We start from the raw sequence: 284,492 nt of genomic DNA, 5'->3' as shown, positions 1-284,492 counted from the left end.
GGTCGGGTTGTATAGTCTGGTGCCATTCTTAGTGGTTCCATCATTGACATGTGTAATACCACAGAGCAGGGTCATACAAGCTGCATTTGGTGATATAGCTTCTTCAAGCGTAAGGGCTACCAAGAGCAGTCTGCCAAATAGCAAAGAGGAGCATTTTTGGGAGGCCTAAAAAACTTGAACGATCAATTGCTTGGGCAGAACAGATGACTGAGGCGTGTATTGATCCAGAAATCTTCATTATTTTTGGCTGGTTGAACTGTTAGATGGTGATTGGCCGGTTTAAAACTGCCTTGATCGGCTCAAACGATTGACTTTTGTTGTCTAAGTTGTGTCATAGGTTTAGAATATTGTGACAAACAATGCTCCAATCAACCTTTACAATTTCTTAAAATATTCAATAGTTTGAGGATATCTCTCAGTAATTTTACACCAGTCCAATGGCTATGTTTGACAATGTTATCACAATTTTCCTATTAGTTTGAATACTTTGTCCACGTCATGCTCTTCACCTTCATTATTACTGCCTCTTTTCTTTTCATCCCAGCTACCTCTGTTTTCTCAAGTTATGCCATTTACTCCTTCCGGACAAAGAACTTTTATTCTCATGTCGCTAGTGATCTATTGTCTGACCTCTATTGTGCAAACAGGAAGTGACTAGCAAACTAAATAATGAAACCTTTGCTTGGAACTTTCTCTTGCAAGGGCTGTGACCAAGTCTTTATTAGTTTTATTTCCTAGCATATGCTGCTCTTCTCTAGCAGTCAGCAACCAAGAGCACATGTAGAGTGAGAAAAAGAAGTCAAGTCGACATGGTAAGCCAACCTAGACACAAAAGAAGAATCCTGACTTTCACTTGCTGACTGTGGATCATGGCATATCAGGCGCCAATCAAGGCCATCGTAGACCAATTAACATTGACTGATGGCCTAGTCAGCCTATTCGGTGAACCTTATTAAGGCTGCCGTCTTCAGACAAACAGTTGCTATGTTGTTGGGGTTAATTCACTTTGTGTAACTTTTATTGTAACTGCTAAATATTTAATTAAAGAGGGCCTCATTACCTCAAGTATCTAACTTTACTTATGAAAACTAAAATGGCAGGTTTTATATACATGTACATGTATATGTACATGTATATGTACACGTATATGTACACGTATATGTACACGTATATGTACACGTATATGTACACGTATATGTACACGTATATGTACATATACATGTACATATACATGTACATGTATATGTACATGTACATTTATATGTACATATATATGTACATGTATATGTACACGTATATGTACATGTATATGTACATGTATATGTACATGTATATGTACATGTATATGTACACATATATGTACATGTATATGTACATATACATGTACATGTATGTGTACATATACATGTACATATACATGTGCATATACATGTACATATACATGTACATATACATGTACATATACATGTACATATGCATGTACATATACAAGTACATATACATGTACATATACATGTACATATATATGTACATATACGTGTACATATACGTGTACATATACATGTACACATACATGTACATATACATGTACATATACATGTACAAATATATGTACATATACGTGTACATATACGTGTACATATGCATGTACACATACATGTACATATACATGTACATATAAATGTACATATATGTACATATAGGTGTACATATACATGTACACGTATATGTACATGTACACGTATATGTACATGTATATGTACATGTATATGTACACATACATGTACATATACATGTACATATACATCTATATGTATATGTACATGTATATGTACAAAGCGGTTAAGAGTGTAGAGAGTTAGTGTGAGCTAGATCAAGCGCATGCAGATGTAGTGAGAGACTTAAGGGTCTTAAGGTACAAGTAGTTGTTCCGGGTTGAATGTAATTATGAGTCATTGGTTGAGGTTAAACTGGTGGTTCATATAATGTATTCAATACAAACAGTAGCTAGTGGGTAATATATAGTATATACAGTAGTTAATAAGATTTAAACTTTAATACTGAGCACTTTGGTACACAAAGTGCACTGGATTGCTCAGTATGCAGTTAGTAATAGTAGGTGTGTAGCGCTCCTAGTACTACAGACTATGCCTGGGAATCCACAGAATCCAAGGCGCATGTTTTTTGATGACTTCACTGATTGTAACCTGACCTGGCATAACATTACTGTTGCTGTTTTTAGTTTTATAATATCTAATGATAAAGAAAGCATCTAATCAAAACCACACATTATTTTTACACAGACTTCTATTTTGTTTTGATTTTGTTTAAATACCTTTATAGCTTATTTCTTTAGTGAAGGCTGACCAGAGCTTTGGATTCCATATGAGTTGATTCTTAATAAAAACCACTTCATTGTTATTGTAAACGCTGATGTGACATAAGCAAGGCATTGATCAATAATCGCTGTCCCTTTGGCAGGCTGACTTTACTGACCATCAGTTGCATGAGCGGAGTGAACTGTGGTACATGGACTGAGAACAAAACGGATTTTGGGTATATTATCAGACTGATTGTTTTGTAATTAAATGAAGTCAATCTATATTATTATATTATATCTATATATGCATTTGAAAGATCTACTAAAATACTGGACAAATATAAATTAGCTTAGTTTTTAGATGATTAGTTATTTGATTAACGTTGCATTATATAAGTCTAGTTTCATTGCATTTAGTTGTGGGAACAGGCTAAGCATCATATATAAGCAGATATTTATACCTGTTGTATGTTTAACTCTGTTCAACTCTGTTACTCCTAGCAAAAATATCGTTTAGTCTATTATATTTAATGGCTGACTAATTGGTAGCAATTTCTCCACTTAGATGTCTGATTGCATGGAATATAGTCATTTGGAGCTATTCTAAACTCAACATGTTATTTTGAGACCATTTTCGAAATTTTAAATTTAGTTTTTTTTATTGAAAAAACTAAATTCAAAAATTCAAAAAAATCTGATTTTTTGCAATATTGAAAATTTAGTAATGTGGCAAGTTTTTATAAAACATTGTAAAAAACAATTTTTCATTTAAATAGGAAGGAATTGCAAACTGTCGCTTAGGTTAGCCTCATAAGAATGATATCATAAATATAATATAAAGTCATATAACATAACAAAATATAAAATCATATGAAATTATATATTTTAATACAATTTATTATAATATAGCAATAATGCGATAGAATATAGAACAATATTATGTTGCAGTTAGTGGAGTAATTCTATAAAAAAAACTTAATAAACACCTTTTTACATTGTAAAATCGTTAATTGAATTAGCCTGTCACATGATGGAACAATCAGTCCTTTACTTTTAGATGCGGAGAACCTAACCTGCCATGAGAGGAAGCCAAATGAACAAGAGCTACCTTTGGGCATTTGATGATAAACATGGATGGAATTACACGACATATTTTTCCTTCTTCAATGACTTCTACAGGGATGATGAGAAGATGAAATATGTAGAGATCTCTTTCATTACCATACTCTGTGTCGTCAGTGTCATTTTAAACAGCTCTCTTACTGGCTTTATTCTTTGCTCGAGAGAGCTGCGCACTCGTCAGCACATGTTCATCGTTAGCGTGCTCTGTAGTAGCATGTTTCTCTTACCCTTTGCCATGGCTATAGGGATAACACGCCTGTCTCCTCTTGGCTGGATGTTTGGAAATTTTTTCTGTAAATCTACTATGTACGCTTTTCTTACAACTGCTTTTATTAAGATATGGTTAATGAGCGTGATAAGCATGGACAGGTATCTTCAAGTTGTCCACCTGCAGCACCGACACTTGGGCCGTAGGATGTCCATCGCTCTGACTATAGCCGCTTGGACGCTTCCGATGATTACACTCGCCTGTATGGTCTACCCAAACACTGTGTCTGTGCAAAGCACCATGCCTGACAATACCACTGTGACTATATGCTCCGCCATTTTTCGATACCATGACACGATTCCGTACGCCGTAGTATACTTCTTGAGCGTTTTTGTTTTGGAATACGTTATTCCAGCATCTTTGATGATTATGTTTTACACTAAAGTTATGCAGAAGATCAAGTTAAGCGCTCAAGCTCTGCTCAGACACAACAAGGCACCAAACAAAAGCAGCAAAACCGATGAGGCAGTAAAGAACAACGCGAAAGAACGACGCGCTACGCTAATACTCATCATTATACTGCTCCTCTTTCTGCTTATGTGGACCCCTCTGTTCGGGCTTCTCGCCATGCTCTCATTAGATCAGAGGCTAGAAACCTATTACCTGTCATCCAGGTTTATTATTGGAGGACTTTGTTCGCTGTTAGCTAACACCATCATAGAGCCTATTTTATTCGCTCTCACTACTGGACAAGTACGCCAGAAACTTCTAGCTCTTTGTCAAACTCGGCAGCCTTTCCAACGTGTCTCTATCGCTCCTATGGTATTGTGTGTAACAGAGTACACCACTGCCTAAACTATTTATAAACATTTAAAACAATGCTCATGGAGAAGGTACAACATTACGTTTCTTTTCAACAGCATAATATTCTGCAATTTTTTATCTCTGTTATATATTTGATTGAGGCAATCTATTTTTTAAATGTAACTGGCAGGTTTGGCATGTCTTGTGAGAAGATGCTGTATTGTGCTGAAATTAATATGCAACTAATATTAAAAAACCTACCCATTGTTTCACATGAATATGTGTCCTCAAGCAGCATTGCCAAGCATTGTAATGAGTTATCTTCTTCCGTTTATGTGACAGCTAATCAATTTGTGTATCTGGGCATTTGTTGAAGTTATAAAAAACAAGACGCCAATGAGGTGCTAACGAGGAGCACTCTGAAAAATATTTATTAAACAGTCAGTCAACAATACCAGAGCAAAGCTGTTCGTTCATGTGTGATAACAGCATAAAAGGCTTGAAAGGTTTTACTTATATTGCTGACGCTGCACACATACATGCATATCAAAATTATTATTAAAATATAAGAAGATCTGACTATAATATGTCCAAAGACCCAGTTGCTAGTCCTGCAAACATTTTGCTATTATAAAGGACAGTTTATAAGGAGTATTGATGAGTAGAAACATGTAAATGGCAAACATGTGACCTATAATTCACAATAGACTTATAGTTTATAATAGACTCATAGTTTACAATAGACTTATAGTTTATAATTGACTTATAGTTTACAATAGACTTATAGTTTATAATAGACTCATAGTTTACAATAGACTTATAGTTTATAATTGACTTATAGTTTACAATAGACTCATAGTTTATAATTGACTTATAGTTTACAATAGACTTATAGTTTATAATAGACTCATAGTTTACAATAGATTTATAGTTTACAATAGACTTATAGTTTATAATAGACTCATAGTTTACAATATACTTATAGTTTATAATTGACTTATAGTTTACAATAGACTTATAGTTTATAATAGACTCATAGTTTACAATAGACTCATAGTTTACAATAGACTTATAGTTTATTATAGACTCATAGTTTACAATAGACTTATAGTTTACAATAGACTTATAGTTTATAATAGACTTATAGTTTACAATAGACTTATAGTTTACACTAGACTTATAGTTTACAATAGACTTAAAGTTTACAATAGACTTATAGTTTACAATAGAATGATAGTTTATAATAGACTTATAGTTTGCAATAGACTTATAGTTTACAATAGACTTATAGTTTATAATAGACTTATAGTTTACACTAGACTTATAGTTTACACTAGACTTATAGTTTACAATAGACTTATAGTTTATAATAGACTTATAGTTTATAATATACTTATAGTTTATAATATACTTATAGTTTATAATAGACTTGTAGTTTACAATAGACTTATAGTTTACAATAGACTGATAGTTTATATTAGACTTATAGTTTACAGTAGAATTATAGTTTACAATAGACCTATAGTCTATTGTCTATATTTTGTTTATTGATGCGAAGATGAAGGGTCTCACAGAATAGACTCCTACTGAGGTACAGGGTCTTGCAGAGTAGACGCCTACTGCTATATATACTGTCTGAGGTACAGGGTCTCACAACACAGACTCCTACAGGTGCAGAATAAACCTTTGAAGCCAATAAATTAGCACACAAATTCAATATTTATCTTGTAAATCATACCCTTACTAACACTTGACTAGGTCAGCATAGTGGCAACTGAATACTAGCAGCCATTAAGCTTCATGAGGTCAGCATGGCATTGTCTCAACACTGGCAGCTATTACACTTTATAAGGTCAGGTTGGCAGCAATTCCTTGTTAGCGGTAGGACTACTAAAGCAAGAGAACTTTCACTGATTACATGATATCACTTGGAGAAGTATAATATACATAATATCATAATACATAATATTACTATACATAAGTATTATGTCTCACATGCTGATGCAGCCAGGTAAAACTGCATATTAACACGTTAATCCTCAGTATGAATAATTTTATACTAAAAATAGGCTTTTCATGCCAGATTCATGATAAGCTTATGCAAATAATGAGTTGTAGCAATAGCTGTAAAATTTCATAATGTCCTAGGATGGTTTGTGTCAGAGTTGAATTCAACTTTTCAGAATATGTTTGCCTTTCAACACGTACTGCTCTACTGCTCGCCTTGTTGCCTTTTATACGACTTTTTACCATAGCACGTGTGTTTGAGACATCAAAACCGTTTTCTGCCACTATACCTACCATATGTCATTACTGGCCATGGCATGTGTCAACAAGAAACATGAAAGGTCAATACTAGGACACAACACACTTACTCGGTGATATTAGCGAGCCTGAACTGTGTTCACATGTAATCGATATATGGAGTACTACTAGAAGCAGTGGAGCATTTTTTTGAACTCAAAGATGACAGGTTTACATCGTACAGCGAGCTCGTAATGATTCCATGCCTCACTTAAGATGCCAACACAGTAGCTAAATGACAGAACTCATATAGATGTAGTGTAGAACGTCAATAAATGTTATTCTGATAGCGCTGTTAATTAACAACTGTAACAGGTCAAGGAAAAGATGACCTATGTCATAGATTTCACAACAGGGGTAGTAAGGAAGTCTATTAAATCATAGTCACAGATAAAGTCGCGTGGAATTCATTCATGCGAGACGATAATCACACTGCTGGTGGGAATATACAGGCTTCATATCTCTAGGGAGGCGTGTCATAAACAGAAATATCTTTAAAATCTAAGCCTATGTTAAAAATATGAGGGACGGCATGCCGACCCCATTGATGTGATTCAACTAAACTAGACTAGAACAACCCACAAAATAATCAAATTTTGAGATGTGGGCATATAGCATTTAAAGAGACCAGTCAATATAGAGCAATCTTTCCTTGAAGTCTAGAGGAAGCTCTTCACAAATCAACAATAATTTGAATACTTAGCTAGAGTGATATTGGGAGACATTGGCGTCTCTCTGGTGATTCGGTAAGTTTTTTGAGGTGACTAATGATAGTATTCTATTTTAGTTACCTTCAGATTATGTTGTTTCTGATCAAGTAGCTGTGGTGGCTTCACTATGGCCATCCTTCCATCATGGCTGGCTTTACTAAAGAACTTACCAGCTGAGTGACCAGCTTAGTCCAAAGTCAATTTTTTTTCTAACTCAGTAAACAGCATAACATAATGATTTATTTTATAAATAAATTTTAGCAAGTCATTCGACTAATTCAAATATCTAAAAAACCATTATATTATTCTAGAGCTTTAGCAAAATAAATTGAGAAAAGCATAAAAAATACACGCTGGAGTGCATTTTGAGCCTAGGTCTAACAATATGGCTACTGTGATCAGAATTTCTTCAACATCCACAATTCATTCTCAACTTCAGTACAAACTGGGCTATGAAACTGTCAGTGCGGTGGGACCGTGGGGCGTTGCCTCATCATTAGAAGTTATGCGAGACAGGAAGCCATCATTGTTTCATTCTAGCTGACTGAATTCTAGGATGATTTGTTGTTCAACCATCACCAATAGTTTACTGTCTCCTGTATGCCAACTAGCTCCCAGCTTATATTCAAGTTTTTGTCAATAACCGTTCATGGCTGTAGATAGCGAGCACTACATCTGACCGAATTTGACATTCGGTATGTACACGCAGCCACTCTCTGATAGCATCTAAAAGGCACGCCGTTGACTGCAGCACTGCTGCTGACCTACTGTATGTCAACAAATTGCTAACAGATAGTTTTTGACACGAATTGTCAACGTTGAAACTTTAATGGAATGGCTACTCAGCTCTGCCTTCATAATTGAAAGTGCCTTCATAAATGAGAAAAAGGAATGAAAATGCCACACTCTCACATCTTGTAGTCAAGTCCTGTACCATCTTAGTATGCTACAGTCTTAACTGCCTTTAGGGACCACTAGTTAAAAAATAGGAAATATCAAATGCAAAATGATATGCTAGGCTCGAGCCAACAGAATTGCATAATTGTGATCTCTTTGGTTATACTTGAAAACCCTGAAAAAGCTTCATAATAAACCGCAGTCCGTAGAAGCAATTATAAATACTTCCAGTTTTGTATCCTCGTAGGGCTTTCAGACACGCAACTATCATTAATTTAAAATCAATGCCTTGCATCATCTTATGATATAGTCTTAATAATAGAACCAATCTCAACCAGTGAAGATTTGTGATGTTGTTTCCTAGCCTTACGAACACAGACACCCGGGCATGTATGCTAGGGTGTCTGCGTTCCTACCCTTACGAACACAGACACCCGGGCATGTATGCTAGAGCTTGGATTCACAGAAAGTAATAGCTGTGTTTACAAACTGCACAAACAACAGATCAGCCGCTAAACGGTTAAATCATCTGATGTTTATCCGCAGGTTGATTAGAGCAATACAAACATGTTAATCGACTCTGGATCAAATCACAGCCTATAATCACTTGTCTAAGTGTTAATAGAGCGATCAACTGTTCATTAGCATCCACTAAGGATTATCTGAATAGACAGTAAGCTAAACACGGACTCTCTCGCCTCTACTAATGTTAGTATGTTTGTTTCAGGTACCTTCACCAGATGAAATTACCCGCTTCATGAGTTGATGATGAGTTGTCCAGTGGCAAAAACGGCAAACAGCATACCTGGAATGAATAGGAGTTACTTCTGTGCCTGGGATGATAAACAAGGATGGAATTACACTACATATTTCTCTTTCTTTAACGATTTCGGTAGAACCGATGAAAACATGAAATATTTTGAGTTCGTTACTATCGTACTTCTGTGTTTGTGTAGCCTTGTGATAAACTTTTTGTTAATATTGTTTTTTCTCACAAAGAAGGAATTACGTACTGATCTGAACATGTACACAGTCAACATTATGATGAGCAGTATTTTATTTTTACCATTTGCTATGATGATAGGCTGTAGCAGGTTATCTGATGATGGCTGGCTATTTGGTGCCATCTGGTGTCAAACTTCACTCTACATTATTGCAACAGTAGCTTTTATTAAAATTTGTTTGATGACATTGATCAGCGTAGACCGCTATCTCAGAGTCGTCCACTCCCATAACCGTCACATTGGTAGAAGGTTGTCCATAGCGTTAATGGTAACAGCCTGGATACTACCAGCAGCCACTCTCGTGGCAATAGTCTACCCCAACACAGAAGTAAAATACATAGGAGATCAATATAACGGAATCACTATATGTACCCTCGCGTTCAAGTACAATCCAACCATATCCAACAACCTAGTTTACTTTGCAACGGTATTTTTCATAGAATATCTTCTTCCGACAAGCATTCTCATTGGCTGCTATGTGCTTATCATGAAAAGAATCAAACAATCAACAGCCAGACTGCTTAAGCACAGTAATCAGCCGCAGAAACTATCCCTGAGCTCCAAATCTGTCGACAAAGGTCTTCGAACCAACATGCGACGGAGGCGAACCACAATCATACTTATCACCATTGTTGTGCTTTTCCTGATCATGTGGACTCCCTTCTTTGTTTTACTCGCCGGGCTAACTTTAGACATGAACCTGGAGACTTATAAGCTGTCTTCCCGATGGGTTATAGGGCAAGTCTGCGTAATGCTCCTAAACACTCTTGTTGAGCCATTCTTATACTCATTTACTACAGGTAAAGTGCGAGGTGAACTGAGGAAATCCTTCAAAAGCCTCCGCCACCCCAACTCTAACGCCATCGGAAGCGCAGGCATAGTCGAGGAAACTTCCACTCAGCTGCACAGCTGCGAGACCTGATATTTCCCAAATGGCTGAACTTGACGATTAATACAACTTATTAAAAATGCTGCGGTCAACATTTCAAGGTATTTTATCTCACAGCCAGGAAAGCCTAACCCGCCTTAATTAAATATTTATTTTCAACTTGAATTAAATTTTATTATAATTGACATGGTATATTTTGTGATCAAATAAAATTCATGCCTAAACTGTACTACGACTTATAATAAAGAATTTTAATACACCAACAATGAGATATGGCCATGTAAAATAGAAAACTTAGCTAGAGTTCCAAGACACCAAGGTAGAGCAGGCGAGTCAACCCACCAACCCTTTAGAGCAACAAACATTTCATCATATAGGCTATTATTAATTGAATGAAAGGTGATTTGGTAATGACACACTGAATAGTGAAGTCGACAAAATGATAGAAATGTGACAAGCTAGTGCATTGGTTGTGAATTACATACATGTATATTTATCTCTATACTCATATCGGCAGTGAAGTTGGTCTCCGCATCCTCTGTTACATATTAGAGCTTGATACAAAACTATGTATCTGCATAGACATGTGTGCAACTGTTTTCATGATGCCACGCATAAAATGGCGTGTCTAGTTTTTGAGTAAAAATCCACAACCTTGGCAAGAAGTTGATAATCCCCTAATACCTTCTCCAAGTCTATGCTTCGCTTTGAATGACTCATGATTCAACTATAAATGATTTGGGAATTCTGATAAGCTCTTAATCCAGTTACTGCTAGATAATTAACCGTACAGGTCATCAACATGGTATGCTTTCACCTTCCCGAATTAAATACCAAAACACTTCAAACCTGATAACAATATATAGCTTTGTATTCACTTTCCCGCTGTCTCTACAACCCGAGATAAGATAAATTATATTCAATGTTGGCCAACAGTAAAAAAGTCTTTCGACAAGGGTCCAACTTTATAACTTCTACACATGAAGAGCTTGAGGCACCTGACTAGGTAGTAGTCGGTGGAAACGGCAATGAATACTGTCTCTCCGGAGACTCGCTCTAGTCTCACCTTCCACTAGAGCTCTGCTTTCTCTTCTTACCTGCAAAAGTGACAATACCCAGACTACTAAATGCTTATCAATTACAGATTGATGAAATTGACAGATTATTTAAAGTTTTGACAGCCTGAGGAGACTGATACAAACAAACAGGATAACGGAACGTGCATTGCCATAAAACCATAAAAACAGGTGCAAGAATGTGCTGACGGTGACCACAAATATAAAGAAAAGGTTGAAGACCCTGAGCTTGCGAGTATGAAGTTTTTCTCAAGATGAAAATTCTAACAAATTATAGACCAGCGACACGCACGAGGGCTAGACGCACTCTAAACATATTCATAGAAGGGGAACTAACAGTGTACCTGCTACCAACTGACAAAGAACAGAAAGACTTCCTGCTTCCTCGTCAGTCAGTGAATATGCCTCGCTAGAGAAAACTGTAAATGCGCTAGAATTACAGGAGGGCTTGTACAATAGTAAAAAAATAATTTAATTATCCAACTTCTGACCGAAGACAGTGACTTGCAAAAAACTAGCACCGCTGAGTCTCTCCTAAATAATTTTGGTTGAAAGTTACTTAGTTTTATGCATTAGCAATTACTAATAATTCCTAAATATAAAGAAATATACAGGGAATCATTTATTCAAAATAGCAAATATTAGCAAATAAAAATACTCGCAAATACAAATACTAGCAAATATAAATACAGTGAACTCTTGCCATAGGATATAATCTTGTTCCAGTGTTGGTATAGTAAAGCAAAAATATTGTATAGAGTGGTATAGAAACAGATAGCAATTATCTAATGCAGGAGACAAACATCCAAATTTTATATATGTACTGTACATATTAAAAAGTAATAACAAAATAGTATGCTAACCTTAGTAACTATAGTTACCTATGGTAACTTTAGTGTACTTAGTGGTTATGATCTGCAATAAACCGTAACATTACAATGTACTATGTGCAGTACGTACCGTAGGCAGTTCTTACCTTTGAGACTGACGTATAAAATAAATGTTGAATTTAACTTGAATGAATTTAGCTTACTAAACCCACACTTGAGGCTAAGTTCTAGTACGTATTTTACTAAACTGCAAATTTGTAATCGTCCAAAATTATATTCCCTATCTGTTTTCTGTTTCGTTTTCACAATAACGAATAACGCTGAAATGAGAGAGATCGAGCATCGTATCTCTTTCATACGTTGTTGACAGGATTTTGATGAATAGCATATTGGCATCTTCGTTATTCCGATGTATTCTGCCAAATTTGTATTTTGAGAGCAATTTTTGTTGATGTCGTATGCAGGGTTGGCTTGATATATATCGACAATAGATATGATATTTTTGGGTCAAAAATTGGATATTTTTGAAAAATATCCATTTTATCATTCCGTTTTCACCTTACAACTATTGCTAACAGTCTAACAATGCTAAATAACACCTAAAATCATCGAATACTTACCCAACACAGACAAACAAAGACAGCCAGACTAAGGAGGTAACATTGGCTAGACCAATTAATTAGTGTTTGAGTTGAGAGTTTTTCAGATCTAAATTGTATTCCTTCATCCCAGTACTATCTCCCTAACCTGATTATCTCATCTCATGTTAAACTGTTATATTTTATTGCCTTATTGGAAGACCAGCTTGCTGAAAACCCTTTGAACTTCATTATCCATGATTTTGAATTGAGCAATCTGACCCCTAGAAACAGAATTGTAAGCACATTACACTGGCTCATTGAGATGACAGAGTAACTCATCTCATCATTTTCTGTAAAAATCTTTCAATGAATAGCTTCAAAGGATTCTGGCTCAGTATAAAATTTATAAATGTGATCATATAACTCTGACTGCTAGTGTTGAGTGTGTGTTTTCATCATGTGGACTGGTTCACAGCAAGTTGAGAAATCGTCCCGGTTTGGTGAAGGCTGGCAAGCTGGTGTTTGTTTACAAATACCTAAACTAGACAAGAGTAGGACATTAGAACATGCTTGGACTATCATAGTGTGTATTTACTATTCGCACTATTTTGTTTGCACTGCATTCATGTCATTATTTCCAATCCCATGTTTGACGAATATTTTCCTATTTATTATTATTATACTAGGCTTACAATAAATCAAGTGTTTGGTATTAAACATTGCTGACTGGTCCCATAGAACCTATGAAATACATCAATCACAATGTAAACACCATACAATTCAACCTAGCTTCAAATTTTTTTCAAAAATGTCATTTGTTTCAAAAATATCATAAATATCAATAAATACCATGGTATAGGCCTATATATATATATATATATATATATATATATATATATATATATATATATATATATATATATATATATATATATATATATATATATATATATATATATATATATATATATATATATATATATGATATATAGTGATATGATATTTTTTTAAATATCGATATTTTTGCTAACCCTGGTCATATGGCAGGGACGAAAACATTGTGTTCCATATCGTAGGGGGAAAAACCATATAACAGGGCAACCATAATCCGGGGTGCACTGTACTAGCAAATACAAGTACTAGCAAATAGTAATGGTGACAAGATGTGACAACAATGACAACTGCTCATCCAACCCGTTTGTATACCATGTAATGGTAAGAACAAGTGAGGTCCTTAGATACTACAGTACAAAAGGACAGCCAGAAAATATCAGAAAAACCAGCCTGAGTTCTTAGAAGTGCTCGGAGCGTTGTTATAAAGAAATGATGTACCAGGGTCTCCTCTCCTCAGCTTCCTAATAAAACAAACATTGATTGATACAACTGCATTAAACTTTATCTCAATAACAATATCATTTTATAATTTATTATATTCCATTTTCTACAAGTCGTAATCTCAAGTAGAGCTTCTTCACTCATGATAACAAGAGTTCTTAAACCTCTATAGACTCACCCTCCTAGAGACGGCTCTTTGAAGTTTATATTACGAGCAGCACGCCTTGACCTCTTTGGAGGGGAATGCCTAAAACATTCGCAACATGTTGAGTCATTCATTTTCATACATTGTGGTACAACAGCCTGCATAACCATACAGTATATCTAACATAGTTATACATCAGCCAGCATACCCATACAGTACGTATATCTAACATATGTAGTTATACAATAGCCAGCACAGTCATACAGTAGCTAATGTAGCCATACTTTAGCTAGCATAAATATACAGTAGCTAACATAGCCATACAGTAGCTAGCATAGCTATACAGTAGCTAGCATAGTTATCTTATGCTAACACTATATTAGCTAGGATAGCTATAGAGTAGCTAACAAGCCATAGAACAGCTAACATACCATAAGGTCACTAGCACAACTTCATAGCATGACAATTGTATAGGGTTGTAAAGATATTAGTAAATACAGAATAATGAACAGCGCACAGCAATATCTGTAACTAGATGTTCAATTGTGTGTAAAGCTACAACAAATAAAAGATCAGATGCAGGAAAATAGACCATGTTATTCTTCTACGATGGAGTTGACATTATCAGCCGAAGAGGTCGAGTACATCACTGATAGACTGAGTTTACATATAGACCTTAAATGTTACAAGCTGATAATATTTATTATTGAGTGGCCCTGAGATTGCGCTGATAGGGTATGTACACAAACCAGCCATACCGAAGCAGCCATACCGAGTCAGCCATACCGAGTCAGCCATACCGAGTCAGCCCTACCGAGTCAGCCATACCGAGTCAGCCATACCGAGTCAGCCATACCGAGCAACAACCGTGAGCTAACCAAATTAATGACAACTCCAGTATGACGACAGCAAAGATTCTTGAAAACCTTAAACTGAGTCATGGTGAACGTATTGAGGCAACTACTCATACCAGTTTTATATTCATACACAGCATTATCATATTATAGGATTTCTATTAGCCTTAAAAATGGAAATCAAACCATAGCTTATCACAGTGTAGTATGCACTGCACTATCATAGTGTAGTATGCACTGCACCATCATAGTATAGTATGCACTGCACCATCACAGTGTAGTATGCACTGCACCATCATAGTGTAGTATGCACTGCACCATCACAGTGTAGTATGCACTGCACTATCATAGTGTAGTATGCACTGCACCATCATAGTATAGTATGCACTGCACCATCATAGTGTAGTATGCACTGCACCATCATAGTATAGTATGCACTGCACCATCACAGTGTAGTATGCACTGCACCATCATAGTGTAGTATGCACTGCACCATCACAGTGTAGTATGCACTGCACTATCATAGTGTAGTATGCACTGCACCATCACAGTATAGTATGCACTGCACCATCATAGTATAGTATGCACTGCACCATCACAGTGTAGTATGCACTGCACCATCATAGTGTAGTATGCACTGCACCATCATAGTGTAGTATGCACTGCACCATCACAGTGTAGTATGCACTGCACCATCATAGTGTAGTATGCGCTGCACCATCACAGTGTAGTATGCGCTGCACCATCATAGTATAGTATGCACTGCACCATCATAGTGTAGTATGCGCTGCACCATCACAGTGTAGTATGCACTGCACCATCATAGTGTAGTATGCACTGCACCATCACAGTGTTGTATGCACTGCACCATCATAGTGTAGTATGCACTGCACCATCACGGTGTAGTATGCGCTGCACCATCATAGTGTAGTATGCACTGCACCATCATAGTGTAGTATGCACTGCACCATCACAGTGTAGTATGCACTGCACCATCATAGTGTAGTATGCGCTGCACCATCACAGTGTAGTATGCACTGCACCATCATAGTGTAGTATGCACTGCACCATCACAGTGTAGTATGCACTGCACCATCATAGTGTAGTATGCACTGCACCATCATAGTGTAGTATGCGCTGCACCATCACAGTATAGTATGCGCTGCACCATCATAGTGTAGTATGCACTGCACCATCATAGTGTAGTATGCACTGCACCATCATAGTGTAGTATGCGCTGCACCATCACAGTGTAGTATGCACTGCACCATCATAGTGTAGTATGCGCTGCACCATCACAGTGTAGTATGCACTGCACCATCATAGTGTAGTATGCACTGCACCATCATAGTGTAGTATGCGCTGCACCATCACAGTGTAGTATGCACTGCACCATCATAGTGTAGTATGCGCTGCACCATCACAGTGTAGTATGCACTGCACCATCATAGTGTAGTATGCACTGCACCATCATAGTGTAGTATGCGCTGCACCATCACAGTATAGTATGCACTGCACCATCACAGTGTAGTATGCACTGCACCATCATAGTGTAGTATGCGCTGCACCATCACAGTGTAGTATGCACTGCACCATCATAGTGTAGTATGCACTGCACCATCATAGTGTAGTATGCACTGCACCATCACAGTGTAGTATGCACTGCATCATCACAGTGTAGTATGCGCTGCACCATCACAGTGTAGTATGCACTGCACCATCATAGTGTAGTATGCACTGCACCATCACAGTATAGTATGCACTGCACCATCATAGTGTAGTATGCACTGCACCATCATAGTGTAGTATGCACTGCACCATCACACTGTAGTATGCACTGCACCATCATAGTGTAGTATGCACTGCACCATCATAGTGTAGTATGCACTGCACCATCACAGTATAGTATGCACTGCACCATCACAGTGTAGTATGCACTGCACCATCATAGTGTAGTATGCACTGCACCATCATAGTGTAGTATGCACTGCACCATCACAGTATAGTATGCACTGCACCATCACAGTGTAGTATGCACTGCACCATCATAGTGTAGTATGCACTGCACCATCACAGTATAGTATGCACTGCACCATCATAGTGTAGTATGCACTGCACCATCATAGTGTAGTATGCGCTGCACCATCATAGTGTAGTATGCACTGCACCATCACAGTGTAGTATGCGCTGCACCATCACAGTGTAGTATGCACTGCACTATCATAGTGTAGTATGCACTGCACCATCACAGTGTAGTATGCGCTGCACCATCACAGTATAGTATGCACTGCACCATCATAGTGTAGTATGCGCTGCACCATCATAGTGTAGTATGCACTGCACCATCACAGTGTAGTATGCACTGCACCATCACAGTGTAGTATGCACTGCACCATCATAGTGTAGTATGCACTGCACCATCATAGTGTAGTATGCACTGCACCATCACAGTGTAGTATGCGCTGCACCATCACAGTGTAGTATGCACTGCACCATCATAGTGTAGTATGCGCTGCACCATCATAGTGTAGTATGCACTGCACCATCATAGTGTAGTATGCACTGCACCATCATAGTATAGTATGCACTGCACCATCACAGTGTAGTATGCACTGCACCATCATAGTATAGTATGCACTGCACCATCACAGTGTAGTATGCACTGCACCATCATAGTGTAGTATGCACTGCACCATCACAGTGTAGTATGCGCTGCACCATCATAGTGTAGTATGCACTGCACCATCATAGTGTAGTATGCACTGCACCATCACAGTGTAGTATGCACTGCACCATCACAGTGTAGTATGCACTGCACCATCACAGTATAGTATGCACTGCACCATCATAGTGTAGTATGCACTGCACCATCATAGTGTAGTATGCACTGCACCATCACAGTGTAGTATGCACTGCACCATCATAGTGTAGTATGCACTGCACCATCATAGTGTAGTATGCACTGCACCATCACAGTATAGTATGCACTGCACCATCACAGTGTAGTATGCACTGCACCATCATAGTGTAGTATGCACTGCACCATCATAGTGTAGTATGCACTGCACCATCACAGTATAGTATGCACTGCACCATCACAGTGTAGTATGCACTGCACCATCATAGTGTAGTATGCACTGCACCATCACAGTATAGTATGCACTGCACCATCATAGTGTAGTATGCACTGCACCATCACAGTGTAGTATGCGCTGCACCATCACAGTGTTGTATGCGCTGCACCATCACAGTGTAGTATGCACTGCACCATCACAGTGTAGTATGCACTGCACCATCACAGTGTAGTATGCACTGCACCATCATAGTGTAGTATGCGCTGCACCATCATAGTGTAGTATGCACTGCACCATCACAGTGTAGTATGCGCTGCACCATCATAGTGTAGTATGCACTGCACCATCACAGTGTAGTATGCACTGCACCATCATAGTGTAGTATGCACTGCACCATCACAGTGTAGTATGCACTGCACCATCACAGTGTAGTATGCACTGCACCATCACAGTGTAGTATGCACTGCACCATCACAGTGTAGTATGCACTGCACCATCATAGTGTAGTATGCGCTGCACGATTTCCGGGCATTGTTGATTATCTAGAATCGTCGTTTATTATTAGCGTTCTCTGTGTTCAACAGCACCGATTGTCAAAGAAAAGCGCAGCCTCAATGGCAGCAAAAGGGATCCACGATTTAAGGCTAAATGATAATTATGACATCACATTGTGGGAACCGCAACCAAGTGTTTTTTTATTGCAAGACATACTTTTGACACCCTGTTTTTCATAGTTATATTATTCTTTGTGTATTGAATATAGGCTCAATCGAAAGCCAAGACTTTTATTTATTGAACTACATTATAAAAAAATTATGTAATTTATGTGCTTTAACAGCAAAGCATATGAAATGTCTACTTTTTGTTTTTGTTTTCATCATCATAGATGGAAAATCTTTTATTCAAAATAAACATGATCTATATTTACCCGTTTTTATTTATAGTGTATTATACAGTTTGTACAGTACAGTTTATAGTGTAAAATGTATAAAAAATACTTTACCAAAGTTGTTTTCTCGGCTTGGAACGGATTAAAATTCACATATCCTACATTAATTCTAATGGGAATAATTGTTTCAGATCTCAAACAACTTTCTGGAACGGATTATGTTCGAGAACCGAGGTTCCACTGTACTTGATTCTATGATATGTTTTTACGAAAATGAGCCGTCCATGCATGTACAGTGTAATACAAAAGTTCCTACTGCATCTAGCACTTCAAAATTCGCAGTAGCAACCTTCTCACTGAATCCTGCACAGCAAACTGCAGTAGGTAACACCACCACTGCATGAATACCGCTTACTGCGTATTAGAATATAATTGTACTCCATGTACACTGTGTGCTGTACAGTAGTAAAAGTAAACAATGCAATTGCACTACATGACTGCGACACTTTTACTGCTGCTACTGCACTGCTAATGCAACTACAAATATTCAAAGAAAAATTTACAGCAATTGCATGTATTTTACATCTGAGCACCAGAGAGTATTTATCAATGCACAATTGTGATTTTTATTTGAATGCTTACCACCCTGGCACAGACATTGTTACAATGATCTGATTGTACTTACAGGCCATGTCTACATCCTCAATGTTGACCAGGGTTTTGCTCGTTGAGTCAATAAGACTCGCTTCCTCGTCTGATTCAGAAACATCTTTTGCTGGACTATGAATTAGATGAGTCTTCCTTTTTAGGTTGACAGTACTTGGCAGCTCTTCGACAGCGTCTCGCTCCAGCGATGACTTGCGCAGAACAACAACTTTGCTGTTTGACTCATAGCCAAGGTGAGCCTCCAACTCAGTCCTGGGTTTAGGGCTGTTTTTCATGAATTTCATGGAGGAGCAATTACTGTCTGGTTGTTGAACCATTGTCAACCTCTCATTTGAAGAGTCTTTTTTATCAAAGTTTATGTCAGATAATTTATCTGTATCATTAAAACGATTTACAAGTCTGAGTTCCTTGTCCTCGTCGGCTGCAATATGCTCCTTATTTTTCTCGCCTTTGGCTGTCACTTTATGTTTTACACGTGTTGAATCCTTAGCTCTGTTCTTACGAGTATGAGCGGCAACTTTCTTACTCTCTTCTGATATTTGATCATCATCGCTGTCGATAAATGCCTTCGCAACGCGTCTTTTTCGTTTCACTTTTGCTTTTACTATAGGTTCTGCGCTGTCGGTGCTATCTGACGAAATATCAACGTTGCGTCGGTTCTTAGCGAGTTTCTCTTTAACCCTTTCAGCCTCATCCAAGGAATCATCTAGTAGCTCTTTATAGCTTGTCACATTCGTTGTCGTCCTCGTTGGCCTGCTCGACACAACTTTAACTTCTGACTCTCTACTCAGTTCCTTAGTCACCTTCACACGCGACTTTTTAGCCTTTTTTTCATTTCCCTGTCGTCTGCTTCCCAATGGTTTTTCCTTGTCAACAGTCGATGAGTTTTCTGGGTCAGCGACTGACAGTACAGGAGCATTGTTCTGCCCTTCGGTAGCGGTTTTAGCAGAGTTGTTCCTTAAAGTCACTTAAGGTTTTAGCAGGATCTATGAAGGTTTCTGAGAGAGAATAGTCAAATGGGTCTTTGAATTTTGGCCGCTCATATTTTTTTGTTGTTCCAGCATCTTCCTTTTTAACCACTTTCTAAAGCAAATAAAACAGTAGATTCTAAGCTATAAAACTTGAATGCATGGCAATCAATCACAACAAATAAAAACTGACATTATCAAGTTCCTGCATTCTCTATTGCAGCCATAGCTCGACATTTGAGCGCCCCAACATAAGAGAAAGTTGAGATGAGAGTAAAATTTCAAGCAAGTTTCTACCTTGAGACATGAGAAAACTCTGAGATACGAGCATATGAGATGGTTCTCTGTGCGGCCGCTCAGTAGCCGAGCAGCCACTTTTGATAGCAGCATCATTCGGCCTTTTTCGTCAAATCAGTTGGCAAAAAGTTTCAAAAAGGTTGGCTAAAAGTTATAGTGGGAGTCCTCCCATGTTTTGTGACGGTTTTGACGACCCGACGACCATTTATCACTGTATGTGACGTTGATGAGGCAACGATGATTATGTAAGTAGGCTTACTGAAGGAAGGTACAGCTCATTGAACTTAAAACCGGTTTAAGGGGTTTGAGTTCAATGGTACAGCTATACGTAACGAATTTTTTGTTGGTTCTGAGTTCTGACCGAAAAACTGAATTATTCGGTTGAAATTTACAGAATTATCTGAGCTGTGCATGCTCACCGAACTCATCGACGAAACGCTTTTAACTAGCTAAACAAATTGATAGCGAGCACGATTCTAGCAGCTTTAGCAATTAGTCCAAGATACATATTATGACACACAATAAAATTACCTATGTAATTCAACATAGTACACATGATGTAACTGCTTAGGTTGCGCTATTGTTGGTTAGCGAGCATGATTCTAGCAACTTTTAAAGTTCATGTAGTCCGAAGCACATAACATGACACGCAAGAAAAATATCACGGCAACTCACTATAGTAAATACGATGCAACTAACTTGATTGCACTAAAGATAGCAACACTTTTTACCACAAAAATTTTGCTGCTAAAAAGGAATTTTTATTATTAAAAAATAAAGAATTTGTAGCGATGGTGTATAAACAATAAATAGCAACAATAGCGCAATCTAAGCAGTTGCATCGTGTGTACTATGTTGAATTGCTCTTATACTTTTATTGTGCGTCATTATACGTCTCTTGGACTATACTAGTTGCAAAAGCTGCTAAAATCGTGCTCGCTAGCACGATTCTAGCAGCGCAGAATAATTCTGTGTGTTTCAATCATTTCGTGATTTTGGTTAGAACCAACGAAAAATTTGTTACATGTAGCCGTATCTTTACTAACTTATTATTCGTCCATAAATCAACACGTTCAACCGAAACTTTACTAGTTTGTGTTTGAAGCATCTGGCCCAGCATTTATAGACTGCCATATAATTTAAGTAAACAGCAATGAAATGTCACGACACCATGACAGCAAACAAGTTTCCAAGTCTGTGACTGACAGTGATTATTAAAGACAATCTCGGTCTATTTTCAGTTAAAGAAGTGTAGCCCTAAAAACCTAAGACGCCTGTCACTCTTCGCAGAATAATCAGCAAAGCTCCCAAACATCACTAATAAATTTGTGAAGGTTGCTGGTTGAGCCATGCTTTTGATTAGAAGTTCAAGCTGAGCAAGTTTCAGGTTTTCAACGCAACCCAGTGCCACCAGAATGGATATTCTCATTAAAATAATGAATGTGAAGAAAGAGGTTGTTTTGGTTACCAACTTGAAAAATATGATGACAGTGATTTTAAAAGTGACTATTCTGACAACAACTTTGTGCGGTAGGACCCCCCCCCCCCTATAGCGAAACCAAGAAAAAAAAGCGCCAAGCCAGAAAATATATTAAAAAATTAAAACAAAGACATTAGAGTTTAGTAGAAGATTAAAACTTAGCTTCAAGTGTGTGTCTAATAAACTAAAGTCATTTACGTTAAATTCAAAGTTTATGTTGTGTTACATAGCGTCACAAAAGTCTAGTGTACTGAACGCATTGCTGTTAAGTCTGTCTCACACTGCCGTTAGCTACTACGTCTGTCTCGAAGGTAAGAACTCCATACAGTCCTGTACATAGTATTGTGACATTTATTGCAGATCATAACCACTAAATAGGTATTTAATATTTTGAGAGTGTAAGTAGTCAATTACAACAATTAAAAATGGATTTTCCATTGTAATATCATGTTTTAGGTAGCTTTTCATAGTATGGAAACATTAATTTGTATTTAGGTATTTTACATAAGGAATATTGCTTTGAGATATGAGAAAGTTGGCATAAGAGCTGAGTCTCAGAATGCATTAAGCTTGTATGTCAAGGTATGACTGTACCTCAAACACAGATAACCACCTACTTTCTCTTGCTTCTTTTTGCCCTTAGTCCTCGCTGGTCCACCATCCCTACTACCAACGGATACTTTAATCTCTGAGCCTTCACAAAGAATCTCCATTTGTCGAGATGGTGGCTCTCCGTGAGTAGAGCTGGACTCACTCCCTTCAGCAACATTTGAGACCTTGACATTCGGGGTCGCATCGCTGCAGTATGGTTCACCATTCATCGACGGGCCTGAGGATACATTTAGGTCAGCAGGTACCACCTCTGGATCAGTTTGAATCTACAAAAAAATTGAGCTTTGTCACTGTTGAGTGGAAGGAGTCACCATTGTGTAGCAGGAGTCATATTTTACTAGAAGGCGGTGTCTCCGAGAGGGAGGAACCATCCCTTCAAGGAAGGAGCCAGCCCTTAGAAGGAGCCATCCCTTGGAGGGAGGAGAAATCCCTTAGATGGAGGAGTCATCCCTTAAATGGAGGAATCATCCCTGAGAGGGAGGAGTCCTCCATTAGAGGGAGGAGTTTTCCCGTAGAGAGAGGAGTTATTCCCTAAAAAGAAAGTCGTCACTTAAAGGGTATGAGTTACTTCTGAGGTAAAGGAGTCATCACTGAGTAGTAGGAACGACAGTTGATTTGAGAGAGTCACTTGTGAGAAAGGGAAACTCACTGCTGTGTGGGAGCAGCCACTGGTTAGCAGGAAAACTCACTGCTGAGTGGGAGAAGCCACTGGTTAGCAGAAGAACTCACTGCTGTGTGGAAGGAAAGCTGGCCAAACTTGATATCCTTTGTGTGTCAGACCTACTACTTTTTAACAAGCCATTGCTGGCATCTATTATGATATAATTTGGCACAATTAGTTGAATGGGAATCACAAATGACTCATATTATATCTTCTCCAGTATTTGTAATGCATTAGCCAAAGGCTGGGCAATGAGAAAGACAGATGTGTGCTCTTCTTTACACTGACAAACAATCATGGGTTAGTCAAAAACAAAAGCCCATGCATACACTCCATTACACTCAACAGGCTTGTGCCAGCTCAAGGGTTGTAAGAGCTGAGTTTGAGACTTAGCACATCGGCTCTAGTAAAGTACTGATAAGCTTCTATACACCTTCTATACAGCTTCTATTCCCTAATTTGTTATAATTATTCACATTAATTAGCTAAATTCACAATTTATAACAATGGCAAAAGCATAATAATACTACAACATGCCAAAAGAGTTAACCACAAATAATTTACAATAAGACAGGCAGCGATTTTCTACCACTCTGTATAGATGTTAAATGCTGTAACAGTTATGAGTGAGTGGGAACTAGTGCAAAGAAGATGCACTTGGTAATCTCTAGGAATGTCAGCCGGCTGTTAAACAGCCAGTTGCGGGGCAAACAATGTCCAATAGTGGCAAGTGTTTGGTAACATGCGGAAACAAATGTCCCAAAGGAGAAAGAAACCAACCAGCAAGCTACTCTCGCAAAGGGGTTTATGCAAAGCAAATGGCCTTGAAACTGAGTGAATTTCCGTAACAATGATGATGCTGACCTTCAATTACTCAGCATTTCTTGCATTGAATGTAAAAGATACAGAATATACAAGCAGCTGAAAAAATTTGAATGTATAAAAATATTTAATACATCAAGATTTTTTCTTGCATTTTTATCAGACCAGTTTTAAAAAGTACAGCAGTAATTCTCCAGTAACAAATTTATAAGGAATAAATACTCCATTCCATGTCAAGACAACAGAGCTAACAAATCATAGAGGAGACAAGTCATAATCGCTTACTTCATCAAAATCCGGAACAATGACCTCTGGCATCACACTGGCCTAGAAACAAAAGTTAATGAGAGAAGTGGCGGCATGCTGTCGATGATGGTACAATCACAACGCCTATATATATGTGATATAGCCAACAAAATGACCTCCCTAAAATATACTGATAACATTCAGTTTAGCATAGTTGACCCCTTCAATCTTGATGTCATAATAGTTGTGGACCATTCGAATATCAGCGGCTATTACTCGAAATGCTTAACGTTTTGTGGTGGAGCTGGAGCTTTATTTTTCTCCTAGCTCATCAGAATCTTTGAGCGATAGATTTATCTCTTTTACAGACGAAACAAACCTAATGTGGCCTATATTTTACATTCTCCTTTAGGCAAATTGACGTTAATGACGTCAGCCTCTGCATTTTTCTAAAATGTTTTTCATATATGTTGCAGTATCAGACCGAGTTAAACAAGAAATTACTTTGATTATAAAATATTAGCGTGGTGTTGTTATTAAGTATTTTAATGGTGCCGCTTTTAAAGTTTAAAACAAAACGTAAAGCTTTGGAACTAGAAAACAGACATAACGTTTTTAATTTTTAAAGACGCTTTCAACGTTTTAAAGTTGGACTAGACCATAATAATAGATGCTGGAGTGTCGTGCAGTGTTCCTCAAGAGTTTCTCATCATTCATCAAAACGTTTTAGAGTCTTCAGGTAATATTGTAAATCACATAATGGACGAATCTGAAAATAATGGATACGACTCAGACCTACATGACTTTGAATCAGAGTGTAGCTCTGGTGATGGTGATCTTCTCAGACACATCGTCACTAAAATCATGGCAACCACTGCAGTAACAATGGAAAATGTTTTTATGTACCCAAGTCATTATTAGTACTATTTTGTGGACTCTTTTTTACTGATTGTTTTCTGTAATTGGTCCGTAAAGATCAAAAAATGTTCAAATGGTGGGCAAAAAGAGGTGGGCCTTCAATTAAAGGGTGGCGTTGAATTGTTAAACTCTTCTTTTGTAATGGCATCGTATTTTAAGTGGTTCTCAAATAGAGGTTTTTGTTCAAATATTATTATATCATCGTAGTTTAGATAATGTTGGATTATGTTTTAGAGTTGTCTGCTCGTCTTTATTATTATTCAACTTATATTTTACCCACAATTCTATTTCTACTTCTCTTGCTTGATTGTATCTTGATAATGGTGGCTGTATAATAAAAGGACTCAACTATAAATCCCTTATAATCACGTATAAAACAATAGGTTATGGGCCCAGGAAGACTCTAATATCAAGCAAGCACCATGGATGATAAACTGTCTGTGGATAAACTTACTACGTCCAACTATTCTACATGGAGATTCAAGCTGAAACATTTGCTCATGGCGAAGGAACCTTATGAACATTGTGATGGTAGTATTGCAGAGCCAACGGAAGGTGCAGATGCTAAGAAAGCTTATATAAAACAATCACAGAGAGCTCTTAGTCATATTGTATTGGCGATCAGGGATGAATTCATATATTTGATCACTGAGTGTGAGACACCGAAAGCAGCGTGGGAGAAGCTACAGTCTCACTTCAAAAGAGACACATTAGCAAATCGGATATATCTAAAGAAACAATATTTCAGAGCTGTCATGCGTGATGGTACATCTATAGAAAATCATCTAAAATATATGAAGGATAATGTAAACAAGCTCACGGCTATAAAAGCCCCGGTGAGCGAGGAAGATCAGGTAGTAACACTGTTGGGCAGTATGCCGAGTAGCTATGCAACTGTCGTGACAGCCTTAGAAGCGCAAAAGCCTGAAACCCTAACATTAGAATTTGTTCAAAACGCGTTACTCAATGAAGAGCAGAAACATGGCGTAAAAGCTGCCGAAATGGATTCTGGTGAAAGCGGCAAGTATGGAAAAACGACTTCAAATTCTGACACTGCCTTCTATACCGTCGGAGATAACACGTATGAGAGAAGATGCTATAACTGCAATTCACCATATCACATGGTCAGAGATTGCACAGCACAACAGAATAGTCGAGGTAACTACAATCATGCGAACTACAATCGTGGAAACTATAGTCGCGGAAACTACAGTCGTGGTCAGGGCTGTGGTCGTGGTCAGGGCCGTGGTCAGGCGAATCAGCATGGAGCTAAATTTGTGACTGAATCCCAAGCAACTGAAATTCAAAGTGAGGAGAGTGCTTTTCTAGTAGAAGAAAATATAGCGGCAGCGAAAGAATGGCTCATTGACAGCGGGGCAACTCATCACATGACTCCTGAAAACGGTGGTTTCAGTACATACACAAAGTTTGACCAGCCTGAGAAAGTTGCTATAGCGGACGGCAGAGTATTGGATGCCATAGGCTCAGGTAACATTATGATATCAGTGTCCGTTAGCCGGAAAGTGAAAAGAAAAGCCACTCTCCACGATGTACTTCATGTACCAGATTTGAAACAAAATCTATTCTCTGTACAGTCGGTCGCTAGTAAGGGTATGATAGTACAATTTGGCCACAGTAGATCTTGGGTTAAGAACAAACTCCACCAAATACATGCTATGGGAACGCTCGTTGGGAAACTTTACTATTTAGATCTGGAGTCGTCTGATCATAAAGCTAATCTAGCATCGTCGTGTAACGATATATGGCATAAGAGACTCGCTCATATCAATCCTACCAGCATCGGACTTATGAACCGTGAACAGCTTGTTACAGGTGCCGATCTGTCTAACGTAAGTGTAGGTACCATATGTGACCCTTGTGTGAAAGGTAAAATGGCTCGAAAACCGTTTATAGCTAGAGATGGTATTAAATCTACTAGAGTGCTAGAACTAGTTCATAGCGATGTATGTGGCCCAATGCAGAATAAATCAATTGGTGGCAGTAGATATTTTGTGAGTTTTATTGATGATTTTAGTAGATTTTCGTATGTGTATTTTATCAATGAGAAATCGGGTGTATTTTCTGTATTTAAAGAGTTTGAAGCCTTAGTGACCAACCAAACTGGCCAGCCAATCGGAACCCTTCGAACTGACGGTGGAGGGGAATATGTATCAAGCGAATTTGAAGAATACCTGCGCTCTCAAGGTATTCAGCATCAACTAGCCGTTAGATATTCACAACAGCAAAACGGTGTAGCAGAACGGTATAATCGCACTGTATGTGAATTAGCCCGCGCGTTAGTAATCGACGCCGCATTACCGAAACATTTCTGGGCTGAGGCCATTTCAACAGCTGTTTATGTTAGGAATCGTGCCCCCACTACTGCTCACCATGAGCCCACAACTCCATACCAGCAATGGTACAACTGTAAACTAGATATTAGTAATCTAAGGGTGTTTGGTTCTTTAGCCCATGCTCATGTACCAAGTGAGCTCCGTCAGAAACTGGATGATAAAGCAGAGACAATGATGTTTGTTGGCTATAGCCTTAGATCGAAAGGCTATCGTTTATATAATCCTTCTACTAAGAAAGTCGTAGTACGCCGAGATGTCGTGATAGATGAAAATAGGTTAGGGTTACCAGACTCCGAGACTAACCAATGTGAGGATGAAGACAACTCCGAAAAGCTGACAGTTGAATTACCAGAACCTGAAAATCACTCAGCAGTTACACGAAAATCACAGCGAAACCCCAATCCTATTGTAAGATTCGGGGTTGATGAGTATGTCAATCATGTGGCTTGCCTCACTAGCAATATAACCGAACCGCTAACAATGTCAGAGGCTATGTCTAGTCCCCAATCGAAGCAATGGATGAACGCTGCCTCCGAAGAATACACCGCATTAATCGATAATCAAACCTGGACATTAGTAAAACTACCGGCTGGTCGTAAAGCCATTGGTAGTAAGTGGGTGTTCAAAACCAAGTGCAAACCCAATGGAAGTGTGGACAGATTCAAAGCTAGATTAGTAGCCAAAGGGTATAGTCAAAAACAAGGAATAGATTACGATGAAACATTTGCACCAGTAGTGCATCGGTCATCACTTCGAGCGCTTCTATCATATGGCACGGATAGAGGCATGTTGATACATCAAATGGACGTAGTAACAGCTTTTCTCAATGGTAAAGTTTCTGAGGAATTATTTATGACACAACCTGATGGATTTGTCTCGCCTGGAAATGAAGAGTTGGTATGCAAATTGAATCGCTCTCTGTATGGCCTAAAGCAATCATCACGATGTTGGAATCTAGTCCTCGATGAGTATCTGCGGCAGCTTGGCTTCTCTCCTTCGAGCGTTGAACAATGTGTCTATGTACGTAACGACCATGGTGATCAAACGATATTAGCGGTCTATGTAGATGATATCGTAATCCTAAGTGACACTGATCAATCGATGAAAATAATCAAAGAATCGTTAAGTTCAAAGTTTCAGATGAAAGACCTAAGGCAACTGCAATTTTGTCTAGGTATAAACGCGGAATTCACAGACACCTCAGTGAAGCTGCACCAGAAACATTATATTCAGCAGATTCTTGAGAAGTATGATATGTCCGACTGCAAAAGTGTAGCAACCCCGTTCGCTACAGATATACAACTAGTGAAGGATGACGGCAGTAAATCTGTGGATCACACTCTATATCAATCGATCGTAGGCAGCCTTCTCTACGCATCTACAGCTACACGACCAGACATCGCACATTCTGTGAGAGTGTTGTCGAAATTCAATTCCATGCCGACCCAAACGCACCTCACTGCCGCAAAGCGCGTTCTCAGATACTTAAAAGGCACCATGGACTATGGGATTACATTCAACAGAACTGACACACAACCCGTTGGTTATTCAGATGCTAACTGGGCTGAGAACGACGAATCTAGACACTCGATACCCGAAAATGTTTTTATGTCTAGCAGTGGGCCAATCAGCTGGTTCAGTAAACGCCAATCGACAATCGCTCTGTCTTCAACAGAAGCCGAGTATATCGCAGCTTTCAAAGCTGCAAAAGTGGCAGCCTGGCTACGGCAATTATTCGTTGACGTTACTCGAGAGACATTACCACCAATAGTACTCCGCATAGACAACCAATCGGCCATCAGCATAGCAAACAACACTAACGTTAGTAAGCGCAGCAAGCATATGGATATAAAATATCATTGTATTCGACAAGAAGTCCAAAACCACAATATAGTCACAGAATATTGTCCAACTGATGATATGATAGCCGATATCTTCACCAAACCCCTACCTAAAATTCGTTTCGAGAAACTTTGTGTTATGTTAAATGTGGGATAGATGCCTGGCTGGCCGGTAACTAGGAACATTATTATTACAGGGTGTACGCTTCGTATTTGCATACATTATTTTGTTGTGAAATTATCAAAACTATGTGGGAGTGTTCAAATATTATTATATCATAGTAGTTTAGATAATGTTGGATTATGTTTTAGAGTTGTCTGCTCGTCTTTATTATTATTCAACTTATATTTTACCCACAATTCTATTTCTACTTCCCTTGCTTGATTGTATCCTGATAATGGTGGCTGTATAATAAAAGGACTCAACTATAAATCCCTTATAATCACGTATAAAACAATAGTTTTACGGTATTCTATGACTATTATACTTAATACTGAGTGAAGCGCAGAGTGAGCACACATGAAGACCATGCAGTGCTTGATAGTCAAGATCGGGTCTAAACAGTCAATTGAGACAGCGCGATAGTTATTTTCTCTCACGGTTGAACAACTTCATGTTCATTATCTGCCAATTAATGTGTGTTGTTATATTGCGAATTCGGTTCTTAGGTTAAACGCCAATAATAGTTTGAGACAATTCGTATCTTATGTAGGCAATATTTTGTAATTATTGATTTTTTTGCCCCAGTTCAATGTCAGTTTTAGTGTTTAGTCGTCTACGAACTATATCTGGTTGTTTTTAGTTGTTTACAAAGTTTTTGCTGGCAAAACGATATCCGAATTGTTGAAACACTCCGATAGGCAGAAGAACATTGAAACTGAGTGCACGCTATGTAAAACTGTGGTAAAATGCAATGGATCAAACGCAGCTGGATTAAAACGACAGCGGAAAATGTTCAGCAGAGCTGGAGACACAGTAAAATAGTATTGAGGAAGATATATGTCAATATGATCAGCTTTCTAAATAAGAACTTATTTATTGCTAAAGCAAGAGTGTGCTAGACAATGCTTAAACCAGAACAAATGCTTCCTATCTTCATATTATGTTCATTCATTTATGATTTCATGTTACAATACAATAAAGTATAGCAACTTATTTGTTCCTAAATGAGATATTTCCTTTGTCTACACAGAAAACAGCTTTCAGACGTTTTTGTTGTATACTGAGCTGCAGATCGACAGTTTGTAGCACTCGTGCTTGGGAATACTCTATAAGTGTTTGGTATGTTGTCACATCTTGCAATTTGCTTCTCGTCTCGTGTCACTTGGCTATTTTGACATCTCTAATGCTTTCACAAAATACATAATGTAATACACCAAAAGAGCTCAAAATCGAAAGCCTTTAGCCTCCAAGCTCATATTTATGTTTACAGCTATTGCGTGCAATATTGCAATAATTTTGGTGGCTGATGATTAAGTATACAATATTATTCTACTAGTTCTACAGATAGCAATCCTTTTATGTTGCACAACAAGATACACATGCTAGAGTAACTCAACAAACTTAAATACGAAATAAGTGGTCAGTGAAAGGATTTCAGTGGTCGGTTCCTCTGATTGTTTTCAGCACTGAATAAGACAAAATAAATAAGCCATATTTAAACAGAAAATAAATTACTGAGGCAGTAAAAAAGATTAGCTATGTCTAAACGGTACGAAACCAAAATTATCAAATTTTGACCCAAAAAATTACATGCTCAGAAAAAAACATTTTTAATAGGCATGTATGTATTCTTTTCACATAGAATGAGATTTTATAACTATGTTTCACAAGGTTGCGTAAAATCTTATCACACTCATTGATATGTTTGCTACAGTTTGCAACCAAAATTGGCTTTTTACGTGCAATAGAAGATGAGTTAGGAGCATCAATCCAATGTAAACTGCAAAGTTTACTGCAATGATGCTCTCAAATAATATGCTATAAATCTGTAAACTTTTAAAGTTATATAATAATCTATATTAATATTTCTCAAAGTTTGTCGTCTGTCTTCTGTCTGTCCTTCGGTTTGTCCAGCTACAGCTATTAAAATCTTGGAATTAAAACTTCACATTCTGATTGATTTGAACTCCCGGAGATTGGAACCGCACATTTGTAAACAGCGCGCTCTGCCACAGAGCTATTCAAGATGTATTGCTCCAAGACGTTATCATATACCATATACTATATGCACCATATGCACCATATATGTTATCATATACCATATAGCGTATGCACCATATGCACCATATATGTTATCATATACAGTATAGCGTATGCACATGCTAAATGACGTATTATTTGAAACTCTATGAATTCTATTAACTCATGAATCTTGATGCTTTTTCGAACTTCTATTTTTGGTTTGTCGTAAGGTTCAATTGCTAAAAATCGCAGTCCAGGTCAATTCTTTTCACGCGGACAATGGTATTATCTCCATAGGAATGGCCTCGACATTCTCTCTTCGTTCGGCCAGACAAAGACAGTACGATATGTCATTTTTGAATTTGAGAGGTACCAGTGTCGTCATTTTTAAAGGTTGACTTGCAACAAAATTCACTTTACAGTTATTTGGTATCAAAAGATTCACAATGTCTTACTCTGTTGCGTTGTAGGTGCCAAATATGTGGAAATGTGATTACCAGCTCTTAAAAGCTCAAAAACGAAAAGCCGCCGTAGATTGGAATCTCTTTATTTCGATGACGTAGCCAGGAAATTTGGTTATTGTCTTGTCACGTAAAGTTCTCACGTGAATTGAAAGGCCAATAAAAAGCTCAATATACATGTAAAACTTATCGTAGCACTAGTTTATGACAAACACTTCGGGTTTTACCGAAGACCCCGTATCAAATATAGATGCTCGCTACTTTACAGTTTTGTTTCGGTTTGGTCTAATTGGCAAGTGGCCGCAAGTCGTAATCTAATCATGTGACCCAATACTTCGCAAATAAATTTTGCAGCACTTTTCGATTATCACAAGTGACCAACAGGCTCGTCATGATTATCAGACAATGGTATGTACTCCTTCAAGCTAAGGCTAAAAAATTAAACGAATTTTTACGGTAAGTTATAAGATATAACTGCTAAAAGTGACAGCATTACGGTGACGATAAAATAGACGCGTAAGAACAATAGACATAGTTTTATTGAATGCGTGAAGTATATTTGTGAAAATATTTCGACGAAAAAATATTAAAAACAGAAACCATCTCTCACAACTACATCACATTTGAGCCGTTTTGGAAAGGGAATCCAAACTACGACGGTCTCGTGTGGCTGCGATTAACTGTTCGTTTTTTAGCTTTTAAGAGCTTGTAATCACACTCCCACATATTTTGCACCTACAACACAACAGAGTAAGACATGGTGAATCTTTTGATACCAAATAACTGTAATGTGAATTTTGTTGCAAGTCAACCTTTAAAGTTTCAATTTTATTTAAGTTAATTAATTTCAAGTTAATCAAGTGTTATTGACACGTTAATCAACCGTTACTGACACGTTAATCAACCGTTACTGACACGTTAATCAACCGTTACTGACACGTTAATCAACCATTACTGACACGTTAATCAACCGTTACTGACACGTTAATCAACCGTTACTGACACGTTAATCAACCGTTACTGACACGTTAATCAACCGTTACTGACACGTTAATCAACCGTTACTGACACGTTAATCAACCGTTACTGACACGTTAATCAATAGTGGTAAATAACTGAAATCGGTCAACTGGCGTGTAAAAAGGATCTCAGCAGTTTATCAGTTCAAGAACCTGCTTGGTTTTCGGTACAACAATCAACTATAATTGATCAAATCTATTCAAGTACTATCTTCTCTGGCTATTAAGGAAACTCTTCCACAATCATTTCTTTGAAGGAATAACGAATCCTGAAGATATCTTCAAAACACGGAAATGCTGACAATACTAATCAGTTCTCACCTGGACAGTGTCAAACTTGCTCTCATTGGCTGGTGCTCTCGGCGTGGGATTAGTCATGGCTTTCTGTGACTTTGTAGCTTGGTCCTTTTTACCCTAACACAAATAAGCATGCTTTACATACTTATACATATCAATCAACTAAATAAAACACTCTCTACTCTGCATAGTTAGGTATGGCTCTGTTCAAACCTACACTCACAACTGTGGTCACCACTAACCCTGTGCTTGCTGATGATGCGAGGTGGAGATATGTGTAAGAAGAATTTGGGAACATTTTCCTCAAGGAGAATATTTGCGTCTTCAGAGGAGTCACCATGCCTGATAATCCGAGTTTCTCTACGAGATTTGCTCACATGTGGCTCATTTTCCTTGGCACCAGCCTCCTTAATTGTATGTCTATAATCGTACAAACTCATTAAGACCCTCGAATATTTGATTAATCCAAAGACTATAAACTGCTATAAATATAATATAATTGCTATATAAATAAAATGTATATAATACAATTGCTCTAAGTATTGCTTATCCTGTTGTAAGCTGCAGATTTTTTTGTTGCGTCCATCATAAAAAAATTGAAAACTATTTTATAAAAGCCCAATGCATTTATGAACATTTTTCTTTTATAGAGCGCAGATATATCGCTATACAAAAAATATCTCTGGTAGAAATCTAACCAAAATCCTGACAGAAGATTCGTTTTAAATATTCTTCCTCAAACTATCAGCATTGTTAAAGAGTTCTGAAGTCCTGGCATCCTGATTGGCCAGTACCAAATCTGAGTGTGAAGATTTAAGCTAACAATATGTTTGACCAGTTTTCATTACTTAGGTCTCAGACGGGTACTTCATGTCTCAGACAGGTACTTTATGTCTCAGACAGGTATTTCATGTCTGTAACATTCTCGCACTAGCCGTCTCACACTAGCTAGTTTTATTTGTTTACTTTAGTAATTAAAAGTCAGCATGCTCAGCCTGAAAATTGGGCATTATTATGTAACCGTTTCGCGGGCTTGCTTGCGGGGTCATGTCGGTGCTGTCGCCAGTGATTGGTCAGCGGAAGTAGGGCAATCCTGTGTCTGCCAATGGGGTCCAAAGTGACTCAATATTCCCTCTTGGCGGTTGTTTGTTCTGTCTGGGCTGTCAGTAGGTTTTAAGCAACATAAAGCTGTACTTCGCATTTTACATTTTTCTAACTAGGCTTTCATATTTCACTTTATATACCTACCTACGACATGATATTGTTCATGCGATTTACTGGAGCAGCAAAGGTAAATATTATGCACCTTTATTTAGCAATCAACTTTGCATACATTATTCTCACTTCATACGTACGCTCTGTATATTTCTATTCTTTATTTATCATGTATAATGTATTTTACATGTGACGTCATTATTTTGCATTTTATAATATTGTAATCTTGTGAAATCTTATTTTAGATTTCACGGTGGTATTGGTGACTAATAAATACATTGCATTCATCACTACCAGCAGTGACTCCGATGTTTATTCACGTAAATTCGCAGCATAAACCAGATAGCATAACGCAATTTGCTACAGTGAAATCTTTGTGAAAGTGAAATCTTTGTGACTGATGAAGACAAGTAAGCTGGAGGAAGTCGGCCTCTACTAACCAACCTTGGAGCAGATGGAAGCCAGTCAGCCCTCTAACCCTAAGAAAACGCTAAACATTCACTGAGTAGTCGGAAGTAGTCAGCCTCAGTGGTGTATTGCTACATGATCAAGATCAGTAAGCTGGAAGAAGTCAGCACCTTGGAGATTAAGCGCTCACCCTCAACACAAACACTAAAGTCACTGTGTTGCATAACTTCATCATAGAAATATTACATGCACGTTGCAACAGCTGGAAGTAGTCAGCATCTCAGAATCAAAGGACTGGGCAAAGAAATAGGCACCCTAAAGTGGAGACAACTTCCTGCAACAACGCAGCAAAGTATAAGCACTAATCTCTCAAACTTTCTATGTATCGTAGGTCTTACTATTGCAGGGCACAAACAGTCGTACATCAGTAACATTTGCATTTGCGCCTACTGCCTTTTCAAGCAACTTGTTTATTATTTGAGTTAGCTTGGAATCTTTAATTTTACCACATACTGCGCTTATTCGGTTTTGCTATTAAAATCATTAGATTTTAGTATAGTTTTTTGCATGCTTTTGGCAAACCAGTATTGTAAACTGGCAAGCTCTGACAGAACACCTTGTGAATCCGGTGCAAATCATTCAATTAGAATACCCTATTGGTGTACAGAGGTGGCGCCGCTCTTTACGTGGACACTTTCACCGGTGACGGGGCTCTCGTACCTTGTTTGGATTCGCGGCGGTTACTTGTGGACATTTTCTGTTCGGGCGTTCGTTCCAATCGTTAAGGCAATTTGACCTTTACATGTTCATAGTTAGCTAATAGTTGAGTAAATAGTTTTACATTTTCAAAATGGCAGAAAAAGGTCGCGACATGGCCCTAGCAGACAGTGAGTCTGAATCTGCAGTCCATGAAAATGAAAACAGCGCATTAGTTAGTGAAAGCAATGGTACGGTAGTTACAAACGTACCATCGGATGGCAGTGCATCCAATGATGATAGTTTACGTAGGTCAACACGTGACAAAAGGCTTGCGCCAAAAGCTAAGGAAAACAAGATTTTGGAGTTGTCCCATACACTAGTTAGGCTTATTAGCAATCAGCTAGTTGAAACTAAAACCTTTCTAGATAATGCAGACGATCAATCAGATGATGCTGTAAAAAAACCTTTTAACTACAGTTGAAAGTTGCACAGCTTCTGTTAATGACATATATAGTGAACTGTATCAGTTATCTGAAAATAAAATCAGTGATCAAATACAAACCTTATTCACTCAACTTTTGGCCGACCCACAAATCGTCAAGGACTACCACACTCAGCGAACAAAACAACGGCTCAGAGAAGAAGACCTGAGAGAGTCTGAGAGGGAGATGGAAGAGGCAAGGAAAAGACTTGAGGAAGAAATAAGACAGTTGGAAGCACATATGGCCGATACACACGCAAGGCTACAAGAAAGGTTTTGTAAAACAGCACAACCAGACTCAGTAGCCACCAGCGATGTTAGACCCTCTCAGACAACTTCATCTCCGTTGTCAATGCAGCAGTTACTAGTTCAGCCATCAGTAGAGTCTACAGCTATGAGTCTCAACACTCATGAAACAACCCAATCATTGGGCAAAACCAAAATTGTACGTCATACAATTATCGAAGAGCAAAGCCATTTTATGAACGACTCTGACAGTCTCTGCCATAAAAAGATGTCTCAAAATGACATCCAGTTCATTAAAACATTGGATTCTGACACAGAAAAGCTTTTTGATGGCTCCTGGTGTATGCCCCTGCCTTTCAAAGAGGACACCTACATGCCTGACAACAAGGCACAAGCTGAGAAAAGGTTGGATCAACTTCTCAAAAAGCTAAATCAGGATCCAAAGTACAAGGTAAAATATTGTAAGTTCATGAAAGAGATGATTGGCAGTGGCCACGCTGAAATAGCCCCAGAAACTAGTAAAGATGGAAAAACTGGGTACTTACCACACTTTGGCATCCGCCACTCTAGGAAGGACAAGCTACGTGTTGTATTCGATGCCAGTGCCAAGTTCAAAAACCAATCCCTCAATGATTATCTCCTCGCTGGACCTGATGCCATAAACAGTCTTATAGGTATTCTCCTACGATTTCACAAGAAGAAAATAGGACTATCTTGTGACATAGAAAAGATGTTTTATAACTTCTATGTCACAAAAAAGCATCGAGACTTTGTGCGTTTCCTGTGGGTAGATCCAGATAAGAAACAAGCAAAAACGCAGGAATACAGGATGACCAGACACCTGTTTGGTGTCACTTCGTCCCCAGGAGTGGCGACATACGCTTTGAGGAAAATAGCAGAGGAGTATAACAAGAAAATGCCAGTGGCAATTTTAAGCTGCTTTATTATACAGGATTTTTATGTTGACGATGGGATTACTAGTTTAGGCACCCTAGAAGAAACAGTTGATCTAGTTCAAAACACTAGAGAAATATGTAGGAGTGCCAACTTGCACCTTCACAAGTTCCTCACAAACAACCGAGAGGTTTTGGCTACTATACCGCCGTCGGAAAGAGTTAAACAGGCACAAAACCTAGACTTGTTCCAAGACAAGTTATCTTCAGAATGAACCCTAGGCTTAAAATGGTCTGTCGACGCCGACACAATTCAGTTTCTTAACAACATGAAGCCTATGCCACCTACAAGACGCGGAATTCTTTTCGCAATCTCTCAACTTTATGATCCCCTTGGTTTACTAGCTCCTTTCACCCTAGCAGAGAAGCTCTTGCCGCAAAAGGCCTGCCAAGAGAAAGGAGACTGGGACCACAAAGTCTCCAACTGCCTAAAAAAGAATGGGAAAAGTGGAACCAAGATCTTAACAACTTGGAAGCCATTCAAGTGGAAAGGTGCGTAGTGCCAAAGGACTTTGGTGACATAATGAAGACTAAGATCCACCACTTCAGTGATGCTAGTCTCAAAGGCTACGGAGCTTGCTCCTACTTAAGAATAAGGAACAGCCAGCAAAGAGTTCATACAACTATTCTTATGGCCAAGTCGAGAGTAGTTCCTTTAAAACACATCACCATTCCTCGACTTGAACCGCAAGCAGCATTGAAAGCAGTGAAACTTAGCACCATGCTAAAATCTGAGCTAAATCTCCCAGTTGACAGAGAATGCTTTTGGACAGACTCTGCAACAACGCTTGGCTATATTAAAATCAGTGAAGCTAGGTACCATATGTTTGTGGCTAATAAAGTACAAAATATTCGTATGAACTTTAACCCTACCCATTGGTACCATGTGCCTAGAAAGAACAATCCAGCTGACATCTTGTCACGGGGAGCCACTATACAGGAGCTTCAGCCTTTCATCTGGTGGTCTGGACCAAGCTTTCTTCGGGAGGCGGATATTTCAGGGCATTTAAACGCAAAGATAAAACCCCCAGACTCAACAACAGAAGACCCAGAAATCCAACGAACCAAGAACACTCTAAGCATTAAAGTATCTGAGGCCAATAGCCTGATTCACATGTTTCACAGATTCAGTTCTTGGACTAAGCTCGTAAGAGCGATAGCCAATGTTACAAGGATGTTCTAAGCTAAACCTTTGTTTAGGCCCAAACCTGTCAGCTCCAGATCTGAAGCAAGCTGAGCATACCATTATCAAGTTGACACAAAGAGATGTTTTGGGTAAGAACCCAACTTCTAAACAGAGCACTGTTGCAAATTTTTCACTCTTTGTAGACCGGGATGGCCTAGTTCGGATTGGTGGGAGAGTCAAATAGTCACTGGTTTCAAGTGATCAAGAGAAACACCCAATTATCATACCCAAAGCTCACTGGCTGTCACGACTAATTGTGACACATGTTCACCGGAAGGTTTGCCATCAGGGACAAACCATAACTCTGGGTGTACTCAGATGTTTGAGTACTGGATAACAAAGGAGGCTAAGTTAGTAAAAGAAGTCATTCACCAATGTGTCTTATGTAAAGCTACAAGAGATTCTAATTTTCACACATACACGTCACTGAATTGAACACATACTCAATTTCTGTTATTATTTTGCAGTATTATTATAATAAATTTTGTGTAATTTTGCCTTACGGCAGAATTAGGTGGGAGTGTAACATTCTCGCACTAGCCTTCTCACACTAGCTAGTTTCATTTGTTTACTTTAGTAATTAAAAGTCAGCATGCTCAGCCTGAAAATTGTGCATTATTATGTAACCGTTTCGCGGGCTTGCTTGCGGGGTCATGTCGGTGCTGTCGCCAGTGATTGGTCAGCGGAAGTAGGGCAATCCTGTGTCCACCAATGGGGTCCAAAGTGACTCAATATTCCCTCTTGGCGGTTGTTTGTTCTGTCTGGGCTGTCAGTAGGTTTTAAGCCACATAAAGCTGTACTTCGCATTTTACATTTTTCTAACTAAGCTTTCATATTTCACCTTATATACCTACCTACGACATGATATTGTTCATGCGATTTACTGGAGCAGCAACGGTAAATATTATGCACTTTTATTTAGCAATTACCTTTGCATACATTATTCTCACTTCATACGTACGCTCTGTATATTTCTATTCTTTATTTATCATGTATAATGTATTTTACATGTGACGTCATTATTTTGCATTTTATAATATTGTAATCTTGTGAAATCTTATTTTAGATTTCACGGTGGTATTGGTGACTAATAAATACATTGCATTCATCACTACCAGCAGTGACTTCGATTTGTATCCACGTAAATTCGCAACATTAACCAGATAGCATAACGCAATTTGCTACAATGTCTCCGACAGGTATTTCATGTCTCAGACAGGTATTTCATGTCTCAGGCAGGTATTTCATGTCTCAGACAGGTACTTCATGTCTCAGATAGGTACTTCATGTCTCAGACAGGTACTTCATGTCTCAGACAGGTACTTCAGGCAATCTGTGTTTTTTAGTCAGCATAGGCTGAAAAAAATCTCTATATATCTGATTTATTAATAATTATAAATAATAGCAAAACCAAATCACAAAAAACTTGTTAACTATTAATGATGTACCATTTTTCTATTTAACATACATATATATATATATAGGCTGTTTTTGCTTTGAGCAGGGATTTGGAAACATTTTACAGGGTTTGTGTACAACTTGAAAGGGAAACACAACTTTTTAATGCTATTTCACTGGTACATTGCACGGGAAAAAAGCTTTTAGGAGATACCTGGCATGAGCATTGTATGAAAATAATACCTAGATGACAACGAAAATGTACAATTATGGCCGTATAACTTTGCAGTGACCAAACTGAACTATCTTGTGTTGTACAAGTACTGTCACAAGACTAGACCTATGGCCATCAACTTACGCTAGAGAGAGAAACGAGTATGCATCAACTAGTAGAATACAATTCATGCTTTCAACGTGAGAAATAAACACACTTCAATCATACTGACAAAGCCTTACCCCGCAGCAAGTCAACATTTGAGCATTTTTACATCATGTTCATCACGCTTGGTATTAATTATCTGTAACCATGAAATTGCAAAAGCACATGTAAAGACTGTTATCCATGTACACATCAGTGTGTGAAAACGGGGATACTAGAGAGGAAAGGGAGATACTGTGAATGCTTACTTTCCAACAGGTATTTCATCAAATGGTATTTCTGAGTTGAGATGAGGCTTAGACTTGGTGTTAAAGATAAATTCTTCCACATGCTTGTCATCCAGTCCCGGGAGTGACCCTAAGACTTCCTCCACACCCATACCACCAGTAGTTGGTGAGGCAACATTCGGGCTACGCTGAATGAGAGGTGTAACGTTAGCATGAGCTGCGGAGAAGACGGTCTCTAATGGTTTGATAGCAGCATCTCCTGTGGTAGCTACAAAATATGCCTGCTATGATACCCCACAACTTTAAACAAACAGTAAATTTGTTCCAGGGTTGAATGTTCTATTCACACACGAATAACTGAATAAACCATAGCAACTCGAAATGACCTGTTGGCAAATGATGCTAATGGCACTGCCCGTTCCCCATGTTATAGCTCAAGATGATATTAGTGAGCGAGTAAACATCCCATACTTTTTAGACAATAAATCTCAACTGAAGCATGCAAAGCCAGTGAGACTCGCGCTATAACTATATAGTACCGCTTTCAGTTATAAATATATCAAAACATGTTGTGCATGGAAAACAAAACAATATTACTTCATTCTTAATCTATCATTCCACTTATAAAACTTTCACTGTCTTATCATCTTGATTCTAACCGCTGCTCTGATAAATTAATATAAGTGACAGGGTTGTGACCATCACAAAAATCATAACTAAGCATGGATAAGTATTCACGAATGCCCAGATATAAAGTTCATTGCAGTTGCAGTAAATTTTTGACTAAATATTTACATGTATGTAATTGCATTGCGACCATTTACTACTGCGCAGTATGCGATATACATGTAGTGCAACTGTTTTTTAAAATGCAATAAACAGTATTGGTGCAGTGGGGGTGTTACCTGCTACATAGTGGACTTTACAGTGGTGGATACAGTGAGACCACTGCTCACTTGCGGGTTGCGAGTGAGCTGTTCGCAGTGCTAGATGCAGTAGAAACTTTTGTATTATCCTGTACATACATGCACAGCACATTTCCCTGAAAGCTCATCACAGAATTAGATATTGAGTTTGTGTGTATGTAACCCAGTTCTATTTTCAACATTCAAACAGCATCGATTGTGAAGCGAACTTCAGACAATGTGCAGTAACAGTGAAATTGAAATGCGGACGCTTTGAAAACCACCCATCTCAGTTGATCCATAAAATCAATTTGACAGAAGTTTTGAAGAATGCTCGTTCGCAGTATGCATGAGTTCTTGAGTTTCAAATAATGTTTCTTGGAAGAAAATGCAGTGGACACTTTGAAATAAGAGTGCCGTTGTTACAGTACACTAAATGTCTACTGCACATTAGAAAGTTGTAATAAGCTGCAGAATTACTGCATACTGCGATAGAATGAGATACATACACTAGAGCTGCCATGATGCGGTGCAGCTCAAATGCATGACAACCCTGATTGGTGATAATGCAGGCGCCTCATAAAGGTTTGCTTTGAACGGTACTCGAACTCATGACATTAACCTTAGTAGACCCTGATTAGCACAGGACACTCCATTACCTGCGCTAATCAACCTGCGCTAATCAACCACTTTCTCACTTTGCACAATAATCTTTAATATAATAAGACAGTGTTCTTGTGATTCTTAAAATTCTTGTGTGAATTCCTGGGAGCAATGCAGGAAAACCCATCCCAAACAGCGCAAAGTTCAATTGGCAATCTTACAACTTTCAGTTTCTATGTGAATATGCAACGATATCTCTGATTGGACGCTCTAGCATGCTTTAACACGCTTTAAGGAACACTGAATTGTTCTCAATGAATGTGTTTATCGATTACTGTCATGAAGGCAGCGAAGCGACTTGCGTTGACAACCTACGCGCTTGCTAAGGGTTATCTGATTGAAATTTTTTTAAATCTCGAGCAATGCTGGAGTTGATATAAAACTTCTCTCTTTGTAAATTGCTTTCATTCATGCAACTTGCTGTCCCTTGAACAAACAGTGACTGTTCATAGCCTTTGAGTGAATATATTAGGTGGTTAACAGACGAGCTCGTGAAGGAATAATTACTTCCTAGTAATCATGGAAATGTGCTGTGACATCGGACCACTACTTCACATTCAAATAGCAGAAGTTAATAGCACCAGGAACTCAAGGAAGCATGCCATGAGATGACAGATAGCTGGTAGGAAGCACTTTGTTTAAAGATCAAGATGGATTTTTGCCAGAAGTATAATGAAAGTTTTGTAGACTATGATGAGATAATATGAACTGGAGTAGAAAGGTAGATAGGTGCTAGGCCAAAGCACTTTTTGGAAAAATGTTGTGGCAAGGTCATGGACATAAGTGAAAATTGCCTACTAGGGGCATTTTTTATGGAGAGTTCAAATATGGTGAGATACTGCGTGAAAAATCTTCACAAAGAGTAGTTTTTTGTATTTGAAGATTTGGGGAAGCAACTCCAACGAATAATGGAGTTATATTTCCCTATATATAAAATTGAGCAATCCTATTGGACAATGCTGATTTTACCGATTCAACTGCACATTTATGTGAATTTCCTGCAATAACATCAGACAGCTAACTTGTAACTACATTATATATTAAGCTTTATCTTGTTATTATTATTATTACTTGGTGCTTTTGATTCAACAATTTTCTCCCCATGTTCTGGCCACGGAGTGCTGCTGTCATCTCCTATCAAATGTAGGAAACAAACTTCAAATTCACCTAGCGCCTACGGAATAGCCTACGGAGATCACCATCACATTAATGACAATATAATAACTTAGTTAGTGAAGCTTGTTTATATAATCTATGCTTGTAGATTGCACTGATGCTGCCTATGAATCAAATTGACCATTTTAATCCTATTTTGTGTATTTTTAGTTAAACTAGAGAGATTCATAGCTCTTGCATTGCCATTTTGCAATAAATTGTATTTTTGTTTATGTTATAGCCAACAGTATATAAACTCTGCTGATTTGTACTAAGCCATTTTTATACCAAGCTACTCTGCTGGTTGGCAGCATGTAGTTTTTAATATTTACACTTTATCAACAGTCATAGCTTGACATACAAGTGATCAAGTCTTTTTACTGCCTTACCTGGGTAGAAGGCCAAAGAGGTATGCAATTTATATTATTAGCAATCATTCATGTAATTATTGAAACATTTGCATATTATAGAACATATATATTTTATTGGATTTTATATAGGTTGAAGTGTTCAAATTGCCTACTGATATAAGCTTCTACAAACACATGCCAAAATATTTTATGTCATTATGTTACGCTTTTATTTTAGTTTTCACGGTTTGAGTTTCAAATAAACAATATGAACTTGAATCAGTTGGACTCAGTTCTTTAACCATGTGAGGACAGTACATCAAATAATCCAAGGAATATCAAAAAATTGACTGGCAAAACATTAGAGAGTTTTTAAAAGTGCCTAGAAATATGGCAATCTTCAGAAAAACAGCCAGAATAAAGTTTGGCCTCTATGGTGCCCTCTATAATTGAGTGTGCTTACATTCAAAAGGCCTGTTACACTAGATTTACTGATAAAAAAAGTTAGCCAATGCACAGAAAAGAGCAAAAGCTGCCGTACATGTGAGAGGTGTTTGTTCCCAACAAAGAATTGTTCATCAAATTCACTGGTTTATACACATGTTAGTGTTGTTTGCATTGCTTTTTTTTACCTTATTCCCTTAACCAGACAAAACTGTAATTAGAACTCAAACAAACAAAGGAATTTTGGTTAGCATGATCAGAAGGACAATGAAGATCACATTAGCATATTGATGAGACTATAACCCTGTTATGTTTTTAAAGACATTAGAAGGTCAGATATACTTAACATCTTCTTCTGACACTGATCCTCCAGTGAAGAAAAAAACTACTCTCACATTCAGATGTCAATACTAGTTGCTTGACCAGACGTGTGCTGCCTGCAATATGTGTCATATGCAAGAAGAAGAATAGCTTCTTCTATCAGAAGAGACGCGGTACTCGAAGAGACAAACTAATAAAGGCAGAAACAAAAGAAACAGGTATCAAAGATTAATTAGCTTGTAATATGTAGCTTCTTTTTGGGCCACTATTTATATTTCCATGCAAAATAGAACTAATTTGAGATGAGGTCCCAGTTAGCCTAATTTATTTTATATACTCTGTTGAAACTACATTCTAGATAAGCTGAAGCAAGTTGCGGAGAGGTTACTGATGACAATACATCTGTACATTTTGGTGTTGGTGATGCAGTGTCAATAGAAATGATGTATCACGAGTGCTGTTGCAAGCTGTTTATAAGGAGAGGTCTACCCACAAACATAGCTGATGCTGACAGGTTGGTCATTTCGTTGTCAACTCACCTGTTACATACTGTATACAATATAAAAGTTACGTCTCTGTGGTTACTGCAACAGGCAACAGTGTTGTTTCAAGTTGTCATCATTGATTCTTTGGAAGACACAGCTTTCACATAATTCCCTAAATTGGTTTATCTATTTTGCACAAAATTGCATGCCTATAGTTTGCTAATTTATCATCTTTTTACAGATAGTCACTACAACCAGGTAACCTTGCAAAATTGTGGCAGCTTTAATCTCATGGTATATTGTTTTGTGTGTAAACATATAGCAATCAACACCTAAAACTTGTGTAACTACTCATGAAAATGGTGATGGCTTTTATACTATGTAACAGTGTAGGATAGTGAACTAGTATAGACAGTACACTGCATATTCTTTTTTAGCCTACTTTTCCATTGATACTGTTTTTTTGTAAGTATCACCCCTTATATTATGGAATATACTATCACTACTGTTGTTAGCTCCTGGTAATCATGTCAAATGATGTTATGATTTTTGTGTCTTGTTATTAGATCTTGATCTGGCCTTACTGATAATACTACCAATGAGCTACATCCACAGTTTTGTGCGGAACTTTTCCAAAAAGTTATCATCTCAAAGGAGTGCTTCGCCACGACAGAGCTGCTTGCACTCTACAAAAGCTTCACTGATGAAAAAGAGCATCAAAATCAACTAATGCATGTGTGGCTGGTTAATTTTCATGGACTACTGTGACTTCTAATGTAATTTGTGTGTTGATGTATGCCATTAAAAGATTACACTTTTTTCATACAGGACGTCAAAACTGAAGACGCTACTCAAAAAGCAGTTCCCTGAATTAATCTTCAAGCAACATAAATCCTGCAAAGCCTCAGAGTTAGTCTACGCTCCAGGCGTGAAACTTGCAGACATGTCCAATTCAAATTTAGACGACGACAGCGATTGCAGTTTGGAAGAAATATATATCAACACTGATGGTTCTAAGCTAAGTCATGCAAGTGTGTCACTACTAAAGAACTCAATAGACAATCATAAGTATAAAACACCATTCCCACCCAGTGCTTCAAACACAACTTTGGACCAGTTTTACGCTGCAGTTCCGGCAGAGCTTTTTAACTTCTTAGCTGTTATCTCAGGCCTTGTTAAAGATATAGACAATTTCTCTGAATATAGTTCTATCAGGTCTGACTATGCAACAAAGCTTTTCAGTATATGTCAGGACATCATGACATGCTGCGAAGGAAGGAATCCTTGTCCAAAATCTATGGTATTGGGAATAGCAGTTAGACGCAACTGGTTCCGCAGATCTTGTGTCCTTGCTGAATAACTACGGACACTGTGTGAGCAACGAGACTATTTACAGAGCTGAGACCAGCATTGCCCAGAGAGAAGTAGACAAAGACTCCATGGTTCCTCGAGAACATGTTTTATATAGACCGACCACCTTAGTGTATGATAACATATACATCAATGAAAAAAAAACTGGAGAGGGAACAGCTCATAAAGTAAATGGTATCATATTCCAAAACAGCTATGTATCCGTTTTTGTACATCGTACAACATCAACACCTGTATCAAAGACAGCTCGCTTATTGAAAGCCCCAGAAAAGCCTTGTCTACCACCATACATATTAGGAAAACGCTCAGGTCTCCCTCTAATGAAAGACCATGTTTGATTACAGTCACATTCTGAAAGCTTGGAGAGCCTTCAGGTATCCCTGCTGAAGGAGTTTACTTTTGTCGCAGCTAAATCGCACCATCAACTGCAAAATGCTGACAACACTGACTTACATCTCAGACCCAATGATGTAGTGATGCTGTTGTACGCTGTGTTAATTGTGTAAATGTAGATTTGTATGTACCATAATTAATAATATGTATCTGCAAAATCAACAAGCAACGGGCGTTGTGTGTAATGGAGTACATTACCAGAGTTATCCCCCCATGATTTATTGTCAAGTTGTCACACTAAGCTTTTGAACAAATTATGATACTTTCAACTGGATATCTGAATGCCCAAATGATTTCCATGCTCACTGGTTGCTGTAATCTAATCAGATTTTTACCTCATATAGCTTAGTTTTCCTTCATCGGCTGATAGCCGTTTTGGGCCAAAAAACGAAAGGTTTTTTATGCTGTACTTGCCAGTTTTGGCCAGAATTGGCTAAAAAATTGTTTTATACCATCATCAGACAGTTATCAATTATATGCACAAATTAGAACAAAGAAAATAGTTCTTATAATTGATTTATGAGTCTCAAAAGGTCAAAATTTTGGCGAAAATGGATAAAAATGCACTTGAGGGTCATGTTCGGGGCCCATTTAGAAGTACATGTGAAGATTTTAGCCGCAGTATCTCTGCATTTTCCAACAGTTCAGGTCTTAAAGGTACTAGACACAAATTTTCATGTAAGTCCAAGACCTTGCCACAAAAAATGGATTTTTGAGCACTTTTAGCCTATTAGCCTAGCACCTATAGAGGGGTCGGTGAATGCTCAATTTTTTATAAATTGCTAGTAGCCAGCCCATATATACCATGTGTATAGTAAAAATATACAATTATTATCTGGCCCACCAGGGAGCAAGCTTTGCCTGGCACGAGCTATCAAGCATATTATGTAAAAATAAAACTGTTCAGGAACACCCACACAGCATGTGGGAAAAGAAAGTGATGCATACATATCTTTAGTTTATAAGGTAGTGTTGTCAGCGACCCATTCACATTCATGGTCACAGTTAGAAGGCCGAAGTGTAGGCTAGAAGCTAATTGGCTGTCACAAGCGAGTTAAGCATTCCGATTGGTTAGTGTTGTGTTGTTGCAATTAGCTAATGTTTTATCATTTTCATGAGACAGTGTTTGTAAATATTTGAAAAACAATGTCTTTTCCCAGAAAAATCGAGAATTGCTGTAGTATAAACACCTCTTCAGACTATCTTCTGAAACGACTTACAAATTCTCCTAAAGCTTGATATATATGAAAAACTGACATGTGAAGGTTTGCCCTTGGTTTACTGAAGATGGCGTATTTGCCATGTTAAGCTAAGCACTTACCAGTATCAACACTATTGGCACTCAATCTAGCGATGCGTCGTTTGCTCCGGTGAACAGGAAATTCTACAGTTCGTTCTGGAGAGATCTTCTGTTCTTCTGATGCCCGTGCTACAGAGCCTGCGCAAACGACAACACAATTCAGCTATTGAGCTATAGTATTATATAGCCAATTGGTCGGAGGAAACTATTTTCTCAGGTAAAAATGCACCACAATTTGCCCTTGTTAGCAAGATTTTATAAAAAACTAAATAGATTGCTACAAGTTGTGATAGGAAATGTACAAGATAACTCTGTCTCTGAGATAGCCTGTCTCTGATTCCAATACATGCCCAACCAAACTAGAGTAATAAGCTGCCTACACTTTGGAACCTTCAACAGTCGTTAGGGATAGAAGCATTCAGAAACCCAGAAAGAGTAAATGGTAGCTCAAAGCTAAGTGTACTCATGTTTTTGTTACAGATCTTAAATTATAGGGAATTTCAAGGGAAGATAATTCAAGCTTTTTTTATAGATCTCAGAGTAAACAGCAGTAAATGTTAGTAGACAGCTATGCGATTACCAGATCCAATATTTATCACCATGGCTACTCTCATTTTACCATTAATATACGCATCCGTTGATTAGCCTGTGACAATACAATCTATCATTATATCTTTTAGTACAAACAAAGCATGGACTCAATTCAAGTCCTTTTAAAATGGTAAACTCTCAAGTATGGGTACCTAGGTGACGCTAAAGGTCTGCTATCATAATAATGTGCATATTTGATCAGTTCAACATCATGTATAACATCTAATGCTAGCCAAAGTCTATTTATGGTCACACTCAATCAAGCGACTTGGATTAGGATTGTTTCCTTGAGATTCTCAGTCAATGATAAGTTGATGAGCAGGAATGTGTTTATCATCCAAATTATTCTAATTATTCCCTGTATATATTTAGACTTGAAGCTTCCAAAGTGGCTTCACTAAAATAGTGCTTTGTCACTCGCTATTACTTTTATTTACTTGTTAAATCTTCCGTTTTGTGTGGAACTCATCTGACAGCTAACAGAATTATCGCGATGCCAGTAGCGAATAACATTATAAATTTTATAAATTAGTGTTTTAATAATGCTTTTGTGTAATTTCTAATAAATTTTACCATTTAACAACATTTTCAAGTAACAATAATGGGCAAAAAAATCACATTTGGAAAAGATTGATCAGAAGCAGCCAATAGGCCTACCCTATATAATTATAACAATATCCCCCAGTTTTGGAACTAAAATTTCTAAAAGTTGTCCAAACAAAAATCCTTATTCATAGAAGTGATATATTTTTTAATATAACTTTTAAGAATGTCAAAATTTTATGAACAACTTTATAAATTTTTAGAGCGAGCAGATTGAAATAATTTTATATTCACCACTCAAAAGGCAAACAAGGAATGGACAATTATGAAAACATGCAATTATGAATCATATAAAAAGGTCTGCTGTTCTGAAATGAAATAGTTCACTATTTTGATGCAGAGTAAATAAACAAAGGCATATATGGAAGTTTATATCATTCTTCGAGTTTAGATATTCTGATGCTACAAAAATAGCCTTAATAATCTGGAGTGTGATATAATAATGTAGAATAATTAATAATGAAAAATGGGTGTTTTCATCACAGCTGAGAGCTCTCTCTTTCTACCCCTCTCTCTCTCGAGTTTCGTCTTGACAACTAGTTTTTTTATTTTACTAACATTAAATCTAAATCATGCTGAGAAATAAAATCTCATGATTACACTGTTACACATTAATGTAATTTTAAAATGCTGTCAGTGAACCTTGAAATATACTTCAAACATTACAAGAATATTTGCTTTTTTGTCTGTAATCAGTGTTTTATCACCTCAGAATTCAGGGACTACATCTATTAAGATAAAGTTAGCCCCAAATACCGGTGATACTAGCACTGCGCTTATGCTGAGTACATATGACAGGAATGCACGCATCATATGAGCAAAACTGATAGATAAACACATGGAAAGGAAAAGAGATGAAAGAAGAACTTGAAAGACTGATTCTCCAGGGCAGCAATGGGCATGTTAGCTAGTATTATTATAGACTTCTTATTTAAAACAACCGATTCTTACAGACTTCTTATTTAAAACAACCAATTATTATAGACTTCTTATTTAAAACAACCAATTATTATAGACTTCTTATTTAAAACAACCAATCACGGTTTCTTGTTATTAACCCAACTTGACAAGGCCCTTTCAAGTCCATTAAGTCTATAGTAACAGATGGTAATTAGTATGATTATTGTTACTACACTGCTACCAGTGTGCAACCACAAAGTCTTCGCATATGAACCATGTAAGGCGCAGACAGCCTCTCACCGATATATTACATATACACGCAGCGGTGAGAGGACCTTAAAAGGAAACATAATAGCTGAAGGATGTGAACAACAAATTTAAACTGATTGCTGTATGACATCACCCCTAAATGATGTATTTATTTGAAAGTTCAAATGCCGTTGTTGATCAACTTGCACCGATACTAGAATGACACAGAGTTATGACTGACCTCTGAGAGTCCTACGTTTACTCCTGGTCGTCGGAGCTGCCTCTAAATCCTCAATGTCCATAGAGACTGATTGAAGGTCTGTCTGCAGCGAGTGCTTCAAGCTAGACTTCCTCTTTGTGTCTGCTGACTCATTCACTACAAGTAAAAACAACTCCACTCAGCTTTGGCGGACACCCATGCAGAAGATGAGCACCAACAGACTCTGATCAAATATAAACAGCACAAACGTAGCTATAAAAAGAATAACAGCCGACAGCCTGCTAAATAATTGAAATATTTCAAAGTTTTGAGAGGGCTAAAGGAGTCATCCTTCCTCTGTACTTGTAGGCTCAAGCTAAGTAAAAAAAGATAATCAGACGTAATGTGAAGGAGCGGTTTCTTGCATTTACATTTGAGTACAGTTTTCAGCTATTTTCTATTGCAGTCGCGAAATGTGTTGATGCGTATTCGTTGAAGTTATCTAAAAACTTTCGCACCATTTACTGCTATAGAAAAGGTAATAAGAAAATAGAGAGATGAATCTTTACTCAGATATGCATAAACCTTGAAAGCATTGTGACTTGTCTACAAATGGTTGTTACTGTAGATATGTTTGTTATGATAGCTTGATCGCAAGCACCAATCTCATACATAGAAAGAAATACAGGTTCTAAATCGACCAACGAGCTACCACCGTTGACGCTGCAGCAATTTTATTCAATCCCATAATTGACCTGTAATAGATATAATGAACAGACAGATGACAGTAATTCCTAATGAATGAATGCAAAAAAGGTAGAATAAAAACAAGAGCTTGATCTAGCGACTATACAAGTAACCCGCTGCCTTCACACTCAGCTGTGTTTAACCAACCATCACAATGACTCTACTGCAGTTTCAATCGCGCGTGAGAAGGTGATCAACTGATATGAATATTTTAGGAAACCTAAAAACCGTGTGAGACTTACAATTTAAAGACAGAAGTTTAAAGTAAAACAGTAAAACATAGTAAAATGTTTATACAAGTTTTTGATCAGTAAAACAGTCCAAATGGAATCTGAAATATTACACACACGTATATTTGACTCTAGACCTCATTCATGTATAATTGTGGAAGTCATCTGGGCAAGCGTTTCAGGAAGATCAGGAAGATAAGAGGCAAATGATTAAACTTGTTTATCAATCTTTCCCAACACCATCTACAGACTCATAGTTTACAATAAACTTATAGTTTACAATAGACTTGTAGTTTACAATAGACTCATAGTTTATAATAGACTTATAGTTTACAATAGACTCATAGTTTATAATAGACTTATAGTTTACAATAGACTTATAGTTTATAATAGACTTATAGTTTACAGTAGACCTATAGTTTACAATAGACTCATAGTTTACAATAGACTCATAGTTTACAATAGACTTATAGTTTACAATAGACTTATAGTTTACAATAGACTTATAGTTTACAATAGACTTATAGTTTATAATAGACTTATAGTTTATAATAGACTTATAGTTTATAATAGACTTATAGTTTACAATAGACTCATAGTTTACAATAGACTCATAGTTTACAATAGACTTATAGTTTACAATAGACTTATAGTTTACAATAGACTTACAGTTTATAATAGACTCATAGTTTATAATAGACTTATAGTTTACAATAGACTCATAGTTTATAATAGACTTATAGTTTACAATAGACTTATAGTTTATAATAGACTTATAGTTTACAGTAGACCTATAGTTTACAATAGACTCATAGTTTACAATAGACTCATAGTTTACAATAGACTTATAGTTTACAATAGACTTATAGTTTATAATAGACTCATAGTTTATAATAGACTTATAGTTTACAATAGACTCATAGTTTATAATAGACTTATAGTTTACAATAGACTTATAGTTTATAATAGACTTATAGTTTACAGTAGACCTATAGTTTACAATAGACTCATAGTTTACAATAGACTCATAGTTTACAATAGACTTATAGTTTACAATAGACTTATAGTTTACAATAGACTTATAGTTTATAATAGACTTATAGTTTACAATAGGCTTATAGTTTATAATAGACTTATAGTTTACAATAGACTCATAGTTTACAATAGACTTATAGTTTACAATAGACTTATAGTTTACAATAGACTTATAGTTTATAATAGACTTATAGTTTACAGTAGACCTATAGTTTACAATAGACTCATAGTTTACAATAGACTCATAGTTTACAATAGACTTATAGTCTACAATAGACTTATAGTTTACAATAGGCTTATAGTTTATAATAGACTTATAGTTTATAATAGACTTATAGTTTACAATAGACTTATAGTTTACAATAGACTCATAGTTTACAATAGACTTATAGTTTGCAATAGACTTATAGTCTACAATAGACTTATAGTTTATAATAGACTTATAGTTTACACTAGACTTATAGTTTACAATAGACTTATAGTTTACAATAGACTTATAGTTTATAATAGACTTATAGTTTACAGTAGACCTATAGTTTACAATAGACTCATAGTTTACAATAGACTCATAGTTTACAATAGACTTATAGTTTACAATAGACTTATAGTTTACAATAGACTTATAGTTTATAATAGACTTATAGTTTACAATAGGCTTATAGTTTATAATAGACTTCTAGTTTACAATAGACTTATAATTTATAAGAGACTTATAGTTTACAGTAGACCTATAGTTTACAATAGACTCATAGTTTACAATAGACTCATAGTTTACAATAGACTTATAGTTTACAATAGACTTATAGTTTACAATAGACTTATAGTTTATAATAGACTTATAGTTTACAATAGGCTTATAGTTTATAATAGACTTCTAGTTTACAATAGACTTATAGTTTATAATAGACTTATAGTTTACAGTAGACCTATAGTTTACAATAGGCTTATAGTTTATAATAGACTTCTAGTTTACAATAGACTTATAGTTTATAATAGACTTATAGTTTACAGTAGACCTATAGTTTACAATAGACTCATAGTTTACAATAGACTCATAGTTTACAATAGACTTATAGTTTACAATAGACTTATAGTCTACAATAGACTTATAGTTTATAATAGACTTATAGTTTACACTAGACTTATAGTTTACAATAGACTTATAGTTTACAATAGACCTATAGTTTACGGTTGAATTATAGTTCAAAATAAGGTAACATAATTATGCGATTTAGAAATTTACAGATTTAAAACACTAGTCTGACTGGTAAATTGAGATGCTTGAAAAAAGAAAGGAAATAAGTAGCAATAACAAAAATAAAAGATTAATCAAACAATTTTCCCCTATTATTATGCTGTCTATGAGAAAAGACACAGCATAAAACATGCCTTTGGCTGCTTAGTAAATACGTTCTGAACTCGGCGTTCAGTAAAAACATTGAAGCTGTTTGGTTTTTGTCAAGTATTAAAATATACTTTGTTTATTGATGCGAAGATGAAGGGTCTCACAGCGTAGACTCCTACTGAGGTACAGGGTCTTGCGGAGTAAACGCCTACTGCTATATATACTGTCTGAGGTACAGGGTCTCACAACACAGACTCCTACAGGTGCAGAATAAACCTTTGAAGCCAATAAATTAGCACGCAAATTCAATATTTATCTTGTAAATCATACCCTTACTAACACTTGACTAGGTCAGCATAGCGGCAACTGAATGCTAGCAGCCATTAAGCTTCATGAGGTCAGCATGGCATTGTCTCAACACTGGCAGCTATTACACTTTATAAGGTCAGGTTGGCAGCAATTCCTTGTTAGCGGTAGGACTACTAAAGCAAGAGAACTTCCACTGATCACATGATATCACTTGGAGAAATATAATATACATAATATCACTAGAAATTCCACTGTCATACAGCCCACGACCAAAGTGATAATTGAAAAAAAGAAAGGGTACTGTTGGTTGTTGAAAAAGTAGTTTTCAGCAGGAATTGACAGAGTATAGTGTAAATGAGACTTGTTTGAGTTGATATAAAATAAATTTGAGGGAGCATGACTCTAAAAAAGTGCAACTAATAATTTATTTTGGATGTAAAGTTGGTTTGAAACCAGATATACGAGTAATTGGTTAATTATTGATATTGTAATATCTATTATAAGTATACAGTATCTGTTAATGGTCGTGCAGTCTAGTGCAGTCTAGTCTCCTCTCTTTTGCATTGTAGGATTTGGTCATTGATAGCTAATCGAGTGATGCGCTCCCTAGCGAAGTTGTTAACAAGTAAGTCATTGATGTTTCGAACTCGAGAGAGAGCAACAAACGATATTCCAGCGGTCATTTCGTGATGGCCTATATCAATGACAGCTTTAGCCATGGTAAGACCTTGACTCTTGTGTATTGTCAAACCCCATGCTAGATCGAGAGGAATGCCTGTACGGCTAAGGCTAACGCGTCGACGAAGGACAATGATGTCAATTTGTTGTAATTGGCGAGGTAAATTTATTACAAAGTCATTTACGTTCTGAGGAAAATTGATGACATGACCTCTGAAGCCAAATTGGCCACCACGTGGAAGACGGAATATAGACATTGTAGGATTAACCTGAGCAATGAGTAACTGTTCTATAAGTGTAAGAGAAGATAACAATTCAACAGATGGACCTGGGTCCATATTGTTGGCTGCACTGAATTTATTAACAGCGTCAGGTCTAACTTGTTGACACGTATGACATAGTTGTATTTGAGCATTGTATGTAATAAAATGTTTTTCATTACATTCAGTACATGTGAGCTGTGATATGTTGTTCTCAAGTCTGCCTAAAAAGTTGTTACGCAGTTCTTGAAAATCAGGATAGTCTAAAGATTGAAAATGAGGAATGTGATGAAGGGGGGGGGGGGCATTATTGGGAGGAGCAATATTGTTTTGTGCAATATTTTCATTGTCAATGAGGTCCATAAAATCATGATCATCATCTGGAAACAAAGGGGCTGTCAAGTCGATGTCATTTACATCGCCTACAACATCTACTAAAGAATTATCTGAATCAGATGAGTTGTTATTATTAATTTGAGTAGCGTGTTGTTGAACATTAGCATTTGATGTAGATGGTTGCTGTGAGGATCTATTTATCCTCCTATTTATCCTATTTATCCTCCTATTGCGCTGTAATAATTGAGAGACACGTGGACGGCCACTGCGTCGGCTGCGACGTGGTGTTCTGGGAAGTTGTATGTCCATGGTAGTAGTCAAGTTGTTTTGAAATTAAATTCAAAGTCAATTATGCAAAACAAAAGGTTGTAAAAAAATCACACCTAATCCACTACTATCACAAAGATATGCTCTACAACCCGATTTTACTGAAAATCGCCACAAAACGTTTAAAAAACTTGGTTTAATACAACAATAAATCACACCTAATCTACTACTATCTCAAACCTGTTTCACAACACTAAAAAATATTAATTAAAGCTGTAGGCCTAACCTACTGTAATTTAACAATAAGTAACTTAACAATAACGTAATTTAATAATTAATTTAATAATGTTAATGGAATTTCTAGTTTAATAATGTAACTTAACAACAATTAGCAATAAGGAAATATGTTTATTATACATGTAACTCTGAAATGCAAAGTTAGAAGTAAAATGGCAAGCTACTGTGTACTATACACAGTTTGAAAGTTGGTTGTGTTGAATGTAGAATGGTACTGATAGCGATCTTTAACAGAAAGCAAGTATGAGCTTTGACGCGTCTGCAAGTTTTCTGCAAACTGCAGCAAAATGAAAGCTGTTATAAAAGTGTTATAAAGCTGTAGGCCTAATCTACTGTATTGTATGTAATTTAACAACAACAATAAGGAAATATGTTTATTATAACTCTGAAATGCAAAATTAAAAGTAAAATGACAAGCTACTGTGTACTATACACAGTTTGAAAGTTGGTTGCGTTGAATGTAGAATGGTTTTGATAGCGATCTTTAACAGAAAGCAAGTATGAGCGTTCACACTTCTGAAAGTTTTCTGCAAACTGCAGCAAAATAAAAAAAAGTTATCGTCATAAACGGGTGTTGTAGTTCGGCCCTAGCTGGTAGGTAAGTTGTAAAGAATTTCGGCTAACGTTTTAAATAATGAAACCTTCGGTGATTGGATAAAAAACATAGGCTGATAAACGGTGTACCACAATTTCGTATCTGTAAATCAGTCTACGCCTCAAACGGTCTACGTTTATTACAAAAACCTTCGAATAAATTCGATTACAAGTAAACAACACCATAGACTGGTGAAATGAGCACGGTTTTCTCGTGAAATACGCACTACTAAATAGTTCTACAATCGGTCGCACGGCTTTATTGGCGTTTCAATTTTCGGTCTTAACTTTTATTAAACCGAGCTTTTCAAGCTTTTTGTGGCAATTTTCGTTGAAATTTATCTGTCTATTTGTGTATAATCCGATCAGATGGGTAAGTTTTAAGATATTATCGAAGGTTTACAAAGACTTGGTAACATATTTAAATAGGTTTAAATGTGTTTTGTATCATTATTATACTTTAACGACTTTACATTCCGATGCTTAAATTTGTTGATGAAATTTCTTGACGAGGGTTCGTCTCATTGTTGATGAATAATTTTCGTAAGTTGTGTGCACATGCATTTATCATAAAAACTCCCACACTTCCGCTCCGCTCGTGTGGTCGTGGGATAATACATAATATTACTATACATAAGTATTATGTCTCACATGCTGATGCAGCCAGGTAAAACTGCATATTAACACGTTAATCCTCAGTATGAATAATTTTATACTAAAACAGGCTTTTCATGCCAGATTCATGATAAACTTATGTGAATAATGAGTTGTAGCAATAGCTGTAAAATTTCATAATGTCCTAGGATGGTTTGTGTCAAAGTTGAATTCAACTTCTCAAAATATGTTTGCCTTTCAACACGTACTGCTCGCCTTGTTGCCTTTTATATGACTTTTTACCATAGCACGTGTGTTTGAGACATCAAAATCATTTTCTGTCACTATACCTACCATATGTCATTACTGGCCAGGACATGTGTCAACATAAAACATGAAAGGTCAATACTAGGACACAACACACTTACTCAGTGATATTAGCGAGTCTGAACTGTGTTCACATGTAATCGATATATGTAGTACTACTAGAAGCAGTGGAGCATTTTTTTTGAACTCAAAGATGACAGGTTTACATCGTACAGTGAGCTCGTAATGATTCCATGCCTCACTTAAGATGCCAACACAGTAGCTAAATGACAGACCTCATATAGATGTAGTGTAGAACGTCAATAGATGTTATTCTGATAGCGCTGTTAATTAACAACTGTAACAGGTCAAGGAAAAGATGACCTATGTCATGGATTTCACAACAGGGGTAGTAAGGAAGTCTATGAAATCATAGTCACAGATAAAGTCGCGTGGAATTCATTCATGCGAGACGATAATCACACTGCTGGTGCGAATATACAGGCTTCATATCTCTAGGGAGGCGTGTCATAAACAGAAATATCTCTAAAATCTAAGCCTATGTTAAAAATGTGAGGGACGGCATGCCGACCCCATTGATGTGATTCAACTAAACTAGACTAGAACAACCCACAAAATAATCAAATTTCGAGATGTGGGCATATAGCATTTAAAGGGACCAGTCAATATAGCCCAATCTTTTCTTGAAGTCTAGAGGAAACTCTTTACAAGTCAACAGCAATCTGAATACTTAGCTAGAGTGATATTGGAAGACATTCGCTTTCTCTGGTGAGTCGGCAGGTTTTTTGAGGTGACAATATGATAGTATTCTATTTTAGTTACCTTCAGATTATGTTGTTTCTGATCAAGTAGCTGTGGTGGCTTCACTATGGCCACCCTTCCATCATGGCTGACTTTACTAAAGAACTTACCAGCTGAGTGACCAGCTTAGTCGAAAGTCCTTTTTTTTCTAACTCAGTAAACAGCTTAACACAATGATTTATTTTATATATAAATCTTAGCAAGTCATTCGACTAATTCAAATATCTAAAAAACTATTATATTATTTTAGAGCTTTTGCAAATAAATTGAGAAAAGCCTAACAAATACAGGCTGGAGTAAATTTTGAGCCTAGGTCTAATGATATGGCTACTGTGATCAGAATTTCATCAACATCCACAATTCACTCTCAACTTCTGTACAAACTGGGCTATGAAACTGTCAGTGCGGTGGGACCATGGGGCGTTGCCTCATCATTAGAAGTTATGCGAGACAGAAAGTCATCATTGTTTCATTCTCGTTGACTGAATTCTAGGATGATTTGTTGTTCAACCATCACCAATAGTTTACTGTCTCCTGTATGCCAACTCGCTCACAGCTTATATTCAAGTTTTTGTCAATAACCGTTCATGGCTGCAGATAGCGAGCACTAAATGTGACCGGATTTGACATTCGGTATGTACACGCAGCCATTCCCTGATAGCATCTAAATGGCACGCCGTTGACTGCAGCACTCATGCTGACCTACTGTATGTCAACGAATTGCTAACAGATGTTATTTGACACGAATTGTCAACGTTGAATCTTTAATGGAATGGCTACTCAGCTCTGCCTTCATAATTGAAAGTGCCTTCATAAATGAGAAAAAGGAATGAAAATGCCACACTCTCACATCTTGTAGTCAAGCCCTGTACCATCTTAATATGCTACAGTCTTAACTGCCTTTAGGGACCATGATTTAAAAAATAGGAAATATCAAATGCAAAATGATATACTAGGCTTGAGCCAACAGAATTGCATAATTGTGATAGCTTTGGTTATACTTAAAACTCTGAAAAAGCTTCATATTAAACCGCAGTCGGTAGAAGCAATTATAAATACTTCCAGTTTTGTATCCTCGTAGGGCTTTCAGACACGCAACTATCATTAATTTAAAATCAATGCCTTGCATCATCTTATGATATAGTCTTAATAATAGAACAAATCTCAACCAGTGAAGATTTGTGATGCTGTTTCCTAGCCTTACGAACACAGACACCCGGGCATGTATGCTCGGGTGTCTGCGTTCCCTACCCTTACGAACACAGACACCCGGGCATGTATGCTAGAGCTTGGATTCACAGAAAGTAATTGCTGTGTTTACAAACTGCACAAACAACAGATCAGTCTCTAAACGGTTAAATCATCTGATGTTTATCCGCAGGCTGATAAGAGCAATACAAACATGTTAATCGACTCAGGATCAAATCACAGCCTATAATCACTTGTCTAAGTGTTAATAGAGTGATCAACTGTCAATTAGCATCCACTAAGGATTATCTGAATAGACAGTAAGCTAAACACGGACTCGCTCGCCTCCGCTAATGTTTGTATGTTTGTTTCAGGTACCTTCACTAGATGAAATTACCCTTCATGAGTTGATTTACTTTTTACGATTGTCGAGTGGCGACGATGGCAAACAGCATATCTGGAATAAATAGGAGTTACGTCTGGGCCTGGGATGATAAGCAAGGATGGAATTACACTACATATTTCTCTTTCTTTAACGATTTCGGTAGACCCGATGAAAACATGAAATATTTTGAGTTCGTTACTATCGTACTTCTGTGTTTGTGTAGCCTTGTGATAAACTTTTTGTTAATACTGTTTTTTCTCACAAAGAAGGAATTACGTACTGACCTGAACATGTACACAGTCAACATTATGATGAGCAGTATTTTATTTTTACCATTTGCTATGATGATAGGCTGTAGCAGGTTATCTGATGATGGCTGGCTATTTGGTGCCATCTGGTGTCAAACTTCACTCTACATTATTGTAACAGTAGCTTTTATTAAAATTTGTTTGATGACATTGATCAGCGTAGACCGCTATCTCAGAGTCGTCCACTCCCATAACCGTCACATTGGTAGAAGGTTGTCCATAGCGTTAATGGTAACAGCCTGGATACTACCAGCAGCTACTCTCGCGGCAATGGTCTACCCCAACACAGAAGTAAAATACATAGGAGATTTATATAACGGAATCACTATATGTACCGTCGCTTTCAAGTACCATCCAACCATATCCAACAGCCTAGTTTACTTTGCAACTCTATTTTCCATAGAATATCTTCTTCCGACAAGCATTCTCATTGGCTGCTATGTGCTTATCATGAAAAGAATCAAACAATCAACAGCCCGACTGCTTAAGCACAGTAATCAGCCGCAGAAACTATCCTTGAGCTCCAAATCTGTCGACAAAGGTCTTCGAACCAACATGCGACGGAGGCGAACCACAATCATACTTATCACCATTGTTGTGCTTTTCCTGATCATGTGGACTCCCTTCTTTGTTTTACTCGCCGGGGTAACTCTAGACATGAACCTGGAGACTTATGAGCTGTCTTCCCGATGGGTTATAGGGCAAGTCTGCGTAATGCTCCTAAATACTCTTGTCGAGCCATTCTTATACTCATTTACTACAGGTAAAGTGCGCGGTGAACTGAGGAAATCCTTCAAAAGCCTCCGCCACCCCAACTCTAATGCCATCGGAAGCGCAGGCATAGTCGAGGAAACTTCCACTCAGCTGCACAGCTGCGAGACCTGATATTTCCCAAATGGCTGAACTAGACGGTTACTACCACTTATTAGAAATGCTGTAGTCAACATTTCAAGGTCTTTTGTCTCACAGCCAGGAAAGCCTAACCAGCCTCAATTAAATATTTATTTTCAACTTGAATTAAACTTCACTATAATTGACATGGTATATTTTGTGATCAAATAAAATTCATGCCTAAACAGTACTACAACTTATACGGTAATTAAGAATTGTAAAACACCAACAATGAGATATGGCCATGTAAAAATAGTAAACTTAGCTAGAGTTCTAAGACATCAAGGTAGAGCAGGCGAGTCAACCCATCAAACCTTTAGAGCAACAAACATTTTGCTATATATTATTAATTGAATGAAAGGTGATTTGGTAATGACACGCTGAATGGTAAAGTCGACAAAATGACAGAAACGTGACAAGTTAGTTTTTTGTGCGAATTGGTTGTGAATTGCATATATCCATCTCTATACTCATATCAGCAGTGAAGTTGGTCTCCGCATCCTCTGTTGTATATTAGAGCTTGATACAAAACTATGTATCTGCCATAGATATAGTAAACCCTAGATATGCGAATAATCAAAACAAGTGAGGCCTATAATTAGCATGACGCAACGTCATGGTGATGTGCAAAGCAATCAGCTGATCTATTAACTCCTATTGACTTAGCACTAAAAACTGCTCAATTTTTCCATAGTTTGTGCATCTGAGACTGCATACTTTATTGAAAATATGTAAAACTTATATGCAGTAATACTTCAACTTACAAGTGCCCTAACGTACGAGAAACTTGAGGTACGAGCCAGCTTTTAAGCAAGTTTTAGCACTAAAATACGAGCCATGTTTGAGATACGGGCACATGAGACAGTTGCCAAGTATGTCGGAGGTGTTTTATGAGAACAGCATCACTCTGTATTTTCAACTGCTCAGATTATACTTTTGTACCATGTTTAACATGTAAAAAATAGACATTTGGACAAGTTGCCTAGCGGTCGTGCATTAACCCTTGGTGACAACACCTGTGTTCGTCCTGATCGCAACACGTTGAAAGGGCGACAAAGGCAAACGTCCTTAGATAGGTTTCTCTTAAAACGGCCGGCTGGTCGTGAGAGCGAAACAAAAGAAAAATTAGCAAACCAGCGAGAAACTTAAAACTATGAACGCCGAAGAAACTTTAATTACGTTAAGTTAAAGATTAAAGTTTGCTTTTAGGTTTGCTTTTAAGTTTGTCTCTTACGACTTGGATAAAATCTAAATTTATCAAAGTCAACTGTTGTAATGAAGGATAACTTATCTCTCCCTCTCTGGCAAATGCTAGCGTTAACCGCTATTGTATGTATTTAATTTTACATTTTAATTAATCACATTTCCTTGCATTATTTTTATTTGTTGTTTTTTGAAAGCATGTGGTAAGTTAGGACAATAACCAACATATTCTTTCTGTTACAATATATTGTTTTGAGTGTTTTATATGCATTTTCAGAGTATGAAAACCTATCAATATGTATTTAATTGTTCTATATATAAATAAATTGCACCAACATGCGAGTAAATTGACATACGGGCTCAGTCTCAGAACGCATTAAGCTTGTAAGTCGAAGTATGACTGTAATGACTTTGGATGAGAAAGGCAAGAATCTTACACACATGGTAATGAATAATACCAATGATTTAGAAGCTTCTATATTATTGATAATACAAAGAGTGACCAAATAGAAATTAAACTAATAACAAACTAATGAATCAAATGAGGTTTAGAAGCAGTTACGCTGGACCACTGTATTAAACACCCATTAGACATGACTGAAAATAACTAGACGAGATAGTTTTTGTCTAAGGTTGGTTGAACTAGATTCCTGCTTTAAAGCGGCATAGTGTTTTCTGATTTTAGTATAGCGATTTAATATAGTTTTGAGTAGACTGTTGGCATGCACTGTACATGTAAAACCTTGATGGAGGTTATGTAATAAGACATATATGTTACTGTCTGTGATGTTACTTGTTTAAAAGCTCTCTGTGTGATACCACAACTCTCCATGTGTGAACGTAGGCACTTTTCTGCAGCAATTCATATTCGGCCTATCAATCTGGTCACCAACCCTCCTCTGTTTTTAACTGAGATTAGGGTTATGTCATCACTATTTCTACTTCTCACTACTTCGACATCGGTCAAGAACTTGATACGCTCATCACATTTGAGTTAGAAAAAAATCCTCATCACCGAACTCCTCATCTTCACCTTCCTCAGCTTTTGTCTCTTCTTTCTTTTTCTTTCTAGCCAGAGAATGTAGCAGGAGTTGGCCAGTTTTTTCAGCCCTGCTCACATCCAGATCAATACAGTTAACATTGGGACATGGTGTGATATCTGCTTTTATGAACAGTGCTCGAAGTGCAGATCTAAAGCACTGCACATCCGGATTATTGTTATAGCCACCCTTAGATCGTATTGTGGAAAACAGAATCTCAATGTGATCCTGGTTGATCTTAAAGGTTAGGAAGTAGTTGATGTAAGGGTAGTTGCTGAAAAGATATTGAGCAATGCCATGTACAGATTTGGCTGCTGACTCAAAACCAATGACGAAATGATGATGATTTTCCTATTATTTTCCACTAGCAGCTTTCAGCTTGGTGTCTTTAATCGGCATAGATAGCTAATGATATTGTTGAGAACTTCTTGTTTTGAGTTGAAGTTCTGTTTTGTTATGGGCAATTCAGGATATACCTGGGGTGTTGTAGTCTCTTCTGATGACATTTCACTAAGAATTTGGTTTTATTGTTATGTTTATGACTTAAAAACTAGCATGCCAAGCGTGATTCCACTACTAAACTTATTGCTCAATTGAAGGCTTTGATGCTGTGATGCACATCACTACGACGTAACGTCGTGAAAACAACAGCCAATTATAGGCCTCACTTTTGCTCCATTGTATTGATAGCTATTCGCCAATCTAGGGTTTACTATATCTATGGTATCTGCATAGACATGTGTGCAACTGTTTTCATGATGCCACGCATAAAATGGTGTGTCTAGTTTTTGAGTAAAATTCCACAACCTTGGCAAGAAGTTGAAAATCCCCTAACACCTTCTCCAAGTCTATGCTTCGCTTTGAATGACTCATGATTCAACTATAAATGATTTGGGAATTCTGATAAGCTCTTAATCCAGTTACTGCTAGATAATTAACCGTATAGGTCATCGACATGGTATGCTTTCACCTTCCCGAATTACATACAGAAACACTTCAAACCTGATAACAATATATAGCTTTGTATTCACTTTCCCGCTGTCTCTACAACCCGAGATAAAATAAAATTATATTCAATGTTGGCCAACAGTAAAAAAGTCTTTCGACAAGGGTTCAACTTTATAGAGGTTGAGCTCCTCAACACATGAGGAGCTTGAGGCACCTGACTAGGTAGTAGTCAGTGGAAACGGCAATGAATACTGTCTCTCCGGAGACTCGCTCTAGTTTCACCTTCCACTAGAGCTCTGCTTTCTCTTCTTACCTACAAAAGTGACAATACCCAGACTACTGACTGCTTATCAATTACAGATTGATAAAATTGACAGATTATTTCAAGTTTTGACAGCCCGAGGAGACTGATACAAACAAACAGGATAATGGAACGTGCATTGCCATAAAACCATAAAAACAGGTGCAAGAATGTGCTGGCAGTGACCACAAATATAAAGAAAATGCTGAAGACCCTGAGCTTGCGAGTATGAAGTATTTCTCAAGATGAAAATTCTAACAAATTATAGACCAGCGACACGCATGAGGGCTAGACTCACTCTAAACATATTCATAGAAGGGGAACTAACGGTGTACCTGCTACCAACTGACAAAGAACAGAAAGACTTCCTGCTTCCTTGTCAGTCAGTGAATATGCCTCGCTAGCGAAAACTTTAAATGCGCTAGAATTACAGGAGGGCTTGTACAATAGTAAAAAATTAATTTAATTATCCAACTTCTGACCGAAGACAGTGACTTGCAAAAAACTAGCACCGCTGAGTCTCTCCTAAATGATTTTGGTTGAAAGTTACTTAGTTTTATGCATTAGCAATTACTAATAATTCCTAAATATAAAGAAATATACAGGGAATCATTTTTTTCAAAATAGCAAATACAAATACTAGCAAATATAAATACAGTGAGCCCTTGCCATAGGATATAAATTTGTTCCAGTGATGGTATCGTAAAGCGAAAATATTGTAGAGTGGTATAGAAACCCATAGCAATTATCTAATGTAGACACCGCTGGTACAAACATCCAAATTTTATGTGTACTGTACATATTAAAAATTAGTAACAAAATAGTATGCTAACCTTAGTAACTATAGTTACCTACGGTAACTTTAGTGTATTTAGTGGTTATGACCTGCAATAAACCGTAACATTACAATGTACTATTTGCAGTACGCACCATAGGCAGTTCTTACCTTTGAGACTGACGTATAAAATAAATGTTGAATTTAACTTGAATGAATTTACCTTACTAAACGCACACTTGAAGCTAAGTTTTAGTACGTATTTTACTAAACTGTAATTTTGTCCTCGTCCAAAATGCTATCCCCCATCTGTTTCCAGTTTCGTTTTCACAATAACCAATAACGCTGAACTGAGAGAGATCAAGCATCGTATCTCTTTCATACGTTGTTGAAAGGATTTTGACGAATAACATATTGGCATCTTCATTGTTCCGATGTATTTTGCCAAATTTGTATTTTGAGAGCAAATTTTTGAGAACAGGGATGAAAAAACACTGTGTACCATGCCATAAGGCGAAAAAACCGTATAACAGGGTAACCATAACCCGAGGGTGCGCTGTACTAGCAAATACAAGTACTAGCAAATAGTAATGGTGACAAGATGTGACAACAATGACAACTGCTCATCCAACCCGTTTGTATACCATGTAATGGTAAGTACAAGTGAGGTCCTTAGATACTACAGTACAAAAGGACAGCTAGAAAATATCAAAAAGACCAACCCGAGTTCTTCGAAGTGCTCGGAGCGTTGTTATAAAGTGATGATGTACCAGGGTCTCCTCTCCTCAGCTTCCTAAGTAAAACAAACATTGATTGATACAACTGCATTAAACTTTATCTCAATAACAATATCATCTTGTAAAACTAGATTCCATTTTCTACAAGTCGTAATCTCAAGTAGAGCTTCTTCACTCATGATAACAAGAGTTCTTAAGCCTCTATAGACTCACCCTCCTAGAGACGGTTCTTTGAAGTTTATATTACGAGCAGCACGCCTTGACCTCTTTGGAGGGGAATGCCTAAAACATTCGCAACATGTTGAGTCATACATTTTCATACATTGTGGTACAACAGCCTGCATAACCATACAGTATATCTCACATAGTTATACAATAGCCAGCATGGTCATACAGTAGCTAACGGTAGCCATACTTTAGCTAGCATAAATATACAGTAGCTAACATAGCCATACAGTAGCTAGCATAGCTATACAGTAGCTAGCATAGTTATCTTATGCTAACACTATATTAGCTAGGATAGCTATAGAGTAGCTAACAAGCCATAGAACAGCTAACATACCATAAGGTCACTAGCACAACTTCATAGCATGACAATTGTATAGGGTTGTAAAGATATTAGTAAATACAGAATAATGAACAGCGCACAGCAATATCTGTAACTAGATGTTCAATTGTGTGTAAAGCTACAACAAATAAAAGATCAGATGCAGGAAAATAGACCATGTTATTCTTCTACGATGGAGTTGACATTATCAGCCGAAGAGGTCGAGTACATCACTGATAGACTGAGTTTACATATAGACCTTAAATGTTACAAGCTGATAATATTTATTATTGAGTGGCCCTGAGATTGCGCTGATAGCGTATGTACACAAACCAGCCATACCGAACCAGCCCTACCGAGTCAGCCATACCGAGCAACAACTGTGACCTAACCAAATTAATGACAACTCCAGCATGACGAGAGCAAAGATTCTTGAAAACCTTCAACTGAGTCATGGTGAGCGTATTGAGGCAACTACTCATACCAGTTCCTCTATATTAATACACAGCATTATCATATTATAGGATTTCTATTAGCCTTAAAAATGGAAATCAAACCAAAAATTTTAAATCGATTGCGTGCGAAAAGTTATATATAGATTGCGGAAGGGAGCCAGCCGGCCCTGCACCTAAAAATAACCTGAGAAAATCTTGCTCAAACGGTTGACTGGTCAATGCAAGGAAGAGAGTCACTAGTCAGAATGGAATTTATCTGTTGCAGAGATTACTATTTATATATGAAGCATTTATGAGATGAAAAGACGAGTGTCCTCGAGGACTTCATGGAATGAAGAAATAGAGGGGTAATTAATAAAAATAAGTAATCTCATTCTATAGTGTGAGCCTTCTCTACTCTCCACTCCCTGTGACAGCTGGGCAAAAGATTTGATGATTTGAGGCAAAATATGTTCAGCCGGAGCAAGAGCAATGTTCTTCGAGTAAATTCTTGTTAGCTTTTCTTTTATCACAAGAGGCTTTCTTCCCTCCCCTTTCTGTGATATAAAAAAGGAAAAACGCTTGTTTTTGCTTAATTATTCATATCCCAAACCCAGAGTCAGCCTTAATTGCTGCTTCACAGAGTGAAATGTTGCCCGCTACAGACAGCTGCGGCTGCACCCGCTATTCATCATCAACCAAACTTCTATATTGATAAAAGGGGAGATCCACAACTAAAAAACCACAGTCACCGCACAAATAACCGAGTCCTTTCCATTAGCTCCCCTAATTGCATGGCTATGATAAGGTTTACCATTCCATAAATAGGGTGATCGGATCGGACGGTTTTCAAAGGACAATAAGAGCTTGGTATAGGCGGTGAATGAGTAAAAAGACATTTTCGAAGGACAAATATGCAGATCTTGTGCTTTGCATTAGACCACACTGTTAAATACAAGAGAGTGTATGCCATAACTAGGGTGGCAGCTGTCAGCAAGTGCTCACACAAAATGAGCTCACTGATTGAAAGACAAGACTTCAGACTGTTTGTAGTTTGAACTGATACAATCGGGTGGAGTGGTGCTTATGCTAGCGATGATATGAGAGGGAATGGATGAGTGCACACGCAAGATGAAGCAACATGGAGGTAGGAAAGTGAGAAAAATGACAATAAAAGTGTCAAATAGTCCAGAAATTTTGAATTTTAGCAGGTTTTGCAGTATATTAAAACAATTAAAAGGTAGTAATAAATACATACTGAGGCAATTACAATGAGAATAAACTGCATGGGCCCCACAATGACTAAATGATGATACGAAGTGACACCGCAAAAAGCACAGCCGAGGAAACTGATATACACTAGATTATTTAGCGACAAGCAGAACTACAAGCAGTTATCTTAACATCCTCTGCAGGTCAGCAGGAAACCATAAATGAGAATGTAACTGGATTCAATGTCATCAATGTGAAAATTAGAGGGTGTGGAGTACTGGGTGAGCAGTACTGGTATGAAGTAGCGCTACTGAGTAGTACTGGGCGGATAGTACTGAGTGGGTAGTACTAGTGTGGAGTACTGGGTGAGCAGTACTGGGTGAGTAGTACTGAGTGAAGAAAACTACAGTCATACCTAGATATAGGAGCTTAATGCTCTGACCCTGAGCTCGTAAGTCAATTTACCCCGTCTCAAGGCACTATTTCTAACAATAAATCACTAAACACAATTTAATTCGTTACCATACTATAAAAACACCACCTAAACAGGATATTTCGGTGGAAAAAAGTGTTTTTAATTGTTGTAATTCCATAACTACAATACCTATTTAGTTGTTATAACTTGTAATAAAATGTAACATCACTATGCACGCTAATGTATGGAGTTTTACCAGCAAAACAGACAAGCATTGTGGACATGGCCATCTGAGGGACTTGGAAGCAATGCGTTTGCTACAATAAACTTGTGCGACCCTACATAATAGGAACTTTACCTTAAATAAATTTAGCTTACTAAAAACACACTTGAAGCAAAGTTTTAATCTTTTACTAATCTTCCTTTAATTTTATTGTCGTAATTTTTGTAGTATCTGTTCCAGGTTAAACGGTTTTTACCTCGCCGTTCACTCTAACTTTTAGCCAACCTTTTAAAAACTGTTTCCAAACTGATTCGAGAAGAAAGACAAAGCAATGCCGTTCTTGAAAGCGACCTCTTGCATACTTGGCCATATAGTGGCCATCAAGAACTGGCTCGTATCTAATAGATTACTCGCAACTCAAGGAAGAAACTCGCCAGAAAGTCAGGTCGTATCTCGAGTTTCTCGTGTGTTGAGGTGTGAATGTAGTTGCGACCACTTCATTATGCGAATTTTTTCAAAATAAGACAAAAGATTTGAACGAGTGAATGTGAAGAGTCTGGTATAATTTAAATATAGTCTACAGAGTAAAAATTTTTTTTACTTCAAGTTAGTTCAAATCTCTACCTCATAACTGTCGCATTGCTAAACCTACACAAACCTCAGTGTTCAGATCTCTACAATAAATCAACAACAACAGTCTTCTTAAACGGTAAAGTTACTATAATATATTACTAGTTCAGTTGTTAAATATAAATTAGTTTCTTACATTTAAGTTCAGGTAGTTTATATAATGTATTTATTTCAATGTTATTGGTAATTAATTGAAGTATTTACAATTAGGTTTTCAGATGCCGAGTGAATTAAACAAATTATGTACCTGTATTATTAACAAATTAATCCTCTGCTCAAACATGATGGTTTTGACATATGAAGCAAATCTCGGAGCGCAATAACTTCCCATGTAGAGCCTTGACTGTGATACAGTGACATCCCTATGATGTCACATAACTTTAATGACTCATAAGCGACTATCATTGCTGAGACATCAATGTAGCCTTGGCTTCAACTACCATGTTTACCCAACACGCAATCAGCCATGAAACCTGATTACCCTAGGACACTTATATTTCGCTAGTATTTAGTCTCGTGAGTAGCTCACAGAGTAAAATTTCGAAGCAACTTAATTTCGCAGCTCTGATGAGTGCGAAAATATAGTGATGTGAAAATAAATGCAGTGGAACAAACATAATTAGATTCCTCAGGTTCAGTTCACCGATGAAAAAAATTTCAATTTGCGATTAGATTGTAATTGTGAACCGCAGGTAGAATGGTGTGGGCAAGGTCGATAATGCAATTTGATCGCTTGCTGCCATTTGTTTCTTGGACTATCAACAGGCCCGTTTTCACTGGGGCAGCTGGCCGGCTGAGCCGCCCCAACTTTTTGGAATTTTTTTACGGTAAGTACCTACTCGGATAACTCGCCCTCAGATAAAATGTAACATTTCATCTCAAACACAAGGTCAACTCAAACGGATTTGTTTCGTCAGTTCCAACGCAATGATAAATTCCTTCAGATAACTCGACCTCAACATCATTTATTCGAAAAGTTATTTGCCCAACGGCCATGGACGCGGTTTTTATCGCTGTAGAATATCACTTCATTCCAGGCCATAGAGACAAACATCAACTTCTAGTAGTTCTTAGGCATCATTATTATCATCATCAGAGGCAAAATATTTTTGTTAACGACTTTTATAAAGGTTTGCAGAAGATTAAGTTTTATCAAACACCCGCTTGGCCATGTCCCATCGAAAGCGTAAAAGCCTCCGAATGAACTCAAAATAAAATCCGCAAAATTGATCTTTGTTAAAACGCTCAAAAGAAAAAGATGTCTTTTTTCTGAGTGTTTTAACTGCGATCATGTTTTGCCTATTTTAATTTAAAAACGTCTCATCAGTCACATCACTTAAAACAAAACAAATCTCAAAAAATTACAAGTTATAATGATCAGTTCTAATATTATTATATTAGTTAGACTATTCACTAGTTTTTTAGTTAGACTATAGTTTCTTTGCGGTCCTTTTTATTTTTTTGTTGTACACCGCTTTTTAGTTAGTTTACTTGCCTTGTAAAAACATAATATTGTAAAATATGACTATTGATTACCACAATAAAGATTGCTCATATATAAGTTATTGAAGAGGTGTCAGTGGTGAATCCAAACCTTTCTAGAGCCATGCTGCTTGTGTAATACTGCGAGTGTCAATGCATGTGTATTATTTTTTTTCAACACACGGTGCTCACTGCATTGATTGATGTCCCCAGCAAACGCTACTAGCACGTGTGCATTGACATCAAATTCCTATCATTATAAATCATTCTTAATGGGAAAATAATCATAATTGCAAAATAATAACGTAATAAATTTTGACAGTCAAATTATTTTGTTGGTTTATATTTTAACGATGCTATAGTGGTCGTTAAAAACGTTAAAATAAATGTCGTTATAAAATTCCATTCTACAGTATCAATGAACAAAGCTATTTAGTTTCGCTTTTTCGCTCGTTTGTTATGATAGTTTAGTTTCGCACATGAAACTTTCGCGAGAGGATGACACCGCGAAAACGCGAAAGTTAGATGCCGCGAATACATAAGTGTCCTAGGGTAGCTACATAAGAGATTACTATATTTGAAACTCGAATAATACTCACTGCTTCTCCTCTGAACAATCTGGTGTGGAAGCATCAGGTACTACAACACAAAGAATACCCTCCCTTTTACATTATACATATCCTAGGAAACACGTCTCAACTGAATATCGTTAGTAAAGCTACAAATTTAACTGAACCCTTATTATTAGCCAATGAGAAACCCTCAGAGTGAACTACTGTTGAACAACTTTGTTAAAATTAATTCTTGCGCTCAGTTTACAGACGATTATTCCGGTAAAGTAACTAATCAAAAATGAAACCAACAACCGGCGAGTGCGGTTTCATTTCATCACAAACACTTTTAAACACATGCGACAGTAATAATTTTAACATCAAGATTGAAGTTTTAAACAATGTCAATAGAACTAACTACTATAGCATGACTGTGTTTTGTTTGACTTTTATAGTTCAAGAGTTAACAACTGCTTAATAACTGCTATCACAAAAACAACTGCTACCATAGCAACAACTGTCACCATGGCAACAACCACTGTCATGCAACAATTGCTGGCGCAGCAACAAATGCTAGCATAGCAACATCTGCTAGTATAGCAACAACCACTGCCATAGCAACAACTGCTAGCATAGCAACAACCACTGTCATAGCAACAACTGCTAGCATAGCAACAACTGCTTTTTAGAAATCCATTATACTTGGTAAGATGCGTTTATTGCTGCTACAATTATACTGTGTCGCTGAACAGCATCCCTATAATGCTGCCTCTCCTCGTTTTCTCAAATTTACTAAAACTATTACGTCAAGCAGTTCATTTTCAACTAATATGAATGAAAAAAATATGGCATTTGAAAAATCTCAGCCGTATTATCTGTCAAAGTAATCACTTACAGTGCAAGCTGATTAAAATCATACAGCAGACTATTAGCTAATGTAGAGACCAGGTTGTGATGCTTTAGAACTGCACTGCATTGCATCACAGTGTAGTATGCACTGCACCATCATAGTGTAGTATGCGCTGCACCATCACAGTGTAGTATGCACTGCACCATCACAGTATAGTATGCACTGCACCATCATAGTGTAGTATGCACTGCACCATCATAGTATAGTATGCGCTGCACCATCATAGTATAGTATGCGCTGCACCATCACAGTGTAGTATGCACTGCACCATCACAGTGTAGTATGCACTGCACCATCATAGTGTAGTATGCGCTGCATCATCACAGTGTAGTATGCACTGCACCATCACAGTGTAGTATGCACTGCACCATCATAGTGTAGTATGCGCTGCATCATCACAGTGTAGTATGCACTGCACCATCATAGTGTAGTATGCACTGCACCATCACAGTGTAGTATGCGCTGCACCATCACAGTGTTGTATGCACTGCACCATCATAGTGTAGTATGCACTGCACCATCATAGTGTAGTATGCACTGCACCATCACAGTATAGTATGCACTGCACCATCACAGTGTAGTATGCACTGCACCATCATAGTGTAGTATGCACTGCACCATCATAGTGTAGTATGCGCTGCACCATCATAGTGTAGTATGCACCGCACCATCATAGTGTAGTATGTACTGCACCATCATAGTGTAGTATGCACTGCACCATCATAGTGTAGTATGCGCTGCACCATCACAGTGTAGTATGCGCTGCACCATCACAGTGTAGTATGCACTGCACCATCACAGTATAGTATGCACTGCACCATCATAGTGTAGTATGCACTGCACCATCACAGTGTAGTATGCGCTGCACCATCACAGTGTAGTATGCACTGCACCATCATAGTGTAGTATGCGCTGCACCATCACAGTGTAGTATGCGCTGCACCATCACAGTGTAGTATGCACTGCACCATCACAGTATAGTATGCACTGCACCATCATAGTATAGTATGCACTGCACCATCACAGTGTAGTATGCGCTGCACCATCACAGTGTAGTATGCACTGCACCATCATAGTGTAGTATGCACTGCACCATCATAGTGTAGTATGCGCTGCACCATCACAGTGTAGTATGCGCTGCACCATCATAGTGTAGTATGCACTGCACCATCACAGTGTAGTATGCACTGCACCATCATAGTGTAGTATGCACTGCACCATCATAGTGTAGTATGCACTGCACCATCACAGTGTAGTATGCACTGCACCATCATAGTGTAGTATGCACCGCACCATCATAGTGTAGTATGTACTGCACCATCATAGTGTAGTATGCACTGCACCATCATAGTGTAGTATGCGCTGCACCATCATAGTGTAGTATGCACTGCACCATCATAGTGTAGTATGCACTGCACCATCATAGTGTAGTATGCACTGCACCATCACAGTGTAGTATGCACTGCACCATCATAGTGTAGTATGCACTGCACCATCACAGTGTAGTATGCACTGCACCATCACAGTGTTGTATGCACTGCACCATCACAGTGTAGTATGCACTGCACCATCATAGTGTAGTATGCACTGCACCATCATAGTGTAGTATGCACTGCACCATCATAGTGTAGTATGCACTGCACCATCACAGTGTAGTATGCACTGCACCATCATAGTGTAGTATGCACTGCACCATCATAGTGTAGTATGCGCTGCACCATCATAGTGTAGTATGCACCGCACCATCATAGTGTAGTATGTACTGCACCATCATAGTGTAGTATGCACTGCACCATCATAGTGTAGTATGCGCTGCACCATCATAGTGTAGTATGCACTGCACCATCATAGTGTAGTATGCACTGCACCATCATAGTGTAGTATGCGCTGCACCATCACAGTGTAGTATGCGCTGCACCATCACAGTGTAGTATGCACTGCACCATCACAGTATAGTATGCACTGCACCATCATAGTGTAGTATGCACTGCACCATCACAGTGTAGTATGCACTGCACCATCATAGTGTAGTATGCACTGCACCATCATAGTGTAGTATGCGCTGCACCATCACAGTGTAGTATGCGCTGCACCATCATAGTGTAGTATGCACTGCACCATCACAGTGTTGTATGCACTGCACCATCACAGTGTAGTATGCACTGCACCATCATAGTGTAGTATGCACTGCACCATCATAGTGTAGTATGCACTGCACCATCACAGTGTAGTATGCACTGCACCATCACAGTGTAGTATGCGCTGCACCATCACAGTGTAGTATGCACTGCACCATCATAGTGTAGTATGCGCTGCACCATCACAGTGTAGTATGCACTGCACCATCACAGTGTAGTATGCGCTGCACCATCACAGTGTAGTATGCGCTGCACCATCATAGTGTAGTATGCACTGCACCATCATAGTGTAGTATGCACTGCACCATCACAGTGTAGTATGCGCTGCACCATCACAGTGTAGTATGCGCTGCACCATCATAGTGTAGTATGCACTGCACCATCATAGTATAGTATGCACTGCACCATCATAGTGTAGTATGCACTGCACCATCATAGTGTAGTATGCACTGCACCATCATAGTGTAGTATGCGCTGCACCATCACAGTGTAGTATGCGCTGCACCATCATAGTGTAGTATGCACTGCACCATCATAGTGTAGTATGCACTGCACCATCACAGTGTAGTATGCACTGCACCATCATAGTGTAGTATGCACTGCACCATCATAGTGTAGTATGCACCGCATTGCATCACAGTGTAGTATGCACTGCACCATCACAGTGTAGTATGCACTGCACCATCACAGTGTAGTATGCACTGCACCATCACAGTGTAGTATGCACTGCACCATCACAGTGTAGTATGCGCTGCACCATCACAGTGTAGTATGCGCTGCACCATCACAGTGTAGTATGCGCTGCACCATCATAGTGTAGTATGCACTGCACCATCATAGTATAGTATGCACTGCACCATCATAGTGTAGTATGCACTGCACCATCATAGTGTAGTATGCACCGCATTGCATCACAGTGTAGTATGCACTGCACCATCACAGTGTAGTATGCACTGCACCATCACAGTGTAGTATGCACTGCACCATCACAGTGTAGTATGCACTGCACCATCACAGTGTAGTATGCGCTGCACCATCACAGTGTAGTATGCGCTGCACCATCACAGTGTAGTATGCACTGCACCATCACAGTGTAGTATGCACTGCACCATCACAGTGTAGTATGCACTGCACCATCACAGTGTAGTATGCGCTGCACCATCACAGTGTAGTATGCACTGCACCATCATAGTGTAGTATGCGCTGCACCATCACAGTGTAGTATGCACTGCACCATCACAGTGTAGTATGCGCTGCACCATCACAGTGTAGTATGCACTGCACCATCATAGTGTAGTATGCACTGCACCATCATAGTGTAGTATGCACTGCACCATCACAGTGTAGTATGCACTGCACCATCACAGTGTAGTATGCGCTGCACCATCACAGTGTAGTATGCGCTGCACCATCACAGTGTAGTATGCACTGCACCATCATAGTGTAGTATGCACTGCACCATCATAGTGTAGTATGCACTGCACCATCATAGTGTAGTATGCACTGCACCATCACAGTGTAGTATGCACTGCACCATCACAGTGTAGTATGCGCTGCACCATCACAGTGTAGTATGCGCTGCACCATCATAGTGTAGTATGCACTGCACCATCATAGTGTAGTATGCACTGCACCATCACAGTGTAGTATGCACTGCACCATCACAGTGTAGTATGCGCTGCACCATCACAGTGTAGTATGCGCTGCACCATCATAGTGTAGTATGCACTGCACCATCACAGTGTAGTATGCACTGCACCATCATAGTGTAGTATGCACTGCACCATCATAGTGTAGTATGCACTGCACCATCATAGTGTAGTATGCACTGCACCATCACAGTATAGTATGCGCTGCACCATCACAGTGTAGTATGCACTGCACCATCACAGTGTAGTATGCACTGCACCATCATAGTGTAGTATGCGCTGCACCATCACAGTGTAGTATGCGCTGCACCATCACAGTGTAGTATGCACTGCACCATCATAGTGTAGTATGCACTGCACCATCATAGTGTAGTATGCGCTGCACCATCATAGTGTAGTATGCACTGCACCATCACAGTGTAGTATGCACTGCACCATCACAGTGTAGTATGCGCTGCACCATCACAGTGTAGTATGCGCTGCACCATCACAGTGTAGTATGCGCTGCACCATCATAGTGTAGTATGCGCTGCACCATCATAGTGTAGTATGCACTGCACCATCATAGTGTAGTATGCACTGCACCATCACAGTGTAGTATGCACTGCACCATCATAGTGTAGTATGCACTGCACCATCATAGTGTAGTATGCGCTGCACCATCACAGTGTAGTATGCACTGCACCATCATAGTGTAGTATGCACTGCACCATCATAGTGTAGTATGCACTGCACCATCACAGTGTAGTATGCACTGCACCATCACAGTGTAGTATGCGCTGCATCATCATAGTGTAGTATGCACTGCACCATCATAGTGTAGTATGCGCTGCACCATCATAGTATAGTATGCACTGCATCATCATAGTGTAGTATGCACTGCACCATCATAGTGTAGTATGCACTGCACCATCATAGTGTAGTATGCGCTGCACCATCACAGTGTAGTATGCACTGCATCATCACAGTGTAGTATGCACTGCACCATCATAGTGTAGTATGAACTGCACCATCATAGTATAGTATGCACTGCATCATCATAGTGTAGTATGCACTGCACCATCATAGTGTAGTATGAACTGCACCATCATAGTATAGTATGCGCTGCATCATCATAGTGTAGTATGCACTGCACCATCATAGTGTAGTATGCGCTGCACCATCATAGTGTAGTATGCGCTGCACCATCACAGTGTAGTATGCACTGCACCATCATAGTGTAGTATGCACTGCACCATCACAGTGTAGTATGCACTGCACCATCATAGTGTAGTATGCGCTGCACCATCATAGTGTAGTATGCACTGCACCATCACAGTATAGTATGCACTGCACCATCATAGTGTAGTATGCACTGCACCATCACAGTGTAGTATGCACTGCACCATCATAGTGTAGTATGCACTGCACCATCACAGTGTAGTATGCACTGCACCATCATAGTGTAGTATGCGCTGCACCATCATAGTGTAGTATGCACTGCACCATCACAGTATAGTATGCACTGCACCATCATAGTGTAGTATGCACTGCACCATCACAGTGTAGTATGCACTGCACCATCATAGTGTAGTATGCACTGCACCATCACAGTATAGTATGCACTGCACCATCATAGTGTAGTATGCGCTGCACCATCACAGTGTAGTATGCACTGCACCATCATAGTGTAGTATGCGCTGCACCATCATAGTGTAGTATGCACTGCACCATCATAGTGTAGTATGCGCTGCACCATCACAGTGTAGTATGCACTGCATCATCACAGTGTAGTATGCACTGCACCATCATAGTGTAGTATGAACTGCACCATCATAGTATAGTATGCACTGCATCATCATAGTGTAGTGTGCACTGCACCATCACAGTGTAGTATGCACTGCACCATCATAGTGTAGTATGAACTGCACCATCATAGTATAGTATGCACTGCATCATCATAGTGTAGTATGCACTGCACCATCACAGTGTAGTATGCACTGCACCATCATAGTGTAGTATGCACTGCACCATCATAGTATAGTATGCGCTGCATCATCATAGTGTAGTATGCACTGCACCATCATAGTGTAGTATGCGCTGCACCATCATAGTGTAGTATGCACTGCACCATCACAGTATAGTATGCACTGCACCATCATAGTGTAGTATGCACTGCATCATCACAGTGTAGTATGCACTGCACCATCATAGTGTAGTATGCACTGCACCATCATAGTGTAGTATGCACTGCACCATCATAGTGTAGTATGTACTGCACCATCATAGTGTAGTATGCGCTGCACCATCATAGTGTAGTATGCACTGCACCATCACAGTGTAGTATGCACTGCACCATCATAGTGTAGTATGCGCTGCACCATCACAGTGTAGTATGCACTGCATCATCACAGTGTAGTATGCACTGCACCATCATAGTGTAGTATGCGCTGCACCATCATAGTGTAGTATGCACTGCACCATCATAGTGTAGTATGCACTGCACCATCATAGTATAGTATGCGCTGCATCATCATAGTGTAGTATGCACTGCACCATCATAGTGTAGTATGCGCTGCACCATCAAGTGTAGTATGCACTGCATCATCACAGTGTAGTATGCACTGCACCATCATAGTGTAGTATGCACTGCACCATCATAGTGTAGTATGCACTGCACCATCATAGTGTAGTATGCACTGCACCATCATAGTGTAGTATGCGCTGCACCATCATAGTGTAGTATGCGCTGCACCATCACAGTGTAGTATGCACTGCATCATCACAGTGTAGTATGCACTGCACCATCATAGTATAGTATGCACTGCATCATCACAGTGTAGTATGCACTGCACCATCATAGTGTAGTATGCGCTGCACCATCATAGTATAGTATGCACTGCATCATCATAGTGTAGTATGCACTGCACCATCACAGTATAGTATGCACTGCACCATCATAGTGTAGTATGCACTGCATCATCACAGTGTAGTATGCACTGCACCATCATAGTGTAGTATGCACTGCACCATCATAGTGTAGTATGCACTGCACCATCATAGTGTAGTATGCACTGCACCATCATAGTGTAGTATGCGCTGCACCATCATAGTGTAGTATGCACTGCACCATCACAGTGTAGTATGCACTGCACCATCATAGTGTAGTATGCGCTGCACCATCACAGTGTAGTATGCACTGCATCATCACAGTGTAGTATGCACTGCACCATCATAGTGTAGTATGCGCTGCACCATCATAGTGTAGTATGCACTGCACCATCATAGTGTAGTATGCGCTGCACCATCACAGTGTAGTATGCGCTGCACCATCACAGTGTAGTATGCACTGCACCATCACAGTATAGTATGCACTGCACCATCATAGTGTAGTATGCACTGCACCATCACAGTGTAGTATGCGCTGCACCATCACAGTGTAGTATGCACTGCACCATCATAGTGTAGTATGCGCTGCACCATCACAGTGTAGTATGCGCTGCACCATCACAGTGTAGTATGCACTGCACCATCACAGTGTTGTATGCGCTGCACCATCACAGTGTAGTATGCGCTGCACCATCACAGTGTAGTATGCACTGCACCATCACAGTGTAGTATGCACTGCACCATCACAGTGTAGTATGCGCTGCACCATCACAGTGTAGTATGCACTGCACCATCATAGTGTAGTATGCACTGCACCATCATAGTGTAGTATGCGCTGCACCATCATAGTGTAGTATGCACTGCACCATCACAGTGTAGTATGCGCTGCACCATCACAGTGTAGTATGCACTGCACCATCATAGTGTAGTATGCACTGCACCATCACAGTGTAGTATGCGCTGCACCCTCACAGTGTAGTATGCACTGCACCATCATAGTGTAGTATGCACTGCACCATCATAGTGTAGTATGCACTGCACCATCACAGTGTAGTATGCGCTGCACCATCATAGTGTAGTATGCACTGCACCATCACAGTGTAGTATGCACTGCACCATCATAGTGTAGTATGCACTGCACCATCACAGTGTAGTATGCGCTGCACCATCACAGTGTAGTATGCGCTGCACCATCACAGTGTTGTATGCACTGCACCATCATAGTGTAGTATGCGCTGCACCATCACAGTGTAGTATGCACTGCACCATCATAGTGTAGTATGCACTGCACCATCACAGTGTAGTATGCACTGCAACATCATAGTGTAGTATGCACTGCACCATCATAGTGTAGTATGCACTGCACCATCATAGTGTAGTATGCACTGCACCATCATAGTGTAGTATGCACTGCACCATCACAGTGTAGTATGCACTGCACCATCATAGTGTAGTATGCGCTGCACCATCATAGTGTAGTACGCACTGCACCATCATAGTGTAGTATGCACTGCACCATCACAGTGTAGTATGCACTGCACCATCATAGTGTAGTATGCACTGCACCATCACAGTGTAGTATGCACTGCATCATCACAGTGTAGTATGCACTGCACCATCATAGTGTAGTATGCGCTGCACCATCATAGTGTAGTATGCGCTGCACCATCATAGTGTAGTATGCACTGCATCATCACAGTGTAGTATGCACTGCACCATCATAGTGTAGTATGCACTGCACCATCATAGTGTAGTATGCGCTGCACCATCACAGTGTAGTATGCACTGCATCATCACAGTGTAGTATGCACTGCACCATCATAGTGTAGTATGCGCTGCACCATCATAGTGTAGTATGCACTGCACCATCATAGTGTAGTATGCACTGCACCATCATAGTGTAGTATGCACTGCATCATCACAGTGTAGTATGCACTGCACCATCATAGTGTAGTATGCGCTGCACCATCATAGTGTAGTATGCGCTGCACCATCATAGTGTAGTATGCACTGCATCATCACAGTGTAGTATGCACTGCACCATCATAGTGTAGTATGCACTGCACCATCATAGTGTAGTATGCGCTGCACCATCACAGTGTAGTATGCACTGCATCATCACAGTGTAGTATGCACTGCACCATCATAGTGTAGTATGAACTGCATCATCACAGTGTAGTATGCACTGCACCATCATAGTGTAGTATGCACTGCACCATCATAGTGTAGTATGCGCTGCACCATCATAGTATAGTATGCGCTGCATCATCATAGTGTAGTATGCACTGCACCATCACAGTGTAGTATGCACTGCACCATCATAGTGTAGTATGCACTGCACCATCATAGTGTAGTATGCACTGCACCATCATAGTGTAGTATGCACTGCACCATCATAGTGTAGTATGCACTGCACCATCACAGTGTAGTATGCACTGCACCATCATAGTGTAGTATGCACTGCACCATCATAGTGTAGTATGCACTGCACCATCATAGTGTAGTATGCGCTGCACCATCATAGTGTAGTATGCGCTGCACCATCATAGTGTAGTATGCACTGCACCATCACAGTGTAGTATGCACTGCATCATCACAGTGTAGTATGCACTGCACCATCATAGTGTAGTATGCACTGCACCATCACAGTGTAGTATGCACTGCACCATCACAGTGTAGTATGCACTGCACCATCATAGTGTAGTATGCACTGCACCATCATAGTGTAGTATGCACTGCACCATCATAGTGTAGTATGCGCTGCACCATCATAGTGTAGTATGCACTGCACCATCATAGTGTAGTATGCACTGCACCATCATAGTGTAGTATGCGCTGCACCATCATAGTGTAGTATGCGCTGCACCATCACAGTGTAGTATGCGCTGCACCATCATAGTGTAGTATGCACTGCACCATCATAGTGTAGTATGCACTGCACCATCACAGTGTAGTATGCACTGCACCATCATAGTGTAGTATGCACTGCACCATCACAGTGTAGTATGCACTGCACCATCACAGTATAGTATGCACTGCACCATCATAGTGTAGTATGCGCTGCACCATCATAGTGTAGTATGCACTGCACCATCACAGTGTAGTATGCACTGCACCATCACAGTGTAGTATGCACTGCACCATCATAGTGTAGTATGCACTGCACCATCATAGTGTAGTATGCACTGCACCATCATAGTGTAGTATGCACTGCACCATCATAGTGTAGTATGCACTGCACCATCATAGTGTAGTATGCGCTGCACCATCATAGTGTAGTATGCGCTGCACCATCATAGTGTAGTATGCACTGCACCATCACAGTGTAGTATGCACTGCACCATCATAGTGTAGTATGCACTGCACCATCACAGTGTAGTATGCACTGCACCATCACAGTATAGTATGCGCTGCACCATCATAGTGTAGTATGCGCTGCACCATCATAGTGTAGTATGCACTGCACCATCACAGTGTAGTATGCGCTGCACCATCATAGTGTAGTATGCACTGCACCATCACAGTGTAGTATGCACTGCACCATCATAGTGTAGTATGCACTGCACCATCATAGTGTAGTATGCACTGCACCATCACAGTGTAGTATGCACTGCACCATCATAGTGTAGTATGCACCGCACCATCATAGTGTAGTATGTACTGCACCATCATAGTGTAGTATGCACTGCACCATCATAGTGTAGTATGCGCTGCACCATCATAGTGTAGTATGCACTGCACCATCATAGTGTAGTATGCACTGCACCATCATAGTGTAGTATGCACTGCACCATCATAGTGTAGTATGCACTGCACCATCACAGTGTAGTATGCACTGCACCATCATAGTGTAGTATGCACTGCACCATCACAGTGTAGTATGCACTGCACCATCACAGTGTTGTATGCACTGCACCATCACAGTGTAGTATGCACTGCACCATCATAGTGTAGTATGCACTGCACCATCATAGTGTAGTATGCACTGCACCATCACAGTGTAGTATGCACTGCACCATCATAGTGTAGTATGCACTGCACCATCATAGTGTAGTATGCGCTGCACCATCATAGTGTAGTATGCACCGCACCATCATAGTGTAGTATGTACTGCACCATCATAGTGTAGTATGCACTGCACCATCATAGTGTAGTATGCGCTGCACCATCATAGTGTAGTATGCACTGCACCATCATAGTGTAGTATGCACTGCACCATCATAGTGTAGTATGCGCTGCACCATCACAGTGTAGTATGCGCTGCACCATCACAGTGTAGTATGCACTGCACCATCACAGTATAGTATGCACTGCACCATCATAGTGTAGTATGCACTGCACCATCACAGTGTAGTATGCACTGCACCATCATAGTGTAGTATGCACTGCACCATCATAGTGTAGTATGCGCTGCACCATCACAGTGTAGTATGCGCTGCACCATCATAGTGTAGTATGCACTGCACCATCACAGTGTTGTATGCACTGCACCATCACAGTGTAGTATGCACTGCACCATCATAGTGTAGTATGCACTGCACCATCATAGTGTAGTATGCACTGCACCATCACAGTGTAGTATGCACTGCACCATCACAGTGTAGTATGCGCTGCACCATCACAGTGTAGTATGCACTGCACCATCATAGTGTAGTATGCGCTGCACCATCACAGTGTAGTATGCACTGCACCATCACAGTGTAGTATGCGCTGCACCATCACAGTGTAGTATGCGCTGCACCATCATAGTGTAGTATGCACTGCACCATCATAGTGTAGTATGCACTGCACCATCACAGTGTAGTATGCGCTGCACCATCACAGTGTAGTATGCGCTGCACCATCATAGTGTAGTATGCACTGCACCATCATAGTATAGTATGCACTGCACCATCATAGTGTAGTATGCACTGCACCATCATAGTGTAGTATGCACTGCACCATCATAGTGTAGTATGCGCTGCACCATCACAGTGTAGTATGCGCTGCACCATCATAGTGTAGTATGCACTGCACCATCATAGTGTAGTATGCACTGCACCATCACAGTGTAGTATGCACTGCACCATCATAGTGTAGTATGCACTGCACCATCATAGTGTAGTATGCACCGCATTGCATCACAGTGTAGTATGCACTGCACCATCACAGTGTAGTATGCACTGCACCATCACAGTGTAGTATGCACTGCACCATCACAGTGTAGTATGCACTGCACCATCACAGTGTAGTATGCGCTGCACCATCACAGTGTAGTATGCGCTGCACCATCACAGTGTAGTATGCGCTGCACCATCATAGTGTAGTATGCACTGCACCATCATAGTATAGTATGCACTGCACCATCATAGTGTAGTATGCACTGCACCATCATAGTGTAGTATGCACCGCATTGCATCACAGTGTAGTATGCACTGCACCATCACAGTGTAGTATGCACTGCACCATCACAGTGTAGTATGCACTGCACCATCACAGTGTAGTATGCACTGCACCATCACAGTGTAGTATGCGCTGCACCATCACAGTGTAGTATGCGCTGCACCATCACAGTGTAGTATGCACTGCACCATCACAGTGTAGTATGCACTGCACCATCACAGTGTAGTATGCACTGCACCATCACAGTGTAGTATGCGCTGCACCATCACAGTGTAGTATGCACTGCACCATCATAGTGTAGTATGCGCTGCACCATCACAGTGTAGTATGCACTGCACCATCACAGTGTAGTATGCGCTGCACCATCACAGTGTAGTATGCACTGCACCATCATAGTGTAGTATGCACTGCACCATCATAGTGTAGTATGCACTGCACCATCACAGTGTAGTATGCACTGCACCATCACAGTGTAGTATGCGCTGCACCATCACAGTGTAGTATGCGCTGCACCATCACAGTGTAGTATGCACTGCACCATCATAGTGTAGTATGCACTGCACCATCATAGTGTAGTATGCACTGCACCATCATAGTGTAGTATGCACTGCACCATCACAGTGTAGTATGCACTGCACCATCACAGTGTAGTATGCGCTGCACCATCACAGTGTAGTATGCGCTGCACCATCATAGTGTAGTATGCACTGCACCATCATAGTGTAGTATGCACTGCACCATCACAGTGTAGTATGCACTGCACCATCACAGTGTAGTATGCGCTGCACCATCACAGTGTAGTATGCGCTGCACCATCATAGTGTAGTATGCACTGCACCATCACAGTGTAGTATGCACTGCACCATCATAGTGTAGTATGCACTGCACCATCATAGTGTAGTATGCACTGCACCATCATAGTGTAGTATGCACTGCACCATCACAGTATAGTATGCGCTGCACCATCACAGTGTAGTATGCACTGCACCATCACAGTGTAGTATGCACTGCACCATCATAGTGTAGTATGCGCTGCACCATCACAGTGTAGTATGCGCTGCACCATCACAGTGTAGTATGCACTGCACCATCATAGTGTAGTATGCACTGCACCATCATAGTGTAGTATGCGCTGCACCATCATAGTGTAGTATGCACTGCACCATCACAGTGTAGTATGCACTGCACCATCACAGTGTAGTATGCGCTGCACCATCACAGTGTAGTATGCGCTGCACCATCACAGTGTAGTATGCGCTGCACCATCATAGTGTAGTATGCGCTGCACCATCATAGTGTAGTATGCACTGCACCATCATAGTGTAGTATGCACTGCACCATCACAGTGTAGTATGCACTGCACCATCATAGTGTAGTATGCACTGCACCATCATAGTGTAGTATGCGCTGCACCATCACAGTGTAGTATGCACTGCACCATCATAGTGTAGTATGCACTGCACCATCATAGTGTAGTATGCACTGCACCATCACAGTGTAGTATGCGCTGCATCATCATAGTGTAGTATGCACTGCACCATCATAGTGTAGTATGCGCTGCACCATCATAGTATAGTATGCACTGCATCATCATAGTGTAGTATGCACTGCACCATCATAGTGTAGTATGCACTGCACCATCATAGTGTAGTATGCGCTGCACCATCACAGTGTAGTATGCACTGCATCATCACAGTGTAGTATGCACTGCACCATCATAGTGTAGTATGCACTGCACCATCATAGTGTAGTATGCACTGCACCATCATAGTGTAGTATGCGCTGCACCATCACAGTGTAGTATGCACTGCACCATCACAGTGTAGTATGCACTGCACCATCATAGTGTAGTATGCACTGCACCATCACAGTGTAGTATGCACTGCACCATCACAGTGTAGTATGCACTGCACCATCACAGTGTAGTATGCACTGCACCATCATAGTGTAGTATGCACTGCACCATCATAGTGTAGTATGCGCTGCACCATCACAGTGTAGTATGCACTGCACCATCACAGTGTAGTATGCACTGCACCATCACAGTGTAGTATGCACTGCACCATCACAGTGTAGTATGCGCTGCATCATCATAGTGTAGTATGCACTGCACCATCATAGTGTAGTATGCGCTGCACCATCATAGTATAGTATGCACTGCATCATCATAGTGTAGTATGCACTGCACCATCATAGTGTAGTATGCACTGCACCATCATAGTGTAGTATGCGCTGCACCATCACAGTGTAGTATGCACTGCATCATCACAGTGTAGTATGCACTGCACCATCATAGTGTAGTATGAACTGCACCATCATAGTATAGTATGCACTGCATCATCATAGTGTAGTATGCACTGCACCATCATAGTGTAGTATGAACTGCACCATCATAGTATAGTATGCGCTGCATCATCATAGTGTAGTATGCGCTGCACCATCACAGTGTAGTATGCACTGCACCATCATAGTGTAGTATGCACTGCACCATCATAGTGTAGTATGCACTGTACCATCACAGTGTAGTATGCACTGCACCATCACAGTGTAGTATGCGCTGCATCATCATAGTGTAGTATGCACTGCACCATCATAGTGTAGTATGCGCTGCACCATCATAGTATAGTATGCACTGCATCATCATAGTGTAGTATGCACTGCACCATCATAGTGTAGTATGCACTGCACCATCATAGTGTAGTATGCGCTGCACCATCACAGTGTAGTATGCACTGCATCATCACAGTGTAGTATGCACTGCACCATCATAGTGTAGTATGAACTGCACCATCATAGTATAGTATGCACTGCATCATCATAGTGTAGTATGCACTGCACCATCATAGTGTAGTATGAACTGCACCATCATAGTATAGTATGCGCTGCATCATCATAGTGTAGTATGCGCTGCACCATCATAGTGTAGTATGCACTGCACCATCATAGTGTAGTATGCGCTGCACCATCATAGTGTAGTATGCACTGCACCATCATAGTGTAGTATGCACTGCACCATCACAGTGTAGTATGCACTGCACCATCACAGTGTAGTATGCGCTGCACCATCACAGTGTAGTATGCGCTGCACCATCATAGTGTAGTATGCACTGCACCATCATAGTGTAGTATGCACTGCACCATCACAGTGTAGTATGCACTGCACCATCACAGTGTAGTATGCGCTGCACCATCACAGTGTAGTATGCGCTGCACCATCATAGTGTAGTATGCACTGCACCATCACAGTGTAGTATGCACTGCACCATCATAGTGTAGTATGCACTGCACCATCATAGTGTAGTATGCACTGCACCATCATAGTGTAGTATGCACTGCACCATCACAGTATAGTATGCGCTGCACCATCACAGTGTAGTATGCACTGCACCATCACAGTGTAGTATGCACTGCACCATCATAGTGTAGTATGCGCTGCACCATCACAGTGTAGTATGCGCTGCACCATCACAGTGTAGTATGCACTGCACCATCATAGTGTAGTATGCACTGCACCATCATAGTGTAGTATGCGCTGCACCATCATAGTGTAGTATGCACTGCACCATCACAGTGTAGTATGCACTGCACCATCACAGTGTAGTATGCGCTGCACCATCACAGTGTAGTATGCGCTGCACCATCACAGTGTAGTATGCGCTGCACCATCATAGTGTAGTATGCGCTGCACCATCATAGTGTAGTATGCACTGCACCATCATAGTGTAGTATGCACTGCACCATCACAGTGTAGTATGCACTGCACCATCATAGTGTAGTATGCACTGCACCATCATAGTGTAGTATGCGCTGCACCATCACAGTGTAGTATGCACTGCACCATCATAGTGTAGTATGCACTGCACCATCATAGTGTAGTATGCACTGCACCATCACAGTGTAGTATGCACTGCACCATCACAGTGTAGTATGCGCTGCATCATCATAGTGTAGTATGCACTGCACCATCATAGTGTAGTATGCGCTGCACCATCATAGTATAGTATGCACTGCATCATCATAGTGTAGTATGCACTGCACCATCATAGTGTAGTATGCACTGCACCATCATAGTGTAGTATGCGCTGCACCATCACAGTGTAGTATGCACTGCATCATCACAGTGTAGTATGCACTGCACCATCATAGTGTAGTATGAACTGCACCATCATAGTATAGTATGCACTGCATCATCATAGTGTAGTATGCACTGCACCATCATAGTGTAGTATGAACTGCACCATCATAGTATAGTATGCGCTGCATCATCATAGTGTAGTATGCGCTGCACCATCATAGTGTAGTATGCGCTGCACCATCATAGTGTAGTATGCGCTGCACCATCACAGTGTAGTATGCACTGCACCATCATAGTGTAGTATGCACTGCACCATCACAGTGTAGTATGCACTGCACCATCATAGTGTAGTATGCGCTGCACCATCATAGTGTAGTATGCACTGCACCATCACAGTATAGTATGCACTGCACCATCATAGTGTAGTATGCACTGCACCATCACAGTGTAGTATGCACTGCACCATCATAGTGTAGTATGCACTGCACCATCACAGTGTAGTATGCACTGCACCATCATAGTGTAGTATGCGCTGCACCATCATAGTGTAGTATGCACTGCACCATCACAGTATAGTATGCACTGCACCATCATAGTGTAGTATGCACTGCACCATCACAGTGTAGTATGCACTGCACCATCATAGTGTAGTATGCACTGCACCATCACAGTATAGTATGCACTGCACCATCATAGTGTAGTATGCGCTGCACCATCACAGTGTAGTATGCACTGCACCATCATAGTGTAGTATGCGCTGCACCATCATAGTGTAGTATGCACTGCACCATCATAGTGTAGTATGCGCTGCACCATCACAGTGTAGTATGCACTGCATCATCACAGTGTAGTATGCACTGCACCATCATAGTGTAGTATGAACTGCACCATCATAGTATAGTATGCACTGCATCATCATAGTGTAGTATGCACTGCACCATCACAGTGTAGTATGCACTGCACCATCATAGTGTAGTATGAACTGCACCATCATAGTATAGTATGCACTGCATCATCATAGTGTAGTATGCACTGCACCATCACAGTGTAGTATGCACTGCACCATCATAGTGTAGTATGCACTGCACCATCATAGTATAGTATGCGCTGCATCATCATAGTGTAGTATGCACTGCACCATCATAGTGTAGTATGCGCTGCACCATCATAGTGTAGTATGCACTGCACCATCACAGTATAGTATGCACTGCACCATCATAGTGTAGTATGCACTGCATCATCACAGTGTAGTATGCACTGCACCATCATAGTGTAGTATGCACTGCACCATCATAGTGTAGTATGCGCTGCACCATCATAGTGTAGTATGCACTGCACCATCACAGTATAGTATGCACTGCACCATCATAGTGTAGTATGCACTGCATCATCACAGTGTAGTATGCACTGCACCATCATAGTGTAGTATGCACTGCACCATCATAGTGTAGTATGCACTGCACCATCATAGTGTAGTATGCACTGCACCATCATAGTGTAGTATGCGCTGCACCATCATAGTGTAGTATGCACTGCACCATCACAGTGTAGTATGCACTGCACCATCATAGTGTAGTATGCACTGCACCATCACAGTGTAGTATGCACTGCATCATCACAGTGTAGTATGCACTGCACCATCATAGTGTAGTATGCGCTGCACCATCATAGTGTAGTATGCGCTGCACCATCATAGTGTAGTATGCACTGCATCATCACAGTGTAGTATGCACTGCACCATCATAGTGTAGTATGCACTGCACCATCATAGTGTAGTATGCGCTGCACCATCACAGTGTAGTATGCACTGCATCATCACAGTGTAGTATGCACTGCACCATCATAGTGTAGTATGCGCTGCACCATCATAGTGTAGTATGCACTGCACCATCATAGTGTAGTATGCACTGCACCATCATAGTGTAGTATGCACTGCATCATCACAGTGTAGTATGCACTGCACCATCATAGTGTAGTATGCGCTGCACCATCATAGTGTAGTATGCGCTGCACCATCATAGTGTAGTATGCACTGCATCATCACAGTGTAGTATGCACTGCACCATCATAGTGTAGTATGCACTGCACCATCATAGTGTAGTATGCGCTGCACCATCACAGTGTAGTATGCACTGCATCATCACAGTGTAGTATGCACTGCACCATCATAGTGTAGTATGAACTGCATCATCACAGTGTAGTATGCACTGCACCATCATAGTGTAGTATGCACTGCACCATCATAGTGTAGTATGCGCTGCACCATCATAGTATAGTATGCGCTGCATCATCATAGTGTAGTATGCACTGCACCATCACAGTGTAGTATGCACTGCACCATCATAGTGTAGTATGCACTGCACCATCATAGTGTAGTATGCACTGCACCATCATAGTGTAGTATGCGCTGCACCATCATAGTGTAGTATGCGCTGCACCATCATAGTGTAGTATGCACTGCACCATCACAGTGTAGTATGCACTGCATCATCACAGTGTAGTATGCACTGCACCATCATAGTGTAGTATGCACTGCACCATCACAGTGTAGTATGCACTGCACCATCACAGTGTAGTATGCACTGCACCATCATAGTGTAGTATGCACTGCACCATCATAGTGTAGTATGCACTGCACCATCATAGTGTAGTATGCGCTGCACCATCATAGTGTAGTATGCACTGCACCATCATAGTGTAGTATGCACTGCACCATCATAGTGTAGTATGCGCTGCACCATCATAGTGTAGTATGCGCTGCACCATCACAGTGTAGTATGCGCTGCACCATCATAGTGTAGTATGCACTGCACCATCATAGTGTAGTATGCACTGCACCATCACAGTGTAGTATGCACTGCACCATCATAGTGTAGTATGCACTGCACCATCACAGTGTAGTATGCACTGCACCATCACAGTATAGTATGCACTGCACCATCATAGTGTAGTATGCGCTGCACCATCATAGTGTAGTATGCACTGCACCATCACAGTGTAGTATGCACTGCACCATCACAGTGTAGTATGCACTGCACCATCATAGTGTAGTATGCACTGCACCATCATAGTGTAGTATGCACTGCACCATCATAGTGTAGTATGCACTGCACCATCATAGTGTAGTATGCACTGCACCATCATAGTGTAGTATGCGCTGCACCATCATAGTGTAGTATGCGCTGCACCATCATAGTGTAGTATGCACTGCACCATCACAGTGTAGTATGCACTGCACCATCATAGTGTAGTATGCACTGCACCATCACAGTGTAGTATGCACTGCACCATCACAGTATAGTATGCGCTGCACCATCATAGTGTAGTATGCGCTGCACCATCATAGTGTAGTATGCACTGCACCATCACAGTGTAGTATGCACTGCACCATCATAGTGTAGTATGCGCTGCACCATCATAGTGTAGTATGCGCTGCACCATCACAGTGTAGTATGCACTGCACCATCATAGTGTAGTATGCACTGCACCATCACAGTGTAGTATGCACTGCACCATCACAGTGTAGTATGCACTGCACCATCATAGTGTAGTATGCACTGCACCATCATAGTGTAGTATGCACTGCATCATCATAGTGTAGTATGCGCTGCACCATCATAGTATAGTATGCGCTGCACCATCATAGTGTAGTATGCACTGCACCATCACAGTGTAGTATGCACTGCACCATCATAGTGTAGTATGCGCTGCACCATCATAGTGTAGTATGCGCTGCACCATCATAGTGTAGTATGCACTGCACCATCATAGTGTAGTATGCACTGCACCATCACAGTGTAGTATGCACTGCACCATCATAGTGTAGTATGCGCTGCACCATCATAGTGTAGTATGCGCTGCACCATCATAGTGTAGTATGCACTGCACCATCATAGTGTAGTATGCGCTGCACCATCATAGTGTAGTATGCACTGCACCATCACAGTGTAGTATGCACTGCACCATCACAGTGTAGTATGCACTGCACCATCACAGTGTAGTATGCACTGCACCATCATAGTGTAGTATGCGCTGCACCATCATAGTGTAGTATGCACTGCACCATCATAGTGTAGTATGCGCTGCACCATCATAGTGTAGTATGCGCTGCACCATCATAGTGTAGTATGCGCTGCACCATCATAGTGTAGTATGCACTGCACCATCGCAGTGTAGTATGCACTGCACCATCATAGTGTAGTATGCGCTGCACCATCATAGTATAGTATGCACTGCACCATCATAGTATAGTATGCACTGCACCATCACAGTGTAGTATGCACTGCATCATCACAGTGTAGTATGCGCTGCACCATCATAGTGTAGTATGCACTGCATCATCACAGTGTAGTATGCGCTGCACCATCATAGTGTAGTATGCACTGCACCATCACAGTGTAGTATGCGCTGCACCATCACAGTGTAGTATGCACTGCATCATCATAGTGTAGTATGCGCTGCATCATCACAGTGTAGTATGCACTGCACCATCATAGTGTAGTATGCACTGCACCATCACAGTGTAGTATGCACTGCACCATCATAGTATAGTATGCGCTGCACCATCATAGTGTAGTATGCACTGCACCATCATAGTGTAGTATGCACTGCACCATCACAGTGTAGTATGCACTGCACCATCACAGTGTAGTATGCGCTGCACCATCATAGTGTAGTATGCACTGCACCATCATAGTGTAGTATGCACTGCACCATCATAGTGTAGTATGCACTGCACCATCATAGTGTAGTATGCACTGCACCATCATAGTGTAGTATGCACTGCATCATCATAGTGTAGTATGCACTGCACCATCACAGTATAGTATGCACTGCACCATCATAGTGTAGTATGCACTGCACCATCATAGTGTAGTATGCGCTGCACCATCACGGTGTAGTATGCACTGCACCATCACAGTGTAGTATGCACTGCACCATCATAGTGTAGTATGCACTGCATCATCATAGTGTAGTATGCGCTGCACCATCATAGTATAGTATGCACTGCACCATCATAGTGTAGTATGCACTGCACCATCATAGTGTAGTATGCACTGCACCATCATAGTATAGTATGCACTGCACCATCACAGTGTAGTATGCGCTGCACCATCACAGTGTAGTATGCACTGCACCATCATAGTGTAGTATGCACTGCACCATCATAGTGTAGTATGCACTGCACCATCACAGTGTAGTATGCGCTGCACCATCACGGTGTAGTATGCACTGCACCATCACAGTGTAGTATGCACTGCACCATCATAGTGTAGTATGCACTGCACCATCATAGTGTAGTATGCACTGCACCATCACAGTGTAGTATGCGCTGCACCATCACGGTGTAGTATGCACTGCACCATCACAGTGTAGTATGCACTGCACCATCATAGTGTAGTATGCACTGCACCATCATAGTGTAGTATGCACTGCACCATCATAGTGTAGTATGCACTGCACCATCACAGTGTAGTATGCACTGCACCATCATAGTGTAGTATGCACTGCATCATCACAGTGTAGTATGCACTGCATCATCATAGTGTAGTATGCACTGCACCATCATAGTGTAGTATGCACTGCACCATCATAGTGTAGTATGCACTGCACCATCATAGTGTAGTATGCACTGCACCATCATAGTGTAGTATGCACTGCATCATCACAGTGTAGTATGCACTGCATCATCATAGTGTAGTATGCACTGCACCATCATAGTGTAGTATGCACTGCACCATCATAGTGTAGTATGCACTGCACCATCATAGTGTAGTATGCGCTGCACCATCACAGTGTAGTATGCACTGCACCATCATAGTATAGTATGTACTGCACCATCATAGTGTAGTATGCACTGCACCATCACAGTGTAGTATGCGCTGCACCATCACAGTGTAGTATGCACTGCATCATCATAGTGTAGTATGCACTGCACCATCATAGTGTAGTATGCACTGCACCATCATAGTGTAGTATGCACTGCACCATCACAGTGTAGTATGCGCTGCACCATCACGGTGTAGTATGCACTGCACCATCACAGTGTAGTATGCACTGCACCATCATAGTGTAGTATGCACTGCATCATCATAGTGTAGTATGCACTGCACCATCACAGTGTAGTATGCGCTGCACCATCACAGTGTAGTATGCACTGCACCATCATAGTGTAGTATGCACTGCACCATCATAGTATAGTATGTACTGCACCATCATAGTGTAGTATGCACTGCACCATCACAGTGTAGTATGCGCTGCACCATCACAGTGTAGTATGCACTGCATCATCATAGTGTAGTATGCACTGCACCATCATAGTGTAGTATGCGCTGCATCATCATAGTGTAGTATGCACTGCACCATCATAGTGTAGTATGCACTGCACCATCACAGTGTAGTATGCACTGCACCATCATAGTGTAGTATGCACTGCACCATCATAGTGTAGTATGCACTGCACCATCATAGTGTAGTATGCACTGCACCATCATAGTGTAGTATGCACTGCACCATCATAGTGTAGTATGCACTGCACCATCATAGTGTAGTATGCACTGCACCATCATAGTGTAGTATGCACTGCACCATCATAGTGTAGTATGCACTGCACCATCATAGTGTAGTATGCACTGCATCATCATAGTGTAGTATGCACTGCACCATCACAGTATAGTATGCACTGCACCATCATAGTGTAGTATGCACTGCACCATCATAGTGTAGTATGCACTGCATCATCATAGTGTAGTATGCACTGCACCATCACAGTATAGTATGCACTGCACCATCATAGTATAGTATGCGCTGCACCATCATAGTGTAGTATGCACTGCACCATCACAGTGTAGTATGCACTGCACCATCACAGTGTAGTATGCACTGCACCATCATAGTGTAGTATGCACTGCACCATCATAGTGTAGTATGCGCTGCACCATCATAGTGTAGTATGCACTGCACCATCATAGTGTAGTATGCACTGCACCATCACAGTGTAGTATGCACTGCACCATCATAGTGTAGTATGCACTGCACCATCACAGTGTAGTATGCACTGCACCATCACAGTGTAGTATGCACTGCACCATCATAGTGTAGTATGCACTGCACCATCACAGTGTAGTATGCACTGCACCATCATAGTATAGTATGCACTGCACCATCACAGTGTAGTATGCACTGCACCATCACAGTGTAGTATGCGCTGCACCATCACAGTGTAGTATGCACTGCACCATCATAGTGTAGTATGCACTGCACCATCATAGTGTAGTATGCACTGCACCATCACAGTGTAGTATGCGCTGCACCATCACGGTGTAGTATGCACTGCACCATCACAGTGTAGTATGCACTGCACCATCATAGTGTAGTATGCACTGCACCATCATAGTGTAGTATGCACTGCACCATCACAGTGTAGTATGCGCTGCACCATCACGGTGTAGTATGCACTGCACCATCACAGTGTAGTATGCACTGCACCATCATAGTGTAGTATGCACTGCACCATCATAGTGTAGTATGCACTGCACCATCATAGTGTAGTATGCACTGCACCATCACAGTGTAGTATGCACTGCACCATCATAGTGTAGTATGCACTGCATCATCACAGTGTAGTATGCACTGCATCATCATAGTGTAGTATGCACTGCACCATCATAGTGTAGTATGCACTGCACCATCATAGTGTAGTATGCACTGCACCATCATAGTGTAGTATGCACTGCACCATCATAGTGTAGTATGCACTGCACCATCATAGTGTAGTATGCACTGCACCATCATAGTGTAGTATGCACTGCACCATCATAGTGTAGTATGCACTGCATCATCACAGTGTAGTATGCACTGCATCATCATAGTGTAGTATGCACTGCACCATCATAGTGTAGTATGCACTGCACCATCATAGTGTAGTATGCACTGCACCATCATAGTGTAGTATGCGCTGCACCATCATAGTGTAGTATGCACTGCACCATCATAGTGTAGTATGCGCTGCACCATCATAGTGTAGTATGCACTGCACCATCACAGTGTAGTATGCACTGCACCATCACAGTGTAGTATGCACTGCACCATCATAGTGTAGTATGCACTGCACCATCATAGTGTAGTATGCGCTGCACCATCATAGTGTAGTATGCACTGCACCATCATAGTGTAGTATGCACTGCATCATCACAGTGTAGTATGCACTGCATCATCATAGTGTAGTATGCACTGCACCATCATAGTGTAGTATGCACTGCACCATCATAGTGTAGTATGCACTGCACCATCATAGTGTAGTATGCACTGCACCATCACAGTGTAGTATGCACTGCATCATCATAGTGTAGTATGCACTGCACCATCATAGTGTAGTATGCACTGCACCATCATAGTGTAGTATGCACTGCACCATCATAGTGTAGTATGCACTGCACCATCATAGTGTAGTATGCACTGCACCATCATAGTGTAGTATGCACTGCATCATCACAGTGTAGTATGCACTGCATCATCATAGTGTAGTATGCACTGCACCATCATAGTGTAGTATGCACTGCACCATCATAGTGTAGTATGCGCTGCACCATCACAGTGTAGTATGCACTGCACCATCACAGTGTAGTATGCACTGCATCATCATAGTGTAGTATGCACTGCACCATCATAGTGTAGTATGCACTGCACCATCATAGTGTAGTATGCGCTGCACCATCACAGTGTAGTATGCACTGCACCATCACAGTGTAGTATGCACTGCATCATCATAGTGTAGTATGCACTGCACCATCATAGTGTAGTATGCACTGCACCATCATAGTGTAGTATGCACTGCACCATCATAGTGTAGTATGCACTGCACCATCATAGTGTAGTATGCACTGCACCATCACAGTGTAGTATGCACTGCACCATCATAGTGTAGTATGCACTGCATCATCACAGTGTAGTATGCACTGCATCATCATAGTGTAGTATGCACTGCACCATCATAGTGTAGTATGCACTGCACCATCATAGTGTAGTATGCACTGCACCATCATAGTGTAGTATGCACTGCACCATCACAGTGTAGTATGCACTGCATCATCATAGTGTAGTATGCACTGCACCATCATAGTGTAGTATGCACTGCACCATCATAGTGTAGTATGCACTGCACCATCATAGTGTAGTATGCACTGCACCATCATAGTGTAGTATGCACTGCACCATCATAGTGTAGTATGCACTGCATCATCACAGTGTAGTATGCACTGCATCATCATAGTGTAGTATGCACTGCACCATCATAGTGTAGTATGCACTGCACCATCATAGTGTAGTATGCACTGCACCATCATAGTATAGTATGTACTGCACCATCATAGTGTAGTATGCGCTGCACCATCACAGTGTAGTATGCGCTGCACCATCACAGTGTAGTATGCACTGCATCATCATAGTGTAGTATGCACTGCACCATCATAGTGTAGTATGCGCTGCACCATCACAGTGTAGTATGCACTGCACCATCATAGTGTAGTATGCACTGCACCATCATAGTGTAGTATGCACTGCACCATCACAGTGTAGTATGCGCTGCACCATCACGGTGTAGTATGCACTGCACCATCACAGTGTAGTATGCACTGCACCATCATAGTGTAGTATGCACTGCACCATCATAGTATAGTATGCACTGCACCATCACAGTGTAGTATGCACTGCACCATCACAGTGTAGTATGCACTGCACCATCACAGTGTAGTATGCACTGCACCATCATAGTGTAGTATGCGCTGCACCATCACAGTGTAGTATGCACTGCACCATCACAGTGTAGTATGCACTGCACCATCATAGTGTAGTATGCACTGCACCATCACAGTGTAGTATGCGCTGCACCATCACAGTGTAGTATGCGCTGCACCATCATAGTATAGTATGCACTGCACCATCATAGTGTAGTATGCACTGCACCATCATAGTATAGTATGCACTGCACCATCACAGTGTAGTATGCACTGCACCATCACAGTGTAGTATGCACTGCACCATCATAGTGTAGTATGCACTGCACCATCACAGTGTAGTATGCGCTGCACCATCACGGTGTAGTATGCACTGCACCATCACAGTGTAGTATGCACTGCACCATCATAGTGTAGTATGCACTGCACCATCATAGTATAGTATGCACTGCACCATCACAGTGTAGTATGCACTGCACCATCACAGTGTAGTATGCACTGCACCATCACAGTGTAGTATGCACTGCACCATCATAGTGTAGTATGCGCTGCACCATCACAGTGTAGTATGCACTGCACCATCACAGTGTAGTATGCACTGCACCATCATAGTGTAGTATGCACTGCACCATCACAGTGTAGTATGCACTGCACCATCATAGTGTAGTATGCACTGCACCATCATAGTGTAGTATGCACTGCACCATCATAGTGTAGTATGCACTGCACCATCACAGTGTAGTATGCACTGCACCATCACAGTGTAGTATGCACTGCACCATCACAGTGTAGTATGCGCTGCACCATCATAGTGTAGTATGCGCTGCACCATCACAGTGTAGTATGCACTGCACCATCATAGTGTAGTATGCACTGCACCATCATAGTGTAGTATGCACTGCACCATCACAGTGTAGTATGCGCTGCACCATCACGGTGTAGTATGCACTGCACCATCACAGTGTAGTATGCACTGCACCATCATAGTGTAGTATGCACTGCACCATCATAGTATAGTATGCACTGCACCATCACAGTGTAGTATGCACTGCACCATCACAGTGTAGTATGCACTGCACCATCACAGTGTAGTATGCGCTGCACCATCACAGTGTAGTATGCACTGCATCATCACAGTGTAGTATGCAGTAATTTCACAGCGCATTACAACTTTGTACGCGGAGCAGAAATTTTTTGCTACTGAAACTGTGGCCTACTGGAAATTGCCTATTGCAGCCTACTGCGCATTTACTTCCATGAGACATTGCCTAAAATCCAGCAAGTCATGCATACTGTGAATTGGTGTTGGGCCGGTAAGGAGTTATCCACTTTTACCGATACCGCGTCATTATCGGTATCCGGAAAACCAATCATTTTCGGTAACAGCTAGTTATCCGTGGCCAGTTCGATATGATCGGTATTTATCCGTGAAAGCCTATCGGTAATTGGTTATCTGGAAAGATTTTTGTATTTGACAGGCTACAGCATTACCAGCGATGTGTGCGCAGGAGAGTCTCCCGCACAATGAGCTGCTTATGAAAGAGCTCATTTGACGTCTCGCCCACAATCGCTATGTAACGGAATGAGAATGAAAAATAAAAATCGGCGTCAATTGAAGTTATGGTTAATAGCAAAAACGCATCTTTGTGGAACACGCTAATCAAAAAGAGTCGCTCAGCGCACATTGGCAATCATAACTTTTTTCTCAGACATTCTGAAAACACAACGCATGCGAATCATATAACTCTTTCTTCAACAAACATTACTACACTTACCTATAGGTATCTAGTATTATATTACGTCGTACATTGATAAATGTAAAACATAATATACATTTTATCAAATATAAAACGTATATTACGTTTTATATTTGATATATTTATACGCTTTATATTTGATTTATCCCCCACCTGGGTTATATAAAAATGGGCAGTAGGTAAGCTGAAGTTAAACACACACTGAAAACCATATATCGAACTTCAATACCGACAATACTGAACTTTCTTAGTTGGCAAAGGATACCGAAGATGGTAAATACCGAATATACTGACACCGGAAAAACCGACAAAAAAGTGTAAGGATATCCTATCCGGCACTAAATTATATACCGGCCCAACACTACTGTGAATGATCACTCTTTATAACATGAAACTGCATGTGTACTGCAACTGAGCATTAACATGAAGTTGGTACTGTGCATCAACTGACACTGCTGGCTTTCACTGTTGGCGCTTCAATTTCCCTGTTAACACACATTCACAGAAGTTTTTACCACAATTGATGGTGTTTGAAAGCGGAACACAGATTGTCAGATGCGGTGTTTAGCAAGCTCATGGACTTGTGCTCTAACTCCCATATCATTTTGGAATAGAGTGTCAGACATTATCACCATTCCAATGAAACTGTTGTCTTTGTATTGAATTATCATTAACATTAAAACAATACTAGATTCTCATTTCAGCCACATATACCATGCTGATGCCTGATTGGAATCAATTTGTTTGCCCACTCACACTCAAGTTTGAACAGCATTCATATCATGCATTTGTGTTGTGGTTGCAACCGGATCAACTCAATACAGTGGAACCTTGGTTTTCGAACGCTTCGGTTCTCGACCAAAAAAATTGAAATTTGTTCGTCTCGGATCTCGAACATAAATTCGGTTCTCAACCAAACCGGAGCATGCGCATTAGAATTAAACGTTTGGAACAGCTCCAGAAACAGCATGGAAAAATTCGTTAACAAAGGGAGAAACAAGTTACGCTTCATAAAGTCTTTACAAAAAGAAAGAAACTATCTGGGACGACGTCCCTCTACTGATGAGATTTGCTAGGAAGACAACTCGTCCAGTCGAGTTACCCTAAATTGTTTTGGAAGAGGATTCTTCTTCAAAGATGTGAAGTAAACGTTCCATTGCTGTTTATATTTTCTTTTTCACACTATTTTTGATATAGCCCATCTGTTGCATTCTTTGCTGTTTCAGTATCAATTTCTGCAATTTTTGGTCTTGTATCTTAACCTAGAATGTTTTCGATTTTTTAAGAGCAAAGCATACGAAATGTCTACTTTTCGTTTTCTGTTTTCATCATCATAGATGGAAAATCTTTTATTCAAAATAAACACGATCTACTTCTACCCGTTTTTATTTGTAGTATGTAGTATACAGTACAGTTTATAGTGTAAAATGTTTAAAAATACTTTACCAAAGTTGTTTTCTCGGCTTGGAATGGATTAAAATTCACATACATTAATTCTAATGGGAATAATTGTTTCAGATCTCAAACAACTCGGTTTTCGAACAACCTTCTGGAACGGATTATGTTTGAGAACCGAGGTTCCACTGTACTTGATTCCACGATGAGTTTTTTACAAAAATGAGCCGTCCATGCATGTACAGTGTAATACAAAAGTGCCTACTGTATCTAGCACTGCAAAATTCACAGTAGCAACATTCTCACAAAATCCCGCACTGCAAACTGCAGTAGGTAACACCACCACTGCATGAATACTGCTTACTGCGTATTAGAATATAGTTGTACTCCATGTACACTGTGTGCTGTACAGTAGTAAAAGTAAACAATGCAATTGCACTACATGACTGCGACACTTTACTGCTGCTACTGCACTGCTAATGCAACTACAAATATTCAGAGAAAAATTTACAGCAATTTCATGTATTTCACATCTGGGCACCAGAGAGTATTTATCAATGCACAATTGTGATTTTTATTTGAATGCTTACCACCCTGGCACAGACATTGTTACAATGATCTGATTGTACTTACGGGCCATGTCTACATCCTCAATGTTGACCAGGGTTTTGCTGGTTGAGTCAATAAGACTCGCTTCCTCGTATGATTCAGAAACATCTTTTGCTGGACTATGAATCAGATGAGTCTTCCTTTTTAGGTTGACTGTGCTTGGCAGCTCTTCGACAGAGTCTCGCTCCAGCGATGACTTGCGCAGAACAACAACTTTGCTGTTTGACTCATAGTCAAGCTGATCCTCCAACTCAACCCTGGGTTTAGGGCTATTTTTCATGAATTTCATGGAGGAGCCATTACTGTCTGGTTGTTGAACCATTGTCAACCTCTCATTTGAAGAACCTTTTTTATCAAAGTTTATGTCAGATAACTTATCTGTATCATTAGAATGATTTACAAGCATGAGTTCCTTGTCTTCATCAGCTGCAATATGCTCCTTAGTTTTTTCGCCTTTGGCTGTCACTTTATGTTTTACACGAGTTGAATCCTTAGCTCTGTTCTTACGAGTATGAGTGGCACCTTTGGAACTCTCTTCTGATATTTGATCATCGTCGCTGTCAATAAATGCTTTCGCAATGCGTCTTTTTCGTTTCACTTTTGCTTTTACAATAGGTTCTGCGCTGTCGGTGCTATCTGAAGAAATATCAAAGATGCGTCGGTTCTTAACGGGTTTCTCTTTAACCGTTTCAACCTCATCCAAGGAGTCATTTAGCAGCTCTTTATAGCTTGTCGTATTCGTTGCAGTCCTCGTTGGCCTGCTCGACATTACTTTAACTTCTGGTTCTCTACTCAGTTCCTTAGTCACCTTCACACGCGACTTTTTAGCCTTTTTTTCCTTACCCTGTCGTCTGCTTCCCAATGGTTTTTCCTTGTCAACAGTCGATGAGTTTTCTGGGTCAGCGACTGACGGTACAGGAGCATTGTTCTGCCCTTCGGTAGCGGTTTTAGCAGACAGTTGTTCCTTAAAGTCACTTAAGGTTTTAGCAGGATCTATGAAGGTTTCTGAGAGAGAATAGTCAAATGGGTCTTTGAATTTTGGCCGCTCATCTTTTTTTGTTGTTCCAACATCTTCCTTTTTAACCACTTTCTAAAGGAAATAAAACAGATTCTAAACTATAAAACTTGAATGCATGGCAATCAATCATAACAAATAAAACATATACTATCAAGTCCCTGCATTCTCTATTGCAGCCATAGCTTGACATTTGAGTGACCCAACATAAGAGAAAGTTGAGATGAGAGTAAAATTTCGAGCAAGTTTCTACCTTGAGACATGAGAAAACTCTGAGATACGAGCATATGAGATGGTTCTCTGTGCGGCCGTTCAGTAGCCGAGCAGCCGCTTCTGAGAGCAGCATCATTCGGCCTTTTTTATTGAATCAGTTTGCAAAAAGTTTCAAAAAGGTTGGCTAAAAGTTGTAGTGAAATCGAGACGAAAAGCACCAAACCAGAAATATATTAAAAAATTAAAATGAAGACACATTAGAGGTTAGTAAAAGATTAGAACTTAGCTTTAAGTGCGTGTTTAATAAACTGAATTCATTTAAAGGTTGACTTTCAACAAAATTCCCATTACAGTTATTTGGTATCAGAAAATTCACCATGTCTTACTCTGTTGTGTTGCAGGTGTGAAATATATGGGAATGTGATTACAAGCTCTTAAAAGCTACAAAAACGAACAATAATCGCAGCCACACGAGACCGCCGTAGTTTAGATTCCTTTTCAAAACGGCTCAAATGGGATGTAGATGTTACAGGATGGTTTCTGTTTACACTTTCATGCAACCTTATTCGTCGAAATATTTTCACAAATATACGTACTTCACGCATTCAATAAAACCATGTCTAATGTTCTTACGCATCTGTTTTATCATCATCGTAATGCTGTCACTTTTAGCAGTGATATCTTATAACTTACCGTAAAAAGTCGTTAGGCTTTTTAACCTTAGCTCGAAAGAGTACATATTGTCTGATAATCATGACGAGCCTGTTGGTCACCTGTGATAATCGAAAAGTGCTGCAAAAATTATTTGCGAAGTATTGGGTCACGCGATCAGATTACAACTTGACTATTGAATAATGCCGAAACAAAACTGTAAAGTAGCGAGCATCTATATTTGATACGGGGTCTTCGGTAAAACCTCAAGTGTTTATCATAAACTAGTGCTACGATAAGTTTATATTGAGCTTTTTATTGGCCTTTCAATTTACGTGAGAACATCACGTGACAAGACAATAACCAAACTGTAATGAATACGTCAGAGAAATAAAGAAATTCCAATCTACGGCGGCTTTTCGTTTTTGAGCTTTTAAGAGCTTGTAATCACATTTCCACGTATTTGGCACCTACAACACAACAGAGTCAGACATGGTGAATCGTTTGATAACAAATAAGTGTAATGTAAATTTTGTTGCAGGTCAACCTTAAAATTAAATTCAAAGTTTATGTTGTGTTACATAGCATCACAAAAGTCTAGTGTACTGAGCGCATTGCTGTTAAGTCTCTCTCACACAGCGGTCAGCCAACCGATCTGTCTCAAAGGTGATAACTCCATACAGTCCTGTACGAAGTAATGTAACATTTATCGCAGATCATAACCACTAAAAAGGCATTTGATATTTTGCGAGTGTAAGTAGTCAATTACACAAATTAAAAACGGATTTTCCATCGTAATATCATGTTTTTAGGTAGCTTTTCATAGGAAACAGATTAATTTGTATTTAGCTACTTGACATAAGGAATATTGCTTTGAGATATGAGAAAGTTGGCATAAGAGCTCAGTCTCAGAATGCATTAAGCTTGTATGTCGAGGTATGACTGTACCTCAAACACAGATAACCACCTACTTTCCCTTGCTTCTTCTTGCCCTTAGTCCTCGCTGGCCCACCATCCCTACTACCAACGGATACTTTAATCTCTGACCCTTTACAAAGAATCTCCATTTGTCGAGATGGTGGCTCTACGTGAGTAGAGCTGGACTCACTCCCTTCAGCATCATTTGAAACCTTGACATTCGGAGTCGCATCGCTGCAGTATGGTTCACCATTCATTGACAGGCCTGAGGATACATTTAGGTCAGCAGGTGCCACCTCTGGATCAGTTTGAATCTACAAAAAATTGAGCTTTGTCATTGTTTAGTGGAAGGAGTCACCATTGCGTAGCAGGTGTTATATTTTACTAGTAGGCAGTGTTTCCACGAGGGAGGAACCATCCCTTAAAGGGAAGAGCCAGCCCTTAGAGGAAGGAGCCATCCCTTGGAGGGAGGAGAAATCCCTTAGACGGAGGAGGCATCCCTTAAAAGGAAAGAGTCATTCCTTAGAGGGAAGAGTCATTCTTTAGAGAGAAGGGTCATCTTTGAGAAGAAGGAGTGATTCCTTAGAGGGAGGAGTGATTCCTTAGAGGGAGGAATCATCTCTTAGAGGGAGGAATCATCTCTTAGAGAGAGGAGTCATCTCTTAGAGAGAGGAGTCATTCCTTGGAGGGATGAGTCATTCCTTGGAGGGATGAGTCATTCCTTGGAGGGATGAGTCATTCCTTAGAGAGAGGAGTCATCCTTTAGAGGGATGGGTTATTCCTTAGAGGGAGGAATCATTCCTTAGAGGGAAGAATCATTCCTTAGAGGGAAGAATCATTTCTTAGAGGGAGGAGTAATCTCTTAGAGGGAGGAGTGATTCCTTAGAGGGAGGAGTGATTCCTTAGAAGGAGGAGTCATTCCTTAGAGGGAGGAATCATCTCTTAGAGAGAGGAGTCATTCCTTGGAGAGATGATTCATTTCTTGGAGGGATGAGTCATTCCTTGGAGGGATGAGTCATTCCTTAGAGAGAGGAGTCATCCTTTAGCGGGATGAGTTATTCCTTAGAGGGAGAAATCATTCCTTAGAGGGAGGAATCATCCCTTAGAGGGAGGAATCATCCCTTAGAGGAAGGAGTCATCCCTTAGAGGGAGGAGTATTTTCTTAGAGGAAAGAGTCATCCCTCAGAGGGAGGAGTCGTTCCTTAGAGGGAGGAATCATCCTATAGAGCTGAGATGTCAAACTCAATTGTACAAGGGGCCAAATTTCCAAACCGATCTAGGTCGCAGGGCCGAACTGGATAAACATTTATTGAACGCGCTAAAACTAAATGTTTTTGAAACATAAATATGGATAAAAACAGACAGAAATGTCACTCTGAAACAAACTTCAGGTTAAATTGACGCGATAAATACGCAGAAAGGCAGCTGAAGCATTGCATTATGGGATCTGTAGTTCTGTGCAGTATTATGTCATCAGTGCTCCACATCGATGGGCCACGAATAACAATAATGTAAAATGACCTTGCGGGCCAGATCTGATTACAAAGTGGGCCGGATGTGGCCCGCGCGGGCCGTGAGTTTGACACATGTGCCGGGCTTAGAGGGCAGAGTCATTCCTTAGAGGGAGGAGTTATTCCTTAGAGAGAAATAAGTCGTCACTTAAGGGTATGAGTTACTACTGAGGTAAAGGAGTCATCACTGAGTAGTAGGAATGACAGTTGAGTTGAGAGAGTCACTTGTGAGAAGGGAAAACTCACTGCTGTGTGGGAGGAGCCACTGGTTAGCAGGAAAACTCACTGCTGTGTGGAAGGAAAGCTTGCCAAACTTGATATCCTTTGCGTGTCAGAGCTACTACTTTTTAACAAGCCATTGCTGGCATCTATTATGATATAATTTGGAACAATTAGTTGAAAGGGAATCACAAATGACTCATATTATATCTTCTCCAGTATTTGTAATGCATTAGCCAAAAGCTGGGCAATGAGAAAAACAGATGTGTGCTCTTCTTTACACTGACAAACAATCATGGGTTAGTCAAAAACAAAAGCCCACGCATACTCTCGACAGGCTAGTGCCAGCTCAGATATTGTAGGAGCTGAGCTTGAGACTTACCACATCGGCTCTAGTAAAGTACTGATAAGCTTCTCTATGCCTTCCCTAATTTGTTATATTTACATTAATTAGCTAAATGTACAATTTATAATAATGGCAAAAGCGTAATACTACTACAACATGCCAAAAGAGTTAACCACAAATAATTTAATCTGTCAATAAGACAGGCAGTGATTCTCTACCACTCTTTATAGATGTTAAATGCGTGTAACAGTAATGAGTGAGTGGGAACTAGTGCAAAGAAGATGCACTTGGTAATCTCTAGGAATGTCAGCCGGCTGTTAAACAGCCAGTTGCAGGGCAAACAATGTCCAATAGTAGCAAGTGTTTGGTAAAACGCAAAAACAAATGCCTCAAAGGAGAAAAAAACCAACCAGCAAGCTACTCTCGCAAAGGGGTTTATGCAAGGCCAATGACCTCGAAACTGAGTGAATTTCTGCAACAATGATGATGCTGACCTTCAATGACTCAGCATTTTTTGCATGTAAAAGATACAGAGTATACAAACAGCTGAAAAAATTAAATGTAAATATAAAAATATTTAATAAATCAATATTTTTTCTTGCACTCTTATCAGACCAGTTTTAAAAGGTACAGTAGTAATTCTCCAGTAACAAATTTACAAGGAATAAATACTCCGTTCGGTGTCAAGATAGAGCTAACAAATCAGAGAGGAGACAAGTCATAATCACTTACTTCATCAACACCCGGAACAATGACCTCTGGCATCACACTGGCCTAGAAACAAAAGTTAATGAGAGAAGTGGCGGCATGCTGTCGATGAAGGTACAATCACAACGCCTATATACATGTGAAATAGCCAACAAAATAACCTCCCTAAAATATACTGATAACATTCAGTTTAGCATAGTTGACCCCTTCAATCTTGATGTCATAATAGTTGTGGACCATTCGGCTATTACTCGAAATGCCTAACGTTTTGTGGTGGAGCTGGAGCTTTATTTTTCTCCTAGCTCATCAGAATCTTTGGACGATAGATTTATCCCTTTTACAGACGAAACGAACCTAATGTGGCCTATATTTTACATTCTCCTTCAGGCAAATTGACGTTAATGACATCAGCCTCAGCATTTTTCTAAAATGTTTTTCATATATGTTGCAGTATCAGACCGAGTTAAACAAGAAATTACTTTGATTATAAAGTATTAGCGTGGTGTTGTTATTAAGTATTTTAATGGTGCCGCTTTCAAAGTTTAAAACAAAACGTAAAACTTTGGAACTAGAAAACAGACATAACGTTTTTAATTTTTAAAGACGCTTTCAACTTTTAAAGTTGGACTACACCATAATAATGGATGCTTTAGTGTCGTGCAGTGTTCCTCAAGAGTTTCTCATCGTTCATCAAAACGTTTTAAAGTCTTCAGGTAATATTGTAAATCACATAGTGGACGAATCTGAAAATAATGGATACGACTTAGACCTACATGACTTTGAATCAGAGTGTAGCTCTGGTGATGGTAATCTTTTCAGACACATCGTCACTAAAATCATGGCAACCACTGCAGTAACAATGGAAAATGTTTTTATGTACCCAAGTCATTATTAGTACTATTTTGTGGACGCTTTTTTACTGATTGTTTTCTGTAATTGGTCCGTAAAGATCAAAAAATTTTCAAATGGTGGGCAAAAAGAGGTGGGCATTCAATTAAAGGGTGGCGTTGAATTGTTAAAATCTTCTTTTATAATGGCATCGTATTATAAGTGGTTCTCAAATAGAGGTTTTACGGTATTCTATGACTATTATACTTAATACTGAGTGAAGCACAGAGTGAGCGCACATGAAGACCATGCAGTGCTTGATAGTCAAGATCGGGTCTAAACAGTCAATCGAGACAGCGCAATAGTTATTTTCTCTCACGGTTGAACAACTTCATGTTCATTATCTGCGAATTAATGTGTGTTGTTATATTGCGAATTCGGTTCTTAGGTTAGACGCCAATAATAGTTTGAGACAATTCGTACCTTTAGTAGGCAATATTTTGTAATTATTGATTTTTTTGCCCAGTTCAATGTCAGTTTTAGTGTTTAGTCGTCTACGAACTATATCTGGTTGTTTTTAGTTGTTTACAAAGTTTTTGCTAGCGAAACGATATCAGAATTGTTGAAACACTCCGATAGGCAGAAGAACATTGAAGCTGCGTGCACGCAATGTAAAACTGTGGTAAAATGCAATGGATCAAACGCAACTGGATTAAAACGTCAGCGGAAAATGTTCAGCAGAGCTGGAGACACAGTAAAATAGTATTGAGGAAGATATATGTCAATATGATCATCTTTCTAAACAAGAACTTATTTATTGCTAAAGCAAGAGTGTGCTAGACAATGCTTAAACCAGAACAAATGCTTCTTATCTTCATATTATGTTTATTCATTTATGATTTCATGTTACAATACAATAAAGTATAGCAACTTATTTGTTCCTAAATGAGATATTTCCTTTGTCTACACAGGAAACAGCTTTCAGACGTTTTTGTTGTATACTGAGCTGCAGATCGACAGTTTGTAGCACTCGTGCTTGGGAATACTCTATAAGTGTTTGGTATGTTGTCACATCTTGCAATTTGCTTCTCGTCTCGTGTCACTTGGCTATTTTGACATCACTAATGCTTTCACAAAATACATAATGTAAGACACCAAAAGAGCTCAAAATCGAAAGCCTTTAGCCTCCAAGCTCATATTTATGTTTACAGCTATTGCATGCAATATTGCAATAATTTTGGTAGCTGATGATTGAGTATACAATATTATTCTACTAGTTCTACAGATAGCAATCCTTTTATGTTGCACAACAAGATACACATGCTAGAGTAACTCGACAAACTTAAATATGAAATAAGTGGTCAGTGAAAGGATTTCAGTGGTCGGTTCCTCTGATTGTTTTCAGCAATGAATATGACAAAATAAATAAGCCATATTTAAACAGAAAATAAATTACTGAGGCAGTAAAGAAGATAAGCTGTGTCTAAACGGTACGAAACCAAAATTATCAAATTTTGACCCAAAAAATTACATGCTCAGAAAAAAAACATTTTTAATAGGCATGTATGTATTCTTTTCACATAGAATGAGATTTGTGAAACGGGGTGCTGTATTTGTTAACTCATTCCATTAGAAAGTTAAAACGACCTCAAATAACTGCATTAGAAATATTGTTACCGTAAAACCTTTACTTGAACACCAAGGCGCTCTACTTTCCAACCCTTCCCTATTGTGGCCGCTTTATTAGAGGTGACATTCAAATAAAGGGTGGCGTTGTATTTTTTAAACACCTCGTCAGAATTTCAGGAAGATAAATTTAACGCTTTCACGGGGAAATGAATGTTGTCATATTTTGCCCGCTCTTTTGGACAGAGCGACAATAACCTTTTTGGAGGTGAGAAATTAGCTAACTCACTTTTAACTCGTCACAGATTTCTAAATAAATATGCATGGGGAAGCTAAGACATATCTTTACCAGTTGATATCTATTGCTTAAAATTAACCTGCAATGATATTATAGCCTGTGGCCCTGTATTGCAATTTGTTGGAGTTTTCAAGTTTTTATTTCATTCTAAATTTGAATGTAGATTTTCATTTTATAACTATGTTTCACAAGGTTGTGTAAAATCTTATCACACTCATTGATATGTTTGCTACAGTTTGCAACCAAAACTGGCTTTTTATGTGCAATAGAAGATGAGTTAGGAGCATCAATCCAATATAAACTGCATTAGTTTACTGCAATGATGCTCTCAAATAATATGCTATAAATCTGCAAACTTTTAAAGTTATATAATAATCTATATTAATATTTCTCAAAGTTTGCTGTCTGTCCTTCGGTTTGTCCAGCTACAGCTATTAAAATCTTGGAATTAAGACTTCACATTCTGATTGATTTGAACTCCCGGAGATTGTAACCACACATTTGTAAACAGCGCGCTCTACCACAGAGCTATTCAAGATGTATTGCTCCAAGACGTTATCATATACCATATACCATATGCACATGCTAAATGACGTATTATTTGAAACTATGAATTCTATTAACTCATGAATCTTGATGCTTTTTCGAACTTCTATTTTTGGTTTGTCGTAAGGTTCAATTGCTAAAAATCGCAGTCAAGGTCAATTCTTTTCACGCGGACAATTGTATTATCTCCATAGGAATAGCCTCGACATTCTCTCTTCGTTCGGCCAGACAAAGACAGTACGATATCTCATTTTTAAATTTGAGAGGTACCAGTGTCGTCATATTTGAAGTTTGACTTGCAATAAAATTCACATTACAGTTATTTGGTATCAAAAGATTCACCATGTCTTACTCTGTTGTGTAGTAGGTGCCAAATATGTGGAAATGCGATTACAAGCTCTCAAAAGCTCAAAAACGAAAAGCCGCCGTAGATGGGAATCTTTTTATTTCGATGACGTAGCCAGGAAATTTGGTTATTGTCTTGTCACGTGATGTTCTCACATGAATTGAAAGGCCAATAAAAAGCTCAATATAAAACCTATCGTGGCACTAGTTTATAACAGTTCAGGTTTTACTGAAGACCCCGTATCAAATATAGATGCTCGCTACTTTACAGTTTTGTTTCGGTTTGGTCTAATGGGCAAGTCGCAATCTAATCATGTGACCCAATACTTCGCAAATAATTTCTGCAGCACTTTTCAATTATCACAAGTGACCAACAGGCTCGTCATGATTATCAGACAATGATATGTACTCCTTCAAGCTAAGGCTAAAAAATTAAACGAATTTTTACAGTAAGTTATAAGATATAACCGCTAAAAGTGACAGCATTACGATGACGATAAAATAGACGCGTAAAAACAATAGACATAGTTTTATTGAGTGCGTGAAGTATATTTGTGAAAATATTTCGACGAAAACATATTAAAAACAGAAACCATCTCTCACAACTACATCACATTTGAGCCGTTTTGAAAAGGGAATCCAAACTACGACGGTCTCGTGTGGCTGCGATTAACTGTTCGTTTTTTAGCTTTTAAGAGCTTGTAATCACATTTCCACATATTTTGCACCTACAACACAACAGAGTAAGACATGGTGAATCTTTTCATATCAAATAATGGTAATGTGAATTTTGTTGCAAGTCAACCTTTAAAGTTTCAATTTTATTTAAGTTAATTAATTTCAAGTTAATCAACCGTTACTGACATGTTAATCAACCGTTACTGACATGTTAATCAACCGTTACTGACATGTTAATCAACCGTTACTGACATGTTAATCAACCGTTACTGACACGTTAATCAATCGTTACTGACACGTTAATCAACCGTTACTGACATGTTAATCAACCGTTACTGACATGTTAATCAACCGTTACTGACACGTTAATCAACCGTTACTGACACGTTAATCAACCGTTATTGACATGTTAATCAACCGTTACTGACACGTTAATCAACCGTTATTGACATGTTAATCAACCGTTACTGACATGTTAATCAACCGTTACTGACATGTTAATCAACCGTTACTGACACATTAATCAACCGTTACTGACACGTTAATCAACCGTTACTGACATGTTAATCAACCGTTATTGACATGTTAATCAACCGTTATTGACATGTTAATCAATAGTGGTAAATAACTGAAATCGGTCAACTGGCATGTAAAAAGGATCTCAGCAGTATCAGTTCAAGAACCTGCTTGGTTTTCGGTACAACAATCAACTATAATTGATCAAATCTATTCAAGTACTATCTTCTCTGGCTATTAAGGAAACTCTCCCACAATCATTTCTTTGAAGGAATAACGAATCCTGAAGATATCTTCAAAACACGGAAATGCTGACAATACTAGTCAGTTCTCACCTGGACAGTGTCAAACTTGCTCTCATTGGCTGGTGCTCTCGGCGTGGGATTAGTCATGGCTTTCTGTGACTTTGTAGCTTGGTCCTTTTTACCCTAACACAAATAAATAAGCATGCTTTACATACTTATACATATCAATCAACTAAATACAACACTCTCTACTCTGCTTAGTTAGGTATGGCTCTGTTCAAACCTACACTCACAACTGTGGTCACCACTAACCCTGTGCTTGCTGATGATGCGAGGTGGAGATATGTGTAAGAAGAATTTGGGAACATTTTCCTCAAGGAGAATATTTGCGTCTTCAGAGGAGTCACCATGCCTGATAATCCGAGTTTCTCTACGAGACTTGCTAACATGTGGCTCATTTTCCTTGGCACCAGCCTCCTTAATTGTATGTCTATAATCGTCCAAACTCATTAAGACCCTCGAATATTTGATTAATCCAAAGACTATAAACTGCTATAAATATAATATAATTGCTATATAAATAAAATGTATATAATACAATTGCTCTAAGTATTGCTTATCCTGTTGTAAGCTGCAGATTTTTTTGTTGCGTCCATCATAGAAAAATTGAAAACTATTTTATAAAAGCCCAATGCATTTATGAACATTTTTCTTTTATAGAGCGCAGATATATCGCTATACAAAAAATATCTCTGGTAGAAATCTAACCAAAATCCTGACAGAAGATTCGTTTTAAATATTCTTCCTCAAACTATCAGCATTGTTAAAGAGTTCTGAAGTCCTGGCATCCTGATTGGCAATACCAAATCTGAGTGTGAAGATTTAAGCTAACAATATATTTGACCAGTTTTCATTACGTAGGTCTCAGACGGGTACTTCATGTCTCAGACGGGTACTTCATGTCTCAGACGGGTACTTCATGTCTCAGACAGGTATTTCATGTCTGTAACATTCTCGCACTAGCCTTCTCACACTAGCTAGTTTCATTTGTTTACTTTAGTAATTAAAAGTCAGCATGCTCAGCCTGAAAATTGGGCATTATTATGTAACTGTTTCGCGGGCTTGCTTGCGGGGTCATGTCGGTGTTGTCGCCAGTGATTGGTCAGCGGAAGTAGGGCAATCCTGTGTCCACCAATGGGGTCCAAAGTGACTCAATATTCCCTCTTGGCGGTTGTTTGTTGTCTGGGCTGTCAGTAGGTTTTAAGCCACATAAAGCTGTACTTCGCATTTTACATTTTTCTAACTAGGCTTTTATATTTCACCTTATATACCTACCTACGACATGATATTGTTCATGCGATATACTGGAGCAGCAAAGATAAATATTATGCACCTTTATTTAGCAATTACATTTGCATACATTATTCTCACTTCAAACGTACGCTCTGTATATTTCTATTCTTTATTCATCATGTATAATGTATTTTACATGTGACGTCATTATTTTGCATTTTATAATATTGTAATCTTGTGAAATCTTATTTTAGATTTCACGGTGGTATTGGTGACTAATAAATACATTGCATCCATCACTACCAGCAGTGAAAACCATAAACCAACATAAACCAGATAGCATAACGCAATTTGCTACAATGTCTCCGACAGGTATTTCATGTCTCAGACAGGTATTTCATGTCTCAGACAGGTATTTCATGTCTCAGGCAGGTACTTTATGTCTCAGACAGGTACTTTATATCTCAGACAGGTACTTTATGTCTCAGACAGATACTTCATATCTCAGACAGGTACTTCATGTCTCAGACAGGTATTTCATGTCTCAGACAGGTACTTCATGTCTCAGACAGGTATTTCATGTCTCAGACAATTATTTCATGTCTCAGACAGGTACTTCATGTCTCCAATAGGTACTTCATGTCTCAAATAGGTACTTCATGTCTCAGACAGGTACTTCAGGCAATCTGTGTTTTTTAGTCAGCATAGGCTGAAACAAATCTCTATATATCTGATTTATAAAGAATTATATCTATAAATTATATAAATATAAATTACATCTAAGAAATCTCTATATATCTGATTTATAAAGAATTATAAATACAGTGAAACTCGGATAACTCAAACTTCAAGGGACCGAGCAAAAGTGTTCGAATTATCAGAGTGTTCAAGTTATCAGAGCACTGTCACAAGTCCATGTATTTACTTATTTATTAGTAGATACATGAACATATACAAACTATAATATAAATCAAAAGCACAAATGGCTTGTTTCAAATTAAATGCTTCTCATGTAAAGTTTAAAACGTTTTTATCAAAAAGTATAGAGATTTTTCTATCACTTGAGATTGGTTTGTTGTTTGAGGTGATGTTATTGCCAGGACGTTTTTTAGATTGACATTGGCAAAACTTGATCGTTGTTGAAATGCTCAAAAGAAAAGACATCTTTTCTTTTGAGCGTTTTACCCACGATCAATGTTGCCGATTTTTCTTGAAGTTTATGCAAAGATTAACTTACTTTACCTGGCATGCGTTAAGAGCAACACTCCGAGGCAGGTCAATTAAAAGTTTTACGAGGTTTTACGGTACATTGTATATCACTAACGTTTTTTGAATGGATACTTATTGAATGTACACACGTATTCTGTGTTTAGGTCAAACGATGAATAGTTTTTTTTAGCTAAGACAACGTATACGTTTAATTACCACAATTTTTAAAACGTTTTAAACATTCAACATTCCGACGTTGATTCAACACGGAATCCACGTCGGAAAACTATTCATCACGGGCTAGCCGGGTCACGCACTCAAGGATTTTCGCCACGCAAATACAAAACAAAAACAACATTCTGTTTTTGTTTTGTATGTGCGTGCCGAAAATCCTTGCGCTCGTGACCCGGCTAGCCCGTGCTATTCATCGTATAACAGTATCAATCAAATTTCACCAAACCTTTAGAACAGTCGTTGACAAAAATATTTTGCCGATGGAGGTAGTAACGACGCTTATGAATTACGAAAAGTTGAGGTTTACCTCTATGGCTTGGAATAAAGTGATTTTCTAAAGCGATAGCAACCGTTTCGGTAGCCGTTGGGCAAAAAACAGTTCGAATTAACAGTGTTGAGTTCGAGTTATATAGAGCCATTTATCATTGCGTGGGAACGGACCAAGCAAATCCAGTCGAGTTAACCATGTGTTCGCTATATCCGAGGGCGAGTTATTCACGTTTCACTGTAATAGCAAAACCAAATCACAAAAAACTTGTTAACTATTAATGATGTACCATTTTTCTATTTAACATATATATATATATATATATAAATTGTGCTAAAATTTGTGCATTTGGGAGAAGTACTTCATTCTATACAAACCTGAGCTTGCAAGCTTAAACTCATGAAACGAGCTTGTGTCAAAGTGCAGGCATTCAAATAAGCACTTAATTTGCAATGCTGTGACATGAACCAATCAAATTGTTGTATTACATGTATATGTAGCTGGCCTTTATCGTTAAGCTACTCGATGTGTTTTTGCATACAGTCATATGAGCTTCAGATCATTTTAATTTTACCTGATGAATGGTAACAACCATGAAACTTTAAGTAGTAAGATGTTTTAAAAGTTTTCAGTTCTTAATAAAAAAAAATTGTTTCCTCACCCCGAATACACCGTATGGGTGGTAAATTCTGCTCTAACTCGGGTCTCCTACCAGAGACCTGGGAGTTTGAGCACTCGCCTCAAGATCTTAGCTGTTCCCAGTAGCGCACTTTTCTGCAACGCTCCTGAGTTGATTGCTGTTGGTATTTGGGCAAGCCACATTTTATGCGCCCAGTGTTATTGCGCCCAGTGCCCCAATGACTACTGGGATTACAGTTGTTCTTACATTCCAGCATTTTTCAATTTCTTCTCCAAGAGGGAGATATTTCTCTACCTTTTCTTTTTTTTGCTGGCTATATTGTAGTCATTGGGTACTGCTATATCTATTATAGAAGCCCTCTTGTTCTCCTTGTCTACCACCACTATATCTGGTTGGCTTGCTAGGACATGCTTGTCAGTCCGGATGTACAAGTCCCAGAGAATCTTAGCGTGGTCATTTTCATTGACCTTACCAGGAGCTTCCCACCAGTGTTGTGGTTTATTAAGGCCATACTCATCACATAGACTTCTATACACAACACCTGCGACATGATTATGCCGCTCAGTGTATGCGTTTCCTGCTAGCTGCTTGCATCCACTGATGATGTGTTGGATGGTCTCAAATATATATATATATATATATATAACATATATATATATATATATATATATATATATATATATATATAGGCTGGTTTTGCTTTGAGCAGGGATTTGGAAACATTTTACAGGGTTTGTGTACAACTTGAAAGGGAAACACAACTTTTTAATGCTATTTCACTGGTACCTTGCACGGGAAAAAAGCTTTTAGGAGATACCTGGCATGAGCATTGTATGAAAATAATACCTAGATGACGATGAAAATGTACAATTATGGCCGTTTAACTTTGCAGTGACCAAACTGAACTATCTTGTGTTGTACAAGTACTGTCACAAGACTAGACCTATGGCCATCAACTTACGCTAGAGAGAGAAGAGTATGCATCAACTAGTAGAATACAATTCATGCTTTCAACGTGAGAAATAAACACACTTCAATCATACTGACAAAGCCTTACCCCGCAGCAAGTCAACATTTGAGCATTTTTACATCATGTTCATCACACTTGGTATTAATTATTTGTAACCATGAAATAGCAAAAGCACATGTGAAGACTGTTATCCATGTACACATCAGTGTGTGAAAACGGGGATACTAGAGAGGAAAGGGAGATACTGTGAATGCTTACTTTCCAACAGGTATTTCATCAAATGGTATTTCTGAGTTGAGATGAGGCTTAGACTTAGTGTTAAAGATGAATTCTTCCACATGCTTGTCGTCCAGTCCCGCGAGTGACCCTAAGACTTCCTCCACACCCATACCACCAGTAGTTGGTGAGGCAACATTCGGGCTACGCTGAATGAGAGGTGTAACGTTAGCATGAGCTGCGGAGAAGACGGTCTCTAATGGCTTGATAGCATCTCCTGTGGTAGCTACAAAATATGCCTGCTATGATACCCCACAACTTTAAACAAACAGTAAATTTGTTCCAGGGTTGGATGTTCTATTCACACACGAATAACTGAATAAATCATAGCAAGTCGAAATGACCTGTTGGCAAATGATGCTAATGGCACTGCCCGTTCCCCATGTTATAGCTCATGATGATATTAGTGAGTGAGTAAACATCCCATACTTTTTAGACTATAAATCTCAACTGAAGCATGCAAAGCCAGTGAGACTCGCGCTATAACTATATTGTACCGCTTTCAGTTATAAATATATCAAAACATGTTGTGGATGGAAAACAAAACAATATTACTTCATTCTTAATCTATCATTCCACTTATAAAACTCTCACTATCTTATCATCTTGCTTCTAACCGCTGCTCTGATAAATTAATATAAGTAACAGGGTTGTGACCATCACAAAAATCATAACTAAGCATTGATAAGTATTCACAAATGCCCAGATATAAAGTTCATTGCAGTTGCAGTAAATTTTTGACTAGATATTTACATGTATGTAGTTGCATTGGCAATGCAATATCGAGCATGTCACAGCCGTGCAGTATAATTGCATTGCGACCTTTTACTACTGCGCAGTATGCGATATACATGCAGTGCAACTGTTTTCTAAAATGCAATAAACAGTATTGGTGCAGTGGCGGTGTTACCTGCTACACAGTAGACTTCACAGTGGTGGATACAGTGAGACCACTGCTCACTTGCTGGTTGCGAGTGAGCTGTTCGCAGTGCTAGATGCAGTAGAAACTTTTGTATTATCCTGTACATACATGCACAGCACATTTCCGTGAAAGCTCATCACAGAATTAAATATTGAGTTTGTGTGTATGTAACCCAGTTCTATTTTCAACATTCAAACAGCATCGACTGTGATGCGAACTTCAGACAATGTGCAGTAACAGTGAAATTGAAGTGCAGACGCTTTGAAAACCACCCGTCTCAGTTGATCCATAAAATCAATTTGACAGAAGTTTTGAAGAATGCTTGTTCGCAGTATGCATGAGTTCTTGGGTTTTAGATAATGCTTCATGGAAGTAAATGCAATGGACACTTTGCAATAAGAGTGCCGTTGTTACAGTACACTAAATGTCGACTGCGCATTAGAAAGTTGTAATAAGCTGCAGAATTACTGCATACTGCGATAGAATGAGATACATACACTAGAGCTGCCATGATGCGGTGCAGCTCAAGTGCATGACAACCCTGATGGGTGATAATGAAGGTGCCTCACAAAGGTTTGCTTTGAACGGGACTCGAACTCATGACATTAACCTTAGTAGACCCTGATTAGCACAGGACACTCCATTACCTGCGCTAATCAACCTGCGCTAATCAACCACTTTCTCACTTTGCACAATAATCTTTACTATAATAAGACAGTGTTCTTGTGATTCTTAAAATTCTTGATTGAATTCCTGGGAAGAATGCATGAAAGCCCATCCCAATCAGCGCAAAGTTCAAATGGCAATCTTACAACTTTCAGTTTCTATGTGAATATCCAACGATATCTCTGATTGGACGCTCTAGCATGCTTTAACACGCTTTAACTCATTCGCACCCGACGAATTTCTAGGCGATTAGCCCCAGAAACCGCTTGTTTTTCAGAAAAATGTCGTAATTCAAATTACTACTACAGGAGACAGACTTGAGATAATTTATTCAATCAAATTTCAAAAGAACCAACCAAGTCTCCTTTTTCAAAATATATTACACTCATATAAACATCTTGTATCTCTTTTATGTAGATTCGTGCTTCAAAGAAGGTAGTTTCAGGACATTTCCAATTTTGAAAAAATTTGATGAAACAAAGTTAGATTTGCACCATAAAAATTACAAAATATACAAAGTTTGACTGAATTTACTCATTTATTACAGACAATACATATTTATGATTAGAATTTATACATATGCAGTTAGTCATGAACATGAAAATTCTGAAACTAACTTCGAACTTTTCCTCACGAGCATCATCCTTCAAACAAAATCATAGCAAATCTACATGCCAATATAACTCAAATAAAACATCATGAAAATGTTTCAAATAATAAAAATATGTTCAATAACTATGTTCTTGACTTTTCAGACATTGTAGACAGCTCTAAGAATCAATATGATCCTATCGAAACTGAAAGATAACGTAAGTCTGACTACGGCTGGCAGCGTGAAGAGTGCATTTTTATTCGAGCATAACGATTAAAATTGGCAAAATTAAAAGCTAATAAAAACTTTGAAACAATATAAATAATGTTTTGATTTGATTTATGCAGTCTTTCAATGTCTTACCACTTCTGAGTCTGCATATTTACTTCTGGAGTTGAAAAAAAATTATTACGAACGATAAAATTTCAAGTCAGCATGATGATTTCCGGTTTTGGTAGAAACTGAGATGGGTGTACAAATTTGCTTATAACTTCCGCTGGAGACGTCATAGAGGCATATTTTAAAGTTTGTCTGATTGGCCAGAAATTTTCCTTTCTCACTAATCACAAATATTCTTTTATATTTGAAAAATAACGATGCAAGGAGTTGGCAAATTTTAGACGCGAGTTAACTCGCGTTGGGTGCATAGCAACGGTATAAATATGCGAGTTAACTCGCGCTGGGTGCGAATGAGTTAAGGAACACTGAATTGTTCTCAATGAATGTGTTCATCAATTCATCGATTGCTGTCATGAAGGCAGCGGAGCGACTTGCATGCTAAGGACTATCTGATTGAAATTTTTTTAAATCTCGAGCAATGCTGGAGTTGATATAAAACTTCTCTGTAAATTGCTTTCATTCATGCAACTTGCTGTCCCTTGAACAAACAGTGACTGTTCATAGCCTTTGAGTGAATATATTAGGTGGTTAACAGACGAGCTCATGAAGGAATAATTACTTCCTAGTAACCATGGAAATGTGCTGTGACATCGGACAACTACTTCACATTCAAATAGCAGAAGTTAATAGCACCAGGAACTCAAGAAAGCATGCCATGAGATGACAGATAGCTAGTAGGAAGCACTTTGTTTAAAGATCAAGATGGATTTTTGCCAGAAGTATAATGAAAGACTATGATGAGATAATATGAACTGGAGTAGAAAGGTAGAGGGGTTGGTGAATGCTCTATTTTTTATAAACTGCTAGTAGCCAGCCCATATATACCATGTGTATAGTAAAAATATACCATTATTATCTGGCCCACCAGGGAGCAAGCTTTCCCTGGCACGAGCTATCAAACATATTATGTAAAAATAAAACTGTTCAGGAACACCCACACAGCATGTGGGAAAAGAAAGTGATGCATATATATCTTTAGTTTATAAGGTAGTGTTGTGAGTGACCCATTCACATTCATGGTCACAGTTAGAAGGCCGAAGTGTAGGCTAGACGCTAATTGGCTGTCACAAGCGAGTTAAGCATTCCGATTGGTTAGTGTTGTGTTGTTGCAATTAGCTAATGTTTTAGCATTTTCACGAGACAGTGTTTGTAAATATTTGAAAAACAATGGCTTTTCCCAGAAAAACCGACAATTGCTGTAGTATAAACAGCTCTTCAGACTATCTTCTAAAACGACGTACAAATTCTCCTAAAGCTTGATATATATGAAAAACTGACATGTGAAGGTTTGCCCTTGGTTTACTAAAGATGGCGTATTTGCCATGTTAAGCTAAGCACTTACCAGTATCAACACTATTGGCACTCAATCTAGCGATGCGTCGTTTGCTCCGGTGAACAGGAAAATCCACAGTTCGTTCTGGAGAGATCTTCTGGTCTTCTGATGCCCGTGCTACAGAGCCTGCGCAAACGACAACACAATTCAGCTATTGAGCTATAGTATTATATCGCCAATTGGTCGGAGGAAACTATTTTCTCAGGTAAAAATGCACCACAATTTGCCCTTGTTAGCAAGGTTTTATAAAAAACTAAATAGACTGCTACAAGTTGTGATAGGAAATGTACAAGATAACTCGGGCCTGTCTCTGATTTCAATACACGCCCAACCAAACTAGAGTAATAAGATGCCTACACTTTGGAACCTTCTACAGTTGTAGGGATAGAAGCATTCAGAAACCGAAAAAGAGTAAATGGTAGCTCAAAGCTAAGTGTATTCATGTTTTTGTTATAGATCTTAAATTATAGGGAATGTCAAGGGAAGATAATTCATGTTTTTTGTTATAAATCTCAGAGTAAACAGCAGTAAATGTTAGTAGACAGCTATGCGATTACCAGATCTAATATTTATCACCATGGCTACTTTCATTTTACCATTTAATGTACGAATCTGTTGATTAGCCTGTGACAATACAATCTATCATTATATCTTTTAGTACAAACAAAGCATGGACTCAATTCAAGTCCTTTTAAAATGGTAAACTCTCAAGTATGGGTACCAATGTGACGCTAAAGGTCTGCTATCATAATAATGTGCATATTTGATCAGTTCAACATCATGTATAACATCTAATGCTAGCCAAAGTCATTTATGGTCACACTCAATCAAGCACTGGGATTAGGATTGTTTCCTTGAGATTCTCAGTCAATGATAAGTTGATGAGCAGGAATGTGTTTATCATCCAAACTACCCTAGTTATTCCCTGTATATATTCAGACTTGAAGCTTCCAAAGTGGCTTCACTAAAATAGTGCTTTGTCACTCGCTATTACTTTTATATACTTGTTAAATCTTCCGTTTTGTGTGGAACTCATCAAAGGTTAATTGACAGCTCACAGAATTATTGCGATGTTGGTAGTGAATAACATTATAAATTTTATAAATTAATGTTTTAATAATGCTTTTGCGTAATTTAGAGTAAATATTACAATTTAACAACATTTTCAAGTAAAAATAATGGGCAAAAAAAATCACATTTGGAAAAGATTGACCAGAAGCAGCCAATACCCTATATAATTATAACAATATCCCCCAGTTTTGGAACTAAAATTTCTAAAAGTTGTCCAAACAAAAATCCTTATTCATAGAAGTGATATATTTTTTTAATATAACTTTTAAGAATGTCAAAATTTTATGAACAACTTTATAAATTTTTAGAGCGAGCAGATTGAAATAATTTTATATTCACCACTCAAAAGGCAAACAAGGAACGTACAATAATGAAAACATGCAATTATGAATCATACAAAAATGTTCTGCTGTTCTGAAATGAAATAGTTCACTATTTTGATGCAGAGTAAATAAACAAAGGCATATGGAAGTTTATATGTGATATATTTATATCATTCTTCAGGTTTAGATATTCTGATGCTACAAAAATAGCCTTAATAATCTGGAGTGTGATATAATAATGTAGAATAATTGATAATGAGAAATGGGTGCTTTCATCACAGCTGAGAGCTCTCTCTCTCCCCTCTCTCTCGTTTCGTCTCGACAACTAGTTTTAAAACAACCAATCACGGTTTCTTGTTATTAACCCAACTTGACAAGGCCCTTTCAAGTTCATTAAGTCTATTGTAACAGACAGTAATTAGTATGATTATTGTTACTACACTGCTACTAGTGTGCAACCACAAACTCTTCTTCGCATATCAACCATGTAAGGCGCAGACAGCCTCTCACCGATATATTACATATACACGCAGCGGTGAGAGGACCTTAAAAGGAAACATAATAGCTGAAGGATGTGAACAACAAATTTAAACTGATTGCTGTATGACATCACCCCTAAATGATGTATTTATTTGAAAGTTCAAATGCTGTTGTTGGTCAACTTGCACCGATACTAGAATGACACAGAGTTATGACTGACCTCTGAGAGTCCTACGTTTACTCCTGGTCGTCGGAGCTGCCGCTGAATCTTCAATGTCCATAGAGACTGATTGAAGGTCTGTCGGCAGCGAGTGCTTCAAGCTAGACTTTCTCTTTGTGTCTGCTGACTCATTCACTACAAGCAAAAACGACTCCACTTAGCTTTGGCGGACAACCCTGCATAAGATGAGCACCAACAGACTCTGATCAAATATAAAAAGCACAAACGTAGCTATAAAAAGAATAACAGCCGACAGCCTGCTAAATTTGAGAGGACTACAGGAGTCATCCTTCCTCTGTACTTGTAGGCTTAAAGGTTGACTTGCAACAAAATTCACATTACAGTTATTTGGTATCAAAAGATTCACTATTTCTTACTCTACTGTGTTGTAGGTGCAAAATATGCTGAAATGTGATTAAAAGCTCTTAAAAGCTCAAAAACGAACAGTTAATCGCAGCCACACGAGAGCGCCGTAATTCGGATTATCTTTCTAAAACGGCTCAAATGTGACGTAGTTGTGGGAGATCGTTTCTCTTTACACTTTCATGCAACCTTATTCGTCGAAATATTTTCACAAATATACTTCACACATTCAATAAAACCATGTCTATTGTTCTTACGCGTCTATTTTATCGTCAGTGTAATGCTGTCACTTTTAGCACTGATATCTTATAACTTACCGTAAAAATTCATTTAATTTTTTAGCCTTACCTCGAAAGAGTACGTATTGTTGTCTGATAATCAAGACGAGCCTGTTGGTCACCTGCGATAATCGAAAAGTGCTGCAACAATTATTTGCGAAGTATTGGGTCACATGATCAGATTACGACTTGACGATTAGATCAAGCCGAAACAAAACTGTAAAGTAGCGAGCATCTATATTTGATACGGGGTCTTCGGTAAAACTTAAAGTGTTTGTCATAAACTAGTGCTACGATAAGTTTTATATTGAGCTTTTTATTGGGCTTTCATTTTACGTGAGAACATCACGTGGCAAGACAATAACCAAACTGTAATGACTACGTCAGAGAAATAAAGAGATTCCAATCTACGGCGGCTTTTCGTTTTTGAGCTTTTAAGAGCTTGTAATCACATATCCACATATTTGGCACCTACAACACAACAGAGTAACATGTGGTGAATCTTTTAATACCAAATAACTGTAATGAGGATTTGGTTGCAAGGCAACCTTTAAGCTAAGTAAAAAAAATGATCGGACATAAAGTGAAGGAGCGGTTTTTTGCATTTACCTTTGAGTACAGTTTTCAGCTATTTTTTCATTAAAAAATAGCTTTCCTATTCACAGTAATTCCTAATGAATGAATGCAAAAGTAAAATAAAAACAAGAGCTTGATCTAGCGACTATACAAGTAACCCGCTGCCTTCACACTCAGCTGTGTTTAACCAACCATCACAATGACTCTACTGCAGTTTCAATCGCACGTGAGAAGGTGATCAACTGATATGAATATTTTAGGAAACCTAAAAACCGTGTGAGACTAACAATTTAAAGACAGAAGTTTAAAGTAAAACAGTAAAACATAGTAAAATGTTTATACAAATTTTCCATCAGTAAAACAGTCCAAACGGAATCTGAAATATTACACACACGTATATTTGACTCTAGACCTCATTCATGTATAATTGTGGAAGTCATCTGGGCAAGCGTTTCAGGAAGATCAGGAAGATTAGAGGCAAATGAAAAATTTTTCAATTTGGGACTAGTTTGTAGTTGTAAACCGCAGGTAGAAATGTGTGGGTGAGATCGATAATTCAATTTGATCGATTGCTACCATTTGTTTCTTGGACTATCAATAATGTCTAGGTCCCTCCCGCCATGACTTTCATACTCAAGTCCCAAGAAAAGGAAAATAGATAATAACCAACTTCACAACCAGAGCTGTATAACATGGTTAGACCTGGTGAGGGTTGTTATTGTTTTTGGTTGGTAATAAAATTCATCACTACAATAATTATTATTCGATTTTATGACTTCACCTATCAGACTTTTATCCTCACCAGTTACAAATTTGGTGACTAAACTGATATCATCATCTTCTTCATTTGTCTTTTCCAAAAAACTTATCTTAATTTGCTTGCCATGCTGCTCATTCAGTATTAGCTATAACGAGTTTACCAGAAATTTCCCAATGAGCCCAACCACACACGAAAATCACCTGCATTTCTAATATGACGATTTTATTGTGGATATCAATGAACAAAGCTATTTAATTTCGCGTTTCCGCTCGTTCGTTATGATAGTTTAGCGCATGAAATATCCGCGAGGGGATGACTCCGCGAAAATTAGATGACGCGAATACATAAGTGTCCTAGGGTATATCATTCTTCGGGTTTAGATATTCTGATGCTACGATAGTAGCCTTAATAATCTGGAGTGTGATATAATAATGTAGAATAATTAATAATGAAAAATGGGTGCTTTCATCACAGCTGAGAGCTCTCTCCCCCCTCTCTCTCTCTCTCTCTCTCTCTCTCTCTCGTTTCGTCTCCACAACTAGTTTTTTGTTTTACTAACATTAAATCTAAATCATGCCAAGAAATAAAATCTCACGATTACACCGTTACACATTAATGTGATTTTAAAATGCTGTCAATGAACCTTGAAATATACTTCAAACATTACAAGAATATTTGCTTTTTTGTCTGTAATCAGCGTTTTATCACCTCAGAATTCAGGGAATACATCTATTAAGATAAAGTTAGCCCCAAATACCGGTGATACTAGCACTGCGCTTATGCTGAGTACATATGACAGGAATGCACGCATCATATGAGCAAAACTGATAGATAAACACATGGAAAGGAAAAGAGATAAAAAGAAGAACTTGAAAGACCGATTCTCCAGGGCAGCAATGGGCATGTTAGCTAGTATTATTATAGACTTCTTATTTAAAACAACCGATTATTACAGACTTCTTATTTAAAACAACCAATCACGGTTTCTTGTTATTAACCCAACTTGACAAGGCCCTTTCAAGTCCATTAAGTCTATTGTAACAGACAGTAATTAGTATGATTATTGTTACTACACTGCTACCAGTGTGCAACCACAAAGTCTTCGCATATCAACCATGTAAGGCGCAGACAGCCTCTCACCGATATATTACATATACACGCAGCGGTGAGAGGACCTTAAAAGGAAACATAATAGCTGAAGGATGTGAACAACAAATTTAAACTGATTGCTGTATGACATCACCCCTAAATGATGTATTTATTTGAAAGTTCAAATGCCGTTGTTGATCAACTTGCACCGATACTAGAATGACACAGAGTTATGACTGACCTCTGAGAGTCCTACGTTTACTCCTGGTCGTCGGAGCTGCCTCTAAATCCTCAATGTCCATAGAGACTGATTGAAGGTCTGTCTGCAGCGAGTGCTTCAAGCTAGACTTCCTCTTTGTGTCTGCTGACTCATTCACTACAATTAAAAACAACTCCACTCAGCTTTGGCGGACACCCATGCAGAAGATGAGCACCAACAGACTCTGATCAAATATAAACAGCACAAACGTAGCTATAAAAAGAATAACAGCCGACAGCCTGCTAAATAATTGAAATATTTCAAAGTTTTGAGAGGGCTAAAGGAGTCATCCTTCCTCTGTACTTGTAGACTTAAGCTAAGTAAAAAAATAATTGGACATAATGTGAAGGAGCGGTTTCTTGCATTTACCTTTGAGTACAGTTTTCAGCTATTTTCTATTGCAGTCGCGAAATGTGTTGATGCGTATTCGTTGAAGTTATCTAAAAACTTTCGCACCATTTAGTGCTATAAAGAAGGTAATAAGAAAATAGAGAGATGAATTTTTATTTAGATATGCATAAACCTTGAAGGCATTGTGACTTGTCTACAAATGGTTGTTACTGTAGATATGACTGTAGATATGTAAGTTATGATAGCTTGATCGCAAGCACCAATCTCATACATAAAAACAAATACAGATTCTAAATCGACCAACGAGCTACCACCATTGACGCTGAAGCAATTTTATTCAATCCCATAATTGACCTGTAATAGATATAATGAACAGACAGATGACAGTAATTCCTAATGAATGCAAAAAGGTAGAATAAAAACAAGAACTTGATCTAGCGACTATACAAGTAACCCGCTGCCTTCACACTCAGCTGTGTTTAACCAACCATCACAATGACTCTGCCGCAGTTGTAATTGCGCGTGAAAAGGTGCGTTGTGGTGATCAATTGATATGAATATTTTATTAAACCTAAAAACCGTGTGAGACTTACAATTTAAAGACAGAAGTTTAAAGTAAAACAGTAAAACATAGTAAAATGTTTATACAAGTTTTCCATCAGTAAAACAGTCCAAATGGAATCTGAAATATTACACACACGTATATTTGACTCTAGATCTCATTCATGTATAATTGTGGAAGTCATCTGGGCAAGCGTTTCAGGAAGATCAGGAAGATAAGAGGCAAATGGCCATACATTTTATGAAGAACATCATCACACCATTGTGTAATGACAAGAACTGAGAACACCAGCATGACATAAGTGGACACATATCAGCCGTTTCGCTTAAGTTTTATTCTCTAAGCAAAGTATATATCATGCACTTTCATTACCTAAAATCTGTGGCTACTATATATTTTTAGATACACTGGGTGGCTTGCAAAGCATTTAATTATTTTTATCTTTGCAATATTTGTCACAAGCTATGAGGTAATAATAACAGGCTCACATCACAACGGAGGAAAGCAATATGATTAAACTTGTTCGTCCATCTTTCACAACACCATCTACAGCACCCTGAGTAGCTGACCAACACTGCATGAGAGAAAGCTACACTGGGGACACAGGAGACACATAATTCTTCTAAGGTCAGCTCTTAATGAACGCTGACTGAAAAAAACTGAGCAAAAAGAGACTATCAAAACCTCTCGATACACGAATACTTTGAATGAAGGGAAAATTCACAGCTATGATATAACATACAAAGCGTATAGCATATGAAGTACATGACAAACATAGCATATGAAATTCGTAGGATATGACACATGATGCGAGCCTCATATGATGTATACGGTGCCTCGTGTATAGCATTTTGGCTTGAAACGGTAAGAAAAATATTCAAGCCAATGATGTTTCGAACATTTTTCAGTAAACCAATGGGCATAAACCTAGGAGTATGAACCGAGGCCTAGTCTGGATCAGCGAGTGTCTGACACTCCTCTAGAATATTCCAGACACTCCTCTAGAATATTCCAAACCCGCTTCTAGAACATTCCAGACACTCCTCTAGAATATTCTAGACACTACTTATGAATATTATAGACACTTATCTAGAATATTCCAGACACTACAGTTTATGGTCAGATCTAAAAAAGATAACGATTTGTGAGTTTCTAGACCGCAGTTCCTAACTCGGTTTGAAAACTGTGTAGCTGTGTTGGCGATTATATGTAATCAGTAGTACCATGGACGTAAGAAAATAGTTTTGTATAGCTTTTAAAAGAAACCTTTGACATCAGTGTTAAACGTCCTGCTCTAGCGGGCAATATTTGTTTCTTTTTTTGCATTTCTAAAGCGCGCGGCATCGTGGGGCCAGCATCGTGCTGCATGCCTGCAGTCAAAACTCTTCTTGAAAATTAAGAATGATTACTGGCATTAAAGAATGGTTACTGGTGTTTTGCTGGTGCTGGAAATGCCTAGATTTACTCTAGATACTAGAAATATAAGGTATATATATAAAAGAGTGATAAAAACATACATTGAAAAATACCAAAAAGGTTTACTGTTCTTAATAAAATGTTACGCTGCTAAAAATAGATCCTAGACAGATGTTTTATAAGCAGCTATGTTCTTGATGACGGTTTGTGTTGCAACAGTGTCTTCTAGTGCAGTCTGTTAAATTTCTAATTGTAATTTTCTTTAGAAATATTGGACCAAGTTTTAGATTTTATTTTACTGATTTTAGGTGGTAGATGTTGGCATAAAACTGGCGATTTCCAAGTCGAATTCAACAATCAAGGTATGTCTTTCTGAGGTTGTGATCTAAAGTTGATGTGACGTGATGCTGTCAAAATATCTCTATTTCATTTAATCCGCGGTAAAAGTTCATCATTGGATTAATTGTATCATAATTTTTGCTACATCAGCAAAATATATATTTTATAAACTTATTATGCAACGCTTAACAGAGCAAAAAAGATTTTGCCATATTGTATTATTCGTTAACTTTTTTTATCTTTATCAAATGTTTATTTTCAGTTTCATGCTCTACTAATCCATGATAGTCTTACTAACGCATTGGACCAGCCTGCTGACATTATTGTAGTACCAAGACATGATTCTGAGCGAAGTCACTACTCCCTAATGGTTAGTATTCTTATGCTGCACATTTATAATAAAAGAATATGTCAAGATATTAATTTTGAGAACAATTAGTGTTGCATGGCTGTGAATAGTTGTTATAATTGCTTTAAAAATTTAAAACAGCACATCTTTTATATAGCGTGGAACTTGAATAAGATAACTGTTTTGTAGGCACGGAAATACTTGCTCTGCGTGTATCTACAACATGCAACTTGCATTAGCTTGCATAGCTTTATATACAAGTTGTATATGGTACTCTGTTTGCAGCTGGTAGATAGGAAACTTCGAAAAATTCATTCAATGGACTCTCTTTCTTACAAAGGACAACAGACCATTGAAAAAAGGTGAGCATGAAATTCTTCACTAGGTTTGTCGGTAAATCTTACAAAAAGCAACAGTTATTGCCTTTGCATTCTAGCATAAATGGTTTAATCCAAAAGCTCACTGTTAGCAACAATATTTGCAGGAAGCTTGTTTCTGTTGATGAGCGGTTTGCTGATTATGCTGTGACAGATAGTGAGATGGCGGCTATGCAACAGAAAGATTGTGTAAGCTGTGGACTGTATGTTACCAAGGTGAAGCTGTGGACTGTATGTTATCAAGGTGAGTGACACTCTCATTCGTAGAGGTCTCAAGACTTCAACAATTATCAGTAGGAAACGTCTGGTTGGATTATTTATCTACACATTAACTCTTACTAAGGAACCTAGCCCTATTCTGTCAATTTTCACTGTTAACCACAATGTTTTTTCACCAAAATTAGTGTGATTCCTTGTAGGGGGTTATGCAATAATCTTGAACTTTCTAGATATTCGGCACATTGTTGTTGTTGTAAACTTATTAAAGAATAATTCTAAGAATCTCCATTTTTGTAATATTATTAATATTTTCAGCATGCGCAACGATATGTTGAATCGTTTGAGCTAGAAAATAGAAAAGATGGTGATATGTCTTTAAATCCTTCCACATACCGTAAAGAATTATTGGCAAGTATAAAGGTATGTGAAACAATAACTATGCCCAGCAGATTTAGCACATCTGTATATCTTGCATGTAAATAGATGTTAAGATACTTCCTCACTTATTTGGTTTAATTTTCTCAACCTGAACTAACAACTTTTTAACATTTTTGCATTGAATTTCATTTTTAACCAGTTGTCTTTATTTATGTTAGGAAGATGGTCGAGCATTGGCGGATATCAAGCTTTCTATTGAAGCAGCTAGGTTGAAGATGTAAGTCACATACATGCTAACAAGTTTTATATTTGTATCATAATAATACATAAAAATTATTTTACTGTGTTCACCAATCTAGAGCATGAGAATACTATTCTGGTATCTTTAAATAGTATAGTGTTGGTATCTACGGACATTACCTGCTTTATATATATCTAATGCATGTTCTTAACCCTTTGGCTACGGCGCGCTTACGGCCGAGAAAACACCAGCGTACGGAGGCAATTACTAGGGCGATTTGAGCCTTCGGCATGACTGCATAAAAACTGCAGTAACTTACATCACAATTCTGATAGTTACATAAATTAATATGCATAGGAAAGCTGAGAAATTTTTCTACAAGCTAATATTTTTTCTATGCAGATAGCTTGCAAATGCTTTCCAGCAAAAGTCTCAATTTGTTGAAGCTATTAATTTTTTTATACACCATTTTCAAATGTATTTTCCTAATTGATAAAGGTAATTGGCAATGTTGTATAAATAATACATGCACGGATTCATAGGTTCTCAACAATTTGCAAAAAAATTGGTCGTCAAAGAGCATTGAAAGTGGAGTTATGAGCTCCGATGCATTGTGGGAGCACCACTCGAAATTCTCAGTGCATTACCCAAAAGACCAGCGAAAAATGGAGGCCTGACAATGTCGCCTAAACTTCGCTATAACTTACATGAAAATTGGAATAGAGCTATAAATGAATATGCATTTGAAAGCTTAGAAATTTCTCAACAGGCAGCCATTTATTCCCTGTAAATCGTCCCTGCAAAGTTATTCGTCTGTAAATAATTCTATCAACATTGTGATGTGTCAATGTTGCCACCTTTCTATTATAAAACATCGATAACAAATACATTTTTGGAGGCAATAACTCTGTGAAAATGGTTTATGATAAGCATCTGTACGGTGTCATATGTTTGCAAGGGTTTGCAAAGAAACTGGTTGACCAAGTCGTCCTTTCCAAGCCAGCAAGCTTTCATCTATAGATATGAATTTACCAGGCAGCGAAATAGAATATAACCGGTCGCATATCATGGCAAAAAGATCTTCTAACTTGAAAAATCTATTGCTAGCAGGCTGTTCAAAATTGTCAGCAAAATGCACAGTAGAAAGTAAACTTGCTTCTATTTTTAATTTTATTAAAAATCAGCGTAGATAATAAAGGATTGTGGACCAGTAAGACAACAGAGTAGGCTTTTTGAAAGTACTTATATGCAAAACTAAATAAATAACTCGCCAAATATCTTTACCATCAACAGGCTCCGAAGCATCGCAATGTTTTTGGAGGCTATATTTATTCGTTGTTAAATATAACATTTATAATGGCCGATGTTATAAAAAGCTTTAAATATTAAAAATACTTATCTGTTTAAAAATTCGAACTTACTCCTGCCAAGCTGTCAGCAAAATGTAATTTTTTTTGTTTTAAGTCAGCTCCTCTTTGAAATCCGTAAACACTCCCGGTTTCATCGCCGGCCGTTTCACTCTCACGTTCGCAATCCAATTCACCCTGTTGATCTTATTTTTCACTTTCATCGTCTACCCCACATTATTCCGACCTGATATCCTTTTCTTCATTTCCAAACCAGTCGATGTCTTCCTCTAAACAAACTTTTTTAGCAGAGCTTGAACAACCGCGTGCGTTCATGATGAATAGATTTCCATAAAAGATCACATCTTTGCAAAGTGTATTGCTTGCACATGCGTATTAGGTATTATTTATAACCTCAAAACAGTTTTACAAAGCCAACGGAAATTGATCAAATTACTCATTTTAATGCTGTTTTTTTAATAAATAATATATTTTAAAAAAGGTCTATCGAAGGCCGAATTATTTCGAGAACCGTACGCTGAGACAATGCTCGTATTCCGGTCTTTTACGGATTTTGTAAGCAAAGGGTTAACTAGATCAAAACTTTGTGGAGTAGTCTGTAACGTTTTCTATTTATTTGTGTAATAGCCAAGGAAGAATCCACCAGAGAAGGAGCAGTGAAGTGTTTCACGACAACAGAAGATCATGAAGCTACCAACTGGAATGGCAAGGAGCTTACAGAAAGCCCTGTGGAATTTCCTGCTGTCTCACTAGATGCTCAGCTTATGTATTATAAAATCAAGTACCTGAAGCGCTATAAAACACACCATACTAGTTATGGTGTATTTAATGTAGTTCCAGCCAAAGATTACAAACATTGTCGACAGGAGCATATATCTGGAACGTATTATGGTATTCAGATGGTAAATGAGACCATTTTATATTATCTTAAAGAGAGTAACTCTGACTATCAGGTCATTAGTCGGCAACTTATTAGACTGAGTCCAGCTGTGCTAGAAGCTTACGAGTCATAGTGTAAGAAGTTGACTCCAGAAGATGACAATAGTAGGCCATCTCCAGCATATAATGGTATGGAGAAATCCATTACGCATAGCTAAACATATGTTTTCCTGTTACGCTTTCCAATGTACACATGTATGCGAATAAAGGGCATATCTTCAATATGTTTTAAAACAAAATTTTATTGTTTGTTCACACCAGACTATTATTGTGTATTACCTGTTATTTGATGCCCTGATTCAGTAGTAACTACTGTTTTATTAACTTTTATGTTGCATACATTTATATAGTTTAGCCATCCTGTATTTCTAGTCAGTTTGTTTGCATTAGTGGAATATGCATCAAGGCAGTGTGTACTCAGCTGTATTCAGTGTGTACTTTTTCTTTATACAATTTTGCAACTTGGTGTATTCAAATTTTTCAATGGTTTTTCTATTTGGTACATATTATATTTCGTTGAGACATGTGATGTAAACCTAAATAATATATAACTTTTACATACCACATACAATGATAATACCTTCTCATAACTCTAAGCTTGAGTTTGTATGAAGTCATAAAACTTTTATGTTGCCAGGCTAATACTTACTGTTCAAGTCCACGAAGTTGAAATAAGATAACTGTTTTGTAGCTAGCCTAAAATTTGCTGAAAAGTCAGGTTCCAATATGTATTTAATAAAAATATAACTGTTTTGTAGCTGGGCTAATAATTGCTGAAAAGTCAGGTTCCAATATGTATTTAATAGAAATATAACTGTTTTGTAGCTAGGCTTATAATTGCTGAAAAGTCAGGTTCTAATCTGTATTGTAATTAGAAGAAAAAGTATAACTGTTTTGTGGGCAAGCCAAAACCTGCTGTAGTCATATAAAATAACCGCTTTGCAATGTAGTACATACGTAATAGTTTGTCATAATATTATCAATGTACAAGCTCTATTCAAGAGTATACTAAAAACCATTTACAACAACGGCCTACTACAACTGCGCTGTACAACTAGCATTTGTAGTTTCGTAGAAACGACCTTGTCAACGTGCAGTTATATTGTAGGCGCCAAAATTTATTTCTGTGTACATTCCGCAACCGAGTTAGGAATTGCAGCTAGAAACTCACAAATCGTTATCTTTTTTAGATCTGACCACAGTTTATAGTCTTATGCTAAAAACTTTAAACTAGGTGGTTACTGAATTTGTGCACTTCTGTTGGTGATATGCAAAGCAATGACTAATATATAGCGTACAATTTCCAGAACAAGAGTCAACATTGAGAAGATACTTCCAAACTATGTCACTTACCAATAGATAACCTGTTATCTGTGTCAGCAGTGTCGGCGTGGCTGAGATAATCATCGGGAACTGCAGCAGCCACTGGGTTGCTAGCGGGTGTCAAAAGTGACCTATGCATGTAAGAATAGACACAACATTAACGCTAACTTATTGTCCTCTCTTTATTTGTGAGCAGTTTACTCCAAACTGTGTTGGCCTGATCAACGAAGGGGAAACAAGATAAGAGTAAAAGTAAGGTTAACACTATGAAACCTGGGCCCGAGGTAATTGGGAAAATTGTTTTCCTACTTAATCCTACGCCTGAGTGAACTGGGATGCATAGTTTTGTTTTTCCACATTTTCTGTTTACGTGAGATTACGAAATGTTGGTCGCGTTGTCCGTTATCTGTTCTTAGTTGAATTTTCAAGTTTCAAGTCAATTGGACCGATAGTTTTTGAGATATCGATGAAATCCTGAGGGTACAGTGCACCCTCGGGATACGATTACCCTGTGATACAATTTTTTCACTTAATGAAGTGGAACGTGATGATTTTTTCCCCTCACCATACGAATCTTACTTCACCATATGAATTGAACAAAACTTTCACCCGAGTTCAAATTTGGCAGTTGGTAAGCTTAAGTATGTCGAAATAACCAAGATGCTGATATTCTGTCCGCTGAAAACTTTCTCAAGACGCCTGAAAGGGATACGATGATCGATTTCTCTCAGTTCGGCATTCCTTGTGTAAAAAGTGGTACGTAATATTCCCTTCAAAACTAGTTGCATAGTTGGAGCTGCGATCCATTTGAACAGAGGGTTAGAGACCAGACAGCTTCCCTTAATCTTCTAACAAAAGCCCACTTCATTACGAAAGCAGCATCGTTTGGGTTTTTATGCTGAATTAGGTTGAAAAAGGTTTTAATGAGGTTGGCTAAAATTATAGTGAAAACGAAGCCAGAAACTGATAAGTGATAAAATTTTAGTGTTAAAAAGTTGAAATTCAGTAAAATAGCTAAAAATACAGACTAAAACTTAGCTTTAAGTGTGTGTTTAATAAGCTTAACTCATTTAAGGTGAATAAAAAGTTGATGTTAAATGTCTGTCTGTCTTGAAGGTAAGAACTCTCTACGGTACGTACTGCACATACCACATTGTAACGTTACATTTTAATGCAAATCATAACCAATAAATACACTAAAGTTACTGTAGGTAACTATATTTAACAAGGTTAACATACTATTTTGTTACTAATTTTTAATATGTACAGTAGTGGTATAAAATTTTGATGATTTTCATCAGGGGATGCTTGCATTATATAATTACTATGGTTTCTATACCCCTATATGTAATCACCATACGATACCAACCCTGTAACAGAATAAAATCGTATCACAAGGATGCACTGTACTTCTAACCGATCGAGAAATGAAAATGGCTGCCGACCGAACATTAGTTTCTAATGACACCCTTATTGACCTTATTTAGTAACATAATCCAAAATAGACAAAGCTAGAAAGCTTCTCTTCAGCAACAAGAGCTTTATGATAGAACTATTTGTTTTTCTATTCATAAGAAATATAAATACTGTATTAGACTCAGTGTACTGCAATCATTATGCTTTTTAGGTTATCTCTACAACATCACTTCTTTAAAAGAGTATAAAAAACTATTTGATTATATAAAAGTAAACGGAAAAAATTCAAAAATTTAAATATGATATACAGATCAAAGGAATTGAGCTATTCTAACCGCTTTCACAGTTGATGGAGTGTTGTTAGATACGGTCTAAGATCAGGGACCTGCTTCTATATAACAGATTACGCTTCAGAGTGTTGATAGAGGTTTGACATGAGAATTATAAAAACTTTATACAGAACAGTCAAAGCTCGATATACTGTATAACATTAATCTGTCTTGATATTTGCTTCGTATGTTAAAACCCTCATATGTTGGAGCAAACATTCTTATGAAAATACATCGTGCTTCATGCAACAAATACCAGACATTAATTAAGTACATTATAATCTATTTATCTTAAATTATTAAGAAAGCTTAAGGTAAAAACCGAAATTGAATGTAAGAAGTGAAATAAATAAAGTAATAATATAGATAAAAAGTTTTTTATTTGACCAGTCAGAGGAAATGGGGCTAACCTGTGTGATACATGAGGTAGAAAACACATAGGTAAAGACCGCGAACAGAGCCACAGAGCTAGTGACTTAGCTCTGTAGCTACTCAGACTGTGAACTAGCAACACAACTTATACACATGTTTTGATTTTCCTATCTGATTTATATTAGTATTTACTTTAGTATATAAATACTAATACTAAATATATACTAATACTATAGTATTAGTATATATTATTATTATTCTAGTTTATGAGACATCAAAGCTTTTCCGTCATTGATTCATACTATTCTCTGCCTTAACATTCTGGCTATTCATGAATTCGTTTTCATCGATTTGAACTCCAAATACTTCTATCCTAAGATACTGATATTTGAAAGAATAGACTGAGTTTGAATATATTCAAATTCTATTAAATAATTAATATTATTCTGTAGCCAATTTTTGCTTACGCTAGTCCTACTCCTAGGCAAAACTTCCATCATCCCGAAATGTCAAGCTACAGGAGAGCCCCTAGTCCAGGGGTCGGCAACCTGCGGCTCCAGAGCCGCATGCGGCTCCGGAGCCGCATGCGGCTCCGGAGCCGCATGCGGCTCTTTCATCCCCTCGCTTTCATCCCCTGACTTTGGATTTTTTCCTTTTTCACCATATGCCAAGTAATTCATAAAACTATAGAAGTTTTATCTCTAAATTTTGTAAGATAATCTTTAAAAATGTAATTATGGTGATAAATCATAAAAGTACAGAAAAACGTACTACTGGATTCGCGCAGAGGGCCAGATCGCTGCGAGATACCTTATAATATTCTGTCAACAAACGGGGTTAAACACTTATAAATCTAGTAAGGCTGGCCAGCCACTTAGGACCGCAATATCGTCAACAACACTACTGACAAACAACAACACTAATACAGGTAGTACACCTTATAATAATTTATGCGCCAATAAAATGGCCAAAACTTTTTTTTTTTGCAAAAGTGTAATTTTGTTTTCTCGGCAGTTAAATCATTATGCATGTCACACCATTTTGTTTTATGATGAAAACATGGTATAAAAGCATTAAAATCTAAACAAAAATATTACATTTAGTATTTACTTATTTTTAATTAAAAATATCAAAGGGGGTTTGTGGCTCCCACTGCGTTCTTTCCCGCGGAAAACAGGTCCAAATGGCTCTTTGAGTGGAAAAGGTTGCTGACCCCTGCCAAATGTCCAACTACTGGAGAGCCCCTAGTCCTTCGAATCTGCTATATAAACCTGAAGGCTTTTAATTAGTTTTGAAACAAAAACACTCGAACTGTACGCTGTGACTTGAGTGAACACAGACTCATGAATTACGATGTTAATACCGATTGCTCAACAAGCAGCAAATATCTATATTTATGTGTTCAGTACACTGATAGTAAATAGCACATGAGAAGACCGGTTCATCGTCATGTTCAACAAGTGTGTTATATGTTACTGTAATAATCTGCCTACCCTAGTTTGGACATAAAATTGACAAAAGGTTGACCGTGAAGGAGCGAGTTGCGAGTTTGAATGTGTGAGCTAAATTTTTAACTTGTCCTTCAAGCCTTTCACATCGATTCATTTCCATTTATCATTAAGCAAAGCATTGTTCAAGAAATATTACAGTATTGAAACTAGAGACTAGTATGTCAGCCGGTGCCCACTCACCTCAGCCTCTGAGATTTGTACATAGCGAAATTATCCGGAGTGCACAGCTGAGTTAGTTCAAGAGTGTCCTTGACTATCTCATCAATATTTTTAACAGGCTGGTGATCACAAAGGACTATCGCCTCATGGAGTTCATCTCCTGCCAGATGCAGCATTTTGGCTGCATTCTCCAGTTTTCTCCGAAACTGCTCCAACCGTAGCTATAAATAGAAATAGGATTACAATCAGTTGAACTAAAAAATGATAACGCATAAATGGAACAGTTAAAGATGTGGTTGCGTCAAAAAATTCAATTTAATGAAATTAAGACCCATAAAACGCTAAAACATCAGCTACAATTTGATGCCATTTTTGTTTTTGTAGACCAACCCTGTCCAGAGATATATGCGTTTGAATGAGGCCATCTTTTAAAAAGCTCACATTCCAGCGGGTGCTTGTTTCGTGACGTCACAAGCAAGGTATCTGAAACGAAACCACGAGCGATAAATATGAGGTCGCTTCGTTAGCCAATCATGAGCGCGAAATTTTTATATAGGCCGTAATAAATTTTATCACTCGTAAAACGCGTTGTCTGTGATCTCGAAGAATCTCATCGTTAGAGAATTCTCATCCGTTACTGATTCAACGCGTTTCAACAATTACTAAGTTATACATAGTTTTGTATAGCGACTGCGACTCAGAGTTATTTGAGCAACCTTTAGTAAAAGATTGGAGTAGACAGCCTATGGCCAAAGCTGACAGGCGTCAGCAGCGTTTTGCTGCAGAGGAAAACAGAATGGAGGTAAATTAACATAGAGTCTTCTATACTTAAGTAAATGTAATATTTTTATAGTCATAAATACATATACTAATTAATAAAATGATAATTCTTTGCTATCTCCAATCATCGTTTCATAGCTTATCTGCCGTTTTACCTAGCTTTAATATTTTTTTCGAATTTTCTTTGGAAAATTAGAGTCATGATTACCAATTATTTTCACTCATAGGAAGATTTGCAATGATCAATCGATTGATCATTGCAAATCTTTAATTTCCAGAACCAAAGCTTCGAATCGTTGGCTTGCTTGTACCTTTATTAAATGTTTATTCGTTTCTAAAATTGCACTCGCAATCTATTTAACTCCCAATTTGGAAGCTGTCAATAGATACGCTTTAGAATGACATATCTATGAATGACATATATTTATTGCATTTGTTTTACTGATTACAGAATGTTTATGTCGTCCCACCAGCCGAAGAAGCTTTGTCAGTGTGGAAACTGCCATAAAGGGGAAAGAGAGACTTGAATGTGTGCTGCATAAGCCATGCTGTTTTGTTTGAGTTTGTCGCAGTAGATGAATTTGTCTTATTGTATCAGCTAATACTATGTGAGTGGCCACGACTTGATGAATATTTTTAATAAAAGCTTTACGCCGAGATGAAAATATTTTTGCTTGTAAAAATTATATAAAATAATATTGTTGAAGATAATGCAAAACATGATTTGCAGAATATTGTAGTGAATTGGATATGGTATATGGATGTCCGCAGAACTGGAGAATGTGAGTTCAAATCCAGTTCGCAGCAGACTTCTCATCCTTAAAACTCTATCCCTATCTATATTCTTTTCAAAGACGTGGCTTGCTTATTTCACTTCGGTAGTATTTGGTAAGGATACTACTAGTAAGAAACTAGTACGTAGACGGTGTAGGCAATGATATACAGCCCCGCCCTAAGGATAGGCCACAGACATAATGTGGGCGGGACTTATGGGAGGCTGTTTATCGTTAGTATGGGTAGCTGCAGAACTGTGCTGATACAAAGACCTCGTTCTACAATACATAGTTGACTTGACAGAACTACCGTAGACCGGTAGAATTGGTAGTCGCTACCCAAATGTTTACACAACATTTGGAGAAAGTGAGTAAAACAAATATTCAATTTTCGTTATTTGAGGCCTTTGAAACATTCATAATAATGCATCTGTAGCAGGATTTAAAATTTTATTCTAGCCAACATGAGCAAATACAAAATAAGATATATGCCAATAGAGCCGCGTAAGACTAGACTTTTATCGCAAATAGCCGATGTGAATACGAGAGATAGAGACAGGTTGCCTAACGCGTGACATCATTTTGGGCAAGTCTGGGCACGTTCCTGTGGCCTGAGCGTTTTTACGGCGATCAGATTTTTTCGGTTTTATTCTTCAAATATCTTGGCAATGCGATCGCGTAACACAACAAACAACATATCAACTGATAGAGAAAAAACATGCTTTCTTTTAATATCAACTTAAATTTGACGCAACCACATCTTTAAGTGAGCAGAGCAATCACATAGTGTTTTTAATTGAATTTGAATGTGTACACTCTTATATACTGTTGTTGATGTAGATTAAAATACGCTCTCAAATGAGAATGAAGGCACGAGTGAGTCGTTATTTCATAATGGCGACACCAACATTTTGGCCCACTAAAGACGACAGAAAAGATTGGCAGGTTGACCAATCAGGACAAATAGGGGTCGAGAGGTCAGTATAACAAGCTCTCATTAATCAGAAACGGTAAGCTGCTAATTTCTCCAAGCCAAAGAAATCTCTGGTGAAATCACAAAGCTGGTGAGATAGTCAATTTTGGTGATACGCGAGGAAAGAAAGCAGAGGTTACCAGCGATGAAGGAGTCTCGTACTAATATTATCACCTTCAACTGCTTGCTCATTATTATTATTCATGTGCTATTAATTGTGGACACTTTCTCTTTGTGAGTAGACACTTTCTCTTTGTGAGTAGACACTTTCTCCTTGTGAGTAGACACTTTCTCTTTGTGAGTAGACACTTTCTCTTTGTGAGTAGACACTTTCTCTTTGTGAGTAGGCACTTTCTCTTTGTGAGTAGACACTTTCTCTTTGTGAGTAGACACTTTCTCTTTGTGAGTAGACACTTTCTCTTTTTGAGTAGACACTTTCTCTTTGTGAGTAGACACTTTCTCTTGGTGAGTTGGCTAAATGCATTTCTATTTCATAAGCAAACTCCAAGTTACCTTTACCATAAATATTTTTTTATCGTTGTTAACAGTATTATAGTTAACATTAACACTGTAGCAGTTAACAGTAAGTTGTTAACAGTATTCAGATTGCACCTTAAACCAAATAGCCAACTATCATGATAAGAAGCAACTGTATGGCTATTGTCCACGCTGGTAAATAGTAGGTGTATCAATGTAAGCTGCAACTGCATCATGCAATATTAGATTACATTATATTATTATATTATATTGCAAGATACATGTTTGAATTCTTTGAAGCAAAAAACACAGAGGAAAAAAGTAAATTTTTTATTTAAAAAAAAACTGATAGCTTGCTCAGACGGAATGCTCATAAAAATTTTTGTGTTGTTGAAAAGTTTGTGATAAATGTCATAGAAACATCATATATGAAAAAGCAAAACAAAGGTTTAACAAACATAAACGTGTTTGATAATTGCAAAAACTGTGTCAATTATTAGCTCTTGTTTGGTCTGATGTGAAATTGTGCAGATCAGCCCTTATAGGGGTACGATAACTCCTTATAGGGATAATACGAGCTACTTTATTGCTTGTTATTCTTTCGTTATCCCCATTCTGTTCACAAGCAATATTTTTGAGCGTCCATATTAGTATTATATGCGCATGCTGCCCAGCTATTGGTGAAAATAATTAATTATAAACTGTGCTAAAAGAACAGTATTACAACAATTTGATACCGGTAAGTTATAGTACAATATTTGAAATATTTTTTGACACTGAAAATAAACATTTTACCAAATCAAATTAATGACTGTAATTGGCCATATAGGTCTATTTATGGTGTTTTTTTTTCAAAAAATGCTCATCATTTGAACCAAATGTTAATTTGCAAAATACTTTAAAACTTATTTCATTGTTTTTCCAAGCATTTTGAAGAAAAATATAAATTGGCTACAAATTGTATTATTATGGAAAATTCCCATGTTTTCTTAACAAAATATGCTGAAAGGGAGCACTTTAAGGTTTACACAGGCTTATAACTTTATAACATTTGTAGTAAATGTGCTACTTATATTTTATTCCTAGGTTGGTTGATTGTCAACCCTTTGCTAGCAAACTGGCTGGTTGTGAATGTATGTCTGTATGAATGTGTAAAGGATGTGTATGCTGCACACATTAGCGGTCGCCTCGTATTGAGTTTTTAAACATCCACAAAAAGAGTAAAAGTACAAATCACAAAAGCAATGTTATAACTAAAGCACTCAAGAGAGAGTTGTCAGCACCTGTACAAACCTTCATTCTGCGCTGTATTTCTGCTTCAACAGCATCACTTGATTGGTCTGTAAGCGTCCGTAATACCGAGATCTTAGCAGTCTGCTCCTAAAGATGAACCAATAGTAGGGCTAGTCAAGATACAACATGCTGATAGTTGAAGGACTTGCTGCTTCAGCTTTGCATGCTACAGAACGACCTCGCCAAATATTAATGGAGGGGAAAGTGGGACAGGTTGAGCCAAAGGACAAGTTGAGCCAGCGATTTTTAAAAAAAAGCCTTAAACATTACGCGTTGCGTTCTTTTCCAGAAGGTCAACGCTCAATAACGGCCATTTTAAAACCATTGGAATTTGCATCAGATGCATGGTAAATGAAATATTTTAAAAATAGTGGAAAACGCCCTAAAAAGTAAATCTTGTCTACCATCATCAACTAACTATACTTATTTCACATTTTTGTTTACAATCTTCTCATTAACATATATTTAGAAGCAGCATGTTTATGTTAATTTCATCTTAATTTGCCATCAATTTCAAAGAATATTTCTTTATTTTGGCATTTGTATTCAATATGAGCATAAGGTACAGGTTGAGCCAATGGGTTTGGGAGCAGATTAAGCCAGGCTCAACCTGCCCCAAGCCAATTGGGAGATATATAAACTAGATGAAACTGGCATTACAACTGTCTAGGTGCCTGCCGAAGTGATTAGCTATGAGGGTAAAAAACAGGTTGGAGCCGTTGCATCCCCTGAGCGTGGTGAACTTTCTACTTTGTGCTGTGCAGTAAGTGCGGATGGAAATTACATACCACCTTTCTTCATATTTCCACGTGTCTTCATGAAAAAGGTTTTCATGAATGGCACTCTGCCAGGTGCAAAGAGAGTTGCTTGTAAGTCGGGCTACATGACATCAGATATATTTGTAGCTGATTACATGCCTTTTTTCATCAAACACTCTCATTGTTCACCAGATAAGCCAGTTCTGCTGATTTTGGACCATAATTCCCATGTGTCATTACAAATAGTTGAGCTACGCAAGCGATAACATATCAAGCTTTTTACTCTACCTCCACACATCTTTCACACGCTTTAGCCTCTTGATCGAGCAGTTTTTGGTCCTCTGAAATCCTATTTCAATAAGGCTTGTGACAACTGGATGTGCTCTAATCCTGCTAGACCTATATTAATCTATGACATGGGTAAATTAGCTGCTACTGCATTCAATTTGAGTATGACCCCAGCTAATATTTTATCAGTTTTTATGTACTAGCATTTTTCCTTTAAATACTCAAATATTTGGTGATCCCGAGTCCATGGCAGCCAATGTGACAGACTGACCACTTCCAAACTCAGTTATTGATGAAGATATACAGCCTTCAACCATTGCTACTGCCAATGATGAAATGAATCCTGAAACATCTGCTACTGGAAGTGATGGTTATCATCCTGCAACCTCTGCTACTGTTACTAATAATTATATGCTACAAACTTCTTCCGCTCAAGAGTACACTCCAATTCAGGCTTCAGCTTCTAAGAAAAGAGTCACACCACACGAAATTATGCCTCTGCCTACAGCAGCACTCGGAAACCGATCTAGATGTAAAAGAAAAAAGAAAAGGTCTGCAATACTGACGGATACCGTAGGAAGGAACAGAATAGAAGAGGGGTTTAAATAAACAGAAAACTAGGAAAAGACAAAATTCTACCAAAGGCAAGATCACAGGACAAAGGCATGAATACACATAAAAAGATGAACTAGCAAAAGAGATGTTGGATACAGACAGTGACAGCATTGATGATGAGCCAGTTCATGATATACCTACTCAACCAACAAAGGAAACGCTAACTATAAACAGCCCTGTACTAGTGAAATATGTCACCCAGGAAAAAACTCAAATCTACTATGTCGGAGCTATTATTGGTGTAGAAAACCACCTGTTCAAGATGAACTTTATGCGTAAAGCTAGTGGTACTGAGAAACAGGACATGGATGAGAATGTTGGAATAGCGAACATTGTTATGGACTTGGGTAATTCTATTAGTGTTGATGGAAGCAGTCTATCAGTGAGCAAGGTTATGTTTTCAGTTGATATTAGTGGCTTCAATGTTCAATAAATGACTGATCGCAAAGTGCCAAACAAACACTTGTTAAGTGATTACATAGCATTATTTTTGTCTAGTTTGAACACATAAATTTTTATTTTAATCATGTAACAAGAGTTTTTTTATCAATATTTTATTAAAAAATATTTACCATAATAATATGTTCGTAATAAGCAACCTTGTTGTAATGACAGCATAACGTTCTTCTCCAGGACCATTTGAAGTTTGCTGATGTTTGGTTACATTTAAGTGAGTGACTCGACCTGCCCCAAAACAAATTATTGAATGGCTCTACCTACCCCGCACTTAGGGTAAGTAGAGCCAGGGAAAGACCTTTATTAAAATCATTGTAAAAACCAAAAGCATTATTTTACAGGTTTTTCCTTTGGTGCACTGTTGCTAAACACTGTGGGGCACATTAATCTCAATTTTTTGTGAGAATAGTTTCGATAGTTTAAAAAATAATTTGGAAAATAGAAAATGTGGCTCAACCTCCCCCACCTTCCCCTAGTTCAGTAAAATCTCCCATCTCTGACTAGCATGAGACATGTATACCATAACTATTCTGATGTTACAGCGTGTCTAGATGTCTCAACTATGCAATTGTCATAAGTGTACTAAGATGCAGCTTTTTGTAACAAAACCAGAAAACAATGTTATACAGCATACATCTGACTATTCACAGTTAAATTGGAATAGTAATTATTGCAACTAACTAGATGCATAAACATGTTACCTTTTGCATTAAAAGTAACATACAAACCTAAAACTTGTGCACACATAAAGATAGACAAGTTGTACTTGTACCACAAATGATATTTGCAAATCAATTCAATTGCAGATGCATGTCTTCAGATTGGGAAACATGCAAGCCTCATTTTCAGATCAGATCTCTCTGTGTTAACAAGCTGTAAAATGAATTGCACTCTAAAGTTGTCAATCATCTACACAATTTGTTAAAAATTAGTACCTGCTTTTCCTGTTCGAGTTCCAGCACCTTTTTAGCCAGTGCTGCTATATCTTGTTTGCTGAGATCAAGGGCTTTGGCCAAATTCTTATTGTTAGCCCTTAGTGACTGTTTGTACATCATGCTCGTGTGGCTAATATTCACTGCATACAACGTATAAAACTGAAGATGAATTGATTTACATGGTTCAAGTGCGGAGAAAATTATCGTCAGGTTTAACTAGTCGATTGTAAAACTTTGTAATAAAAGCGTATAACATTATGGAAAAAGCTTACGTCCAGCCTTGCTGATAACATTCCGTTTAGTGCCTCGACCTCGCACTATACTTTTGTTTAACTTGGCTGTAGGCGTAGCAAAAAACTTTCGCTTTTCTGGCGGTCCCTGCAAAAATATTAGTTACGGCATTCTGGGTCAAGAACGCCTCAAATTCGGCATTACAGATAAACATTAATACATATAGAATTTAAAACTAGTTTAAAAACTACCAATGATTGCACATTCTCCTTATTTGTTTCGGATTGGTTGAAGGCCATAACCATACGAGGCTATGGTGAACAATTTCACGTAAAACAAAATTACACGCACTGTTACATTACGCGAGTTTTAAAAGTTTTCATTTTCACTATTATTGGCTAATTTGCGGAGTTCGCAGATATAACGGCCAATCAACATTATTATAACATCTTGACCAATGAAAAGCGCAAATAGTGGCTGTATCCCATCGGTATCGGTATCGGTATAAATAGATCCTGCAGATATTCATATGAATATATTGTGCAGGCCTCAAGTTTGTACAATCAAAAGTATAGACTAAAATTACAACCTCAAAAACAAAAAATAAAAAAGCTTATTGTATGACATATATATCTCCGAGTTTCATATCTCGTATAGTTCTCGGAAGGAAGCTATTATGGTACTTGTTGTTATTTGCGGTTAAATTCATGGGCTGCGAGGCACGCTGACTTCTAGTGGTACAATGATCTTCATTTTTATTTTTACTAAAAAGCTCAGGAAACTTGTGTGATATTGCTCCTGGAGACTCGGAACAGGCGTCTCTGATCATTTTATATAACAAACATTTACGCAAGTTGGTTCTACGTTCCTCTAACGTCTCCAGGTTCATGTCTTTAATTAAGCCAGTTACACCAATATCGCGACCTTTAACATTGCAAATAAATCTTACAGCCTTTCTCTGAACCGCCTCAACCTGGTCAACCTCGTATCTCTTGTACGGGTCCCACACCTGGCATCCATACTCCAAAATAGGTCTAATAAAGGATTTATATGCAAGTAGTTTGAGAGCTTTAGGTGCACTAGATATAGATCTCCTTAAAAATCCTAGCATTTGACTGGCCTTTTTAACTTTGCAATCGATGTGATACTGCCACGAAAGGTCACTAGATAGCCACACTCCCAAGTATAGTGAATGGGTTTCAAACTGTAACAAACTTCCATTTAAAAAATATGGCAACTGGTCGTCAGAACATGCAGAACCTGAAAAACACATCACCTTACACTTTTCAATATTAAATTCTAGCTTCCACCTCTGAGACCAATCGAAGACAGCGTTTATGCTATTCTGAAAGTCGACAACAGTAAAGGAATTATCAATTGAGGCATAAACTATAGTGTCGTCCGCAAACAAACTAATATTACAATCAACACATTCAGACAAATCATTAATATACAATAAAAACAATCTAGGCCCCAAGACAGAACCCTGGGGTACCCCACTTGTAACACAACGACTCTCACTATTTACCCCTTTTATCGTAACTCTTTGAGTTCGCCCGGTTAAAAAATGTTTAATCCAGTCAACTAAAAAAGGACTAAGATTGTAGCGTTTCAGTTTATTAATTAAAAACATGTGAGGGACCTTGTCAAAGGCTTTTTTAAAATCTAAAATTAAAGCATGAGTTGGTACTTTTCTATCCAAAGCTTTTGCAATTGAGTGAATGGTAGATGTCAGTTGAGTCTCACAGGAGAGCCCAGCGCGGAAACCATGTTGAGAGGTGCTAATTATTTGATCTAGTTCGCTATTCAGTTTATGTAAAATGATGTGTTCCATAATCTTGCATGGAATGCTTGTCAGTGATATGGGCCTGTAATTCCCTGGAACTGTTCTGTCACCCTTTTTATGAAGGGGTACCACATTAGCCTCTTTCCATCTTGTGGGAACTCTACCAAGCCTTAATGACTCGTTAAAAACAATAGTTAGGCAGTCTGCAGTTTTTTCGGGCTGTAATTTCAACATATTACCATTAATACCATCTGGACCGGGGGCTTTTTTGATTTTAAGATCGTTAATCAATTTTAAAACGCCCAAGGCTGTAATATCGGCGGCCCAGTTTTCACACTGTTCGACATGCAACAGTTGTTCAGACTGACAAAATTGTTGCTGAAAAAAATCATTAAGCAGGTTTGTAATCTGTGGCAAGTTCTCTGTCAACTCGCCATTTGGTTGGGCAAGAGACTCAATGCTAGATGTATTGGTTTTCAAAGATTTAATATGTCTAAAAAAGGGTTTAGAATTACCCTGTTCCAATGGTGCAAAAACTTTAGTTTTTAGATAGTCATTTTTGGCTACTTGTATACTCTTTCTATACTTCCTTTGTTCATTTCTGTATCTCTGCAACAAAAAATTATCACCCGATTGTTTAAACCTCTTCCAAAGTCGTTTCTGATTACGAGATTTTCTCCTTATACTATAATTCAACCACAAATGTTTTTCATTCCTTATCTCTTTAGTTGGAACCGATAAGTTAATAGCTTGGATAAAGCTCTTTTCGAACATGTCCCATAGTTCATCAATTGAAACACTAGTGGTAACTGCATGTTTTAAATCACGCAAAAGATGATCAAGAGACTGCTCGAATTGAACCAAGTCACATTTATCATATAATAGGATGGTAGTCTTAGCAGCACTTTTAATTGATCTTGCACATTTGATTGAGAAAGTAATGATGTTGTGATCACTTAAGCTATTAGGGTATATCTCTAGATTTTCCACCACGCCTGGGTGGGTGGTCATCAGCAAGTCAAGAGTGTTTCCCTTAACATGGGTTGGATCAGTAACTAGTTGAGTATATCCTAATGAGAGTGTGTCACTGACAAATTTGTTGTGAAGAACCTTATTTGCGGTCTTTGGCTTCACTGAAGCAGGGTTTGTTTGCCAGCAAATTCCAGGAAAGTTAAAGTCGCCAACTAGCAAACTTTTTTCAATACCGCTACAATCCTCCAAAAAATTTAAAAAATCGGGATCGATGCAAGTTGGAGGCTTGTAGATACAAAACATTAAAAGCTTTTGCTCTGTGAATTCAATCGCTACTGCTTCTGTATCACAATTTAAAGAAACTGCTCTATGAGAGATTCCATTTCTGACAGCAATCAACACACCACCTCCATGAAGGTTTCGATCTCTTCGGTGAACAGTAAAATATTGACTATCAAAAAGTTCACTAGAATAGACCACGCTGTCCAGATGAGTTTCAGTAAAACATAAAACATCATACTCCATCGAAAGGTCCGATATATCGGCGGCTTTGCCCCTTATTGATCTAATATTGGTGTAGAAAATTTGAAAACAGTTTTTAGTTTCCCCTGGTCCAACACCTCCACAACTTCCCAGTTTTTTATTTTGAATGTCTTTTCCTGTGATTGTTGCCTAATTGCCTTCAACTTATCTACCAAAGCTCTCTCAGTTTTTCGTTCTTCCTGAGTTAAGTCAAGTTTCCCAAATACCCCTCCTGGCTTTATGGAGTTTAGCCTCCTTAAAAATGTCCATTTGTCTTCCTCACTTGGGAAGGAGACTTTTATTGGTCGATTATACTTGCTACTGTTTTGTGGCTTGCCACCAAGTCTCATGGCCGATTGAAATGTTTTGTCTAGTGACAGTTCATCTAAAAGTTTGTTCATCAGTGTTTCCACTGAATCACTGTGATCTTCCTTTACATTGAATACAATCGCATTAACCTTTCTATTCTGAACTTCTTGTTTGTTAACAGTGTTTTCTACCCTCTTCGCTATTTCATTGATTTGCTGAGTGGATTTCACCACTTCAGCGAAACTATTTGTTTGGACTCCAAGAATCTTTTCATCAAAGGAAGCAATAGTTTGTTCCTGATGATTCACTTTTTTTTCAATGTTTGCTACCATGGTCTTAATCTCTAATAAAGTGTCCTCATTGTGAGCTAACTTTGTTGCAGCTGCACTCGATTTAAAATTAGTATTCCTACATGTCTTGCATACATACAATACTGCATCCGATTGGCTGCGATGCATTTCTGCATACAGCTTAGCTGACACTCGATCATCACATTCAAGGTGGCACCAAAGGTCACAAAAATCACACAGCAATGCTTTTTGACTGGGGAGCACAGAAGTCTTGCAGCCAGCCAAACACACTGATTTAGCAACACTGCCATTACTAGAACGAGGAGAGTTGCATGGAGAATCTCGACCATTCTGGGAAACTGAGCCCCTACTACTAGTCCTGCCCGTAGGCATCATCATATGTCAAAACAAAAATCAAAAAAATTTAAAATTTAAAGGCAGTGCCCAAGGCGGCCGAACTGCCTGTCCACAGTAAAGTATTTGAGAAGTGAAGTTTAACAGACTCGCTCACTTCACGACCTTGGCCGTTCTGGATAACAGCATAAATTGTACAGGAAACCTCATTTTTTGATTGTTAGGTCCTTTTATAATTGCACTTCTCTTATCACAAATGCTTAATATTTTAGCCCTATTAGATGTCTTGTTGTCCCCAAAAGGAATTTTAATACTGCTACTGTTATATAATGTAAATTACTATTACATCTATGTTGTCTTAGGTTTTTAGGCTCGATGGCTTGCTAGAGATATTAAAACTAAGTGATTTCGTAGTTTTCTTTTAAAAAGCAGTCAGTGGGATTAACCAAAATGACTAATGCACATTTTGTTCAAACTTGATTGGCACTTTTATTAAGCGTTTTATCCTGAAGATAGAAGTGATAATTGTTTTCAAACTTTATAGAAAAGGTGTAAAAAAATGCTGTGAGCAAAACATTCAATAAAAGCTGAGTTGCAATTGATAAGTGCCGGTTCATGTTTAATAGTTTGCATTTTGTTCTTTGTCCTATTTTAAAAGCATTATTGAGTCTGTGTCTTGTTCATTAATGTAGCAGAGTTTGGCATTAAATGAAATGTTGCTGCTGAAAATCGATCATGTTTATTACCCGAATCAGTCAAAGCCTAGTTGCAACATCCATTTTGAATTTTCGGCGTGGTTAGTCTGGCTGAACTCATGTGTTTAATAAAGTTCATTAAAGCAATTAATAATTATTAAATTGGTAGGTTATGTTCAGTGAGAATAACTTGTGAATATAAAGCAAGTTGTAATTCTGAGTTAACAGAAGTCTGTATTGTAGGCCTCTAAATATGGATGCGCTGTAGAAGATGACTGTTGTATAATCGTAATGCTCTTTTGGAGATCATTACTTATGTAGTATTGTTTCTTTATTCTTGTAATGTTATTATATAGGCGTATTATTATGTCAGTCAGTTCCCGGTTAAATAAATGTTTCCTAGGACAATCGTTAAAAGTCACCAAAGTATTCCTAAGTTCCATCCTTCGCATCAGTGTGCTAAAACACAACTTAGTGCCCAGTACAAGCCCAAACATTTATTGCATATGTTTAGATACGTTCCCTAACATACAATGTATAATGCCAAAATTTAATCCTCCAAAAGAGTTAGACTTTGACCTGGCAAACTGGACGGAATAGTTTGCTCGTTGGAACCGCTACCATACAGTAGCAAAGCTCAATGAAGATGAAGACCAGTTACAAATAGACAGTCTCTTATACTGCTTAGGAAGTAAGAGTGAAAGCATATTTAATGGCCTAAGTCTGTCCGCTGATGATACAAAAAGCTACAAAAAAGTTACTAAAGCTTTTCAAAAATATTTTACCCCACGTAAATACATTATTTATAAAAGGGCTAGGTTCATCAGACATGATCAACAGCCAGGAAAGACAGTTGAGCAATATATCCGAGCTCTTAATGGCATTGCAGACAGATGTGAGTTTTCAAACAGGTCTGAGCAAATGCGAGACCGTATAGTAGTTGGCATCCTCGACACTAACTGCAGCCATGAAATGCAAAAGATGAATGTGGACCATCCAACAAAAAGAGTTGCCATTAACATGTCTCGACAATCAGAAGAGGACAAACACATAAAAGACTTATATGGGCATGGTGGAACTGTGGCAAACAAATCTGGCGCTGTCGATGCCGTCTCAAGAGTTCAAAGCAGCAGCGGACCCAAATCTAGGGGTAGCCACCTAGCGAGTAGTAACGCCAGCAAGTAAAGTAATAACACTTCATGTGGTAGATGCGGATATTTGTTGCATACAAGAAAAACATGCCCTGCCAAAGATGTCAGCTGTAAATCTTGTGGAAAGTTTGGTCACTATGCTAAAATGTGTAGATCTAAATCCGAACCCAATATCACCCAAGTGGAAGAAGAATGCTTATTCCTCGGTGAAATAACCGACACCTGTGTGTGTGTATGGACAAAAACCATTTTTGTCGACAAGCTCGATGCGCCCGTTCAGTTCAAATTGGACACCGGTGCAGACATCTTCATACTACCTAGTACACTCTGCATATGTAGCCCTTGACGAAACAAAGAAACAGTTTGTAGACTGGATAACTTTAAGATACCAGTGCTAGAATGATTTAGGGCTGTACCTTCTGTCAATAACGTTAATCATAGTGAAACAATGTATGTTGTAAATCAAACTAAGGCGTTACTGAGTCGCAGTGCATGTGTTAAACTAGGTTTAATAACTTGTGAATGTGATCTAGACTCTGTTTATGATACCACTGAACTTTATGTATTTCGTAGTGAGTTTCCTAAACTTTTTCAAGGCTTAGGTAAGATGAAACAGGAAGTAGGCATAGAATTACGCCCTGACTGCAGACCCTTTGCTATCAACACCCCACGGTCTTTGCCCTATCCGCTGTTGCCTAATGTCAAATAAGAGTTTGCTGATATGGTTGCTAAAGGTGTCGTGTCCCCTGTCAGTGAGCCTGCCAATTGGTGCGCCCCTATGGTTTTTGTCTCCAAAGCCAACAAAAAAGTTCGAATTTTTTGTCGACTACACAGAATTAAACAAAGTGGTCCGTTGAGAGGTTCACCCAATGGCTCATGTTGAGTCAAGTCTTGCCAAGCTCAGGAATGGTACCGTCTTTACTGTCCTTGATGCCAATTCTAGTTTCTACCAAATTCCCCTCCCCTAAAGCAAAAATGTTAACCACGTTCTTGTCTCCAGTTGGTAGGTTTGCTGTTAATCGGTTGCCTTTCGGTCTGTCATCTAGCCCAGAGTTGTGATTCAAGATTGTGTCTCAAGTTCTTGATGGCCTCGAAGGTGTAATAGTCTATATAGAGGACGTGTGCATATGGGAAAAGTCCATTGCTGACCATGATGCCAGAGTGCTGTGTTGAGTAGGATGATTGAGGCAGGTATGACTCTAAATGTTGATAAGTGCAAGTTCTCTCGCAGCAGCATAAAATTTCTCAGTCATGTCATATCTGCTTCTGGTATTCGCGCTAACCCTGAGGCTATTCAAGGCATTGAAAGTTTTGCCACACCAACCTGTGTTAAGGATGTCCGTAGTTTCCCAGATATGGCAAACCAGCTCAGCAAGTTCACCACCAAGCTTGGTGAACTCGGTGCTTCATTGCGAGAGTTACTTCACAAAATTTTGGTGTGGATTTCGGATAAAGCTCAAGAGCAAGCATTCAACCGTGTCAAGGAAGAGTTAAAGCGTTCAGTTAAACTTGCACCATATAGCCCACAATGTGAAACACTTATACACACAGACGCCTTTCGAGGTGGCATCAGTGCTGCCTTGTTTCAAGTGCAAGATGATGGGGAGTTGCGATTAGTCAGTGCAGCTTCTCGAGCACTGAGTGAAACCGAGAAATGGTATGCCACTATTAAACAGGAAGCTCTAGGTGTTGTCTAGGCATACGAAAAGTTTCGAGATTATATCATAGGCCTGAAAGTCGTGATAAAAACTGATCACAAGCCCTTGGTCCTACTATTGAATGACATAGAGTTAGACAAAAACCCAGCCTGTATCCAGAGGTTTCGAATGCGTCTCATGAAGTTTCACTATCGTGTTGAACACATCTCAGGAAAGAATACCATTATTGCCGACGCGTTGTGATGTTCTCTTGGTTCTATCGGTGAAGATGATGTTATATTAATGGAGGAAGTTGAGTTGTTTCCTGTGTTAGCACTTTATCGCACTGCCTCATCGCCTCGTTCAGAGGAGTTGAAAGTTTAACAAGAGCATGATGAGGCCGTCTTCCGCGTTCTCAGTTATGTGAGGTCTGGCTGGCTTATGCTGGCCACCTCCCTTTTCATGAGATTTTGCTATGTCCCTATTTTGAATGCCGGTTTAGGCTTTCTATAGTTGACGGTGTCCTGTTTTTTGATGACTGTATCATAATTCCCCAAGTTGAGCATCTGTCAGCCCTTGAACAAATTTACAGTGGCCATTTGGTAGTCTAAAGCGTAGAGTTAGAGCTGCCTAATCAGTGTGTTGACCTAGCATGTCCCAACAGATAGCTGAAATGGTGCGTAGGTGTGAATTGGGCAGGAAGCAGTCTAATGTTTAGCAAGCTCTTCTCCATTCAGAATTCCCCAACCGTCCTTGGGAAAAAACTAGACAGTAATTTGTTTTTTTGACAGCAAATGGTATTTGCTGGTAGTAGATTATCATTATCGATCTATCGAATTTGCATTGTTAGAAGAGACCACTAGTTCCAAAGTAACCTTGCACATGAAGAGTATTTTTGCCCGCCATGGAGTCCTTGAGGTTTTAATTTCGGACAATGGTCCCCAGTATGCCTCAGATGAGTTCAGCTCTTTTGTTAAGGTGTTTGGGTTCACACATATCACCAGTTCTCCCTAACACAAGCAAAGGAAGCGGTGCCGCTGAAATGGCAGTCCAGACTATGAAAAAAATCCTCAAAAATGAGCCTGATCTTTTTTTGGGTCTGATGGCATACAGCTTCCCCACTAGAAAATTGTTTTTTCCCTGTATGAACTGCTAATGAGTCGCAAATTTCGCGCAGCATTACCCTCTCTACCCTCAGTTCTAACTCTCAAACAGCCTGATCTGGAAGCTGTTGATTCCAGTGAGTCCCTCAGTCGAATTCAGTGTAAAGTTAACGTTGATGAAAGATGTCGTGTTGTAGTCCCGCCTTGCTTTAGTCTAGGTAGTAATGTTCATGTTCGAGACCTGAAGCGAGACTCTGAAGTTGTTGGTTGTTCCCCCACCACTCCTCGTTTGGTGGTGGTGCCGGATAGCAGGGAGAGTGTAGTCTGGTGAAATATCACTAACATAGTTTCATTAAAACCAACCGATTTTCCAAAGTAAATGATAGTGCAAAACAGTCTAGTTTTGGTCAAACTATTAGGCCACGTAAAATTTTAGATCTATATTGAATTGCATGTAATACGGCATGCTTTCAACAATCCTGTCAACATTACTGAATTGAATAATGGTTTTATTCATATATTGCTTTACATAGTTTGTAGTAGTAGTTTTATCCATTCATGTTTTGTGACTTGCTATTTAGCCATTTTATTTTATCATCTCGGGAAAGGGAGATGTTGTATAATCGTAATGCTCTTTTGGAGATCAATACTTATGTAGTATTGTTTCCTTATTCTCGTAATCCTATTATATAGACATATTATTATGTCAGTTTCTGGTTAAATAAATGCTTCCTAGGACAGTCATTAAAAATCACTAAAGTATTCCTAAGTTACATACTTTGCATCAGTGTGCTAAAACACAACAATGACAACTTCAGCCATCTTCTAGGTTTGAATCTTGGTTTTGTGTGTTTTTGCGACACATCTGTTATGCAGTGAAATCTTCTTTAATGTCAACTAAAACTAAGCCAGTTTTTTAGTTTATGTTTTTAACGATAATTTGAAAAAGCTTGATAGCAAGGAATGCAAATTTGCAGTGAAATCACCAAAGAACGCATTGGTTGTCTGCTGTAACAGGTTGAAGACCTCATATAAGCTGTATCAAATCCCACTATCTGCCTTCATTAAAATATCTGAAGGCAGATATTTTGAAGGGATGTCATCTTGAAGGGATGGCTAGACATACGTACGGATATTTAGTGGACCCAGTAGACTTCATTCTGGGCATCCAGTAAATAGTAGTGATCAGTATAGCAAACTTTAGCTAGTTCAGCCAGCTTGCTTGAGAATGATCATCATCATTATGGAGGTTGGAAGATGGATTCTTACATAGGTTATTGACAAGGTCAAATCAACTACACACCAAGAAAATGATGCGCAAGTGTCTAATGAGCTCACGCCATAATACAATTAAACTTGTAATACAAAAATAATTTGTGTAAATGTGCAGTTAAATATTTATAGGTCATAGTAGACATTCCTGGAGCGCTGGGAGTTACAGATCCATAGATCTGTTTTTAAGCTAGGCAATACCAAAACTACTGATAGCTTACTGCTTGCATTTGCAAGAAATTAGCGAAATCCTAGTCTTGAGAATGGTTAAAAAAATTCTTTTTGTTCTTGAATAATAAGTAATGTGATCAGTCTTTTTCATTGCACTCAATTGTTTATTTTATTCTACCCAACACTATATTTATATGCTTGCTTTCTCTTTCTGTATATAAGGAGTTGCAGTTTTGATACAGGCTAGTTCGATCCATAGACGGGTGGAGATAACGCCATGTTGGGATAAAATTATGGATCATTACCAGCTTGGAGAAATACGAGTAGTGGAGGCTAACCTATTTTATGATGTGAAGCTAGATGAGAATTTGGTACACATGAATGTACAGGGCAAGAGTTATGTCAGAAATCTACTCGGCTTCGCTATTAACAAAATGAAGGTAGCTCATGACCACCTCATTCACCAAAGCTAAAATAAATCATTCATTGAGTTGTATTTTAATGTACTGTCCATATCTTTTCTGCACCATCATTACCAATATTGGTTGTTTCTTTTTGACAGACTTCAGATAAAGTAAAATTAATATAACATTATAGCTGACCACTTGCACTTCACGCTTGAATATTAGATTGTTGTCTAACATTTTAATGCAAAAATTGTTTCTATTAACCAGCAGCATTAGAAAAGCAGGGGGCAAAATTTAGAGCCTTTCAAGTTTGTCCCCAGGGTTGATACTCTGAAAGAAACACCCACCTGGCTAGGCCCAGACTTGGATATTGTACCCCCAATTACCTGGTTGGTCAATTTGAAATACACCCCATAAACACTAGGAATTCTCTAGGGTGCGCCCAGGTTCCACGCTCCGCTAAACATCTAATATGATTCAGAAGCTATAAAATAATTTTCACTAGGCCTATAGCATATGTATCCCCTATGTATCTAGGGGAACAACTAATCAGGCCAATCAATGAAAGAAACTGTTCGACAAAACTTTCAGGATGGGCCCTTTCACTGGTTTGGCTGTGGAAACCACCCCCCCCCCTTAAAGTTGCAAATTCACTGACAGTCCCCATGGTCTGAAACCACCCCCCCCCCTAAAACGTGATTTTGTTCCGAGCCTAATGGGCCTTTTGGGGGGAGAGGGGAGTATCAACCCTGGGAGTTTGTTTTGTGGTACAGTGAGCATTATATTTGGCTGGCTACATCAATCTTTAGATCTATCTCATGTAACATTTATTTTTGACTCGATGGTAATAAAATGTGTTATCAATTCTTTTTTTTCCTGGAGCCCTTGAGTTATCAAATGCTCTGTTAATATTGATTACTCAATACCCTTGCAGCATCTGTTTTGGTAAAGAGCCCTGCATGTAGCATCCCTATCACATGACCTACGGAAGCCAATATGCAAAGCAAAAATTTTATTACTTCAATCTGTTTAAGCTTCTACATGAATCAGATGTGTCATCATTTTGTCAATCGCTTTAATGAGTCTCACACTCGCTTCTACGGCGGCAGCTCATCAGATCTTAGTTTGAACTCCTCACACGCTTCATGTGAAATACGTATATAACTAGTCGCTTATTATTGTGTTCAGTGAGTTAAGTAGCCAGGGATAACTTGTACTTATTATTGTATTCAGTGAGTCAAGTAACCAGGGATAACTTGTACTTATTATTGTATTCAGTGAGTCAAGTAACCAGGGATAACTTGTACTTATTATTGTATTCAGTTAGTCAAGTAACCAATGATAACTTGTACTTATTATCATATTCAGTGAGTCAAGTAACCAGTGATAACTTGTACTTGTTATTGTATTCAGTGAGTCAAGCAGCCAATGATAACTTGTACTTATTATTGTATTCAGTGAGTCAAGTAACCAGTAATAACTTGTACTTATTATTGTATTCAGTGAGTCAAGTAACCAGTGATAACTTGTACTTATTATTGTATTCAGTGAGTCAAGTAGCCAATGATAATTTGTACTTATTATTGTATTCAGTGAGTCAAGTAACCAATGATAACTTGTGCTTATTATTGTATTCAGTGAGTCAAGTAACCAGTGATAACTTGTACTTATTATTGTATTCAGTGAGTCAATTAACCAGTGATAACTTGTACTTATTATTGTATTCAGTGAGTCAAGTAACCAATGATAACTTGTACTTATTATTGTATCAGTGAGTCAAGTAACCAGTGATAACTTGTACTTATTAATGTATTCAGTGAGTCAAGTACCCAATGATAACTTGTACTTATTATTGTATTCAGTGAGTCAAGTAACCAGTGATAACTTGTACTTATTATTGTATTCAGTGAGTCAAGTAACCAATGATAACTTGTACTTATTATTGTATTCAGTGAGTCAAGTAACCGGTGATAACTTGTACTTATTATTGTATTCAGTGAGTCAAGTAACCAATGATAACTTGTACTTATTATTGTATTCAGTGAGTCAAGTAACCAGTAATAACTTGTACTTATTATTGCATTCAGTGAGTCAAGTAACCAGTGATAACTTGTACTTATTATTGTATTCAGTGAGTCAAGTAGCCAATAATAATTTGTACTTATTATTGTATTCAGTGAGTCAAGTAACCAATGATAACTTGTGCTTATTATTGTATTCAGTGAGTCAAGTAACCAGTGATAACTTGTACTTATTATTGTATTCAGTGAGTCAATTATCCAGTGATAACTTGTACTTATTATTGTATTCAGTGAGTCAAGTAACCAATGATAACTTGTGCTTATTATTGTATTCAGTGAGTCAAGTAACCAGTGATAACTTGTACTTATTATTGTATTCAGTGAGTCAATTATCCAGTGATAACTTGTACTTATTATTGTATTCAGTGAGTCAAGTAACCAATGATAACTTGTACTTGTTATTGTATTCAGTGAGTCAAGTAACCAGTGATAACTTGTACTTAATATCAGTGTTGGGTAATTGGCCAATTTGGCGGACCAATTAGAATACCAAATACTGGAAAATATCATAACCAAATATCAAATAAAATACCAAATACTTGAAAATCTCAGAGCCAAATACCAAATAAAATATCAAATACTCACAAGTTTGTAAATCAAATACCAAATCAAATAGTACCACTGGGAAATTTGAGAACCAACTACCAAGTGAAATACCAAATACTGGCAATTGTTCAAACCAAATATCAAATCAAACAGTAATACGTGAAAATCCCAAGACAAAATACCAAATACTGGCAATTCTTGAAACCAAATTCCAAATCACATAATAATACTTGGAAATTTCAAAACGAAATACCAAATAAAATATCAAATACTTGGAAATCTCAGTACCAAATACCAAATCAAATAGGGATATTGGGAAATTTTATATTAAAATACCAAATAAATTACCAAACACTGCAATTTCGCAACATCAAATATCAAATAGTTATTTTGTGAAATTTCCGAATCAAATACCAAATAAAATACCAAATACTAGAAATTTTAGAAACCAAATATCAAATCAAATAACAGTAGGCTACCGGGAAATTTCAGAACCAAATCGTGTAAAATCTTACAGAGCCGACTCCAAATTGAATAATGGGAAATGTCAATTCAATATCAACATCATTATGCTAACTATGCTAAATATTAAATACTGGAAAATATCAAGACCAAATTAAATTTATTTGCAGACTGAGTTATCAACTTATTTAAAAATAATTGATCACGTTCACATCCAACAACTCTGCCCATATAAAAATGTATACATTATTTATCACGTATTTATGTTACATTCAAATTGAATCAATATAATGTGGACAAAAAATCGTTTATGATTGACAGTAATTTTAAAGGTACTACATTATTCATGGTATGTTCAAATTTAATAAAGATACTATTGACAGACAATCGAGACAAATACAGAATGGCTTATTGTGATTGCGAGTTCTAAAGAATAAAATACACTATTATATCAAGGTAATTACGTATTCTGATGCAAGTTAGTTAGAATTAAAACTTATTAGGTGACGTTACAATGTAAACTGCTGTATACATTATTGAACATTAAATATTGCCAGACTTCTGCAAGAATGAGTTAGAGCGGATGTTCAGCTGTGCCTCAAACATATCGTCCCCCATACGCATGCGCTCTGGTCTTAGGAAATGTCCGGCCGAACTAAACAGTCTCTCCACAGGGGCTGAGCTAGCAAGGACAACCAAGTAACTTTTGGCGAGTGTATCTAGATGAGTATTGGAGCTGGATCGCTCCCAGTACTCCATAGGGTCAACAGCTTCACTTTCAGGCGCTGACTCTAGGTATGTTTTGACCATGGTCAGCGCAGGATCTTTCTTAGCCCGGGCTGCTTTACTTCTGCCGAGAAGCTTTGTGTAAGTTCCTTCCAATCGTGGTTGCTTGTGTGGAGGGGGATTGTCAGCATCAGCAATATTCATACCAAATAATTAACCAAAATACCAGAAAAAATATTGGCCAATTATAATCCAAATTATGGTACCAAAGCAAATGCCAGATACTGGACAATCTCAATTATACTGAACATTACCAAATAAATTAGCAAATATTTATAAATTCAGAACCAAATACCAAATAAAATTCTAAATACTGGGCTATCTCAGAACAAAAATATCAAATAAAATACCAAATACCAAAAATTCTCCAAACCAAATACTAAATCAAATAGTAAATACTAGGAAGTCACAGAACCAAATATCAAATAAAATAGTAATACTGGGAAATTTCAGGACCAAAAATCAAATAAATTACCAAAAACTAAAAATTCTCCAAATCAAATATTAAATACCAGGAAGTCACCGAACCAAATATCAAATAAAATAGTAATACTGGGAAATCTCAGGAACAAATATCAAATAAAATACCAAAAACTAAAAATTCTCCAAATCAAATACCAAATCAAATATTAAATACCAGGAAGTCACAGAACCAAATATCAAATAAAATAGTAATACTGGGAAATCTTAGGAACAACCATCAAATAAAATACCAATTACTAAAAATTCTCGAACCTAAATACCAAATCAAATAGTAATACTGGGAAATTTCAAAATCAAATACAAAATCAAATAACAAATACTGAGAAATCTAAGAACTAAATACCAAATAAAATACCAAATACTGGAAATTCTCAAAACCAAATCAAATAAATATAGTAATTGGTATTTTGAATTTGCAAATAGATCTATTTGAAATAAAATAAATTACCCAACCCTGCTTATTATTGTATTCAGTGAGTCAAGTAGCCAATGATAACTTGTACCTATTATTGTATTCAGTGAGTCAAGTAACCAATGATAACTTGTACTTATTATTGTATTCAGTGAGCCAAGTAACCAGTGATAACTTGTACTTATTATTGTATTCAGTGAGTCAATTAACCAGTGATAACTTGTACTTATTATTATATTCAGTGAGTCAAGTGACCAGTGATAACTTGTACTTATCATTGTATTCAGTGAGTCAAGTAACCAATGATAACTTGTACTTATTATTGTATTCAGTGAGTCAAATAACCAGTGATAACTTGTACTTATTATTGTATTCAGTGAGTCAAGTAACCAGTGATAACTTGTACTTATTATTGTATTCAGTGAGTCAAGTAACCGGTGATAACTTGTACTTATTATTGTATTCAGTGAGTCAAGTAACCAGTGATAACTTGTACTTATTATTGTATTCAGTGAGTCAAGTAACCAATGATAACTTGTACTTATTATTGTATTCAGTGAGTCAAGTAACCAATGATAACTTGTACTTATTTATTGTATTCAGTGAGTCAAATAACCAGTGATAACTTGTACTTGTTATTGTATTCAGTGAGTCAAGTAGCCAATGATAACTTGTACTTATTATTGTATTCAGTGAGTCAAGTAACCAGTGATAACTTGTACTTATTATTGTATTCAGTGAGTCAAGTAACCAATGATAATTTGTACTTATTTATTGTATTCAGTGAGTCAAATAACCAGTGATAACTTGTACTTATTTATTGTATTCAGTGAGTCAACTAACCAGTGATAACTTGTACTTATTTATTGTATTCAGTGAGTCAACTAACCAATGATAACTTGTACTTACCAGGCAGCTGATGTCAACCAGATATTATGGCATGGTGAAGGCGCAACCATTAGGAAAGCGATTAATTGTGCTCAAATTATGAAAAGGAAGCAAAGAGTTAAGTTATTCTTTTATATGTTGTTTTTAGACAGTTTCATTCATTATATTACACTTGTTCATCTCAAGTTTGAATTACAAAATTTTTATTTTTTGTCACAGAATCTCTACATGTTGACAAGGAAGGGCTTTAACAGGTAAGCAGCATTATGCATTTATATACATAGCTTTTCCTTTTATATGTCACATATCGCTAGCTCTGTATAGCCAACAGATTGTAAAACTTACTAGAACCTGTCATTAATCTATCTATTCAACTCAATATTACATCTGATAATACCAGTCTTGTGTTCTATCCGAAATATCACATACACGATTGTACGCCGTACTACGTTTAATATTGTATTTAGCATATTCAGTTACGCATACTAATTCATGTATTTGATGTAAAGTACTTATCAACGTTATTATACATATATGTATAAATACAGATAGTATATTCACTTGCATCAACAAATATTTGTCTGGATTTGAAATCATCTAGTTGTTAGTACATGTAGCTTACATAACTTGCTTAACATACCAAGTTATTTAGGAGACTCCCAAAAGGCTCATAGGATAAATTTCTATACAGCCAGATATATATTCCTGATACAGTCTCAGCACCCGTTATTTCCTTCCTTTCTGATTAGCAGTGGCATATTCCTTGATATTTGTCATCTGTGTGGGATTTCGTAAAATCTGAGTACATATGTGATGCAGGGTGGAGGAGTACTGGGAACCCATTCATAATGAGGCAGGTCTAGACAGGTACTTTATTATTTACTTCTCTGATTTACATTACATAAATCCTCTGTAACCCATTTTAGGAGTTGTGGCTAATGTAGGTCCGATCTATGCTAGCGCCGATCAACTTATCTTTGCACAAGTTGCGTGATTTACTTGTCTGTCAATAAAATAAGTCTGTAGACAACTACAAGTAGGGCAATTATTCAAACCTGATGGAATCGTCATGCTACTCATTTCTCTGGTTAGCTGAATCTACAGTATGTACCTAATATACAAATACAGTTGAAGTTACATTGCGACGGTGCAATTGAAATTCAAATGATAGCAACGGTGGCTTTTAAATATTGAATAAATTTTTAATGGCAAATGAAAAGATCTTCAAACTATGTGTTATATTCAAACGCTGCCTCAAAAAAGTCGCAAACTACCAATTTACGATGAGTTTTGTCTGTTGGCTGCTGCTAATCATCAACTTCCTTCAACTCGCTTTGTATTTCTGTGAACTATGGTTATATATATTTGTGTATATACATATCACTCGATACAAATGGTCTTATAGGGTAATGGTGCTGTTATTTGCTGACCTCGGCACACTCACTGTTTCTTCGCTTATCTCCATGATGTGCTGAGGTAGAACTACACTCTATATGTTCTAGGTTGAAAGTTAACAAGGACACTGATGCTGTTGCAATCCTTTTGTCCAAAACTCCACTTGATAGATGTGAGCACGAAGAAGGGTGAGTTTGAAGTTGTCTCAACGTGCTCACGGCAATTCTGATGATTAGCTAGTACGTGAGTGACTTTTTAGTCAACACGTGTCCATCACTACGTTAGCATTGCGGGATAAAATCACCGGAAACATTTTGCAATAAAGGGTGTCTGGAGACAGTGATGCAATTAGTATGTTTTTTAATACAACTCGGTAGAGATATCTCTAACCTTTGTTTTAAAAATTTCTGAATCCGTTTAAATGGAGAGCAAGTCAAAATTTGACTAGAACTTAACTTGTAATATGAACCAAGCATTGAAATTTTGAGTCTTCCAATTGTATTTGGTCTGCATGTAGCTTTTAGATTATTTACAATTGTCATCATTTTGTGCATCGATGATTTTGAAAGCTTTAATCATCTCCTCCTTGTTGTTGTTTTATTATTCAGATATCTTGGAATAGGAGAGATGCCACCCAAGCCAACCGCTGAAGTTGAAAGCCGGTCTAAGACAGTTGTAAAAGCTAAAGAAGGCAGCAATAGGAAAAAGGTTAACCCAAAATCGCAGCAAAAACCTAACAATTTTGTGCAAAGACGTACTCAGCATGGCCCTCTTGCTCAGTCACAGAAAAGAACTCAGACTCAATCTTCTTGCTCCAAGTCCTGATGTAGTTGTCTTTGTTATAAGTTATTTATTACATGCTTTAAGTTGGCGAAGCTTTTTCATTGCTTTCTGCTAGCAACTACCTCAACAGTTTGTCTTAGTTCTAGCCTGAAACGGTGTAATAATATGAAATTGTCAAACCTCTGGGTTGTATTGATTGTTGATCAAAGTTAGTTTAGACTTAGTATGTATTCCCAAATTTTTTTTGTATATATATATATATGCCATCTCACGAAGTAAGCGTGAATATGTGTCAAGATTATTGGCTAAGTATCACATTTACACAGACTAGAACACATGTATGCAAGGATAGCCGTCCATTATTGTTCCTGAAGAGATCGATATGATAATGGATGACCCATTCTAATATTTGATGTTTCTATTCCATTTTTTCCAGCCTTTTATAACCAGGAACCTCATCCCTTTGGTGAGGTCATTGTGTACCATTTATAGTTATTTACAGAGCTATTACCCGCTTTATCTCTTGTAATCTCCATCATGATTTGTACAGTAACACAAATGAAAACCTTTGTAAAAAAGTAAGAGGTAGGCGGAGATGATGTTAGAGTTAGTGTTAGATTTTTTGTTATTGTTAAATATGTTCTACTTTGAGCTCGCTGCTGTCATAAGAAGTATCTCTTCTAGTCTCTTCTGAACTCGTTTGTCGACTCTTTTTTGCGAAATCAGTAGAAGATTCATCAGCATTGAATTTGCTAGATCCTTGAGTGGTTGCAATAGATCCTTGAGTGGTTGCAGTAGATCTTTGAGTGGTTGCAATAGATCTTGGAGTGGTTGCAATAGATTCTGGAGTGGTTGCAATAGATGGATCACGTGGGTCCCTGCTGGTCTTCTTTTCTATTAGAACAAGTTGATAACAAGTCGCATGGATTTAGATGGCAAAAATAATGTATAGAAGAGCCACGCGCTGAGGATGTACAGGTAAGTATGTAATGAGAATGATGAAAAATGACACAATCACAGCGGCTGAGTGACACCGCTGAGATTCAAAGTTCATGTGTGGCAATTTGTCGTATGTTACAGGTGTCAGTAAGTACCCACATTATTCAGCAATGTTTCGCAATAATATTCCTTACAGCGAAGATAGTTCTGACAAATCAGCAAAGGGGTATAATTACTAACAGATCATGGATTAATTTGTAGCCTACTAGCTAAGCTATAGCACCATTGAGCATATTCAGTTATTTTGCAAATACTATTAGTTGTAAAACTAGCTAATACCGTATGCGATTTATGTACTGATAGATAATTCCTAAGAGCATGAAGCTTTTAGTGGGCTGTCAGATGAAGAGAATGATGAAAGAGCTGGCCTTCTTGCTGATTGTCATGGATTTGTTGCTTATCCAAAGTTTATAAATATATATTAAAAATACATAGTCAAACTGTTTAGTCAGACATCGCAATACATTTATATATTATTTCCTTTAGGTGAACACAAAAGGCAATTACCAAAAGCTATTTGCCTCACTGGGTATTTTACTTCTTTTGAAACTGAACCCCCCATTTGCACCAGCATTTTGTTTGTGTTTACGAACAAGTGTAACGCTGCGAACAACAAACACGCACTGTGGCAATCACTGCATTCGTGAAATGCAACATTGATGCCGTGTCAAAAGTTCATCCACTGGTGCTTCCTGTGGAAAAAAGATCAATGGGGACTGTAGCCAAGGAAACAAATGGTCAAGGCCACAGATGCTGTTTTTGCAAACAACAATTGACTCAAAGGCAAACAACTATCACACATGTACAGACACGCCATCGACACGAATGTCATGACAACTGGCCCACAAATGTATGTACATATATGTATTTAGTAACAGCGAGTACACTAGGTGATGATTTTAAAACCGCACATGAACTGGCAATCCAGAGAGCCCGTGCAACAGTATACAGAAAGAGATATAACCAATATAGTATATACTACATAAAATCTGATAAAAAGATCAACTCTAAAATATTGGTTAGAAAGCAAAATGCTCAAAATTAGACAAGCTGTTCGCTGAAGGATCATATGAAGCATAGCTCTATCACTTCCTGCGTGTAGTGGAGTGTATACTGCAAGCGATAGAGAGAAACGGGACACCGAAGCGAATCTCTGAAGCTGATGGGTTTAAGGATCAACGTGGCCGCCTTCAAGGTTGAATGTCTTGGTGAGAAGGGAGTAAATGTAAGGGCAGTTGGCCTGAGCAGCGTTATCTTTCACATATGACTCATAGAAGCGACGCGTTAGGTAGTTGACCCTCGTCATTATATTCATCATATCCAGTCTTTTGCCATCTTGCCTTAGGACTTCTATCAGCGATTGTATAAACCACGTACCTTTGCGTTCATCCTTCCAAGCGATGTCCTCTGTCAACATATAAGGTAAGCGGAAAGCTGTTACTCGGTATACAAGAGAAATAATAAATATACCCCTTAAGTTTTAGGGGCATCAGGTTTATTATTATAACTCTAGAATTTATTACTAGCATTGCTAGCTTTGATGTCAGGCTAAGGAGATGGGGGTTTTTGTCAGTATGACATAAGACAGTCTCTGAGAGCGCACTGGTCTCTTAGCAAGTTCTACTACTAACGGACCAAACTAACTAATTATATAGACTGTTCTCAACTGTATTATTAGCATTAATCAACATATAACAAAAATATAATTAACCACTTTAAAGATGACACACAAAATATGAAATCTAGTGCATAATCGCCATACTTCATAAAAAACTATAGATGATAGACAGATCGCTCGTGTTTTAATAATCATAAAAATCAGGAGTATAGTTTTAGTGTTTTATGTTTATATTTAATTTTACAAAGATACTGATCACGTTGGCAGCAAGCTTTCAGCAAACTTTTTTTAGGCAATGCAGATATTTCGTAAACAGAAAGGCAGTACCGCTGTTTCACTTTCGATATGTGCATTGTCATTGCGTTGTGATCAATGGCATTGATATATATTTAATGGTCTCACCATGTACAGACATCAGAAAGTGATGTTCCTCTTACACAAATCTATACTAAAACTTGTGTACTACCAATCACATGTTCCAGCTCACCACACTTCCACTAATCACATGTTCCAGCTCACCACACTTCCACTAATCACATGTTCCAGCTCACCACACTTCCACCAATCACATGTTCCAGCTCACCACACTTCCACTAATCACATGTTCCAGCTCACCACACTTCCACTAATCACATGTTCCAGCTCACCACACTTCCACTAATCACATCACCAAGTCTTTAAACATATTACCTTATCGCAAACTAGCTCGTTTCTGCATTTCTGTTACAGGACCCAAAACCCTGTGTAAACTACGGTGTGTCCGGAATATTTGAAGCTATCCTTCAACAAGTATGCCAAAAACGATTTCTATTCCATGACACCAACATACTACATCTACCATCGTATATTTCATTTATAAACTTTCTGCTATTATAAGATTACCAAATTATAAAAGACGAATATAAAGACGAAGATAAAAATTATTAATTCCTTATTTCTGTCTTTTCATTTCTTGTTTTATTATGTAACGAAGAACATCATATTGTTGATGATTACTGAAGCTAATAAAGTTAAATATGGTTATATAGTATAATAATAATAATATAAGTTATATATAATATGTACAATGCTGAAAAATACTCAAACAGGAGTATATGTTTCCGCTGGCATATTGGCAGATTCAATCTATTCTACTGTTAACCTTTATATCAATTAAATATAAAATTTAAATAGAACTTTCGTGACATATTTGTAATTTCCCATTACTTGATGTCAATTTAGTATTTTGGCTGGATGTTTGTTTAGGGGGTGTTGCGAGTGAGCTCAATTATATCTAAATACGTATTAATACCATAAGGGGTGATACTTTATGAGAAAACAACTATTGCCGATGACTTTGAGAATAACACATACATGTAGAACAAGTCAATCATTGGTAATCTGTTCTTTCACTTAGAATGCCACTGTGACATAAACATCAGACGTAATAGCATACTTGTGTGAGTTACAGTCAACATGCAAAATGTTAAAAAAATTTAAATAGAATACTTTATAAAGAAATTTGATATTTACTTATTGCTAAACTTTCATTTTGTTAATTAATTTCTATATTTTTGATTGAAGAGCTCAAATTCCTCGTTTCAAGGCCAGTCGTAAGGTAATAAAGTGGATCTCCTGACTGGAAACTTTAGTTAAAAAAATCAGTCAAAGTAAGAAAATAGCTTTGGTAATGCTCAGTTCGGTTCAGCCATGCAGGGTGACACTCGCATCTGATAAGACAAAATTTCCTGAGCAAATGCAATATCCAATTTAGTTTACCCACAAATGATCAATTAAATCCTAGTTTAAAACTCAACAGATGAAATTTTGTGAATACAAAACAGGAAATAACTAACACAATGTTATTCATCTAGGTTCGGTTTAAACTTGTATTTACAAACTGTGGTTATTAAGTTATGTGTACTTAAAAAGTGAGTTGTAGAGGTACAATACCGTCATCATGAGAGTAGACGAAGAGCACATCAGGTTCCGAAGTAACTTTGGCGGCCACTTCAGGAGGTAAAGTGTCATTTGAGAGCCTCATTGATGGTTCACTCTGCCAGATAATGAACACCCAACAGATGTATAAAATTAGCAAAATACCAGATGGTCACTTCTTCACACTTACACAGACTAAGCTAATGGCGAACATGGCCCAATCAGCTGGTGCTCATGCCGCTTGTGTCAGCTAGCTATGAACCTAAAGACAAGCGGATGAGTAATAAATGCTGCGTCAGTCAGCATACTAATATTCCCGCCTATCATTCCTCAAATGAAGAGAAAACAATTGAAAACACTAAAAGAATAAAAAAGAACAACGTCTGGACGATTAAGAAAATAAGTTTATTTTTAGCAGCCCACAAAATGTGTGAGAAAAACCAGCAAATTGTGATTGAGCAAAGGCTCTTTCGTAGACGAAGATCAGTTGGCCAACATATAAATAGTATATGAATGTATATTTACATAAAAACATGCTACGGCTGATAATTTACCTGAACAAGGAACAGTTTGGGTTTGTCAAACAATGTTGGAACAACACATTGCTGAAACGGTGAGACAATGTCATGGTAGGCGAGCTGGTCATCAGTGCTGTAGACCTTAAAGTTTTGCTCTCCAAATGAAAAGACGGCCACAATAAGACAGTTGAAGTCAGTGAAGTCACGACGCGACACTAGAAAATGTTATAAAATGAAAATGCCTGCATTTTAAAATGAGCTCACCAGAATCCTGTTCGCAAATATCTATTGAAATATGATGTCAGCATACATATCTATTGAAACACGATGTCAGCATACATATCTATTGAAACAGGATGTCAGCATGCATATCTATTGAAACAGGATGTCAGCATGCATATCTATTGAAAAAGGATGTCAGCATACATATCTATTGAAACAGGATGTCAGCATACATATATATTGAAACAGGATATCAGCATACATATATATTGAAACAGGATGTCAGCATACAATCTATTGAAACACGATATCAGCATACATATATATTGAAACAGGATGTCAGCATACATATCTATTTAAACATGATGTCAGCATACATATCTATTGAAACAGGATGTCAGCATACATATCTATTTAAACATGATGTCAGCATACATATCTATTGAAACAGAATGTCAGCATACATATATATTGAAACAGGATGTCAGCATACATATCTATTTAAACATGATGTCAGCATATATATCTATTGAAACAGGATGTCAGCATACATATCTATTTAAACATGATGTCAGCATACATATCTATTGAAACAGAATGTCAGCATACATATCTATTGAAACACGATGTCAGCATGCATATCTATTGAAACAGGATGTCAGCATACATATATATTGAAACACGATGTCAGCATACATATCTATTGAAACAGGATGTCAGCATACATATATATTGAAACACGATGTCAGCATACATATCTATTGAAACACGATGTCAGCATACATATCTATTGAAACAGGATGTCAGCGTCCATATCTATTGAAATATGATGTCAGCATATAATGTATATCTACTGAAACACGATGTCAGCATACATATCTATTGAAACACGATGTCAGCATACATATCTATTGAAACAGGATGTCAGCATACATATCTATTGAAACAGGATGTCAGCATACATATCTATTGAAACAGGATGTCAGCATACATATCTATTGAAACACGATGTCAGCATACATATCTATTGAAACAGGATGTCAGCATACAATCTATTGAAACAGGATGTCAGCATACATATCTATTGAAACACGATGTCAGCATACATATCTATTGAAACACGATGTCAGCATACAATCTATTGAAACAGGATGTCAGCATACATATCTATTGAAACAGGATGTCAGCATACATATCTATTGAAACAGGATGTCAGCATCCATATCTATTGAAACAGGATGTCAGCGTATAATGTATATCTACTGAAACAGGATGTCAGCATACATATCTACTGAAACAGGATGTCAGCATACATATCTATTGAAACAGGATGTCAGCATGCATATCTATTGAAACAGGATGTCAGCGTATAATGTATATCTACTGAAACAGGATGTCAGCATACATATCTACTGAAACAGGATGTCAGCATACATATCTATTGAAACAGGATGTCAGCATGCATATCTATTGAAACAGGATGTCAGCATACATATCTACTGAAACAGGATGTCAGCATACATATCTACTGAAACAGGATGTCAGCATACATATCTATTGAAACAGTATGTCAGCATGCATATCTATTGAAACAGGAAGTCAGCATACATATCTATTGAAACAGGATGTCAGCATGCATATCTATTGAAACAGGATGTCAGCATACATATCTACTGAAACAGGATGTCAGCATACATATCTACTGAAACAGGATGTCAGCATACATATCTATTGAAACAGGATGTCAGCATCCATATCTATTGAAACACGATGTCAGCATATAATGTATATCTACTGAAACAGGATGTCAGCATACATATCTACTGAAACAGGATGTCAGCATACATATCTATTGAAACACGATGTCGGCATACATATCTATTGAAACAGGATGTCAGCATACATATCTATTGAAACAGGATGTCAGCATACATATCTATTGAAACACGATGTCAGCATACATATCTATTGAAACACGATGTCAGCATACATATCTACTGAAACAGGATGTCAGCATGCATATCTACTAAAGTTTAATCAGGTGATATTCTTGACAAAACAACAAACAAACATAAATCGTAGAAGTAACTTTATCATCACTTGGCATCCTGCCAGACTGCTAACAGCTAGTTGAAGGTATAACGCATTAGCGAATTTTTGAGGGTTTTCAAAAACAGCATCGTCTGTGTAAGCGAAAAGAAGCTTTGCTTATCCCATCTCACTTTAATTTCAGCCAATGAAAATTGGCGTAAAATTCGCTCAGCCTCGATCTCACATTTGACTAATCTATGAAAAAGCTTAATTTACTGTGCTGTATTTACAAAATGATGAGGGAACAATTCTGACTAAAAAGATACTGTAAAATCTAAGAACTAAACAAAGCTTTTTGAACTCAAGTTAGTCAAATCATTACGTTCTGCTCTACAGCAACATTACAAATGGATAAAAAAACAAAGACAATTTATTTTATTTATTATACCAATTTGTAATTCATTCCTATTTAATTTTGCAATGGTTCATCTAATTTTCTATTTCGTACATTCATCTTCATCATCATAAAACCTGAATCAAAGCAGCAAGCAAAAACATTTCTGTTTGTTTTCGCTAATACAAGCATGTTAAAATAGCTCTATGCGATTGGTTTTTGATACATATAGGTCAATCTGCCTCACCGGCAACTCACCTCAAACATGTTTGAAAGAGCGTTTTTTTGCCATCATTCGCTCAACACAACACACTAGTGAAACTTGCTAGTCTATTTATAGCTTGAGAGCGACGAGCTGGAGAAGCACAAAAACATTGCATTAGCCTCCAAAAAGGTGTGACTAAGAAAAGACTAAAACTATTTCACATACCCTCTTGCAATATCGCCTTCATCTCGACTTTAGTCTTGTTTTTTTCAACTCTTATGTGTTCACTTTTAAAGCCCAATTTCAACAGGACCTCACGCAAACCTTCAGCGTCATAATGGGAGCCAAGGCGCTTCTTGCCATGCACTTTCACATATGTAAAGTCTTCGTTATTCAGTATAACGACATAACCCTTGTACCTAAAATTGCAAAAACTATGTTATATCACCAGAAGTTGAAATCACATAGTTGTAGACATACTGTAAACCTTCTACCAGTTCAGCGCTTGAAGCACTTAAAATTACTTAATAAATCTAGAAATAAAACCTTTGTTAATGCATAAGCACGGGTGCCTATGTATCCAACCTAGCAACTTGACCTTATCAACTTGAGAACTGTCTAACACGATGAATGTAGCATAGAGCTACTCACTGGCATCTCGGGTAAGCAAAGTGCTCATCTTCATAGTCAATATAGTTGAAGTTCAAGGTTCGGTTTTGTTGACTACTACTACTAGTATCAACTTGCATAGGCTCACTAGGAGGAACTGGTCCACTCATCTTCGACTACAAAGCTGCAAAACAACAAAAGAAATCGCTCTTCTTACAAGAAGCATCAAATTAAGCCGCTATGATGATAATGTTTGCTCTTACAAAGAAGCTAACTTTCCGGAGGTATCCTTAATATCCTAAATTGACTCCCTTAGAGGGGCGATGAACCAAAACTCTTGAGGTATCTATATTATTTATAGCTGACTCTCTAACAAAGGTAGCGGTGCTGAAATTCATCAAGTATCCTCAACACGTATAACTGCTTTCAATAATCAGAAAAATTGTTATGTCAATAGAGAAAGAGCATAGTGATGAACAAATTATAATACAAAGAACATATACATACAAAATTTTCAAGTTACGAAATATCTTTTAGAAGAAATTATGCTTCAACTTATAAAAGATTTTTCTAGATATGAAATGAAAGGCCTTTCGTATTTTGGCCGATTGGCTTGTTTCGTATTTTGGCCGATTGGTTGGTTTAGTATTTTGGCCGATTGGTTTGTTTCGTATTTTGGCCGATTGGTTTGTTTCGTATTTTGGCCGATTGGTTTATTTCGTATTTTGGCCGATTGGTTTATTTCGTATTTTGGCCGATTGGTTTGTTTCGTATTTTGGCCAATCGGTTTGTTTCGTATTTTGGCCCATCTACTTCCCCTATAGGTATGACACGCCTGACTCAGTCTCATTTGCTAACGAAAGTCAGTAAGTGACAATTGTTTCGTTTTCATTCGTTGTATACTTAGGCCACATAAAAGGTAGGACAACTTTAGCTTCTAGAAAGCAACCAAAAAATCTCTATTAATTTAGGATGCGAGCAGAATAATAAGAACCAATGCTAAGTTTCAAGCCGGGGTTAGTGATGTATGTGGAATTGTTCATGCTTGCATGTGAGGTGCCTGTACTAAATCTGAACTTAATATATAAAAACAATTCACGAAATGTATAGCAAAATCTGTGAATGCTACCTCAGCCTTCTACTAAAAACAGTTAAATTTGAGTACATCCTGACATATGAAAAAAAATGAGAATATTATCAATGGCAACTAGTAAATATCAGAGGTTTTGTACATGACGCTAACAATAAATATATGCAGTGTGTCTACACCGCGACGGGTGATGTTAGCTGATAATGCTAACTACTATGTTAACATTGTCAGTTATATTGGTTACATGGTATAGCATATATTTACTTAACGCTGATAAAGCATATGGCATTTTTACAGTGAACTTCACTGAGTCATTTTTGTGATTATCCCAGTAATATAGAAATGGAACAGAAATCTAGGTAGAGGTGTGATTTGCCATTATTGGAGGAGTTTCCCTAAATGCATTTAAAATGAAATCTTTTAAAAACTTAATAGCTAATCGCCATTCTAAATTATACTGTTGAACAACACATTAAATAACAATTGATCGCCACTTCTACATCATTCGACATCCATGATAATAACCTGATTTATCAATAGCGTGATGCAAAACCAAAAAACAGATCACCAATACTGCTGATCACAAGAAGAGCCACCAATGATCAACAACAACCCTTCCATTGCCAGATTTTATTAAGAACGTCAAAGTTCGTCAGGTATAGTTATGTTTAGCCCAACACTCCAGCAGCACTAATATACTAGCCTATTGGTATATTGCATGATACCTATGTGGACTAAACAAGAAGCCTGGTTTAACCAGATCAGAGATCTGAAATGTTCATTCTATTCTAACTCCCATAAAACAACTGCACCTAAACAACTTTCTGAACACAGAAACATCTTAGAAGCAATCTTGGAAGCAGGTGTTTAAAAATGTAAGCTAAGGCATCATCTGTTCACTTCTTATTAACCAATAGAACCAATTGATATTATAGTAATTCACCTATCATTATTACATGACTAAATTTATTCTGACACTACTTTTTTCATTAGCTAATTATATAGGAAGAAATCTGAATTAACAACGTCCATCATTATAACCAAAACTAAATTGTCAAATCTTTTGAAAAGAGAAGACAGCGAACAGTTGATTCCTATTTAACAGCCAGTTATGCCAGGTAACATATATTATAGAAATGAGATTTCACAGCCTAAAAGCCTTATTAAGGAAGTATAGCACCTAGCATTAGATTGGGCTTTACCATTTCATAAATGTATTATTTAATCTGCTTTTGATAGTAATTTCACAAAGATAGGGCCAAGCAGTTAAGCTAAAATTTACTTCAACTTTACGGCTGATAGATTATCTACCAACACAAGTGCATCTAAACATACTACGTAATAGCTTTGTTTGTTTGTTACATCTCAATATTAAACCTTTCCGTTTGTTTGTTTTAATCGAACCCCCTGCTTGTGCCTAAATCAGATCAATATGAAGTTAATTCAAATTCCTTCAAAAAAGGATATTTGTTTTAAATATTCAAATATTCAAAAATCACCAATTTCTGCAAAGCTCTGCTTAAAATCATATATCTATTTATATCGTATGCCGATGATACTCCTCCATCTAGATAATAGAATCACATAGACATTTAGGCCTACTAAATTAAATCCCCCCATTGCACCTAAACGAGTTCTTAAACATTAACCTTACTAAATATCGTGATACTCTAGTTATATTTTTGCTTATTCTTTACTTTTAAGAGAAAAGAGCCAAAGCATTTTACCTACCATGCAGTATTGTCTAAAACGGCATTAGAAGATCGTCAAAGCGCCTAGGTAACGATCTGCCAAACAAGTTAGCAGCAAGTTGTAACATACTTGTGAATGTTTCTATTTATGTATAAAATATACACCTATTATATGAATAAAACTACAACTGGTGCCCAAGTAGGCCAAGTTGCATGGCGAGCTCAACTATTTATTTGCTTCTGAAACTATGTCACTCACAGTCACCTACTGCACTAAGCGAATGGTTATGTTGTATCAGACTTATTTTTCATTAAAACTCAGCAAATGACTCGACGTGTAATTGGCCTGTGTTTCCCTTGAAGCAGTGCAAAAACCTTAGTAAAAACAAGCGTTCACCAAAAAGTTAGTGTGAAATATTAGCAATTGCTAAACTGCAACCAGGGAAAATCCCAAAAATGAACGCCGAAATACCTTCTTCCGTTAAACATGTCATTAAGTTGAAGTAAATTTATTAACTTTGTTTTTGCAGCTGTTTTTGAAAAAAATAATCATGTTTTAAATTTTATGTATTTGACTAAAGTAAAATATTATATTTAGCAAATTATTGATTGGGAGTGTGATAGCCGCAGTCTACGCATTTGCGTAATCATTTCTGTAAAGGAAAGACAACCGAGAGTTATCTCCCCGGCACTCTTGCGTAGGGGCAATAACTTAGGTATACATGTACAACAAACTGTAATTACCCATTGGGTGTAGTGAGGAACTAGTGTTTTCATTGCTCTGTAGGCTTTGTAGGTCTAATAATTTACAAAATCACTTGGGTTCTAGCAATGATAACTGTGGTCCATTGTCAAACACCATCATCTTGGTCCTGCCAATCTCACACAATCATCCTTTGATCTATGGACAACTGCGGTGCAACTAGACTCTGAACTAAGTTTTTAGACCACTGGCCATTTTGTCAAAAAAATTAGATAACATAATATGTTGTATAGCTTGTAGTGAGAATAATGCAACACCCACTGGTATGACAAAAGAAATCAATGGCTTTGTACCAGTTCCACTTGAATAACATGCAAGGCTCACACGAACAACACTTGTCTTTCTATATGGTTGCACAGTATTGGCCAAGAAATTGATTTAAAAGTAATACCAAGTGTTTTGGTAACCCCTTGGCAGGCACTGGGCAGTCCATCTATACATTCAAGCTGCAAATTGACTGATACAGCTAATTTCCTGCTGTAAAAGATCACACCATTCGCAACACTCAGGTTCTGTCTGGGATTGAAATAGCAAGAAACTCTAAATGGACATGATTTTTTGTGCTAAGGCATACCTTCTTCGATGTACCTCCAAATTACCTAAAGTTCTTCATCAGCTAAGGTTACTTTTTAATACTTTGACACGACCTCAGAGTTTGAAATTACCACCAGGCAAACAGGCTGCAAATGGCTCAGTCAAGGGTTGTCCTTTAAGCCTACCTAGCGATAATATGAATAAAAGAAAGTACTTGCTAGTATCATCTCAGAGCTTGCAGACTACGTCAGTACTATAGAATGAGACAGTAATTCAAGCTTCAATGCAGTCAGATGAGGTGGCAGCTAGTTAATCAGTCTGTTCATCAACCCAAGTAAAAAGAGATGATCTGTTTCCACCTGTTTGAGCTTCTGTCCTAAGCGGTAATGGCTATACCTCTTGCATACAAATAGAAAAAAGTTGACAACTTTTTTTCTATTTGGTTATATCAGATCTGGCAATCAAACATATATTTGGGAACGAACTCAATTGGTCTACTCTTATGCAAAATGACTGCTCTTAGACTGCTTTGAGCTGTCTGGTGGCAAGTAGACTGGTTTATTTGGATCATACTTCTCCTGGATCATATTGCTTTTGATCTTGAGAGCAAGAGCATCAAATAATTAGATCACAGATCTTTATCAAGTCTTCAGAGTAAGCAGGACCCCAATAAAACGGAACATTTTTTTACCACTTTCTGCAAGGGCAGTATTTGTTTTGGTATGTGTAGTATGAACTTGGCAAGGTATCCCACAAAGCCCAGATAATGCTGCGCAGATTTTTTTGTCATCAGGTTCAGCCATCTGCAGAATGGCCTCAACGTTGAAGTGACAAGGAGCAACACCATTACCTAAAAGCATGTAGCCTAAGTAACTGACCAATTGCTTAGCGAGTACCACTTTTTCAGGGTTCAGAGTAATGCTAATCTGTTGAAAATGATGTAACACTTTGTAAAATATTTCATCATGTATTCTTCTAGAAGGCCAGTGTGCAGCAATGTCAGCTACATAAATCCTCAAACCCTCATTACTAGCAAATATTTCAGCCATACGCTAATGAAGTATCTTAGAAGCATTACTGTAACACATTCCTATAGAAAACTGAATGTAACTGAGTTTTCCAAACAGAGTTAGGAAACTTGTGCATTCTTGCCTGCTAAATTCGTGATATCTGATGGAATGATTGATTTGCATCTAAAGTTGAGAAAAATCCCAACCCTAAAATTCTTGCAACAATCAAGGTAGCAGTGGGTATAGCACACTAAGCTTGCACTAGACTCTTATCAAGTTAATGCAGTTCAAGGCAAAAGCAGACTCAGGCTGAGCATTTGACTTGAACTCTAGTTCTGCAAATAGCCCAGTAAATACAATATCATACCCATTTACTAGCGTTTTTATTTCAATTGAGTCACTGTCACAAACCTGGTTGACTTGACTTCCGTTAATGTAGATGTTGAGTTCCTCGATCACTGATGCTTCTAACAACATATCATTGTCATCAGTTCTCTCTCCTCTCTCCCTCTTACTTTCTTTCTCTCTCTCTCTATCTCTCCCTCCTTCTCTCCTTCTCTCCTTCTCTCCCTGTCTCCCTTTTTCCCTCTCTCTCTCTCTCTCTCTCTCTCCCTCTCTCTCTCTCTCTCTCTCTCTCTCTCTCGTTCTCTCTCTGAGACAATGACTGTCTTATGGTCTGAGCTTTATCACTAACTTCCATTCAGCTCTTTTTTCCACCTTCTTCCATCAGCTACATAGAAGCTTACTTTACTCTTATCTTCATTTTAGTCTATCACAAGCAGCATAGCCCTCTCAATGGCTGATATTGGGCTTCCGCAAAAGCCTTATAAAGATAGATAGTGATATTGTACAGACAGCAGCGACAATATCTATTCTAAGTTTGTCTTTCTTGCCTTAAATAGTCATAGTGATCGGATAGCTATCATTTACAGATTTAGGATCACTTATAGCTGGCACATTAAAGGGCTCATCATTTTCTTCAGACTCAGCATGATCTACTAAAATACTACAATGGTTATAACCTTGAGCAGTTTTATTTTGTTCAGATGACTCACAAGCTATCACAACGTCCAACTTTTTGGCAGCTTCCAAATTTCTTTCGATATTCTGGACAGTAACCATCATTGTGACTACTACCACCATAATGCAATCCTGTACTATTCTATCACTAAACTTAGCTGGTGCAATTGTCTTTAGACTGTGTGGTGTGCTACCATAAAAATCTGTCCATCTATTTAGTTCTGCCTTCTGATTAATAAGCATTATCATCTTGACTCGTAACTGCTATTGAATTTGCTGAAGAGTTATGTCAGCATGGAGTTGCAGTTTATGACTAAATTCTTTATCTTTCATACCATACCACCTAGTATGCCAAACCTATCATATCTTTTTTGTGGGTTTTGCAGCCATTTATGTAGACTACAACAATACCGGCCGTTTGAAAAACCCGCATTGGGAAGATGATTGTCTCTTGAATGGAAGTATGTATTAACATTGCGATCAAATCGAGTATCATCTGCGCTCTCTGCAATGATATTGTTCGCTTTGTCTGCTGCATGAAGAAGTCCTACTTGTTAATTGGAACTGTAAATTCTAGCTCAACCCCTATATAGTAAATGAGTGTGTTAACCTTGACAGTGAGCGAATAACCTTTCTCTATGCAAGATTTCCAGTCAGGCCAAAAGCACTCATGCATCTGAAGAATGTTCTTTCATATTCAGGCCATAATTTTTATTCTTTTGAAAAATCAATTTTTGTGGTTTATTCAAGTCTACCAGACATGTCTCTGACTGTAGGGTATTTGTATAGACATTGAACAACAGTCTCAATCATCAATTTAATCCTACAAATATGCTTGTGGTACTACAAATTACTTTTTAGGACATCGTTACTTTGTTAATACAACAAACTAGGCTATGTATTTCACTGTCATTTTTACGATGTTTGCAATATCATATAAGCACGTCATTTTCTCTACGACACCATAACAAAGCTTCTAAACTCATGACAATTATCTTTTTTAGTATTTACACTAAAACATACAATATTAATGATAATATTTGTGATGTGAAAACGTCTTTTAGTCAGAAAAACGTAACCATTAAAAATGCTGCTACAAAGTAACTATTGTAACGCAGTAAGTCCCGAGCATGTATAATGGCAATTTATTATAAATCTCTTACGGGACATGTATATATATACACTAATAATTGTCATTTTACTAACAATCGTGTTTCTTTGGAACATATTTGCCTATATTCGAACCATTTGCTTTTTTTTTCCTTTTCTACCGCTTATGGATCTAGTAGTGCTGCAAATAAACTAAGAATGGCCAGTGGCTAATCCATTGGTGAAAGATCAAAGTCGTCGTTCGATAATAAATAGAAGCATCCATAAATATGTGACGAACAAAATTCCTAAGTTTCTTATTTACAGTGAAAAAAATGTTCTATAGAGCCATTTTAACAAAAACAAGAAATATTGAATATGATAATATAGACTTTAAAAAATATTAAAACAGTAGGCATGGTTACAACAAGTGCTAGATAACTGCTCTTTAATGCTGATAATGAATCATGTTCCAAATAGCAATAGAAGGGCTTTGAAAATTCTGCATCAATTTGACATATATGCAGAAAAACTGTGTGCTCCCACTTTCTATGAAGATATGGCATCTCTACTAATGGTTGCGTAAAAAGACACGGCTGACTTCACTAGCAGAGGGGGGCATGTCATTACAGTGTTGCTGTAAGGTTCGCCTAAACCAAAAGCTTAGCCCGATAAGGTGAAGACACTGAGTACAAAGCGCACCTATGTAACTATACATCAACGGAAGCTATGAAATAAGAGAGTACCTGCCATTACATGTTCAGCACGGCAAGTGCCTACTAAACAGAGCAACACTACGATGTGATCTGAACAGTGCAATGCAAGTGGAGACCCAAAACAAGTATGTCTACTTTCCAACCAAGTTTCACATTTACTAGCCATAAGAGGTATCACGATAAGAGGTTGTGCTATTCAAAGACCCTAAAAACTACTGCTTATACTATATGCAGCGCGACACATTTTTGTTCAATTTGTTTATATAACTTGTCATGCAAAATCAGGCATGAATCATAAGCTAATAGTCAATTGAGGTGAAACAGCACACATACGTAATGACCCACATTGATTTGTAGGCTAGGACAAATCCCTTGCACCAGATGAGCACTTTATCATAGATACAGTGTTTGCACAGGAGCAATGACATCGTTACCGATAAGCATAGCGAGGTCAATATTGCAGGCTATGTCATTGTGATAACCTTGAAAATGCATTGTTAGTCTATCATATGCTGCTCTTAGTAAGGAGGGAGAGGAGAAAATGTGTTTTCCTCAAAAAACAACTACTCTAAAGCCGGTCAGATGAAGTTTAACCTTGTCAGTGATGTAATGCTAACCTTACTGGTTGCAGTAATTAGCCCCAGGAAGTTTACAGATTCAAATAACTTGAAGAATGTCATGTAGATATAAGCTACTTGAAATATGACGATCTCAACAAACTAGCTGAGGCAACGAAAGGTTATGTTTATATATTGACCCGACTAAGCGCATGTCTAGGTAGGTAGTTTGGGCAAAAAGCAAAATAAGAAACAACCAAAACCTCAACAAGACAAACCTATCCACGAAACTTCTCGTCTGACTGTAGAGCGACATACCAAGTCCAATTATAGGCTCTCTTTGTCTCATCAAGTCCAGAGTTACATTATCATGATTAACAGAATAACATTGTGTTCTCTTTGTCCACTCTCTTTTGTATTGAGTTTGAAATAATGTATGTGTTTTAATATTTGCATGTAATCATCACTTGACGTGCAAATTTTTTGTTCTGAAATAGGTCAAACTAAATAGGTCAAACTAAATAGGTCAAACTAAATACAGTAAATTGTTATACGAATATTTGCTGTAATGTATGACAATTCTGACATAGTAAGCAAACTATAGAAAGAAATGACTGAACTTTCATGAATGTTTTTCAATCTCCATTCTACCTCATCACAGCTCCAAATCAAACTGATTTCCAAAAACAAGCTGCCCAGTTTGTCTACTAGTGCTAACTCAACTAGAGCATGTGGTTTACGGTATTAATAGCACATAGTAACATATACTAGAAATATCATACAAGAGGCTTTTGTTGCTTTTTGTATTTATTGTACTTGCTTTTTAGCTTCCTACTGCTTCTGAATCTAGAAGTGATGCAAATCATCTAAGAATAATTAATCAAATGGTAAAGAAAAACAAGTACAATTGAAAACTTACCAAAAACAAGTAATGTTGAAGATGATATGGCTGTTAAAAAGTAACAAAACATTACCCATAGTTATGACAACCAGAGACAAGTACTACATAACTGTTCTAGATGTACAATATACAACAACCAGAGACAAATACTAGGTAACTGTTCTAGATGTACAGTATACAACAACCATAGACAAATACTAGATAACTGTTCTAGATGTACAATATACAACAACCAGAGACAAATACTAGGTAACTGTTCTAGATGTACAGTATACAACAACCAGAGACAAATACTAGATAACTGTTCTAGATGTACAATATACAACAACCAGAGACAAATACTACATAACTGTTCTAGATGTACAATATACAACAACCAGAGACAAATACTAGGTAACTGTTCTAGATGTACAGTATACAACAACCAGAGACAAATACTAGGTAATTGTTCTAGATGTACAGTATACAACAACCAGAGACAAATACTACATAACTGTTCTAGATGTACAGCATACAACAACCAGAGACAAATACTAGGTAACTGTTCTAGATGTACCGTATACAACAACCAGAGACAAATACTAGATAACTGTTCTAGGTGTACAGCATACAACAACCAGAGACAAATACTACATAACTGTTCTAGATGTACAGCATACAACAACCAGAGACAAATACTACATAGCTGTTCTAGATGTACAGCATACAACAACCAGAGACAAATACTAGGTAACTGTTCTAGATGTACAATATACAACAACCAGAGACAAATACTAGATAACTGTTCTAGATGTACAGCATACAACAACCAGAGACAAATACTACATAACTGTTCTAGATGTACAGTATACAACAACCAGAGACAAATACTAGATAACTGTTCTAGATGTACAGCATACAACAACCAGAGACAAATACTACATAACTGTTCTAAATGTACGGTATACAACAACCAGAGACAAGTACTAGATAACTGTTCTAGATGTACAGTATACAACAACCAGAGACAAATACTAGGTAACTGTTCTAGATGTACAGTATACAACAACCAGAGACAAATACTAGGTAACTGTTCTAGATGTACAGCATAAAACAACCAGAGACAAATACTAGGTAACTGTTCTAAATGTACAGTATACAACAACCAGAGACAAATACTAGGTAACTGTTCTAGATGTACAGTATACAACAACCAGAGACAAATACTAGGTAACTGTTCTAGATGTACAGCATAAAACAACCAGAGACAAGTACTAAATAGCTGTTCTAGATGTACAGCATAAAACAACCAGAGACAAATACTAGGTAACTGTTCTAGATGTACCGTATACAACAACCAGAGACAAATACTAGGTAACTGTTCTAGATGTACCGTATACAACAACCAGAGACAAGTACCAGCAGCATTTAAATTGTTTGACCAGCAGACAGCGCCCTCAAGAGGAATGGTATAGAGCCATATATGTAACGCTGTGGTATTTCTGCTGTTGTATTGCACATAGTTAATTGTTAGTGTGGTTGAACAATTGTGGTCTATTGGTAAGAAGCAGATTGCAAACAGCTGAAGATTGGAGAAATGATTGTTAGGGGAGAAACAATCCTTAAATTATGCTACCCAACTCATTAGTAATATGGAGTAACAATAAGAATGTGTATTTGGTACAAATCGTCTTAATCAGAATAAATTAGGTAATGCTGAAGTTGCATAATGTGCAGTAGTGATTTAGCTGGAAGCCAGCATTTATTTATAATTATGATCAGCGGTCGGCTGACTTTAATTGCCAGGTGGCAGAAAGTTGACACACTGATTGACTTTCACTGCCAAGTGGCAGAGAGGTGACAAGCTGGTTGGCATTCAATGTCAAGTGGCAGAGAGGTGACAAGTTGATTGGTTTTTACTGTCAAGTGGCAGAGAGGTGACAAGTTGATTGGTTTTTACTGTCAAGTGGCAGAGAGGTGACAAGCTAGTTGACATTCATCGTCAAGAGGAAAAAAGGCGACAAGATGGTTGGCTCGCATTGCCAAAGGGCAAAAATGGTTGGTATTCGGCTTGTCATCGAGGGCTGGTACGTCCTCGATGGCAAGTGGTAAACAGGTGACCAGGTGATTGGCTGGCTGGCTTCACTGAAAGTGATTAAAATAGACTAGCTAGTTGGCAACATAAAGCTCAAAGACTTAGCATGTTCAACTTATAGAATAATGTATAGGTCTCTTCTCTTAAGTTGTTTTGAAGTCATTATGCCAAAAAGCATAGATTTTAATTACACATGCATTTATTTCTACATTCAATTTTAGCCAACTAACTTTTGTGTATTGCTTTGCATGACATCTAGCAGCAAACACACCATAGCAAAGGCCTCCAAACCGGAGTTATCAATAGGGTTGTTAATACGAGCTCTTTGAGTAGGTCACAATTAGTACTGTTGCTTAGCATTACTAAAGTGCATACTAGGTTTCATGCATGCATACTAACTAACTAGAAAAAATCATGGAGCAAATAAAATATTACTTGCAGTACCGCTAGCTTCATTGGTGGGATTGGGGATCGTTGGTCAATTTTTTAAAAACAAAAATTGCTATTTTTGCGTATTTATTCATGCTTAAGCAATCTATTTGTATAAATATCTCACTATAATATTACCATAAAAGTTGTGGTAATTGCTATATTAACTATAAAACTGCAGTTCTTTTAGATATTTCTTATCCTTGGAGAGTCAGCGCTTTCATAGATGTGAACGCCCGCACCGCAGTCAAGTCTGAGGTAGTTCATGGGCTAAAGGAACTTTTATCAGCCTTTGTCTTGACCCATCTGTGTTGTCAGACCTGTGACAGTCAGCCAATAGAAATGCATGTAGGTAAAATGTGTTACTGTTGACCATAGACCTACTGTACATATTAACTATACTATACCATTAGGACTACTAGTATAGTTAATAGGTCTATGCTGTTGACAATGATTCTATGAGCTAAGGGAACATCTAGAGATTTTTTGAGTCACTTTTATCTTCTATAACCCTCCAAGTTAACACAAAATTCCATTGTGAATATTAGAGTGATGAGCATGCAATGGCAGCACTGACTAAATACATGTAAATACCTTCAGAAATTGGTGCTTTAGATACATCCAAGGCGCTGTTTCCAACATCTGCTAGATCTTGGTCTATTTTTGTTACCTGCATAACATCATCAAAGTATATAATAATAATCACAACTTTGAAGACATGAAAACTGTCTTTGATATACAAATATGAACTTTACTATCAACGGTCAATGCTATTCAAAGCAAATTAGATCATCAGACACAAAGAAATAAATAAATACTATTAAAGTAAGATTAAGTTAAAGATGTGATTGCATCAAATTTAAGTTGATTTTAAAAGAAAGCATTTTTTTATTTTTTGTTGTCTATCAGTTAATATGTTGTTTGTTATGTTAGGCTATCTCATTGTCAAGATATTTGAAGATTAAAATCGAAAAAAAGTTGATCGCTGTAAAAATGCTAAAAGATCTACATGTGTATTATGTTTGTCTTATTAGTCACTAGAAAATAATTGGTGTGGACACCAGGTGAGAGGAGACAATGAATCAGTGCTCACTCATTACCGTTAATTGATAATCCATTGACAGTGTAACATTGATTATTGATATATACATACAATAGCGACTTACATTCCCCGACTTTCACACGCTTAGTCTATGGGCATTCTTAAAATATTTGAGTCAAGAACCGAACATATTCGCTATCATTACCGGCTTAGTTTTATAGTTACCTGGCTTAGTAAGTACATACACGTACATACACGTACATCTCTGGTGACTCATTGTGTGTACATAAGCCATACACGTACGTTTCTGATGACTCAGTGTGTGCACATAAGCGAATACCCACACTTGTGTATTTTATAGCCATCATCATCACATCATAACATTGATTTGTACCTTTATTGTCTGTATATGCATGCTCATAATATATAGTACAAGAAAATTTACCATAAAAAAATAGTTCCAGACAAGTATGAAACTTTGTCAGTTAAATAACCTGAACTAATTTACAATATACAGTTTCACATACATTCAAATTTAAATGTGTCATTCACAGATCTCACCTGTACGGTAGTCCCTTCCTGACTGATTTCTGAGAGACTATATGAGCGTGTCTGATTTTGCCTTGAACTAAGTGACTTTGTCGAGATAGACTTAGGTCTACTCAAGCCATTTTGTTTAAGTTGCTGTTTCAAAATTAAACTTTCGATCTCATGCTGACTGAGCAGTTCAAGACCTTCGCTACGCGTCTCGGCTAACGAACAGTTACTTTCGTTAGCTGAACTTTCTGTTTGTCTCTCTGAAATAATGTCATTTGAGCATGTGGCAGTTTCACTGGAAGTCGAAGGTTGCTTCAAATTTGCTGTATCACTTTGAGCAGCGGCAGGAAAGCCACTTCTGCAATTCTGGGATAAGCCTTTTTTTGCAGACGAGGGTTGAGTGAGGGTTCTTACCTCAACAATGCTTTTCTCTGGACCTACAATACATGTTTGTACATACGTCGCAACTATGTCTGTTCATTTAGACCATTGTAACCGCAAGAAACAGGAGAAGCATAAGAAGCCTGTGGAGAAATATTGTTTTTTATTTTAATATAATTGATATATAGTTCATAATAATAATAATTTGAGTACAAGATTAGGTTTCAATGCTTCTAAGCGAGCCAGGAGTTTTGGTTACATTTAACTTACCCAAAGGAAGAAGCTTAACTGGATATTTAACTCCAGGGGATCCTTTAACAACCACTCCTCCGTTTTCAACAGAAGCTGAGCTTCCCATGATGTACTGGACCAGGGCACCTGCTGCCTACTGCTAGCGGTGGCCTTATGCCATGTCTGGCCGAGTGATTTCAATAAGCATTTAATGATTTGCTCTCATCATGTACCACTAAATCTTAACATTGAATGCCGTTCCAACTTGATGCACGGTAAGCGTTCAATATCAAAGAGAAAAATATTGATTATAGAATTGTATGATTTTCTTGTGTGTTATTGCTGTGCATTCCAACTATGAAACAAGCATGGTGCAATTTGTATCTATTAACTGCCATTGGGTAATCTTCTATCATGTAATGTGGGGCAAAGAGTTTCTTAAAAAATGTTACACCTCAAAGCATCATCACAAAAAGAACCAAAACAAGTAAAGATAAAAATGAAAATATATCTAATTTTATTGTGCAAGATTATGCTTGATGAGTCCGGCTTACCTGGATGTCACATGGATATCTTCAGATACCTATTCAATACATTCTGTCACTCAAAGCGGAATTCAAGCTATGTAGCTCAAAAGGTAGACAAGGAAGGTAGACGCTTGGAAGACAAGATTAACAGGCCCTTTCAGAGTGTACAAAGTTTCTTGAACCTTTTTCACGCTCTGCTGTTGATGTTGCAGTTGAAATAATAAAGATTTTGACTTTGAAATCTTCTGGCCCATTCTTGATGCTGTTGTGTGACACAGGTTAGCCATGTTAATTGGTAGATAGATATGAATTTTATCAGCTAGATATGCTAGATATAAAATAACCTGTTGTGACATTTCAATAGATAGGTTAACTACCTCAGCTAGAATATATTTGAGAGAGTGAAATAGCCCGCAGTCTATGTCAGCGCATAAAGTGATTAACACATACAGTGATTAGCGCAACAGCTCTCTGCAAATTATAAACAACCTGCTTCTACCAAATCATTACAAACACATAAATTTTTTAACTGATCTGTAAACTGAGATCCACAAAATTACTGCTTCATTCTATTTTGAGACTTCTAATACCAACCTCACTCATGCGCCGGTAAATGTTTTAAAACATACAGTGAAGCCATAAAGGTAGAGCCAATTTTTGTCATACTATAGCATAAAGTGACGGAATGTTTAGCAGCCTTTAGGCAGTTGATAGAATTGGTTTCTACTTAACCTTTTGTGTTTCTTTCTTCATGTTAACAACTTTTGTATAACATTGTATAGTAAGTGCTGAGCCCTGGCACCTCAAGAGCGGTGCTTATTCTTCCTTTATATTATACACACTTAGCCATGTATTTCCACTTGCTCTAACCGAAGTCCCAACTAGCAATCTAATCAGCAGAACAGAAACTGATATAACTTTACTAGTTTATTCTTATAATTGTCTACAGTTAATAGTATCTGTGCTTCTCTCAATCAGATGTCAGGTGTCTCAATCAGCTAGCTTAGCACAGTTGTGGCAGTTTCCTCTCCCTCCATAAAGAAAAGAAAGCTCGTACAAGCTCTCAATTGATGTTAGCACTAGCAGTCATGCTGTGCAGTAAAAAGGAATTTGCAAGCTTGCAGTTTGGTGCTGCTGCAGCCCAACTAGGTCTGGCAGGAGTTGACTTATTTTGTGCGTTGCTATTTAAACATGTCGGGCTAAAACCAAGAGAGATAGTATATGCATGAAGAGTCTATTGATCTTAATAGAAAAACATATATGCACGTTAGAAGCAGAAACAGCTAAAGATATCTGGCAGCTATAAGCCAAGTAGAACATAACTTTGTTATAGACCGCCATTAGGAGCTATAAAAAAGGTAATAACAAGCTTAAAAACAGCAAAGTATGTCAAGTTATTCAAACATTCAAAATAAAATGTAAATCAGTTTATTTGTGAGGGCAAAGTGGAGCCAGCCAACGAATAAACCTCGATGCAGCAGTATTTAATTGGTCAATTTAATGTTGAACTCGGCTTTCAAACAGATGCTAGAAAGAGCATTAAATGGAAGTGTAATCCATTCACCTCGAGCAAAGTATTGATGACAAAATTTCATCTAGAAAAATCTAACAATAGCCTCACAATAACTCAACTACTATCAAAATATTAATTCGTTTATGCAGGTCGGAGTTACCTTCCCTGATAAGACGTTACAGACGTTGGCAATTGAAACCCTAATAAACTGACGATGGTTGAGATTTTGAGTGTTGCGATACCATTCACAATACATTTAATTTGGTTAGGGGGAGACGCTTATAGCAACACAATTTTTGCAATATTGTTTAGCTTGAGTGATCTATTGGCATTTAATCATAGACATGGATCTACACATTGTTGTATGTAAGAATGACATGAGCCTAGACACTGTTGTATATATAGACATAGATCTACACCTTGTTGTATGTTGCAGTGACATGGATCTACCCATTATATGTAACAGTATCATGGATTTATACACTGTCATATATAGCAGTGGCACGGACTCGTACACTGTTGTATGTAGCAGTGGCACGGACTCGTACACTGTTGTATGTAGCAGTGGCACGGACTCGTACACTGTTGTATGTAGCAGTGGCATGAGCTCGTACACTGTTGTATGTAGCAGTGGCATGGACTCGTACACTGTTGTATGTAGCAGTGGCACGGACTCGTATACTGTTATATATAGCAGTGGCATGGATTCGTACACTGTTATATATAGCAGTGGCACGGACTCGTACACTGTTGTATGTAGCAGTGGCACGGACTCGTAAACAGTTGTATGTAGCAGTGGCACAGACTCGTACACTGTTGTATGTAGCAGTGGCAGACTAGTACACTGCTGTATGTAGCGGTGGCACCGACCCGTACACTGTTGTATGTAGCAGTGGCACGGACTCGAACACTGTTGTGTGTAGTAGTGGTACAAGACTCGTACACAAAATTTACAATAACAAACTTGTATATATTAGTGATATTAACCTAGACACTGTTGTAAAAATACTGTTGACACGAAAATTTGCATTTGTGCATCTTCAAAGAATAAAACTATAATGGTTTATTTTCAAAATAAACAAAGATATAAAAATACCAAGCTCTAGTCACAAGTATATCAATGCGACACGAGTGTATCAATGCGACACAAGTGTATCAATGCGACACAAGTGTATCAATGCGACACAAGTGTATCAATGCGACACAAGTGTATCAATGCGACACAAGTGTATCAATGCGACACAAGTGTATCAATGCGACACAAGTGTATCAATGCGACACAAGTGTATCAATGCGACACAAGTGTATCAATGCGACACAAGTGTATCAATGCGACAAGTTTTTTGAGAGACATCAGATTGTACTGTAAAAAAGCCTAACAAACACCAGTAAATATTTGATTTAGCCAACATGGCAGGGATAATGCCTGATATCATATTGGAATTACAGTACTAGTTCTGTCACATAAAGATCAGGCAAAGTAAAGGGCTTTGGTTAACATAGATGTGATGCATGGACTTTGCTTCTTGTTAGTCATATGCTCGCTGCTTGCATTTGACTTGAACGTATAGGAAACCATTCGGTTGACTCTCGTTAGCATTTGGACCAATTCCAGTCTGCGACCATCTCGCTTCATCACCTCACAGAAAGCTTGAATAAACCAGGAGCCGTTTGCGCAGTTCCTCCATGAGAAATATCCTGCAAAGACCAAGGGCACTACTTAAAGCTACTGGCGCTATGACCCCATTCATAAACATAAACAGCTAATAGAGTGTGCTATATGAGAGATCACAGTCAATAGAGTATGCTATATGGGAGATCACAGTCAATAGAGTGTGCTATATGAGAGATCACAACCAATAGAGTGTGCTATATGAGAGATCACAGTTAATAGAGCGTTTTATATGGGAGATCACAGTCAATAGAGTGTGCTATATGAGAGATCACAGTCAATAGAGTATGCTATATGAGAGATCACAGTTAATAGAGCGTTTTATATGGGAGATCACAGTCAATAGAGTGTGCTATATGAGAGATCACAGCCAATAGAGTGTGCTATATGAGAGATCATAGTCAATAGAGTATGCTATATGAGAGATCAGTCAATAGAGTGTGTTATATGAGAGATCACAGTTAATAGAGTGTGCTATATGAGAGATCACAGTCAATAGAGTGTGTTATATGAGAGATCACAGTCAATAGATTATGCTATATGAGAGATCACAGCCAATAGAGTGTGCTATAGGAGAGATCCCAGTCAATGGAGTGTGCTATATGAGAGACCACAGTCAATAGAGTGTGCTATGGAGAGATCACAGCCAATGGAGTGTGCTACATGAGAGATCAGTCAATAGAGTATGCTATATGAGAGATCACAGTCAATAGAGAGTGTTATATGAGAGATCACAGCCAATAGAGTATGTTAAATGAGAGATCACAGTTAATAGAGTTTGCTATATGAGAGGTCACAGTCAATAGAGTATGCTATATGGGAGATCACAGTCAATAGAGTGTGCTATATGAGAGATCACAGCCAATAGAGTGTGCTATATGAGAGATCACAGTCAATAAAGTATGCTATATGAGAGATCACAGTTAATAGAGTGTTTTATATGAGACATCACAGCCAATAGAGTGTGCTATAGGAGAGATCACAGTCAATGGAGTGTGCTATATGAGAGATCAGTCAATAGAGTGTGCTATATGAGAGATCACAGTCAATAGAGTGTGCTATAGGAGAGATCACAGTCAATGGAATGTGCTATATGAGAGATCAGACAATAGAGTATGCTATATGAGAGATAACAGTTAACAGAGTGTGCTATATGAGAGATCACAGTTAATAGAGTGTGCTATATGAGAGATCACAGTCAATAGAGTATGCTATATGAGAGATCACAGACAATAGAGTGTGTTATATGAGAGATCACAGGCAATGAGTGTGTTATATGAGAGATCACAGTCAATGGAGTATGCTATTTGAGAGATCACAGTTAATAGAGTGTGCTATATGAGAGATCACAGTCAATAGAGTGTGTTATATGAGAGATCACAGTCAATAGAGTGTGTTATATGAGAGATCACAGTCAATAGAGTGTGCTATATGAGAGATAACAGTCAATAGAGTGTGCTATATGAGAGATCACAGTCAATAGAGTATCCTATATGAGAGATCACAGTCAATAGAGTGTGTTATATGAGAGATCACAATCAATAGAGTGTGCTATATGAGAGATAACAGTCAATAGAGTGTGCTATATGAGAGATCACAGTCAATAGAGTATGCTATATGAGAGATCACAGTTAATAGAGTGTTTTATATGAGAGATCACAGCCAATAGAGTGTGCTATAGGAGAGATCACAGTCAATGGAGTGTGCTATATGAGAGATCGGTCAATAGAGTGTGCTATATGAGAGATCACAGTCAATAGAGTGTGCTATAGGAGAGATCACAGTCAATGGAGTGTGCTATATGAGAGATCAGACAATAGAGTATGCTATATGAGAGAACAGTTAACAGAGTGTGCTATATGAGAGATCACAGTTAATAGAGTGTGCTATATGAGAGATCACAGTCAATAGAGTATGCTATATGAGAGATCACAGTTAATAGAGTATGCTATATGAGAGATCACAGTTAATAGAGTGTGCTATGGAGAGATCACAGCCAATGGAGTGTGCTACATGAGAGATCAGTCAATAGAGTATGCTATATGAGAGATCACAGTCAATAGAGTGTGTTATATGAGAGATCACAGCCAATAGAGTATGTTAAATGAGAGATCACAGTTAATAGAGTTTGCTATATGAGAGGTCACAGTCAATAGAGTATGCTATATGGGAGATCACAGTCAATAGAGTGTGCTATATGAGAGATCACAGCCAATAGAGTGTGCTATATGAGAGATCACAGTCAATAGAGTATGCTATATGAGAGATCACAGTTAATAGAGTGTTTTATATGAGACATCACAGCCAATAGAGTGTGCTATAGGAGAGATCACAGTCAATGGAGTGTGCTATATGAGAGATCAGTCAATAGAGTGTGCTATATGAGAGATCACAGTCAATAGAGTGTGCTATAGGAGAGATCACAGTCAATGGAGTGTGCTATATGAGAGATCAGACAATAGAGTATGCTATATGAGAGATAACAGTTAACAGAGTGTGCTATATGAGAGATCACAGTTAATAGAGTGTGCTATATGAGAGATCACAGTCAATAGAGTGTGCTATATGAGAGATCACAGTCAATAAAGTATCCTATATGAGAGATCACAGTCAATAGAGTGTGTTATATGAGAGATCACAATCAATAGAGTGTGCTATATGAGAGATAACAGTCAATAGAGTGTGCTATATGAGAGATCACAGCCAATAGAGTGTGCTATATGAGAGATCACAGTCAATAGAGTATGCTATATGAGAGATCACAGTTAATAGAGTGTTTTATATGAGAGATCACAGCCAATAGAGTGTGCTATAGGAGAGATCACAGTCAATGGAGTGTGCTATATGAGAGATCAGTCAATAGAGTGTGCTATATGAGAGATCACAGTCAATAGAGTGTGCTATAGGAGAGATCACAGTCAATGGAGTGTGCTATATGAGAGATCAGACAATAGAGTATGCTATATGAGAGATAACAGTTAACAGAGTGTGCTATATGAGAGATCACAGTTAATAGAGTGTGCTATATGAGAGATCACAGTCAATAGAGTATGCTATATGAGAGATCACAGTTAATAGAGTATGCTATATGAGAGATCACAGTCAATAGAGTGTGTTATATGAGAGATCACAGGCAATGAGTGTGTTATATGAGAGATCACAGTCAATAGAGTATGCTATTTGAGAGATCACAGTTAATAGAGTGTGCTATATGAGAGATCACAGTCAATAGAGTGTGTTATATGAGAGATCACAGTCAATAGAGTGTGTTATATGAGAGATCACAGTCAATAGAGTGTGCTATATGAGAGATAACAGTCAATAGAGTGTGCTATATGAGAGATCAGTCAATAGAGTATCCTATATGAGAGATCACAGTCAATAGAGTGTGTTATATGAGAGATCACAATCAATAGAGTGTGCTATATGAGAGATAACAGTCAATAGAGTGTGCTATATGAGAGATCACAGTCAATAGAGTATCCTATATGAGAGATAACAGTCAATAGAGTGTGATATATGAGAGGATATTAACTTGAGGAGGGCTGAAACGAGGACTATAATGAGAGCTATAACGTGGACTTTAGCGAGAACTATAATCAGGACTAAGACGAGGGCTATAATGAGGACTATCATGAGGACTATCGCAAGGACTATAACAAGAGCTATAATGTGGACTTTAACGAGAACTATAATGAGGACTATGACGAGGACTATAATGAGGACTATAACAAAGGCTATTAGGACTGCAACAAGGGCTATAACGAGGACTATAACAAGGGCTATAACACGGGCTATAACCAGGAAGAGAGGTTACCTGGCACAACAGAGTAAGCAAGAAGAATGTCAGATTCCTTAGAGATGAAGTACTCTTTCGGTGGCACTCGTTGCTCTTTTGGAGGCAGTGCATCGGCTTGGTACCTTGCACCTTCATCCAGCTCATCACCTCGACAAGCCTGTTGAGTGGAATATCCTTTAATCGTGGTAAATGTATTATAAAAAGAGGTGCAGTGCAGCAACAAATCTCTTAGTTATCCAAATAATATACCGCATATACTCATGTATAAGTCGGGTTTCTGAGAGATGATTTTAAGGTAAAACTTTTGGGATCGACTTATAAGCGAGTAACATTTATGAACCTGTTACTGCCGTGTTGAGTAAAATACAAATATGAAAAAAAAATCCATTATTACACATGCAATATACACACCACGGTATAAAACTTTAAACAATTGCTCCAAATGATGGTGCTTCATCATACAAATGTTAAAGTTACTCTAGAGAATTACTAATATCAACTAGCAGTAAAACTATTTTATATATCACCGGTCAACAATCTTACCGGATTGTTGACCAGTGATACATAAAATCTTAGTGAATTATGATTTTTGATGGCCTTATCCATCAACAATCTTAGCGGATTGTTGATGGATAAAGCAAACAAAAGGCTCGATAACATCTTGAAAGGCGAACGGCTCAATTGTATTTTGGGAGCTGCCACTGTTGTTTTGTGCTGTCACCTGCCAGTTGTGAATTTAAAGAGCAATATATTTGAAAAACGTTAAGCGAAATTATACCACTAGAAATTCCAAATAAAGTTCAATACACATACATTTAAATAGACGTCGATCTATAGCTATCAGTAATTGTCCAAATACCGTCAAACCTTTATATGAACGCCATGGTGCTATATTTTTCAACCCTTCCCTTATAGTGGCGCTTTATTAGAGGTGACTTTCAAATAGAGAGTAGAACTGTATGTTGCAAATAGCTCGTCAGTGTTTTGGGAAAATAAATTTAACCCTTTACAGGCGAAACGAATATCGCCTATATTTTGCAATATCCTTCAAGTGTAGTGACATTTACCCTTTTGGATGAAAAAAAATCTGCTACAACTTGTTGTAGATCTCTTAGAAAATTATTGAGGAGCTGATTAATAACTCTACCAGTTAATGCCTATTGCTTCCAATTACTACGATTATCTTATAGCCTGCGTTGCAAATTGTCAGAGCTTTTTGTTATAATTTCATTCTAAATTTGAGGGCACATTTTCAATTTTATAACTATATTTAACAACGTTGCATAAAAGCTCCTTGCAGTTATTATTCATGATACAGCTATTCATTATTTCTATGGTGATGGTTTTAAAATTCTAATGAAAACAGTAAAGCTTTTGAGTTAGAAAACAGACTCTATAAGAACACCAACATTGAAAAAACTACCACAACACCTCTAATTGAACGTCTCCTCAATTTAAACAGCCTCTCAATTTGAACAGCCCCTCAATTTGAACAGCACCTCTATTTGAATGCCACTATGGGAGATAGGTTAGAAAATAGAGCGCCACCCTTTAATTAAACGCCACCTCCAGTTGACCACCACTTTAACATTCTTTGATTTTTACAAATCAATAATAGCAAGTGATATAAATTATTCTAAAATCCGGCAAAGCGATCGATTGGCGCAGTTGTTAGTGTTGATCTATCACGTCGAACGGATGGAAGGTTTAAAAAATGACCAACGTCCCTTAAAAATTAAATAAGATAGCATCCTTTTTTGTTTTTAACAATGAATTTGATATTGGCAAAGAAAACTTACGACAAACTCTCAATCTATATATATATAAATCTCAGTGTTTGTCATCTATGTTTCCAGTCATAGCGATAAGATTAGGAATGAAAAATCTGCTTCGCACTGGATTTGAGCTCAGCACCTCTAGTTCTGGAGACCGGCAAGGTAACCCATTAAGCCACATGGCCTATTTCCGATACAATAGAATAATTGTACACATACTTATTACATTGGTTAAAATAGGTGTAACAACTTTGTGTGACATGAGCTGGTTTCATGGCTCTGATTATAGTAAGTTTAGCAATATAAACAAGCTTAAGTTACTCAAATTAGCTAATTTTGCCACTAACTGATTAGTCACTTTAGCTGACGGCACCTACAGTACCTGCTACTGTTTATAAGCTGCTTTTTTATCACCCGTGCAATGCTGGGCAATCACCTAGTATGGACAGACATAAAAACATTTGTTGGCAAAATGGCCAAATCTGCACCAATCTTTATGCCAAAATGGACTAGCCGATCCTGGAAAGCGATACAACTAGATCATAGTGAACAGCATTTTTAAGATGCTACTTGATCACAACGCGGTCAAAGTGCTTTGTTCAAGCATCAGATTACGGATTTGCGTGTCCTGTAAAAAATAAATGCCAATCCATTTATGAGTCTCATAGTCAAGGTTGCATTATTTTTAATATCCGCCGCTATTGAGAAAGTTTAAAAAGTCAAAAACCATTTTAAATGAGTTTCAAAAAATGCATTAGTGTATGTACCGCTTCCATGAAGAAAGCTTTTAGATTGGACAATCCACATAAACTAGCTCAAAAGCCAAGAGATTATAATATAATTATAAAGCATAGCAGCTGCTTCTAGTAGATATCTGGACAATATACTCATCTTATTTGCAATTTAAAATGTTCCTTGAACACAGTACTCGGCCAAAATGACACATACCGAACTTTTCGGACTATTAGCCGCTACTTTTTTCTGATGATTTGAGCCATGCGGCTTATATAAGGGTGTGGCTATTCTGTGGCTTTTTCTTTCATCGCTAGGACGCATTAACCAGAATCTCCGACTAGTGCGCCTCTAGCGGTGAAAGAAAATACGAAACAATGCCTAACGGTACTGTTCCGTTAGTCACTAGGTTAAAAAGTGTCGATTAATACGAAACTGTGCTGTTAGGCACTGTTCTGTTTTAAACAGGAAAGTTGCTGCCGTGTTAAAAAGCACCGTCCTGAGTTCTGTGGCCTATACCAAGGTGCGGCCTATCTATTGTTTTATTATCATTTTTTGGAAAATAAAGCATATGTGGCTTATATAGGGGTGCGGTTTATGGTCCGAAAAGTATGGTAAATATCATAAGAGCTCAATTTGTGATGCCGTTTGACACTAATAGCTCATTTAGTATTCAATTAACTATCAATATATCAATACCAATCGCAATACTATTAGATTACCAACTTTTGAAGCAAATTTTTTCAACTCACTCAATAATTCCTAATTTCTGTCTTTTCATTTTTTTCGCTTTTCCTTTTTGGCATGTAATAAAAAACATTATTTCGTTGACGTTTCCCACTACCAATAAGAGTTATACATACATATCTACATATATTTAAAGCACTTTCAGCTAATTGCTAAGAAGTCACACATAAAATGAACATTGCAGACGTGACATGCAACTGTTCGCCATGTTTACCTGTATCACAAAGATCTTGGGCTTGCCAACGAGTGACTGAGAATCTTTGAAAGGCTTGAGTAGATCTTCATAGGAGACAGGTTTATCAGTCCCATACACCATGCCTTCCTCCCCGTGAGACAATATAGCCACGAATACACAATCTCTGTCACGGTAATCCACCTGCGATGCTAAATCCAAACAAATGCCAGATTTAACCAACATAGAATTTTAAAGAAGTGGGTACCTACAAGGAAATTAATCTTTATCAGCACAATTCCAGATCTTAATTTTCTAGACTGGTTAGAAATGATAACATTTGTTAAGCTGAAACTAGAAAGACCATTCTAAATTATCAATCCATGAACAACTTGTTGAGAGTACTATCTTAATGAAATGAAACAGGTCAGGACCAAAACACCTGCTGTAGTTCACTGGTGAACAGACATGATCACTTAGGAACCTTCTAGTGACATGATCATCTAGTCACCTAGATGAACACCAACCTTGCGTCATCACTGAAAGCATCTCTTTCTTCGTAATGTTGTTGTGAACGTAGATTTCCTTGAAGCCCACAAACTTGAGGGCTCCCTCAAGATTGTTTCTGTCGACAGCCGAACCATTTCGATCTGACATGAAAGTTTCACGGGCAAACTTGTCATTGTTGATTATAATGGCAATGCCTCTGCTCCTACAGCAAAAAATATTTGATAGGCTCGGCGTTACCTGACAGTCTAGTGCTTTCCAAGAAGATCTCAAGGAAAAACACCATGCTGAACCAAAACCAAATCTTTATGAATAGCTACCCTTCATATTGAGTTAGTGATCAAATGATAGAGGGCATTTCATCAAAGTAAAATGCTTGTTTAATGAAAAACATCTTAGCTAGGGGTAACATAATCAGAGGACCCAAAAAATCTAATGTTCCGAGGAAAAACTCAATATCTCTATGGTTTCTACAGTTAGCAATACTGAGTAAAATAAAAATATGAAGACTACCCAACGCCTACAAATAACTGGTTAGAGAAAAGAAAGAGACTGGAGATGCTACACCGCTAGTTTACTAGACCTACTTATGTCTCATGTGGTACTCAAAGTCCACATCTTCAAGGGTAGAATAATTTTCTGCTGCGTATGATCCTGGAGCAGGTGGTGCGAGGGTCGGATTAGAGAAACCGGGAGCACGTGCATCAGGCACTGATATATCCATACTATTGTGGTAATTCTAAAAGTATTGCAACTCTAAGTAATTTGTAACACAATGACTAATAGACAATCAATACATTTATCTAAAAAACAATATCTAGCTAATGGCCAAATATTGTGCGCTAGTGAAGTTCATATCACAGTTTTATTATATCCCCATTCTGCTTTCCTTCATGCAAACAACCCTTCCTGACTGCATACGAGTGAGAAGAAAGTTGATCAAGAATTTCATAGAAAAAACAAAACAATTCTTCATGTAATTATCACAATTTGACAAGACTTACAAAATTTTTATCATTAATACTTGAAAGTAAAGCTGCACAATGATCGCGTTAATTAAACGATTAACGCGATCAATACAAATAAACGATTAACTGAGTTGAACCAATTAATCTTTAAATAAAATACAACCGGGGTGGTGATCATGATGTGGTTCCTTAGAGTTGTTCAATATAGAACACTAACATAGCAGGTTACCACCAATTAATTTACTAACAAATAAATTTTATGACAAGCAGCACTTTCTTACCAATTATATGCAACCATAATTATTTTGCACTCAACTATGAAAACACCAAGTGAGTCGCTATACAATACAATGTGCAAGCACCGTGCCGATCTATTCCTGCTAGCCGTAAGCGGCCACGTTGTTAGCTGTTCAAACATGTTTTTAGGTAATAGCAACAAAAGCAATTTTAGTATTATTTAATACATGTATCTCAGTCTATTTCTAGTTTATTTTTAAAAACGTTATGAAGTAAATTATACATGTATTTTCATTTTTCAAAAAATCACAATCATATTTCAGCTTTAGAATATTAGTAATATAAGATTGACACTTTATTGGAACATGAAAGTAGAAAAATATCTTCCATACTAGCTAGCGCATTTCCATACGTTGTTGGAAGCGTAAACAAGAAAGCGAAGTGCACTAAATGCCAGAAAGAATTTGCCTACCACCACAGCACATCAGCATTAAAAGATAATTTAACTAATTCTCATCCTTCCACGCAGAAATCAGCACCAGCTGTCGAAGACAATTTTTACTACTGCTGTCCCCTGCGAGTGGTTATTCTCTAAAGCTGGCAATATTGTATGTAGGAAGAGGGTATCTCTTTACTTGGATAATGTGAATAAACTGCGCTGCCTCAACTCTTGGCTGACTTAATTATAGACTTTCATAGCCTGTTTTCACACTTGTAATAATTATTACATTGTAACTTATGTACTTTGTACATAACATGTACTCCTGCTAACAATTGTCTCAAATATAATTAATTTATATGTAGCTGTATTATTTGTTTTTGAACATGCAGGTTTTTGCTAGATTACTTCCAAGATTAATCAAAGATTAACTGGTTCAGACCAGTTATTAATCGCGATTAATTCTTATAATCGTTGTGCGGCTCTACTTGAAAGAAATATTGAAATGTTTTAGTCCCATGAGCTGATCAAATAAAAGGTAGCTGAAGAGACTTATATCCACGGTTTAGCGATTTTAGTTCTTTGTATTTTATAGGCCTCCCGTTCCCACCAACCTTAGGTCGTACTTCCTCAGATTTGTTCGAGCCATTATATTGAATAGTATCATCTTGATTCTCATATTAGTGTTCTATGATGAGATGCAATCTTCATATTAGTGTACTAAGATGAGATGCAAGCTTTCATGAAGATAAATGAAAAGGAATTCTAGAACTTAAAGACAGCAATCAATAAATATATAGTTGACCAAATATTACTAATTACAAAGATAAATATGAATAAATATATTCTTATGCGCAGTCAAAGACTCAAAAACCTGCTTTTCAGAAGGACAACCAGACATGAGATAGTACCTATTTAAAGCATTAAAATAACATGGTTTCCAACTATGTCAATTTACTGGATGCAATCTCATTACCAATTTTTATAAAAAAGCTCAGTCAGGAAAAAAACTTGTAGAACTTAGAAGAGTTAGGTTAATACATATTTAAACCATTTAGCCTCAGTTACTTTTCTTAATACAAATTATTCCTTGAAAAATATGTTATCCAAACTTTAATTACAAAATACTTCATCCTCTTTCCAATATCCATCATAAACGGTAGTTAGGTACTACGATCAAGTAGCCAAAGACAATTACATGTATATAGTACTTTAGAATGCAACTATTCAGAAGTCCTAGGTTACATTGTGGTCTGTTTTGCTTCTTTGGCTATGCGGTTCTTTGTGGCTGTGAGCTAATTATGGCGTTTAACTTAAAACAATTTTTAGTTATTAAAATTGAACAGTGGTGATGTGAATAGGTCATGGAAAATAGTTCATAGGTTTTGGAATCATGGCAGATATGTTGGAGAGGTGGGGCATGATACCAGCGAAGAGGGATACAGTGAAACTGTATCCCTGTATGAGGCTCCTTGTGTTGATGCATGCTGTTGTCAATGTTGGTAGAGGCACATTAAACTGTCGGTTTGGATATGCGAGGTGCAGACTTGACTCACGAAAAAAAACCATAAATTCAGGTACTTGAGAAACAGTTTTTGTCAAAACTACCACACTTGTTACTGTTTTACAAACTGTTGATGAACAAGAAAGCAATTATTCATAAAAAGTTAAAAACTCAAATGAAATGCATATTTGGATAAAAATGAGGATCTAAGGAAAAACATTTACTTTAGTAGCTGTTAATGGTTTGAGAGAATGCTGGTTGCATACACAATCGATGGAATAAGTTAGATGGGATAGGTTTAACATATACTCTTATAGCCAAAAAGCTTGCAAGAAAATCTGACACCATACTAGCAAGTACAAAACGTGGTAATGTTATTCACATTTTGGAGGTAACAAACATTGTTCCTGGTGAAACTTGTAGCAAAGCCAATGATGTTAACCGCTTCTCATGCTTTAACTTGGGTTGCGAATAAGTAGATGTTACCATATTTTTCAGGCTAAAAGACGCACCAGATTACAAAATGTGGGATCATTTATTGTGTCAATTTCTGTCCCTGTCCACATATAAGGCGCTTCAGATTATAAGACGCACTAAGTCAAACAAAACATTTGTTGGATAATTCGAAGTTTATTCAGCTAATTCATAATGACTCTTCAATTTGTTCAGTTGGACTCAAAAAATACAAAACCGTTGTTCAATTGGAACACAGAAAAGGTAGCGCATTTCGGTATTTTCAGGAACTTTTTAGTACATCATTTATTTACCTACATATCTTTGAAACTCTTCACTTTCAGTGCCTGAGTGAAGCAATTGGGTAATTTCGATGTCAAGCAGGCCGAGATCCTGCTCGTCATTGTCAGAGCCAGTATCACTGCCCTATTCAAAAATAATTTAAGCCTTTGCGAAAGCTCTAATGATACTTGAGACCAATACCTTAGCCAAGGCATTGACAATCCATTGGCAAACAGTGGCATAACTTGCCAGCCGTTGCCTCCATGTCTTGGTGAATGTATGTTCGTCCACCTGTTATCTAACGCTTCTGTGCAGCTCACAGTTAAACTTTAAAAGACTCGCTGATGCCAACATTTTCGGTGATTCGTTCATAGCTGACAAAATTGTTGATAGCAACAATCAACGAATTGGAGACAAGTCAAAATCTCGACTGGTATAATGAAGTCTATGACAAGGATGGTGCAAGCACCAGTTGCGATCACATGAGATTGACTGCATAACTCGAGCATGTGGTCAGTGGTAGATGAGGACTAGAAATAGCGCCAGTTCAGATAAGCTCCCACTACAGTGAGAGTATAGCAAAAATACTTTCACAGTAGGCAAAGCTGAGTTTGTAGAGGACCCTTTAAAGATGTGTTCAAAGATTAGCACAAGGACATCCTAGGGGACTGAGGTCTCGAATCAGCAAAATGTGGAAGGTTTGGGTGATAGCTTTATTAAATTTATTGGTGAAGGTGAGTTCCCTAAAAACCTCAAGATTGAAGAAAGAAAAGGTAGGTTTCTTCATTCCTTTCAATATTAGGTGTGTTTTACATTGTATATGTACGCCTAACCAGCCTGAGGGAAAGAAAGGCCAAGTAACATATGAATGCATTTGTCCATGCGCCTGGTTGTGTTGTAGGAACTTGGCCGACAAGCAACAGGCTGGCTTTGGAGAGGTCACACTTTTATCTACATATTGGCATTAGGAAAGCGACACCTCTGTCTACATGAAAGTATAATTCTAGCTATACCTACAGTGAGGTACAGACAAGAGCTTTTTTGCACTGCTGAACACTGCCGAGTGAGTCAACACAACAAATAGATCTTCTGTTTTCATCTCAAACCAACGCTAGTAGAAATGTTACTCAAGCATAGAAGTGATAAAACTTAAAATATCTGCAAGGAGTAAAATTATGACATTTAAATGGCAGTACTGGAAATCCCAGTTTGTCCCATCACAATGCGCCTAATTGTAATGAGATTTAGTTTCTGTACTACATGTATAATGACAACACGAAAGTTTCCAACCTATTTTGAGACTGTGTGATGCATTGCACACATTGGAACACTTTTATCACCTGTCCGACAATGAGCGTTTTGTCCTACGGAAAGGATGGCTTGTATCCTAACAATACATAATACATAAGCAATAAGCGACAACGATTTGGCATCAAGCTTTATGCTCTGTGTGAAAGCACAACAGGCTATTTTATATATAGATATATATATATAGATATATATATATATATATACGTATTCCAGTGAGATGAACGCCAAGCTGTCTTATGAAGCTCAAAGTATGTTGTGTAGCGAGAAGCGCGTTCTCTGGCTTATCGAGATAGCAATTCTCTGACTCATGAAGTGACTGCTAGACAGAAGATACTCAATGCATACAGACTATTGGTACATGTCGGTTCAACTGGCTAACAATCTGTACCAGCACAGATCTACTCCTTTGACAGGCAACATTAGAGCTAATCAAATACCTGCAGATCTAAAAAAATATTTAGATTTGGTGAAACAACTGTTAAAGCAAAACAAAGTAAATATTCTTCTTATCAAATTCAAAAACAAAAAGAAATTCATATTCTAACCACTGAGCAGACCCATAAGAAAACGGAGAGCAAGCCAGGTACTTTCAAAAACTAACAAGTAGCAAAATATAAAAAGTCATGGAAGGAGTGGAATTAGTTGACAGAATTGAAGAGTGGTACTATGTGGAGAGGAAAATAAATAGTATAACAAGTTATCCTTTCATATGCTCTTAATTGCTACACGCAACGCTAATGCGCTCGATAAAACAGCTGGTGATAGGAAGCCATACGCTATATTAGGTAATGAAGGAAATACTCTCAGAATAGCTATTTTCTGCTTAACTGCAAATGATGTCATCCTACCAAGAATTAAAATTTAGTATAGCTTACTGAGAGGCTTTTCCTCGGTTGCGTCCAAAGACGTTAAGTGGGTCAAAATCTTGAAAAATGCTACCGAGTGTGTAAAAATAAGCCCACAAAAGCAGGCTCTATACTTTGGCCCAAAATGTCCATCACAGCCAGGTCTGTGCCTATGGACATGCTTCAGGGTCTACCACGCTAAAGTTAAATTTTGGTGCACACTCCTCGGCTAGACACCTATCTGTAAGCATATGTACTATGCGTAACAATAAATAAACCTTAACGATTTAAATTTTTAACGAAGGCCTTTTCACTTATTGCTAACCGTTAAAGCTGCAAATTTTTGTAAACCTTCTAATTTTATGTTGTTACGCTTGAAACTGCACTGCTTCACTTCATGTTTGTCCATTGATAAGAAACTATGCTCAGGCGTGTTTGGTCTGATATTTTACTTCAGCAATACCAATTTAGGTTTTTTGTGTCAAAATACAACTAGAAATTCCACTGTCATACAGCCCACGACCAAAGTAATAATGGAAAAAAGAAAGGGTACTGTTGGTTGTTGAAAAAGTATTTCTCAGCAGGAATTGACAGAGTATAATGTAAATGAGACTTGTTTGAGATGATATAAAATAAATTTGAGGGAGCACGACTCTAAAAAGGCGCAACAGAAATAACAGAAATGTAACAGAAATAAATATTAATAAAATAAATAATTAACTATCTCAAACTTATGTTTTACAATAATAAAATAAATATTTATTCAAGCTGTAGACCTAAACTGCTGTAAGTAATTAAACTAACAACAGCAATAATGAAATATGTTTATTATATCTTTGAAATGCAATATTAAAAGTAAAATATATTGTAATATACAGTTTGAAAGTTGGTTGTGTTGAATCTAGAACGGTTTTGATAGCGATATGTAACAGAAATAAATATTAATAAAAAAAATATTTAACTATTTCAAACTTATGTTTTACAATAATAAAATAAATATTAATTCAAGCAGTAGACCTAACCTACTGTACGTAATTTAACTAACAACAGCAATAATGAAATATGTTTATTAAATCTCTTATTATATTGAAATGCAATATTAAAAGTAAAATGGCAAGCTGCCGTGTAATACACAATTTGAAAGTTGGTTGTTGGTTAAAATAAATATTAATTCAAGCTGTAGACCTAAACTACTGTACGTAATTTAACTAACAACAGCAATAATGAAATATGTTTATTATAGCTCTGAAATGCAATATGACAAGTAAAATATATTGTAATATACAGTTTCAAAGTTGGTTGTGTTGAATGCAGAACAGTTTTAACAACGATATGTAACAGAAATAAAAATTAATAAAATAAATATTTAACTATCTCAAACTTATGTTTTACAATAATAAAATAAATATTAATTCAAGCTGTAGACCTAACCTACTGTACATAATTTAACTAACAACAACAATGCCAACAATAAAGAAATATGTTTATTATATCTCTGAAATGCAATATTAAAAGTTAAACGGCAAACTGATGTGTAATATACAGTTTGAAAGTTGGTTGTGTTGTGATGAATGTAGAATGGTTTTGACAGCGATATGTAACAGAGAGCAAGCGTTGGCATTTACGCGTCTGGAAGTTTTATGCAAACTGGAGTGAAATAAAGAAATATTCTTGTCATAAAAGGGCGTTGTAGTAACGCCCTACCTTGTAGATAAGATGTAAAGAAATCTGGCTGATGTTCTAGATAATTTGAAAATCCTTCGGTAATTGGACAAAAACGTAGACTGATAAACTGTGTACCACATTTTCGTACCTGTAAATCTACGCCTCAAACAGTACACAGTAAACAGTAAACAGTTCTACTATCTGTCGCACGGCTTTATTGGCGTTTCGTAGGTCAGTCGAAACTATTAATAAACCAAGCTGTTCAAGCGTTTTGTGGCGATTTGTGACAAGACTTTATCGTTCTATTCTCTGTCGCTCGGCGTTTCAATTTCCGGTCTCAACTTTTATTAAACGAAGCTTTTCAAGCGTTTTGTGACGATTCTCGTCCTAATAAATCTGTCTATTTATGTACAATCTGATCAGATGGGTTAGTTTTAGGAATTTGCGGTAACCTTTCAAAGGCTTGGTAACATATTTAAATAGGTTTATATGCGTTTTGTATCATTATTATACTTAAACGACTTTACTGGAAAATAGTTAAATTTGTTGATAGGATTTCGTTGCAAGGGTTTGGTGACGGCCGTTAACGGATAATTTTTCGGGAGTTGTATGCACATGTGCATTTATCATAATTCTCCCAATCAATCGTTTCACTCTTGTTTGGTCGTGGGATAAAAACATATTAAACGATATAATGTTAATATTAAACGATATAAAAATGGATATTTTAAACAGCTGTTTACTTTAAATAAGGTACTGTCATAAGTCACAAATTGTTGCGATTCTTCAAAGTCAGTTAGCTTAATTGGGATCGGATTGTAATGTGGTATATAAGTTCACTAATGCCTTGTCTATGCTAACTCTTGAGTATTTAGACCGAGTGTTTAGGACTGGAAGTCATGATATGGGAGGGCCAGAAGCGCGGGAAAGTTGAAAAATGACTCCTGAAAAGAGGACTTCTGAAGGCTACTGACTCACTTGACAAAAATACACCAACGCAACCGCAGGATGACGGAACTAACACCTCACGTGAGAACATTACATGGTGTCAGGGGTAGACAGTAAAGGGCCCATATCGAATTAAATGTGCTGAAGTTGAAAGTGTAAATAAGTTTGAGGCTTACATAAGCGTACTTGCTAATTGCTTTTAATTAATATTATTGTTATAAAATAGCATCACTGAAAGCTTGGAGGTGCGAATACCACCTTTAAAACTTGAAGAAAATTCTGAGCTAGAATGTTGAAAACATTTTATTTTGCATTTCAAAATAGCACCGATCAACTAGAACCTTTTCAGCTAGAACCTTGTCATAAATTAAGAATGTTCTAGCTCTTCTTTTACTGATGTACAGAAATTGGAGTCATCATGGAGCGGCGTGGAAAAAGGAAAGGTAGAGAGGAATTTAGACTTTAGAAGAGGGAGGCTTTTATTAAATACTATAAGTTTGGCAGGCTACAAAATACTTACTAAATGGAAAATCCCATTTCATTTAAGGACCTTGTCGCAAGAGTCGACCAACAGTTTACATGTAGACAGAATCTTTTCATAACTAAACACAGAATTCTCATGATGGAACAAGTTTCATTCGAAAACGTAGAAAAATGTTTTAGTTGTGTGACAAAGGCCATCACTTTTTGTAAATTTGAAGGACTAGTGGACGACATGACACTTCAGCTTGAAAGCAAAGGTTTACATAACAATAAGTTACGTGAAAATCAGTTAGCAACTGATAAGCTTGATATTGTAAAGGAAACTGCCCGTTCCTTTAGTCTCCACAAGACAGTCAATTAGTTAAACATCAAGTGTTAGCCACCAGAATATATATTTGATCAATATCCAGTGTAGATAAATATACATGTATGTCAATGCTACAAACAAATGAACATGCATGCAAAGAGCATGTGGGTAATATGACTCTACTGCGATGATCTTGACAGGCTCATTTTACATGTATATGCTCCTTATCACGATAGGCTTTGCCTCCTGCTCATCATTTCCTGTCATCTTCCTTTGTGATGTAACTTGGTACGCTTTGTGTATGGGATTTAGCTTTCATATTTAAACCATGTGGCTGGTTTATCCGTGCCGAGTATAGCCAAGGTAGCTGAGCCGACTCTTTTGTTCATAACAGCTGGGATGGCTCTGGCTGTGCCGATTTGATCCTGTTAGACGAGCTGGCTATCGCGCAATCACTTGGCTTATAATGCATTTCACTACTTCAAGACCTTTTAGCCAGAATGCTCGGTGTTAGTGTCTGGCTGCCACACCAATATAGCAAAAGCCCGTAACATTTGCCACCTATTTGTTACAGATGAGGAATCTAATGACTTTTTTACTGAGTAGACAGAGACAGTAGTTGCTGCAGTTGAAAGGAAAGCGTCAAATAGCAAAACCGAATGGAGGTCACGCGAATACTTTGTATGTACACCAACTAGTCCCTGGTGCAGATTTCCAGATAAGAGATGAAGAGAAGCCAGAACAGAGATTACTTGCTATAAATGTAGTTTTTTAAAAGAGATATAGCAAAAAACTGCAGAAACAAAGGGAAAAAATTAGAGAGATAAGAACTGATAACTCCCATATAGACTACAGAAAGGAACCCAAGTTCGAAAAATCCTTCCGACTGGGTAAAAAAAATCAAGTATACAAGATTGAGGCAGAGCTTGAAAAATCTTTTTATCAAGAGGCGTGCTAATGGGATCATGACTATGTTTATGTTAAACACAAGAGCGGATATGACCGTTCTTACAGAAAAGACCGTTAGGAAGAAAAAGCAAGAATGAAACCTAAAAACGTTCTAAGAGACGCTGATGGTCGAAGGTTGCAGGTTGTTTATGAGATGGATCTGGAACTTACTTCTAAGGAAATATCATGCAGACATCCGCTGTTGTGATGAAAGGGGCAACTAACAACCTGTTACGTAGGAACGAGATCTGAATATTATTAATATTTTTAATCATGGTGACGGCATTACTGATATATTTTCTTCTCTTTTCGAAGGTTTGGGTACAGTCGAGGAAGAGTTTCAAATTAAATTGAATCCAGGTGGTTGTCCTTTCAAGTTTTTGGTACCCAGTGATGTTCCTATATGTCTCAGAGAGAAAGTCAAAACGGGACGAGAGAACAGAAAACCTTGGGAGTAATATAACCAATAATAAGCTCAGAGTCTAGAGAGTTGACTTTAATCATTTTTTTTGGCAAATATTGTTTCAACAGAATGCTCTTCGAGATATCTTCGGTACCAAAAAACTGCCAGAGACGATTGTCCAAGATTGTGAGTGGCATCGTAGGAGTTCTATGTCATATGAACAATATTTTGATCTTTGAGTCTAAAGAACAACATGATCTCTGGTTACAGCAGGCATTGGATGCCCTAAAAACAGTCTAACACTGAACAGAAAGGAATATCAGTTTAAAGTGAAGTCTGTTGAATTTTTGGGCCATTTAATAACTGATAGTGCTGAAGAACAGTGGATTAGTGCTGAAGAATATAAGATTGAAGCAAAAACCGATACGGAATCAATTGAAACTCCCGAGGAGCTGAAAAGATCATTTAGTACAGCAAATTACATGCATAAATTCAACTCTAGATTGGCTAAGGTGAAAGCACTAATGAGACAATCGCTGAGAAAAAGAACAATGAGTGGCGCTGGGGACAAGCGCAAGAATAAGCTTTTAAAGATCTAAAGACTATACTGACTACTTTTCTCACATTAGTAAAGTTTGACCTAAATAGACATTACCAGGTTACCGCTGATGCAAATAGAAATGCACTAGGAGCAGCTTTGTTACAAAAAGAGTGAGAAGGATGGTTTTCAGTGTCAAATGCATCAAAACCCTTTCAGATACTGAGAAGAAATATGCTCAAATTGAGAAGGAAGCTTTAGCAGTAACTTGGGCAAGCCAAAAGTTTGACTTTTATCTATTCGGTAGAAACTTTGAAGTGGAAATAGATCACAAATCATTGATTCCATTTTTAAGGGCAAAAGATCTTTCAGACCTTCTGTGATGTGTACAGAGATTCAAATTGAAGCTCATGAGGTACCATTATGCCATCTTTTACAATCAAAGAGCTGTTATGCACATCGTTTAGTCTTTCAACAGCCAGTTATCCTAGCTTCCAAGACATGGATATCAATTTAAAGACGCGTTGTACGTTCAAGATGGACTTGTAATAAGTGGGAAACAAATTGTCACAATTGTCTACAATTTATGAAGGTCACTAGGGCATAGTAAAGTGTAGCAGACGAGCAAGAGAAGCTGTATGGTGAGCTTCTAAAGATGTAAAGCAGCATAGGAAGATGCGAAATATGTTAAAAGGAAAAGTATTACAATGTTAGCCACTAAAACCAACACAAATAGCGGAGAAACCCTGTCAAGAGTTAGGATCTGGCCTGTTCAAGTTCAAGCACAAAATATACCATTTTATAGTTAACTAATATTCACTATTAGACACTATTGACTATTATACCAACTCAAAGAAATTACTTCTAAATCTGATTTTGAAGCTAAAAAAACGCTTTTGCCAGATTCAGTGTTCTTTTTAAACTTTGTACGGATATTGGAGGATGATGCATTGAGTAAATATGCAACTTCTCTGAACCCTACAGGTTAAAACAGATTACAAGCAGCCCTAGATATCTAGAGAGCAATGGATTAGCCGAAATTTCAGTAATAACTGTTAAGAGATTGTGGAAAAACTCAGAAGATTTTCATCAGTCATTAATGATTCACAGAGCAACATATCTTGAATGGGGAATTTCACCCGCTGACCTATTGTCGGGTAGGACCATCTGTACCACTTTGCCTAAAGTGAAGAGATGTGAAAACAGTCTTTTGAATTTTAGGATCAACATTTTAAAACCCACCAGAGGAGAAATTTCGACAAAAGGGGAGCCAAAAATCTCGTGGAACTGGAACCAGAAGATGGGTTAGAACCAAGGACAAGAATGGAACGGAAGGACTTGTAAGTGGGGAAAAAGATGAGCCCAACTCATATCTGGTTGAAAGACAGATGTCAGGTAAAATAGTAATCAGTTGACTATTCTACCTTAACAAACAGGGAGAGACAATTCAGAACAATGAACCATTGGAAACTAATGTAAGTATGATAACAGATCAAACAGGTAACTTGCCTCGTTTCGGTTCTATGAGTTGCTTTCTCGCGCCAGGTAATACTGTGTCGTGAGGTATCTTCTCCTATCATATACTAAAGAATGGCAGTTACAAGGTAACACGCAAAGCAGTTTCCACAAGTGCTAACCAAAAAATAGATATAGCAGAACAATAAAACCCAATCCTGGATATTTCGATTACGCTAAATCAATGGTTTATGAACTGGTGCTGTACAAATGATATTAACATTGATCTTATAAATTGGTTAAGTGGTTTGCAACGCATAGATTAGGAATGTTTAGTTATATTTTTCTCTAACACGATATTTGTATAAGCAGGATGGATTTAATAGTTGAAAATTTGATTGATAAATACTGAGGGAGGAGACAGGATACAACACCAGAGTATTCTACCTGCCAGGAGCTACTCTAGACATCATCTTGGCCAAATCTGTTAGAAAACACCAAGTATCAGACAGGTATATTTTCAACAATCAGGTATACCTGACATGTACTGTAAATGGGAGCATTTTGGTATTTTGCCAGAAGCCACAATACTCATGATTTACCCTCCTCTCAATGCGCCTCATGGAGTGCGGCAGCAATATCATGGAATTAATAAAATGATTACTCAATTGAAAAACACCTGAGAACATTTCTCATAATTTTCAGCGAGACCACAATATGAAGTAAAGAGCATAATTTGTTAAGCTATTAGATGGAATTCATTCCACATGGCAGGAATTTTCAAGAATGGACCGACTTCTGGAGGATGAAGTAGACACCTCCACCTTTCTGTGTTGAAGTTTCCAGAAGAGACTTGAAGATATTTGGAAAGAAAAAAACAAAAAGCAGAGAAAAAAGACGGGAAGATCTTAACAAAAAAATTGTAGTTTCCATTGAAGGTTCAAAATCATCTCGGGGGTTGAGCAACTCTTGCTTACAAAGAAGCATAAACTGGAAGAGCTCAAGGAAAAGTTGGATAGGAAAGAAAAAGCCATATAATATGAATGCATGGAGGAAATAAGAGAGATCTTGGCGGTAGTCAAGACTTGTACTCAGAAAATACTTAAGACTTCTACTCAGAGGATACCTAAGACTCCTACTCAGAAGATACGTAAGACTCCTACTCCGAAGATACCTAAGACTCTTATTCCGAAGATACCTAAAACAATTACTCAAAATATATCAAAAACTCCCACTCAGAAGATACTTACGACTCCTACTCAGAAGATTATCTAAGACACCTACTCAGAGAATATCTAAGACTTCTACTCAGAAGATACCTAAGAATCCTACTCAGATGATACCCAAGACTCCTACTCAGAAGATACCTAAGACTCCTACTCAGAAGATATCTAAGACTCTTACTAAGAACATACCTAAGACTCCTACTGAAAAAATAACTAAGAGTCCTACTAAGAAGATACATAAGACTCCTACTCCGAAGTTACCTAAGACTCCTACTCAAAAAATACCTAAGAATCCTACTTAGAAGATACCTAAGACTCCTACTCAGAAGATACCTAAGACTCCTACTCAGAGGATATCTGAAACTCCTACTAAGAAGATACCTAAGACTCCTACTCCGAATATACCTAAAACTTTCACTCGAAAGATACCAAAAACTCCCACTTAGAAAATATCTAAGATTCTTACTCAGAAGATAGTAAGACCTTTACTCGAAAGATTCCAGCAACTCATGTTTGTTCTGCTACATAAGAGCTGTAAGACAGACAAAAAAAGTTCATGGTGCCGGACAAGTCGTGCCCTGGCACTAGGAATATAAGAGTTAATGTTCCTCGAAGAGTGTACTTCTGTTGGACAGGGAGCTCTTATAAAAAACAGCAATTGTAATGTAGTTTATATGTTCACTAATGCATGGGTCTATGTCTATGCTAACTTTGAGTATTTAGACTGAGTCTTTAGACTGGAAGTCATCATATGGGAGGGCCAAAAGCGCGGGAGAGTTGAGGAACGACTACTGAAGAGAGAGGAAGGACATTTGAAGGCTACTGACTCACTTAATAAAAATGCAAGACTGCAAGAGAACGCTACTAAGGCCTCAGGTGAGAAGTCTATAGAACAGGCTAACGACCAGATGTGGCAAGTTAAAGCTGCTTACATCATTTTACTGCGTTCAGGAGCTGCATTTGTTCTTACGGTTACCATTTCCTGTAAATTAGCAACACAACTTGCATGACTGAGCACTTGTATTAGAATCACCCACTGAACGCATATAGTATAAGTATATAAGAGAACGGAAAAGAGGGTTATGCAATCGCACAAAAAGAACTCAGAGGGAAGGTATTACATCACAGTTACTCAAAGTATCTAACTAACCCAAGAAGCAATTACAATGCACTGAAACCACAAAGACCTACACCGCACATTCACTCACAGCTAATTTCCAGCACAAATGATAATAACCTAATGATTTCAGACAAGAGTAAGACAACAACAATAAGACACGATTATAATATGACACATACACTCAATTATGGATACACACAACTACATTCCCCTGATCTTTATGATCACTAAACTAAACTAGAAAATCAGCTAACAAAGCAGAGGATTTACGCTCTAATGGGTCGTGATGAACTAACCCTAACAGCATTATCACTAGCATCTCCAGGGTTATGTTCATCACTACCTAATACTACTGTAACTGTCAGACTCTACAGTAGTCTGACAGTGACAGCGCATAAGAATATGTTTACCAATACCTACAACAATAAAATCAAGTTAAGAGTTGAATGTAAAACTAATTTATAAATAAATAATACAAAGTGGTGAAGTGTTGTTTTATAACTGTATATAAGGTTGTCATGATACTGTGCTGCTAACCTTGACCTGTTCAGACATGCGCATTGGACATATTCTAGAAATACCAAACATGCCAGATTCTATCTGGCATGTTTGGTATTGTACACGATTTTGGCTGTTAGTTGAATTACTGAGAGAGTGTAATAAAGGAATAATGACAAATTAGCTGATTGTTTATGCATACTAATGTGACAATAATCTAACCACAAGCTATTTCGACAATAATAATGGTGACACTTAAGTTATCGGATGTAATTTCAAGATATGAGGATTCCCAAACAAGTGGAGATTTTGCTGACTGGCTAGAAAAAGTAGAGCTGGTATCAAAGATGCAGAAAATCGACGATCTGACAGCATTTCTGCCTTTGTTTCGGAATGGGCCAGCATTTGCTGTTAATAAGCAGCTGGAGAATGAGATTAAGAATGATTACGCGAAGCTGAAGACTACGATGCTTAAGGCGTTTAGAGTCAACTGTTATGCTGCTTACAAGGTAAGTCTGTATATGTATATCTATCTGATTTGAGAAAGCTGGTTAGTCTAATGGGACAGACAGACGAGGACCCTTTGCTGAAGTGTGCGTTTATGACTGGTTTTCTATTGAACATATTTGTTCAACCGAAATTGATGACTTCGACAGAAACCCTGGAGTTAACTGATTTAGTCGCACGGGTGAGGCTGATGCTGTCTAGTGGATCGGGTAGTCAAGCCTGTGCTGTGGGCTACAACCAATATTGACACAAACCAAAACTAAGCTGTTATACATGCGGAGGTTTTAATTTCGCCCGCGACTGTTCATACAAAAAGAAGGTAAAACAGAATAATTGTACTAATATCCGTAAATTCAGAGCATGCTGTATCTGTAAAGATCAGTCCCACAAAACGAGAAGTTGCCCCTAGAGACTTGTGCCAAAACAGGGCCAGCCGGAAAACATGGAAGGGGAAACATCAGCACCGGATGCCTCCCCAGTTGACAATAGCTGATGACGTATTACCATTTATCACTATTAGGTCGAAAAATCAAAGGCCACTAAAAGCTTTGGTTGATTCAGGGTTTCAGAAATCGGTGGTTAGTACGAATATGTGCGCAAATAATGAAAATGTTGCATTACGACTACCACAGATTGTGACAATGCAAAATGGTGAAAAGACACTGTGCATTGATGCAGCAGATGTAGACCTGTTTGTTGATGGGCGGGAGGTAACAAATAAATGCCTGGTAGCACCAGCGCTGGTGTGCAGCGCTGATGTTATCCTTGGGGATGGATATTATCACTAAGATGGGTGGCGTGCTGATTGGTAGAGACAACAGCGTAACCTGGGGCTATCAATGTTGTGCAGCTGAGTTGGTGATCTCAGGTAGAGACAGAGCTTTGAGAGTCAAGGCTGTGATTTTAGAGCTGTATTTGATGGTGAAAAGTGGACTGCAGAGTGGAAACGGAAGGATGGAGAACCAGAGTTGAGAAATACATGTCCAGTATTGATAATAGGTATTAATAGTTATTTGACACTAGTCGCTGCCACAAACTCTTGGGTTAGGTTTGAGTATTTTTTTTAGCTAACGTTAATGCAGTCAGCTTGTTGTCTTTATATTGTCATCAACATATCTGTTTTTCTCCACTGAGCCAATACCACTCCTGGTAAGTTTCCGCTGTCATATCCCGTATGATCAGGTTTTGTATCCTTGTTACTACTATCTAGTATCTACTGTTTTTGCTTTACCTTCTTGTTGGTCAGTTGCAGTTCAGTTGAGCTACAGTGTAGTGGTGCAAGAAATGCTTTGTTATCTGACATAAAATATCTCTAATAAATAAACTCCATAATATTGTTTCTAAAGAACAGTGAGAGTTTTGTAACGAGGTAGAACATGGGATAAAAAATGGTTGGTTGCAGCCATATGATAGTAGTGTGAATGGAAATATTACTGACATAATACCTCTGATAACAGTGGCACAGCCAAATAAACCTAAGAAAGTGCGACCAGTGATGGACTATCGAGAACTTGACCCGTATGCTAGTTTTCCTGGTCAACACACTGCTGTGTGCCAAGAAAAGTTCAGAGCTTGGAGAAAAGGAAAAACTTCAATTCTGGATCTGAAGAAAACTTATCTCCAGGTTCAAATCACAGATGAGCTAAGAATGTTTTAAGCTGTGAAGTACAAGGAGAGATTATATGTGATGACTGTGGGATGGGCTTTAGGCTGAATGTTGTCCCGAAGATAATGCTGAAGATAGTGAGTGCAGTCCTTGCTTTGGATCAAGAAGTGAAAGAAGGGACAGATCCCTATATTGATAATATCTGGGTTAATGAGGAAGTGGAGTCACCAGATAGGGTCCAGAAGCACCTGCACAGTTATGGACTGGTGACTAAAAATCAAGAGAATCTTGCAAAACAAAAAACTCGAGTGCTCGGTCTTCAGGTTGTATGTAGGTCTACAGCAGAGTTGTAGTGGAAGCGAGACCTAAGGCTCATACCTAATTTGAAAGATGCATCTACCAAGCGAGACTTGTTATCTGTTTGTGGCAAGCTAACTGGCCATCATCCTGTAGCGAGCTGGTTACGGATGGCCTGTAGTTACACAAAACGCCCGACGAATGCAATGCAGTGGGATGATGTTTTGCTCTTTTACGTTACAACACTAACCGAAGACTTGACCAAGAAACTTAACAGTCATGATAAGGTGAAGGGAACATGGAGTGTGATGTGTGACAAAGAAGCTGTGGTATGGTGTGATGCTAGTAGCATAGCTAAAGGGTGTGCATAGCAGATAAGGATAAAGCTGAAGATGCATCATGCCTATGGAAGAAGGCCTATGTGGTGCTGGAGACATTGCAATGAAGTGCCATATTGCCAATCCGGTAGTAGATGTCAATGATATCGACAATGAAAATCACATGAAACAAGTTCGTGATAGAAGGCCTCCCCTTAAGGGGCAGATTATAATATTTTTTGATATTATGAAGTGATCTTGAGATCAAGGGGGAATGTGGTTAAGTGTTGTTTTATAACTACACATAAGGTTGTCATGATACTGTGCTGCTAACCTTGATCTGTTCAGAGATGCGCATTGGACATGTTCTTTTGGACACGTTCGGTTTTGCACACGTTTTCGGCTGTTAGTTAGTGGATCACTGAGAGAGCGTAATAAAGGAATAATGACCAATTAGCTGATTGTTTATGCATACTAAAGTGACAACAATTGTAGCATTATCGCAATGTTATAATGTAAGAATAGTGTAGTTCACTATTTACTTGTTTTGTGTTTTCTGTAGTTCATGACACAACTAGTTCTCTTTCGTTTTTGTAACATGGCTTAATAAACATTACAGTTCAATTTATCTGCTCATTTAAATCCGTATACATCCTGTAAAAAATACCTCAACATAATAATCCTACATGGTGGCAGCGAAAAAAAGAACCCATAGTAATGGGGGATGAGTAGGAAGAATCAGCAGCCGCTCCTTAACAGTTAATACTACGATTATTTGCACCCAGACTGAATCCTCCAGATCGGTTCGATTTCTCTGATCCTGGCCAGTGGTCTAAAATCAAGATGGTCAAGGTACAGGGAAGCCAGTAGGCTAGGAAATCAGTCTGAGAGAGAACAATTAAACACACTGATCTATACGTTGGAGGAGCAGGCTAAGGACATTATTCTCTCCAGAGGTATTACAAAGGACACACATGACAATGTCTTACAAGCCTTTGATAGGTACGAGTTCTAAAAGAGGATCCCAACCAAATTCGCATATGCGCCGACTTGACAAACCTAAATCGTGCCGTTAGAAGAGATACTCACCCCAGTGCGTTCGTAGACGCGACACTTGCCAAGATTGCAGGAGCTCAAGTTATGACTAAACTTGACACTAATTCTGGATATTATCAAATACCGCTCTCAGAGGAATCTAAACTGTTAACATTTATCACTCCATTCAGACATTATTGTTACAACAGAGTACCCTTTGGCCTAGTGAGCGCAGGAGATATATTCTAACGCTGCATGAGAGACATCTTGGAAGGACTAGACGAAGTTGTCTGCCCTATGGACGATATGCTTACTTATAATACTGCCAGCAAAAAGGAGCACAATCCCCGGCGTTCGCGACGTACTGGACAGATCAAATCGACAGGTATGACTCTGAACCATGCCAAATGTAAATTCTCAGTCCATTCTCGTCACTCTCATAAATTCTCGTCATTCTCTTCGGACATCACGTCAGCAGCGAAGGCATATCACCCGATCCTGATAGAGATATTCAGGAGTTGTCTGATCCTACAGATAAAACCCAACTACAAAGTTTGCTAGGTTCAATCAACCAACTAAGCAAGTTTTCACCTAGAATTACCGAACTAACCCTACCACTACAGGCGCTGTTAAAGAAAAACACCCCTTGGATGTGGGATATTACGCATAAACAGGCCCTTATGAACCTGAAACAAGAACTCTGTAAAGCACCGTGCTTAGCTTGGTACAATATAGAATTACTGATTATAATCACGTGCGACGCATCAAATGCGAGACATGGAGCAACACTATATCAAATTTAAAAAGAAGGCAATAGACGTTTAATAGCATCTAAATTTAGGTATCTAACTGATACAGAGCAACGCTGGTCGCCTATAGAGAAAGAAGCTCTTTGTATCGCCTGGGCTTGTAGCAAATTCAAAATGTACATTTTGGGTCATGACGTTACAATCGAAACAGACCCTACACCTCTAGTCCCGATACTCAACTTTAAAGTTGTCAGTGATTTGACCATCCGTATACAACATCAACGCCTGAAATACATGAAAAATCATGAAATACATGTCACCACTGTCCACATCACAGGGAAAGCGAACTATGTAGCAGACTTAATATCTCGACAACCAGTAGGAGAACCAATCGATGAAGATGTTAAGTTGTCAAAAGCTATCGAAGTTAATCGCCTACAACAATCAAAAATCCAACAATCGAACGACACCGTCTGTTGCCAGGTCATTGATTTTCTCAGGAATAGATGGGCGACGTATTTATCAGATACTGACACCGCCCTTGAACCATACTGGAATGCTTAAAGTGACCTATATCTTGTTGGTCGTTTAGTATTGAAAAATAACTGATTCGTAATACCCATCTCTGAACGCATGAACATGATGCGACGACTCCACAATGGTCACCTGGGTATTGAGAAATGCCGAGAAAGAGCCCGACAATCAGTTTGGTGGCCAAGACTATCTATAGCAATAGCTGAAATGATCAAATCATATAACATTTGCCAGAAACATCTAACCAAAACAACGAAACCACTATCAACAACCGACTACCCCGATCGACCCTGGCAGTGAGTAGCATCCGATCTCTTCCACTGGAAAGGCCATGAACATTTACTTTTTACTGACTACTATTCTAGATATGTAGAGATCGCCAAACTCGACTCAACAGATTCGCGAACGACTATAACTCATTTGAAGTCCATTTTCGTTCACGACGGAATACCCAAAATTCTTGTATCTGACAACGGTCCACAATACAGTAGCCGGCATTCAACGAATTCGACCAACTCTACGACTTCACACACGTAACAAACTTGCCACATTATTCCCAAGCGAACGGCGAGGCCGAGAGCCATTCAGACTATAAAGAACATTCTTAAGAAAGCTGAAAATCCATATCTAGGTCTACTGGCATACCGTAACACCCCAATCAGAAATGGGAAAACCCCAGTGGAACTGCTCATGAGTAGACGATTACGATTAGACTTACCTGTCCATCCCTCGACACTACAACCGAAGCTCGCTTATCATGCTGACATCAGAGCTGTCAACTCTCCCGGATTTTGTCGGACCCCGCCAGAATTGAGATTCACCTCTCACAAAAATAAAACCTCCTGGTAAACTCCCAGATTTATGTTTCGTGCTCAAAGATAAAATACCGAGCCATTTATTTATCAATTGCTATAGCATTAACGCGATGCGCGTAATCAAATGATAATGAGAGATTCGTTGTATCGCCAAAGACATTTTCTTATGGCTTCGTGCATAGAATTATCAGTCGGTAATTTTATGGCCTTTGAACTAGGCACTCGAACATTTCAGAACACTCATTTTTCGTAAGCTTCCGTGGTCACATGATGGCCACCTAGGTCCAAGCAAAGATTTATGCCGTATGTATAGCCCTTTGGGTGGGCATTTCCTATGGCCTTGAAATTTTTCTTGTTTTCAAGTCGCGAGATGCGATCCGCCATCTAGTCATATCCAAAAAAGTCAAGTATGCATCAAAATTTAAACCGGGAGGGACCGAAGAATGGCCCTTGATTGCATCAAGCACTAAGGGTAGTTGGGAAGTAAGTTAAGCATAATTTTAGAGCTGAAATACAATGTTAACCTGCCTAGGCCCAGGGCTGATACTCTGAAAGAAACACCAACCTGGATAGGCCCAGACTTGGATATTGTACCCCCAATTACCTGGTTGGTCAATTTGAATTTGGATATTGTACCCCCAATCACCTTGTTGGTCAATTTGAAATACACCCCCTAAACACTGGGAGTTCCCTAAAGGGCGCCCAGGTTCCACGCCCTGCTAAACATCCAATATGATTCATACATTAATAAAGCAGAAAAAAACCTACAAACAAAATTCTCAATTTTTTTTAAATATGTTTTTATTTCGGATTTTTCGTTTTAGTATTGCAAAAACGATCGTTTTTCTTCTGCAAATGGCTTATTTTTGCTGCTAACAGAGACCAATATATTTTAGTTTACTATTCGTAAAAAAATTAAACAAAAAAGCAATTAGCTAACCATAAATCAATTTATAAAAACCGTTTGTGTGGCGACATAATAGTCGCTCTGCCCACTATCCTCAGTATCGCAAAACGACAAAATGTCGCTAAGGCTGCAAAAGGGTTAATAAAACTGATTCCAAACATCAACCATCAGATCATCATTTTCATTTACAAAGGAAAAAATAATGAATATCAATGAAAGAAAAATCATATCATTCGTTCTAAGTATATTGCTAAAGGGTTGCTAAGATGATGCAGTGTCGACTGTCTCTTTTCCCTTCCTTTCTCGTCAGCAAGCATGCAGATTTTAATGCATTCTGCATTAAAATGCAAACTGGGATTTTGGTGCAATTTCTTGGTATTACTTTTGGCTGAATAAAAGCATTGGCCCTTTTACTGGCTTGGCTGTGAAAACCCCCTAAAGGAGCAAATTCACTGACAGTGCACCATGGTCTGAAAACCCCCCTAAAACGTGATTTTGGGCCGAACCTAATGGGCCTTTTAGGGGGGAGTATCAGCCCTGGGTGCCTAGGTCCCATTTAAAAACTTTTCCGCTAGCACGAGGCTTTAGAGGCTAATTTCTCCCTCATTTGCATAGCACTAGGTTGACAGGTCTGGTTGACATAGCTTTCCGCGAACTCATTTATAAGGAAAACATGAAGCTCTTCCAACATGAAAAGTTCTTCCAACAGCAACTCGAGTTCAACAACTCAGCTTGGGAACATCTCATTCTTTTATTTTCTCTAGCTATATTTTTTATATGGTATTTTTTGTTGCATCATTAAACGTCGTTGACATAATTTCTATGTTTGTTATTTTCGGTGTTCATTCAGTTTCGTGTCAGGTTCTAGAAAGAGAATTCTTTTTCATTTGAGAAAGAAGTGGCCTGGCCCCCACATAGATTGTTTTAGTTTGCTTTTTACATTCTACAATTTTTTGTCTCTTTATATTTATAGAAATAAATATGCGCAAATATCGCCAATATATATAATTGAAATTTGTATATATATTTAAATTATTATTATTAAATTTCTGTACATGTTCTGTAAATGATACACCCCAATTATTCACTTTGCCTTTTTACAAACCCGTGTTAGTTTTGCGTAACACAACTCGAGTTCATCAAAAACCCAGGCCGAGTTCTTTAAACAGCAACTCGAGTTGTACACCTCGAGTTGTGAACACGCAACGCACTATAAGGCGCTATAGGTTGTAAACAAATCATTACTAAGCTTAACAGCGATTAATAGTGCTTTTGCACTCGATTGTTTCAACAAAAGTTTTTGGTGCCACAAAGAGTAGCAGTACTAGCAAAATTCATGACGATACAACAAACGGTAAATATACAAATTTTGCAAGTTAATAAAAACTGTAAGAACTGCGCGGTATCCATACCATATACAAAATCATCCAGCGGATATAAATAAGAAAAAAACGCAAGTTCATATTCCACATGGATTATTAATTATACTATATACCATTTTAATTAGTCCAAGCTTTGTTTATAGCGGTGAGTAAAATCCAGCCACCAGCACTGCGGCGCTAACAGTTCCTGATCCTTCGTCGAGCTATACGCATGGGCACTACGAATATGTAAATGCTTTTGTGATAGTGGTTGACCTAGGACTAGTCTGGTTGTCACAAATAATTTTTGTGTCACTTTCTTCACTAGATCGAAGCATCTGCTAACTTTTTAATCACATTTACCAGTAATAATATTGTTAAGCAGTGATGATTAGTTATTTAAAGGGTGAGTAGAAATACACAAACAATTCTTTTCTTACGCCATGTGTAGTTACCCAAATCAACCAATCATCTCTACAGACAAAAATCTTGTTTTTTTAATACGGCGGCCCAGGGATAGCAATTAGGCACTTAGTCTGTTTTCGGTATCCTTCGGTTGAAACTGTTTGTTGTATAATCGAGTTGGTGGGCCCCAGACTACGCTAATGTCTGAGGCCATTGAACTCAAAGCCCCTGGAATGACAAAGGTCATTTGCGAGTACGGAAATTAGGCCGACGCCATGTTGAGTTAGCGTTCGAGTAAATTTCATTGTGTTCAATGTGAAAAAGAAATCTAATTTCAGATTTAACAGCTATGGAAGATCACGAATACACCGCTAAATCAAAAGAACAGACTACTGAGATTACTACTAGTAGTACTAATCTTAGGTTAGTACTTTGCAGTATTTCTGCAATTTGTTTGTTATCATTTCTATTGAAATAATCTCATGGATGCAATCCATTTTTGATCCATGCTTGATCAAGAAATTTCTATTAAGCTTTATGCCCAAGATGTGTGTGAATGATTTTAAGTGAAAATTGCCACATTTTCATTTTACATAGCAATATGGTAGCATTTTGACCTATTTGATTTTCGTTTATTTTATTAGCTGTATAATTGTTGTATCTTAGGTGTACTATGTTTATGTGAATAAGACATTCATTTTTGTTGATTTCATGTAATTTTTACAGATGGTGCTTTTGTTTAGGTGGTTGGAATAATAATCCTACCGTTACTCAGTTTAATGCTTCCTTTCACAAACTTATCAGCAGATGTGGTACAAAATTAGATGTTGGTAAGACAGGTAATGTTACTGCTCAGAACGAGATTCTCATCATACAGGCTACTCCAGAAGTTGATCAGTTTATGGAGCTTACAATGATTTCAGGTGTCAAATTTCTGTTATAGGTAACAGTAAAGTCTATATAGCTGGCTACGTTGTGCATAAGCTAACTAAGGTGCTGTCACGTGACATTGGCCGTCAGTTGCTGGTTACCACTAAGTCAAGTATCTAGTATCGACATCTCTATAATCTACTCGAGCCACAAAACAATGGAGGATTGGTGTGTCCATCAGACGGTGTCACCAGGATCCAGCAGATCGATACTTTCATATTAATGCAAAGCCAGATCCACTCCATTGTGTGCTGTATGTTATCATTAGTGTAGGATCTAGTGATGTGCTATGCCTAGGGAAACACCTTATGGATACGGCAGATGGCATATTCAACCACTGCTTCATTGATAAAAAATACAAATCTTCTTTTGCACAGTTTCTGTAAGGTGTATGTATAAGTTTAATCAACTGGTTACACTAATTCCTGCATTTCCTTGTTTGCATTATTTTGATTATCCTCTATTACAACTGTTTTTAATTTCCGTTTAGTTGTTGCAGTAGGTTATTTCATTTTTTACAGATACTGTATTATACATATCATACATTTATGAGCTATTATCACTTCAATCTTGAAAACGGTTTTTGTTTTGGCAGCATATGTGTTGTTTTTATCGAAATACTTCATGTGCTAAGTTTCCCTTAATATGGTTTATGTATATGTAATATAATTTTTAATATAATGGAACAGTTGTTATTTGCCTGCATATATCATTTGCTGGGTTTATGGATCTGTAATACAAAAGTTTGTATGAATAATATGGTCCACGAACATCTATTTTACATATACTTATCATCTACTATATCCCATTCCATATAATATAAATAAGGGTTTCTTCTATCAGGGCACTCTAAATGTTGTGTAGGAGGAGTTTTCATTAGCACCTAGGTATAAAATAACTATTCAACATGTACGTTTCTGTCATTTTTCACTGTTTGTTTACAAACGGAACTTGTACACGATTAGCTTTCCAATATGGCGCATGCATTACGTGTCGTTATCAATGTAAAAGTTACGTGTTAACATTCCATGGGTTTTAAGTTTAATGGTCTGAGGGGTCACGGCAGTTACAAGTGGTATAGTGACCACATACCTGCCAACTCTCTCGCATTGGGCGTGTGACTCGCGCAATTACCCCCATGCCTCGCGCGTATCACGCTCGTGTCACACAATTACCCCTTTTACCCAAGCAAACCTGTTTTTTGCCCCAACATGCAAGTAGTAATTATATACTTACTACTAATAAACAACTATGTATAACACGTTTGTGGCATTCTCATCTATCAATAACTTCCACCTCCACGACGTGTAGTGTCCATATGGAGTTATATTGTCTTGCGCTGTGGTGTTTTTATACGCTATGAAAATTTACCACCCCCCCATCAAATCCTCGCGTTTTCATTACCCCAAAGTAGACTCTCACTCCTTTCCCCCCACCCCAGGGTTGGCAGGTCTGAGTGACGAGCAGAGCCGCATACATTTGTAGCTTCGCACTGGGAAGCTATACGGCTCTGGTGATATCAAGGGACGCTGTAGAGATAAAAACAAAAAAAACGAGTGCGCCGGAGGACCAGTTTCTTCTTTGATTCATGTGAGTACATTCATTCATACAACATGGTGCAGTTGACAAAGCTGTAACGTGTCGCAGCTGTGAAGTATCGTGATTAAACATATAAGGGGAAGACGTGTTCGTCTTGGTCTTGGTCAATCGAACCCTAAGACCTCGATCCCCGAGGAAAAAAGGGCCATCATGTACATATCTAGATTTAGTTCAAATGTTTTCAATAAAAGTCAAGTAATATTCGAAGTAAAAACGTGACTATAAAAAGTGCGTTAAAAATTTCCTCGTAGGTCGCGAGAAGTTCTCGGTAAAAAACTGTTATGATAAAATGTTTTGCTGGCTGGAACAGCCCTAGGTACGTCATTGGATACCGATCTGGTATGATGTGAGTGTGTGTCATTGTGTATATTGTTAAAATTATTGACTAAAGACTCATGCACACCGCTGGAGAGAATTTTTATAAGTAAAACCATTCGAGCCGACTTCCGTCTGTTCTTAAGCAATTCCAACCCTAATTTGTCTCTGGCCATAGTTACGCTTTCCACCCCTTTAAGATCCGCAATAAAACGCACAGCGCGCCTCTGGACATTTTCCAGTTGTGTTTCATGTTTTATGAGGTATGGATCCCATACCTCACAAGCGAATTCCAAAACGGGCCTGCACAGACTAAGATATGCAATTTTTTTGACGTTTCTGGGTGCTCCGTGTAATACTCTCCTCAACATCCCTAACCTTTGATATGCTCTAGAGGTAATGTCATCTATGTGTATGTCCCATTTAAAGTCATTCATTTTTGCGAAAGAGATGTGAATTGAGAATGTGAGGAGAGTAGACGTTGAGTGAATTGCGATGGTGGTGAAGAATAATTGCGTTTTGAAGTGGAGGCCAGTTATCTGAAGCTGGTATTTGGTGAGCATGGTGATGATTTGTGGGAGAGATTAGTAGAAGAGATAAATTCATGTATCGACAGTGCTGTTGAGAGGGGAGGTTATAAAGGTGAAGGTGGTGACAGACAACCTATTATGAAAAGTAGAGCTAAGCTGATACGCTATTGAGAGCTATTGGGCACAGTGGCAGAGTATTGAAAGGTGCAGGGTTTGATATAAATGGTGTAGATTCCACTTATGAAGAGGCAGTAGAGATTTTGCAGGAATACTATGGTAGACTGGAGAGCATGTTTGTGAAGGGGCAGAAGTTCTTGATGGCTAAACAAGCATTTGGTGGAATTGATAGAGTTCTTGCAATGAGTTGAGAGTTTGAGCAGATATGCTGAGGTAGCTCACAATGCTGGTGGCGTAAGGTTTGCTCTAATAGCTTTCAATGCTCTTTTGGGAGAGATAGAAAAGTGAGTAGAGACTTGATGAAGAATGCCAAATTGACTTGGGCAATGTTGAATGAGGCATTGAGATATGGGAGATGGCGGCTAATTCAGACAGGTTCTTGAGAGCGGAGAGTAGAGGAAGCTGCTTGAAAAGTGAGGTTGAGGAGGTAGCGAAAGTGTCAGAGTGCAACAGCCGTGCACAGTACCCGAGTGGTGGTGATAGAGGATATAATTTAGGAGGTAGATATTCTCCTAGAGGTGGTAGAGAGTATTATGGTGATAGTCATGACGATCATAATGTTAGTTGGTATGGGGCAAGGAGTTGAGAGTATAACAAGGACAGGGACAGTAGGAGGCATAGAGACAATAGCAGTTAGATATATGCCTCTAGATATGGAGCAAATAGTAGAGAAGATAGAAAAAATAGAGTTAGCTACAATTGCAAGCATAGTCTGGGGCCCACTAACCCGATTATACAACATTCCCTTTCTGTTTGTTTCTTTGAGTCTTAGATCTTCCAGCATACACCTGACAAGAAATACACATACACTCATCCGGTGACTCACATAGCTGGTGGAGTTTACTTTATTTCTTACGATTGAGGCATCAACTTGTTCGATCCACTGCCACTCTTGGGCTCCCCTGTAATGCTGTCATCCTCGCCAGCACTACTCTCTCTGCTTCCCTGCCTACTGCTGTCCTTCCTCTCCGTAACCCTCTCCTCACTGCCCCTCCGGCTGTCCACTAGCTCGCCATTCAGAATGTCTCCCTTAGTTGAATCATTGCTTTAATGATAGCATTTTGTTACACCGATCTGCAACATGACAACTTCCTTTACTAATAGTTAGTAGTAAACACTATCCTTATCTAGTCAAGATTTACTGACTCAGTCACTCCGGGTAACTGCCCCTGACTATTGTCTCATCATCGGACCCATCCTAAATTTGGGTCTCCTGACTACTCCCACCACGCGCCCCACTCAAGCCACTTTTGACAGTGGCATTGCAGGGTTCCTCCACTCCATCATTTAAACCTGCTATTGTTTTTCCACATTCACTAGCCACAGGTTGGCTACCTACCCAACATCGTGTCCCAACTTCCTCACTATGCTCAAACAGCTCACTGAGATTGTTAGAGGCATTATTAGTAGCACAGTCCTTACTGTCAGTGTAAGCATTAGTATTATTGTTGGATTGTCAGGTGAGTTTGTTATTCAGGGAAAACAGATGTTTTCTATTTTTCCTGATGTTGCTCAAACCGATTCTTACCCAGTAACTCTCTGGCGAACTGTCCTTTCTTGCCACCGTACCTGCTGCTCCGGTGTCAGTAGGTGTTAGATAGCCCAACTACTTTTTAACATCAACTTCCTTTTTCTATCTCTACTTTCAAACTCCTCATAATCTATTCCCCCTTTACTGATTACACCCAAATTTGACTTAACCGTTCCGCCAAACATTAGTTTGCTAGGTGAGTAACAAGTTGACAGAGGGGTTGTTCTATATATCAACAATACCATATCTTTATCCTTTTTTCTACAAACTTTTCGCTGTTTCAACTACGCTTTCTGTCAATCCATTACTCTGTGGGTGCTGAGGACTATTGGTAACTACTCTGATGTTGTACAAATCTGCAAAATCTCTAAACTCTTCATTATTATGACAAGGCCCACTATCCGAACGCAGAGGGCTAAGAATACCAAAGCAAGCAAAGACCTTTTTCATAACGGTTATTACTTCCCTAGTTTTTTGATCATTCATGTGCAACACTTCAATCCATCTGGAATAGTACTCCACTATCAACAAATACAACTTTCCATCCAATACAAATATTTCACTATCGAGTGCTTCCCAAAGCCTCGCTGGTAACTCATATTCAACCATAGATTTGTGCTTGACTGCCCCGCAGATGACACAAGTATTGCAGTGCCTTATAAACTCACAAATGTCTAGGCTCACTCCTGGCCTCTAGAAGTGGCATCTAGCTCTCCTACGACACTTATCAATTTTCAGGTGACCGATATGACACTTCTCTAAATACAGTTTCTTCATTGACCTAGGTATGTTTACCCGGTCTTTGAAGAAAAGCAGTCTATATTGTACCGTAACTCGTTCTCTCACACTATAAAACTTTAAAAGCTCACTGCCCAAATTTTTAATAACCGCTTAGCCAACTTGGCCGAGAAGTGGTGAAAAGTCTGAAGCCCAAAGAAGGAAAAGATAAGGTATGTTGTATAATTGGGTTAGTTGGCCCCAGGCTACGCTAGTGTCGGAGGTCACGGTAATTACAGATAGTGACGAAGGTTAAGCGAGAAGTCAGTCACGTAGTAGTGATGCATTGCAGGGAATAGCAAAAAGGCAAGTGCAGGTGAGAACCTGTTCCTTCTTTGCTTCAACTTCATGTGAGTGTTGACGTTGGTAGTAGCAGTTAAAATTTAATCTCTACTCAAATTTCCTCTACTAGCTAGCCGTGAGAATCGATTTGGGTAGAGATATCAAATATCCACCGATATTACTAGTGTTAACAACAGCCTCTAACTGAACGATACTGGAAACAGACCAAATGCCTAACTGCTATCGATACGAGTAATTTTTCACCATATTAACAATGATTCAGATTTGGGTCTACAGATATGATTGGCTGATTTGCCGAATTTTTTACGACGTAAAAAAGGCACTTTTGTATTTCTACTCACCTTTTAATAGCTAATTATTACCAGCTTATCAACTAAAAAAGCTGTAGAACACCAAATTATTAATTATTAGGCTAAAAAGAAGCTAAGATTGGTAAACTACCATAAACTCCATTTTCTGCCGCCTGTTGACACAATAATGGTATGCGGCAACCGTACTAGACCGGGTGAGATTCGGAGCGTAAAGCTTGGAAGTGACGCCACAGAAGAAGGGCGACAACAAAACAATCTAGGAAAGACGGACTTGCAGAAGCCAAAAAGAGCCCGAGAACTCGTACAGGCATAACTCATTACTGCGCATCACAGATGCAATTGTGACTGGAGCTTCGCCAACAAAAAATAATTCAGATCTATATAAAGCATTGTACATGCGAATGCCCGTATTTTTCTCTGTTATTTACTCAGACTAGTAATCATGTAAGCAGTCACTACATGCCATTAATATTTATGAAACTTTGTTTGAAAATGTTTTAAATGAAGCAATAAATTCATCAGATATGAACATGCATGCGCAAAAAAACTCCAAAATAGTTCATGAGCGAAAACTCAATAATAAAATTTGAGCCAAAATGTTATAACATTTCCAAAAAAATCGCAGCCAACAAACTGCTCAATCCACAAAAGTTTGCATTTAATGATGAAAGCAACAACTCCCATTACTGGTGCGTAATCCGATCTAGACACTTTTACAACAAACGAAAAGTTCCTATAGAATACAATGAAAATATAAGGAAAGTAAAGTTTTGCAAAGTTAAATGAGGAGTTTGAGAAAAGGCCCAGAGTTGTGCCTCGTGATGGTACCAAAACTTGGAAGCATTATGATTGAAAGATTTGCCAATGGTGGAATTTTGCAAAGGCTGGCCTTTAAGAAAGGCTGTAGAGCCAAATCATCGTCATTTTTATACACTGGCCCGCCATTCTTGCACTACTCAATTACTCATCTACATAATTCATTTTCATGTTGTGTTTCATGCAGTCTAACAACTTGCAGATTAGGTGGTTTGATGTGATGAGTAGCCATTTCCGGTTCTTTCATGAAAAAAATTATTCGTTTGTTAGGCTTTTCAGCCGGTGCTCTGAACAGAGCTGGTCAGCTAGGTAATGATGATTTCCAGGCAAATATCAAACTTTTGGTCTGTATCACATCTGGCGTTATTGGTATCACTTTGGCTGGCACCCTATCGTGATTTTTCACAGTCATCAATGACACTAAGATTTGTGGTCTGTTTTAAAGGTTGACTTGCAACAAAATTCACATTACAGTTTATTTGGTATCAAAAGATTCACCATGTCTTACTCTGTTGTGTTGTAGATGCCAAATATGTGGAAATGTGATTACAAGCTCTTAAAAGCTCAAAAACGAAAAGCCGCCGTAGATTGGAATATCTTTATTTCTCTGACGTAGTCATGATAGTTTGGTTATTTTTCTTGTCACGTGATATTCTCACGTGAATTGAAAGGCCAATAAGAAGCTCAATATAAACTTATCGTAGCACTAGTTTATGACAAACACTGGGTTTCACCGAAGACCCCGTATCAAATATAGATGCTCGCTACTTTACAGTTTTGTTTCGGCTTGAACTAATCGTCAATTCTTAATCTGATCATGTGACCCAATACTTCGAAAATAATTTTTGCAGCACTTTTCGATTATCACAAGTGACCAACAGGCTCGTCATGATTATCAGACAATGATATGCACTCCTTTGAGCTAAGGTTAAAAAGTTTAACGAATTTTTACGGTAAGTTATAAGATATCACTGCTAAAAGTGACAGCATTACAATGATGATAAAACAGACGCGTAAGAGCAATAGACATGGTTTTATTGAATGCGTGAAGTATATTTGTGAAAATATTTCGACGAATAAGGTTGCACGAAAGTGTAAACAGAAACCATTTCCCACAACTACATCACATTTAAGCCGTTTTGGAAAGAGAATCCAAACTACGGCGGTCTCGTGCGGCTGCGATTAACTGTTCGTTTTTGAGCTTTTAAGAGCTTGTAATCACACTCCCACATATTTGGCACCTACAACACAACAAAGTAAGACATGGTGAATCTTTTGATATCAAATAACTGTAATGTGAATTTTGTTGCAAGTCAACCTTTAATAGTGAAGAACAGTCCTCAAGCGAATTGATCAAGTTTTTCCATAGCCCACGCAGTTTTTAGGACTTCATTGTCGATCATGGCATATTTCCTTTTCTGCATCTGAAAGTGAGCACAAAGCATTAATTACTGGTCGGTGTGAACTATCAACTTGTATCTGAAACAACGTTGCACCTAGGCCGCTATTTCTGGCTTCTTTGGACACAATGGTTTCCAACATGGGTGGGAGGGAGCGCTCTGCCATAATTTTCACGAAGCCAAGTATCTTTTATCTTTTCAAAAACTGCTTCTTGATCTGTTTCCCAGATCAAATAACTTCGTTCCTTGAGGAGGTCTCGCATAGCGGCATTTGAATTGGCTAGACGGGGGTGTGAATTTGGCCATTTGATTGATCATCCCATCACCCCTTCTCAACTCTGTGTTGTCTTTTAGAGCAGGTAAATCTATGATCACCTGCACTTTGACATGATCATGCTTTATTCCCTCATCATTGATGATATGACCCAACAAGGAAATAGAAGTTTTCCGGAATTCACATTTCTTGTAGCTCAGATTAAGCTTCGATTCTTGTAAGATAGTTACCACTGCTTCGAGTTCGTTGTTGTGGCTATGCGTGTCTCAATCATGAACAAGAATATCATCCATGTTACAAACTATGCTTTCGATTCCACCAAGTACTTGTGGCAAAACCCTCAAAAGAGATAGTCAGAAAAAGGAACCCGTAGTCAGACCCGGAAAAGATAGTCAGTTTCCATCACCCTGTTCAAATTGATCTGTCAGCAGCCACTGTGGGTGTCAAGTTTGGGAAACATCTTGCTATTTACTAGTCTGCTCAGACTCTCTTCGACTGTAGCCAGAGAGTGGACTTCTCACTTTACTGTGCTGTTCAACCTGGTGAGGTCAACACATGAGTGTTGATTACCACCAGTATTAATCGAAACACAGCTTAGCCGTTGCCATCATGCATTGTTTTACAATTTGAAGGATAATAAATTTATATTTCATACTTGAAAACACGCTAAAATAAACAGATAAACCGCATCGCCAACACAGAACCAGGTATTATTACTACAGCGGTGAGTCAAACAGATTTACAAGTGGTTTACGAGAAACATTGATACCGAGCAAGTTACATCACCAATAGAAGAGAATACATTTATGGTAGTAAGTAAAACATACTCCGACCATCAATTCTTCTGCCGTTTAATTTTTTTCGCATAACTGTCCGGCCTTTACATGTTATATGCTTTAAAATGTTGCCTAGTTTATAACTACAACCATATGAGTTTTCATGAAGTCAAGGTAAACAGGCTTACCATAGTGATAATACTTAATGAAAGTGAAAGCATTTTTCAAAGGTTCAGCCACTTGATTGGTTCTAATGGTTGAACTTTCAAAGGAAGTTGAAACGTGCAATACTGCAGTCAATACAATGTTAAGCTCATTATTGGCAAGATTACAAGTCTAGCAGTGTATTATTAATAAAGTAAACAACATAAAAACGTGTTCTTATGACTACAGCCACAGTGAATATCAGTGGAGATATTTTCACTCCTGAAAAGCTTTATTGTCACTCTCTGGATCGTTTCTATAATAATAGGTGAATTCAACTTGAGAAAAGTGTTTGGGCAAGTCCAAATAAACCAAATTAAATTCCTCTTCAGAAACAATTCCCCTAAATTGAACTCTGAACCGTAGTCGCCGTTATTGCTGTCAGTAAAACAGTTATAAAAATTCCAAGCTTGTTGACCTGCATGAAATGCCTAAGAAAAATTGGAATTCCATCTATCATTGGATCTGAATACTACATTTTGGTATTCAGGGTGTTTTCATTTGATCACTAATATGTGTAATAGATCCACAAAAATTCTCAACTGCCACAGAAAATGTTCGTGAAGTATCGACTGAGAAAAAGTGTAAGACATTTTTTATATGCTATCATCGCACTTTGAGAATGTATTTCACGCATTGTTATGAAAAGTCTCAAATAAAGCATCTCATCTTACTCAACAAACTGAGATACTAAAACAAATATTTGCTTTTTCGCCCAAATATTTCATTCTTAAATTCATCAACCTCTACCTGCTGCACATCACAGCCTATAATAGACAAAAACACTCATACTGGCAGCCCTACACATGTACGTAGCTTATAGAAGTGAAAAGTTGCTATTCAATATCAAGCTTCTGCATGTCAGCAGCAACCCATCGGACCATCTTTTCTAACTTGCACTGTCTGACATATATTGGCTATTGCATCATACAGACACAGTCCTAAATGTATAACTGCCAGTTGCATATGAGTGTTGGCCATTTAGAGGTCTATAATTCGCAAAAGTTACGGCTGATGATTGCATCCCAGCACTTGCACTTTTACCATCCACAGGTGTATGGGTTCGTATCTCACTTTTGACAACATACAGAGTCTTCAGCATGGTTATGCAGTCGTTTGATTGGCAAATGAATAGTGGATCTAATCATTCACCACCAAATTTCTGTAGCTGTATCATTGCCCAATACAAGACCTAAGGTTGGTTCACACTGTATCACAGTATGCTGCCATTGTCTTCTCGGCAAATATTTGTCAACCATTCATCAACTATGTTTGTCTTAAATTGATGCCATCTCCGAGGCAACACGGATATACCAGAAACATTGCATCTATCAAATTGTTTAAAATTCCCAATATTTCATCATGCACCCACTACAGTCTCTGTAATGTGCATCACTTCGGAGGTGGTGATTGACTGTCGCGGACTGGGCGGTGGTGATTGGCTGTCGCGTATTGTTTGCTCTATACAGTATGTACTTCTATTCATGGTTGTTGCTGCGGAACTAGTATTGCGTCGTTTCAGTGAATGCATGAGAATGCTACGTTGTGGAATATTTGCTATGAAAACGCAGATAGGTTTTTGAGTTTGAACAATATTACCACAGACGATCACCAATGTATTGTGGGAGCAACGCCGACATACTGACACAGAGTGTGTACTGTATCATTGCTTAAGACTGGTTCACGCCACATATATTGCCATTGTCTTTTCGGCGCTCATTGTCAACTGTGCACCGTGAATCGATGGCATCGACGAAGAACTGTGGATACATTGAGAAAGTTGGCAGCTTTTTTGACGGTTCAAGATGATGATTCACTTTCCCTGATATTCTCATCTACACATTTCCATTTGTGCTAGTTGCTGCGGGACTAGTATATAATTCAAGTGCCTGAAAATAAAGAGCTTTCTTCACGAAAAATTAAAAAGAAAAATGAGAACACTGTTACGGAGTATTTACTGATGCAAACATGGATGGGTTTGTGATAGTGTGAACATTGTTATCATCGTCGCTACCCAAAGTATTGTGGCAGCAACGCTGAGGTACAACGATATAGTGTGAACCAGCCTTAAGCAAACTACAGCATGTGTTTATGGTAGGTTGAGCATATGTTATTACCGACGATCACCGCAGTATTTTGGCATCAACGTCAAAATACGACGATATTATGTGAACCAGCATGTGATATAATGACCAGCTCTGTGAACTTTAGAGGAACTTACAATGGCTCGATAGTCCCAGCATCCACAAATTCGTTGCCCTTGATAAGTTTAATTCAACGAATCCCAGTTTTATTAAGGCGTGTCCCATTTGTGTTTAGTGGACATTTTAGAAGTTGTTCTTGTAGTAGATCAATATTTGTGAAGGAATGTGTGGAAAATAGGGCGATGAGAAAGTTTTGCAGGCTTTTGCAACCATTGACCCATTACCCTCCTCAAAAAATAACCTATAAGATACTAATACACAAATTATTTGTTTTTGAAAATAATTTTTCAAGTATTGTTAAATTTTTTTGACTTTACTGCTTTAAATGTTTAGATTTTGTACTGAATACATCCACTTTGTTTTCTAAAGCATAATTTGCTTTTGCCAAGTTGGACATGTAAAAAGTTTCATTTTGTTTTTTAAATAAAGCAGCTTCATGCGTGAAGTTTTTGTAATCGAATTACCTGCTATACTGCACCATGAAATTTTCAATAATAAAATTTATTTAGCGTTTATCCAAAGAATTTTTATCCTGTAACAGTTGTAATAATTATTTGTTCGTAAATGCTGCAAATTCTTAACTAAATGTGCTAAATTAAAATAGCTAACTGTTAAATATCTTCAAAACCAATGAAAATTGTTTAGGCTTTGCATTTTAAAAACAAAATCGTTGTAGTAACACATCCAATGTTTAAATTGCACATGGCTAACTGGTGTTTCCTAATTATTGTTCTCCTAATTATCATGAATGTTTTACCAAAATTAGTCCTCAAATATTATCGCACAAAATTAATTTGAATAAAGATTTGCTTAATAAACTTACAACTCTAGTTTATGCCACGCTGGACAAAGACAACATTTGATAACAGCAATAATAATAGGCGTGCAAAGAAGCTGCACATAACGCAAAGAAAACTTTACAAAGCGTACAAATCAGCTAGGAACATATACGTCTTTTTCAAATATAAAGAATGTTATACATGTATGTGTTTAGGGAGAAATTATGTTATGCATAACTAATCCGAACCCATACACAACATCAGTGTTTGAATTGCTGTCATCTTATTTGATTTTGACTATGTTGATTTTGTGCACTTTGCTTAGCTTGTGGGAAATAATTTAATTATTACTGGTTCATGTATTAATGAAGGTGTTAAGCTATTATAAACAATATTGATATTGACCAGTGAAAGTTACTTCTTTATTCTGCAAATCCAGCAATTAAATTACCTAACTAACAAATTTCTAAACAATAATATTAATGGTAAATGGTTAAAATAACTAATAAAAATTACATCCTTACTCGAACGATCATCCGTGTTTGTTTGCTCAGTCCTGTATGGCTGGGAGTTTTGACAGTCAAATGAGAGTCATGACAGACCATAGGCAGAAATTTTTGGCAGGTGGTGGGGGATAGACTTCAAAGGCAGGAGAGAGGCTCCTCAGCAGACAGAAGGTAGAGCATCTGAGCAGACCCTCAAAAAAGACAGTCGTTGGAGCTGTTCTTTTTTAAAGATGTCTAGCATGTAGGAAGGCTAGACTGTGGGAGTAGGTTGAGTGTTAAGGTTCAATGCTTTGTCAGGTATGCGAAGAAATCGTGTTTGCGTAAGTTTTTAGCTCATGGACATGTAGGATGGAGCTCGTAACTTACTGTTGGTATCTAGGTCGTGTTCGACAGAGAATGGCCGATCTGTATACAAGGTAATCATTTGATTTGTCTCCAGTGTTTCTTTGGTGGTTTTGTGGTGGTGGCTGACAGATTTATTTGCTGCTACATCCCTTTGGCGGTTTCTCCAGCTGGTGTTGACGCAATTTTACGATTGATTCTTCCAATTTTGGAGTTTCTTATTTGCTTTTGACGTTTTTTATTTATTGGATCTTTTGATGTCCTTGGGTGTCTGTCTTGCTGCTTGTATGTATTATGTGCTTATCTTGTGGTATGGCTGCATTCTCTGTTTGTATGTTGTTTTCGTGATATTTCTATACAGCAAGAGCAGAGGCGTTATAATAAAAAGGTATACAGAACTATGAAAAAGGTTTTCATTGTGAAAAAGATGTGCAAACCGTTTGAGAAGTGTAATAGCAATTCTTTCTATAAGTACATTAGGAGAAAACAAAAAGATCAAGCCCCTATATCCAGTTTAAAGCTTAGTGACGGAAGTCTCCTCAGTGTGTGTCTCATCATTCTGCAGTGTGCTGAAGTGCTAAATGAATATTTCCAGTCAGTTCTTTAATGATGAGAGTATAAGCGAACTACAACTCCTGCCCACTGACAATAGCTCTTTTGAGATTGACCCGGATGGTATTGTCAAACTCATACATTGCATTCAAAATAATAAATCTTCCTGAGCGGATAAAAAAGTATGAACTCCTAATAGACCCTACATTGATAGCTGAATGTTTAGCATAGTTATTTCAAGCACCAATAGACAGTGGAGTGTCTCATCATCAGTGAAAATCTGCCTTACTTACCCTTATAAACAAAAAGGAAATAGAAAAGATCTGTATAAATGTAGACCTATCTCTTCAATGAGCATTCCATGCAAATTGTTTAAACCTATTGTTCTCCATTATTGCAACCAAACCCTAAACATGGATTTAGAAGTGGTCCTAGTTGTGAAACCCAACTTGTGCGCTACTTACCATGATCTAGCAAAAGGATTTGAAAAAGTCTTAATTTTTCACAGCTTAATTTTTAATTTCAAAACAGCCTTCGACAAGGTTCCATATAGACTTCTTATCCAGAAAATTAAACAGTTTGATAGTATAGACAAGAACATATGCAATTGAATAAAAGTTTTTTTTTACAGATAGAAGTCAAAAAGTAGCTATTAAAGGAGCTCTATCTCGTAGCATATTTTTCTTTTTTATAGAACATTATATTGCTAATTTTATTTTTCCTTCTTATAGTGCTTAGCTGTGGTTATGCAATTGATCTCTTTCTGCATTGTTAAGTTAAGAGAATTTATTTACTTTTGAAAAGCTGAGATAAAACTAAGTACTCTGTAATGTGCAAAACATAGTTTTTAATATTGTGGAAAACATACAAAAAATGCAATAGATTACATCAATGAGCCTATTTGGATGTAGATACAAAAAAACTGAACATACAAAACAGGTTCCAATGTTTGGCTTACACTGACACCTCCGTAAATTATTTAATACAAAACTTATTTTATAAAACATCTGACAATACCACATCTTTGTAATGTATGTATTTTATTTTACTATTGCAACTCTATTAAGCCAGTGGTATTAACATCTGTGTCAAGATACTTATATTTGTCTCCCTTGAACATACCTTTTGCGCTTTCCTACATTCATGGCCTGCTGACGAGCTCATGAAAGTCCATATAAATGAATAATTGAATCATGAGCTTATTTTACTTTGCTAGATAGAACTTATGTGTCATTGTAGAAGTTTCTATTTGTGTATAAGAACTACCTGGAATCATTTCATTTATTGACAAGTAATGATTGACAAGGCTCTATGATAACATCCGATCTTAACACTAAATTTAATTCAAATGACTTAAAAAGTGTGCAAGTATAGTGGTTCAGATAAATATTTTTTAGAAATGGTCTGCAATAGTTCTAAAACAAATTTTGACAACTTTTGTTGAGAAACTTTTCTGTGAGTAATATGTTCTCATCAGTGGTGACTAAAAATGTTGTTTAAAACATTCAATTGTATTATTATTTGCAATTGATAAATGTACAGTGTGATGATGATTTGTTATTCTCAAATGATGTTATGCTGAAATGATTTTTGCTCGACCGGGTGCTAGATCAAGGGGTGCTACACCAAGAGGTGCTAAACCAAAGGGTGCTAGATCAAGGGGTGCTACACCAAAGGGTGCTAAACCAAGGGTGCTAGATCAAGGGGTGCTACACCAAGGGGTGCTAAACCAAGGAGTGCTAGATCAAGGGGTGCTACACCAAGGGGTGCTACACCAAGGGGTGCTAAACCAAGGAGTGCTAGATCAAGGGGTGCTACACCAAGGGGTGCATCGTTTAGCCAGAAAATTATCACAAGTATTCTAAGTATTACTATTTTGCTGTAAATGAAAACGTATCACAGTGAAGTGCTAGTAGTATTAATGGAATAGGGGAGACTGAAGTTGGAGGGGCCTGAAAGGCTGGAAAGAGATTTGTTAGGTCTTAGAAATTTTAATGAGGGCTGGCTGAAGCAATGTGCAACAATAACAGAAACATTAATATACTACTTTGTGTTACTTAATATATGAGTATCCTGACGAAATAAGAAGTTATTTTTTTCAGTTCTTAATGCACTCCCATTCTTTCCTACAAATATGCAAAAGCCCTGAAACCATATTTTCTGTTGTTTATTTGTTGGTTATAATTTGGGTGGCTTTTAGCTCGAAATGCTGTGGTTGCTGGTTTATTGTTAACCCTCGTCTAAATCCTCACCCAAATTGTCAAATACAATTTTTTAGCCAGTTAAGAATTGATAAATGCTCTCCAAAATTTTGTAATCATGTAAAGCAAGTGTCAGCAAAACAAACTCCACCCATGTCAGTCAATTACACCAATTTAAAAAGAACTTCTAGGGCTACATCTAGCTATTCCATTATTTGTTGTAGTTGTACAGAGATAAATTGTTTTCTGTTTTATGTCCATTTTCCTGCCTATTGAGTCAATGTAAATGTCAAGGTTTTGTGTTTGTGGGATGGTGTTATTCAAATCAAGTATGGATACATTTTTCATAGAAAAATCTGCTGACTTGCATTAAGCTTTGCTGTATTTCTTACAGTAGCCATACACTTATAGCATGCACTAAAATTACATCTGATGACTGACATTGGTAATATTCAGTTAGCGAAGTTAATGTTTTAAAAGAGATAAAACTCCGGATTTACAGCCAAATTAGATGGGTCAAGGCCAAAGTTTGTGCTCAATTAACTAGTATATTAGTTGTTAACTAATGAGTGGGTAACTTGATCAATGTGTCACCAGCGTTACAATTAAAAAGACAACATATTTTCAACTTATTTTTGCATTTCTGCACTTGTAGCCTACAGTAAGACTGCTGCGCAGTATTAAAAAAGATGGAAGTAGACGAGCCCACTCCTGTTCCTCTTTCATATGCTTTAGGGGATTATATAGCTCGCACGGATAATGACTTCAAGTATCCCATGAAGCGCAGGTTAGTGTCATCGATTTTCAACATTTAAGGTCAGCTGTTACTTACAGTTTTATAAAGGGCTGCAATGAACAGTAACTATTAGAACAATATTATTATTTGTATGTCATCTTTTATTTTTAGTAGATATGTTGTTGGATGTTAGCTCTATTGCGTTGATATTTGTTGATGTGAATGTATTGCACCTAATCACTTTTGCGTTGTGAAGGGCTTCGCTGAAATAACTCGGGTGTTTCACTATTAGAATAGTACAGTAGACGTTTCTACAACGTAAATAATCCTTTCCGAGGATGTTTTATGTTATAGGGATTTTATGTCATACGAATACTAAAATACGTGTAAATTGCTTAATCCATTCCAAGATCGTCTCAAACTCACCTCTTTAGCCCTTTGAATAGGAAAAACTAAACTTAACTTTTTATTTGATGACTGCACCCTTACTGCGGTATAATTGTACACCCTGTCGCCCCTACTGTGACATAATTGGTTTGTATCAAATTTTCTCTTTTTTTATCATTTTCACTTGGTTTAGGGTTCGCGATTTGCTAATTTTACATTATCATAAAATCTCTATCTGAGAGCAAAGTCGCTCTATTTTTCAACTCTTCCTATATAATGATGTTTAATTAGAGGTGACTTTTAAATAGAGGGTGGCGCTGTATTTTTCGACTAGCTTGTCAAATTTAGTAAGATGTATTTGACCCATTTATGGGTGAAGAGATGCTAATACCACCTATATTTTATACCCTTCTTCGGGTGGATCGATATTAATGTCATATATGTATATAAGTGTACATTTACTAGTCGTGAAACATAGTTGCACTCATCTTTGCAGCTACTACCAGTTTCATGACTTCTCCTGTCAATCATCTGTCTTATCCTGTCAGCCTGATGATTGACAGAAAAAGTAATGAAACTGCTAGTAGCTGCAAAGATAAGTGCAACTATTTTCCATAACTAGTCCTATTTGCTCCAATTTCTTGTACAGCTCTTTTATTTTAATATTACTTTATTAACTTACAATATAGTAGAACTTCAGTTGTAGTTATAAGTGTACATATGCGTATATCGTAAAGTTTGTCGTTATCGTCTGTTCGGATGTCTGCCCGTCCAGTTATAGCAATTAAAATCTTTGAATGAAAAGCTATACAGTCATTAGGATTCTATCACATTTAGCATATACTGTATGCATACGCGTATGGCGCAAAAAGTGCACGCTAAATGTGCAATTTTGATTAATAACTAATAGTACCTTTTGAATTTGTTAATTTTTGAAATTGTTTCAACACAAATCTTTTCCTACTATTACCTATTTTTTTAATTTAGAAGTTAAAGTGTGCCGTTTCAATTTCAAATGTCCGTTACACTTCTACTTCCGGTTTTTTGTAAGGTTCGATTGCTAAATCAGTAAAGGCTAATATCTACTATCTCGACTAGGAATAGCCTCTATTATCTCTTTTCGTTCGGTCAAACAGAGTACCAGACAAACGCGGTCCGATATCTCATTTCTACATTTGTACCAGTATCGAAATGTACCAGTATCGTCGCATTCAAAGTTTTGATGGATAGCTTCTGGTGGAACAGTTATTTTTTTTATACACACTTCTTTGCATGAATTGTTATTACTAATTCAACATACAAATCATCTTTTATCGTAATCATAGTGAAGGTCGCTAAATCGCAGTGAAGGTCAATACTTTTCTTGCGGACAATTGTATTATCTCGAGTAGGAATGGCCTTCAAATTCTCTCATCAGTCGGTCAGACAAAGACAGTCCAATATCCCATTTTTACATTTCCACCAGTGTCGAGAGGTGCCTGTATCGTAATATTCAAAGTTTTGATAGATAGCTCTTGGTGGAACAGTAACCTTGTTATACACATAAACGCGTGCACACTATGCAAAAATGGTTATTATTAATTCAACATATATGTGCAGGATTTTTATTTTGTTTTCTTTTCAGTTTGCCTTAACTGTATCATTACCGAGCTATCTTTTATCGTAATTGTAGCAAAACAAACTTGATTTGTTAAACTTAAACTTAATTTAGCTTCATTTACTTGCTAATTATTTCACATTTACATCTAAACACTTTTATAGTTGTTCTTTTTTGTTTCCTAATTTATTTGACTGGCACAAATTTTTTCCCTTAATTTATTTAAAATGCACAAAAACATTTCTCATGATATGAAGTTTGAAAGTTAGAATGGCAAATGTTGTTATATGTTGAACACAAATAAATATTCTGTCCAAAGACCTTTTTATTGCTAAATGGAGCCCCTTGGGAATTTTTAGAAGCCTCATAATGGTTGTGCCAATCAGACAATAAAAATTTCTTTCTGACACAAAAAGTGAACCAACAGAGGAAAAATGACCCATAATAATATGGAATTTATCTCAGTTGATTTAGTTGACTTTTACTCTGCCAAAACTAAAGACTTACTGACACAAGCACTAGACCACACAGAAAAACATATGCACATCTCAAAAGAAACAGAGATAATCAGACACGCCAAGAAATGATTATTGTTTTACAACAACGAACTTTAGACGAAAAAAGACACGAACAACTTATTTGATGTGACTATGGACAGCTACAACGCAGCCAAGATTACGCTCTAGTATGCACAGTCTCATTGGCGTTATTATATTGAGCAATCAAGTATAACATTGGACCTTTCCAGAGACATTGACAGGCAGCACGCAGCACGACACCAACAGCAATTAAAAAACTGAAGAAAGAAGTATGTTCTACATTTATTAAACGCAACTTAGGTTCACAATTGAAGCAAGCAAAAGAACCATTGACTTTTTAGATGTAACCTTCACCCTCAGAACTGGTTACCCCAGACCATACACCAAACCTGGCAGCACCATACCATACATCCATAACAAAAGCAATTACCACCCAACATGTTGAAAAACATGCCTGAGAATATGAAAGGCGTATCCTCAAACAGGACGAATTTGATGAAACAAAAACGTCATATCAAAAAATACTAAAAGACAGTCGTTACAATTACCAAATTGACTACAAACCTGAAAAATCAAACCAGAAAAGCTGACGGCAACACAAACAAAACAATCTAGTACAGCCTGCTTACAGTGCAAATGTAAAAACCAATATAGGCAAGACTTTCATCAACATCATCAGACAATGCGTTCGCAAGAGTCACAAGCTTCACAAAATATTTACACTTTACACCCTCACACTTTAAAACTTAGCAATTTTTGTACGCCTAACACGAAAACGCAGATTGATGCTCACACTGGAAGCAGGAAGCATTCTGAAAAAAGCCACAAAACACATTTGCAACTGCAAACAAAAAATGAATGTCAACTTAATAGGGATTGCGATAAGACAAAGAGCACTGCGTGTTAAGCAACAGTGACTAGAACAGACAACAACATGAATTAGTTGTGTTGGGCCTTACACTGTTGAATGGAAGAAAGTTAAGCAATGTAAAGTTTACTCAGTACAAGCGTAAAGCACAATCTTTGCCTTGCTGAAAAGTTCATGATTATTTGCAAGCCAAACCGATGTTGATGGTGACTACCCATTGACTATTGAGAGTTGATGAGTTATACTCGCATATACTGGTAGCCATCTAAAATTTGATCTTTTTCAGGTTATCACCACACATCTATTTTAGCTTGAAACAAGTTTGTATTGTTGGACTAACAGTTAAACGCTCTTTATATTTTATAGTATAATATAAATATATGTATATTTATGTATCTATATACCGGTATATGTAAATATATATTTATGCACATATATGAATAGCTATATATATATATAGTGGTTTATTGGTATTGCGCGGTGAATTTCTGTGAACCCGATTATACAGGTTTGATTCTTGAGAGTTGTATTACTAATTGTACTTTTAGCTAACCGATCGCTATTAAATGGATATACAAATGACAACACACAAACACTTGATTTTATACGGATAGATATATATTATTCCTGTATTATATTGGGAACGTTTGTGGCTACTTTCAGTTTAGTGTGTCATGTTCTAGCAATAGAGATTTATCGTGAAGGTACGTTGTAGGGGTCTCGCTGTTATCATCAACAATGTCAATTTTGCGCCAATCCAGCTCATGAAAAACCGAACGGGTTCGGAAAAAGACCGGGATGACCTTGTCAAAGCTCTTAAATTAATAGGATTTCAAAAGTTCCTTATAAAGGACGACCTGACTGCTGAAGCAATGACAGAAGTTGTCAAAGAGGGTTTGTTGTCTCATCTGGCTGGTTGTCTCATCATCCTATTAGTTTTTGTCAAGTATCATTTCTATTAAATATCGTTTTTATCAAATATTGTTTCTATTAAAGATCGTGTGTATCAAAGATCAATCCTATCAAATATCATTTCTTTCAAGTACTGTAATCCACAGTATTAATTAATTGTAAAGATCATGTGTATCAAATATTGTTTCTATTAAAGGTTGACTTGCAACAAAATGCACATTACAGTTATTTGGTATCAAAAGATTCACCATGTCTTACTCTGTTGTGTTGTAGGTGCCGAATATGGGGGAATGTGATTACAAGCTCTTAAAAGCTAAAAAACAAACAGTTAATCGCAGCCACACGAGACTGCCGTAGTCTGGATTCTTTTTCCAAAACGGCTCAAATGTGACGTAGTTGTTGTAGATGGTTTCTGTTTACACTTTCATGCATCCTTATTCGTCAAAATATTTTCACAAATATACTTCACGCATTCAATAAAACCATGTCTATTGTTCTTACGCGTCTGTTTTATCGTCACCGTAATGCTGTCACTTTTAGCAGTGATATCTTATAACTTGCTGTAAAAATTCATTTAATTTTTTAGCCTTACCTCGAAAGAGTACATATCATTGTCTGATAATCATGACGAGCCTGTTGGTCGCCTGTGATAATCGAAAAGTGCTGCAAAAATTATTTGCGAAGTATTGGGTCACATGATCAGATTACGACTTGCCGATTAGACCAGGCCAAAACAAAACTGTAAAGTAGCGAGCATCTATATTTGATACGGGGTCTTCGGTAAAAACCCAAAGTGTTTGTCATAACCTAGTGCTACGATAAGTTTTATATTGAGATTTTTCTTGGCGATTCATTTCACGTGAGAACATCCGTGACAAGACAATAAATAAATTTCATGGCTACGTCAGAGAAATAAAGAATTTCCAATCTACGGCGGCTTTTCGTTTTTGAGCTTTTAAGAGCTTGTAATCATTTTTCCACACATTTTGCACCTACAACACAACAGAGTAAGACATTGTGAATCTTTTGATACCAAATAACTGTAATGTGAATTTTATTGCAAGTCAACCTTTAAAGATCATTTATATCAAGAATCAATTCTATCAAATATCATTTCTTTCAAGTACTGTATTCCACAGTATTAATTAAGTGTGATTATAATTTTTTTCGGTTAATTTAGACTAATTACCACCCGCGAAAAGTGAAAATCTGTTAAACTAATAAACTCATATCTAACGATCTAACAAAGTCACTTTTCCATTCATCGTAAGCATTCTCCAGTCTGTTTTAAGTTCATTTAATGATTTTGTGGGTCGAGAATGTTTAAGAGGCATGCTGAAGATGGTCACAGTATTGATGTTGATAAACAAAAAGTAAGATATGATGAACTAATGCATGAAAAGTATGACCTTCATGCTCAATTATTTGTTCCCAGCAGCTTATAACAATTTGAATGAATTGTAAAATACAGTGAAACTCGGATAACTCAAACTTCAAGGGACCGAGCAAAAGTGTTCGAATTATCAGAGTGTTCAAGTTATCAGAGCACTGTCACAAGTACATGTATTTACTTATTTATTAGTAGATACATGAACATATACAAACTATAATATAAATCAAAAGCACAAATGGCTTGTTTCAAATTAAATGCTTCTAATGTAAAGTTTAAAACGTTTTTATCAAAAAGTATAGAGATTTTTCTATCACTTGAGATTGGTTTATTGTTTGAGGTGATGTTATTGCCAGGACGTTTTTTAGATTGACATTGGCATAACTTGATCGTTGCTGAAATGCTCAAAGAAAAGACATCTTTTTCTTTTGAGCGTTTTACCCACGATCAATTTTGCCGATCTTTCTTGAAGTTTATGGAAAGATTACCTTACTTTAATTGGGATTCGTTAAGAGCAACACTCCGAGGCAGTTCAATTAAAAGTTTTACGAGGTTTTACGGTACATTGTATATCACTCACGCTTTTTGAATGGATACTTATTGAATGTACACACGTATTTTGTGTTTAGGTCAAACGATGAATAGTTTTTTTTAGCTAAGACAACGTATACGTTTGACTACCACAATTCTTAAGACGTTTTAAACATTCAACATTCCGACGTTAATTCAACACGGAATCAACGTCGGAAAACTATTCATCACGGGCTAGCCGGGTCACGCACTCAAGGATTTTCGCCACGCAAATACAAAACAAAAACAACATGCTGTTTTTGTTTGGTATGTGCGTGGCGAAAATCCTTGCGCCCGTGACCCGGCTAGCCCGTTCTATTCATCGTATAGCAGTATAAATCAAATTTCAACAAACCTTTAGAACAGTCGTTGACAAAAATATTTTGCCGATGGAGGTAATAACGACGCTTGTGAATTACGAAAAGTTGAGGTTTACCTCTATGGCTAGGAATATAGTGATTTTCTAAAGCGATAGCAACCGTTTCGGTAGCCGTTGGGCAAAAAACAGTTCGTTATAACAGTGTTGAATTCGAGTTATATAGAGCCATTTATCATTGCGTGGGAACGGACCAAGCAAATCCAGTCGAGTTAACCATGTGTTCGCTATATCCGAGGGCGAGTTATCCATGTTTCACTGTATTATGCTCTACAGAAGTATGTATACAATACATAGTACTGGTGCTGCATAGCAGGCCTTACCTAATATACAGTTGTATTATAATAAGCCTCCTCTATGTAATATGGATGTTTATAACTACATGTACAAATTTACATTATATCTATTTCATTTACTTTACCATTAGAGATGAACACACACAAAGCTTTGGTAGATTTTATCAAAAAGTGTCAGTATTTTTTTATCATTCACGGTTGTTTTTTGATATTTGAGGTGATGTGATTGCCAGAATGATTTTAGATTAGAATCTATAAAACGTGATTATCATCATCACGATTAAAACGCTCAGAAGACAAATACGTGCGAAATGACATCACTAATTGTTATCATTGCGATAATCGATATCGGCTATTGCATTCAAGTTTAAGGGTTATGCCTCTCTTTCCTGTTTGTTTCTTTGCAATTAGAAACATCGTAATCGCACTTTGATTGATCCGAGTGTTTTAAACGCTATCAAGTTTTATCGATTTTAATAATTCTGGCAAACATATCACCTTAAACATCAAAAACTATCACGAAAATACCATTGGAAAATACCGACTCTTTTTCCAAAATCTACAAAGATTCTGTGTAAGCTCATCTTGAATGAAATTTTAAGCGCTTTTTGTGAAGAACATAGAGTTACTGTGATTGTAAATGTTTGGTATGGTTTGCTTTGTTTTCTATTATTATAACATAGTGTCACTATTTTAACTATTTTGATTGTAATAAAGAATGGAAATGACACGTTGTTTAAAACTTGTATTACAAATCAAAGAGCGATGGATTACGCCATTTCAATTTTTTTACTCAGTACAACTCACTAATGGTGTACCTTCTTGGACACAAACCAAATGATGGTCTCACGCTAAATTGTTTTCTTTATGCTGACTCACCCGATCCGGCTGTCCGCGAGTAGGTCATGTAATATTGATGATCTTCTGTTGTTATAATTGTATCATTGCTTGAAACTAAAATAAGCTAAATTAAAACTTTATACCTAATAATTATCTCTGATCGTTGTAGTTGCTGGTATGAATCACTCCAATTATGACTGCCTCTTTCTCGTCATCATGTCTCATGGCTGCCCTGATTATATATATGGCACTGACAAAGCCATCTCCTATAAACTCCTTCTTGATCCTATCACAAAAGATTGCGTCAATCTTTCTGGAAAACCGAAGATCATTTTAATACAGGTATAGATAAGCGCCATTTGTCTATAGAGGTATGCAAGCTTACTCTGATAACATTTCATTGTATCGCCCTGAGAATAGAGTCTCATTCTCTCTCGCTACACTATCATGCTACTGATGTATTCAGAATATCTAGGTTGACTCTAGTCTGTTTGAATGTTGTTGGCTGCACATGTTATTACTGCCCGTTTGCAATTCTCCATTCCGATGTATATGGCTTCATTTCTAACGGCTAGAACTTTTAACTGGTGCTGGGAACAATCTGGGTTGCTTAGAGCTGTAGTGAGATGGCCGAAATGAAACCAATCTTTTTTAATACAGAATCTGCTGCAAGTGTGTTATTTTCCAATTGGCTCAAAGAAGACAGACCCATGGAAATATATTTAATATTGTGACCAGGCTGAGTGTTACTGGACGTCCTCCTTTACTTGCCACTCACCAGGCAGCATCGACGATCAAGTGTTTTTGATCTGGAAGTATTTTGCTCATCGTCCCTGATAATATTTGCCTGCATATGGCTAGGGTTGTTTGTTGACCTATTCTTCTCTCAGTTTTAAATCAGTTGTGATTTTTGGTCACCCCAGCTAATTACCTCTCAGCTATCTCCACTGACACACACTATGTTTCCATGTCGCCGCATGATTCGCAAATTTGAGCCAATCCGCAAGTTAACCGCATCATGGAAACGGCATAAATCCGCAAGCTAAGCGAGTTTTGTGATTCGCAAAAATATCAAATCCATCATGCTTGCGAATTATAGAAACACCACTTGCGGATGATGCGCATTGAAATACTGACCCAGTTATTCAATTTTAAACATTTTCAATACTTTCCTTGTCCTTTCTCGATTGCGTTTCACGCATTTGCATCACTAACACGTGCGTCGTTAAATGCTTTGCTAATTAGTAAGTTATAGGGTACAACTCCTTACCTTTTTTTCAACAAGTCGCCGGAGTCAATCCGCATGACGCGAATGTCCATATAAACACTTAACTTGCCCTCAGCTCCCCTTGCCAACAACCCGCATGATGCACATCATGCCTGCCATGCAAACAAAGTGACAACGTGATGTGGATATCCTTTTATTTGCCTGCCATGCAAGACTCAGGTCACATCAAGGACAAGATAAAACTTGGTTTGTTTTTCAGTCTATTAGATTCGGATCCGTATGTGCTCAGTCTGTGAGGGCTATATCTAGCACTGTTCAGTCTATGAAAGATGAATCTGGTGTTGTTATTCAATCTATTGAGCTGGATCTATAATTGTTCACTCTATTAGAGTTTTATCTATTGTTGTTCGGTTTATGAGGGTTGTATCTATTGATGTTCAGTCCGGAGGTTGGACCATATGGTATCATTGCAAGTGACAGCCAAGCTGCTAGCATGCAGTAAAAGAGAAATGCTCTACAAACTTTAGTGTCGTGCTGGCAATTTCACACCTTTTTATGTACATATTAATATTTGACCAACTACTATTGCTATTGTATGCACTATAAATCCTAATTGAAAGGGTTAGCTATTTTCTGGTGCAGATCAGTGCTGTTGTACATACAGTGTAAGTTTGAGTCTGCTATACTTTTATACTGGCACACTTACATACCTCAAACTGTCAAGTTCATATGAAGTATAGATGAAGACATACAATAGACCATTTAATTGAGTACAGCGCTTACATATCTCAAGTCAATAAGTTCATATGAAGTATATATGAAGACATACAATAGACCATCTAATTGAGTAGTTTATAGCGCTTACATGTACGTTTGCAAAATTCGCTTACATTGGTTGGCGACTGCTAGTGGTAATGCAACTCAAGTCCATGCACTTGGAAAGATCATTCAGACGAACATAATGTAGTCATTTCCTCGCTATTTTCTGTTTAGGCCTGTCAGGGTGACAATTATGATGAAGGAAGGAGGTACACAGCAGATGCCTTTCCACCTGGCTGTGCGCCTGCTGCTCTTAGACCTAAAGCTAATCTTGAGGCGGCAGACATTCTTTACTCATGCTGTTCAACTTCAGGTACTGTCTCTTGCGCCGCTCTTTTCTTCAGCTACCTGTCAGAAATTTTCCTGTTTCTTTTTTCACCATGGTGCCTTCCTCCACCCCTTGTACTTCTGCTCCATCTTCTATCCCTTATACGACTGCTTCTTCCTCTACCCCTTTTACTACTGCTGCTTCCTCCACCCTTTATACTAGTACTTTCTCTGCTCCTTATACAACTGCGTCTTCCTTCACCCCTTTATACTTGTGCTTCTTCCTCCACCCCTTTATACTTATGCTGTTTCCTCCACCTCTTGTACGACCGCTCCTACCTCTACCCTTTATACTACTGCTCCTTCGTCGCTAATGCCACTGTTTTATCCACCCCTTATACAGCTGCTCTTTCTAGCATTTGCTCAAATTTTTGCAACTCTTGTACAGCTTTTCATTGGTTCATCTCTTGCCTGACTGTTTCTTTCACTCCTTACATAACTGTGTTGTAGTATTGTTATAAAGCTGATGATAATTGGATGAAGATTAAAGCTTTCTCTACACTTGTTTCCCTGTAGCAATAACCTTTGACCTCACATTTTCGTGTGCAATCATATTGGCAGTTGGGATGTTGATGGTTTGAAGGAAAACCCTTTCAGGTTGTTCAATATAAATGTGTTGGTAGGCTTTCCAGCATTTCGAGATATCGCGCAAAGATCCTGGTTTATACAGGCAGTTTGTGAAGTTCTGAGGGAAGATGGACGAAGACTGAATTTAGTGAACATTCTGACTCGAGTCAACCGTATAGTCTCTTACTGTTTCCAGACAACTTCTGCCCATCCGACATTCCCTCGTGGCAAGCAGAGCCCCTACTTTTTCTCGACCCTCACTAAAGACATATATTTTGATTGAGAGTTTTGCACCTTGATTGCCGTCAAGTCTGAAGACTTGTTTTAATTGTGTTTACCTATGAACATTGACAGTTTAGATTTTTTCACATTTTATTTTTGTATACTTTTATTTATCGTGGATGCAGTACCTTTAGGGTGTCATTACCGGCTGATTTTATAAATTTCATGCTTACATTCTTTCTATGCTATGATTAGCATTTTTGTATATATTATCCATCATATAGCTGAGCTTTTAGATTTTATCTGCTGCAGTTTATGTTGCAAATTGCATCTACCTTAGCTTCGCATATCAGCATGTGTAGGCAACTATATTTTGTACTATATACATTTACTAGCTGTGCTGTATGGGTAATAAAAATCAGTTTATAAACTATAAGAAGTGATGAGAGTATCCTACCACTTGCTATTAGCCTGGCACATTGCCAACGGAAAATTTTAGTAAGCTAACTAATGATAATCACATATGCAATAATCCTGCATGGTATGCAAAGCCGTTAGGTATGTGCTCTCATATAGTGACTTATACCGGCTAGTGAGCGACTCAATCTCCGTGGCCTATTGGGTAAGGCGTCAAAGTGGGGAACGGTACGGTCTGAGATAAAATCCTCTGTGATGCGGAATCTTTATTCCAAGATTTTGATAGCTATAACCGGAATGCCACACATACGGACATACTTTGAGAAATATAGATATACCCAGTGTTTGTTCAGTAATACACCCAGACTACACTGATCATAGGATATCATTTGGATGAAGTAGGTAGTAGATCTTAGGTTATGTGTTGTCATTTACATGGTGAGCTCATTCTTTGAATGCTGCACATTTTAAGGGACTCCCATGAAGTTGTGAATGCTATGGTTAGCTCGAGCAGAATTAAATGCTAAACCATGTTGTATTGCTGAGAATAGATGAGTGGTGTCGAAGACTACAAATTATTTGACCAACGTTTTGTCACATCTTTGGTAAATCCTGAAAAACTTTTTAAATCTTGCAACTTCAGCTCTCGTTGATTGTAAGTTAAACTAGGGAATAACATAATAATTATCTTCACTAAATCATTGAATACTTATTCTTGTTAAAACTGAGCCAAATGAGTATAATTCACCTCTTCACCTCTTAATTTGCTGATAAGAGACTTGCTTGTGTAAAGGAGCAGATATGTTGACATGGCCAGAGGTGATAAATAATAGACCGCTTCCCCCCATGGTCAATGGCATGTATTTAGTAGATTTGGCACTCTGAAATACAAAGTAACTTGTGACCATATCTATGTTCTTATTAATATGATATTACTAGCCGAATTCCGGTGTCGCGCAGGTATTAAAAAACAGCTTATATGCTATGTTTCCATGACACGAATGATGCGCAACTCTGAACCAATTCGGAGGTTAGTCGCACCATAGAAACGGCATGAATCCGCAAGCTAAGCGAGTTTTGCGATTCACAAAAATTATCGAATTAATCATGCTTGCGAATAATATAAACAGAGTCAGAGTCAATCCACATTATACGAATGTTCATAGACACCGAAACACCGATTTATTGAGGAGCAGCAACGAGGTTACTAGCTGGCCAGTCAGAGTAAGCCAGTGTAAAAATTAGGGAGTAGGTATTGATTACCATCATCACAACACCGCAGTGGTGATGATGGTAATCAATAGAAGTTAATTACTCTATTAATTACTCCACAGCATAGTGGGAAGAGCAAAGTCTATTATCGAACACAGGAAGATCTTGTTCGAACACAGGAAGATCCTGTGCGATAATAGGCACAGGGAGATCCTGTTTTAAGTAGCTAACGCTACTAGGTCCTAGACAAGGTCTAATCTTAGCTACTAACAGTTGTAATCATTCTTGATGTAACCAAAATCTTACGTTTGAGCTCTCCATAAGTGAGCTATGTACACCACAGTTCCAAAGGAGAATTCCTAGGGATAAAGAATATTATTGGGTTTTTCCCAAGATCCTATGCTTATTTTTAAGACAAGAAAGTCCATAAAATAATTATACCTCTAGACTACAAGTTATAAAAATAGAAAAATAATTGTTTGAGATTAAAAATTATAGTCACTCTCTTATTCTCTCGGAAATTGACTCTTGAGCTTGTTCGGCTGACACGACTGTCTGCCATCATGAAGCTGGGATTAGAAAAGAGAAAAATATGGGTAAATATTCCTCTTTTTATCTGGAGCCTGCGAATCTTGTAGCATGGGAATGTTTTTTTATTAAACCGTGGTGTGTACAGTTGTGGTGTGACTTATATTTTTCTTTCTTGTATGTCTAACTGTCAATATTTGGTTCCAGATATAACGCAGTACTAATAGCGGTAAGGAGAGCTAATGTAAAAGTATTCAAGCACAGCAGCCACATGTAAGCATGGGGAGGACTCAATATGGCTGAATATCAGAAAGTCTATAATGACTCTTTTACTTTGTTGCCTTGAAGCGCATGTGAGTAGAAATGAAGGAACACTCTACAAGAAATCAACACCTGAAGACTTAGATCTATAGCCGTCTATACGTTTTCGCTGTAGATTATTTTGGTAGGTTCATTGTAGAGGACGAAGTGGAGGACCAACCAATGCGCAAATAATTTGTAACAAAGTTAAAATATATACCATTTGACAAACACTGTAATCCCAGATATTGGCCCATAATTCGTGTTGGAGAAGTTCAAAGAACTACTCAGAAAATGGGATGATCATGTGACTAGCTCTCTTCATCATCTGTAAAGCGATTGGGAAGCCGAATGTGCAGTTCGTACTGTGAAATCTACGATGAGTAAGAATATAGATTCCCAAGTACCCCTTGCTATGTGCAGAGACACGCACATAGCCATAGTTTTTCTCTATGTACAGAGACACGCCCATAACCATGGTTCTTCTCTATGTACAGAGACACGCCCATAACCATGGTTCTTCTCTATGTACAGAGACACGCCCATAACCATGGTTCTTCTCCATCACAGCTTCTTAACAATAGAACCTTGCGCTCTATGGGAAATGTGTCTGACCAAAAATAGATATCCAGGGACTGATAAAGTTTGAAAAGGAGCAAAAGAGAAAGCAAGCAGTCTAGTACAATAGCACCGCAAAAGAGAGAAGTCCTCTCCAGATTAGACAACCAATTTGTATCTCAGATCCAAACAAGACACTAAAGAAAGCAACTGTCACAGAAACTAAAGGCAGGGAAGTTGTGGCTGTTGGTGAATCAGAGAATGTATTAAGTAGAAACAGAGCGCTATTACACCGCCTAGTGCACTGCACGTCGGTGTACTGCTGTACCGACTAGTCTTGATACTACCAGGTATCTAGTTGTATAGTATTACAAAGTTGCTTAGTTGGGACTATATCTGCCTCTATGGGCACACTCATATGTATATAACGACACATGTACGTGCATATGTCATATGTATATAATGACACATGTACGTGCATATATGTCATATGTATATAACGATACATGTACGTGCATATATGTCATATGTATATAACGATACATGTACGTGCATATATGTCATATGTATATAACGATACATGTACATGCATGTATGCCATATGTATATAACGATACATGTACGTGCATATATGTCATATGTATAAAACGATACATGTACGTGCATATATGTCAAATATTGTTGTTTTGACAAACTGTCTTGAGTTTACGATTAGCAGACTAAATTTTCGACTAAATACATTGTACGGTAGGGGAAGTAGGGGCAAAAGGAGATACTTAATATCAGCACATGAGATTTTCACCCTCTCGTATCCTGAGGCAAGTAATACGTATATGTTTTACTGCATGCTTGTTTATGTCTATTCTATATGCTCAAAGCCTCATTGCAGCTGTTTATTATGATATTGAGATTTTTGGTGTTTTGTAAATCAATCCAATTTTTCGTTTTACCCCAACAGTGTGGGTAAAATGGTACACTACGCTAATATCAGTAGGAACGTTTGATTGCTTCGTTTGATTGCTAGGCATTTATTCATTCTAATAATATAAAAATAATACATTAAATTACATAGTTTTAAAAATAGTAAATTGTAGGCACAATTATATACATAGTTTACACATAAAGTCACCATCCTCATCCTCGAGGCCAGCACAAAGCTCGTGAGCCCAGCAACTGCAATGCCTGCATTTCACCCATCCACTGTCAGCGTTACCTTTCCAGTAGGAATCAATGTAGTATAGACAGCTAACGTCTCGGTCGTCATTGTCGCTACTTATTGTTGTAGGAGTCTTCTTTCTCTTAGCCTGCTCAGTTCATTTCTTTCTAAATGTTATTTAGCTACTTGTTGAGGGTTTTTCCATCAAATGAGCTAAATAAATTTTATTAGTAAGTATAGCGTTTCTCCCATTGTTAGCTTTACATTTCTTGAGTGTGTCAGTTGATTTCTTAGGAAAGGGTGATATTTCTTCTGGCCATTTATGAGAAGGTGTACTTTCACTAGTTAATGAAAATGTTGATGCTAAGCTTAGAAGACGTGAAATATTAGCATTACCAGCTTGAAGATTTTTGCACTCTTTTGTTTTGTCAGTAAGCACTGCTGCCTCAAACATGTAATCAGTAAATACGTCACAATATTTTGGAAAATCTCATTCTTCCTAAATCCACCTATGACATTTGCTGGAACTGAAGCTTTGACATTGGCTTTACCAAATAAGGTTGCTACTTGTTCTAACGACACTACATGGCCAAGAATATTTCATACCTCAGCTTCCTTGGTATAGTAGGTTCTGAGTGGACTCTTCACAGACATATCCAGGAGCTGCATGCGGTGGCTACAGTGTGGTGGCAAGCACAATATGGTGACTATGTTGGCTTTTGCCTTTCGTATTACAAGGAGATTTTGTGGGTGGGTTTTTTGGCAATCAAGTATCAGCTGAGCTGAGATGTTTAGGGTAGACCCAGTGTGCTTGAAAAAGTGTTCAACTCACATTTCAAACAGTTGAGTTTGCATCCATCCAGATGGGTATGTGACACAGAAGGAATCTGGTGGGGCACGTAACTTGAAATGGGGCTTCATGCGAATTCGAGAAAAAATTAGCATGGGAAGGACAAACATTCCAGCAGCATTCATGCACATTTCTGCAGTGCTTAAGGTACCCCGCTCAGCTGATGTCAGGCAGCCCACCTGTTTTTTCCGGAAAGAGAAACCACTATAGAAAGTTTTACCTGCACTGTAGTAACACCTATCTCATCCACGTTAAATATTCTACTTGCTGGAAATTTTTTAGCATCCTGAATACTCTCCAGGAGGTCAAATAATGAGGATACAGATTGCCTGCTGATACCTTGGGCTCATGCTGCAGAGTTAGCCTCGGGACTTCTCAGTGACAAGTTATACCTACTCATGAAACTTCTCATCCAATTCCAACCAGCCTGTCTTGACTCATGGTTGAATGTTGTTGCTCTCAGCATATTGATACACCAAACTACGCCACCCAGTTGTAGTTGGGCCATACAACATACCATCCATGGACTTTACATAGGCTACAAGCTCAGCCTCTTGATCAATTGTAACTGTAGTTTGTCTACTCACACAAGTGTGTAGACATGTGCATTTATCATAATTCTCCCAATCAATCGTTTCACTCTTGTTTGGTCGTGGGAAAACAGAAAAATTGAGATTTAGTAGCTAGTCACATGACTTTTGGTTTTTGCAAAAATTTTTGAAAAACATCAAAAACTGACCTCAAATTTTTCGGTCATGAAAAAATAAAATACATGTATGACCTTTATATTCTGTTAGCAAAGGTTGCGTAGTCACTCTGGGTGAATTAAGAGTTGTTCCCTCTTTCTTATATACAAAATACGTATTGCCCTATCACATTTTGGTCAAGAATAATGGCAGTGGCTCAAAACCTAATCAGTTTCTGGGTCGTTTTGTAGAGGTGGAGCTTAATCCGGAAATGCAAATGTTTTGTCGGCACTAAGCGACGAGGATTTAAGCAAGTGTCAATGTTTAGTTGATTAGCAATTGAGTCTGTAATCTTTTTATTTTATGTAACAAAATAAAGCATAAACGTCTTTTTAGGCAAATTTTTAATTAAAAATATGAGATCGTTCATCAAATTAGCATAACGTATTAACCTAGCTGTTTATCGTAGTTTTGTCGTGTTAAGACGAAGTAGTAACATGCTCACGAAACGGAAAAAATCTTTTCAAAAATACATCATTAATTATTCTGTATTTGTTTATACAGTGTATATGAAAAATATCTTTACATACATTGTAATATGATTGCAGTTACATGTATGTAACGCGGTATTGTGTGAATATGGGTAGTAAGGGCGGTGCGTCTAGATCAATAATTAATAAGAGTTAATAGTGTGGCCAACTTTATTTCGGATCTCAACCGGAAGTCCCTATTCTCTACAAGTCATATTCCTTGACTCGGTAGAATAACCAAGTTATACAACATCCCCCTTTCTAAGCGGGTAACCATCTGAACTAAATGAATCGCACAAGCACTTTTGGGGTAAACTAAATACAGAGGCTAAAGTAAGCGTACGACTTGAAAGCTTATAAAGTAAGTATACAACTTGAACAAATAGTAGTAAAGTAAACAGTAAAATGAGAGTCTTAGTTAAGGTTGTGTTAATTGCTATCCTCAAGTATTAGGAGTCGGCTATCTTTGAAGAAAGTTAAGTGGTCGGTAGCATGTAGCATTGATTGTCTTTAGAATGCATGTCCATATTAATAGAGCTGGTAATCCTCTAGTCTTTTAGGTATCCTTTGCTCTCTAGCTAGAGCATAACCCCTACCTGATCTAGGATCTAGGATAACTGGCGGAGTGAGTGAGATGCGAACTCGTGCCCTTTGCGCTATCCAGATCAGGTGCCTGCAGTCCTGAAGAGTCTGCCTCAATGTAAATCATAGGACCTGGCACCTCTTTACTCTCAGGGCCCGGCGGAGAAGCTTTAGGTGATGGCACCTCGGGGCTCTCCTCCTGGACAGACACCAGAGCACTCCTGTTTCTTCTGATTGTTCCCTTAGCAGTCTGCACATTGTAAGAACGTGGAGCAGTGTTACTTAGTACTGTGCCTTCCCGTTTCATTTCCCTAACATAAACTGGTGAGCCAGGCTTGAGCGCCGGTAACTGGTGTGCTCTGTGTCTTTTGTTGTAGTTCATCATGGTCCTTTCTCTTATTTCCTTCTCTTTGTCAACTACTGATTCAGTGCCCCTCTGCAGAGAACATTGAGCAGGAAGGATCGGCAGAGTAGTTCTGAGAAGTCGGCCCATCAAGAGCTCCAATGGAGTAAAGCCATTCTTTAGGAGTGTAGCTTTGTAGATCATTAAGCTCAAATAGGGATCTGCTGATTTCGTCCACATCCTCTTTACAGTGCCAACAGCTCTCTCAGCTTCTCCGTTGGACTTAGGATAGCAAGGAGAGCTAGTAATATGCTGAAAGCCATAAAAACGAGAAAACTCATAAAATTATTTTGAGCTAAACTGGGGACCATTATCAGATATCATGACTTGTGGAATGCCATGCGCTGAAAAGATAGCCTTAAGTTTGTCTATGACAGTAAGAGTCCCCATTGAGTCCAATCGTCTGACCTCTATATAGCGACTATAATAGTCCACAACCAATAGATATTGTTGTTTCTTAAACTCAAATATGTCTGTTCCCAGTCTTGACCAAATACTGTCAGGAAACGTTGAATGATTGAGAGGCTCAACAGAAGTGGGTGAGTTGCTTTTGCATTGGCGGCGGCTTTGTACCATTTCTTTTACCTGAGCTGACATTTCTGGCCACCAAACAGATCTTCTGGCTCTTCCTAAAAGTTTTGTAATGCCCTGGTGAGCCTGGTGAATCTGATCCAAAACCTCTAGCCGCATCTCGATGGGAATAACAATCCGTTGATTATATAACAGTAAGCCATCAACCTCCGTGAAATGTGCCTTTTCGTCCCAGTACGGGTGTAACGTCGTGTTGGCGTCTGTCTTGTAAGTGGACCATCCTAGTCTCATTGACTTCAGAACCTCCCGACAGATAGTGTTAATACGCTGTGCTTCTTTGATCTTGCTAATCTGTGGATTTTCAATTACTATAGGTGTAGTACAGATATTCAGTTCTGAGACAAAGGCAAGATCTACAACAGAAGGTTCCTCAACAGGTGCTCTAGATAGAGCGTCAGAGAGATGATTCTGACTGCCTTGAACATGCTCAACTTTGTGAGCATATCCCATCAATCTGAGACGCATTCTCAAAACTCTGGCTTGCACCTGATCCAGGTCTTTCACATTCATAAGCTGAACGAGCGGCTTGTAGTCAGTTTCCACAGTAAAAACTAGACCTCTCAAGAACTGATCTAACTTGTCACAAGCCCAAGCCATCGCGAGGGCCTCCTTCTCAATCACTGCATAGTTTCTTTCGATGTCAGTCAGAGATCTAGATGCATAATAAACTGGCCTCCATGTTCCATCCTTTTGAATCTGGAACATGATGGCCCCGATTCTGTATTGGCTAGCATCAGTATTTACAATGGTTTTTAGTGAACAGTCATAATGAGACATGACTGCTGTTGAGGTGAGGACCTTTTTAATCTCCTGGAAGGCTTCTTCTTGTGGGAGTCTCCAGACCCATGTCTTGCTCTCTTTCAACAATTCCCTCATTGGTGCATTCATTGATGAAAGATGAGGTATAAAGCGAGCTAGCTGATTGAGCATTCCATTTAATCTTCTTAGCTCAGTCTTGTTAGTTGGTGCTGGATACTCTTGTATGGCCTTTATCTTAGCAGGATCTGCGCTCACTCCTCCAGCATCAATTATGTGACCAAGAAACTTTACTGAAGTTTTGCCGATGTCACATTTTGCTTCATTGAGGGCGAGCCCTGCGTGTTCTAACCTAGCTAACACCAAGCGCAGAGTTCTGTCATGACTCTCGGAATCAGCACCGTGAACTAAGATGTCACCCATGTGACATATAACATTATCTATGCTCATTAGTAACCCTGACATGGCTCGTGAGAATATTTCAGGAGCACTGGAAATTCCAAAAAGTAATCTGTTATAACAGTACCGGCCAAATGGTGTCAAAAATGTTGTGAGCTTTCTGGAGCTTTCATCTAGACATCTGCCAAAACCCACTGTTGGCATCAAGTTTCAAGAATATTTTGCTGTTTCCTAAGAGAGCTATGCTATCATCAACTGCTGGCATAGGAAAAGTTTCTCTTCTAACAGCTCTGTTTAGGCCAGTTAGGTCCACACAGATTCGTACTTCGCCTGAAGGTTTTAAAACTGGCACCATGCCACTGCACCAGTCAGTGGCCTCAGTCATAGGGGATATCACTCTTTGGTGTACCATCTCCTCAAGCTTTCGTCTAGGTTTTTCTCTTAGAGGCAGTAGTACTTTCCTTGGTGTGAATATACAGACAGGTTTGCTCTCATGTCGAAGTGAGATTTTGTAACAATAACCTTTTAGAAGTCCAAGCCCTCTAAACAGATTTGGAAAATCAGCTTGAATTTCCTTTGTCACTTCCAGTTGGTCTTTGATGTGACAAGTGACCAGCTCTAGCTTCTCACAGGCATGTCTACTCAGAAGCGAAACTGGTTGGTCTTTGATGACGTATGCTGTTTCTGTTATAGATCTTTCCTTGTAAGTCAGCCGAGCCTTCAAGGTACCTAGAACAGGAAGTCGTTTGCGACTTGGTCCTAGTAAAGTAACATGTGATTTCTCCAGTTGTTGGTCTTTTAGCCATGCCTCTTGATCACCAATAATGGTACCATCGGCACCAGTGTCTAGTTTGAATTTGGTTTTATTTCCACTAACATCTACTTCAGCCATCCAGGTCTTCTCAGTAATTTGATTTATACAGAGTTCTCCAATAAACAAAAACTCCTGATCAATCTCTGCAGAAGCTTCATGCATTGCTCTACTCCTGCACATAGCCTGCCAGTGACCAAGCTTGCCACAGTTTCTGCATTTCACCTCTTCAGCAGGACAATCTCTTTTAGCATGAGATTGCTTCCCACATCGATAGCATTGGCATGTGTTGGTGCTGAGTGGAGCAACTCGAGGCTGTTGCGTTTGTGAAGTGTGTTGGTTATAGTCTCTTTGTCTTGTTGGTTGGCTAGGCCTCTGTCCTTGTGACGCAATACTTGACCTTTTTACTACAGCATCTATTGCCTCCAGGACCTGCGCTTTTTGCCACCGGTTGCATGACAGCCGACTTAACCTCATTGCTTCTGCAAACCCTAACTCCTTTAGCTAGTGTCAAATTGTTGCCTTGAGAAATTGGTTTCTTTCTTACATTGTCATCTACAATACTTAGCACTATACGATCTCTCAACATCTCGTCTAGTGGAGCAACTCCCCTGTAGTTGCAGGACGGTAGTTGTATGCACATTTGTCTGCCAACGAACGTAAGTCAGCATAAAAAGCATCAAATGGTTCATTAGGTAGTTGATTTCGCATGTTAAATTTGTAAAGCTCATGCACAATGTTTCTGTCGCCTATACAATACTGTTCAAGAATATCTAAAATAGGTAGTGTTGAGTGACTGGTCTGTTGTGTATTTATCGCTATTTTCAACTACTCTAGCAGCATTGTCACCAATTGTATATAATAGCAGAGCACGCTGGTAATCTTCCTTCTCTTCTGAAAGCCTAGACAAAATGTAATATGATTGCCACCTGCTCTTAAAATGTCTAAAGTTAAGATCACGTTCACAATCAAGAACGATTTCACCAGGAGGCTCAATTCTAGGAGCATTTCGTTGTACGATAACGGTTTGTGGTTGTTGGGCGTCTTCTTCATCTCCCATTTCACAAATATATCACTGCCACCATGTGTGAATATGGGTAGTAAGGGCGATGCGTCTAGATCAATAATTAATAAGAGTGAATAGTGCGGCCAACTTTATTTCGGATCTCAACCGGAAGTCCCTATTCTCTGCAAGTCATATTCCTTGACCCGGTAGAATAACCAAGTTATACAACAGGTATTACATAAGTTATTGAATATTTGTGATTATGCTTTAATCAAATAAAATGCACATTGAAACAATTGTCTACTTTGCTACCATTCTGAGAGCTAAAGAAGGTTCTATTTCATTTTAGTGTAACTATTTACGTTAGCGTATCGTGAGACAAAGATTGTGAAAAGGCAACAGTCTATCTTATCTTTACTGCAAACACCGACTTCTCCAACAACTAACTTTATTTAGATTTTGAACATGACCGCACTCTGTAGGTATTCATTTGTCAATTTGCTTATATATTTATTATTTATGTACAGCATTGTGTGACCAAAATAATTTGCTGTTGGTATGATGGTGTATTTTCTTGCTCCAATATAAATAACGCATGTGGCAATTGTTGTGCATCATTGTTAGCAGCTCTCTCGTTACCTCCACAAGCACAATGTAACCAATTCTGGAAAATCAGAGGGAAGCACACACAAAACCTTTAGCATGATGTTTGTCTATTGGCTTTGCTGATGTTATACAGCATACATTGTTAGAAAAGTCGATGTGCCATGACAAAATGTCTGGTGATGGACCACTGGAACAATGATAGGAAGTAGGCTGTTTCAGTTATTGGACGAATCTATCATGATAAATTGTTAAGTTTAATAATTTTACTTTATTTGATATAAAAAGAAAATGTTGCACATAACTTAATTACTACCACATCAGCACCAAAGCCATAAAAGGCCTTTAACAAGCACAAATGAGAGCAGAATAACACAGTAGAAAAGGGCCACATATACTACATGTAGATATGTGAAAATAAGTGAATTTAAGTCTGGGTTATTTAAAAAAAAATCAGTGTTGAAAATCCTGAATGTTTTATGTATGCAGTTATGTTTCAATTTGATCAATATATTCACTCAAAATTGAGCACAGTACCAAGCTGAAACAGTTCGAGTTTTTGCATATAAAAGTATTCCTATCTAGAACAAGTTTGTTCTCTATGGCTGCAGATAAACTGGCAATGAGGTGGAGGGCACGCCAGATGCCCTCTGGCGTGCCCTTCCTTCATTGCCAGTTTACCCACAGCTATAGGGAACAAACTTGTTCTATGCCTATCTAGATATTGCATGTATTATAAAGCCTCAGGAAGCATTTATGCTCTGTCATTTCTTACTCCCTGCAAACTCCTCTTGGAGATCCTTGATCTAAAATAAAAACAATCATAGCATGTGTTTTTACATCTCCTTGAACTTGTAAAGTACTGTGAATGCAGTATTCAAGTGGCATAATTTGCGACGATTTTTGACTTTGACAGGAAGATTATTTGTTAATTTAATGAAGTAGATTGGAAAGTTACATTGGACATTGTGATTAGCTGGAAGTTAATTTGGCGATCTCAAAGAACCGGGCAAATCTGCTTCTGCTAGTTCCTGACTTTATTACTGTCTTTACAGTAGTTTTATTTCACAATTATTTCTTGGCTTCATATATCTTCTCCGATCCTACATTGCTCAACCGACTTAGCCCATAAAGTTGACTTGTAGAAGACAACAGCGACATTAGTCCAAGTACTCAGTCTACGAATCGGATGGTGTTGTGGCACCTTGTTATCAACTTCTCAGAGTTGATAACAACTCCAGAGATGCTCCCAAATCCTGATTAGAGATTTGCAAATCACATCAAATCACCAATCATGAGATTGGCATCAAAGCACCATGAAAATTTACCCAGCTTGTAAATTAAATCAAATTAAAACCATCAATTACATAGTAGATGATGGTTTTAGTTTTATTTTATTTGAAAGCTGAGCAGTCACCCTTCTAAGTGATTTGATTTGGAGCAAAACGCATGCTAGCGATTTGATATGCTTTACAAATCTGGAATCAGAGATTTGGGAGCATCGCTGCACAACTCTCTCCAATTCAGACACTGAGGACTTACACTAAAGTGACACGAAAGCATCATGCAACAGGGTTCTAATTTTAAAACTGAGTTACTGAATATTACCGCTCACCAGACTGTTAGGTAAGAAAGTAACATCAGGTGTCTGAGTTACATCTATAATGCTGTCGTTTGTGGCGTTTCGTAGATGCTCCCCACATCCATGGAAGATTGCATAGCCTCTGCTCTTACTCCTACCCATCCTGAGCAAGCACTGCGTTTCCTCCTTATCTTGAGCTATAAATCAGAATGCTCGTGGCATTGAACGTTTGGCTGGGTGTGAACAGGCAACTTAACAAATATCACAGTTGGCAGCAAATAATTTGTCTCTAAAACCTAATCCTGCCTACACAAGGGGTTCTTCTGCATTATCCTACTACAACTTCATGTTTTTCTAGCTACTAATCTAGGGCTATAAAGGGCTTGAAGATCTGCCTAGCAATGAAATTCCACATTTAACCATAACTAATATTGCACGATTTGCCTAAAATTTTATTGCTGGTTATGTGAGTGAGTACCTCCGTGTTACTATCTGATGTATTGTCTTGAGGATGCGGTCTCTTTTTTGGATTCTGTGACTAAAAATATAAACAATACGTAAATTATGTATATCGACACCATGTGACAACATATATGAATTTATGCACATGTATAGCATATTTTTATTTGTGGGCACAATCTAACTAAATTCAAATCGGCAAAAAAGTCCAAACAAAGGCTTTGTTGCCAGGGCTCCAAAATAAGCATTCATTTTATCTTGCTTTTAATGATTGTTTTTGCAAATTTTAGGTGTGAAATATTAAATGTAAAATAAAATATTACGTCCAAGTTTAACCAAAGGTGTGAACTGCGATATAATACTATCTGGCGCATGTGTGAGGCCTCGGGATGAGAAATTCTCAAGAAAAATTAGACAGATTGCCGTAAACTTCACTGGCTATTGGGTCAAGGATATGGTATCTGAGCATTCCAATCAAGTCCTTGTTGCTTTGCAATTCTACCGAATTTCTATGAGAGTGTAGATGAATTAAAATAAGAGAAAATGTTTTTGAACTTTGATGTACCATGAGACCAAAAGCAAAGTATCGAATACAGCTTAGAAATGTCGCAACCCTCACAGTAGTGTAGACTTAGATTTACTGCATTCTCTGATTTCAGGCTTACAAGAATATAAATGTGCACGCGTGCTTTTGTTACAAGATAGCTATTTCAGAAATAAGACAAATTAAAATCCATAAAAGTAATAAATATTATTTATCATCTCTATGTAAAATCCACACTATACTATCTGTGCATTTGCAAAGACGTGAAAGGATAGCCCTGTCTAAATATATTGGACATACAATGACCGAGTTTTGCTGTCCAAAAACATCCCTTATAATAGGCTGAGTAAAATATTCTTGGTGTACCGGTAACTTACCCTCCGCTGTTCTTTGTACTTTTCCTTCTGGGTTTGCTGTCTTTCAGGGCCGTACATGCAGCCATACTCTTTTTCTTCGCCATACATACATAAATAGCCTTGACTGTCATGAATGACTTTCTTACCTCTCCAAATATCTTCACCTTGCTAAATTAGAGCAGATAAAATTTTAAAATTAAGAAACATGGTACAGAATTTTTAGATTGACACTACTATTGACATGTACTTCTATTGCACAACAACCAAGCAAAGGCCTACATTTTACAATCAAGGTTACACTTCGCAATCAAGGTTACACTAAAATATCCGAGGTATAAAATGTTCATTTTCAACACAAGATCACAAATTAAGCAGTGGAGAAAAAGTGCTTTAAGGATATGAGATTACATTCAAAAAGTCTTTCATCCTTGTTGAATATGTCATCCTCATGGTATGTGTAAAACTTGTTGCCATATTCGATTTCATGGGCTTTGATGGCTTGCTCAGCCTCGTCTAACGATGAGGCAAGAAGGAGTGGCATAATGCTTAAATGCACTGCAATTAAAAAATATATTTGGTAGGCCCTCAGGCTCCTCGTAGAAGTTGACTGTCGTCAGCGATCATGTCATTCAGCTATCGAGGCTTCGATAACCTACCGAGACGATTGCCGACTACAGGCACGGAAGGCCTGTAGGTAGGCCTATATAGAAGATGAAATGACGAATACAAAAAGTCAGTTATGAATACATGATGACCCACTGAGGTCTTCTTTTAGGGTTGAAGCAATATGAGTATGTAGTGCATTTCAATTAATTTTTTACGACAAATTGCAAGCAGTAAGCGACTCTGACTACTGAGGACTACTGATCACAGGCAGGCTGTCTAGTCCGAAATAATAACTGCCCGGCATTGCAGGAGACTACAAAAATTTGCTTTACCTTGCCTCCTCTCCTACACTTCTTGTGAACCAAACAGATGAGATACAGCCTAGGCCTAGCGGTGCTACTGACAACGCACCATTGTAGTAACAAGTTCAAATAAAATTTGAGATACACAATTAAATGGTTGTTCCATAGGTAGCTAGCTACATACTGTCGTTGTTTCAAAAGGTGCTAGAGTTGAGACCTAGTAGTAATATAGAGTTAGTTGTTAAAAAAGTGTGTGCTTGCAGCAAATACAGTAAAGATAAGAAACTGATGTCTTCTGTTGCCTTCATTTTTACAATCAATGCTTAATGAGATGCCAATATTAATCTTTACAGTGAAATAAAATAGAATCATTTTAGGCTCTCAGAATGGTAACAAAGTGGACAACCATTTTAATGTGCATTTTATTTGTTCAGAACATAATCGTAACTTTTCAATATTTCATGTAATACCGCTTTACAAAAGTGTATTTATATTAAAAAATATAAAACTATTTTTTAAATATAAACGAATACAGAATAATTAATGGTGTATTTTTGAGAAGATTTTTTCCATTTCGTGAGCATGTTACCATTTATTCTTAACAAGAAAAAAATGCAATAAACAGCTATGTAAATACTTTGTTATTTTGCTAAAAGAACTCATAATTGTAATTAAAAATTTGCTTGAAAAAGATGCTTACGTGATATTTTGTTAAACAAAAAAAAAACTATTCAATTTCTCAACAACTAAATGTTTGCAGTGGCTCAAAACCTTGTGGTTCGGTACGACTAACTTTAAAGGGAAAGTAAACACAATTTACTGATGAAGGCCAACATTTACCCTATTTGTTTTGTGTAACTTACTACGTTTAGCAAAATATAAATTATTTCTTACAACAGATAAATATTCAGAATAATATTTTAAAAACAAAAAATGCCTGTGCATTCACATATAACTGAGTACATAGTCTTTTTTCAATCGCATATTTTGCAAAAATCGGATAGATAACGCCATTGCAAAAATGAGTGTGAAACAGACTCGCCACTGGGAACACTGAATCCTAATCATTCATCCAATCACGAGACACGTAGCGTTTGACTTGATTCGTGATCTAATGTGAGGGACATCGCACGTCTCTCGCAATTGTGACAATCCGGTAACAAGTGCACATTTAGAACACGATTTTGACCGTCGTTGCTAATACACTTATCGCTAAAATATTTCAACTTAAAAATAAATTTAACGCTGTTCTATTACGTTCACAATACAATGGCTAAAAGACTCACAGCTAAAACAACCACTCCTTACAAAAGCTACCTAATTGATGACGAATTTGAAGATGGGCGAAGATTTAAATATACCAGTGGTGAACTATTCAATGCACGGGCTAGCCGGGTCAAGCACTCAAGAATTTTCGCCACGCACATACAAAACAAAAACAACAGGATAGACCCACTTTTCGCGGTCTTACGCACGAATATTCAAAAATACTAACAGATGTCAATTCTATCGGCCAAACACAACCTACTAATGGATGAGCAACCTATTAATGTATCCGAATACCTCATGTAAAATAAGCCAACCAAGTTACATAATGGTTAATACCCATTTTATCTCTGGAAATATGCCTGCCCGCGGTTTTTGGCCAAGAATAACCAGGGTTCATTATACACCAAATCGTCTTTCACGGGTTCCGGAGGTAGTCCGCTATCTAACATTATCGGGTGGGTCCATTGTCCCCGTACCGAAACTTAAACTATTTTTAGCCAATCAAATTCATGTGTTGAATAAATCATGAACACGTAAATGAACTACCACTCCATTACTACAACTAGCGCATAGGTATTGTATTGTGATTGGCTTACATTGTAGCCTCTATTCGGGGCAGGGTGTTTATATGGACGCCCGAACTTAATAAACAGAACGAGCTACCTCCGAAACCCGTAAGAGACATTTTGGTGTATGATGAACCCTGGTTATTTTTGGCCAAAAATCGCGAGCAGGTATATTTCCAGAGAAAATATGGGTATTAACCATTATGTAACTTGGTTGGCTTATTTTATATGAGGTATTCGGGTGCATTAATAGGTTACTCATCCATTAGTAGGTTGTGTTTGGCCGACAGAATTGACATGTTAGTATTTTTGAATATTCGTGCGGAAGACCGCGCCAAGTGGGTCTACCCTGTTGTTTTTGTTTTGTATGTGCGTGGTGAAAATCTTTGAGTGCGTGACCCGGCTAGCCCGTGATTCAATGAGCGCAAGCGAAACAGACAGTCAGATTCATCATTGTCATGTTCAACAACGATTAGTATAGCAACGACCACGAGCACTACTATCACTACCACTGCTTCAACTACAATTGCTTCGCCTACAACTACCTCCACTGACGTCTTACCAACTCCAGATAAATTTTGCAGGTTTGGCAATTGTTCTGATTTGCCGACAGCTATTGAAAAAGTATGTTGCTACCTGAAAATTTGGCTAATACAAACTTTCAGGATGATCAGTATATTCCCGGTATAAATAGCTGCATCCTGCAGTCTAATTTACTAATACATCAGATATTGCGGAAAGTTGCCATACAACTCTCATGGTTCAAGCATAAAGGTATCTTGGCTTCAGAGGGCATGCTCTTCTGTTTACTAACATGAATAATTTAAACTACAGACACCATGCTTATAGAAACTATACAGATTTCGTCTACAGATACCTTGGAAGAAGAAAGTGGAAAGTTATTCCTTCATGCGTTGTTGCCTACATTCGCACAATTTGGCCTGATCCAAATGGGAGTTATGTAGGCTTCAAAAATGTGGAATAGGAAGATGAAGATCAGAATGACGCGGATGAAGTGGAGCTTTTTATTATGGATGTAGGAAATTAATGTAAGTTCAGTTGAGTTGAGCAAAATTTGGGTTTTACAAATCTTTTAACTGAATCTGACAGCAACGTTACTTAGCTGATCTTCATGACTTGTACAGTGAATAAGTGAATGTATGGTTTTAGAAATAATTATATTTCAATCATTTGACTTATGCCATGACATAAAAACACCACATTTAACAGCTTACGTTACATAAATCTAAATCGTGTTATACAAAGAACTGCATAATATTTATAATTTGAATAGCCTGTTATATTGGTTTTGTCAAAAAATATTTCACACAAAACTAGGGATTGAGTTTAACTTTTATGTGAATCTTGACCTATGCATTTCTTTCGCTGTGTTACCATCTGGTTTTATAAGATTTTTTGAAAGTGGAGCTGCTCTGTCCTGCAATTCAAATATTTGTATATTACACCATCATAGTAATTTTAGAATGTTGCACAGGCTGTGGAGGTTTTCTAATGAGGCTGTGGATGTTTTCTAAAGCACCCGTGTGTTGACCATGGTTCAACAGACGCAATGTGTTTAGCAGTCTCGCTTGTCCTAAAGCATCACAAAGGACTTTGTGCCCTGCACTTCCTGGAATTAACCATTTTACCTTTCTTTTCATTGATCTGTAAACATCAAATTATTCGTTGTTATTTTTCAAGATATTATAAATCTGCAAAGTTTTTGTTTATTTAAATGTCAACCAGCTGCAAAATATTTAACCATTTGTACAATTTATGTTTACTATTATGCAACAAATGACTACATATTCTTATATCACAAACCAAAGGCATTCTAAGTGATATATAAAATATTATAATACACATCTCCTTGTGCTTTGATATTTCTGAATATATTATTAGATTCAGCATACAGCTTTCATGCCAACATTGGGTGTAAATAATATATTTTTTCATCACTCACGGATCAATTGGTTCATGAAAGCGCTGGATGAATTTGTTGTGTCCTGGAAAGCTCCTGTGAATAATAGCGACATGGTTTTGTATACCTGCATGGGATGATTGCTAAAAGTATAGAGGAAAAGATGAATGCCAACACAAACAATAACAAACTGAGGCCTAATTTAAATCTACATTTTATTATTATATAATTAGATTGTAAAAATTAGGTATTCTTTTGATGAAACAGCGTTACAAAACAACGCAAATACTACAAATATAATCATGCGGGCTAATCGCTTCAAGTAATCTGTAAAGCCTATATTAGTAATGGTAGCATGAATCATAAATGGGTCTATCCATAAATACCATTGTTACAATTAGAGCAGAAATTTAATTATAAATATCGGTATTGCATTTAAGATGATTTTAAATTAGATATTTTCTTAGAGCTCAACAAGCTCCTTTGAATGATGTATAATATGTCACACTAACATTAATTTTTACTGAGAAATCTTTTAGTTAGTGTGTCACTCGCGTTACATCAGAGAAATATGCATTTTGAAGAGCTAGTCGCTTATCTTTGAAACTCTTTGATTTGGTGGGAAACACAATTATATAAACTTATTTTTCTCATTTTAAAGAAGCTTGCTGACATATGCACTAAAATTTATACAGATATTAGATGGTAGTGGTGAACTACATGCGTGTAAACATGTCACCGCTGTTACATCCAATTGTCACCATCATTACGCTTCATATATTCTGTAAACTTATAAGTATTTAAGTTCACCGCAATGAGATCAATAATGGTATTAAAACTAGTGATTACAATATATATGTAGGCAAGCCTTAACTTGAAATGTTTTTTATTGGTTTCAAAGTATAAAGTATAATAATATAATAGTAATAATACATGACAAACATGATTAAGCTTAAATAACGTAAGATGAAAAAATGAATATTGATCATGTAATTGTTAGAATGTACTAACAAAATGTTTTAGATAATTCTGCATGCTCTAAATCTTTTGTAAAACATTACTGACCTCTTTTAGAGAAAGTAGGACAAGACTTGGCTATGTGATGAAATTCTACCCATGATATATCTTTTGTATTAACAACAAGTGTTTTTTGGCTTCACTCTTTTAAAAAAACTGCACTTCAGCTTCAAGGGCATCTACATTTTTGACCACTCCTACATAATGCCTCGAAGTTTTTTTTTCCAGGCAGCAATGTTAGCACAAAATCACCTTCTTTCAATGTGCTTGCTAATTGTTTCATGGGTTCAGGATTGCGCTCACTTTCTGGATCACTAATTGCATGGTCATCAGGATCAAGAGTAAAAAATTAAAATGTTCGAATGGCATACTTTTATTTTTCTATTTCTTTGTTTTATTTTATCTTTTCTCATCTCTATTGCTATCTTCCGGCAATGATAGTCCAACTGTCATTGCTAATTTATGGACAGTCCGGCGACCTTTGCGTGGGCTGTTGAAAAGTGCTCGATCAATCTTTTTACAGCTTTATCTTCATATCGTGGGTTGTCAAATTGGGAAGTGGTTGCTACAAAAAATGAATTTAAACTTTAATAACTTTTTTTTTACAAAATAATTGAAACATTAACTTAAAAAATTCATAATGTACGCAGATTTAGTAAAGCATTAAGTTTTTTTGAACAAAAAAATGAATGTACATACCTGGTAATTTTACTTTCAAAAGTTTTTTCTCGATCTCTGTATTGCTAAACTCTAATTCTTGCTTTTTCTAGTTTTCTCCAACTGATCTTCTGTAAGTTGAGCTCTTCTTTTTGTTCTACTCTTTTGATTCTGACTAGCTTGGGCAGTCAAATATTGAGTCTGTTGTTTTGAACATGACGTATTTTATTACGGTGTTTACGCATCTGATCTGCGGATGTTGTGTACCCATGTTGAAAACAGAAATGACCAGCAGACTTTCCACCTAACAATATTCTGTTTCAAGCACTTGTTACAAGTTACTCCCATGAGTAGATTTGATTAAATTTTGAACCATTTGCAGTATCGGAGTCGCAAGTCTTAGCAATACATTTGTAAGGTAGCAACCATTTGCTAACTTGCTAGAAGCTTGTTAAGTTCCCACACTGGCTTAAATTTACAATATAATGAGTATAATATGTTGATGTTCTAATGTAATATACATGAGAACATCAACAACACCACAAATTACTGTTAAATGTGAAATTCACTCAAATTAATCTTATAATTATGAGTTGAGGGGTATAACAATGGTGACAGTGTAACAGCGGTGACGCAAATTTCGGAAACATGTGCAACTTTGAGCAAAACTGAAATTAGTTAAAGGTACAGCGTATAAAGCTATCATTGAAAACAAATTACTACTAATTTTGAACTAATAATACAAGTATGGTAGAAACTTATTGATGTTTCCTATCACCATTGTTACTCAAATCATGCCAACTTATAAAAGAGCCCCATACCAATAGATCAGTGCAAGCAATACCAATTATGCATTAGCGGGCAGCAAAGCCTCTGTGAAATCCATTACAACTAGATATTTGTGTTCAGAGTAATATGTACACCGTGTACAAGCATCTCTATCTTGCCATTATGACCATAAAGTATTTTGTGCATATACACTAACTTTAGCAAACTATTAAAACACGATAGAGCAGTGGTTCCCAACTACCTTGGAGCCATGGACCCCCTGAGCTCTTTATCTAAAAGTCATGGACCCCTTCATAAACATCATAATATATGGCGTTTATAACAATGCATTTTAAATTGGCGTACATTATAAATTAGAATAATATAAGAGTCAATAGATTTGACATGTTTCTATTTATTTACTTACATAAAGCAATGCTATACTAAATTGCTTTGACTGTTAATTTTCAGTTTGTTAGTGGGATAGATTATACTTTTTGTTTTTCACCAAATTCTCAATCTTTGGGGAAATGGTTGACAAAGCGCATCGCATGTCGTCTTCAAGCCCCAGTCAGTTTCGTTGTTTCGATTTGAGAACAACTATGGAGGAGAGAGCAGACTCGCATAGGTACAATGTAGACACAAATGGGAGCAGAGTTCGAAGGGCGTGTTTGGCCATCTGTGGATGAATCATGGAAGGCCAAAATTCTTCAATGGTTTTATCTTCATAAACATCTTTGGTTATTTTACCGATCTGCTGGTTTCATTTTGTTGTCAAATAAATATAGTTGGCAAATATTTTCACAATTATGATCAGTCAGCTGCCATTAACAAGCATTCATGATATTAATAGTCGCCATTGTGAAATGACCCAAATTTGGTTTTAAATCTAGATTTTGAGTATGAAAACTAAACTGCACAGCTTTGCTGCTGTCCCATCTTATTGGCCTGGTCAAACAATGTGACAATGACAAAAGACTTTGCCATTTTGTATTATAGGTGGAAAAATATTAATCAAAACCTAGGGAAAAAAGCCGTTGTTTGGGTGATTTCGGGTAAATTATATTTAAATTTAAGCATATACTAAGACCCCTACCAATCTGAAAATTGGTAAAAATAAGTAAGTTGAAATGTTTTATTTTCCATGGATCTTAGTATATCGCTCAATTTGAAGAGGGAAAGAGAGAATTATGTGTTTGCTAGTTACAGGTTTTGTTGTTTTGTACTACTAACCAGAAATCAGGTACTATCCAGCGATTGATGCAGATAGGTGATAAAAGTCTAGACCCAAAAACCTAACAAGACAACGCAACCACCTCGCGGGAATTGCATTAGCCCGGAAACCCTGGCTAGCACAATCCCAACAGACTTCGATCATTAAACCCTGCCCATATGATAGCCGTCGTCTATCCTTTTAGGGTTTTATATCATTAATCCAACCACTATGACAGAAATAGCTGTAAATATATAGCTAGAAAAACCAATACTGGCACCAGCCTGTGGACTTCCTCAAAACCTCCTGTGGAACCCTAGGGGGTCCATGGACCACCAGTTGGGAACCACTGCAATAGAGGAACACTACCCCCACAATTATTTTCTATTTTGGGGTTTGGTATGTATACTTCGTATGTGAAGCATTATTTTAATAAAATTGCTGTTTTGAAATTTTGCTAAAAAATCCATTTATCTATGGATAGACCCAAATAATAATGGAATCCAAATTTTGTGATAATATTAGTCATATATTTTATGAACAATTAAAGCATTTCTGACAATTCAGACCGAACAGAAAATTTAAATTCCCTGACTAACTTTTACTCAGTTAGCCAAGTTAATTCAAGTGAACCAGGTTAACATCAAACGTAACCTATGCAACTCAGCCTGAGACTCATTGTCACCAAGTCATATCAAATCATTTCTTTGTACTAATGTACAGTACTACATATTTTGACTCATTATATTTATTAATTTATATTGTAAAATAACTATATTTGTTATTAATATTCATTTAAAATTTTTCATGAATTACTTACGGTTGAGGTTTCCCTGGTTGACGATGCTCTCTTGCTGTATGGTACAACACCATTAGGAAATGGAACCTCTCCCACTCTTAACCTTGTAGTTGTCGCAAATTGCTCCGAATAAAGCTGGCTCTTATGGAAGTGCTTAATGCACACGACCGCACTAGCGAAAAGTTAAGTCGGCACGCTTTGCCTTAGACAGACAGTTTTGCTAAATTTGGCGACTGAGAAACAGGAACTCTAAAAAAGGTCATGCTACGACTTCTAGTGTCAAATTCACAACTAGCAAAGAGACATCTACCCATCGTAATTAACTAACTATGGTTAAAAGAAAATAAAATGCGTTGAATTGCTAACAAATAAGTAAAGAAATTTTTACCGAAAACGGCTTTATTAGGATTCAATGATGGTCCGACGTAAATACACCAAAATATATTTTCAACTTTAAACTTGCTAAACTAGTAGAAATATCTGCTAAAATTTTGTTTTATCGTTCAATTAATAGAGTATTATGCATTACCAATCATATAAAACAATGTTAAAATTATGTGTTTACTTTTACTTTAAACAAAAAAGGCAATTAGCTAACCATAAATCAATTTATAAAAACCGTTGGTGTGGCAACATAAGAGTCTCTCTGCCACTATCGTCAGTATCGCAAAAGGATTAATAAAACTGATTCCAAACATCAACCATTAGATCATCATTTTCATTTACAAAGGAAAACATAATGAATATCAAGGAAAGAAACATCATATCATTCGTTCTAAGTATATTGCTAAAGGATTGCTAAGATGATGCAGTGTCGACTGTCTCTTTTCCTTTTCTTTCCTGTCAGCAAGCATGCAGATTTTAATGCAATCTGCATTAAAATGAGGACTAGAATTTTGGTGCAATTTCTTGGTATTACTTTGGCTGAATAAAACCTTAATGAGTATGGGCCCTTTTACTGGCTTGGCTATGGAAACCCCCCTAAAGTAGAAAATTCATTGACAGTGCCCCATGGTCTGAAAAGCCCCTCTAAAACATGATTTTGGGCCGATCCTAATGGGCCTTTTAGGGGGAGTATTGAAGAAAACTCGCAAGAGTGGGGTGGGGACAACCACTAGCTCTAGTTCTCTGCACTTTAACTAACGCTACAACCTGCTGAACCCAACAGGAGGGAGCTGAAACCAACTCATTTATGCTCTGCTGAACCCAACAGAGTGCGCTGAACCCAATGCTGCTGACTGTACAACCTGCTGAAACCAACAGGAGGGAGCTGAACCCAACTCACTTCCGTTCTGCTGAAACCAACAGAGCGCGCTGAAACCAACGCTGCCGACTGTACAACCTGCCGAACCCAACAGGAGGGAGCTGAAACCAACTCACTTGTGCTCTGCTGAACCCAACAGAGTGCGCCGAACCCAACGCTGCTGACTGTACAACCTGCTGAAACCAACAAGAAGGAGCTGAACCCAACTCACTTCCGTTCTGCTGAAACCAACAGAGTGCGCTGAAACCAACGTTGTAACCTGCTGAAATCAACAGGAGAGAACACAACTCTTGTAAGGATAATTATTTAATTATCCTATTTATTTGTAGTCATATTGTGTGAGCTTGCTGTTAGTGACGATTATAAACGATATTTCTCCAACAATAACGACTTTATTATAGTAATACTAATCATGCATCCAATTCAAGAGTCACACTATTATTATTACTTTATTGCTAGACAATGAGCTATTGTACCGTAACAGTCTAAACACTAACAAAAAGCCCAGAAAATTTTACATATACTGGGTAGCGAACAGCAACTGTAAAAAAAACAATAAGACATTTCGATAATGAAAAGGGCTAATTACAAAATCTTATCTCGAGAAAACGTAGAACAAAAACGGAAACAATATTGTTTAAGTAATCTTAAACCACTAACAATTAATTATAACAGAAACTTAGAATATTTTGACATGTAACTATGAACATAAAAAATGTCTTCCAATGAGTGAACGGTAAGAAATAAATTATAGAAAATTGTTCACTGCGTAAAAGCCTTAATAAATGATGTCTGTTATTTTTTCTAGGTCAACCACTATCCCAGAAGTCTCTTCTCTATATATACAGTGGTGTGCATAAACTTGGAATCACATTGTTTTGTTCACTCTATATCGAATGGATCTTCCATTTGCTTTTTATTTTCCCGCCAATTATGATGCCAATCATTCTGCACCTTCACAAACAGCAAAAGACCCAAAGACAGATAGCTGCGGAAGTTGGTTGCTCTCAGAAGGCTGTCTACACAGCAATCAAGGCTTGGACCTCCAATGGCAGTCTTAAACCCACCTACTCTGCTGGACGACCCAAGAAGACGACTATCCGTGAAGATCGGTACCTGGTACGAAGATCCCTCGCTGACAGACATCTGAACAGTACTCAACTTTGTAAGGAGATCAACGACAACAGAGATATTGAGATTCACCCCAGTACAGTGTGAAGAAGACTGCTTGCAAATGGTTTGAAAGGCTGCAAGGCAAGGCGCAAGCCCTTAGTTTCTGAGAAACAGCGAAAGCGTCGTCTAGAGTGGGCTAAAGATAAACGGTTCTGGACAACAGCCCAATGGCAAAGGGTCTTGTTCAGTGATGAGTCAACATTTACCATCCAAAACCACTCTGGAAATTGTTATGTGAGGAGACGACCTGGAGAGGAGTACAGCCCGGCTTGTACACTACCAACCATCAAGCACCCTACTGGAGTCATGGTATGGGGTTGCATGACAGCTTTTGGTGTGGGAAGACTCTCCATTTGTGAAGGCATGATGAATGGAGACAAATACATCAAGACCATGGAAGATGTCATGCTTCCAAGTGCTCGGAGCCTGTTCACCAGCAACGACCAACCCTGGTACTACCAGGATGACAATGCACCCTGCCACCGTGCCAAGAGAGTCAAGGAGTGGATGACCAGAAGTAATGTGAGGGTAATAGACTGGCCAGCACAAAGCCCTGACCTGAATCCCATTGAAAATCTTTGGCAGCGTATTGGTGTGATAGTCAGCAAAGATAAACCAAAGACAAAACGGGAGCTCATAGAGAAGATTATTCATGCTTGGCATCACATCCTCACTCCTGAAGAGCTCAGAAAGTTGGTAAACAGCATGCCTCGACGGTGTCAGATGGTGATCAAGAACAAGGGCTGGCCAATAAAATACTAATGCTCAGCTCAGTCACCTTTTCCCTTTGATCAGTTCACCATGTTTTTCTGCACCGGGTGTCCGGAGCGCCTTGATGAGCCTGGCGTCCATGGGACCGATAGCATCTAAATAAGACAACTCTTCAGAGTTATTCCCCCTCGGTCTTTTTCATGGCCACCACTCCTTTCATAGAGTTTGTTCTTTAGAATATCTCGCTTTATTTTTACGTTTACAACACTATCTTCCCCTAAAACTTTATTCTGTCCCAGAATGGCATTACTTCTATGGCAGACATCTAAGTGGTAGTCCGGTAGGTGCTGACATAATTTAGTAGGCTGGGTTGGCGGATTAGTGCGACCCCCCATCTCGGATCTCTGTGTGTGCTATTGGAACAGAGGGACGAGTTGCTCCATCACCTCTGAGTCAGGAGGGCGATCCGTTGGCTTAGGTAGACTTTCTCTGCATATTCTGGTGGTGCTTAGTCTAATATCACTTTCATATTGAATAGGGGTTCCCTCTTTGCACTCTATTTTAAATTTCTGGTTTGTCAGATAGCTGCCGATGGTGCAGAGATTAGCATCTCTTGGTTTAAGTTTGGTGCTGCATCTTTTCCCTGTGAAGAATGATTTCAATGAAGCTTTGGTTCTGACAGAAAAGGTGGCGGGTTCATCCTTCACATAATCTTTCATTCTCCACCTTTGTATATAGAGCTTTGTACCTCCTTTATACCAATTGTGCTGTTTTACCTCCTCTACTGGCTTTTCAACTTCAGCTTTCTGTATCGGCCCCAGCCAATATGCTAGCTGATTAATAAGCGGTCTATCTTTCATAACCGAGATTTCATGTTTTACTACTTGGTCGCCACCAACATCACCTTTGCTGGAGCTGAACACTTTCTGATGCTTTATCAGCGGTGTTTTGACTTGCTTTGGTTCCATTTCTGACAGAGATTGCGTCCAACTGGGTAAATGTTCATTAAAGTTTTTGGGGCATTTAGTTCCATTGCAGTCCTTCTGAAACTGTTCTTGTCTTTCCACGGGCATACAGACGGCTACCTTTCTTCCAGAAGGTAGATGAATAGGTTTATTGCTTGTGTTCATCACACGAATATTGACCTCTTGCTCTATAGGTTCACACAGCGATGTGACAACCTTTAAGCCCAAAACCTTGTGTAAAGTTTTAATGCAAGCTGGCCCTGACGTCCACTTTCGACTAAGCCTTGCCAACAATAAGCACTCAGTATTTGGCGAAACAACTGTGTTCTTTTTGACCTGCACATTCACCGAAAGGGGTTTTCCGTCCTCGGCGCAGCAGGCAACTTCGGTGCCCTTACAACGTAGCTGCAAATGACGAAAATCCATCTGACATTCTTGATCCTCCAAGAAGTCTAACCCTAGCAGAATGTGATTGTCCACATCAGATACTACAAACTGATGTTGCAGTTGTATCGGTCCCAGTCGAAATTTTAAGTTCGTCATACCTTCAAGCAAAATCCGCTGCCCATTTGCCAATATCCCACTACCTCGCACAGGTAACAACTTCAAGTAACATGAGCTAGGCAATGTCTCCAGCACTTTCTTCGGAAGTACGGACTTTGTACAACCACTGTCAAGCAACATGACAAATTTTTGTTGGTGTATCCGTACAGGAACGTAGTATGCACTGGTGAGCCAACATGCCTGTATCCTAAGTTGGCCCACATCACGAGGTTCAGGCAGTATGGGCATTAGTTTGCCTGAACTTATTCGTTTCCTGATGGCTTTGACTTATCACAGTAACGAGCAACATGGCCTCTGCCATTGCAGTTGTGGCATCAAACTTCTCTCTGAGGCTGTTGGCTTCTCATTGTCGTCGATGTTAGCTGTGTCATCATTGCTTGCTGTGAGGCTGCCATTTGCTTTTGCGTGTCCAACATCTGCTGCATAAACTTACTCTGCATTTCTGCAAAATGTTTGGGCAAAGCTGTTTGACTCATTTGCATTTGCTCTGTCATTTCTTTCTTCAGTTGTTGGACATCATCTAACTCTACTCGGTGGACATTTGTATCAAATTCTACCATATCATGATACTTCTGAATAGTTTCTACAGCATCAGTCATGGTGCGGGGAGGAGATAAGCGCAGTGTCCAGGCCAGCTGTGAGTTAGGCTGAATTGCTGCAATCAACTCACGCTTGGCTTGCTGATCATGCTGATAGCTATCTAGCGCGGGGAAAGCCTTTTGAACTAACTTCTGTACCTTTTCAGCATAATGATATATGTTGTCCTTTGGCTTTAATTTCATTGATTTTAATATGGCGCTAGCTGTGTCTGTACTGAGCCCATATTGTGCCTTAAGTTTATGACAAACTTCTTCATAGGTATTGCCACCAACACCTCTGGTAGCTGGGCTTTTCAATGCCAATGTTAACCGTAGCCTACATTCTTCTTCACTCCACTGATTATGTTTTGCCACTGCCTCAAAACAATGCAAAAACTCTTCCACATCACTTGTGCCGTCAAATGAAGGAGCAGGAATAGACTGCATAGTAACTTTTGCAGGTATGTGCCCTTTTTCCATCATACTAGTGCCTAAATCATATGGGTCGTCCTTACTTCTACTCTTGCACACCATGTTTAGATTTAAAAGGGTTTGAGAGAATTGCTTCACTATTATCCCACTGCTGCCACCAGTGAAGAAAGCTCGCAAGAGTGGGGTGGGGACAACCCCTAGCTCTAGTTCTCTGCACTTTAACTAACGCTACAACCTGCTGAACCCAACAGGAGGGAGCTGAAACCAACTCACTTGTGCTCTGCTGAACCCAACAGAGTGCGCTGAACCCAACGCTGCTGACTGTACAACCTGCTGAAACCAACAAGAGGGAGCTGAACCCAACTCACTTCCGTTCTGCTGAAACCAACAGAGTGCGCTGAAACCAACGCTGTAACCTGCTAAAATCAACAGGAGAGAACACAACTCTTGTAAGGATAATTATTTAATTATCCTATTTATTTGTAGTCATATTGTGTGAGCTTGCTGTTAGTGACGATTATAAACGATATTTCTCCAACAATAACGACTTTATTATAGTAATACTAATCATGCGTCCAATTCAAGAGTCACACCCAAGCTGAACTGCCTAAAAATTAGTGGCATTATTTATATTACATAAGCGATTGGCCTAGAGATTGACGGTTATCGTTCAAACTGACCAATCATATAGTCTTGCTGACTGCCGAGTTTCTGAGAACTTTCATATACAGAACAACAAAAAATTATTGCTAGACAATGAGCCATTGTACCGTAACAATCTAAACACTAACAAAAAGCCCAGAAAATTTTACATATACTGGGTAGCGAACAGCAATTATAAAAAAAAACAATAAGACATATTTCGATAATGAAAAGGGCTAATTACAAAATCTTATCTCGATAAAACGTAGAACAAAAATGGAAACAATATTGTTTAAGTAATCTTAAACCACTAACAATTAATTATAACAGAAACTTAGAATATTTTGACATGTAACCATGAACATAAAAAATGTCTTCCAATGAGTGAACGGTAAGAAATAAATTATAGAAGATTGTTCACTGCGTAAAAGCCTTAATAAATGGCTTCTGTTATCTTTTCTAGGTCAACCACTATCCCAGAAGTCTCTTCTCTATATATATATATATACAATATATATCTACTATATAAACGGCAATTGTTGTCTGTCTATCTATCTGTCTGTCTGTCTATCTGTCTGTCCGCTTTATAGAGTACCGTACTTTTCGGACTATTAGCCGCTATTAGGTATCTAGGGCGCATTACTGGGAGTCTTTGGTTACTACACGCCTCTATACATAACCTAATCATAGTTTTACACAGAGCACGTCATATCTGGTTAGCGCGCCTCTTTACTGCGCCCAACGACATTGGTGCGTTCGGAACAGTAAAATTGCAGCCGTGTGAAAAAGCACCGCTTTGAGTTCGGCAGCATATACAGCTATACAAATTTACTAATCATTAAATAAAATAAATTAATGAATAGTAATTTACATGCGATTAATATTTACTGCCAACGTGTACCGAGAAGGTCACACGAACGTTGATTTCTTGCGGTCACGGGAAAACGCAGTTCTCACCTACTACATTTCTACATAAAAAAGGTAGGTATTTCTTAATCAATGTTGTATTGTCTATGAATTGCCACACTTCCACTACATAAACCTTTCACTTGCGTCCGTGTACAAATTTAGCTATCGGCCTACTGCCAGCCATTTTGCCGATATTGCTTAATATTTATACGATATTTTTTCAATTTCAAACTCCATCTATACTGTTTGTTTTGGTTATATATTTCATTTTGCCAACATGTTAACAAGCACTGCTATACAAAAAATCGTTGTATCTATATTTTGTGCATTTTTATTATCTGTCATGTGTCATCAACATAAGTAGTTATTTGTTTTTTTCAACTCGGACACATTTAATGAACTCGCACAAAAAATCTTCGTTTTTAAGTTAGAAATTCTCGCACGAAGATTTAAAATTAAATTTTAGGCTAATTTTATAGAGAAATCTTTGGACAACACTGTCACTACTATAAAAGTCTTAAAGACCGTTGGTTATGTTATCAACGAATAATAAAATTCAGTTACTAGCAATTGCTGGAAAAGTCGCAAAAATGTGTTTATGGCGGTCGACCATAGAAAACGCATAAGGGAGTCTACTTCAGTGAAAGGGTTGAAAACGTTGGATTTGCCACTGTTTGTGATAATAAACATGTTCATTTCCTTCCGCAGCTGAGTTACTTTTACTTCTTTTTCCAGCTACAACAACTACAGCTACTACAGAACTTGCACGGGCACTACGAGCCTGGCGATAGGCAGCGGTGAGAAAAAAGCGAGCAGCGTATATTACAAAAAGCACACCATCTCATTCAATGTTAGAAATGCTTGAAGCAGTACAATGCCTTCCAAAAAGCCTCTGCCCAAACGCAAAAACAGATTGATTCTCGTAGTGAGAGATCGAATTTGCGAAGCAGCAGCAAGACGAGCAGAAACTGCAGAGCAAACGCAGCTACGCCCACAACGAAACGGAACTGCTGCTGCAGCTGCTAAAAGAGCAGAAACCGTTGAACAAACACGGTACATCGAGAGCTGGCCAGAATAGATGCTGCAGCCGCTAGAAGTGCAGAGACTACTAAACCGACCCCAGCAGTAACTGAAATGGCTCAGAGCAGCCGCTACATTGGCCAGACGTGCAGAAACCTCCGAGCAGATGCAGCGGCAACAAGAACATGATGCACTAGCTACAACAGCTGCTCACCGAGCTGAATTTTTGGAGCGAATGAAACGGCGACAACAGCGAGATGCACTAACTACAGTAGCTGCTACCAGGCGCCGTGTATGGACAGAAAACTTTGCGCTTGGCTACAGTCATGCAACACAGTACAGGGTTGAATTTTTTTTATGGGACGAATGTCCAAAAATGCTCCAGATGTAACGCCTTACGTTGAAAAGGCGAGAGGCCATATATGTAGTTGATATAGTAGATTTTATTGATAATAATTTTATCAACAACCACATTACTGCTGCACAGTTTGTATATACCATGTCAAAACACAGGCTATAGACGAAGAACTGGTGAGTCATGATTAGTGTTTCAAGCATGCAGAAGTCTCAATTCAATAAAAGCTGGCGATAGCTAAGCAGTGCAACAGCAAAATATTTTCTAGAATTTCTTGAAATATGTAAAACTTTTCCATACTGCCAGTTTGAAGAGCGTCAGTTTGCCTAGCAATGTCAATTTCATTATCAGTTCTGTGTACAAAATTAGGACAATTCCGATTTGATTGGTTCGAGACTGATGCATTGTAGACTAGCTGTAAAACACATTGCATATTTCCAATGGGCTCTCCAACATTATTGACATGTACAACTGCATATGTATATGCAGTCAGATCAGCACAAAAATTTCAGTAGATTGCATATTTGGAGTTGTTTTACGGTATGAAATACAATTCTCAATAAAACTATTGCTTTACGTAAACCTGTTCCCGAACACGGGTAATGCAGCTAGTATATATATATATATATATATATATACTATTGGCTACGTCACCTTTTCCCTTTGATCAGTTCACCATGTTTTTCTGCGCCGGGTTGTTATAGCTGAAAATCATGTTTTTGAAATAGCTGTATATTAGCAATGTTCCCACAAACGTAAATGTCAAGAGATTAGTTAATAGGTAGGAAACTTAGCAGTTACAATACGTTCCTACAGCATATATTATCTCCCAC

The 284,492-nt window shown here is 37.9% G+C and overlaps 9 protein-coding genes across 16 annotated transcripts; 5 read left to right on the top strand and 4 right to left on the bottom strand.

Annotated features, from left to right (window-relative positions):
- Positions 1 to 3,413: 3,413 nt before the first annotated feature.
- Positions 3,414 to 4,505, top strand: LOC137391141 (substance-P receptor-like). Its single transcript, XM_068077508.1, has one exon. It carries the CDS (start codon positions 3,414 to 3,416, stop codon positions 4,503 to 4,505), a length of 1,092 nt encoding a protein of 363 aa, XP_067933609.1.
- Positions 4,506 to 7,369: 2,864 nt separating this feature from the next.
- LOC137408010 (neuropeptide Y receptor type 1-like) lies at positions 7,370 to 10,457 on the top strand. Its single transcript, XM_068094401.1, has 2 exons — positions 7,370 to 7,504; positions 9,093 to 10,457. The coding sequence occupies exon 2, from the start codon at positions 9,131 to 9,133 to the stop codon at positions 10,289 to 10,291; it is 1,161 nt and encodes a 386-aa protein (XP_067950502.1). The 5' UTR covers positions 7,370 to 7,504; positions 9,093 to 9,130; the 3' UTR covers positions 10,292 to 10,457.
- Positions 10,458 to 58,653: 48,196 nt separating this feature from the next.
- LOC137404428 (neuropeptide Y receptor type 1-like) lies at positions 58,654 to 61,772 on the top strand. The gene is made up of 2 exons (XM_068090631.1): positions 58,654 to 58,777; positions 60,373 to 61,772. Exon 2 carries the CDS (start codon positions 60,440 to 60,442, stop codon positions 61,574 to 61,576), a length of 1,137 nt encoding a protein of 378 aa, XP_067946732.1. The 5' UTR covers positions 58,654 to 58,777; positions 60,373 to 60,439; the 3' UTR covers positions 61,577 to 61,772.
- Positions 61,773 to 64,562: 2,790 nt separating this feature from the next.
- On the bottom strand, positions 64,563 to 147,075 carry LOC137391120 (uncharacterized). Its single transcript, XM_068077487.1, has 19 exons — positions 146,960 to 147,075; positions 146,750 to 146,855; positions 146,478 to 146,617; positions 143,426 to 143,512; positions 139,151 to 139,350; positions 135,373 to 135,473; positions 127,464 to 127,598; positions 124,157 to 124,291; positions 122,072 to 122,188; positions 118,133 to 118,376; positions 113,573 to 113,750; positions 113,351 to 113,443; positions 108,203 to 108,244; positions 105,448 to 105,708; positions 102,622 to 103,687; positions 72,129 to 72,168; positions 66,800 to 66,868; positions 66,572 to 66,642; positions 64,563 to 65,086 (listed from the first exon to the last, which is right to left on the bottom strand). Exons 1-19 carry the CDS (start codon positions 147,011 to 147,013, stop codon positions 65,052 to 65,054), a joined length of 3,174 nt encoding a protein of 1,057 aa, XP_067933588.1. The 5' UTR covers positions 147,014 to 147,075; the 3' UTR covers positions 64,563 to 65,051.
- Positions 147,076 to 157,197: 10,122 nt separating this feature from the next.
- LOC137403890 (ribonuclease P protein subunit p25-like protein) lies at positions 157,198 to 165,396 on the top strand. The gene is made up of 6 exons (XM_068089995.1): positions 157,198 to 157,410; positions 163,060 to 163,152; positions 163,255 to 163,289; positions 163,855 to 163,902; positions 164,538 to 164,618; positions 165,039 to 165,396. The coding sequence occupies exons 1-6, from the start codon at positions 157,264 to 157,266 to the stop codon at positions 165,253 to 165,255; spliced, it is 621 nt and encodes a 206-aa protein (XP_067946096.1). The 5' UTR covers positions 157,198 to 157,263; the 3' UTR covers positions 165,256 to 165,396.
- A 1,671-nt stretch (positions 165,397 to 167,067) lies between these two features.
- On the bottom strand, positions 167,068 to 173,913 carry LOC137410504 (caspase-3-like). The gene is made up of 5 exons (XM_068095931.1): positions 173,769 to 173,913; positions 173,343 to 173,536; positions 170,302 to 170,480; positions 169,763 to 169,865; positions 167,068 to 167,619 (listed from the first exon to the last, which is right to left on the bottom strand). The coding sequence occupies exons 1-5, from the start codon at positions 173,894 to 173,896 to the stop codon at positions 167,381 to 167,383; spliced, it is 843 nt and encodes a 280-aa protein (XP_067952032.1). The 5' UTR covers positions 173,897 to 173,913; the 3' UTR covers positions 167,068 to 167,380.
- A 16,957-nt stretch (positions 173,914 to 190,870) lies between these two features.
- On the bottom strand, positions 190,871 to 223,458 carry LOC137385535 (caspase-7-like). Of its 2 annotated transcripts, none has more exons than XM_068072013.1 (6): positions 223,357 to 223,458; positions 199,823 to 199,974; positions 199,256 to 199,440; positions 198,771 to 198,940; positions 195,321 to 195,459; positions 190,871 to 191,529 (listed from the first exon to the last, which is right to left on the bottom strand). In XM_068072013.1, exons 2-6 carry the CDS (start codon positions 199,957 to 199,959, stop codon positions 191,303 to 191,305), a joined length of 858 nt encoding a protein of 285 aa, XP_067928114.1. In that variant the 5' UTR covers positions 199,960 to 199,974; positions 223,357 to 223,458; the 3' UTR covers positions 190,871 to 191,302. The 2 variants fall into 2 exon arrangements, with proteins under 2 accessions (XP_067928114.1, XP_067928113.1); XM_068072012.1 differs by lacking the exon at positions 223,357 to 223,458 and adding an exon at positions 223,128 to 223,247.
- A 2,323-nt stretch (positions 223,459 to 225,781) lies between these two features.
- On the top strand, positions 225,782 to 251,882 carry LOC137408860 (caspase-7-like). Of its 7 annotated transcripts, XM_068095454.1 has the most exons (7): positions 225,865 to 225,918; positions 237,210 to 237,246; positions 240,581 to 240,712; positions 244,768 to 244,946; positions 248,606 to 248,778; positions 250,658 to 250,796; positions 251,434 to 251,882. In XM_068095454.1, the coding sequence occupies exons 3-7, from the start codon at positions 240,615 to 240,617 to the stop codon at positions 251,658 to 251,660; spliced, it is 816 nt and encodes a 271-aa protein (XP_067951555.1). In that variant the 5' UTR covers positions 225,865 to 225,918; positions 237,210 to 237,246; positions 240,581 to 240,614; the 3' UTR covers positions 251,661 to 251,882. The 7 variants fall into 7 exon arrangements, with proteins under 7 accessions (XP_067951547.1, XP_067951598.1, XP_067951555.1 ...); XM_068095446.1 differs by lacking the exon at positions 237,210 to 237,246 and having other exon boundaries at positions 225,782 to 225,918; XM_068095497.1 differs by lacking the exon at positions 237,210 to 237,246 and having other exon boundaries at positions 225,782 to 225,918; positions 251,481 to 251,592.
- An 8,854-nt stretch (positions 251,883 to 260,736) lies between these two features.
- On the bottom strand, positions 260,737 to 261,855 carry LOC137391102 (uncharacterized). Its single transcript, XM_068077466.1, has one exon. The coding sequence runs from the start codon at positions 261,853 to 261,855 to the stop codon at positions 260,737 to 260,739; it is 1,119 nt and encodes a 372-aa protein (XP_067933567.1).
- Positions 261,856 to 284,492: the final 22,637 nt, after the last annotated feature.

The sequence above is a fragment of the Watersipora subatra genome, chromosome 1 (assembly GCF_963576615.1).
Source record: "Watersipora subatra chromosome 1, tzWatSuba1.1, whole genome shotgun sequence".
Lineage (NCBI taxonomy): Eukaryota > Metazoa > Bryozoa > Gymnolaemata > Cheilostomatida > Watersiporidae > Watersipora > Watersipora subatra.
This window is presented reverse-complemented; position numbering and strand designations above follow the sequence as displayed.

Coding starts and splice junctions, on each gene's coding strand:
- LOC137408860 (XM_068095446.1), top strand. CDS start 240,615: ATGGAAGTAGACGAGCCCACTCCTGTTCCTCTTTCATATGCTTTAGGG. Junction 244,947..248,605: donor GACAGAAGTTGTCAAAGAGG/GTTTGTTGTCTC, acceptor TGATCGTTGTAG/TTGCTGGTATGAATCACTCC. Junction 248,779..250,657: donor CGAAGATCATTTTAATACAG/GTATAGATAAGC, acceptor TTTTCTGTTTAG/GCCTGTCAGGGTGACAATTA.
- LOC137404428 (XM_068090631.1), top strand. CDS start 60,440: ATGGCAAACAGCATATCTGGAATAAATAGGAGTTACGTCTGGGCCTGG.
- LOC137391141 (XM_068077508.1), top strand. CDS start 3,414: ATGAACAAGAGCTACCTTTGGGCATTTGATGATAAACATGGATGGAAT.
- LOC137408010 (XM_068094401.1), top strand. CDS start 9,131: ATGATGAGTTGTCCAGTGGCAAAAACGGCAAACAGCATACCTGGAATG.
- LOC137391102 (XM_068077466.1), bottom strand. CDS start 261,855: ATGAGGTTAAGTCGGCTGTCATGCAACCGGTGGCAAAAAGCGCAGGTC.
- LOC137391120 (XM_068077487.1), bottom strand. CDS start 147,013: ATGGTTATGGCCTTCAACCAATCCGAAACAAATAAGGAGAATGTGCAA. Junction 103,688..105,447: donor GCAAGAAGAAGCAAGGGAAA/GTAGGTGGTTAT, acceptor TATTTCCTTTAG/AAAGTGGTTAAAAAGGAAGA. Junction 72,169..102,621: donor TGAGGATGTAGACATGGCCC/GTAAGTACAATC, acceptor TTTGTGTTGTAG/TACCTGATGCTTCCACACCA.
- LOC137403890 (XM_068089995.1), top strand. CDS start 157,264: ATGGATCATTACCAGCTTGGAGAAATACGAGTAGTGGAGGCTAACCTA. Junction 163,153..163,254: donor TTATGAAAAGGAAGCAAAGA/GTTAAGTTATTC, acceptor TTTTTGTCACAG/AATCTCTACATGTTGACAAG. Junction 163,903..164,537: donor AATGAGGCAGGTCTAGACAG/GTACTTTATTAT, acceptor TATATGTTCTAG/GTTGAAAGTTAACAAGGACA.
- LOC137410504 (XM_068095931.1), bottom strand. CDS start 173,896: ATGAGTGGACCAGTTCCTCCTAGTGAGCCTATGCAAGTTGATACTAGT. Junction 170,481..173,342: donor GAAGGCGATATTGCAAGAGG/GTATGTGAAATA, acceptor AACATTTTCTAG/TGTCGCGTCGTGACTTCACT. Junction 169,866..170,301: donor CCAAACTGTTCCTTGTTCAG/GTAAATTATCAG, acceptor ATTATCTGGCAG/AGTGAACCATCAATGAGGCT.
- LOC137385535 (XM_068072012.1), bottom strand. Junction 199,441..199,822: donor GAGTACCACATGAGACATAA/GTAGGTCTAGTA, acceptor TTTTTGCTGTAG/GAGCAGAGGCATTGCCATTA. Junction 191,530..195,320: donor TGCTTACTCTGTTGTGCCAG/GTAACCTCTCTT, acceptor TGGTCTTTGCAG/GATATTTCTCATGGAGGAAC.